This window comes from Ischnura elegans, chromosome 2, assembly GCF_921293095.1.
Source record: "Ischnura elegans chromosome 2, ioIscEleg1.1, whole genome shotgun sequence".
Classification (NCBI taxonomy): domain Eukaryota; kingdom Metazoa; phylum Arthropoda; class Insecta; order Odonata; family Coenagrionidae; genus Ischnura; species Ischnura elegans.
In genome coordinates, this window is record NC_060247.1 from 89,457,063 (window position 1) to 89,677,893 (window position 220,831).

The 220,831-nt window shown below is 38.8% G+C and overlaps 4 protein-coding genes and 1 non-coding gene across 8 annotated transcripts; 2 read left to right on the plus strand and 3 right to left on the minus strand.

Annotated features, from left to right (window-relative positions):
• Positions 1-20,403: 20,403 nt before the first annotated feature.
• LOC124154142 lies at positions 20,404-98,815 on the minus strand. 2 transcript variants are annotated; one of them, XM_046527676.1, is made up of 10 exons: positions 98,291-98,815; positions 68,305-68,593; positions 61,264-61,374; positions 47,122-47,273; positions 44,904-45,152; positions 40,654-40,986; positions 39,082-39,383; positions 33,948-34,143; positions 25,876-26,238; positions 20,404-22,966 (listed from the first exon to the last, which is right to left on the minus strand). In XM_046527676.1, the coding sequence occupies exons 1-10, from the start codon at positions 98,513-98,515 to the stop codon at positions 22,772-22,774; spliced, it is 2,415 nt and encodes an 804-aa protein (XP_046383632.1). In that variant the 5' UTR covers positions 98,516-98,815; the 3' UTR covers positions 20,404-22,771. The 2 variants fall into 2 exon arrangements, with proteins under 2 accessions (XP_046383632.1, XP_046383631.1); XM_046527675.1 differs by having other exon boundaries at positions 68,305-68,596.
• On the plus strand, positions 74,887-74,968 carry Trnas-uga. Its single transcript has one exon. It is a non-coding gene; the product is annotated as a tRNA-Ser (tRNA).
• A 9,305-nt stretch (positions 98,816-108,120) lies between the features above and the next one.
• Positions 108,121-158,959, minus strand: LOC124154143 (sodium-dependent multivitamin transporter). Its single transcript, XM_046527677.1, has 12 exons — positions 158,943-158,959; positions 158,321-158,582; positions 151,836-151,969; positions 150,790-150,978; positions 149,723-149,877; positions 148,790-148,930; positions 147,659-147,877; positions 145,630-145,748; positions 144,867-145,021; positions 119,655-119,899; positions 114,386-114,486; positions 108,121-108,447 (listed from the first exon to the last, which is right to left on the minus strand). Exons 2-12 carry the CDS (start codon positions 158,565-158,567, stop codon positions 108,236-108,238), a joined length of 1,917 nt encoding a protein of 638 aa, XP_046383633.1. The 5' UTR covers positions 158,568-158,582; positions 158,943-158,959; the 3' UTR covers positions 108,121-108,235.
• A 15,288-nt stretch (positions 158,960-174,247) lies between these two features.
• LOC124154145 (aspartate aminotransferase, cytoplasmic) lies at positions 174,248-185,074 on the minus strand. The gene is made up of 8 exons (XM_046527681.1): positions 184,891-185,074; positions 184,255-184,436; positions 184,054-184,162; positions 183,527-183,744; positions 179,024-179,174; positions 176,888-177,053; positions 175,407-175,549; positions 174,248-175,034 (listed from the first exon to the last, which is right to left on the minus strand). The coding sequence occupies exons 1-8, from the start codon at positions 185,000-185,002 to the stop codon at positions 174,892-174,894; spliced, it is 1,224 nt and encodes a 407-aa protein (XP_046383637.1). The 5' UTR covers positions 185,003-185,074; the 3' UTR covers positions 174,248-174,891.
• Positions 181,179-218,293, plus strand: LOC124154144. 3 transcript variants are annotated; one of them, XM_046527680.1, is made up of 16 exons: positions 181,179-181,277; positions 199,354-199,532; positions 200,832-200,904; positions 201,426-201,602; positions 201,785-201,974; positions 203,798-203,951; positions 206,280-206,430; positions 206,550-206,653; positions 206,845-206,927; positions 208,948-210,208; positions 211,089-211,240; positions 212,757-212,866; positions 212,973-213,154; positions 213,707-213,823; positions 215,273-215,398; positions 217,864-218,293. In XM_046527680.1, exons 2-16 carry the CDS (start codon positions 199,377-199,379, stop codon positions 218,104-218,106), a joined length of 3,279 nt encoding a protein of 1,092 aa, XP_046383636.1. In that variant the 5' UTR covers positions 181,179-181,277; positions 199,354-199,376; the 3' UTR covers positions 218,107-218,293. The 3 variants fall into 3 exon arrangements, with proteins under 3 accessions (XP_046383636.1, XP_046383635.1, XP_046383634.1); XM_046527679.1 differs by having other exon boundaries at positions 181,179-181,272; XM_046527678.1 differs by lacking the exon at positions 181,179-181,277 and adding an exon at positions 197,350-198,023.
• The last annotated feature ends 2,538 nt before the right edge of the window (positions 218,294-220,831 follow it).

The window sequence follows — 220,831 nt, forward strand, 5'->3', positions numbered from 1 at the left end:
CGGTTTTTTTTACAGAAATCAGTGCAGTATACTGCTGATAGTACAGAAAAATAGATATAATGTTTTTCAAAGGTAATTATTTCAAAGGAATCAGCTTTTAACATTACTGTAAAATTAATGGAATGTTTACAGCTCAAATATTTCTATCTAAACTCAATAAAAAAATCATATGATTCTTCTTTAGAAAATTTTACTTCGAGGGGTTATGGTGGCTGGGTAAGATAGATAGTTTTCGCTTCGACTGACTTTCTTGAGCAAATTCCTAAAGGCTGTGGGGTAGCGGCAGATCGTAGCTTCAAACAAACTGCTCACTCATTTAGTGGTAAAATTTGAGAGTTAATTAGACCATCAAGTGTTTCCAAAAATGAAAAGATCTCTAAAGATGAATTAAGCTAACTAAGCAAATAGAATGCTTTAGGATACATGTTGAGAGAGTAATAAGAAAGGTCAGAGAATATTGTGAGAATAGCTTGGCCTTCATTCCTGCATTAATAACCATTTGGTGCAAAAACAGGATTACAGGATAGCTTTAAAAGACAAAAAATTCTACCGTAACGATATTCGGGTTCTGCCACAATGATGGGGAAAATTTGAAGGTAGCGTCGGAAAATACTTTGAATGATTCATTTAAAACCATTTTTTCAAAATAAAGTTGTATTTTTCATTTAAAAAACAGCGAAATTACCTTAAATCTGTGCACATAAAGCATTTGATAACATTCAGAATCAAAAAGCTGATATACTGAAAGCAAAAATCATAACTCATATCATATCAACTGCATTAGCAGTAACTAGATGCAGCAATATTTCATGCAGAAATTTTGAATAGAGGCCAAGTAGTTACTTCTGCATTCGTAAAAGCTGGCCCATTAATGATTAAAAAAAAACTAGAAAAACATACCGCGAAGCCTTCACTTCTCTAAATTATGCCACCAAAAAGTCCTGGTTACTTTTAAAATATATTATGGAATCCTGCTTTGGGATATTATCGCAACAGCTTACACGAAACCGTCTTCCATTTCGCAAATATTCGATATATTCCTTTTCTACAAATATAGAAAATGGATGAAAATTATTTTACGTGACTAAATAACATCATAACATGTCTCAGAGAAAACACGAATTAAAAAAATACCGACATATTCACTTACTCAACGAGTGCTTCATTGTAGCTTCTGCGGCAGTGCATGCGAACGATAACGACGTAGGGAGAAATGACGTCACCAACAATCAGAGCTAACTTCGCGTTTGCAGACGGATTTCGCTGTTTTAAATGCATTTTAATGATAAAATCAATGGTTTAAAAGAAGTTTGATTGGTGAAAATGGATTCCTGGTGAAAATTGCTATAAGAATCATGTATTATTTCGATGAAAAAATTTTCATGCAACTTCCCCATTATATTTGCGTAATTTAAGATTAGGTGCACTGGCAAAAATAACCACATTAAACTTGTTCTATGGTTCATGTTTCCGATCCTCTTCGCAAGGTTTGTATTCCGTTGGAGAATGACGAGCTTCACAGTTGTCGGGACGAGGGCTAAATTGTGGTAGGCACTTTAAATGAATGAAACATCAAAACCGAATATGTGACGTTCGTTGGTGGTCATGCCCCTTTCCTCAAAGCACAAATGATTCACTGTAGGCGAGTTGTAAACTCAGTATATTAAAAAAGCTTTTTTTAGTTTCTGCGCATGCGATAAAATTTAAGTAGCAAATCCCATGTTGCGCGATCTCCATTGGCTGATCCCAAAGAGAGCGTTTGTTCACATGTGGTTCGTTGCGTTTGAAAATTTTATCAGCACTAAATTCTATATTCGTAAAGATGGAGCAATATCGTTTATAGATATAATTTAATATATAATTAATTATGATCTAAATATAGTTCTACATTCGGTAAAATTTTCTACCTTCCATTACAATATTAAAATTATGGACTTTGACGTTGGCTTCTGGTTGTGATTATAGTGCATGGTCATTGAGCACTTTTGTTTATATTTACCGTGGCCGAAATAGGATCATATTCGAATTCACAGTAATGAGAGGTGAGATCATTCGGTGATGATTGGGAATCAATAGGCACTGATCTGTTTCAACCTCACTCCGATCTGGTAAACAAATGAATATGAGTAATCATCAATTTCGGCGGAATCGTTCGCTGGATACGCTTGCGAAGGTGGCTGCGACTTCATTAAGACAGCAACATAATTGTTCCTTTCCGCCTATGCGCGTCGAAGCCGAATGCACACGTATTACCGTAATCCTTCTCAGCGTTACAAAACGGACTTGGTACAGACTCACTTTCGCTTGACTACTTTTTTCGTGGCGTATTAATTGTTTAAAACTTATGCTAATAGTTTAAAAATTTTCAGGGTAAGTAGAGTGGACCTTTGTTAAACTTTGTCATTATCTTTAATTTTTAAATTTTTCCTCGTGATTTAATCGGATGTAAAAATTTTATTACTTTCAGCGTTCGGCGCTTTTGACCAAGATCTACTCCATAGCGTTTAGTTTTCTCGGGATTTCCACCGGTTTGATTCTTTGTACATCACCAACGTTTAAATGGACGACTCGTTCGTCAATATTCGGGTGAAATAATAATTTAATTCGATTCTTAGTGTGTAAAACTATCAATGGAAAGGATACCATTGTAAAAAAATTACAACCCCTCCTTTGTATCCGAATTTATAGATATTTCCGGCCAATCAGGAGTCAGCTGATCGTTGTAATTGTTTATAGTTACTTCTCAACATTTTTCGTTCAGTTAAAGTTAGTCTTTAGCCCAGATGACGGGTGATATGCCTACAACGAATAAAACTGGTAGAAATCGCGAGTAGACTTAACACATTTAATTCTCCGGGAAAGAATTGCTTCGTATTTTTTATCTACTCCATATATTATTAATATTGAAAGGTAGTAGCTTAAATTTAGAGCAAGTCATACCTTGCGTAAGATACCTTAACGACCGGTTGAGAGGGAGTGATACGTCTTCTTAAACAATCTGTCTTTGAAATAAATTCATGGAAAAATCCTACGGAATGTTTGAAATTGCCATGTTAAACATGCCCTAATAAATAACAAACATAACCGCCATTACAATACGGTTAAATTTTGATCACCTTGTTGACATTTGTTTGAAATAAGGGTTTTTGAAATATATTTTGGCATTCTGGTTCACATTTTCCGTAATTATCGAATCAATCTTTTCGGAGACAGCTGAAAGCGAGCCACTGTGCGAGTAAATATCAACAATGCGTTTATGTCTATCTGATTGAATGAGGCGACACTAATATTTCTGCGTCCTCCGTGGTTTCTCGGTTGAGTTGAAGCCCTGGCCGTGACGGACAAAATTAACTTGTTTGTCCGGTTATAATGGAGTTCCTAATGTTGGGTCATTTTTTGCTCCGGCCAGGCTCTTAAAAAAATCCAAGGTGTTCACGCCTCTAAGGACTCGGAATGAATGGCGACACCTTCCCTCTCGGCTAACAACTTTCGCCGAATACCCTCGGCTGGCTTTACGCTGTACAGTTGTGTCGTGGTGGTAGTCACATGTATTTTTAGTTACCATTATCCTTGTTCCTGCCATCAGTGTTTGAATTAATGACTGCGTTCATGCGAGATTTTGGTTTATCTAAGGTATAGGTGTTCGACGTCCCGTCTTAGCAATGCTGGTAAACATGGCTGTAAGCCTATTTATGTTAGTGTGAGACGTTGCTTCGAATTTAATGGGGTAGTCAATCCTAATCTCAAAGAGTTACGAACTTTTTGAAAGCCAACATTTCAGCTATCCAGCGATCTTACCATCACTTCTTATTTATTACCCTTGCTAAATTTGTTTGTGAAAGTGAGATTTGCCGAACGGTATAACGATCTTGTGGCAAGTCACCAGGGACTATTTAGCCTCCAGAAATGTTGTACCCCGCTATTTTCATAGTCAAACCATTAAATGCTAGTTGTAACTAGAACTTACACATGCTTAATTAAAAATTTCCATCAACACTGTAAATTAAACTTACCACTCTGTCAACACTGCAATGCCTTTGAACACCTAATTCGCTTATGGGCACTAAGGAATTAATGTGTATGTGCAAATAAATCATAGTCATGCTTAAAATATCGACCGAAACAGAAGGTACTTCAAAAGAACAGAATTTCATAAAGGTTGAATTATTGATATTGCCAATGTGACCAGGCATAAAAAGTGTCTATAAAAATATAATTCATAATTAAGTACTAAACTTCGGGTTAAGCCGCTTGAAGTTCTGAAAAAGGACCTAGGCCAGTGAGTGAGAAAATGAAAAATGCTATTACCTTGGGAATTCTGGGTGGGTAATAAGTCCGGGCATAGTAATGTAGTAGTGACAGCGTGATAAGTTACGAATGAGAGCCTGGGAAGGAAGAAGTTTTGTCATGCTTTGTCCGTATGTCAGCGGTTGTAGCTCGTTAATTGCTCATTACGAAATCTAGGGATCAAGGGTATCCATCTCAATGCCAAGAAGACAATTTTTTTTACAGTCGTTTGAATATGATTTTTCTTCCGCTTGGAATACGGAAAAGGTTGGGCAAATTGTATGGCTCAGTGCAACACGCATGTCTTGCCCAGTTACTTCAATCAAGCGTGAGTTCGGAAAATGAAAAGATTAAGACATTTTACCGTCCATGTATTTTTATTGATGTTTGTTCGAAATTTTTAATTCCTCTATGTTATGCCTAAAGCTGAGTTCACTCGCATAAGTCCACTGCATGTCAGAATACAAGCTCAAAAACGATATATCGCTTCAATTATCAGCTTAGGAGTGTCCCTACTGTGCCAAACTCTTCGCGATGGCAGTAGTGGAAAAAAACAAAGAAATGCGGTTGGCGAAAGAAATGTTTTCGCCTCCTCAGCTTTGTGAGAAGAATTACTGAAATTTTGGCTTTTAGGTTCTCCATCATAAGATATATTTTTGAAAAGGTATGCTATAGTATGCGATGTATTCATCATAATTCCTACTGCATTCAAAGATAAACTGTTTCAGTTTCACTATTAGATTAAGTAAAGATCGACTATATCCTCAAAATATTCATTCTATCTTCGCAGCGATTTCAGTCCCTATCCAATCCCAGCATTAGAGTCGTGGAATGCTATGACTGTCAACTTCGTCGTTTAAACGCAGCTTATATTCAACAACTTCCACAAGTTGAAGTCGGAGACATTGTGTTACGTTCTTTTGTAGTCTTCGGCAAAATCTTCGTCGTTTGTAAATTGAACTCAGCTTAATCATTGTTTTTTCTGTTAAGTAAATGTATTCTTATGTACTCTTCTACCTAACAATTTAGTGCTTTCATTAAGTGCAAGTAGTAAATTAGCTGTATGACTTACGGACTTCATTTTAGTTCCCTCTTCACCCACTATTAATACAGATGTCACCACTTTAGTTCCAGTAATCGATTTAATTGTTACAACATAATCCAGTCCCTCATCGCTGATTGGATTTCCCGATCGGAATTTGTTATTTCTCACAGTTATTTGATACATGATTCATCTATTCTTTCTGTCCCTTGTGGCCACAAGGTCTTGGATTACAGTGAATTTCGTTCATCAAATTTTCAATACTGCGTACTCAGCCCCCTCGCTTTCTTTTTTGCCTGCTTATACTTCCCTATCTCACATTTTTTTATTTAACATAATTTCCATGAATATTCTTACTTTCCTTTCACAACCCCTTTTTGAAAAAACCTATTAAATGTCTCGTCAATAATATTAGTTGCCTCAATATCTTTCCTCGGTCAATTCTAATTAAATTTCTGTTTAAAAAATTCCCTCTTTCCATTTTTTTTAATGATTTATTTTTTCACCTCCCATTCCGCTCATATATTCTACCAGACTATTGCTGACTTCCATTTTTAAATCCATATTTTTCATTTATTTACGTCCTTGAACGGAAGTTATTGTTTCAGCGCAAGGTTTTTATTTGATGACCACTGTTGTTGGCCTTGCATCCTTCATATATCCAGCATGTCACCCACCGTGGTGGACCTAGTTCCCTTCTTGGCGGTTTTCATTCTTTCATTTCCGTAGTTATACAACCAAGTGTAAGAAGGCTTCTGCGAGAAACGAAGTAAATATCATTTTTGTTTTCGAATTTTTCTAAGTACTATGCTCAATTAATGATACTCTATGGACTGACAATAATATTACTGGGCTTCCCTCGCTGTATTTTTTGGTAAATTTCTGAGGAAAACGGATTTTTTGGTTGGTGACTCAGGCGATGCTTGTGTGTGCATGTGAAAAGGTAGATTTAAACTGTAAATTAATATTTATTCGCCAAGGAGCCGAACTAAGTTTCGTCAACGGTAATGAATAATCTCTTGCGATTTGATCGTTGGATTATTCTTCATCATAGAATAATCCTCTAAAATCGCTATCACAGCAATGGTTTTTCCTGGTTTCGCTAGTGGTAGGACCCGCCCGCCATTGTGACTCATTCCTTGCTTCCCTATCCCGTCACAGGAGGCGTAGTCGGGCTCCTATCGCGGCGGCGCGCCTCCTTCCTTTTTCCTACCTATCCTCCCCCTTCTGCGGTGCAGAGGCGATAAGCTAACTCTTCAGACCTCGGCCCAGGAGTGTAGCCAGCGAGCCCGCCCTAGGGTTTCGTATCCACTGTAAATAATAGTGAAATAATAAAACGTAGATTTCTAAACATATTACTTCGATATTTAATTCTTTAACACCCCGTTTACATTACGTCCATACCAAGTAAATACCAAGTCTCAATCAGCGTCGCGTTCCTACGTTCAGAGTTACTGTGCTGCCCTCAGAGTGGGATATAGTCAGGTACCAAGAGAGAGGTGCTATGCTTAATTATTGTTAATAGTTTTATTGATATATTTAAAAGCTATTTAATAAGTTTTCGGGAGAATTTTCAGCAAGCAAACTGCATCGGAATTTTATTTATCTTTAACTTTAACTTTCTATTTTTATTTTAACTTTATATTTGTCATGGAAATTTGTTATTCGCACTGATTACTGCCAAGTCATCAGTGCGAATACACTGCAGCATGTATTTTAAAAAGTTATTACAGAAAGCTTCAAAGTAAGCCCCCTTAGCCCGGTGGGGGCTACAACGCCATTATTTTGAGGTATTATTGTGTCACGGGTTGCATACATGAAGGCGTTTTCTTAGTTCCCTCCATTGATAATATTTCGAAAACAAAGGCCAATTGGACGCTTGAGGAAAAACCTATCTCATTTAAAATTCCACGTTCTATCACAATGCTTAGTTTGAACGCGATATACCGATTACACTTGGATAACTTCCTTTGTGAGCTTTTAACTTTCTACCCTTGACAGAATGTTAACACAACGGAATTTCAATAATGTCCTTATCATAAAAATATATTAAGACTTTCCCATATCTAGTTGTTTTTGAAGAATAATTCATCAAAGTTAAAATTGGTGGATATTAAGTTCATGGCCCATTGCAACCAATCAATGGTAATGAAGAAATTCATTGCGGTGAAGATACACGGCTAACGGGCTTATTAATTTATCCATCGTCGACACTTGCTAGTATCTCTCACGTTAAAGTTTTTATCATGTTTTGTCGAACTCGTTTTTAAAAAAATAATTAACTCAGAAGATGTTTGCCTTGGTATACTCTCTGGATCCTTTAACTTTCAAGGTAATGTCGTAAGTTTTAGACGAGCAATGTTCCACAAAGAAAGTACGTCCGAACGATAGTGACTGATGCGTCTTTTTAACGCAAACATACCCGGACTGTTTAACTATCTATAACGTCTAAGGTAATCTTTTTGACTACCTCCATATTTAGCCATAAATTATTATAGTTTCCCCTTTCTTCCTTTTTGTTTTTTTTCTGAAACCGCTATACCTTTCATTCGTGTTTTGAGACTGACTTAAGCATTGAATCGGGCAGTTTTGTTTAAAATTTCCAGTTTTATTACGTTACATCAGTGATATTGTACTTGCTTTCGTACTTTCCTGGCGGTAATAATGACTTTTAGCAAATACCAATGCTACCGACAATGAACACCGAACAAATATATTTACTAGAAGGTGTGAATGTGCAACTTATTTGTTATATACTACTGAAAGAACCTAGAGTAATTTTGAGCCGTTAAACTTTAAAAAGAGAACCTTACGTGTGTTACGCAATGGGATTATTACTAACGCGTTGCTTCCGAGGTAATCATAAAGATTATCTTGAAGTAGATTTTTTTAAATTAGTTAAGACTTTTTATTTTTTACTTCACAAGTACAAACCAGTAGTATTGGTAATAGAATTATGTAACTAATCTGAGCTTTTCGTTATTTTAAGTACCCAAAAAATATAATAAGTAACGAGAATATCCTATTCATAACAGAAAATTTTAGGCGTGAGAGAAAAAGCAAGATCATAATTAGTCAAAAAGGCTACCTTGGGCAATCTACTATCTTTATCCTGGTAGTTTTTTCGACTGTCTCCTCCCCCGGTCACTTCGCATTCTCTCCCGTCGCCATTTCTCTCCCAATCTGGCGTCCCATGATATCCTTTCACTTTTCCTCTTTGTCCTCCAAATTAGCCCTCCCATCCCCTTCCCCCTCTCCCACACTCGCCCTGTGCCCCACCTACCGGTTCCTCTTCCGCCTTCCTGCCCTTACCTCAGCCAATCTGCCTTCTCCGTCCGAAGATATCCCTCGCCAGCCTTGTCTCCAGCCTCAGTCAACAATTCATCGCTTGTATTTCTTTCAAACGTGTTCCACCCTTCTCTTCATCTTCATTCCAAATAACCACAAGCGCATTCCACGCACATAGAGAGCTCATGCATCTTTTTCAATGTCCCCGGAGCCATTTTGGAGCATTTGTAATAAGAGCGAAGCGTTGCCTGATTGGGGGAATTATAATCTCCATTTCAATAAATCATCTTAATTAATTGGTCCGGGATGACCGATTACACGTTGTTATATTACCATAATAATAGTAGAATGACCACGGTCTTTCCCGGTGGATTGTATTGTTGAAGGTTATTCGGGATTTCCACGGGGTCAAGTTCTCCATCACGGCCGACGTTTCGACGAACGTGTCGTCCAATGTCATCGACATGCCCTGGAAAACCTTACCTGCTGGAATACCAAGCAACCTTCCGCGATAATTATAGTTTTCTGAGATTTGTGTACTGCATCTCTCCATTTCTGCATTTCCCTTGTTAGTTCCTTCAGCTCCTAGAGATTCTTCTGTCGTGTGTCCTTCATTATTTAGACGTAGTACGTGTATTTACAACTTTCATATGAAACTCTCTCTTCATTTCTTATTCATTTAGAATTGGTTCTAATTCGCTAATTCCTCCAAAAGAAATTAATGACAACCTTTAATTTAACTGTCAAGATTATTTTTATAGTAAAACGAACTCTATGGTGGTATTTTGTCTAAACGTTGTTAAAGAGTAAACCCTTTTAAACTATTTTAAATGCACGTATCTTGAGCATGAAAATTTTGCCTAAGTGATTTATCGAAGGTAAAAGTTTTTTATTTAAGATACTTGGGAATGGTTTTACAAACCCTGAAATTTTAAAGATAATGGCGAGTAAGTTTTTAACGATTAAAGCCTCGTTCACAACAAATTATCCTGATTTAAATTGGCGTAATTATGGAGTCTGTTGCTTCACAACAACTTAAAATGGGGCACGGGATAGTCGTCAGTTGAGATAAGGCCAAATTTTTCTTGCAATTATCCAAATAGGATGATAGTTGTGTCCTCTTAAATTAATGCCATGATGAGGCCACGGTTTGTTTTAATCGAAGGAATACGTCCGTCATTGCTCTGGATCATCACAAGCCAAGTTTCGCCAATTTAATGTTGTTATCAAGAGTTAAATCGTGACAAAATAACATATTTCAAACGGCAGCGATGCGTGGACTCTTAAATGAATTTTTACCAGGTTATGTGAAAACGGAGGTAGGCGGGTGGGGATCCTCGGGCCATGCGGGGCTCCGGACGGCCTCGGTGAGCTCTGGGCTCTTTCAGCACCTCTCGTTTTCCTTTGACCCTGCAAGTATGTGATCCACGGCTCTTTCCCATTTATACTATCGAACTTCCTAACCGGACGCACTCAGCGAGTTGTTCTTGACGGAGCGTCTTCTTCAAGCATCCCCATCCTTTCAGGCGTCCCCCAAGGCAGCGTTCTCGGACCTCTTCTCTTTTCCCTCTTCATGGACGATATTACGAGCTGTGCATTTTCCAACGCAAGTGGAATTCTCCTCTTTGTAGACGACTGCAAAATATTCAAAAGAGTTGAGAATGCTTCTGACTCGCAGTCTTTGCAGTCTTCCCTTTAGTCCCTTGAGGCCTGGTGCCTTCAGTGGCAACTCAATATTAATACAAGCAAATCGGAATACATAGCTTTTTCTCAAAATTGCACCGTCACTCCTTATAAATACTCTATTTTTAATGAACTTGTTCCGATAGATTCCGCCATCAATGACCTGGGTGTTACTTTCGACCCTTAACTAACTTTTCTTCCGCACCTCAACAAAATGAAATCCAAGGCCATGTAAGTCGTGGGAGCTCTTCATCGACTCACCACTGTTACCGAACCTATTGCCATGAGAGCTATTTCCACTGGTTGCGTTCACACCATCCTGTAGTAATGCTCCGTAATCTACTCCACTACCTGTTCCTCCAACCTTAAAAGTTCTTGACCGCCCTGTTAATTTCTTTATTTCAGTAGTCTTCAGTAGTCAAGACTTTTTACGGTAGATAATGATAAAACTGTTGACATTTATGCTGAGACGGTAGGTACTCAAGAACTGAAAAAAAACTCTTGCTTGTAAATGAATAGTACATTGAACTGTAAGACTTTTTACGGTAGATAATTATAAAATTATTGACGTTTGCTCAGACGATAGGTGACTCTAGAACTGAAAAAAACTGTCCTTTGATTGTAAATGAAATGTGAATTGAACTGTAAGACTTTTTACAGTAAATAATCATAAAATTATTGACATGATGCTTTTAGGATGAGTGATGGAGAACTGAAAAAAATGATAGTTGGTTGTAAATGGGTTGTAAATGGAATTGTTTTGTTTGGTTGTAACAAAAAACTTCATGTAACTTAATTTGAGGGGGGTATTTTGCAGCTGCAGGGGACCTAAGACCACGTTGCCATCGGTGCCCTTGAGTAAACAGTCCGCCCGTGGTTTAAACAATGCAACGGCATGGAATTAACAGAAATGAGGTATTCGCGTTTAATAAAAGCATCTCCAGCGGTGCTTTGTTACCGGTTATTCGGGAAGCGAAAGCCCACGAATATTACAAAGGAGGACCCTCATGCCGCCCTCTAAATGTGCCATCAACCACTCGGCTTCCCGGTCCATCCCTTTTGTTTTCATCATGACTCTTTGGAGGCTAGGACGGGTGGGTTCTGTCGCCGCAAGAGCGGGGGCCTCGCTGCCCCAGTGACAGATCGAGGTGAGGTGGAGGGGACCACAGCCCTCTCCCCCAATCTTTTGATTTCCAATTTCCGCGACCGTGGGAGCTTCGTCGATGGTGAATCGATGGTCCCATTCGCCATATTGGTCGGAGCGAACAGGAAGCCCTCCCTGCATCCTCGCGACCTTCGCCCCTCCTCCCCCCACCTCCTCCTGCCTCCTTCGTCGTAATTGTTTCCACCCCCTCCCCTTGCCCGGTCAGCTTGCGAAAGTGTCGGCCGCTCTCTTTGCCAGATGAGGGGGCGGAGCGGTCAGTCAGCGGCGCCCGGGGCGTCAAGTCATTGGCGGCGATGGCAGTGCGCTCTCCCCCTCATTAATCCGCAGAAAAAATATTCGACCCTTCCGTGCAACGTGAAGACCTATACGGGATAATGCATATGTGCATTCATGAACAGATCCCCGCGTGAAGGGTTTCAGTTGATGCATTTCACCTTATCATCACATGGCCTTGATGATATTCAAGTTCAATATAACGCTGATATTCAGTGTTATTGTCATTGTGAATGTGACTTAAAAAAAAACATTTGTTGTGTGGAGGACATTTCAAGCACAACACTCTGTCCGTCGGATGGGACGTTAAGCCGTGGTCCCCTAGGTGCCTTTCGTTAAGAGCAGGCTAATACCGACGCCAGGTTTCTCTCCACCCTATCCTTACCTACCCATCCCTCATGGCGCAAATGACCTTAGCTGTCGGTCGGCTCCTCCTAATACCATTCCAAAAAACATTTTTCAGAGTAAAACTGGTCATTTTGGCCATATTTATTCTCTTTAGGAGAATCCTTTCTTCAAACACATGACAGAATAATTATTTCTTTATATTGCCGTAAATGGATTAGAATAAATAATTAATGTATATTAAATTTTGGCTCTCTTCCTCATTAATCTGAAGAAAAAAATTCGACCCTTCCGTGCAATGAGAAGACCTGCATACGTGCATTCATGAACGCATCCGAGTGAGGAGCTTCAGTCGATGCATTTTACCTTAGCATTAAAATAACATCGATCATAATGAAGTTCAATAAAACGCTGGTTTCCATTGTTATTTTCTTTGTGAGTGTAACTTTTTAAAAACATTGGTCTGGGTAAAACTGCTCAATCCGACCATATTTTTCTAATTGAGGAGAATCCTTCCTTCAAGCGCATGACAGCATGAATATTTCTCTGCAGACCTAAATGGATTGGAATTAATAAGTATTATAGATGAAATTGGGGCTTGCATGCACGTGCTCCCTCTCCCTCGTAAATCCATAGAAAAAATACTCGACCCTTTCACCGTTAATACCTCCAAATGTGCATTTGTCGATACAGCCACATCACGGGCTTCAGCTGATGCATTTCTAGATAAATATCTCAATACCAATGCTATTCAAGTTTTTTACTATTGAGGCATTTTTTTTTAATTTTTGCCCTTTAATGGACAGTCGACCTGCATATGTGAAAGAATAAATATATCGGAATCGAGTAGAAGAAAATTTTTGAACAGTCCACTTTTCAATTCATTTTTTTAATTGACCGTCTAAATCCGTCTAAATGCTTTGTGAATAGAAAAAGTTTTCAATTAAAAAGCAGGCAGTGTAAAAGTTCTATTTAATTCCAACAATCTCGCTGTCCCACCATATCTCATACAATAATTTTAAACTGACCGATTAAAGGGCCTCGGCTGATGCGATATTATTCAAGTTAACGGGACGCTGGATTAGGTGGATTTAGGGGGTGGGGCACGGGGGCACGTGCCCCCCCAGACGCTTAAAAAATAGACAAGATATTAATGCGGTTATCATAACGTTCGTTATATTTTATGCATTGCGAAGTCTCAATCATTTAATTTAATATTAATACCTTTAATATCAAAATAAAGAGAATATTGTCTACAGTAATCGTTGTCTTTTGTTTTTAATCTCAAATATGAGAAGACCTGTCAGACCCATGTGCCGCCCTCAGAATAATATCCTGGATCCGCCCTAGGTGGTCACTACAATTCCTGGGTGGTTGAATCTATAGTGTTAAACGGAACATGTCCGCCATAATAGCTAGTGAAATTATACTTATTTAGATGGCGTTTGGGATAAGCAATAGGGTTGGCTTTCAGAATTAAAGTAAGGACTCGCTGATTAAATATTGCTTGAGCTTCTTATCTACCATTCCCCACGCCCGAAATATCGGAAGTCTACGAGTTACAGTTCGATGGAAGCCGTTCCCAGCATTGAAAAAAATAATGAAGAAAACTCACTCTTCGATAGTTTATGAGAAAGGGCGTCCAGACGTCGGAGTGCAGTTGGGCAACCTTTAATACGGCTCAATTTGCCGTTTATCTTTAATTTATGAAAATAGTAATTCCATGAGAAAAATACAATTAAAAGTGATAATTTCACGGATGTCTATTAAATTTGATAATATATTACGGTTCTATTATCTATTCACGGCAGTGGCGTAACTAGGAATATGCCTAGGGGGGAATGGGAGGACATGGGGTGGTAACCCCTCCCCAGGAAAAATTTGATACACTTTTGAAAAAATGACATTCCAAAAAATGCATTTCACAACATTTTGGCACTGAAAATTGAACTTTAAGCAGGTGTAGTTATTATATGTATGTCAAAAATAGTTAATAGTTTCAAATATTTTTTTTATTTCTCTGATGCATTGGGGTGAGGGGGATATATTCCCTCGCCCCTCATTTACGAGCAACTGCATTTTTTCCTTGAAACTGCACTGAAATCTTAAAAAAATGAAATAACTGTTTTGAATTACCTTTTCAAAAAACATCAGGTTCTCTTTTATCTCGTGACACCTTTATTTTATTTGTTTTTTATATAAACCTTTGCACCTAGCAGCGAGCATGCTATATTAAAGCAACTAATTGAGTACTGACAATTTTATAACCACAAAAAACTTTGGTTCATGTATCTGAGTCTTTTTTTATTACACATTCCATACGCTTTACGATAGACGCATGAGTTTCGGGGGCCCTCAGCCATTGTCGACCTGGCCGAATCATCCCTGGTTCCATGAGCGGTTGTAAGTTCTGAGAAGCTGAACTATTCATAGGGCTGGGCAATATACAGATCGAGGAGCATTTGAAATAGCAAAATTCAAAATACCGCTCCAAGTGTAACTAAATTAATTAATTAAAAATTGAGCAATACCTTAGAAATATTAATATTTGAAAACGAACTGCAAAATGGTATTTTAAATACCTTCTTAAATACAAAATACATTTGTTTGGAAACTAAGAGGTATTAAATAAATATGACCTGCCTTGGTACGTTAAGGATAGTTGCAAACATGAAGAAAACGATTTTAACGAAAACGAAGTAATCTTTGAAGCGTGATGTTACAGAAGTGTTATCAGAGCTACTTCAAAAGTATTTCAAAAATGTATTTTTTATTTTGGAACGGCAAAACACCAAAAATCTGTATTTTGAATACAAAATATATGATGCATTAAGGTCGTTTTTTTATCAACTACAAACTACTAATGTATCTCAAATACGTATTTTAAATACTTGTATTTAAAATACTGCCCTGCTAATTCACTTCCGCAAAAATGACCAGCTGAGCAGTAAGTGGGGTACACCCGAAAACACAAATTAGAGCCGTGATGTCCAGCGAGAACTTTCACTTAGAAAAAATATTCTTGGCTATCGGGATAACAAGGCAAAAAATAGGTAAAAAATGTTAGAACCGAGATCGCATCATCGATACCACGATCAACGGATATTGACACTTAATCAGTAAATCCGCTTAGAGGAACAATTAAGGATAACTTCCTTAAAATATATGAAGAACTGAGCGACCGATTGTACCTACTTTAAAATCGTTACGGGCTTAAACGCATCAGTCATGATGTCGAATAATATTTTGCGATAAACACTGTTTTTAAATTTCATTTTGAAAATATACTTGTCTACCATGACTTTTCATTAATATTTTAATGGGAAAAAGGAAACAAAAAAAAAGGTCGTCAGTGGGTCTCGATCCGGTGACCTCCGTATTAACAAAGTCTTTACTTGTTTTCAATAATATGAAATGAAAATGAAATAAGAAATGAAAAGGGGGAGGGCGACGTGGTTCCACAAGTTGTGAATTCCTTGGAGCACGTCCCCGTGGGGGCCGGAAGACTTCAGGGAACTCCCACCTGCCTGAAATCCTCCGATATCCACTGGGCCGAAGAACCAAGACCACGCCGCCCTCAAACAATAAATGCGAAAAATTAGGTATTTAAGCACCGATCCTACCGGTAACCATGGTAATCCTTCTCGAGTAAAATGCCCAGTCGCGATGCTGGCCTTTTCGCGCAAAATATACTTCACGAATCTATAATGTGGACGAGACTGTCCCGAAAGAGATTAACAAATTAAGATAATATAATTTCGATATTTACGTCACAAATTTGGCGTGTATATCACGTTAGTATAAAATTTCAAATCGCCGGAGAAAATCAATATATAGCTGGCTCCATAGTGATGGACTATTGTTGCCCACTTGAGGTCCAGTAATTGGAGTAATTTCAATGTAGTGCTTCAGTTCTAAAATACGCTGTGGTTACTTCTGGATACTGAAATTTAATGCAAAAAAAACACGGAAATACTAGGACATACGTAAGCAAATCGCACCGACTGCCGATTCCTTTCCTTTTATCGTGACGTATTTCTCGTTGAAAACTGCCGTCATCTTTGTGTTCACCTATCACATTTTTCAGCTTTTTGCTTCTGCCTCGAATTTAAAAATACGTATTAGAAAAAGCCAATAAATAATTTCAAATTTGTGATACAGGAAAATGTTGACGAGGGTAAAATTTATACAACAGGAAAATTTTAAGATTATAGCAGATATTTAAAACAAGTGGTAAGCCAGAAAATGACACGGTCCGAGTGATGCATCCTCGCATATATATTTGCATATACATCGGTGGAATATTGTGTATTATGGAGCCTCAATCATTTTATGTTATATTAATAACTTTCATATTAAAATAAACAGAACATTTTTAAAAGTAATTATTGTTTGTTATTTTTAATCTCATTAATGAGAAGACTTTTTGCCTGTCAGACCCTTTTGCCCCCTCCCCCCCCCCCACTAGAAAAAAATCCTGGATCCGCCCCTGGACGCTGGTAATCAATTTAATTGTCAATTGGACGTGACTCTTTAAAATGTTGTTCAAGATAAAATTAATTATTTAGAACAAATGTTTCCTCTTTATGAGGATTCTGAATTTAATCTCTAGACGAATCTTAACGAAATCCGTGCAAAAAGTCTTGGCTGGATATTGACTTGAGCTCTTTCTCTCGCTTACATAATACAAATTAATAAAAAAATTGCCTTTTCGTGCAAATTTAAGACATGTGTGAAGAATATTCATCGACAGATTAACATCCACGGCACCTGGTGATACATTTTCCTATACCATTTCTTAGAATTGGCGTTATTCAAGTTCAGTAATACTTATTGTGTTCTGAAGTACGCATGCATTCGTCTTTCCCGTCAACTGGTTATGAAATTTAAACAAATGATCTTACTGAATGAAATTGTTTTCGGCAATTTGTGAGTAACAGTGTCGACTTTTGATATTTGCATTTCGGTAAAATCGTTGAATTATTAGTGTTATATAACATTTAATGTCAATTGATAATTTGCGAGGAAAAATGGATGCATAACTTTACATATTGATTTCTTGATTTTAAATTTATCGGAATCATTCAAATATTTTTAAATATATTAAATTCCCTTTCGCTGTTTCCGTGTGCGTAGAGGTACCCTTGCATCAAGTTGGTCGCACATATTTATTTTTTGTACGTGTGCCATAAGTGAATTCTTTTTTTCTAACTAGAACGTGACACTTAATGAGACACTGGTCAGCTACATTGGTGAATGTCATTCTCAATTACGAACGAGTGGAGCAAGTTATTAATCCGTACTTCCCTCTCAAAGTCTGCAAAATTGCAAGTGCTCATTCGTAATATTTAAAATTGTGGTATCATGTTTAAGTGAGGAGTACGATTTTTCTTTTAGTTACTATTAAAAGTGTAATGCCTGTTTGCTTTGATTGGCTGCTCTTTTAATTAATAAATATATTATAGTTAATTAATAAGTACTCGTTATTGAATAGGTAATGTTTTTAAATTTCCACAGCTTTTTTTGGACCCGCGCCACACGTTTTACCATGCTGTGGCATGATTATAACAAATAATGTATATGCAAAAAAATGGGAAGAAAATGGTTCTGTGGGTGTATAACTTAACTTAAACGTTTTATAATTATTGTTTTTTCAAGATTGTAAAGTGTGGTGGAACGCAATGAGTGAGTCTGAAATTAATCTGTGGAAATTGCAAAGTTCGCTTATTCAAAAATGAATATCGAATATTTCCATAACGTTCAACCTGAAGCAATCAATTTTAATTAATAAGTCATTTAATTCTTGAAGGACAGTTGCGAAAAATACGGCAGTGTACGCATTAATAAAATCGATTATAAATGTTATATAACAATGAGTGTGCTAGAAAAAATGCGATACGTGTGAGGGTAAGTGGCACTGACGGCAAAAGAAACCGGCGCAACCGAGGTCAAGTGGAACAGCGGCAGTGAGTGCTAGACTTGAAATTGAACGATTTATCCTATGGCAAAGTTACACCTTGAACAGAGATGAAGCCTTCAACCCATCTGCATTAATGTCCGTCAAACTGGCTCCACGGAGTCCAAGTACCTTGTTGCAGTAGACAGTAGGCTGTAAGTACGTCGATGCCAGCTTCGGACCTTCAATAAACGGTAGCAGCGTGTAGCCCATGAGGGGATGGGTTGTGTGATGTGAACTATAAATGTGGAATTGATTTTTTCTTGGAGGGTTGGCGAAGTTATTTTTTAGTAATCATTTTTCTTTGAAATATTAAGTTTCGCTTTGTATTTGGGGTAACCATAAGTGCTTTTTAAATTTGGTGTATTTACCGAAATCCGAAGCATAGTGCAATTTTGATTGATATTGACAACAATTATTCTTCACTTTTACTTCAACATTACGTAACTAAATGTCTCTGCTTCCAAATTAATTTTTAAGAGAAATTTTTACCACAATTATAAAAACCTGATATTGCCTGGAATGAAATGCAAAGGCTAATTACTGGCTTTAAGTACAAATTATTCATTAAAAAAATTTGTCAGTCCTTCACGAAATAAAAGCAGTCGCATATCATAAGGTCAACATGAGAAAAATGTGTAAACCTTTAGACTTCGTATTTTTTGTGTCTGATGACCTGATTTATTTTCTGCTTCTTTTGCGAGCAGGTACAGGTTTTTAACGAAGATTTTATCTCAGAAATTGTATTGCTTTCATTCTGATGGTAGGTACATTAATTAGCGTTACTGCCATGATAAATATCTCAAATTCAAATACGTTAGTAGAATAAAAGCTCAACAACGAAGTGAATAATACCTCATTAATGAGACAATTTCTCAGCCAACTGAAAAAAGTTCCCCAGTATTAGAATGTTTGTATTCACATAAGTAGCGTAAGCAAGGGGCGTTCAAATTTTGCAGCTTAAGCCAAATCCATCATATGGTGCTCACTCCAAGTCTCATAGACGCTCGATCGAGAAAATATTTGAGATTCACATAAAAATCAAATGGAAATGATTTAGTAAATTTGTGTCTATCTAATATTTTTTCAAATATATTAGTTTTGTAAAAGAGCTTCATTTGGAGGCCAATTGCGGCAGCCACATGGCTGAATAAACCGGTGTCTTCAAGATTCCATTGTCAGCCTGACTATGAGGGATAAAAGTTTTCTTTTTCATCCCCTTTTCAGGTCTTCATTGAAAATGAAGCCTCGAACTCCGACATTTGTGTACGAATTTTGAAAATATGTGACACATACGTCAGGTGTGTACCAATATTAAGAATAAGACAAAGATAAGACGGAAGAATTCCTGTACTTAACTTAAAATCTTACAGGTATTGCACAAATTAAGGACTATTGGTTTTTGCATGAACATTTTTCGATAATTACACTTGCAACAATCACTTGCATTGACCGGGATTTGAATTCGGAGGAGTTTGTATCCCGTCAACGGCAAATGATTTTTATTAGCTTTGGTACACTTGCGGTTGACTGCGGATAGGCACGCCATTGGCTGGCTATCTTGCGGTATTAGTTCTTAAATAATAATAAAAAAATTCCTTATCAATGCAGTCTTTACTTCTTTTCCATACTGAATGACCTGTCTACTTTGCATTAAGGCCTATTCCCTTTCATTCTATGCATGAAACTTGTCCTCTTCCTCCCTATTCAACCCTTACTTGGCATCCTTCCCTATAATATGGTATTAAGCATCCGCTTAGAATTCGCACCAACTTTGATTCGGAGAGATATAAAAAAGTGCGTCGCAGCTCATTATAATTTCATTCCTGGCCGTAGTATTTATGCAGGATAAAGGAACCTGCCTTTTTTCTTACCATCCATCGAGACCGTCAATGTTTTTCTTGTCTGATGACTTGATTTATTTTCTTCTTCTTTTGCGAGTAGGTATAGGTTTTTGAGGAGTATTTTACCTCATATAATTTATTGCATCGGCTCCGATGGTGCAATAATTCATTAGCTTTACTGTGATGGTGAATATCTAATCTATCAACTGGCAGTTTGGAAGTGTTACTTTGCTTGTCGAAGCTACTCGGCTTATTGATATAGATAACTATAAGCATTATCCAATACGGTGTTCCATTCTGATGTTTGGAAGGAACCCTTGCTGTGATATTTAAATAATCTATTGCATTGGCAATGTTATTCGAGGATTATGAGCTGGGAAGAAGAGCTTAGTTCGGAGGAAGTACGTAGAAATTTTCAGCCGAGTAGAGGATGAATTCACTGAAAGATGTGTAATCTAGGAGCTAGGCATCGGGTAATATTGTATGTAGAAGAATGTTAACAAACATAATAGAACAAGAGTCTCTTTGTAACTTTTTTATTTTACTGGAAATAATTTAAAATACATGCTTTTTATTTAAAAAATTCTTGATCATTAATGGCCATACATTAAAGGATTGGTAAGATCAGTTTTTTTAATGAGAGAATTTTTATATCTTATCAACATATGAATAAACTCCAGGATTGTTATCATTGTTTAACTGGCAAAATTTTTAAAACGCATCCAACTTTTTAAAACACATTTTCCCTAATTTTTCAGTCGCAGGTAATTTTATGTACACTATTTTTTCTAATATGGCTTTTAGACATTGTTTATGTTCAAATCATAAAGTACACCGTGAGAAACTTTAGGTGAAATACTCATGTGTAAGGTTAAAATGAAGCATTTGATGCGCACGAAATGTCCATTGAGTTCGTTGGCATGGTAACACAAACAAGTCATTCCCTCCACGTTGCCAATCAACATCACTCGAAATAATTCACTGTTTCCGTTGTGAGACGATATAATTGCGATGGTCCAGAAGAAGGAGAAGTTTGAGGCGTGAAAATGTAAGATTTAGACTTGGAACAACAAAATTTTTTTACCGCCGAATACCCATAAATCACTACGGTTATGACGCAACGCTTAATTTTTTTTACGTTTGGACGATGTATTGTCGAAATTATAGCCTCTTTTGCGTCTCAACTTGGCGTGCATTGGGAGTTGAAAACTTGAGTGGCCGATTCAAGACTTGGATTAGACAGCTATTGATTGAGTGAAGACTAAGTTTCTCGTAATTGACAGATATCAATGCTTGTAGATTTCCCTTAAGCTTCAAGATTGATGACCGATTTGTGGAACTTCTCTTATTGCTAGAGTATCTTTTATCGAGCAGTGTCTTAATTAACCAAGTATTTCTGAATCAGGCACAAGCTGGTCTTCATTGGGAAATTGCGTCTTCTTTCATTCGAGCGAGTGACGTTCAATAACTTCTCTCAACCTCCTCGATCGCGACATGAATGTTCATCAAAAAAACCTTGATATTTTTCAATGCATGTACGATGAATCATGGTAACTGTTTCTAGTGTGGGACATCGATGGCAGCTTTACGCTATGAACTCGACCGGGGGCTCTCGCCCCGGCCGCGACTCTTCTGTTAAAACTCCGGCACATGGTATCTTTTCTGCGCATTCACTCCGAAAGCAATCGGGTCACTTTAGATCTATTCCTGTTTCCCATGAAATAAGTTGAGGGATAGCGGAGGAGGAAGTGGAAGTAGTCTTTATGTTTTTAATAGGGTGGAGGCCGCTTGTTCGCGAATTGGACGTCACTGTCTTGATGGCGTGACGGATGCCGCCACCGCCTAATAACTCCGTTTCCAAAATACTTGATCCAGCACAATATCAAAGTTGTACGTTAGGCTTCTGGTACATCTTGTGACTTAGAACCATGCCAGCTAGCTGGCATGATGGCAATGATACCAGCTTGCTGGGCCAATTGTTATCGTTATTAGTGCAGCAGTATTTTTCTGCTGGCTCCCAGTGGGACGTGGAACAGTTGCACTGTGATATTTAGTGCCCTTTTCCTCCTATAGTTCCTACGGAGAAAGATACGAATGATCCTGCCACATACTTGCAAACACGGATTCCATGGTTGTATCTATCACGCCCTCTTGCGTTATGGATTACGTCCTCAATACAAATCACAAGATAGAATTCTGGTTCTAGTTCTGGATCAAGCATAGTATGCAATCGGCATAGGAACAGAGTGCTAGATTCAGCTGCGGCTTAGCTGAGGATATTTCCTAATCCACGTGCCTTCGGCAAAATGCCGCTATAATTACGAAAACGGGGAAAAATTTGCCAAATGAGTTGCTTAAACAAAGGTTTAAATCATAACCTGATACTTTTTCTCAAAATTTATGTGTTAAATTAAGATGATAGATCCTCTCGAAATATACCAACTCTTAGCTGTGATTTGAACAATGTTAACAATGAAATCACCCGATTCGCAGTCTTTCACGTCAATGATAGGTGAATGGGACACTCTTTCACCTTCTCAGTGATTCAACCCTACAGTTAACTGGATAGACTAGAATAGATCTCACTCCAGTCCGAGCAACAGTTGTGTGCTTTTCAGAGTCCGTGGAACACCCTTATCGCGATTTTTTCCCTTGCTGGGTGAGGAGAGAGAAATTTTCTGTAGGGGGGACTGTCCAAAGGCTTCACGTGGTTTCGAATTTTAAACTTGGCCGCATTTGCAGAAGTCAGATATCAGTCTATTCCATACTTGGTCTGAGGATGGCCATCCTAGGGAGCAGTGAGTTCCTCCTGACTGACCCCCACTTCCACTTCATGCTACCCCTCCATCTCTTTTTGCTCGCTCTTTCTCCTTCCCAATGAATTCCCCCTAGCTCTGGATGGACTCCACCGATCCTCCGGAGCCCCTCCTCTGTGGCCGCCGACCAGTGCCCCCGCCACGCCCCCTGGACCGGCCGCCTCCGTTGCCGTCCGAGCGCACGCGGAAGCTCGCGTACACGGCGTAGATGAAGCAGGCGAAGACGAGCAGGATGGCGATGCCCGCCGCAGTCAGGATGCCGATCACCTGCGAAGTTCAAAATTGAACGCGTTATTTTTCATTCATCTATATTTTAGGTCGACATATCTGTGTATAAGGAAGAGTAGGTATTTTTAGGAGGCCACATCTATGAGGTACGGTGTAAGCTACCAGAGGCGCAGCGAGGGGGGGGTTTTGGGGGTTAACCCCCCCCCCCAGAGCTCAGAGAAATTTTTAAATTTAATCCATTTTACTTAATGGATTAGTATTACTTATATTAAAGTCTTAGGATTTATCAAATGTCCCTCATAAAACCGTAAAACTCGCCATTAATCTTAAAAAATTTCTGGAGGAGGGCCCCCGCAACTCCCACTTACCCTGGAGGGTATGCAATACCCCAACACTCCAAAGTATTAGTTGCGCCTTAAACCCCCCTAGCCTTAATTTTTGGCTGCGCCCATGTAAGCTACAACCAGGAGGTGTGGCCAGTGGCAGATAGGACAAGGGGGGGGACTAAGTGAGGTTAAAAATTTCAGCAGTAGTGGAGGGGGTCGAAAAAAAATTACCATTCTATCTAGTGTAAATTGGATACCCAAAGGTGGGGGGGGTGGCTATACCCCCCTAAGCCGCCACTGAGTGTGGCACAAGGTGATTTCACACCAGCGCGCAGCATTCATCCTAGTCTTAATCAGACACGCGCTCGCTTGCCGGACACAGACCAAGCACACAGGTCAACGAGATGCGGTCAGACCGGAAAATAGGAGACAGCTAAGGACACGAACGTGTTACGATGCAAATAAAACTATTTTTTAGTAATAGAAAACGAAAATTCAGCTTAGTGAGTGAATCATGCATGAGTTTTAACATGACAAGAAATGCATTCAGATAGCTTGTAGTAATAACTATAGTAAGTTTTTAACTATAAAATCAACTGATTTGGGCGTTACTTGGTGGAACGGTGAGATACTCATGGTGAAACAAAAACCAAGCACTGTTCCACAAACTTTTATTCGCTTTCGACTAGTATCAACGGCTATAGCTAAATTGTCAAGAAAAAATCTGTTTGTCTTAATAATGACGCTCTAGCCGTTGAAACTAGTCGAGAGCAAATAAAAATTTGTGGAACAGTGCTTGGTTTTTAAATATATATACAGAGTTTAGTTTACCTAGTCCGAATCAAGCTATCTTTGAGTCAAACTATCGCAGGTATTATGGTCCCTTATTGTACGCGCAAAAAAAAGACATCTTAAATGATTCGGTTCTGCACCGACTACAGATAGGTTAAGTCATGACTCGGTCGTTTCTGTCTCAATTTTGTGGAATATCGTCATGCCACTGGGAGTAATAAAGACAAAGTAATTTTCCACACAACTTTCCTTTTAGGTCAACCGGTTTTACTGTTTTACTCTCAAGGAGAAAAGTCCAAACTGCTTGAGATGCACCCTTGAGAATGATACAGAAGAAACCGGTTGGGTTAAACGAACGTTTGGAAAATTATGAAGACGTTATTACTCCCACGGACAGGTAATTTCATTCCCACCATTGATAAGGATGGGAGATAATGTGTGGAGAGAAACCCTTCGGCTTCGAAAGTAGCCTGCTCCCAATGAAAGAAGTCTGGGGGAGCACGGCTTAACATCCCGTCCGACGGGCAGAGCGCTGAATAATAAGTGCACTTCGCAGATCACGCTAGCAGGGGTCGAGGGATCTGAAAAATCTCCGCAACCACCTGTATTCTTACCCGGGCCAATGATTTGGGAAGTCAACATTTTAGCCCCGTCAACGCGATCCACTATTAAATTTCAAAATGTGATAATCGTGTTGCATTTTCAAAACTAATCAGTGTTAAGTTAACCATTGAAAATAGTGATATTGGGTATTTTTTACATTCGATTGGGACTGGGAAATTTTCGCGCGTATTTCGTGATTACATGTTTATTGATTATTTGACCTTTATGTTCTATAATTTTGAGGCGGCGAATTCTTGTCCTATGCATGAACTCAACCACAAAAATCATAAGATACAGCTGCATACAGCGTTACTTGATAACTACTCGATGTACGGGATTTCACAATGGGCGAAACGTTGGAGTGTGGAAATATAGAAGACTGAAACAGGCTAATTAGTATCGTCAAATTTACTTTTAATAAAAAAATATTTTATTAGTTTTTCTTTTCAATGTAATTTTTAATTAATAAATTTTGTAATCATTCGTAAGAACTCGAATTTTGTCTTTGAATATGGCGGTTTTTGCTTGTAATGTTCATAGCTGTTGTAAAACGTGAGAAAAATTCGCTTAGGTGTACTTAACATCTAAACGTACAGTAGCTTTGGGTGTTGCGATAATATTTATCATTATTTAATTTATTTATGATTTTTTTTCATTTGCTGTTAATATTTTTTAGAACAATCTGAATGTTGGTTTGAGCTGTTGCTGAGTTGAGTGAGCTGATAAGACTGATTCGCAGGATAGTGAAATTAAAAAATTCTGGATATAAGTGCATTTTATTTTCCCTAGGCCAACTCGATCCGCATTTGAATCCGATTTTCATTTGAATTCCTAACGCACATTTACAGCTATAATACAACCCTCGCTCTCCTCGTGATTGTTTATGTTAAATTGTGTCATGAGCTGAAAAGTTTCTCATTCTGATGATCGCTGTGAAGTGTTTCATTCTATCCCGATGAATTGCGTTGATGAAGGTCTGTCGGGTAACTTTCAGGTCAGTTAATCCATGTCCTGGAGGAATAAAGAGCTTTAAGAAAATTCTAAGAAAAGGGCGGATCTATGTAGCCATAAGGACATATTGTTTATATTGGCGCTGATTGTTAGGATCAGTTGATAGTTACCGAGATCGTTCCTTTATCTTCCTGCTTTGAGGAGGAGAGAATGGATTAACTGAACCGGGAAGTTACCAACAGGCCTTGGTCAGCTGATAAGCGTTTCCATAGTTACCTCCCACATGTTGTCACCGTTGAGGGCTTCGAGCAGGTCGAACGTGAACCCGTATCCCTCTTCCTCCTCCTCTTCTCCGCTATCGTCGTCTGCAGCAGCTCCGCCGCCTCCCTTGGGGACGGCTGGGGGCGTCGGGGGCCGCGGCTTGGGCGGCGCCGTGTGCACCACCCCTCCGTTCTCATTGTCGTCATCGTCGTCGATGTCTCCCGCTTCATCGGCCGCTTCGTCGGCGGCGGCTGCGTCCGTCGGGGGCAGTGTCTCGGGGGCGGCTGCCGCGCACTTGACCCCTTCCGCGTTGTGCGAGACGGGGAAGTGGAAGGCCACGGCCAGGTTCAACTCGCCGCCGCCGGTCATGTTGCCCACCTGCCACGGGAAATGAGAGGAGCAGGGAGGTTAAGGATAAAGATGGAAAAATAGATTTCGACTATAATCGAATTTTAAAGGCAATAGATCGAGGAAATCGAGATCGAGCCTCGATCTTCGAGTTTCGATCCAAACTCGATTTTTCAACTTCGATCTTGACCATTTTGTTTGATGCAGCAATATCAGCAACGTCACTACCGGCCTGTGATAACGTCCTCCGTCCCGACTGCAGACTTTTACCTGAGACCCGTAAAATTGGAGAGGCACGCCCTAGATCTTCAAGAAAGCATCTCAATCGGTTGATCTTTCTTAAAAATCTTATTGAAATCGAGTGGTTCCAAGTGGTGATCCTAAAACGCTAATGTGCTTGGGTTTGTAAATTTTTACTACTAATAATTCACTCATGCATTCTAAGTAGATTTTTTGGGATTTTTTGTGTTAGGGTGTTTTCGAATTTATAATTAACATTTTTTGCAGGAAATTTATTTATTTTAAAAGAACGGTCGATTTTTTTCCATCAATCGATCTTTCGGTCCAAATTTCGATTTTTTTAAATTCGTGTTTTTTTTCATTTTGATTAAAAATTGATTTTGACCGACATTTATCCATCACTAGTCAGGCACCAACGTCCTCAGAGTTAGGATAAGGGAATTTGATAATAGGTTCTTTAAGAGGTCTCATCATTGCCGCTCAACCTGTTGTAGTTTACCTTTTTCCGTAATGTTTTACTTCCTTTATATTAAATCGTAAACTCGCTTTGCTGTGTTAAACGAAGCAATTCGGTTCTTTTTTCACATTGTTGATTGATAACGTTGTTACTTTTGTTACGTTGTTGCTGGTCATTGGATAGCGGCAAATAATCTCTGTGGAGTGAAAAACACAAATTATGTGTTTCTACATTACACACTGTATGTTTATATGATTTTGTAGCATTGCTTAGTACTTTCATACAAAGATATAGAACCATTCATGGGTATTATGCTTTGAGTGATGTGCTTGTTGGCGTAGTAATCTGTACTCCTAAGAAAACTCTTCTCATGCCGTTTCTAGCTGCTGTGTCCATTTTATAGCTATCGTCTTTTGGAAATACAGAAATTCCTAACCTTTTACAAGTTAGGCTTAAAATTTGTGACGTCACTTCCCGGTCCGTCCAATGTCCTTCTACGGTAAGCAGCATTTCTCCACTCTATTTTCAGAGAAGTTTCAAAACACTCCATTACCCTTGGAATGTACGCCAGTTTAGACAAGTTTTTCTTTTTAATTTATGAGGAGTTGTTGATGTAGAGTCGTTTTCTTTTCGTCTTTATTCTGTTTTTCTTACTAATTTAATTTAATATTTCCCTCATAATACAAAAACTAACTTAATTAACTTGTTACACTTTCAATTTCCATAAAAAGATTGATGTATATCCGAAGTCACGTTGTTTCAACTCCCGTCTCAACTTTCGATTACTGCGCAACCAATTATTCCCGTAACTCACTCTCGTCTATATTTCTCGTTGGACACGAGAGACCGAAACAAAGCACTTGCTACTGGTGACTTCAACGCTCGTTTTTTTTGTTGCTGGAGGCTTTCGAAGAGTTTTCTTCAACCTATCTAACTTTCCTCAGATTTCCAGAAGTCTTCAGTTATCTACCACTTCATTGAGTCTTCGTGATGTTTACAATATTTCGGGTGTATTTTGGCGGCCGCTAATATTTTTCTTGGGGAGTGATACAGCAATGACATCCAAAACGTCATGGGTGCAATTGAAAATGGTGAGGGCGAATCACAGAAAGTTGTAGGCCAGATTTGGATGCAATGTTGTCGTCTAATTCATACCCATGGTTCCACACAAAGTACCCCTATAAAGTATTGAGGTTGAAGACTGGAACAACATTTTGTGGCAAATATACTGAGTTTTTTACTTACGAAATTACGTTTTGAAATGATCTTAATAGGAGTAAGATGGAGAGCAAAAGGAACGTCGATGGATATACTTAAGATTCAGGCTTAAATTTTATTAAGATCAAATACCAATAGGTTAAGCTGGTACTAATATGTTATTCTGAGCCCCTGCTTGGCTTTCTAATCCAACATCAATATCCAATATGAAACAATATTTTTTAACGTTATTTATGCAATGGTCTCCTCTCCTTTATTTGTTTAGTTACACACCCTTGGGCCACCCTTTGAGCGGACTTTTGGTTTGAAGTTGAAATTAGCTGATAATATGGGACAGGAGTCCGCATCCTCTTCGACAGTGACCTCCGTACAACTTAAACGCCGAAAATGACAATGCGCTAAATCTAGAGGAACCAATGTGATTCATCCAGTGTGAAATATGCTAGAAAGACCATAGGTTTCGTACAAAGTTATGTCTTTTTTTTAATTCTTTATTAATTTTTAAAATTCGATTTCAAATTTGAAATATAGATATTTTTACACTTATTGAGTAAAATAAATTTATAAATATGTTTTTATAATGCGCATTTACTGAATAGTTTTCATATTGTGCTTGGCATATTGTGTCAGTGCCAAGTTTGATGCTTCGTCCTCGAGCTAGAGATTTTGCTGTTGATATTGTATCAGCACTAGGAACTTATGATACCTCGATAACAGGTAGATATGGGACCCTTTCTTGGACCTATTCACACTTTCCGTATATTGCCAGGGGTCCAGTGCATTGAGCATACGCAGTTTTACAATACACGAGCGGCTTTGAAAGTGATAACGCACGCATATACATAATCTGTGTGAAAAATTCTATCGAAAGCCTAAAAAATTACTGCATTTTACGATTTAAAATCCATTCTCTCACATTGTACTATTAATTATTGTTATAAGAGCTAGTTTGATTCCCTTTTCTTGCTTTTTTGATCGAGTACTTCCGGTTATCCATACGAAAATATATCCATTCATGCTATTACATCAGAGAGTTCGCTCTCAATGCGGCCGTCTGCGCTATTGGAATGGATAAAAAGCCATTAATCATAATTTTCCGTATTATAAAACAACTCAACCGTGAACAAATCCCTCATAAATTCAGTACGTACTACATGCACAGAAAGCTTCCCAGTCTTTGTTCTGACATGTATTTAAATTACTTCCCTATATGCAATGTTGGTTCATACGCATAAGCTTTACGTTTTTTCTTTCAAAAAGTTGAGCGGATGGTCTGATATTTATGATTCAGTTGCGCCCACTGGCTATGAATTATGGTTGCACTCTCACTTAAGATTTGATAGGATGAAAAAAGCTTGCACTGCTTGAGATGCCTGTAAGTTCAATTCTCTTTAATGTGAATTTCTTTAACGTTGAAGCGTCGTGAAATGCTCTGCAATGGTTTCATCATGCCGCAGAGCCATGAGAGAAGCTAAGACAAGGTAGTAATGCCTCCTGGATTGCATCTGTTTTTTATATTTATCGCTATATAGAAGCCAATGCTTCTTGCACCTGCCGCAGGGTGATTCTCTGCCGCAATTTTTAAAAATGTTTTTTTTCCATAAGATTCCTTTGATTTTAAAAATTGACTTGCATATCGTAGGAAAACAAAGCGGAGCTACATGAAATTTAAGACAAGTCCATTTCGAGATTAAAACTGTGTAAAACTATAGTGAGTGTAATGATCATCTAGAGAAAAATCTCAATTATTCTTCCTCATAGAATAATCAAACATTTGTCAAGGTATGGCAAATTCGGTTCCGCTGGTGGTAGCTCACATCCATCACCTACCCTTTTATCTCTATCCTTATCCTGCAGTCGTCTACGGGCTCTCATGGCGTGGGCGCCTTCTTTCCCTTTTTCCTTGTATCTATCCTCCGTACTCATGAGAAGCAAGGTCGTGTAAGTCTCGGACTTCTTTCCCTGGCTCTTAGTAGTGCATTCTCGCGGGCTCACCGTGAGTACCTCGATCCAAATGAGTTTAATTATGGCTTTAATCCTCAACTTTTGAGTAAAGTTCAGGATCTTCCCTCGTAATTCAGAGTATATTTTTGGGTCTTCATTGCTGTGACAAAAAGCAACGCTTCTTTCATCTGAGACAGTATGGAAAAGCAATTGAAATCATCACTATTACCTATTTGATATATTGGAGGTAAATTATGTCGTACAAACCAAAGCTCCTTAGAAAAAGCATCTTGTTTTAACTACCGGAATTGGGAGCGAAGCCGATTTTAATTTCCCGGTGACAGCTGACGCCATCTATAGTTGCATATCCGTACTTGGCTAACCAGCCCACGGAAATACTTAACAGTGGATAATCCATGGTGTGGTTTCCTGATGCAATAAAAAGCGTCTTTTCTGGATATCTTTCGAGTTCCAAAATTTACTCGCATACCTCCTCGATCCCTGGATCCGCTTTTTTTCGTGGCCTTCATCACCTGATATGGCTGTGGAACTGGTCTTTTTGGTGGCTAAAGGAAGACGTTAGATGTCCATAGGGTGTAACGCGTTTACCTCCGATATAGGTAGCATCTTACGTCGTATTTTGACAGAATGCCAGTTCAAGGTTTTCTTGTTATCGCGGACCTTTCCCAATGAGTTCTCGAAGCGCTCAAAGGCATCCCGCAACAAAAAAATCCTGCGACAAGGGCGTGCGGTGGCGATGCGCTCCACCGAGGAACTTATCGGGAGAGGAGAAGGCGGACTAGGGACGAGAATTCACGATCGAGCCCCCCACTCCAACCTCCTCCATTTCCCGGCCTGCCCCGAGCTCTTTTTTCTTTTATTCTTCCCGGAAGTAGCGACAGTGAGTCCTTCCTCAAGGGCGGAAGTGCCGACTCTGCCCCCGGGCCATCGCCTGCGCGCGTGATTGAAGCAGTCACGAGGACCAGCCAAGGAGTTTTGAATAACAGGAGTCGCTAACGAGGGTTTCCTTCAATGGTCTACTCGGAATTAGCTTCATGAACAATAATATAAGAATTAAAAACCGTTGGTGAGTTTCGCCGTTGCATGAATGTGCATACGAAATATTATTGTTGGTACACGAAATATTATTATGACCGTGGGGTGTGCTTGCTTTTGGAGATCATCTTGCATATTGATGGTTGGTTATCCCTTGCCAAGAACTCTAGAGATGGCTCGCACGGTATTATTTAGATGTACAGTCATTTTCAAAAGCTTAGGACACAATTTGTGGGGAAAGGGTATTTAAATCAATTACAGTGAATTTTACGGCGAGAAGAAAACTAAATAAAAAACGATAGAGTGAGCTGAAAAAAAAACAGAATGAAGTATCCTGCGATTGAGACGCGATCCCTCTCTCTGAACGTAAATTACAAACAAAGAGTGTAAACTGGGATAAGTACGCAGTAATTTCACGCACGTATATTCATACATAGTCTTTTATTCCGTGCGTAGATCTATATGAATCACTAGTTTTAAAACGATGAATACATGCAGAACTTCTCTAGTTGCAGTGCAAAACTCCAATTTATTTATAGCAGTAAGGGATGTTCTTGTGTTAGCGACTTACTTAACAAATCTTGAATCACGGCAATGAAGTCAATTAATGGGCCCCGTTCTGTTGATCATATAATTTAGCGACTCGCGATTTTTTTCGTGTGTAGAGGTGTCCAACCTTCCCTTTCACCGTTTGTGTCTAATGCACAAGAACCGTACCACTGCCTCCAGCATATTTGCGACCACTTTGGGTCGTCGTCCTCAAGACCTGTATAGTGCCGTGGAACTGAAAAAAAATACCTTATACCAGCGGCAGGCCCGAGATGGACCCTGTTCTAACTCCATCGGGTCCAACTCCAATTCTTAAATTCGAGGCATACAGTGATACCGGGCTCCGGAGTTGAGTCACTCTGGAAATTCAACTTTCAATTCCCTTTTAAATTGCTCCAAGCAAATGAATGGAGCCGGATTCGTATGGACTTGATTTTTTTATGTTTTTATCCCGTAGATATCACGTAATTTCGTGCATTTTCTTGCCCCTGAGCTAAAATGTGAGCATGTTGTGACATTAAAGTGGGCCTGTAGATATGTTTTACACGTTTTTTTCTGAACTCGCTTCGTATCTTTCTATTTCATCGATGGAATCGTGCAGTTGATTTTTAACCCACTTCCTATTGTCTGATCTGCTTGAAATTTTGCACATTTGCTCTTTCTGATGAAATTCCATTATTCAGCCATCATAAAGGTCATCATCGTTAGTCAACAATCCTAAGATTGGTTTGACGCAGCTCTCCATTTCTCTCTCCTATCCGCTAATCTCTTCACAGCTACATATTTATTCTCTTTTACATCCTTTATAACCTGTCCTATATACTCATTCGGGGCCCTCCCTTGCCCTTTTTCCCTTCCACTTGTCCTTCAACGATTGTCTTCATCAGACCATCGTGCCTCAAAATGTGGCCAACTAAGTTGTCCCTTCTTCTGCTTAATGTTTTTAGGAGGCTTCTCTTTTCTCCTACTCTCCTTAGCACTTCCTGGTTACGCACACGGTCAATCCATTTTATCTTCATCATTCTTCGGTAGCACCACATTTTGAATGCTTCCACTCTTGACTTCTCTGCTGCTGTCAACGTATCTATTTTTATTTCATTTTTATTTTCCAATATTCTGTCCATTTATAGGTAGATTTGGTCTGGCTTCTCCGCTCATTATAGGTTTTAGCCCTTACCATATTCTTTCTACGGTCATCCAAGTTCCTAGACGTGATACCACTTGTGATATATATACAAACAATGGAGAACGGGACGAGACCATAATAAACCATAAACAGGAAATGAAAATAAATGTTGAATACTAAATGTAAGGATCCGAAATTGATTATCATTAGCAGGAGCGGAAATATTTCTGCTGTAAGATCGGTATTACTAGTAAATTTAAATGGAGCATTGAGTTAAGTGAAATAAAAGATTATCTGCTAGACGATTTTATCCTATTTCATCGTAACATAAATACTTTATTCTTCTTGCCGATATCTGCTTCGGCGTTAGTACAACGTTGCCGGTAATGGAGCAACGTGTTTTATTATTCAAAGATATTTCCTCCATTTTTTGCGAATTAAACGCAATTAATATAATAAGCAGTCTAATACCTGTAACATGGAGGGACTCAGTAGTTAAAAAAAGCTCCCGCGGGCACCTTTTTTTTGTAAACGGCTGGCGTATTAACACCTTCCGCTGCACGCATATTTAGGCGGCTTGTGGGGCAGTTATTAGATGGCCCTAACGACGACTGTTATTTTTCATGAAGGCAAATGCGGTTCTTGGCGTAATAAGAGAACTCTGCTTACTATATTTTCCAATTCATTAATTTGAAGAGGTATTGAGAAAGTAGAATTTGACCACAAGCTCAGAGACGTACAAAGCATTATTACCCACTCATATGGCTACGTTTATTCCTAAACTTAGGGGAATAGCTTAAGTAGTGTAACGTACACTAAGTTTGTTGATAATCCGAATAAGATGAACTTGCCATGCGAGAACGATTTCTGTTAGACTTAAAATTTTGACGGACACTTCGCCGAAGTTTCTCAATATTTTGGATATGCCTACTTGTCAAAGCAGACGATAAATGTTGACTTTTCTTTTCGAATTTGATGGGCATCATCCGTGAAGCAATAATCTTTCTTTGACAAAATGCATGAAAATTGTTTTGAGTCGTTCATTCCTGATGGAACTTCCTTGATCAAGTTATGAAATGGCCATGGTTTCCACAAAAATTAAGAAAGAAGCATTGAGTAAATGGCGCCAGAGCGTGGGATTGACGTTACCTTCCGCAGTCTCACGCCGGGCGCTGTGCCGACGAGGAACGCGGGACTGGAGTCGGATGGCGTCTTCGAGTAGATCTGCGCCGAGGACTGTCGCCGCATCTGGAAGTGTACCTTGCGCCCCTTGTCGCCCCCGACAGCGGCCGTCGCCAGCAGGGCCCGCCACTCATCCGCAGACATGGACACCAGCTCCGGACACCTGCGCACAGAAAAATGACTTGTTCTATGATGTGTTTCCGGCGTTTAAAGAGATTATTCGGGTTTCCCACCGGGTCAATGTTGACATTTCGGCAACCCGAGTACGCCTTCGAGAGAGAAAATGAGAACTCTTTGGAAAACTGCTGTCTACAAAAATAGTATTCCACTTCTATAAAGATGAGTTCCATATTCAAGTAACTGAACAAAATGGGTTAAGAAAGCAGTGGAAATCGATTAGATTGATCGTTGCGGATATATATCAGTTAATTGTGTTTTATTTTAAACATATCTAAGTTTCATAAAGTATAATCTCTCTATAAATTACATTTGCTGAAGCTGACTTGACGTCTTCAAATGCTTTGCCGTTAATCTACGATAAGACCAAAATGGCGGAAGTCTTTTTTTTTTATGAATCCTTAATTATCCGTATTATCTCTCAATTAAGGCGCGAGTAGAAATATTTTTTACTATTTTTTAAAAATTGAACCTGATATTGGTAAAAATTTATGTCGCAGGATGCTCTACTGTCAAAATTCCTGGAAAATAAGTAAATAAATATAATATAAATTTTCATTTTATCGCATTGTCTTCGTGGTATGCAGTCGTAAGCGGTGTTACTGAAACGTAAGTAGTAGTCTTTTTGGCGCAATGCTAATCAGCACGCAAAAAGACCTTCAGCGATCGGCCGTGAGGAACTCCGGTAATTCCAGTGATTTCTTCCACCTCAATAAAACCCCTGTGGGCGGTTATATTTAATAATTTCCTGTTTATGGCTGAACCTAGAATTTGATCTTCAGCGGTCGTCATTCTAGAATGATCTTTTTTAGAGTGAAACGTATGCGGACGTGTCGAAATGCTTGAATGAATCATTTATCTTGAAATTATATATAGATTGCAATTTCCTGACGAATAGCCTGGACTCAATTTAATTGCTTCCTTAGAATGACCTTTTGGAAAATATTGTATGATTAAGGAATCTGAAATCAAGAATTGTAGTCAGCCCCAAAAGCTAAAGTTATTTTGCAATCTGTTTATTCCCTTTTTGGAACAAAGTTTCATTCAGCGCAGCAGTGCTCATCCTTAGTATGAACACTTCAAAGGTGTTGATAGCTTCCTGATTAAATACCTAAACATTTTAGGCTGCAATTTAAACATTTTATCGATGAATCAGATATGAATGAAATTGAGGATGAGAGTTAGGGGATCAAAATATTAAAAACACATTTCTTATTTTTAAATAAAAAATTATTCCGGTATGGGTGGCACCTGCCTTGGAGGGATACGCCATTTCAAACACGCATAAAGTATGCCATGTACTATAAACAGGATATACCGGTATCATTTTTACTTTTATCAGCTCAGATAATCGATCACCGACGCAGGAAAGAAATAATTCTTCCAAATAATTAGTTTTCGAAACTGGGTCACGCAGTTATTCACGGTTCCTCGACATTTATCATTTCTTACTTCTCTCTTAATTATAAATCTGCCGCTATGCATCCCATTTGAACCGTATTGAACCCCAAAAGATATTCATTTTAATAAACTTAATCGCATTTCACCTGCGTTACGTTCGGCTTTCTTTTCGGTTACTTCAAAAGAAATCTCCCTTGGGCGAGTTTATGATGTGTGAAAATGAAAAAATCTCCCTCAGGGAAGTTAAAGGAGAATACAAATTATGTGTATTTCAATTTCACCACGCATTTATTATTTCATGGGTTCTCTTGGAGCGAAGGTCTCATGTTAAGCATTCTTTTTGTTCGATCGGTGTACCCTCAACATTCTTGGCCTTTACTGAGGCCATTCCGCGTTTCCCAAGAATAATTCCGTTAATATTCGCTTGCACAGCCCATTAAAGGCATTAGTAGGTTTCCAAGAGCACGGTATATGTCCCACCCCCTAAGCACGCTACGAACCACTTAAGCGGAGTTCGCCGCCCAGGTGATCAGACCTAGTTTGCACAAGCCTTTCCTCAAGCATGTAATAATGGGCGAAATAATATAGAAAAAGCTCACGTTGGGGCTTAGACGTAAATCTTATCGTCCATCGCGTAAAACAGTCTGATAGCTTATGTGGGTGGTATTAAAAATTTATGTTTATGCGCATGAATAGGCGCTCAAATAATTTTTTGCGGTGTTTTGGTGCCGGTATCCTTGGTAGCGGTTGCATCACGACGACGCAACGTACCAATAAGCGCGTTCAAGCGCACAACTATGCCCTCCTCAATGGTCCATCTCAGTTACGCTTTATGCTTCACTAGTCCTTGGAAAACACTCGGTGAGGGGCGGAAGGCAATTCCAGAGTGGAAATATACAAGTACAGTTCAGTCCACTTTACTGTGAGTTGCAGAATCGAAGAATTTCATCATTTAGTAACAGAGTTAGAAAAATTAGGGAATGAAACTTGTGGCCCTTGCACTTCGCTCCTCAGTAAAAACTTTTAGCGGATATTTATCCATATCCTAGTACCGATATTTTAAAAGCCAATTAGTGGCTTTTCTGACCTATTTTGTGTTCCAAATCGACGGATGTCACCTATGAAAGAAAAATTATTCAATTGCAGATGATAAAGCTCTTGTTTTACATTTTTCTTTGCACAAAGTGCAGTTTCGTTCTCCTCTATCTTCACACATTTCAGGACACATGGTAGTATTGTAAAGTAGTAGTAAAGCAAAATTAGTGATGTAAGTATTTACAAAAGCTGTTTTCGGCTTCTGATTTAAATGGTAGAATTCCAAGTCACGTGATCTAATTTCTGCGATAGCGTTTTTTTTCCATGATGTTAACTTCGATTTGAACTTTTATTTATAAAAAAAATTCTTATTAACCTTCTATTAAATTAGCATTTCTATTACATTTTGCACTCGCTGAGACGGAAATGTTAGGATTTTAATGAAGTGTAATGGTAAGTATTTGATTTGTATACTTTTTCTATTTCCTTAACTGTATTTAAATGGGAGGTTTACAGCTTTCCAGTTTTTGGTTAGTTTATTAGGCATCACAAGCGCTCTAATTTATTCTGAGGCTTGTCTAGTTTCATTGCGGAGGCTGCCAAGGAGGGGTAGGAGGACGCATAGATTGATAGGAATGGAATGGAGTAGGGGAAAAAACGACAGCGCCGTCGCGCCTTAACCGTGCGCGGCTGATTTGAACCGAATTTGATGTATCCGAACCGAATACGATTTGTCCGAATCGAACCGAATTCGATGCATCAGGAGAAGTGCAGACCCTAACGCCGTATTCCAGAACCTGACTCAATCACGAGTGCTCACAACCTGGTTGGTTCAGATTTCATGCTCCAGTTGTGTTTTGAGTTAGAGTCCGTATGTTAAAAATATGAACTTCAATTCAACTCGAGCTAGACTGACTATGGTCAAATTTACAACATAATTAAAGTACCCAAACTATTTTCACTCGTGGTCTCCTGTTGATAGAAAACTAGAACTATTGTAGTTCAATGTCACAAGAAGTTTTACGCGAGATATTGCGTTTTAAAAAAACATGAGGTGATAGCGGTGGACATCTTCGAACTTGGCGACTAAATTTGGGTTGGGACTTGGGTGAGATCTCGTAATACCAATGTTAGCAACTGAGTCGAGGAGCCAAGTCAAGATCAAGAATTGAGTAGCATTCTGGAATAGGGCCCTCAGAGAGTAAATGTAAATTTCACAATGGGTTCGTATGTTAGAAACTAACTTCAACTTAATAACAATAATAATAATTTTGTCTTTGTTTTTCAAGCGAATTTAGGACAGCATTGTCCTCTCTTACAATTAACTTGATTGATAATCACAAACATTCATGCCCTGGATGGTGATCCACCAAGGCGGGATTCGAATCCGCGACCTCTAGGTTAACAGTCGGGGACTTTAACCCGGCGCCACCGAGGCCGGCTTACTTACTCACTTGAGCTAGACTGATTATGGTAAAATTTACAATATAATCCATAAAACCAAACTATTTTCATTCTGGGCCTTCTGCTCATAAAAAAATTAAAACTGCTGTAGAACAATATCGCACGTGGAAGTATTTTTACGCGATATATGTCATTTTAAAAACGCGAGTAATGGCGGCGGACGCGAGTTAAGGCTACCATAGTTGTTTTGTAATTAGCCAAAGTAAAATTGACCATCAATGACAGTAATTCAATTTTTACTGTAATTATTACTATCATTGATGATCAAAAAAATTATATTGCTGTCTCAGGAGGGCTAGTGATGATAACAATGAGAGTGATTCAGATTAAGACCTTCGTCCTTAGACAATCAAGACCTAATCTTGGAACCTGACCATGGGCGCACCCGGCGAGGGGCAGGAGGCCCCCCCCCCTCCCTAGAAGCAAAAATTGCAAATTTCTTTAAGGAAAATAATATTTTTTCAAATAAATAATTTTAAAAACTTATAAAGAGCTGTAACAGTTTCCTTAATATGTTGGTTTCATTCACCTTTTCCAAGCTTAAATCTTACCTATAACTTGAACAACCATGGCTTGCCCCCCTTCCCCCCTAGTTTTGATCCTGGGTGCGCCCTTGAACCTGGCGACTCAGTTTGTGTCGGGACTTGAGTAAGATCTCGTAATACCAACGCAACTCCCTTGTCAAGTATGTGTCAGGATCAAGACTTGAGAAGCGTTCTGGTATACGGCCCGTAAGGCCTGTTTACACGATACATTACCACGTACGACTTAATGTCTGTGTTGCATGAATGATTTTTGCGGACCGGAACGGAACATGTGCGAATTCATGAACCAAATTAGAACAGGTTCTATTTTCTGTGCATGCATTCGCACAAATTGGGTGGTTACACGGTGCATTTTGGCGTTTATTCTCGCGTTAATACATGTAGAAATTAACCCGTACGTGTTAATGTACCGTGTAAACAGGCCTTTAGAGAATAGGAGCGTGTATGTCACAATGCGTCTGCTTCCCATCGTCTCTCACCTGCCGGGCTTGGCGCCGCACTTGGCGGAGTGCGCGACGGCGAGGGCGCTGGAGAAGAGGCGCACGGCGTCCATGATGGGCACCACGGAGGGGTCCTGCACCAGGTAGAACTCCTCGACGTTGGAGCGCGCCACGGCCTCCACGCAGGAGGAGACGACGGAGGCGGCGGGACCGTCGCCCGAGCCCCCGCACCCCCGCGTCGCCAGCAAATAGGGCGGCCACAGCGTCGAGTTGGCCACCGTGTTCGCTAGGCGGTGGATGCTGGGACGAGCCTGCCCGCCGTTCCTTATGTTGTTGTCCATCTGTGCTCGGCCCCACGGAGGCCAAGCACGGAAGAAAGGAAACAGACGAGTGTTTAGAGCCGCATCCAAAAATTATGCGATCGATTGTATCGTTACATTGCACAGAAATGAGATGTGGAACCAAAAAAAATCATCCAAACCAATTAGTATAAAATATATTATTAATTTACATTTTTCAAAAATATAACTGGTGATTTCAGGCTAAACTGCGTAAAACCTTTCCATACATTTTTCTTGTATATATTTTAGAATCTCATACAAGCTCACGTTAAATTAGTTTTTTTTTCAATTAAATAATGCATATCGGAGATTTTTTTCCATAAAAGGATTTTTTAAATCAACATCGATTTAGAATAAGATACCTACCACCGAATTCATCATTATACTGTCTTCTTTGAAATTGCAGTGATCCGCTATATCCAACGCAATTAATTAATGAAATTGGCAGTTTCAGGCCTTAAAATACACTCTGGTTGATACATTGGCTGGTCTTTTGGCACCGGCTTACCTAAGGAAAATTAAAGTTACAGCTGCCACACGAATGCCGTCATCCCGTTGGCATGGCCGTGTTCAGGCCGGTTAGTAGAAAAAGGAAACAATACATTTTTTACACTTAGCGAATAGTAACAGTAGCCATACTTTGCCAGCTGGAGAAGAGGCGCACCTCGAACTAATAAATTGCAATAGAAAAAGTTATCGTCGTAACTACCAAATCAACGGGAAAATTAGAGTGAAACTTTGGAACGTGGAGTGTTTGAGTTATTATTTTTCCATGCGCTTTTCATCCGTATTTTGTTAGCTCTAACCGTGAGATCCGGAAGAGACTTCGATTAGGCTAAGGAAAAACTCAACTCAATTTCAATATAACTTAAAAATGAAACATTGCAATAGTTCCACAGGATGTATTCGAACACTACGCGTTTCGTTGTTAAAACAACATTATCAAGTGCATTTTACAAGGTCATTGTAGTTACAACAAAACGCGTCGTGTTGGAATAAATCCTGTGGAGAAATTGCTTCTTCTGAAAACTTCCACCGAATCGTGTCGCATCTCATACAATTAATTTGTATACCTTGTGTGCGCCGGTTTCCGTGGTTGTGTATAAGTTTGATAGATTCCATGCGGGGCAAGCGTTCATTTCTTTTGTCTTGACGCCCCTAAGCTGTGAAGCAATTTTTTCCTCTATGCTCTACTATCTCCAAAAATTTCTATAGTGCCCCCCCCCCAAAAAAATTACCAAATAAGAATTATCGAATATCGCCCACTAACCTCGTCATCGTCGTCATCCCCGTTGTGGACGACCGTTGTCTCCTGGATGACGAGCACGCTCGTCGCGGGGCCCAGCTGAAGCGCCGCCAGCTCAGGTAGAAGGCCCGCCGACGACACGCTGACCACGAAGGCAGCCTCGTCGGGGCCCGGCGTGGGACCCCCGAGGGCCGCCGCCGCACTCGAAGGCGTGGCGGGGGCGCTGCGGCTCAGGCCCCACACCTCCACGTAGCGCAGGAAATCGGCGATGGGCCCCGGCAGCGAACCGATGATCACCACACCCGGAGGACCGCGGCCCGCGGCAGCGGCTGCAGCGGCGGCCGCCGCAAACGCAGCCTTCGGGAAGGAGAGAGATTTTAGCGACCGTTTCACATAATGCATTGGAAAGTGTTGTGCTTCAATACATTAATGCCCGTTTTTTAATGTTGCAGCCACGTGACTGTCCGACAGAGGTGAAAACTTCATTAATCAAAGCTGGTCATTGTTTGTATTGGTTAAGTAATTAATTAATGTTCATTTAAGAAATACTCTAAAATATTCCAGCAAAAATTTACATAGTGTGGTTTTTTAGGCAAATGAAATGTGCCGTGCACAATTTTATTTCCTTTAAAACACATTAAAACAAATATTTCATTATTCCTACAATGCAAGGAATTGTCTTTGCTAAAAAAAAGAAAAACATGATGAATTGTAGTGTTTTTTCTGAGAAACGGATCGCAAACATTGTCAGCTTTAAAAAAATTTTAATGTACCCAAAAAAATAAGTTTTTAATCTTGTGTATGGAATGGAAATAATTTAAAATAGCATTTTTGGAAACATTTTCCCCATGGTCAATGATTACCTTACTGCCTAAGTTAATAATAAAGGGAGTAAAAATAGCCCCATTTAATTTTCATCGCCAAAATCATTTCTTATGGCGTCTGTAATTTAGAATACGTATGCATTTTCAAACTTGTATCGTTCAATCACCAGTCGTTTAGATCGTGCGTTGATGAATCATTGGCACAAGGTTATGGTTTTTGCTGGGTTTCTGAATCTCCCTCACTCAAAACGTTCCTTATCTTCACAGAACTGGGTTCAAAAGATAATGAACAGTATCGAAAATGAAGTTACGCTGTAAAATTAGTATTTTGTTTTCCTATTTTGCTTTAAATACAATGAGATAAAATTCCCTTGCCGGTTATAGTGGCTACATTTTTTCCTTCCATATTTCCATCGCTACTTTCCTTTCACTTTTCTTTCCCTCTTGATTACTTAGGTAAAATATAACATCCTTAAGAATGAAGGGTCTGTAATAAATTTCATTGGAAAGTTTGAAGCCTTGGCTCTTTTCTCCTTTGTCTAGACTTAGTGCTCGATAATTATACAAAAAATCTCTCTTCAACCGTTACATTATAGTCGTGTTTCTTATAACTCATATTCTTTTATTTCGAGCATAAATACAAGGAAATATTGGAAAAATGGAAAGCGGAGAATAGTTTTTTTTCACTTTTGTAGGTTTTGATCACTTAGTCCGCCATAGTCTGCTTCAGAGCATTGAGATCACTTTTATTTTCGTGTCATAATTTCACTTTCCCTCACTTCTTCCCAAGATTACTCAATGACATAACTTGAGTCAAGTTTGTAATTAATAAGCAATACATATTTTTTTTTAAATTTGCGTCTAATCTCATCATTATTATTTTTGATACGTTTAATCAATAAACGCATGTAGCCTTTCTTATCATTACTATAGGAAAAAGTTCTCCTTTAACTGGCGACATACTCAAAAAGCTAAAACTTTTATTTTATTTGTGATTTGCGTTGCTGTGTGTTTTCAATTATTTGAACTTTCATGATTCTGATTTATCGGTTGATCTAAAGCATAGTATATTGAAGGTGATAATATTTAACAGCCACCAATTCAAATCGATTGCCATTCTGCTTTGTCACAAGGTTCCATTCTTTCCTGCACTCAGTAAACCGTTATTTAAAAATTGAAAAATAACTTATTTTTCAATGGAGGATTGAGAGCACACGTTTAAATTAATGATGTAGATGTTTTACTTTTTATCGGAAATTTCTTATCTGATTCGGTATCATTCTCTACAATAATCTAGAGCTGATCACGCGGTTTAGCGATGACTTTGATTGATAGTTATGTAAAAAACATTTCTTCCCCGAATGAAACGCCGTAGCACCAGTAAAGACTCTGGTCTACATTTTCTGTCCTTCTATCGGTTTTCTGTGGCTATATCCATCGCAGTTATGTTGGCACGTCAGAAATCCTTGAGAATTAATATTATCTCTTTTGTCTTCATTTTTTCAATTTGAAAAGTAACCCAAATAATAATTATAATTGGCTTTGTCGGTCACCACTCCTTCGTTTTTTTCCTATTCCCTATAAAAACTCATTTTTTGGATTTCGTCTTCGAGATAATGCTGGTGGTGATTTTAAATTGCCACTTTTTCTCTTGTGCGAAAAATCCACAGAGAAAAAATCATTCGCCTTGACCGGGATTTATCGCACAATTTGTGCATTGCGGTTGACTCCCGTAAAGATATCGCCGTGGCTAGTCCCGGTATATTTTTTTTCTTTTATTTTTTTTCCCTGTTCGTCGGTATTGTTGCTGTATTAAATATTTCTTTTCCGTTTTGTTTGCACCTCTCAGATTTCCTGTAGGGAGAGTTCAGAGTGTTAGGTAAGGGATTTAGCATCCAAGCATCTAAGTACTCTTGGGATGGCTAGTGATAAGAGTACAATAGAGATCATACCTCTGACCTTCATCCCTTCCCTACTTAGCATATTGCGCACAATTGAGGTCTTTACTATCTCACGAAACCCCATGCTGTCCTTATTGCTCTTTCTCTCATTCCTCAGAAGGTCACTTACTCACCAAGAAGGGATCGGGAGAAGTAAAATTTTATAATTCGCTGTGTGAAATTATTTCATTTAATAAGTACCTCAAGTGAAACCTCAAGCTAAATAATTAATCAGAGAAATAGGCAGCTATTTTGCTCCAGATAAATTTAATACAATTTGGTTTGGCTGGACTACGTCATCCTCTGGTCTTTCATCTTGTTACTGCAGTGCTTCGTAACTATGCCGCAATAAATTGAACTACTTTGAATAGTTTAACTTTAGGTCTCATAATGCTGAATTTCCACCATTTTCATGTTGAGTATTTTTTCACGCTTGATAACTCTCTTTTTTTCTGAAACTGAACAAATGTATCTATATCCAAGGTAGAAATGGCTTTTGATGTAATTTATTAATTACCTGATATGAGTTTCTAACGGCTTGTACTCGGATTTTGAATGAAAATTAGAGTCGATAATACTAGAGCATTACACATTTAGCCGAGTATATTTTAGCCCTTATGTATTGCAGGTGTTGAAGTCTCTCGATGGAGCGTCAGTGTAATCTAAGATTGTCGACCCATCATGTTTCAGGGATAAATGTGTTAGTTGAGGAAAGATTCTGCAAACAATGAATCGCCTTTAGGAACTTCGAGCTTGAGTATTGGCTTGGGCCGAATCATGAACGTCACAAGTATCCTCGAAGTTACAAGAGGATTTTTATGTGTGGTAATAAAAAAATTTAGGCCATGGTGGTACAGAAAAGGAATTGGAGTGATTATCGATTCTCGAATGCTCCATGAAAACCTACTCTAATTCAGCGTGGAGGTTTTCGGGGCTACTATCGCGTAGATTCATCTCTGCAGACGACAGGAACCAACAACTGCGCGTCTCGGCCATAGCTGAGCACACATAGAGTGGGCCGAATCACAATCCCGACTATGACAATGCAAAAGTCATTGCCAATGAAAAGAATACTTCCCACGGATCATTAGGGAAGCTATAGAGATAATGAAGACACCGAGCCACCTCAATAGGGAGGACGGATACCAGCTCCCTAACACATGGAGAAGAGTCCTCAAGAGTAATCCCGGACAGACAGGACAGAGCCAGGAGGTGCGGGCCAATGAGAAGCCACCCGGGCCTCCTGAACCAGCCAATGAGAAGACACCGGCCTCCGGCGGGGTGTATAAGAGACAGGCGATACCATGGATCTCCACTTCATTGACCTGAAGAAGCCTGCTGCAATGCCGGCGAAACTGTCGTCTGCAGAGAAGAATCTACGCGGTAGTAACCCCGAAAACCTCCACGCTGAATCCTCACCACACCGCGAAAGCCTACGCTAGGAAACCTACCCTAACCATGAGAATACTTTAATTATAATTGCCTGCATCCATTGATTTGACTCTCTCACCTGTTTTCCCTTGAGGTCCACGTTGACCCCTCCCTTCTTTTTGGCGGCGGCGAGCTCGCTGGCTATCTCCTCGTACTGCTCGGCGTCGTAGGCGTTGGGCAGGTGCTGCACGGAGAGCACGCACATGGGTTCGGACGAGTAAGTGGCTTCGGAGACGAGGATGCGCGCCACGTCGGAGGAGACGGCGTCGCCCGAGTGCAGCACGGAGAACGACGTCCAATCGAGGCGCCGGAGCAGCGTCAGGATCATCTGCGGCCCTCGGGGAGGACCATATGGGGGACGGGTGGAAATGATAAGAGAGAGAGAGAGGGTGAGAAATGGCACGCATATCCAAAATCGGGAAACACATAAATTCGTACCAAAGCCAGGGAAATTTTATTTTTGGTTAGAAATAAAACATTCACGCTCCAGCTAGCATGTTTGATTTGGAATGTGGCTCGTTTCATGTAGATTTTGACCCAACCGCTGATAAATTAAAGCGCATTTAGAAATAAAACTATGTACGCTCTTCGCAGCTTGTCGGTTTTGCTATGTGACTGTTTTCATGCAGATTTTGACTTTGCCGTTTCGCAGCCTCAGCGGAGGCCGGAAACGTACTCGGCTGCAGCCTAGAGTTCACGGGTTCGAAGCCCGCCCGGGTGACTTTACACCACTCAGGGGATGGATATGTGTGAAGCGTCCAACTTGTTAAATATAAGAAAGGACTGCATAGTCTTAATTTCGCAAGTTAAATAAAGACGAAATTAAATATCAATACAACCATTGAAAAATTGAAGTCTATTCGATCATGAAATCGTTGCGAATACAACTGAACGCGTAAAATATAGCGACTTATGGATCATGGCGAGAAATATAATTCCGTCAGAGAATACCTCATTCTATTGAAGAATTCATGGAAGAAAATATCCGATGGCGAATCTACACTCTGTAATGTCGGTAACCAGTCTTCCGGGGGCAAGGTTTTATCCACTGAAAACTTTGTTTGAAAAGTTCATATACATTTTAGATTTTCTCATTTATGAAGGTGGAAAATAAAAACTATTTAATGTCATACGCCGCTCTCGTATTTGGCACTAGAGTGAAAATTGAATTGTATTATATTATTGTTGGTCTATTAATATTCTTTGTCAAACAACCTGAACCAAACGCACATCCATTTGGTAATGGTAGATGAGAGGTACAGCGTATCAAACTTGCAGTAATTTTTGTATAATTTAAATAGCTAGTTCATTCCGCTTAATAGTTATTAATTCCGCCCTATAAATCTTTATAGAGGTTATATATTTTGAACTAGGATTTTGTCAGAAAGGTTTTAACTGAAATGAAACCGCCTATTGTTATTACTGGGGGATGACGTAGGAAGTAGTACGTCTCCCCCATTAACGGTTCCTTAAGTGTAAGTCATCGACCTGTTTTAGTGGAGTACCAAAGGATGTAGTGCTGATATCGAGATGAGAGGGTTATCTTTTATATAAGTAATGAACTGGAATAGAATTATTTGTAATTTCACTGGCAAATTTATCCAAGCTTACGCGTGGGTTTACGGCCCAAAATGCCTACATGTTGATTAGTTTTCTGCTGCAATTTTAAATCATATTCACCACAAAAAGTCAAGGTGGCCGTTGCTTGTGTCACGAGAATGAAAAGGAGTCAAAACACGGGAGTTGGAGCTTAAGGGAATGAGAGACTCCTCAGTTTCCATACTACTGGTAAAATACGGTGAGGCACGAATAATTGGGTAAGAGACATGGGCTATTCCTTCTCAATCCAATAAACCTTCATCGTTTATATTCTCAAATTTTGATGATAACCTGTGTATGGATGCACAATCTTCTAAAGCGAAACACCCAGAGATATTGTGACGGAATAAAAATTTGATTGACTCTTTATATTTTTATCAATTATCCAACAAAAACGCCTTCCATAATTTTATTTCTCATGTATCCGTTGGTGGTTGTTGTGTAGCAATACCATTGTTTCCGATGAAGTTGAAAAGATACAGGTTTGTGTGTGGCTGGTTTTCTGTCTCGAAGAAAGATCTGATGCTTTTCCGGCGTATTAACAGAATAAAATGCTCTTGGGTGATAGGTAGAGTTGCTTATGTCCAAATATCTGTAATGGCATTAATGAAATTTCTCACCCAGTGGGAAACCCCTTGGCTATTTAGCCGGTTTTCCATGTTACTTCCCACCTTTCTCCCACGCCTCTTTTCACTCACCTTCACTTTCTCCTTTGGGTCTACGGCGACCACGTGCAAGGGGTTATGTACGCGCCCCCGCAGCGAGAACGGCGTCACGTGGCTCAGCTTGAACACACCCGTCACCTTCTGCACGGCGTCCAACGTCACAGCCTCGTCCGGCCCCAGAAAACCTGAGCAAGGAATTTGATCATTGTGTTATTATTATAGTATTCTACCGATTAAGGTAGGTTTCCATAAAGTAATAAAGAAGTGATCTGGGAGCCTCCCTTTCCTTTCAGCAGTGCCTTCTTCAATTCACTATCAGGCCTACTCCCTATCTAAAAATCCTATTCTTTTCCTTCCCTTCCCTCGTTTCCCTAGCATTCTACCCTCCAACACCAATTTTAACATCCCCTCCCCGCTAAGTACTCCCCCTATCCATACCTCCTGTCTCTCCGTATCTCATCTAAAAGCTGCCTCTCCTCGCCAACCATATCCAGCACTTCGCCGTTCCTTTTCCTCTCCGTCCATTTCACCCACACCATTCTTCTCCATACCCACATCTCGAATGCCTCCAATCTTCTCTCGTCTTCTTTCCTCAGTGTCCACGTTTCCGTGTCTTAGAGAGCTGCACTAGAGATCGAACTCTTCACTAACCTTTTCTTTAAACTCTTATATAACGATCCTCTCAGAAGCTCCTTCCTGTTCATGAACGCCTCCTTTGCTAGTGCAGTTCGCTTCCTGATGTCCTTGCTACTGTGTCCGTTTTCCTATTAAGTGCTGCCCAAATAGTTAAATTGCTCTACCTGCTCAAGTTTATCCCCACCTATATTTATCTTGTGTCTCTCATTCCTCGCTCGCGATACTTTACAAAACCGCATTACGTTAGTCTTCTTGTGATTAATCCTCATCCCATACTCCTCGCACCACTCATCTAACGCATACACTACAGCCTGCAGTCCCCTCGCTGACTGGCTAATGAGCTGCGCCAAAACAGGTGGCCTATCAAACATTATTTTAAAAAATAAGAATTTTCTCTTCATAATTATAATTCAATTATTCGTCATTAGTATACATATGCGTTGCCGTAAACGCTTTGAATAATGAGACGTTCTTGAAAAATTGCGTCCAAAGTTGAGCAAACAATTTTCCGAGTGTCAAAAAACGTACCTTTTTCAGACAAAACCGAGTAAACCATTAGAAAAGTAAATACTACGATGAGCAGCTAAAGATATTGAGAAAATGTGCAAATGAAATTTGCCTTCGTTTGAATTTTTTATTTCGTTACGACGAACGGATTTGCAAAACTTCAAGCTAGAGTATTTCGACTTTTTGCTTGGACAGCCCTTTCTCGTCCGCAATATAACCTCAGTTTTCTCCTCGGCATTGTAACCAAAGATGGGTTTCCTTGATATTCTTAGATTGCTTTGCAAAAAGCAAAAATAAATTCGACGAGGTCACTAAGTCATGACACGATCATCAAGTCAATAGATAGCGAGCCCAAACTTCCGCAGACAAGGGGGCATTTATCTTGCAATCACTACGCAGCTCCATGGAATCAAGCGGAGTCATTTGAGAAGCATTTTTTCAAGTGCCACTCTTACGGTGACATCAGAAGAAATATGCTAAGATGCTTGCAGCCGTGGTTCCGTCTCTCTCCGCGACGTCGACAGTGTGGTTGTCGAAGACTTAACATGCGGAGTTAGTGCGGCCCTATAATAGTCTACATTCCCTGAATGTCCAAGAATGTATTTTTAGGATTGCAAGGAAATTGCTAGGCGAGGAAAATATTCCCATCACCCGCCATAAGGAAGAAACAAAAGGAACTAGTTAGAATCAGATCTCGTGTACTCCTTATTGTTATTACGTCAACTGATAAGCTTCGTGATTTTCAAGATTACCCTGCGTATTTTAAGTAGAAAATGATTAAAAATCAAAGGCAGACTAATAGTACTATGTTTCATATTTTAAGTATAATTTTCGAGCCATGTACGAGAAAATTTACTGGCAATGGGTGGGAATATCGCTGGGAAATCAATGATAACTAATTATGATGCCGCCTGAGATGGCTAAGAAATCTAAAATTTTAACTTCTCGCACGTTGCCTTACCACTGAAAAAATATAGGATTTAAACATTATGAAGTTCAGACTTTCTCGAGACAATTCGTGCTAGGTGTGTGGGTATAAACTTTCCAATCATGTCATCCGACTCTCAGTTTAAAAATTCAGTTTTTATCTTCTATTACGATTCTCATTTATTTATAGTTTTCAACTGCGAAAATATTACTTTCAATATTTTTGAAACTTGCTTGCCGTGCTTACTTATGTATATGTGTGAATCAAATGCCTAATCCCGCATAATTTAAAATTTATATTTGTAATTCATCATTCATCATTCCTCTTTTTATTCCACTTGACGCAGTACATATTTTCTTTATTTTTTTACTAGATCTTTTCTTCGAAATTGCTATATTTTTTTTACACAGAATCATTCACTTGAGTCATGTAGATAAGCTAAGCGGTTCAAGGACGGAACGGTATTTTGTCTGCACTAGGTCTTCTTCTCGGAATTCTTCCGTTCCGCCGAAAACTTCTTTTGCATAAAAATGTATGGAAATAGGATTGAGAGAAGCCCTTTATTCACCAGTGCGCTCCGTCTTTGCAGAGTAGGAGAAGGAATATGAGAGTTGGTGTTATTTGGTTCGATTGGCAAAGAGAAAATTTTGGGACGATAGAGTTTTAAGTAATTCGCTTCGAAGGTCATGAAATCGGAGTATTACAACGCAGTAATTGATATAATACTTAAAAGAATTTATTCTATCTGAAGGAGTGTGTACCATTCGGTATTTTATGTATGCATTCCTCCTCTTCAGTTTTAGAAAGTTTACAAAAGTAGAAGGGCATGACGAATATAAAGTATGAATATTAAAAGTAAAGACTATGAATGGCTATTTTGAAGAAAATTGTTCCGACGTTTTAAGAACATCGAAGGATCATCATGAGAAAAGTTGTGATGATCTCATGACTTTTCTCATGATGAGACATGAGATGAGTCATGAGAAAAGCTAGATAAAAAAAGAATACTTCAGCAAGAGTTAACTTTATCCGTTGGAGTGAGGTCATCATGCAAAGCGGCAGTTGCAACTTGAAACATTTAATTAAATAAAATGTAAGCAAGAATGGTTATTAGATACTAACGCATTTACAAAAGAATTTTGGTTCCTGAGTACAGGGTAGCCTTCTCACTTGACTATTCATTATTGTAATGTAATGAAGGCTATATTTTACTCTTCTGGGTTTGCAGATCCTTTCTCAAGCTTAATCTATAAATGAAGAATATGTTCACTTATGATTGTCATTCCACTATTCCCGTTATCAGTCGTCGCGACGGCCCAGTCTCGTGATTTCTATTATAGGATTTCTTCTTTTTAAGTACGTAATAACGTCATTGTTATGACCTGATGTATCTCAAATAGATTTTTCTCAAAAATCTTCAAAACATGTTTCAATGTTTCATTTTGTATAACGATACATCTCTTATGACGATATGATACGCCAGCCATGTACAGTCACTTTCAAAAGTTTTAGGACAAAGTTTGTGGCGCCACTTCTGCTTCTCAAGAAAATTTAGTTTCCCTTACTCCATTTGTTTTCCTTGCTCACGCACTGCAAATATTTCGCTTCCATGTGAAGATATATGAACAAAGAGGGAGAAGTTACTTGCGAAAAATTATCGTTTTGTTTCGATCTTTGATGGATTTAATGATTAATTTCGTGTGCACACTCTGTGTCCTTGCTCCGGTTTTCACTGCTGGTATGATATTATGTATTACAAAAACTCAACGCCAGAAGCCGTGGTGGCGTAGTGGAGTTAGTGCGACGTCGTCATAGTAAAGGTTGTTGGATCGATTCCCCTGCTCGGAATTAATATCTCAACATTTTTTTTCCTTGTAACTCCTTTTGAATTTAATAATGGGTTTCAAATACTTTAAATTCGCTGTAACCGTTATATACTTTTTTTAATGGTAAATGGTGATATACAAGTTAAGAATTGGGCAAGGGTTCACGTATCATTTTTATGGGTTGCTAGTACACATTTTGAACGTTAGGGATTTGCAAAAGGGGTAACCGTAACCCGAAGGTAAGGGGCGCATTAAAACCCAGCGTTGGTATTAACTTAGTGGTTTTAGATTGGCGATGAAGGGTCATACATAGCAGTTGATTATTGCATTAATTGGTTTAGAAAGCTGTTGATTATCATGATTTTCTGCAATGAGCACCATGCTTTATCACACGTCTCTTGAGACGGGTGATAAAGCACAGTGTTCACCACCACAAACCTCAGTCTAGGGATTCAAAATAGAGCTTCGAAATTAAACTTTTAAACGCACTATTTATAAAAATTCCCTGGGCAAGACCCCCAGTTTTTATGAGTCGGCACCCCTGCATATATATCATTATTAAAGATGGCGGAAATAAGGAATTCGCCAATATTTGAATCCTCTTTCAAGTACTCTGTTAAGGCGAACGACAAATAACTTCAATTGCGCGTTCAGAGCACGTTAAAAAAGATAGGGAGTAGAGAAAGCTGGCATCGGCTTTCTCTTGTTCTTAACGAAAGGCGCCAAGGGTCTGAACGTCACATGCGACGGACAGATATTTTGTACTTGCAGTGTTACCCACACACCACACAGGATGGGAACGACATTCAACAGAAAAATGTCCACCACCACCAGATTTTTGAAAAAAGCCCTCGGAGAGAATTACCTATGCACTGTCAAAACGAAAATCTGTCTCCGTGAAACCCCACTCATGCTATACACTTACCGTAGCAGGCACATAGCGCTAGAGCGTAGTAGAGCTCAATAACCCACTACAACTCTTAAATAATTTCAAGTTTTTTCCAACTTAACTGAGAATCGTTAAACAGATAAACCTTTAAATATTGAAAAATGAAAACTAAAGAAATGAAGTAAATTCTATTACCATGACAAATTATAAAATGAATCCCAGGTAAGTTAAATTTGTGGATATCAATCATCTCTCCCCGAATAATCAAATAAAAATGACTTAAAGTGAAGATAATAATTGAATAAATAATCAAAAATAATTACTTGCGAACCCAAAACTTATGGAAAACTTTAAAATTGATAATTTTATTGCCGTGTTTTTTTTTATCAGAACATACGCATAAAAAATAATTGTAAATTTTCGTAACATCTTTTATCGACCAATAAAAGTAAAATAATCAAAACATGATACAAAAATGGCAAAGCTTGCAAAATTATTCTTCGGAAGGCGTAAGCGTTGGTTTTATCTAATTAATAGCGAGTAATACCGCCATTATTTTCTATGACCGCCTCCAATTTGGAGCTCATAGAACGAACTAAATTCTCGCACACCTGAGGACGGCGTCCAACCGATTGCCATATTTGGCGCACATGGCCAATTTCTTTCTGTGAATTTTCTAATTTTTATGTTTTAACTTATCAAAATTTAGACATTGTGGTTTTATAAAGCAGTTAATAAAGTCCAAATTGTGATGAGCCATTTATAACTCGGTTTGGTAAAAGTGCACTCCGTAAACGTGCCCCGTATCTAAACGAACCTGAGTGTACACTACACATTTGGGTTTATTCTGCACTAGCACCTTCTGATATACAACAGTTTTTGCTTTGTTATTAGACGCACGAACAAATGAAGCGGATAGTTTACCAACACTGAACATGACACATATAATTGTTCATGAGAAAAACATGGATTTCCTAAATTCAGACAACAAACACTCAACGGTTGACATAGTAATTAGCTAATCATCATCACGAATGAAACACGAAGCCGAAATTTGAATTTATTTGAACCCTAAGGGCATATAAGATGGGATCATGGGAATACTTGGAATGTGAATATCCTCATCTTTTGGATTGCTGATGTCTTCTGTGGAGTTTAGGGGGGGGGGAGGTTGAAGGGGTAGGTGGAGGTGAGGGGGAAATGGGGAGGGATTGGCTGGTGGCTAGCAATTAGCGACGTTCAGCCCTGGCGGTTTGAACGCTGTTTCCACCCAGGTGTGCTGGGTGAATTTTCTGGTAGTATTTCGATTTAGGAAAGGGAAAAGCACTGCTCGAAAGAACTATTTTGTGTTGGAGTACTGGTTCAACGAATGGGGGGGACTTGGTGGAGAGGCGATGGTTGTTCATTCGAATGGATACTGCCGTGGTGCATTCTCCAATGTAGTGGGCAGGGCAGAAATTGTAGGATAGTCGGTAGATGGAATTAAATGAAGAGTTTAAAGGAAAAAGGAGAAGAGGAAGATTTGTTGATGACTGGTGGGGAGGTGGAGCGAAACAAGAAGCAGCACTTGCATCTTGGGCGGTTGCATGTTGAGGAGGAAGAAGATAGGGGGGCAGTGTGGGGGAGGGAGGGGCGGGTGGATCGGAATATTTGCGCACGTTGGGTGCCTTTCTGTAGGTGATAGAAGGGCGGCAAGGGAGAAGATTGAAGTACTTTGGTTTGCGCTGATGATGGCGTAGAGGTCTCTTAAGATATTTTTTATTTCTTAGGGCTGTTTAGGCCTTCTTCTAATTCATTGGATAAAATTCTAGATTGTGCATTCGCAATAGGGTATAACATCAACAGGTTTCCATTACCAGCTCGCCGATTACTTGGATGAATCCGTTCTGACAAATTAGTTGGATCTTTGCATTGATTGAAAAATAGAAAACACATTCAACGCAAAACCCAAATGAAGTAATATGTGATGATTATAGAGGCTATTTGCTGTATGTAAGTCAAGTTGGACGTCATAATAATGACGCACATATCACCCGTCTCAAGGGACGGGTGAAAAAGTATGGAGCTCATTGCAGAAAATCATGATAATCAACAGCTTTCTAAACTAATTAATGCAATAATCAACTGCTATGTATGACCATTCATCGCCAATCTAAAACCACTAAGTTAATACCAACGCTGGGTTTTAATGCGCCCCTTACCGTCGGGTTACGGTTACCCCTTTTGCAAATCCCTAACGTTCAAAATGTGTACTAGCAACCCATAAAAATGATACGTGAACCCTTGCCCAATTCTTAACTTGTATATCACCATTTACCATTAAAAAAAGTATATAACGGTTACAGCGAATTTAAAGTATTTGAAACCCATTATTAAATTCAAAAGGAGTTACAAGGAAAAAAAATGTTGAGATATTAATTCCGAGCAGGGGAATCGATCCAACAACCTTTACTATGACGACGTCGCACTAACTCCACTACGCCACCACGGCTTCTGGCGTTGAGTTTTTGTAATACATAATATCATACCAGCAGTGAAAACCGGAGCAAGGACACAGAGTGTGCACACGAAATTAATCATTAAATCCATCAAAGATCGAAACAAAACGATAAATTTCGCAAGTAACTTCTCCCTCTTTGTTCATATATCTTCACATGGAAGCGAAATATTTGCAGTGCGTGAGCAAGGAAAACAAATGGAGTAAGGGAAACTAAATTTTCTTGAGAAGCAGAAGTGGTGCCACAAACTTTGTCCTAAAACTTTTGAAAGTGACTGTACCTCTCGGCTGAATGAGTGGTGCACCTTCATTTTCACAGTGATGGAAATTGTTTCATTTCGCATGAACAACGGATGCCTCATTGAAAGAGTGGCAATTAATGTATTCGTCTGTCTCTTGGTTAGAAGTAACTATCATTTTTCTTTTTTAAATCCAGTCAATGTTAATTTTCATAATGTAGAATGGCTGCAGAGTGGACGCAAAAATCATCTATATTCTATGATCTGGGGTATTGAAACCAATTATACCGTCACATCTTCCATCTCTTGAAAAAAACTAGATGGTCCAACTTTCATTTTCATATACCTTTCAAATACTAGGATTTCCACTCGTTTGCAGCAAGTGACTTGCGCATTGGTGCAATGGCGTCGAAATATTTTCCAAGGATTTCATCATTGAAGCAAAGTTAGAAAGCGCTATGTGCTCAATTTTTGAGTGTCTCTTAATTCCTTTTTGCTCAACAATTGAGTGAAAACGGGGTTAAATCGATAAAATTGTTGCATCATTATTTTAGACCTTTTTGTCATAGCAACTGGTAAATGAGTTTTAAAACATGTATTTTTTTAGAGCTATCTGAGCAATAATAAGTGTTTTTATGACCATCACCATGTCAAGTGACGTAATATGTTCACAGTTTTGACAAAATTCTTTGTGATTCGTGTATCTCAAAGCCCAGTCCAATATCATCAGAGTTCATCTTGTTCTAAAAACAGAAAAAAAAACTGAAGAAAACCCATTCATACATCAGATTTTTTTCATGGCACAGCACTACCAAAACAACTTTCTTGTTGTTGAGCCTGTGTTGTTGAGTGAAAGGTCTCCTTAGTTATTTTTCACTTGTGAATTTGCACTTGGTGCGGATCTACGTAGCAGATTTCGAAATCTAAAATTGCCGAAGGTGTACTTTTTGACTAAATACCAATAGGAGAAGAAGGCACTTTCTAATTCCAATGCAGGGTAAAGAAAATATCTTCAAGGGATTATAAGCATTGATTATGTCTTAACACTGTGACAAAAACCTATTTGTTAAATGTAACGCTCACCATTCGTTTTGAGCTGAGTGGGGAAATAACTGCGCAAATATATTTTAAATAGCGTGGCCATTATTTTTGTTGAAAAAAGTTGACGCGAGTCTTTAAAATAATTTGGATGCATTTTATTCTTTTTAATTTCGAAAGTAGATGTTCCCCAAATTAATATCATTAAATTTCTAAGCTGAATTTTTTTTATATATTGGGGTAATATGGCTGTTCACTGTTAAGTTGATACTTTATCTTTGCTCTTTATCTGCTCAACTTTCCAGATAAACAACTAAGCATATGAAGACTGACACTTCGTCAGCAGGCTTTCCCTACGTTCTGGTAGATAGTGGTGCCTATGTCCTCTGTCAAAGGAAATTATCGTTATCATCAGCTCTGAGGATGCTGAGAAAGTCTCTCAATGAAAAGTTGATATCCATCATGCAAACCCCAATCCGGTGGAAAACCCGAGAAGAATTCACTAAAATCATTCGCTGGAAAAGCCTTAGATCCTTCATTATAGCTTATCTAATTCTCCTTTTATCTGCGGTCGATCTCTAAACATCTCCCAAATTAAACGTTCTTTCTCAGCTATATTGGGCAAGCAGTTAGATTGTCGAATGTGATTCTTGTATGGGTGTGCGAAGTGAAAGAGGTGGGATAGGAGCGGCATTCACTCATAGCCTTTGCTTCGGCGTTGGCGGATTTTATTGGATCATAGCCAGGACATCCATCCCTCTTACGCTTCCCACAACCGTATTCAAATTGCCTACTTTTCTTTGCCTTGATTAAAAACTAGGACAATGCGAGGATTTAGATATTAACGAGTGAGTTTTTTTTTCAAGCTAAGGAATGAGATGAAGCGTTTATGATAAGACATGATTAATTATTACCATTTTGAGCATGACTCGGGATTGGTTATAATCATACTGCGTGAGGCGGAAAAATGACGAACTGATGAACTTGGGGTTACAATTTTAAAAGAATTATAAGGTAAATGGAGGAACTTGATTCTGTATCGAGCTATCATTACCTTTGCACGATAACATTGAAGATGGTCAAAATCCCTCACCTGTTTGCTCCGTGAAGATCTGGGAAACCCGTAACTATATTCATATTCTGTAATATATGCCTGGCTATATGAACTATGTGCTTTCTTAAACGTTTGGTTAGAAGACGGAAAATTATCTGAAACTTAACTAGCGAGTTCCCATAAGAAGAGAATGGAACTTTGGCGACGCCATCGGATAGTGGGATATATATTATTGGAAAACGTATGGTTCTTTTTGTTGTAATGTGAAAATTAATATTTGTAGGGTTTTGCATTTTTACGTTCAAGGTGATGATGAATGTTTGTTTTGTTATTTATTTACGTTGCCAATATAAAAAGTGATTGTTGTTACGGCCTTGGGATATAGAAGACGAATAAAATAGTTATTTGTAACGAAGACGTAAAGAAGATTTTTTCTTTCGTTTTTGACAGATTATGAGACTTAAACACTAAGTGTTGATGCGAAGCGAAGTTTTTCTTTTGATGGTGTGAACGGCGAATACGTTTGAGGTTAGAAGAAGTGAATCCCATAATTGTTCTTTGTAAGTTCGGAATCATCAAAAAATGGCGGAAGAAAAGAAGACGTGTATCCCAATACTCGACAGCGATAATTACGATGTATGGGCTGTAAGAATTGAAGCTTTTTTAATGAAGAAAGATTGTTGGGAAGCGGTAAAAGGTTTCCATCCATACATAGCATTCGGCAGTGATGGAAACGAGATAGAAATGGAAGACGAAAGCCAACTCCCACCACAAGAGGTTAGGCGCCGTCAGCGACAAAATCAACAGGCCAGAGCCATTATCATACAATACGTAGATGATTCATTTTTGGATGATATCGTGGGACTGGACCTAGCGAAGGATATGTGGGAGGCATTAAGAGACATGTGCACCACTTACGACGTGTTCCAGGAGATAATGTTCCTAAAGGAAATGGTAAATACCGAAAAAACGGAAGACCTTTCCATGATGGAGTACATGAGCAAGATCCAGAATTACAACCGTAAAATTACTAAGTGTGGCATTAATCTCCCGGATAAGGCACTGGCTGCGTTCTACCTCATGGGTCTGCCTCGAGAAAAAAATGCTGGGTTTATACGAAGTATTTACAGAACAAATGAAGGAGACATAACATCCAAATATGTTAAGTCCCAACTCCTGCTAGAAGAGAAGAGAATGAAAAATGAGGATTACGCGAAGACAGAAGAACACAAGGCTCTCAAGGTAAAGAAGAAGCCAAACATGCCTAAAGTAAGCAGTGAAAATAAATCACAAAATGCTCTAAAGAAACCTATTGGGAGGAGATACATTTGTTTCACATGTGGAAAGGAGGGGCATACTGCAAGATTTTGTCCTGCCATACAGAAGCAAGATGAAGAAGAGAAGAAGTCATCAGCATCAGTAGTATCAAGAGGCTATAAAGTACTCTGCATGCAAAGAAATCCAAACCATGCAAACAACGGCATATGGATACTGGATTCAGCAGCATCGGATCACATGAGCCCCAGGAAAGATTTGTTTGTTGATTTCAAACCCCTCTCTGGAGAAGTAACTGTGGGTGATGCTACATCACTAAAAATAGAAGGTCAAGGATCAGTGACCATCCAGATGTCGAATGAATGTGGTGGATGGAAAATAAAGTTAACTAATGTGTTATATATTCCTTGCCTCCAAGACAATTTGATTTCGGAAGGGAAATTAGAAGAGAAGGGCTTGACCATTGTGAGGAGAGACGGAAAGACTACTGTTAGCGACGAAGAAGCTACTCTGTTCCAGGGGTATCGCGTTGGTTTCCTGTATTACCTCACTACTGAAGGGAGTGCTTCTATTTCACAAATAAGAAAAAAAGCTGAAGAACATGAAGGTATGAAAGCATGTAAAATTGCAGCAACAACATGGCACAACCGTTTGGGACACCTGCACCATGAAGGGGAAAGAATCGTAGTCGAGCAGAAGAAGGCTTCCAGAGTTTCTTTTGCAAAGAGGCACACACACCTTGAACCAATGGACCGGGAGAAGAGGTTGGCTGAAGTAGAAAAGCTGGAGGCATCGCTTCAGGAGGCAGAGAAAGAGGCCAGCGATTGGAAAAGGAAAGCAGAAGTTAGTAAGGCAATATCAGCGGCTGACCAGGCAGAAATGGATGCCTTCAAAAGTCGTTTGTCCACAGTAATGGCCAAGGAAGAGCATGGTGACCAGCTAATACTATTCCTAAATGAGTGTTTGAAGAGCAAAGATAGTACTATTAAGGAGAAAGAATTAGAAATGAAGGCAATGGCAGAAGAACATAGGAAAGAAAAGAAAAATTTAACGATGCAGCTGATGAAAGAACAGGCAAAAGTCAATAATTTGGAAGATACACTGGAGAAGAAAAATATAATGGTAGAAAAGTTACAAGAAGCCCTCCATAGCATGAATGTTTCTCAAGGCTCAAATGATAACTCACTGGCAATTGCCGCAATGAGATCCGGAAATTTCAAGTCCTCGGAGTATGCTTTAAGATGCAGGCTGCTGAGGCTGAAAAGCTCAGATTAATGGAATTGATGGCTGTATTGAATAAACGCCTGAAGGAAGAGCAATCACAGAAAGACTACGCCTTGAAACAACTGGAGATGGAAAAACGAAAGCAGGAGAAGACGATGACTTGGGAGGAGCTCGAGGCGAGAGGTGGAGAGCCAGAGGAGGTGACACCCATCCAGGGGCCAGGGGAGGTAATCATCGCCTGTGAAAATGAGCCTGCCTATGAAGGAGTAGCGGAAGGTGGTCTACCACATAGGTCTCAGAGACAGAGGAATCCCAAGACCTGTCCCTGCTGCAGAAGGTCCAGATAGCAACATTCCGGAGGATGCAGAGGAGGCACTGAGTGGACCAGATGCGGAGAAGTGTCATTATATCATATATCAAGAAGTATTATTAAATATGATTATATATCATACATCAAGAAGTATCATTGTATCAGGGAGATGGTAAAAACAGGGGAGGTTTCATTCCAGTTAGTCAGATCAAAAGATAATGTCGCTGACATGTTGACAAAGCCACTGTCAGGAACTAAGACAAAAGAATTTTGTAAGATGTTAAATCTTAAGGAGTGCTTAGAGATTTATATTTCAAATTATTATTTTGTCAATCCCGAGGGGAGGTGTTAGAATACGTTATTAACAAAATAAGCAGCGCCTGGGTGGAATTCGAATAGGCGTTGCCAACGTATTGTTTATGCATGATGTTTTTTGTGTTCCTTTCCATCATCCTCGAACGAGGGGAGGTGTTGTAATGTGAAAATTAATATTTGTAGGGTTTTGCATTTTTACGTTCAAGGTGATGATGAATGTTTGTTTTGTTATTTATTTACGTTGCCAATATAAAAAGTGATTGTTGTTACGGCCTTGGGATATAGAAGACGAATAAAATTGTTATTTGTAACGAAGACGTAAAGAAGATTTTTTCTTTCGTTTTTGACACTTTTCTGAAAATTCTTCCTTCATGATGATAGGGAGTCTTAGAGAAGTTTTGGGTGCATTATTATGGTCGAGTGTTTTTCACATAAGCGCTCATCTTTTGCACGGTGAAATCGAAATACGACTGCCTTGAATCTCCTCTATCTATACTCAATTCCAATGGATTGGCTCCTAAGAAGCTTGCTGATAAGAATCTGAATTAAATATGAAATTTGCATTCGAGTAATTTTTATGATAAAATTGCTCAAATTATAATTTTCATATTTATGTAAGAAATACTTTCTCGCAAACCAGCGATACCATATTGTTTTACATGGCATGCGTACTGACCCAAAAAATTTAGAGATTCATCTTTTATAAGATAGGCATAATATTATGCATAATAAATGTCAAGTTTGATGTTTTCGATGTAAAATTTACCTGAATAAAACTTCCTGTTGACTTTCTCCTAAATATTTTTAGTACAGTGCAACATGAAAATTGATATGATAATAAGAATAGATATGTCAACAATTTCCAATTTCCGGAAGGAGAAATAAATGTTGTTATGAGTTCTGATTTTTTTATGAAAAAACGGCTCAGTGCGAGTACGGTATCGCCGCCAAGGTGATAGGGTGCCAAATGCCATCGTTCCGCGAGTTGAAAGGGATGGCTGGTAACCAAGGCTACTTTAAATTATGGCACATCAAGTGGGAAGTCCAGATGCCTCTGTTTATAATATTTCTTGTCCTTGATGCTGACATTTAGAAATGTACGGAACACGAGAGAAATTTCTTGCTGTGGTGATTTCTTATTTTTTGCTTCGATGAAAAATTATCGATGCGTGAATATATGGGAACAATAAATTTATTTTCTAGCGATATATTTTTTTATAACACTATTAATTATAGTCGCGCTGGCATTGTGGGAAACCACACATTCATTAGTGACTTTCGTAGATCTAAACCTGTGGCCTTACGCTTGAAAAACCGCCACATGTGACCGTGGAGTTGATACCGTGACATTGTTGAATTGTGACATAGAAATTCCATCGTCTCAGTAGAAAATATGTATGTAGTAGCATCCTGGATATGCGAATGGTAGGTACTCACCGAGGAATAGTGGCGGAGGAAGGTGCGAGGCTTGCACCGAGCTGACCAGCGACCGCAGCGCCATTTTGACGGCATCTTCCGATTCCGAGCAAGTGTCCAATACTTGCAGACCTGCAAGAACATAAGAGGGACTCTGCAGAATATTTCAGGATGGATACATTTTTAAAACATTTCTTATGTTCGTGACCTCTTGTTTACATTTACGTATGAACTCTTGAGGTTTGAATCATTTATAAAAAAATATTTACCGACGGCGATGTTAAAGAAATTATTTTCCTTTTTCAATGTTTTTATGTTGTTGAATAGTTAATTATTTTTATATTAAAGTATTCTACCGATTTCGGTGGGTTTGCATGGAATATTTTAGAAGCATTCTGGCAGTCTCCCCTCCCTTCATGGACTTCCCTCTTCAACTCATAATAGGGCCTATTCCCTTTCATTCCTTCTAAAAATCCTATTCTCTTCCTTCCTCTTCCTCGTTTACCTGACATTTTACCATTCTTCAAATACCGTATTCAATATCCTCTTCCCGCTCATTTCTCGCTCCATCCATACCGCATTCTCCTCCACATCTCACCGGAAAGCTGCCTCTCCTCACCCACCATGTCCAGCACTTCGTCGTTCCTCCTCCTCTCCGTCGAGTTCATCTTCTCTATTCTTCTCCTCTCCCTCATCTTGAACGCTTCCAGTCTTCTCTCGTCCTCCTTCCGAAATGTCCGTACTGTAAAGTGCTATTCTCCAGATCAGACTCTTAACTAGGCTTTTCTTAAACTCCTACATAACAACCCTCTAATTGTAATAATTTTTTACGATCATCGTTATTTACTGATTCTGATTTTGATACATTTTTTAAACTAAATAACTACATAAAGGCCAAGAAAATGTTAAGTAAATTTCCGAAACGTTGAGAAATGTTTTTTTTTATAAATGACTAATGCGTCTAGAGTTCATTTTTTGATGCCTTTATATTGTTTTGAACAAAATTTGGGCCTAACTTAGAATTTAATTATTTTAATTTTTTCATTGCTAATATTTTCTAAAACCTCACCTTTAATTTGAAACAATTAGCGTAAGACCAATTGAAATGTTCCCTTAATCTTCCACTTCGTCTCCTTGTGGTATTCAATGTTTTTCTGTAGGGGTTTCAGTCACAATGGAGAAGCAGCTACGCATACTTTATTACAAAGCTGAATCACACGATCATTTTATCCGTCGTTTCCGAGTGATCACTACAGCGATCACCAGAGTGAACACTCGCAAATGATCGTCGCCGGCAATTGTTTTTCGCGATCACTCCAATGATGAGGATCCCCACCACGTTTTTCATCACTCGTCCGGTCGCTTTTTCCGTCGCTGAAACAGTCACTGAAACCCCATATCAGCCAATCAGAACGCATGACCGCATGGAGCGATTACAGCGCAACGTTTGACAATCGTGGGAACGACATAGATAAACAAACAAGCTATATATTTTCGTGATGCTGGTCCTATGACAACGAGCTGTGATATCGGAAGTGATGCGAAAGGCGACCGTGGGAGGGACCATGTGATTCAGAAAAATGATCACTTGAGCGATCACTTTTCGCGACGATAGAAAATGATCGTGTGATTCAGGCTTAATATTAGAAACGGGCAGTTTTTTTACTTAATCCCGGAAGGAAGAAACGGAGGTTAAACTAATGTAAAACAAAATACATAGGTGGTAAATGTTTGGTATCTTTTCTTGCTGCTCCTGAAGTTTTTACTCGCCACCTTTTCTTCTGCGCTTTTTGCTCTCGGTCTCATTCCTTCTGGCTTCCTTTCTTCTCGTAATGCATGCCCTTTATCTCTTTCTTTTAATCTTTATTTATCCTGTTGTTTGGACCTTTGCCGAATTTTCCCAGTTTTTTGCCAGTTTTTAATGTAGTATAACTTACTTTATCACACAATTAGTAAAATTCTCGAATTTCATACTGTACGAATAAAAAGATAACGCCCACCGCGTCAACTTAAGAGATAACGAATCCCCAATTGCTGTATAGATCGTAGCCGTCGCATTACCATGTCTCCCCCAGGATCGGCGCGAATCGATGTTCTCCATAATATTTTTTTTCTTGTAGAAGGTTTCTTTCACGATGAAAAATAATATTTTAACATCCATTTAACGCCTCATTTTCATTAAATCACCTAAATGCTTTTGTACATATCCTTAGGATATGCGATTTCCGATATATCTACTTCCTTCCTAATATGTAACAATTATGTTGTAACTAGATCGTCCGCAGACTTTTTTTGTTCATCTGCTCGTACAGATCATTACGATGCAGTATGATCATGAAAGATTACTTCTCTTCTCAGGATAAAAAGTGCGACTGTTGTATATTTTGATTAATTTTTTTAGGTGACCTATTTCTGGTTGAAATTCCCTTTCGTTTTTAAGGTGATTCTTTTTTTTAGAGCTCACTGCCTACGTCGCGTCATATTTTATGAAAAACATGTCTTCTCATCTCGTCCGGAAACAGAATTATATATCCTTTATTTCCTTTTGTTTCTATGATTCAATGCCCAATGAATCACTTCCTTGGTTGCATGATCTTCCGCTGTTTCGGACCATTTACCATTGGGGTTGACGGTTGCTTCAGAAAAATAAGACAAGGCGTGAAGAGATCCATTTCACTGCCTTCCGCTCGCCGCTTTTCTGACCTTCATCTGTTGATATCGTTCTTGTCATTCTCAAGGTCTCTCTGACTAAAGAAGTCTGTTCCCACGATTATATGGCAGAGATCCTCGTTGTCCTCCGCAAGTGATTGTTGATACGTTTTATGCAAAGAGTAAACTGTGTTCCTCAACCTCGAGGAGGCTATGAATTTATAATGACCAAAGAATCCTTTCTATGAACTACTTAACACGATCGGCCGTCTATATTGAGTTGGACATAAATATAAAACGTCAGATGCTCATTTGTCAGTGTTCTTATTCCCCGTCGCCATCTCTACGTTGCGGTTTTCCCGAGAGACGTTCCCTATTTAAATTTAATCGTGTCTCATTACTTTGTTAATGGTACGCTTGCGTTTCAATCGAAGTATTTATGAATGCCTTATATTTTACCTCAACTCATACCATAGCATTTTCTTCATTCACAAGGCATAAATAGTAATTCTGAGTGACCTATCTCCTAAAGAAATGCACTTTTTTTGTAAAATAGATTCTCGCTATCCTTTTAGCTGCGGATTGCCATTCATCTCTTTACAGTGGTTTTAATTTTTCATCGCATAGATTTGGCACAGTTCAGGAAAAATCTTACAGCAGTATGCAAGGGTGGATTCAGTATTTTTTTTCTGGGGGGGCACAATGGGTCTGAAAGGCAAACAGTCTTCTCATACTTGAGATTCAAAACAAGATACAGCAGTTACTGTTCGAAATATTCTCTTTACTTTAATGCGAAAGTTATGAATATAAAATTAAATGATTGAAGTTCCGTAATACACAAAAAAAAGAATTTAGTGATAACCGTACAAAAAATTGTCTATTTTTGAGCGTCTGGGGAGGGGGGGGGACACGTGCCGCCGTCCTCCATTCCCCTTAATCACCCTATGACAGTGTGCAGTTGACAATTTTGGGACTGGAATTATCTTTTTTTTAATCCGGTACGAGCAACGGCGAGATATTGTTTACGACTTTCGTTGCCAAGTAATAAATAAGCACGTGTTGTGATTTCAATGAATGATGCTTACGAAACTGAATGAACTGACTGGTCGGCTGCAAGTTCCAAGACGAGTCGAATTGTCCAATACGGCATGGAATCCCATGTATACGTTGAGACGATATGTTGATGATTCCGTCTGTCGTGCATTTACTTTCCACTCTATTCCTTTCCTTTACCCATCCCACACTAATCACCTCCTCCATTCTGCGTGCTTAGAGAGCGTAATCTTTCCCGAGGACCGTCCTGTTCAATTTACCTCCATGTAAGTTCCTCATTTTTCTATCTCTTCCCTCTTTCAGCTAACTCATGTTTTTCTCCATTACATTGAAATTTAATTTATTTGTGTGGTACTTTAGTAGTGCTAAGTGATAGTAGGTATATATTGATAGAGTAACATAGGTATTTTCATGTGATAACATATTTTTTAAACACCAAATGAGAATATTGGTAGCAGTTCTCTCCATGGTGTTCGGGTTAGCTTCATCGAAGTTGTTCTCAAGATGACGTTTCGCGGCCTAAGCTGGCCACATCTTCATATCAGGTCTGAGTGACTCGGATTCAGACCTGATCTGAAATTGTGGCCAGCATAGGCCGCGAAACGTTATCTTGAGAACAACTTAAACGTAGCTAACCAGAAAACGATGGAGAGAACTGCAATCCAGCGTTGCATAAGCCTCGAGCAATCGGTGGAAAGTGGAAATCGAAAAATCAAGCAAGTGATTCGGCTGAAATCTTGATATGCCAACCTTTTCGTTCAGAATAGTATTTCCCATTAAATTCACTGTTAAACACTTTCCTCTTGTTCGGTTTTTGTCCTTTATCATCAGTCACTTCAACGCGTATGTTATTCATGTATGATAATGATCTTCTACTATGTATACAATTTGTTCTCGAGGCCGAGCTGGTGGCGATCTCTTCGCTCGCATGTTTACGTCGCCGGCCTCCCCTAGCGATATCCTTTCTCAACTCACGCACTCCAGGGAGGACGAGAATAGGATTTATGGACAAAATAAAATGGAGGAGGCTTTAAGGTGCGTTTGCACTGCGTAACATGTTATATAAACAAGGTACATATAACATGTTTTACGAAAAAGTTACAAATCCGTATAACAAGTGACATGTAACATTGTGTTACAAAACAAAAATTCGTGTTCCATAACAAGTTTTTGGTTTCCCGCACGAAGTGGGAAAATGTGTAACATGTTGCAGAAAAGAGGTGAGTGGGAATAGCCAGTTGACGGGTGGGCTGCGACTGAATCTGTAACATGTTATTTGTGAATTTTTGGCTCCGCTGGACTCTTGTTATAAAACAGATGTTATATAAAACAAATTTTACCAATAACTTTTTACTCATAACATGTTTATATAACATGTTACACAGTGTAAACGCACCTTTACTATGAATTGAAGATAGAAGTCTATCATTGGGAGAGGACTGCCTTAATGATTCGTAAATACTCCATGCATACCTACCATAATCAGAACAAATACTTTAATAATAAAATTACTGAAAGTTTAATTTTATTCCTTAGCACTCAAATTGTAGTTTACACTTCTCTATGGGAACAGGATAGCAGCACAGAGTGTATAATATAGAAGATTATCGAGCTATAAAAGAAGGGAGGGAAGTGCACGGCTCTATACGCGAAAGAAGAAACTGGTGGATAGGCCGTACTATTATGCACTCTGAAAACATGAGAAATGTAATGGAGGAAAAAATTGAAGCAAAATACTCCCAAGGAAAGTCAGTAGATAAGTGCGAATGGTGAATAATCATATAAAGAACGTTACATGGGAGATAAAATCAGGATGCTGAAGGTATTGATTCACGAAAGCGAGAAATAGAGGGTTGCTGTGTGCCAATCTTAGGATTGCAGCACTCTGGAAGAATGGATAGGCATTCAAGAGTTGATTTTTATACCGTGCCGGAAAAAGGCTGAATGTGCTAATGTCATCGAGCTATTTCATGTTTGGGTGATTTTGATAAGGAAAACTGGTTGAAACCCAGGGGTGAAGAAAACATATTGTAGTGAAATAATTTTTCCACCGTGGAAAAATTTCGCGCGATGAACTCTCGAGCCGTGAGATGGCTGATGGACTGTGATCTTCGGTTCTTCTGTCATGCTCCCCATACTGGCTACAATTTATATTTAATTAACACATATCTTTATCCTATATCTTTATTAATTTAGCCTTTATCTTTCCATTCTGTCAGTCTGCCATAATCATTTGATAGAATCGTTCGCAACCGCGCACTTGTTCTGGCACTTCGCCAATCGCTTGGACTATTCATTCATTTATTCTTCCCATACTTCATTCCAGTCTTGTCCATTGGGCTTTTCTCTTTTGCTCTTTTTCCTCCTCATACCTTATTTTCTACTTCCTGAAAATTCACTTATTTATGTGATGAAAATTTACATAGACATTTGCATACAACTCTCTAACACTGAGCAGTGTGCATTCCGGTAAAACGGGACAAATCCGGACTGGTACACTTTACCAAAATTTGGACATTATGTTTCTGTATATTACGAACCAGTTTTTCGCCGTCTAAAGTTATTTTATAGCAACATTTATTAGTGTCTGGCATGTTCCGTAAAGTAAATTCTCGTCTTCTTAATTCCCAGACTTGTCGGAAACTTTCTAAGAGGGCACGACCGTAGGCGTAGATATCGTTGGTGCTTTGGGGGTCCGACGGACCCGGTCCGTACAACTCCAGATACCTATTGCATTTTTCAAATGGAAATCTTATTTCTGTTGCATGAAACACTCACTGACAAGGAGAAATGTCATATTTTAATTATTTCTTTGTATAAATAAATATTTCATTTGCTTACCTTTCCATTTGTCGTTTTAGAACAGAATTTTTAGTTTTGAAATTTGGCCTCAACTTTTGGATATTTTGAAGACATTTAGAAAAGCTTTCGTCTATATTTTCTCTTGGGTATTACATGGAAGTAAATTATTTAGCTTTGGAGCTAGCTAATCGAAATACTGGTTCAATAGCTCTTCTTTATCTAATAGCGTTCAATTCTTCATCCGAAGGCTTCTATTTTGGCTTTGACGTCCGGTTTTGAAACATTCTAGCCACTTCTAAAATGTTTCTCTCTAAAGTTTTCCTCCAATCTTTGATAAATGTATTAAGTAATAAGTAAATGAGAAATGGCTCCCGTATTTTACAAGTTATGGCCACGTTTATGGGTAAACCTTGGCTTTGGAAACTCACCCCTTGACACATTTTTTGGTCAGGATGTTGTTGCCAATACCCATTGTTAATATCGTGGTATTAATCTTTCAGTTAATGTGAACGAGAGTGCATTCAATCCGCGACTTCTCTTATCTATTCGCTTGCTCACCTATGGAGAGTCCGTCCTTGGCTTCGGCGTGCAGCTCGTTGACTCTTCTGACGGCGAGGCCGAGCGCGGCCGCTTGCTGCAGGCCCCGCAGTTCGACGCGCGAGCAGTTGGGGCCTCGGTGCAGGGCCAGCAGGGCCGCCACCGTCGCCTCGCCCACGATGCCCTCGTGCGGCAGCGGGCAGATGCCCACCACCGAGGAGCAGAAGAGCAGCGCCAGAAGGAGGAGGGCCGTGGGCAAGTGACGACCACCACGCCTCCACCTCACGTGGGCCCCCATCCTACTACTCCTCTGCTGTGAGTAAAAAGAGAACTCATTAATAAGATGGTCCAAAGGGGGTGTGGAGCACATTTCTGTATGAAATAATTTCAAAATTAACGATGTTTTAAGCATTTTGATGGGAACTTGTTTCCTCTAAAGGGTCATTGAGGCACTAAATTTACCGCCAATTCGGCTTCCAAAAGGCAAAATGTGAAGTGATGCCGATGGGTTGCATATACTCGAAATTGTTGATCATTCTCACCAATCGTAAAACCCTTAAATTTTTTAGGTAAATTTGAAACTTCCTCAGAATAATTTTCAATGTTATATTTATCATTGGTTGCTGGTAAACCGAGATCAGTAGTGAATAAAGATCTGAGGTTTTCCCGGCGTATGATGATATTGAATCTGTTTCGGCTTTCCCACCGGGTGAGGTTCTCCATCTTTGCCGACGTTTTGATCCGGTCGTGTCGTCCATCGTCATCAGGGCTGATGACGATGGACGACACGGCCATCGAAACGTCGGCAGAGATGGAAAACCTTACCCGGTGGGAAATCCGAAACAACTTAAACGAGATCAGTAGTGGTGATTTATTCTCCATAGAACTTTTGTTTTGAATTGTTGTTTGTCTTAAATTCAACCACAATATTCGTAAAATGTTAAACTTTAGGGCTCGGGAGGTAGTGGTTAAGAATACCCGATTTTGAAATTTTTGATTTTGAGGCGGAGGACATTTGGTCAGAGATACAGAGTGAGTGGAGATCCGGTCGTTGAGAGGAAAGAGAAGGGTATTGCAAAGCGAATTTATAAGGCTGGATGCGAGAAAATAGCCTTAGGCTTCACTCAATGTTCCACTGCTTGATTTTTAAATATAATTTTTTTACGAAGTCTTGGAAACCCACTAGAATTGTATGATCTTAATGCGAATCTTTCGTGTCATCATCACATAAAAAATATACCGGTTGATGCGTAAGATAGCGGTATTTTTGTATTGAAAAGATCCCTTGACGTCGTTTTCATCTTTTGCAAATCCCACCATCGTAAAAAGGCTGATAAGGCTATAAAATTTCCTCACTACTTTTGAAGACCTTCATTTTCGATATTATTTAAATATTAAGTGACCTCTGACAGACTGGATGGTTGGCAAATAGTTTTCAATTCCCCGGGAATGTAGTTGGACCTATGCTGTCATAGCGCGTCGTGTTGATGACTGCTAACTGATTTTTCAGTCTGATATCTTCTTCATGGTTGACTATTTTTTTCCTTTGTATCAATGAAAGCATGGAGGTGAATGTGTCGAATGGGTTGGCCGCCCTTGAACTCTTCGTAAAAAATAATACATCATAATCATAAGTCAACAATCTGAGGATTGGTTTGACGTAGCTCTCTACTCCGTTTTACAGCTAGACTTTTCATGTTAACGTATTACTTCTCTTTAAACCCTTAATAATCTGTCCTATGATACTCATTCTCGACTTTCCTTTGCCTTTCTTCCCATCATTCACTCACTCGACGATAGTCTTCATCATGCCTCGTGGCATCGTGAAATGTGAATGTGTTAAGTAGGCAATGAAAAATTATGTCATCTTGAAATTAAAACTCTCTTTTAATTTTCCGCATCATTTGTAATAATTGACTGGTTTTTATCTTTTCTTATATTTTCATCGGGTAATACTTGCCTGAATGTTCTCTGAAAATTGTTGTCTGATGATGATGATGTGGAAGAACGCCAAAACCGGTTATTCTTAGTAAACGTCGGTAAACCTATGTATTTGTAAAAATAAATGATATATTTTAACCCTTAAAGTGCCAGGAGCGCTATCGCGCTCTTCATGCAATGTCACTCTTAGATGCTGATAATTAACTAACCATACAATTGCCAATATTAATTTTATTTTAACATTAACGTTTTTCTTCAAATTATAAAAATTAACTCATCTTACCCAAAATTCGTCGAATAATATAATAAAAAGGTGAAACAACATATACTAAAGATTTCCTAAAGTTTTTGAACATATACCTTTACTTGTTTTTGAGACCTAATTTTTTCCCTAACCTACTGAAAATCAGCAAAAATACCTCGGCACTTTTGGCATAGTACCTCGAAAATCGGTTGGCATTGAAAGGGTTAATTTCATGTCTCTGACAATGTTTGAGAAAATAGCTGTGTACGTGAGAAAGTTTCATATTTCAATGTGTTTCAGAAAAACGGATTAATAATAAAAATACATAAATGCGATATTCATTGCATCCTGTACATAAATTTGCCTCAAGAGAGGATTCCCGTTGTCGATGACGCATTCCCTCTAGGTAATAATATTCGACAGTCATGCAACAGAGTTGCAGCTAGCGGCATTGTTCAGTTTCACTGCACGCCTTGATGGCCCTCTTATGCACAAAGCGCGAGTCATTTCCGGCAGACGGGTAAGTGATATCAGCGATGAACAAATACGGAACCTCGACGGCGAGTTTACGATTTGCGAACCTCGCTTTCCCTTTTAACTCCTTATTTCTTTTGTTTGGCTGATTTCTGAGAATGAGGCAGATAGAGAGCCTTGGTAACTCTAATGCGCGCTAACTCGAAGCGGACATGCCTTTCATTTTCGATGCCTCAATATTTTGGCATTGAGTTGGCGGCTGACACTTTAAATTTATAAATAGCTTTTGGCGTTCAATACGATTTTGGATCATTTTCTCCTGAAGAACATTAAGAAATGAAAATCTATTAACGTTGGGAAATAGTGCATATTAGGAATCAGCTAAATTTGCACCCGATTTCTTACTTGCTATTGGGAAAATACCCCTGTACGGGGAATGGAACCACGGATCATACACTTGCAAAATGCTTTTATAGATAAAAAATTGTGCATCGTATTGGTCCTTACCGCGGCCCGCAAGGCCCTAGGTTCGTGTTTCAATTCCCGGACTAGGGGAATTTTGTTAGATTCTTTAACGCGGAGTTGTATAAGACACTGGCTTGGGGTAAGTGAAAAATGTAACTTCAACTCAAGACACTTCATTTTGAAACAGATACAAGATTTGTCGCAAGATTAGGCACATTAACAACAGCAATAAAAATAGTATTTCTGAAGATGTTCATTTACCTAATCTTGCGACTAATCTTATACCTGTTTCAAAATCTTGAGTGTTTTGAGTTGAAGTTACATTTTTCACTTACACCAAACCAGTGTCTTCTACAACTCCGCGTTAAATAAACTAACAAATGTAATGCTAATCTCATGCAAAGTTTTGTCTAGTATATTGGATCATTATCTTGTATATGTAATTTCTTGAGGGTTGGAGATTATTTTTTTCTGAAAGTATCTATTTATAGATCTCAAATATTTTAAATATTACCCCTAAATTGATCTTTCATGGACATCTTTCTGCCCATAAAAAACGGAGCATGGATTGAGGTCAATTGTCTCAGTTTTCATGGTGTACTATTTCCAAATTTCAACGGCTGCTGACGATCGCGGTCGCGGCTTTCATCAGGTAATCATCTGGGATTCCTCGCGGGCATTAAGCCCGAGGTGGCCATAGCCCTAAAGCCTTTCATGATTAGACAGTTAAATTATGTGGTCGTTACGGAAATGAGTCTGTTAACCTTTTTGTTAGCGTCACGGAGACCGGAATGATAAGTCATTATCCTTTTCGTGGCCTCATTCATGCGTTCGAGATGCAATTAGAGAAAACTTTCCCTCGTAACGGCAAAATCGAAACTGACGGCGCACAATGGAACACCTTCTGCAGGAGCGACGACTGAGAAGCTGATTTTTTTCTTTTAAGAATTAGGAAAAATTCGAATACTCGGCGAGTCCTTCACCCGTTTCCGTTGGGTGCTCAAGTTAATGTCCCCTTCGATGGGATTAACCAGCTCTCGCCGTGCTACTGCGGCTTTCTAGTCTTTTGTTCGGAGGCGTGATATCCATCCATTCCGCTGCGCCATTGTTTTCGCCTCGGTCCTTCGTCCTCTCTCAGACTCTCCTTCCTTCCCTAAACAAACTGCGCACTCGGTGAATGACTCGTATCTGGCTCTAACGTGACAGGGCGATGTACCAGGCGGTAACGCCACTGACCTGCTTATGTCTGCGATCTCTTAGAAGAATTATGCATTTTCCAAGGTTTATTTTGGCTCGTTCGATGAATGTAGGCACGATTCACAATAGACAAATTACCTATCTATAGCTTTACTTTTTCGGAGATTAAGTACCGGTATAGTCGTTAGATTTTCTGCTTTCTGAGTTATTAAGCTGTCCTTGTAGTCAATTCTAATTATTGTAATTACGTTAATAATTAGTATTGCCATTAGTTCTAATTATTCAACTCCAATCATTGTTTTCAATGTGTATTGTGAATGAGCATGGTTTCAAGTACTATTGGTGCACTGCAGATAATATTTTAAGTTCTCATTTATCGTTGCTACAGATATTGTAAGGAAACAGAGATACTGCGAATACAAGTTTTAAAATTCGAAGTTATCACTGCCACGCATTTTGGAACAATAGAGGGCAATTGTAAGTATCAGGTTTTAGAAAATATTGTGACAGCAGCGTTTTGATGCATTGAATCATTCTCAAAACTTCACTTTGCTTCCATAGTTTTAATTTTTCGATTTAAATACAGTCAAAGCTTGGGGGGTTGGTCAGGTCAGGGCTGGGAGGGACCCCGTTGGAGGTCGAGACCTCTGGTACGGATATCCGAGGAGTTGAAGGAGGCTTTGTTGTAGCGCATAGTTGGAAATATGAGGGGATGGAGGAGTCAAAGTTTCTAAGACAAATTTTCGAATTTTAATCATTAAGCTTAACGAAGTGTGTTCGTATTTTACACGACATGGCCGATCATATTAAGTATCTAATATGTCTCTGTGGTTATTGTGTTGACCGCTGAAATCCGTCAAACGTGTAAAGCGTTGAGACGAAAAAGCCCTAAAAGTAGTCGTTTTTGGGGAAAACTCCTAAATAAAATACTGTTTTCATTTCATTGGTATCATTTATTAATTCTCACACGGCATATTTCCTCCTATTTGAGTATTCAGACGGTAAATATGTTCCGTTTTCGTTTTGTTAATAACGATGGTAAACTATTTTTAAATTCCAGCTACTTCTCATCAAAGATATCGATGTGATTCTTGCCGATATCGAATCGATGTCCGATATCGAATCGATTTCGGTTTAGAGAAATGTATCGCCTTGGCGTGAGCGTAAAACACGTGTATGTTGGCGTGAGCGTGTATGTTCCCTTTCTCATGATATAATTTACTGATCAATGCGACATACATTAGGACAATCTCAAGGTGTCTTTTAATGTGTAACTTATATCTCAATGATTGAATGCGAAGAAATAAAATCAATCAATTCTGAATTCAAAGCCTCGATTTTCTTTCTTCCCGAATCATATCGAGCGATCCCTCATTTGTCTTTCTTTCTAACCATCATCTCCATACCAAACATTGCGTTTGCTCAAGCGAGAATAATGGGTACAGTCGTCCCTTGGACAAAACTATGCGATTTTCCCTCGAACACCGTCATTCCCATCCCTGGCGGGGTGGATGGGGGAAGAAGAATGGGGTGTAGAGTAAAATATGAACACTTATTTAAAATCAGATTTTCAGCCCAGCAGATTTTTTTCCCATTCTGTTCATTTTTTTCGCGATGACCGTTTTTCGTTCTAACTCAAAATAAGAGTGGTGGTGACGGGGATAAGACTTAATTTTAATAGCCATTTGCGCACATTTTAAAGAGAAATAAGCCATAATTAGAGCTACTAACCGAAATTTATAATCATGACAATGTCATCTACAAATTTCATAACTTCTGTATGCTACTCCTTTCCATTGAAACTACTGTATAGTAAATATTGAGAATAAAAGGATCGTCATGCACTCTTCGCCACGCGTCGGCATTTTTGAAAAGCTATTTAAATGCGCTCTATTCGGCTCCAGAAATTAAGCTCCTAAGGAACGGACTCGGACTGCAACCTCCTCTCCAGCGTACGATATGTAGTCCCCTTCTGACGGCGCATGAGGCCACCACGGTTCATGTGTGCTGACAACAATTTTTCCTAAGTTGCTCCTATTCTTCAGGTTTTCTATACGTCATGGCATTTGTAGAAGCTGTGGTTTTCGAGTGGTGAAGGATCTGGCAACAGAGATCAAGCTCCTACGAGACGTACTCGAACTCATTTACAGTGACGCGATATGTAATTGGTCCCCGTCATCCTGCACATGAGGCCATCATCCTTCATGTGTTCTCACAAGAATTTTTCGCAAGTTGCGTATATTCTTCAGTGTGTCTATGGTTTCTCCTCATCGATAGCAGGAGCTGTGGTGTCCGAGTGGTTAAGGAGTTGGACTTGAAATCCAATGGGTTCTACCCGCGCAGGTTCGAATCCTGTCCGCAGCGAAAATTTTGTTAGCTCTTTTTTTAGTCATAAATTACTGTTGAGAAGTTCCTTTTCGTGTACCTTAAGACGATTAGTTTTATTATTTCATGAATTAATTCTTTATATGCATGATTTAATACATTGATGTTTTTATTTTATGGCGTGCAACCTGTCGTATGTATGTACAGTCCCGTACAGACATATCTGACTACCCGAGAGTCGAAATTTTCCAAGTCCAAAATCGATGCCGAATGGGCAATGCCACTGAGCCACGACCTGGCTGCAAAGAACGTAAAACACTCCGAGTGCTGAACGATGGCCTTCCTCACCGCCGCGCCGGTCAGAAAGAGTTTTGATACCCCGGAGGAGAACTAAGAGAATTGGAATAACCCTTATGAATCAGTTTTTTTATTGTATAGGACGCGATACTACTAATAAATACGCAACAACGGCTTTCGTATTTCTACATATTCCGCCTAGGGATACGCACAAAAATGTTTTTGCAGGTGAAAGGACAGCTTCAGAAAATAGCTCCACTATTAAACTCACAGGAGAATTCTTTTTCGCGCGGAAGGTGAGGGTTTTTGACCGTACTCCGTTATAATAAATCAAAATCCTTCGTTGGCTTCAAAACTCTTTTCGACCGGCGGTAAAGAAGACAACCGCTCGACGCTCGGAATGTTCGTTTGTTTCTGCAGCGGGGGCGTGGCGGGGTTCAGCGGCATCGCCAAATCGGCGTCAATTTGGATCTTAAAAATTTTCGCCTCCCGATTGGTAAGATTTATCTGTCTGGAACTGTACATAGGATATTCATTCATAATATCTGGGGCTTCCAGCTGAACGTACACAGAGGTCATTAATCTTCTAGCATTAACGTATTGGTAGGCATGTGAACAGTAGGCAATTAGAAGTGATTGAGTAGCGAGAATGTATGCCAATATTATTCCCGCGTAGATCGGAAGTTTCAAGATTCATTGGTTGATGGAATTTTTTATCTTCCAGTTATTGAAAAACTCATTAAATCATTCACTAACTCATGATTAACTTTATGGTATTCCATTATAAGTTTTCTTGGATATTACACAATTACTTATACCACTTCTTTTTTACAGAGCGCGACCTGGGTTTCGATGAATTATCATCATCTTAATTTGCGCCTGGAGATGATGATTATTCGTCAAAATCCGGGTCGCGCTCTGTAAAAAAGAAGTGGTGTAAGTAATTGTGTAATATCCAAGAAAACTCATCATTACCTCATAAAGTGGGATTAAATCATCGTTATCGCTGGTCAGCAATCGATTGATTGGGCGCAGTTCTCAGCCCATCTCTGTTATCAGCTGATCTTTTCGCACTTCTACCATACATTTTATCTCAGGCCATCTTTCGTTCCCATTACCAACCTTTTATTCCTCGAAAACTGTCTTCACAACTTATTAAATAGGCAAATAATTACTGAGCCAGCCAATATGAATGTAGACAACACTTAGATGCAGTTATGATAGACTTAGCGAGCTTGAGTTGCTGGAACCTGAGATTCATAGTAAGGAAAAAATATAGTGTTTTTTTTTGTCTCACCGATTTCAAGGATACGTTTTTTTTATGTCACCTCAAGGATTGCGGCTAACTGACTTGGCCCTAATCTTTTTAATTCGTAGTGTTATCGGTTTGGGGAGGATCCTCATATTTTGTCTGTCAGGTCTCTTCAGAGTTCCCCTTCTGCGCCTTCCAAATGGAGTATCGATTCATTTGAAGTAACGGAGGAAAGGCCATAGTTTTCTACATTTCTGGAATTTCCAAAGTCGCAATTCGGGAGGATGCCCTTTTCTGGGACAAATATTCTGTGTCAGCAACTGTAATCGTGTGAAAGATTAGAAAGGTTAGAAAGCTCTTTAACACCTATTTATGGACAGCGAAATTTCGAAATTTGTAGTAATGTAATGCAGGAAGTCGTTTCCTTAACTATCAAGTCAGTTGCTTTAATTCATTCGGCTATTGCGTTATGAAATTTAAAGATGTAGGAAATCGTCTGCTTTTAGGGATACCCATATGTTGATGTTAAAATATTGCCAATATTTATTCCCCTTTGGCCTGTTTTAGCGTCATGACGCGAGTTACCCCGAAAAAAGGTTAGAAAGCTCTATTACACCTATTTATGGACAGCGAAATTTCGAAATTTGTAGTAATGTAATGCAGGAAGTCGTTTCCGGCGTAATTTTGTGGAATGTTGCAAATATGCAAATGTGGTACATGCTGACATATTTCGCGCTTATTTTAGGAAAAAACCGATCCGGATTTCGGCGGCTCATTGTTATTTTATAGGTCCTAGAAGATATCACTTTCAGATTTTGACATTCTTCGTAAGACTGCCGTGAATATACTGTATTTTTGTGATGTGTATTGCACGAGCGATTCACCTTGATTCACGTGGCTTCCAATTAGGTAGAGTGCCGTGGCTGCTTTTTTTGTGTTCGTATCAAAATCGTGCGCCTTCTATTGTCTGCGTAATTACTGACGAATCTTCTTGCATTATGTCCTTCATTTGGGTTATTTAGCAGAGGTAGTATGATGAGAGTATCAACTTGCTCTTAGTAAATTGACCATGGCTTGATTCGTTTTCATTAGTAGTCGATAGAATTAATATCGTGCGTTCCTTGACTGTGACGAATATCGACTGAAAAATGTTTATGGGATGATTGATTTGCTTACCCATCCCCATCTCCGTTTAAAATTCCCCTTCCACTTTTATGGGTTTCGTACCAAAGCAAGGTTGTTTCAACATCTTTTCCATTTGCTACTGAGTCTTATCCTATAGTCTGATCTCAAAATTTCCATCCCTTCCCATTTTTTCTTTGTCTTTCAGGCCTGTTGTCACAAATATGAGTGTTCTGCGTACAGGGAGCTTGTTTTTTAAAATAATGGCGAATATTCAGGGGACTACCGCTTCATCATCAGCGTGGATTATATATTTTTTTGAGTTTTTATTTTTAGATATGTGTATCACGTTATTCCACCAAGCGGTGCGTCGGTCCAACCTGTCTTCAGTTTCATTTTCCAGTATTAAGCCTTTTTTGGAGTTTCATGTCGATTTCTTAATTCGGTAGATCTTCAATGTTGAATTGGAATGGCCTTCTTCAGACTATATTCCGTAGTTGCTGTTCCTTCTCGATGCTTAATGGGAGCTAGTTGATGGAATGTTGTCATTAATTCTGTTTTCTGTTTCGAGGGAGGCAGGCACATTGGTTCTAACGTTTGCTTGTGTGTCATCAAGATGTGTGCCGAGATGAAATCCTGCGGGAGGACCTTGAAATGCTTATTTCCTTACGTAAAGGTTGGTTATCGTAAAAAAATAAATTCATCGATCTTTTGTGTGCTACCGTCGCTACTATGGGTTCCCTGCCTCTCAGTGCTATCCGACAGACTATTTGACCCCCTCCTCTGTCACGGTTGTAGAAATGGCTATTTTACTGTTGAATGATAGTCACTGTTTCTTTTGAGCCGCAATGCGCCGACACATTCGATAATTTGAAATGTCTTTTTGGAGAGTCTTATCAGTGATTTTTCCCCATGTTTCTACACAACCCTGTTTATAAATGGACCTTATGTAGTTGATTAAAATAATCTGGCAATTCACTAATTTCTATAGTGAACAGATTTTAGTGAATGGGTATCAAAATTTTTGAATTTGCTTGAAAAACCAATAACAATGCAAGAAGTCATTTCATGGATGTCAGATGTGATAGAAATTTTTAAGATGCTCGACTAGGACTACTCCACTTAAAAATTGCGAGATGAAATTGATTTTTCATTTGAATATTGGTTGGTGTGTCTGTGTTTTACATGTGCCCATTCAGTAGCTTCTTCTTCGACTTCTCGTTCTGTTCCCCTGGCGATAGCTTTTGCATCGACTCCTGATTTCATTTGTACTGTTATCTCTTCATTGAAAACAATGCTTCTAAAAGTATAATTTATCTGTTACAACACGTATATATAATAATCAATCGGTTCATCTCTCAGATCCATCCCATTACCTTCCGTTGCTATTATACTGGTGCACAAATGGGTGACGTAAGACTAAGTCACCCTAAAGTGGGACTTAAAGAATTTTTCAAATACTTTCTGGGAACTTTTGTTGTACTCATTGTTCACATTAATAAAAAATCTTATTTATAAAAAATTAAGTCGAAAATTAATAATTCCATGGACTTTTAATTTTTTTTATGCTTTTACTTTTATTCTAATTGTATTGGATCCTTAGTTCCTTCAGTGTATTTGATGCTCAAGAGTAAGATACTGACACGACATGTGGTTAAAAGTATGTTACGAAGGCTATATCCATTTTTGAGAGTTCACTGACTCCATCTGTTATTGATTAAACAACAGAAGCGGCCTTCTCATCGATTTCTGATCGAACGGCTCACTTAGATGGGCTCGGTGAGATCATTTCAGGAAACATCTCGCTGAAATTCGTCTACATACATTGCAATAATACTTATAAAGCCTCCGAGGTTCCAGATAAAGCATTTGGAGCTCAATTAAGTGAGTAGCAGCTCTTACTCTCGGATGATAGCGTTAGTGAGAACAAAAATAAATCGATGATACATACGTTGATACTTGAGGCTTGGAATAATATTTAACGAATGAAGATGAAAAGAAAATTTAATTGGCGGTACAAACTCGATTACGCTTGTGGTGGTACCTTGTTATAAATTTTCCATCCGTAGAATAAAAAGCTTATTGCTTTTGGAGTTTTGGGGGAAATTAAGTTTTAAAAATCGTTGTCAGCTGTAATTTACACTTCTTTATATCTATCCAAAGTAAGTTCTTATTCAATCACCTCAGCAACATTTTATACGGCCATAAGAGTCCCTATTTTTATTTAAATTTGTTATAAATTACAGGCCGTCATACCGTCGTTTGAATGGCATAATGTTGTTTAAAACAAATTTTAATCCTTAAAGACTCCATTTATCTCTACTCTGAATAATTAAATTAGATTCCTTTCATGAGTTTTAATCACTGGGAAAATATAAAAGATAGTATTATTAGTTTTAAAATAAAATATCGATTTAGCAATTATTAGCATTGACGCTTAACTCAAGAATATATCGGCATTAAAGGACCCCACAGGCATGCATTGTCACTCAACTTAAGGGGAGTTCGGGTGCCTCCCCCCTCATAAAAGTCTTAGACTTGGAACAGTGTGTTATATTAAGCAGACCAGTGGCGAAGCAAGGGGGGAGGTTCGGGGGGTCCGAACCTCCCCCCCCACCCCCGAAATATAAAAAGTAAATTATTTTCCTTCATAAAAGAAAATGAAATATAGAAAAATCATAAATAAAAATAATATTTCTTAAACAAATGAAGTTTTTTCGATTATTAAAAGTGTTAAAATTAGTTTAAAACCACTAATTTGTTCCCTGTTTTTTATTTCCCCCATGGTTTTGTACCCCACCGAACGAAATTCCTGGTTAAGCCACTGGCAGGCATGTTCTGTTTAACACTAAGGATTCAGCTACCCAGGAATTGTAATGAGCATTGTCCACTCACGATCGGTTTACGAGGCCCGTCGGATTGTACATGCCTCGGTATTTTCGGTGAGGTCCATATGAGCAAGAAAGAATATTTTCGCTTAATTTAGTCAACAAAGACTATTAAAATTTTTACATAGGATGAATGTACCGATGCCTAACACAGCAGATGAGTTTTGATGATGTTTTCTGAGCTTGATGAGACTTTGAAGACAAAAATGAGCTCACATACATATAGAAATTCCAAATTTCCACTTGCCTGTAAGTACGTTTTTGAATAAATCCCCGAACATCTTTTTCAAAATAGTTATTTTAATTTATATTAATAATGTTAGCTGAAAAATTTCTTAGCATTCCTTTCCTAACTAAAATAAATTAAAGCTTATATTATCAAATGCCACTGTTTAAATTCCAATCGATACGACATATCCATTATGTATTCAGAAAATCGTATGTGGCAGTGCAGCGTACACAAAACAACAGAATATTTATCGATATCAGGTGTACAATATTTTACATCTCCTAAGTTATTCATACCCGACGCTCTTGCTCCGCAGATTTAGAACCCCATGATTCAGCTGACCTTCAGTGTGTTGCAAACTAAAAACTATAGTTTTTCTTAATTTCGAAATGACTATACTTTCCTGTAGGATAATAAATAATATGGGTTTTAAGATTAAGAACACATTAGGAAAATAAGGTAAGCAATATAAGCATTACTTCTCCGTTGATCATTGTCAGTAGTAAACAGAACTTGATCGTGTAAATTCCTGAGTTGAAATCATTAAGGCCATCCACCTGCATTTCAATATGATGCCTTTCTGATTTTGTAACTTCTTTTGTCTCTTTTTTTCACCTAAAGGGGATGGGATGACAAAATCGTGTCGACGTCGGCCGTGGATTTTCCCAGATAGTGTCACCTAAAATTGTAGAGCCAATATGTGAGAAGTGCCTCCGATGCAAGTTAAATTCTTTATCAAAAGTTTAGAGATAAATGTAATTAACCAAGAGAAAGTGGAAACTTCAGTCGCTACCTGTAGCGCCGTTAATCAAACTAAAAGGTACAAGGGAACTCATGACTAGGAATTTGTCTGAAGCATACACTTGTTGCCACATTTGCTTATATTGAGAGTGGCCCGAACTTCCATCAAAACCGTACTTAAAGATTAATGTGTAGTTCACCACACATTTTAATTCTTGAGAGGTGGAAGTGGTGGCTAAGCAGGCTATTGTTCCTGATATGGTGTGGTTCAGTGGTGCTTGAAGGTTTACCTCGCACATGGTCTCGGTTATTTTAATTCCTTCGTTATAAGCTGCCTTTTTTTGATAGCGCTATTCTATCATAGCTGGGATACAATTCGTGTCCATGGCTCAGAGCTGTCTTACGGAAAGACCGATATTGACTCTTGGTCAAATCAGAGGCAATCATCAATGACAGTGCCTCTTCCACTGTCATCTCAGGGTGGACCTTTTCACTCGTCCTCCACTTTGAAAGAACTCTCTTAGCCCGAGTAGGGGCCGTAGTTGTTATTTCTGCAATTAGGTGAGCTGCTGCAGTGTCTCCCCTCTCTCTCAAACTCACAGATACCGCGAGAGCAAGCTCAGCAGTAGGTTTTTAAAGTTTGAATTTTCTTCTGCGTGATCTAACACATGAGGTGCGTCATTTTTTTGGCCGCCCGTAAATGCATGGCAAATATAATATGAATTTTGTAACATGAAGCTACAGGGGGAATTTTATTTAATCAATCAATTTGAGAGGAATAGATTTTTACAAAAATACAATACCAACCGGCTGTCATTGAAGTATCGGGAAAGTGATGCATAAAAAATTCTGGAAATGTTATGGATTCAGCGAACCAATTTTTTTTTCGACACAAAATTCGTTCATTGTTTCGAGAACTCCATGCCCACTTCCTAAGGTATGGCCATGAGATGCGTTTTGTCAGGAAGTCATTGAGAAATTTCAGAGCATCAGGGTCTTGACTTAAATTCAGCCTCCGCGATAAATAATGCAGCAAATATTTTTTTTCCGAGTGAATGATTTTTTTACCAATTCCAATATGATTTTATAGATATCGAGTCGTGTAATAATGTGATGTGGCATTTTCTATTGAATGGCGGATGGAGCCAATGTAAAAATTAGAAATAATAAATTTGTCGAACCTATGGTTATCCGATGTCCTAATGAGTACACGGGGAAGAACGTATGATATATGTATAAAGGACATGGTAATCTATAATTCAAAGTAGAACTGAGGGTATGATACACATTTTAAAAAAGCTAGAAGTTCCCGTGGAAATACCCCCGTTAAGACGGTCAAAGGCTCCACTCCGCGGTGTCATAAAACGACCGTTTTCGAAGTATATTCCTGAGGGTCAGGGATCGGAGAGTGAAGAAGGTATAAGGGTCTCAGCTGGTATCTTTCTGGTAGGTCTTTTTGTATGAGTCCCAGGAAAACAGCTCACTTTTTCGAGGTTTGAACGCTTTTAATAGAAGTATGGTCTTCGATCGTACCCAAAGATAACGAAATGAACTTCGATGAAACGTGCACTTACATCGCATAAAAAACCTCCACTGTCTTAACCGTAGACCATTTGAGAATCGGTGTCTTGAAGAAAAACATAAAAACGGTGAATGCTGATCGTTAAAACCCATACAGCTTCAATAACCTTACCGCGTCGCGGCCAATCCAACTCCCGACGCGTGGAGACGAACCCTGCCGCGCGATCGAAAAATCAATGTAATTTCCGGCGACGCAAACTTATTTCAAAGAAAACTGCATAAACACCTCAAAAAATCTTCAAAAAATGCTCTCATATAAGTAACTCTGCGCGACCTTGCCGAAAACCTATTTGAAACTCTACCTAAACGTAAAACTTTGTCGAAAAACAGTATCCGCCATTTTGTTACAGCACGGTAAGAATTTATGGACGGTATTCTTTAAGATTACGGAAAAATAAAGAAAAAACACCATGCCAACAGATTATGTGGTTTTTATTCCGCAAGAATCCACCCATAACTTCACCATCCACTTACTTTGGAAGATTTTCAGAGAAAATTAGAGACGGGCGTTTTTATGGAAATTTGTTCACATTTGAGCCTCTGTATCTCAGTAACGGGTAGTATCTATGTCAAATGAAGTACATATTCATAAATTGCAATTATTTTTTTGTATACCTGCGAAGTTTCAAGTTTATAACTCAAAAACAGCCATTTTGTAATTTTGTCCGGCTTTTTCCGATTTCCGCCCACTGTGCGTCGGTCCGATTTGCTTACGTATATCCTAGTTTTTCCAAGTTTATTTTTGCATTACATTTCAATATCCAGAAATAACCACAGCGTATTTTAGAACTGAAGCACTACATTGAAATTTCTCCAATTACTGGACCTCAAGTGGGCAACAATAGTCCATCACTATGGAGCCAGCCATATATTGATTTTCTCCGGCGATATCAAATTTTATACTAACATGATATACCTGCCAAATGTGTGACATAGATATCGAAATTATATTATCTTAATTTGTTAATCTCTTTCGGGACAGTCTCGTCCACATTATAGATTGGTGAAGTAAATTTTGCGCGAAAAGGCCAGCATCGCGACTGGGCCTTTTACTCGAGAAGGATTACCATGGTTACCGGTAGGATCGGTGTTTAAATACCTAATTTTTCGCATTTATTGTTTGAGGGCGGCGTGGTCTTGGTTCTTCGGCCCAGTGGATATCGGAGGATTTCAGGCAGGTGGGAGTTCCCTGAAGTCTTCCGGCCCCCACGGGGACGTGCTCCAAGGAATTCACAACTTGTGGAACCACGTCGCCCTCCCCCTTTTCATTTCTTATTTCATTTTCATTTCTTATTATTGAAAACAAGTAAAGACTTTGTTAATACGGAGGTCACCGGATCGAGACCCACTGACGACTTTTTTTTTGTTTCCTTTTTCCCATTAAAATATTAATGAAAAGTCATGGTAGACAAGTATATTTTCAAAATGAAACTTAAAAACAATGTTTATCGCAAAATATTATTCGACATCATGACTGATGCGTTTAAGCCAGTAACGATTTTAAAGTACAATCGGTAGCTCAGTTCTTCATATATTTTAAGGAAGTTATCCTTAATTGTTTCTCTAAGCGAATTTAGTGATTTAGTGTCAATATCCGTTGATCGTGGTATCGATGATATGATCTCGGTTCTATTATTTTATACCCATTTTTTGCCTTGCTATCCCGATAGCCAAGAATATTAATTCCTAGTGAAAGCTCTCGCTGATCATCACGGCTCTAATTTGAGTTTTCGGGTGTACCCCTCTAACTGCTCAGCTGGTCATTTTTGCGGAAGTGAATTAGCAGGGCAGTATTTAAAATACAATCATTTTAAAATACGTGTTTGAGATACATTTGTAGATAGTAATTGATAAAATAAAACTACCTTAATGCATCTTATATTTTGGATTTCAAAACATATTTTTGGTATTTTTCCGTTCTAAAATAAAAAATACATTTTTGAGATACTTTTGAATTATTGCTGATAACACTTATGTAAAATCATGCTTCGGAGATTACTTCGTTTTCCTTAGAATCGTTTTCTTCATGTTTGCAACAATCCTTAACTTGCCAAGGATGAATATATTTTTTTAAGATCTCTTAGTTTCCATACATATATATTTTGTTTTTGAAAAGGTATTTAAAATACTCAAAGGCTAGCTAGCGCATTACTTCAATCTGTTCTTCTGAAATGTATTCATTGTAATCGTCGCCACGTAGTAAATTAAACTCCTGTTAATATATTTCTGGAAGACAAAATAATAATACATCAGAGGATCATGGTTGTCATGAGGCGGATGTTTTGATCGAACTCTATCAAATACATCGATTTCAGATTATTGAGGATGTCATCAGGCTTATTCTGACGAAAGTCTTACATGTTATGAAATGTTGAGAAAAAATTTCTGCGAAAAATTTAAATGATGCATTTGCTTTCTATACATTTCGTATAATCGTCAGGTGTGATGACCTGGCTATGATACGAAATGTATAATGATGTCCGGTCGTATTATAATACTTATTTGTGACAAATTTCCACACATTTTCATTAATATTAGACCCTTGCTCTAAATGTGTCGTATTGCGCGAAAAAAAATGAACTCAGTTGACTTTACCGTGTAACAACTTGTTGGATGTTGGACTTTCAAATTCAATATGGTTCTTTCGCATTCACTCCGTTACCTCGAGCAAGAATGCGTGAATGGAATCGAAATTTAGTACTTTTCGTGCTCAAAATCGGTACTCGAACATTAAAGCGTATTATTGTGCTGAGAAGTGCCCACCTCCAAGAGTTTTCAAGGCGCTGAGCGAGGAATGCGAGACGACAGGTGCTCGGCCTCACTACTAGGCTGTAGTTTGTACGGCTTTCCTTGATTTTGAACCTTTCCCTCCTTAAAGCCATAGCATTCCAGATGAGAACGTATTGAGCATGGTCATGTTGCAATTTTCCAGGCCGTTTTCATCATGCCTGTTAGACGAAGGACTGCTTCACAATTCGCCAATGACCACTCTTGGAAATGAAGTTTTATTGATTTAAGTTCTATTTGGAAAATTTTCTGCTATCTTTGGGGCCGTTCCTATTTTGACCGTTGAAAAGTTGACGCCTACAAAAAAATCTGATACGGTGAAAATTTTGCGAAGAATTTGCCACTAATTCCCTGATAGTTACCAGTTTTTTCTTAAGTTTTTACTCGACTTTATTTTAATAAAACAATGGGCTTTTCTAAGCTTATTCAATGTCAAGTAATGAAATTTTTAGTTTTTTCGAGCACTTTTTCACTCCTCAACTTCAAAGTTACGCCAAATTTCGTTCAGTTAAGTTGTTGTGAACTAGGCTTAATATGGTAATGTACTAAAACCACGGTTCAATATATCAGATCCCAAGAAATGCCATTTATAAATGACCAAAAAGTGGTTATGTCATCATTGATGCCCCATTTTTTGCTTATGGTCTCACCTACAGATTGCAAGTTTTAACCAAACTGTTGCTCAAAATTTCCTATCTTGGTCGCAAATCGATAGTTAGGTGTTATCTGTATAGACTCCTCTTTTAGACAATTGCTCTGGACCAGTAAAATTATGAAAGATATGTTGGATTCGAATAGTTTTTCGAAATTTTTACTTCAGGATGGAAGACATGGAACTCCCCATGTGATGTCTTTGGCTGAAGATGGATATAATTTTACTTACCACCAGGCTTTTTCTTCCTCACGTTGGTAAAAATTTTACGCGTAGGGACTTTTTAATTTTGTGCCTATATGTATCAAAGTTTTGCGGAAAAAAATAAAATAGCTAACATCAAAAGTTAGTGAAAATAGAATCTTTTTGGGAGAAATTAAAAAAGTTATTTCATGGGTCTCATTCCATTTCGCTGTAATAGACCTGTAAAAAGAATCATAGAGGAGGAGACTGATAAAGAAAAGAGTAGAGGAGAGCCTTGCCAAAAAAAATAGGCATTTGAAAAGCATAAATAATACTCCAAGTCTATGAGGTAAACATAAAATCATGAAGTAGGGATTCTCTTTGTGTCCTAAAAGCGTCAGTAATGGAATTTGTCGCTCAAAAAGCTTAAATAATACTCCAAGTCCATGGGGTACACAGAACAGCATGACGTACGAATGCTCTCTGTGTCCTAAAAGCGTTAGTAATGGAATTTATCGCTCAAAAAACTTCATAGGAGGAAGTAATTACACGATTTCTATAGGAAATATTCGATTGAAACCTTTCGCAATCGGGCGCAAATCGGTGTTCATCGACCATAGGATTGGATTCTCTCTTCTCTAAGCTGCTTTCCCTATAAAGAAATAATATAACAATCCAACCGTACGTATTGTGCAGATGATTGGTAAATCAGTCAGTTGATTCGTTCACTGATCTCCGCGTGAGTATTGAAGATGCATCCTCGTCCCGTTCCCATGGCGCACGTCCTTGCAGCGACTTTAGCTAGGTTTACACGCTCTTGGAAATGTTAAGCTGGAGATTGGAGCGCCTCCACCCCCAGACTCCCCTCACCCCTTCTGTTTTGTCTTTTCTCTCACTCTCTCATTGCTTTGTTTGGCTGCGCAGGGAAGCTCTACGGAGAATTCTGGGTCAGGGACGGAAGCAAAAGCCAGTAGTTGGCCACCCACGCAGTCCATAGTTAGGTTTGCCTACCCTCTCGTATTTTTCGGTAGCTCCCTTAATTGAAAATTTATTTTCTTTGCGTTTCTCTTGCGATTATGAGCATCTTTTATGCTCTCGTTTCAAATTCTGTTTGGTACTTTTATTACCTTTTTGTATTGAAGTAGTCACAGAATGAGTTTGCTTCTAATCAAAACTCTGAAAAGGTATTGTTTTCCAGTGAAATTTTGTCGAGTAACCGATCAATCCTATTCCTCTCAAAAAAAAATTCGCAAACCTATCTGTAGTTATCACCTCAAATTGTCCGACTTTTAAATTTTCCGGCTAGATTTGTCCCATAATAAGTAAGAATAAGACCCATCAAAGCCCATACTCTCTTGCGTTGTAATCCTTCGATCATCCACCGTAAGGGCCTAACATTTGGTGCGATGAACCTCGGTAAATTGTGTCAGGAGGTAAAGAATCTGAATGGTCTAGTGGTGTAATCAAAGGTCCGTTATTCGATTTCTTAACAAGATAAATTTTTCCCCATTAACAGCTAACACCAGAAAATTACATTATAATATTCGATTTTTTCACGGTTTTCGTCTTGTTTTATTAAATAAAGGAATCACCAGGTCTATTTTTGAAATGCATTCTTAAGTACTCAAAAGGGTTTATTTTAAATTATCTGTATGTTGTTCAAAAATCCATTGGAATTATTTAGGTCAGGAAAGGATGTAAATTGAAAAGATGCTTACAAAAGCTGAAATCAAGTGGACGGCAGGGAAGATTATGCTCGATCTAAAAATCATTTCCCTTAATTACTCCATCATAAAAACAAAATAAAATTTCCGAAAATCATTGCTCACTCGAAAATTTTACCTCGTTATTTGATTATGTGTCAGTAATTTCTAAGAGAAAGATTCTTTGAAGTAGCCAATCGTTCATGAGATTATAATTTAGATCCTTCTTTCGTAAGCAGCGATTTTGTCAAGGATGCTGATTTTTTTTTTGCTCGTAGAAATGTAGCAAGGCCAACTTTTACGCAGATACTTTAACGTGCTTCACTGACGTAGGAAACCATGCGGTAGTTTTTACTAATGTCAATGCGAGAAGTTGACCTTCCTCTATTGGCATCTTATCCACCGGAGATAAGGCTGTTCGCGGGAAACAATAGAAGAGCGAAACCTAAGTAGCGCCCTTTGTTATTGCGCAAAGGGTCGGCGATTACGAGAGCACGTGACGCGTACATTTGAGGCCTCGCTCCCTAAATTGAACCATCCAAAGCTCGCTGCCGATAACTTGGAAAATCAGGAGACAGTTGAAATATTACGAGTGAAATCTCTGAAAATACCTAATTGATCGAGCCTAAAAATCTCTCCGAGGTAAATTAATCATTCTAGTATATCGCTAAAATCTTTTAAAATTGTTCGTCTGAATTACAACTTTAAAATGCGGTAGCAGATGGTTTGAATTTATTTTCAAATTTTATTTCACTTATTTAATTCACAGTAGCAATTCGCTTCTGAATTGCGTTTCTTGCCTTTTTCAGCGAGATCCTTCCGTTAATCAATACTTTTCGTTTGGATGTATCTTATACTCCCCCTGGAGAGACGAACCGCCTCTTAATTTAATCAGTCCGCAGAATAACTTGATTAACTTGAATATTTTAATTTGGTAGAAACTAATTAAACTCTGAAATAGAGTCAGTTCAGTTAATTATTTTTAGTAAAATCCTAGTGGTATCATTTCCCTCAGTGAGAACCATTAAAGGGTATAAATATATGGGTGTATTGGGTACAATCGGTTCGCTCACACATTTTTTTCACTGTCGACTGCGAAAGAGTTTTAAAAATTAAAGAGATACGTATTTCTCCGTTTTTCCATCCATGGCCTACTTCACGAGCAATTCGCGAGGAAAAATTGACAGTCTTAACCCTTTCGCAGATAATTTCATCAACATCTACTACCCCGCAAGCCGCCTAAAAAGGTGTGTGACAGCTGGAGGTGTTGGGGCACCAGCTGTCTACATATAAATAGCAAATGCTCGACCAAGATTACGACTATCATTTATTTAAGTCCTTTATGGTTCGGGGGAAAAACGAATTCCCATATCTATCCTTTCGTCGAAATATCTCTCTTAATTTATCGCTTCTGTCGGACCTGGAAATGTTGTGGGGCTCTAATATGATGTTCTCCGTGTCGCTCCAAAATACATCAACTCTCAATTGTTCAAGCATTCTAAGTCTTGCGCGCAGCCTCCGAGTCTCTAGCGGCTCCCAGCCTAATTCGCTTACAGGTGGGTAACGATGTGTGTACGCCCGCAGAAGTTTTTGACGTACCGCACAGCTTTTCTTTGTATTTTGTTCAGTTCACGGATTAAGTTCTTCTGCACCGGATCCCATATTCTCGCTTCATATTCAAGGTGTGGTCGGACAAAAACCAAGTTAACGACATCATGGCTCGTGCCGAGAGGGACACCGCTTCTATGCTTCTTCTCGGACTTAGGCAGCATTCTCGCGTGGTTCGTTGATATTATCACACATGTGAGCAATGCCTTCCCTCGATGAAAAGTATGAAAATGCCTTCCCTCAAGAAATGATTCCAATACGCGTAAATTAACCAGAACTCAAATGACGTCGCCAAATCTCGTTAAGTTTTAAATTTACTCAAGTAATCTCGCATCATTTTATTTTAAACTTTCGAGAGGATGACTAAATGAGGAAGATATTTATCTTCGTAATTTATCTTTCCCTTTCCGGAATAATGTTAGTGTTCGGATCTGAGTAGAGAATATTGTGTTTAATGACAAAGGGAGATGACAACTTTTCACAAATTTATTGATTACTGTACGAAGCGTTTCGACCGTTGAGTCATTTTCAAGTTAAATGTGAAATTTTTTTGGAAGTTGTTCAGTTGTTGATCAGAAGCTGTATTTTTACGGTTCGGATTAGTGGGATAACCTTGATATTTTGTCCGTCGTGCCTTTGCGGTATGGCATATGAGAATTTTTTTTCAGCTCGTTATCCTATTATCATCTAGTAAAGTTGGAAGTGGTAGAAATTGCATTTCGATCCCTTCTAATTTTTCTTTCCTCATATTCAGTATGCTATTGAGGATTTTTAACAGCCTATCTTGTTTAACAACGCGTTTTGCTAGTCTCTCAGTCTAACGACATGTTTCGACCGTTAGATCATTTTCAAGTACAATGTGAAATTGTTGAAACCAGAAGCTGTATTTGTAGAGTTCGGATAAGAAGGGGTGGGAAATGGAAGGACAAGGATGAAGAAAGGGAGGGAGATGAGTCATTGGCTATGGCTTTTGGGGAATGGGATGGCAAGGAGTGGGAAGTGAGCCATAAATGTCTGTTCATTCCATCCCATTCCCCAAGTGCACTAGCCAATGACACATCTACACCCCCTTTCCGCGTCCTTCCCCTTCCACTTTACACCCCCGTTCATCCGAAGTACAGGTCCTGATTTCAACAATTTCATATTGTACTCGAAAATTACCTGACGGTCGAAATGCTTCGTATATTAATCGATAAATTTGTGAAAAAAGTGCCATATTTCTTTTTCATCCAATCAGGATGCTATTCCATTACATCTCCTCTGCCTCAGTTACTTATAGATGAGTGCGTTATAAAAATTTTACGGAAAATGTCATTTTCTTCGTTTATGGGATCTATCTCCTTGATATTGACACGTTTCACTGGTAGTGATGTACACATGGGGAATCCTGAGGTATGCCCAGCGATGGGGTAATTCATTGTTCTAATTAGGACTTGATCACACAGTGGTGATTGGTAATCTCCTAACACTGAATTGGTTTGCTCCTTGGTTTTATAGATCATTTCTGACGAGGGTCAGAAGAAATTAGCACTAGAGAGACTGGAAAAAATCCTCAAAAGTGTACTGAATATGAAGAACAAATAATTCGACGCGATCGCGCGAAAATTATTACCGTTATTATTTTCCAAGTGATATTTAGTCTATACCTATCATATCTATTGAAATAGTCAGCTACTTCAATTTCAATAGCCTCCCGGATGATGCGAGGGAAGTAATTCTTTTCTTTGGTTGGGACTTTTGCTTCATCAATAAAAATCTGATGCAAGAGATCAGGGAACGCATTTTCTGCCGCTGCTGATTGTTCACAATGCTGATTATTGAGAACTCTACGGTGTTCGTTTAGCCCGACGGATGTATCTCTCTTGATTTGCCCGACGTATTTCTGGTCGCAGTTGCAGGGAACCTCGTACTCTCCTTCATATCCAGGGAATCTCGCACTCTCCCTGATTTGCAATGTTTATCAAGGCTATTACTCAGTTATGACATAAATACAATATTCAATTAGAAAAAAATGATGGGCTCATTGAGGAATGTCAAATACCTTAATGAAATTGAGATAGGAGTATACCGGATGTAATGCAAGGAATGCGAGAAAGTCGGCGTTCGAGGAACAGGGAGAAAAATCATAATCAGGCTCAAACAATGCAACGCTGCCATCCGACTTAAATTTGCAGAAAAAGTGGCCGTAGCCGACAAAGGTGCCAAGGATACGACCTAGAAATTGAGAGCCCCCCTATCCTCGTAAAGGATAAATATTGTTGAATAACTATTTTCAGAGAAGCTCTGGAGATGAGAGCCACAAAAGCAATTTTAATGGAGAAAATATGTAGAAGTAATGCGTAGTCTCTACTCCTTTTTCGAAGAATATACATTATCCGGAACATATTAAATCCCCCTTCCACAATTTGATACTCATTGACGAGCAGCATAGGCTAAACTATTAGCCCCGAAGAAGTCTCCGTTAGAGGGAAAGAAACGTTCCCCATATTTATTTTTGACGTGAGGAAACCAAAAAATAACTTTTTCGTAAACAAGATTATGTTTAAAGGTCTAAGTATTGTCCAGATTCAGTGGTTGAATATCAAAAAACGTGGATGGACGAGAAAACCATCAAGAGACATGCTGCCTGGATGAACGTAATATGATCATGACCAAGATCTCTTCGGTGGAGGAATGTCATGAAAGGCATCGATGGAATTGCGGTAGTATGAAGTATGTACAGCCGTGGCGCAGCCACAGGGGGTGTTCTGAGTTACAGCTCCCCCCTTGAGCCTTTAAAAGAGGCGCCGAAAACGAGCAAATAGCCTCAATAAAAAAACTTAATTAATACCCGTACAAAATTATTGTTTTGAGTCCTAAAAGACACGTTTTCAGCATTAAAAAATCCCAAACTTTTTCGGGGGAGAACCCCTGCGGTGTTTTCCTATCCATATACCCAAGAAGGGACCCGAAATCTCCGGTAAATCCCCTCCTATTTCAAGATCCTGGCTACGCCACTGATGTACAAGTTATCATAAAATAATGGTGTGATTTTGATGGTTTTAATGAAAATAGAATTACTTACAGTTTAGGTTTTTTTTAATTTTTTGAATTCGTAGTTTCAAACAATTTTTTTACGAAATTTATAAATGGCCATATGTTCACCTTGACAAGAGAGAACCACGGCGTCGACATTAGCTTACTAGGTGCTGAGGGAAATGGTGCTTAACATTCCATCTTACGGACGGAGCCGTGTACTTCGAGTGCCCTCCTCAAGGCACTCAAGCAGGGATCGGGCAGCCTCTGAAAAATCTCTGCCCCCCTATTTCTGCTATCTCCCTATGAATTTCTGAAACCATATCATTATTTTAGGATAGCCCTGTATTTTCCCGGCCCTCCAGCAGGCAAAACTACCGCGTGGTAAATATGCACGCGGATGTAACCTCACTTATTCCTGCCATGACCTATGACGAGTCTGATGTATAATACAGAATTCTGCATTTATGAATTTTTACACGTAATAAATATTCTCAGCCGTTTCCTTTTCTAAAAATAAACGATAGTTGCGAATGATCATCGAGTTCAAATAAAACAAATGAATGTACGAGGAAAATTTTGATCCACATTTTCATGTCCTCAAATTTAAAATGAAAACAGCGCGCCACTATTTTTATGATAATCACTGCTTTTAATAGCGAGCATTGACGGTCTGAAGTACAGCGACAAAGTTACCTTTCATCGTACTTCGTTGATCAAGTTCATTAAGCATAAGCCAAGAGCCAAGGATGCCTCCACCAGACGCAGCGTTGAAGCACAACCGGTAGAAACACGTGCGGTGAGAACATGCGAAATCGATTCTTTGCATCCAACGTTGCCGATTCCTTTCAACTTTCTAATTTCCTAATTTTTCCATTGTTATTGAGCTAATATAGAAGCTCCATGATGCCTTTTCGGTGGAATTTGAAACTTAATGTTTTACATGTGTCGACTTTGTGACAATAATTGCGAATGTAAAATCCTTTTCCCCTTTCATAAACATTCGATGCAATAATTGTGATATATAACTGAAAATATTAAACATATATCTACAGACTACTCAGCAAGCAACCTAAAAAGGTGTGTAAGGATTCTAGGTCTGTTATGTTTAGGTAGGTGGGTCTAACTGTTTATATCCAGGAGAGAAGAAAGTGTACTTATGTTACGTTTAGATTTTGGCGCGATTTTATCCAAGTCCTTAATTGTTCGCGAGAAAAGAATAATTCCATTCTTCTCGCGAAATTTTTTTCTTTATGGTATCTATCCGCTTGAAATCTAAAAATTTTGTATCTATCCTTTCGGCAAATAAATCGTTTCTGTCGGACCTGTAGGGTTCTATATTTATTTGTATTTCTGAAAGATATTTCTACATATTTTGTAGTTCCAGAAATCTAAACCTGGTACGTAGCCTCGAGTCTGAATCGCCTCCCTATCTATTCTACGTAAAAACTTTTTAATGCTCCGTGTTCGCATGTAGCATTTTTTTACAGAACGCTTCCCTTTGCATGGTATTTCATTTGGTTCGCGCTATCAGGATATCTGCACAGAGTCTCATAAGCTTTTCGCGTATTCAAGGGCTCCTTGACAGGTGCGAAGTCACACCTCTCTTCCACTTCTTCATCTGGGCTCTACCACAAATATTTCTAAATGTTCTTCCCATGCATTTGTTTGAAGTTATCTCAATTTCCAAATATTTGACTCTCTCTGACACCCTTATGTTAACTCCATGAGCAGTTTGGATGGTCATGGATATATTTAGATATCCCACGCAATAAATGTACTGCCGTCCATTTTCTGGGATTTAGCTATAGCCGTAATGCTCCATGCTATAGCCGTAATGGCTCCATGCATGAACGTTGCTTAGGTATCAATAACATTTCAAAATCGGAATCTTCACCTATTTCGCGCAGTAGATAAGAAGTTTCGTTATTAAATCAACGAATTTCTCTACAAATTTGAGGGCTGACGTCGTATACAGTTAATGGAAGGAAAGAGATCGTACCAATCTTAAATTGTTACAGTTCATGGCGGTATCGTTTGCAAATCGTGGAATTTTATTGCTAATGTGAGGACTAATGTCATTACTACGTAAATAATGAGCAATAAGTAGCGTGAAGATATCCTAATTTCTGGACCACATAGGACTTGTTTTTCGGCATTAAATCCTTTTATATTAAAATCTGATTCCTAAAAGGAACTTCCTGAAGTATTGTGTCTATTTTAAAGTATAGAACAGTAAATCGGTGAGGACGTTTAATATCTAAGAACTAATGATAAAAATGACTTGTGTGCACTTAATTAACTTTCTTAAGTTTGTATTCTCTTAGGAATGCAGTGCTGATTTACTCTATGGTATGATTTGTCTCTTATATCTTCAAGTGATATTATAATCTTTGCCTCTGTTGATTATTTCGTCCAGAAAAGTACTTGGCGCAAATTTTTACAATATTAAATGCAATCAATTTATGACAAATTCCTGTGTACTGGAAGAGAAGTTTTTAAAGAATTAACTATCGTATTACAATTAGGCGTAGCCGAGAACATAAATGCCTACTCTCTTGAAACAACGCTTACTCCAGTACTACTTGATGTAATTGTCTGAACATATTCTATAGTTGGTGACTGACGACCTTCTTCATCGTTTTACATTTTACTTAGGAGTTTTCCTATGCATTCCGATGGAACCGTGTTACAATTATCGGAAAATTATCATCGCTAAACTTCTTGTCCGGGTGAAATCCCCTACTTATCCAATTAAATATCGTGTTTCTCCACGAAATTGCACTTCAACTTCATTCCCAATGGTAACCCTATAGTAAAGTATATCTGTAGTTACTTTCACAGAGGCATTTGACGAAAAAATATTCTCATCCTATATTGCTCCTTCTCTGTGTTATTTTTCCATTCTTCTATGTTTGCAAGGCTCTTCATCATCTGGTCCATTCCTCTCTCTGTCTTTCTGTGGTCAATCAACGATATATATTGGATGTCATATCCGCACTAACAATAAATGAGTACCTATCTCACTCCATTTATCGTAATCTATTACAGTTTCATTTGTATCACCGACCACCGTCTTAGAGCATAGTTTATATCCACCACTTGTGTCACTTCATTACGAATTAAAGAAATAAATCACAATCATACTATTCGGGGGAGATAATATAGAGTACTTTGAAGGAGAACATAAGGGAACTATAGCAACTGGCTGGTAAAAGGGAGAATTGGAGGGCTGAAGTTTACCAATTTTGGGATATAAGTGCTATTAAATAATGAAATGATGTTGTAAGGATCAAGTTTACCGACCCCTACCTCATACCCTGCAAACCGCTCTGTGCAAACGATGCATGCATAGTTCGCAAAATTCAACTCTCCGAGATCTGCGTGGGAATAATAAATTGATCAAACACGGTGTTATTGTGTGCCATTCGTTTACTCGGGTAATTTTGAGTTTGATGGTGATTTTTTATAAGAATATTTTGCTCACCATTTCCAATGAATAAAATTTCCTCTCCTGACCTTCCTTATTATTACAACAATGTAGTGTTTATGATCTTGGAGTATAGGTCATGATAAATAAAATACACATTTGGCCAACGTTTCGGAGATTTATTCTCCTTCCTCAGGGCTCTTAATTATAATGAATGTTTACAAAGAAAATAAAGAAAATAAATTAATTAAGTGGTTACAAAAATTTTGAATGCAATTGTGCAGTACAAATTCATTGGTAAATTCATTTCCGTGGACTAGTGACAACGTTAAACTAACTATTCATCAGCCTGTTTTGCTCATTTATTACTGCAGAATAAGTAGGTACCCTCGATGTCAAAGAACGGGTAAGTTCAGTAAGTCTTTCTATCAGTCAATAAGCTACAGGACCATCAGATGAAATTAAAAAATATCAGTTCAAAATCCAATATCCTCTGAGTTACTTGCACGCTGTAACCATCACAAGACTGGACTAACTTATTGATCATCTTTCTTGTTGAGCGCAAGATCATCAAGTCGGACAATAGTTCTTCAATCCCAATAATTACATTTGTTCATTGGTGAAATGAAGGGTGACTAAGAAAACTACCGACGTATGTGAATAGCGGATATTGGAAATCTCAGACTCATGTAAGGACATCTTAAACCGGTTTATTATATTGTTATTGCTCTCCAATCAGTCTGCTAACAATGAAATAAGTTGGTGTTCGCTCAATATTACGCACTATCGTGTCCGAAATCCTATCTTACTTTGCTTACAAGGTTGCGGTCAGTCAATTGTTCCAAAATGGCGAGTGTTTAAGTTCCTTAATTGAGCAGGATTTTTTATCACAATTCTTTTCCAATTTATTATGCGCTGGGAGGGGGGCAGTGTATTTTAGGGAGTGGGTGCCTAGCGGTAAAGCTTGGAACAGTACACCATAGATCATTCCTCCTTAGTATTGATTGACTCTGCAAAAGGCACATGTCTATCGGCTCAAATATTCTGAGTTTATCCACAAAGTTAGTCCATAAGAGAGCCGGTCAATGTTTTGTCAGAAAGTGTGTTGATTTTCTGGGATAAATTATCCAAGCTACATGCCAGATTCTCCTTTCTTCCTTGGTTCGATCGCAGGCTTAAAATAGGCATGAGGGTAATTGTGACTGTTGAATTGGACTTCTACTACTTCCGATTGGTATGGAGTAAAAACAAATTCTTCCAATATGGCGCATTTTAAGATGCTGGGGATCAGAATTTATGCTAGTTAAAATCAATATCAAGCATGTTAGTGGCTGCTGTAAGAAGGTCCTAATATTTGTGTTTGGCTACCATATCGGGATAGGGCAATTGTCGTGGAACCGTAGATCAATAGACTATCGCTTCCATCACGCAACAGATAAATTGGCCTGCCTCTTTAGTAAGTGGCAAAGATTTGTGAATATAATTATGGTGCACTTCGAAGCTATTTTCTAAAGTTTTACTCAAAAATATTACCTCATTGTGATATCACCATGACTTGACTCATAAAAAGAGGGAGACTATAGCCCCCATCCTTCCCTTAATATCACCACAAGGCTGCAGTCAGAAAAAAATTCTGAATGGACCTTTGAAGAGGATGTAGGTATATTACGGAAAAGTAAGAGGAGTTAATTTAGCGAGGAGTAGCAATTTGGAAGTGTTCTTTTATGTGGAAAGAGTACACAGGCTGATTCTCCAAAAGAATTCAGGGGGTGGGGGTTTGGACCCCTTGAACTCACCCCACCTCTACCTTCTGCCACTGTCGGACGACGACGCATGTTTCAGTTGTCATTAGATGGCCGTGCGTGGTGCTTACCGGTTGGCCAGGAGTGGTCCAGTAAAGTTGAGTGTTGGTGCGTATTGGAGCTTCGCAGCAATCAGGATCGCTGGATGTCAGGGGGGGCAGGCGCTGCTCTTCCGTGTCGCGGGCGTCCCTTGGTCGTCGTCCCGGAAGTTGTTCGAGGACTACTGACTCCTCTCCGAGATACTCCTGCGCCGATGATCCGCCCCCTCGCCTCCTTGCCGGAGGATGCCGGTCCATCCCCCGCCGCCCTCCCCCAACACTCCCGACTCGCTCCACCTTCTCTCCCCAACGATACAACACCCCTTTCTCAGCAGGTGCCGGCACTCGTCCCGACAATATGCGCCTTTGGCGTATGAAGTGAGAGAGAAAGAATGAATGTCTAGAAATGAGAGTGAGATGGAGAGAGAGAGAGAGAGGTCTTCGCGGCGCCGGTGCACACGAGCGAAAGCGACCGTCGCCCCAGGCGCCTCCGCGCGTTCCCGGGAATCGAACCGAGGACCGTGTATTGGTGGGGAGACCCCTCTCCTGTTCACCACACCCCCGCCCAACCCTTATGGGAATGTGTGCCGCCGCTGTATGGAGAAGGTGGTCAGCCAGCGAGGGGGTGTGCCACTTCTAAGGATTCTCTCTATCCCCACCCCCTTCCTCTCTGGCGCCCCCCGTGGCAGTGGGACGAACCACCCAGCCTGTCGTGTGTGTGTGGATGGGAACGTGAAAGGAAGAGGGCGGGGTAATCAGATTGGAATTCCACACTTGGGGGTCTATAGTTGTCACTCTCGACGCAAAATGTTGCGTACTTCTAGATTGGGGTGAATCGCTCGGATATAACGTGGATGGCCCATGAATTGCAAAGGCAATCGTGGCCTTCGAACCACAATTTGTCGCTCTTGTTTGGAAAGGGAGCTCGCTTCATTGGATTGCCGAGAATTCACGCTATGATTCCGTGATTTAATATCGCTTTGTTTTTTCAACCTGTTCCTTTCTTTCTTCTTTCCTTTATTTCTCTCGCCATAAACACTGCTCGTGATAAGCCACGGTATAGGAATTCCATGGCCTAGGATATACATAGAAGATATTTTCCGGTTTAAGGAAAAAATTCTCTATATTCAGCTTGTCACCTGTCATTAAAATCAAAATTTGCGTCTTCGGCACCCCTTTTGGAAATCCGTGGTTTAGTTGGAGATGTGGAGAGAGAAAGGCAATTTCGGTAAAGAGGCGAGAAATCCAAGAAACGTGATCATGGAATATTCCTTAAACGTAAACCTTAGACATGGACTTCCATGGCTATGTGACGGGAGCAGCACTGGCAATTCACGATTTTTATGATAGACGTTTTAAACATTTTTTCGGTGTTGATTTAGTTTTGAGAGTTAAAAAAGTAATAGTCATGTTAATAAGTTGGAGTTGACCGTATATAGTGTACCTGTGAAGGCTGATGATTCTATGTAAAACCTTTTGGTGAACTAAATCAGTGGCGTAGCCAGGGGGATGGTGTCGGGGTTACAACCCCCTCCTTGCAGGGATGGCAATATAATCTAAAGGAAAGTCAAAACCAATAAAATTTCAATAGTTTCGTTCCCTGGAGCGAAATGTAGAAAAGAAACGAAATGGATTAAAACCCGGGTAGCTAAATTCAGGGTCGAAATGAAATCGGAGTCAAAACTGCTTCGGGTCGAAACTAAACTAAAACTCTGGGACGAAAGGAAAAGTAGATACTGTTTTGCTCCGGCGCGCAAAGTGATTGGTTTATGCCCATTAATTTCTTGGATTAGGTGCAATGTTCTGTTAGGGTTAACAAGAGTAAATTTCGCCTTATTAAAATGTCTATAAGTGATTATTTTCTGTAAATTGTAACATTTAAGTTATTTAGTATTGCAAAGTGATTGGTTTATGCCCATTAATTTCTTGGACTAGGTGCAATTTCCAAGTAGGGTTAAAAAGAGTAAATTTCACCGTCTTTAAGTGATAATTTTCTGTAAATTGTAAAATTTAAGTTATTTCAATGTAGTAAAGTGATTAGTTTATGTCCATTTATGTCTTGGATCAGGGGCAATGCTCTCATAATACAAAAAATATTCTCCAAGTATTTAGCCTAATTTTCAAATGTATTTAATACGACATTAAATCTACGCCGTGGTAGTATTATTTTCCTGCTATTTCCATCGTAAATTTTAAAATTAAAATTTGACTTTCAAAAAGAAGATACTAGAGTAATTTTAAAGTCACAGGCCATTTAGAAACTGCACCACTAAGTTAAACCTGGTAACAACCTATCATCAAAAATAATGGGGCTAATACCCATTGCCGTTATCTTTTATTCAAGGACGCAGAAAAATTTAAGCTATCGCAAAGTAAATGTGATAAAATATTTGAAAGCTTAAACATTAATTCGCACGGAGGGATAATAATTTCACCTAATAGTTAATTTTCAGGCAAAATAGTGAAAACCGGGGAATTTCCAACCCCCCCTATTTTCGCCTCAGGTCACGAGAAAATTATTTAAATCATTTAATAAGGTAAAGTTATCGATATTGAAGACATATGAAAGAAATTAGGCGCTTATTCGTGCAATATAAGCGCCCCACGGACTTTTGTCCAGTCAGGCCGGCCTTTCCGACCACTGTGAGGCGGGACCAAGTGCTTCACCTTCGAACACTTTAGTTTCAACCCGCACACCGAGTGCGAAGTATGGTTGTATGAAGTAGAGGTTCGGCCTAGCGCCATTAGATGCTTGGGACACTCATAATTTTACCACTAACAGGAGAACGGTAAACACAAACTGGCCATACGATTTTTAAGCTCAACGTTTAACACGAATATCAAACGTAATGTGTCGAAACTATTCCCTCTTCTCCCCCTTGACTCAACTTCTCGGATCGAAACTTAACTATGAGCAGCGGAGTTTCGATTAACTTAGTTTCGTTCCTGGGGGTAAAGTTTCGTCCCGGGACGAAACTAAACTTCTTGGTGATTTTAATTTCGAGAGGGAACGAAACTAAACCTATTCCATGTATTATCGTTTCCCTCCATGTCGAAACGAAACATTTTCGTTCCGTTTCACTTGCCATCCCTGCCTCCTTGAGTCTTTAAAAGAGGCGACGAAAACGAGTAAGACGGCCTCAATAAATGAATAAATAAATACTCGTGCAAAATTATTGTCTTTGAGTCCCAGAAAATCACGTTTTCAACAATAAAAATTCCAAAATTTTCCAGGGGAGGGCCCCTGCCATTTTCCTTAGGGTGTTTCCCATACACTCCGGGAGGACCACGAAATCTCCGGTAAATCCTCCCATTTCAAAATCCTGCCTATGCCACTGTACTACTTTGGTATACTTAGTATACTCAGTGTCATGAAATAAGGTGGGGGGAAATGGAAACTTATCGCTTCGATTCGGTGGGTAATAGGGAAGTGCACTAATTTTTTTTTATTGCTGAATTTGAAAGTTTAGCCTAAAAAAGAAACATTAGTATAGTCACTTTTATTTTCTGCATCTGGGGTATGCACTTTAAAACGTTTTGAAAGTCGGAAAATTTCATGTTGCGCTGAAACACAGTGCCTCCATCTTGATTGAGATGTGACGTCACAAGGCAGTAGTCACCAGTGAAGTATCGCTGAATTCCGTCGCCTTCTTCAGCGCGGCGAGAGTTTCCGGGAATCGGTGGAGTTTGCTTCCTAAAAATGTCGTCTTGTACCGAAAACATGAATTCAAAATAGAATTATAAATGACTTTTTGTTCCAAATTTCATCTCGACGTCGAAACAAAAGCCTGGAGAAGATATTCATTTCCGTGCCTTAAGCACAAGCTATACGGAATAAATGGTTCAAGGCTGCTCCTGACTTTTACCTATCGATGATATTCTGTTTTGAAGATCATTTGAAGGTATTGTAAGATCAAATTGATATTTATATTATAATAATTTACTTAATGGGTACCTCAGTCACATCAGAAAGTGTGTTGAGTCAAAATATAGCATCTTCCGCGTAGACCTACGTAATTTATAAACTGAAAGTAGTTTGGTTAAAGAATTATGGCGCGACTGTTTTTTTACACGACCGGGCAAAATGCGTACTTTGCCCATGATATGTGCATATATGATAACAAACGATTTTTGTTAAAGTACTTTTATCTTTCAAAAAAGGCTATTCGGGCTTCCAGCCGGGTGGTCTCCCTCCATTCTGCCGACGTTTCGGAACACGAGTCACGAGTTTTTTTTTGAACATATTCGCCGGGAAAGCATCAGATTTTACTTTTATCTTTATTTGTTGAAATTAGTACATTTATAGGTGATACAGATATAAAGGTACACGGCAGGTCGCGCGGCGTAATTTGTACTCCACTGGTGACGGGTTCATCTTGCTGATCCAAAAAATTAGCTACAAAACCTCGAACTTTGAAAACTCGCAATATAGGCAGTCAAAGTACATTGTAAGAATACACGAGACCATTATAGCCCAGAATGTACGTACAATGTCGAAATCCTTGGTTTTCAAAGATTGACGTATTTTATACGCCAGCGCGCCCGGTCCAGGGTTATCAACTTTTATTTCATCCTATTTGTTAGTTGAAATTATATTTCAGAATGGTTCTTTTAGCACTGCTACTGAGGTAAACTGGTAGGTACTGAGTACAAGGTACTGAGGTATATACTGAGTAAGGAAACTCCCTTTGGAGTAATGTGAATTACAAGTGTTCGAGATATATGGCATTTTATATTCGCTTTGTGTTCTTATTAATTATGCCTGTACGCATATTGTTGCTTGCCGCGAGCCTTTAATGGTATGTGCTCTTGCAAGAGTGGTTTTCATATTTAATGTGGAAGTTGGTCAGTATAAGCAAAGAAAAAATTAACATTTTAGCGCACACCAACCCTTGTAGTCATCGTATCTCTGCGTTTGTAGTGACACTGCTAAAATACCTAAACGCCATAATGATGATAAAAAAATTGTCTCATGTCAATGATTGCTGCAATTATAATTAATGATAAACTTGATGCCGTATAATCACAATGAAGACAACAAAAAATAATGCCGTGACGCAGTCTTGAACCACGGTCCTTCGGGTGAGATCTATTCATACAAACGAGCACGATACCACTACCCCAACCGACCCATTGAAAAATATTGGACATTTTAAATTTATATATATAATTTGTAAAAAGTAACGCATGAAAATTAATTAATTACAGCCTAACTAACGCCCTAATTGAAAAAGATGCAGCAAGGTACGCGGTCTCCCCTTGTTAGCCTTAACGTCTCGCATTTCTATAGAGCGTTGAACCTGTCCTCCTTATTCAAAAATTCAGTAACCATAAATACATCAAAGTTTGGTATACCATTTATAAATCGTTGGAATTTTCCTTCTCCCAACCAAGATTATCTTTTCTTGAACCCATCCTGGACAGCGAACCATTGCAACAACCAGCCAGCTTGGAAATAAGGCTAACATCCCATGGTTCTAGTTGCGAAGGGCGAACGTTCCGGCCGGCGTGAATACATACGCAACGAATAAGTCTTGCAGCAAACGTCTGAAATAGGTTTATTAGTTTGACTCGGTTCTTACAAAAAACGTTTTGGCATGATAAACGGCATTGTGTCAAAATATACCCAGCGAAAAATAAATGCCATCATGCATTTATTAAAGATTCAATGTGCTATTCGTACTACTCTTTCCAAACTTGAAGTTGACACGTAAATGAATATTAATATATTACGCAATGATGAAGTCGTTTACTCAAAAGAGAAGCAGCCACATATATATTCTGAAGATATTTTATGACAGCAAAAAACGGATACCCTCAAATTCTGTAATTTTTCTATGCAATAGACAATGCAATGTGGTAGAACTAAACGGTGTAGAAGCTGCCTTCTGCTACTGCCTTGTGACGTCACGGCCAATATTCAACATGGACACCCGTTTTCGCGGCCTTTGAATTTTTCCATATTTCAGACGGTCATCTCGAATAAAGTATTCACTATTAGGATTTAAACTGTGGTTTTACGACATTATGTTATTCTGAACTCCAATTTAAAGAATGTGTTTGGTGCATTTGAAACACTAGTGCACTTCCCTATTGATACTATATTTTTTACCTGAAATTCTGGGGAGAAAATTTTTTCCGCGCGTAGTGCACCTGTTTGTCCAAAAATTTCGCAATCTTTCCTACCCTTTCTGTTTGTTGGACAGATGCAATAAATAAAAAGATGTATTAAATGCGCACTATCTCGTTTAAAATTTCGGTGGGAGCATTCGTTGGCTAAAGGCTCGCAGGTGCGTTAGATGTGCTCGTTATATGTAATTTTTTAAGTATTGCTTTTCGCGTTTCGTTCCACTTTTAAAAAACATATCTAAATGTTTTTGTTCTACTTACGGGACACTAAAAAAGCTACATTATTTTTTGTGAATTTTGCGTATACTTTCCTTTTTAAAACTAGTTACCGCGATGACTAGTAAAGACATAATTGAGACTGGTAGTCAACTGAGAAGCATCCAGACTTTCCATCATAACTTTATAATAGGAAAAAATTGCATCAGATTATATTATCATTCAGGTATCCATACAGCAATTTCACAGAATCTTAATTGAGAGGCTTATTCGAGTGAACTATGGTTGAATTAAATCGAAATCTTGATATTTGCCCTGTCTCATAGACTTGAATGAAATGGAAAATAATCGTATAGTTAGCATGTTGTTTATTTTAATTTAATCGAGTTTTGTCCAAATTTCCTTGGAATGCTCCACCTAATTCGGGGAGGACCTAGATTGAGTTTCACCGTTGCGAGAGCTTGTAGAACTTATTAGTGGGATGAAGTGTCGAGGGCAGAGCGATCAATCGATCGATCGCGGAAATCGAATGTTGTTTTTGTGTGTGAGTGCAATTTTGCTGAATGAGTGTTTTTGTGGGTGCGAGCGGGCCGCGTTATTCTTCTCTCGACACAAATAGCCATACTAGCCACGTCCAGGGATAGAGAGTCCTCACCCTTGCTCTCAGCCTCTTTTGTACGATTTCCCTGCAGTCCGTCTGCGCAATCTCCTAGGAGTCGTGGGAGACCTGCTCACTCGCGCTCAACGATCAGATTTTCACGAGTCCACTCCTCAAATCCCTCGGTAACAGAAAGTCTAGCGAGAGAGAGAGACTTGGTAAAAAAGAGATAGAGATAAAGATGCCGGTAGAAGACCTTGCGACCTGACTACGCGCATGGGTGAAGTTTAGAGTTTTATGGTAAAGTAGTTCTCGGAGTATAGGTCAATATATGTGGTGCAAAAAAGTTTTAGCCAACGTTTCAGTTTATTTTAAACTATCATCAGGGCTATGAAAGAAAACATGAGAACAATATAAAATGCAATGATATACAATGATTTTACACAAATAAAGGTTATGATAGAGTTTTTTTACAATAATATAATTTAAAAAATATACAATTATATATATATCCTCAGAGTTAGGTAGGAGACTCTTGGTGTCTCCTACCTAACTCTGAGGAAGGTGGTAATACGCCACCGAAAATTTAGTACTTACTGTGAGTGTTTCTTAACTTTTTTTGCGTACTGTGATTCTGCCCAACCGGGGTTTTTTAATGATACATAAAAAATGAATACACAAAAAATTTGACATACCTTAGCTTTGCACATATTTATTGATATTACGTTACTAAGCTATTACGAAACCTAGTTACCATTAATTTTGATTAATTAAATAAAAAGATTTGATTTTGATTTTAGATAAGAAGAAAAAAATAATAGTTTAGAGTTTTATGTCAGGGGACGAGCAATCCTGCCGGAGGTTTAGTGGCTGTAAAACACCCCCTCCCCCACCCCAGTGAAACGGGGGGTATTCCATAGCGCCTGGAAAATTTGTTTAAATTAGCCCCTGAAAACAAGATTTTAAGTACTATCCATGATTTAAATTTATTTAAACTTTTGATTTTTTTGTTTTCATTTCAGTTGAATTTACAGGTTTCGTACTTTTTTCGGACAAATTACCGTTAAATTTGGGGGGTCAGGCGCCCCCTATCCCCATAAAACTCCGCCCAGGCTTTTTTTTAGGACAATTGGGAGAATCGTGGCACGCAATCACAAATAAATAGCTTCACACTATCAAGTCCAAAATGTCGGCATGGATCTCGTCAGCTAGAACAAATGAGGACCCCAGAAGGAAAGGGGCACAAGTTTATTTTTTTCTAATTTTGGAGATAAGTGCAGATAATGTTTGGTAGGTTAGACAATAATTATTTATTAAATATTACTACTAGTAGGATATTGCCTGGTGGCAGCATGAGGCTTGAATAAATGAATGAAAAGTCTATCTAAAAGCAAAGTAAAGAGACAGAATATACACTGCAAAGAGACACAAGCTGATGGTGAGACAAACGAAGTAGGCAGACCGTCGTGCGGGGTAAATATCTCGAGGTAACTCGGTGACCCTTTATTTATAATCATACGCTCTAAATTTCAACGAAAAACGGGGTTCGACATTTTTTATCGCATTGGTCACAAATACAGCAACTATTTCTTGAAATTTGATGTTAATTAACAGTAATTTACGTTTAATGACGTTGTGAACTCTTGGTTTCATTACATTACGAGAAAAGGTGTATCATTAGTTTAATATGCTGAATTTCGAAAAAAAGTCTGTATAAGTTTAAAAAAAATGTATGACTATCCATAAATAAAATCTTTGTCAAATTGTAAACAATATGAATGGAGGTTTTTGGCGAAATTTGTTCAAATTTGACTCTACGTTGTAAACGTGCAAGCATAGAAAATATTAAATACACAATAGCACGTGCATATCGTTTGAAAACTTTATGTTAAATTTTAACTTCATGTCTGAAAAAAAAACAAATTTTCAGGTTTACGCGTTTTTTTTTTTACTTTAGCCCACTCTGCCTCTGTTGGAATCAGGGCTTGGAGATCTTTTGTTGCCTTCGGGCAAAAGCCTTCTTCACTCGGCCACGAGCAAGCGAAACCATAGAATCTACCTTTCGTGAGCATAATTTAAAACCATATTTTCCTCATTCTTTTTCGTCAAATTGACTTGGGAATTTTTCATATGCTCGTAAAAGAAGAAATGGATGACACGCAATATTTCTTCCATAGGGTTTATCAACTATTTTTGGCTAAAAAGGGGTAATTTACTAGAATTTCAGATATGCAATTTTACGCCTTAAATTATTTTTCGAAGCAATTACGCATATCTCGTGGCAACAATGCTTTTACTATGGATTTGCGATGTTTTTTTTTATTTTTTCCATGTATTATATAAATTCTATTTCGTGTAGCTTATGTTAATTATCCTTTTGTAGTCACTTATTTCGCATGAGGCAAAAAATTATCGTTCTTATGGCATTCATTTATATGGTCATTATATGTAAAGCATTTCTCAGTATTCTACTTGCATCAAGCATGAAGATGACGGTGTAGAAATGAAAAAATGAGCTTGAAAATTTCTACATCGATGGTCATATTACTTATACTTTGTATATATGGTTATATTCCTCAACTATGTGGAGCTTGTTTACCATTCACTGTCAGATTTTACTTTAATTTAAAAAGTCATGTTACTCTCATCGTCATCAGCGTCGCTGTTAGATCAATCGTCGCTATTAATCAAAATTAAATTTTTCATTTAAAATCATTTTTACTTTGACCAGTTTCTTTACGATATCACCAACCAGTGTCCGTTTGATCTGATGATCCCGCTATGCGAGGAAACCTCGTCGACTCTATAACATGAAGCTAAATTGCTAACTATATTTTTTGTAAGGCATAATGTATTAAGCGAAGTTAATTCTCGACGCTTTTAGTTTGGGGTCTGAATTGTTTCAATCAGTCGAGAGGTATAATTTTTGGAAACTTTTATTGTATTTCGCATTAAATTACAACGTGTTAGAGGGGTCCAAGAGGGTGCGGGGTCTGAAGTTGTTGTAGATATTTGGCTGGATTTTTCGCCCGTCGTCAGTGGTCCACTTCCAGGCCTCCATTGACGTAGCCCATCTCCTTCGTCTCCTTGATTTCCGCGTCATTCTTACGCGATGGGGGCGTAGACTTCATTTCCAGAGTGGACCCGGGGGGCGCGTATACCCTCGGCCGCCCAGGCAGCCACCGCGTCAGCTTCACTACGGCCGGGTGCACCATCCTCTCTTCGAAAGAATCTTCCTCTGTGGAGCCTGCGTAAGAGGAAATGAAAAGATGCGTAGCATGGACCGCACCAAAATATGCTTCCGTACTTCACATTTGGCATTTAAAAATAGTAGGCAAAATATCTCTGGAAGCGGTTATTCGATTTCATTAGGCTAGGGGTCGGCAGCGTTTTGATACAGAAGAGCCAAAAGTCATAATTTACAATATTTCTCAGTTTTCTAAGATCCACTAAAATTTTTGTTACAATAATATGGTATTTGATTAGGATTAGGTACATAAATTTGATTTTTGACTTTAAATAAATAGCTTATTAATCGTCGTCTTCTTGAAACCAAGAGAAATTTTTGTTATTCGCAAGCAAATAAATTAAAATTCACGTATCCGCGCTCCAAGGAGGAATGACATCATGAATGTAGGAAGGTTAGAGGATGACCGGCCATTGCGCATTTATTTGGTGCAAGAACAACGTGGTGTTGTTCTCGCACCAAATGCTCTAATGCTTCATTTTGACCGTGCTTTAATTTGATTACCGGCAATATATTTATTACTGGGACACTTTATCCTCTCTCCTTCCTACAACCATGGTCTTTATCCTGTTTGCATTATTTTTTGAGTTTTGAAAATAAAATAAAATAATAATTATTTTTTTCGCATGGAACTGAAACGAACATCTGAAGAGCCGTCCCATGTATTAGACACTCGTCGTATTGGTTTTCTAACTTATTTAAAACGCACTCTATTGCCTTTAAAATTTCATGTTACATAGAAGAGCCTCTTTTCAGAGGCGTGGAATGATTATATCTTTGAAAGTGGCCAAGATAAATATAAGATTAAGTTAGATAGTATTGATTAAATGGCATAGCCTGGTTGAAATTTCGCGGAACATCCATTTATTATTTTGGGTATATTTTACTAGATAAGAGTTGAGAAAAAAGTTTAAGCATACCGAGTCATGGATAATAAAATTAATTTCTAGCCCTATACATTTCCAGCTATAAGATTTAAAAAAAACACCTCTGAACTAATATTTATTTCTTCTCTTGAAATAGTGACTGTTGATAGAATTAATATTGTGGTGATTGAATGCAGTTTTTCATTTTGTTTGTTCAATGTACAAATGTCATGCATTCCTCCTAGGCGTATCCTGTTTTTATTTCCTCTTCTAACTCTCGTTTCGTTGAAAGGAATGGCATACCCCTCAGGCGCTCGGAAAAATAATCATGTTCAGTGTTCACACATTGTTCAGCTCCTAAAAACCGTTGTCATAATTCGGGATGTGCGAGTAGTACTTTTTTATCCTGAGTCGATTATCGAGTCGAGTTGAAAACTACTCGCGAGAGTCGAGTTGAGTATGGAAATTCCGAAACTAGGCAATACAGCAATGCATGCTCCTACATATTCTCAATTTTCCAATCCCCTTGTGAATTTTCTCTTCTGAATGCCTAGCTTGATCTAAAAAGGAAAAATATAATGAGGAACGTTGATGGTAATTGTGTCACAATTAGGAGATGAATGAAAATTAATGTGTCTTAAACAGTGTCATAAGCACAATTGAAATGAAATAATCTCTTATAGTAATATGTCGTCAATTTTCTCCAAAAGGTTAAAATCCATACAATTTTTACGCATTCTCTCGGCGTGTGAGGAAAGAAAGTACGGTGGGGTATAAAAGTATCGCATAAGAAAGTATGCCCAATGCAGGCCGGAAGACGATCGGCTGCCAGGTCGGGAGACGATCGGCCGCCGCGGTTGACGAAAAGGTATTCGGCGCCCACGTCGACAATTGTAGTGGTGGACTACGATATACAAAAGCTGAAACTCCTGGGATAAGGCATTAGAACGACTTATCTACTTTTAAAAAACGATATTATTTCATGAGTTTCATGATAGCGCCTTCTGTCGGCATATTTCTGAACTCATTGGCCTCGACAGAACTGTAACCGAAACTACTCGACTCGGCTCGACATTCATAATAGGTACTACTCGAAGCACTCTAGTCAAATACCAATTACTCGAATCGAATTTTCGAATACTCACACATCGCTAGTCATAATTTATATTCATTAGTATTTTCGACGTAATTTAAAAATTTTATCACAATACAGTAAATGCTGGTAATGTAGAAAAAATATTGCTAATTAAATTACCAGCATGGAGAATATAAGGTAATTTTAATATTCCTGATATCCTCTGACCCTCTACTCGTAATATTCACCACTCTGAAATCATATTGCCCATGTCCACATAATAGTTTACTGTTGTTCTGTAAATGACATAATAACATTTTCCATGAAAATTTTTTTATTCTTGTACTCTCATTGATGATTAAGAATTTTCCTTTTCAGCGAACTCTTGTGGTAGTAATCTAAATACCATTATCATTATTTTATTTAGGATTATTTTAAATGTGCATGTGAATGATATAAGCGATAGAGTTCGCTACCGAAATCATTTGCCCCTAAATATTGATTTTAGAAACTATCTAATAAAACAGGTGAACGGCAAAAGAAATGCCTCACTATGAAATGACTAGCATGTAAGAGATTGGAATGGAGAGCTTCGTCAACTAGTCTTCGGATTGCTGGATCTGATGCTGATTTTTTTAACTCCATATATTATTCAAGGGTGCATACTAACATTAAAGATCCTATAAAGGATAAACTACAGGTTCAGTAAACTACGATACAACAAAATGGACAATATAATAATAATGACAATATCGAGAGAAAATTCCCCCGAAGAAGGCCAATAGACAAGTACTGAATGTATAAAGAAGGAATAAAGAAAGAATAGCATCCAGCTACTTAAGGAACTGATTTGGTCATTTCCCGCACAAAATTATCAAGATTTTTAGGTCGGGCAATTAATATCAGGGGTGTAAAGTCACCAATCATTGATAATGGCCCTAGGCAGTGGCGAATATACGGGGGGGCCTTAGATGGCTGTAGCCCCATGGGTATATTTTGTGTGGAAACATTGGCTTTGATTTCGACATGAATTTGACAAATTTCCCCAAATATAAGTCTAATTCTCTAGATACTTGTGGGTAGAGCACTTGGCTGGTGATCGAAGGGCCACGGGTTCGAATGCCGGGTGAAGCCTTGGGACACCCTCAAAATAAATTCCTCTGGCCCAGGGAAACGATCTGCCCCTCACCCTGAATATATAAGTACAAAACGTGTGAGGCTTAGTCTAGGGTGAACTTTACCCTCACCTATCCAAATTAACCTTCGGGTTGAATCTCAGAGAGAGTGAGGGTAATTTATGCATAAAGACCATGTTACTCGGGTCACTGAATTGTGCAGGTTAGAACTGAATTAATTTCTCATTAAGGTGTACAATTGCGCGAACACGCGAACGAAATTAGAACAGGGGCCATTTTGTCATCTCTAGTCTCATGGGTCACAATTTTATGTGCGGAAATGGATTTTGAGGCTATCCAGGCTCTTAAATACCAGATAATAGTTAATTAAAAAAATAGCAATTTCGGAGGAAAAAATACGGTAAGAATTGAATTTTTCACATCTTATAGAACTTAAAAATTTATTATGATTCTATTACCTACATAGTGAATTTGTGCCTTGAAACTGCACAAAAATATAAAAAATCTCTAAAATAACCTTTTCTAATAAATAGCCTTTTCAAAAAAGCGTCAGGTTCTCCTTTAAGTTCCTACAAACTTATTTTATTTACTTTTATATTATTATTTAAGATTGTGTATGTTGTAAATAAAGCAAAAAAAACGTAGAATTTAAAAACTGCAATAAAACTTTGGTTCATGCAATATGCGTTGTGAAATAAGTTCGGAGATCTCGGCGATTGCCGACCAACCGACCTGGCCAGACCGCCCCTGCCCGTATTAAATATCCTTGACGGAACTGGCTTAAGAAAGTGAGAAAATAAGGACTGGAGTTCACTTATATTTTGATTGAAGTGATATGAATGAATGAACAAATTACGTATTGTAGTCATTGAGGCAAATGAAACGATGGCAGTAGCGGCGCATTGATTGTGAATGCGGGTGGGAATAGGGACAACCGGAAAGGGTGGCAGATGGGTGAATATGGTGAGGCGGTGGAGGTGATGTGGGAATCGGCGAGGAGTGAAGATTTACAGGTTTCCCCGCGAGGCTCCTTCCGCATGAGAGGTCGCTTGCGTTTTGTCGCCTTGGCATTCTTTGGCATTGGCCTTGTCGACGCTCGGCCACGCTAATGCAGATTTGACGAATGCGCGCGCGCGGAAAACCCCGAGATCCGCTTCCCAGGGTATGCTCTATCTCTCCCGACGATGTCCCTATTCACCGTATCTTCCATAACTGGCATTTGGAACATTATAGATTTCTTATGCGTAAGCAAGAACTTAATTTATCACCCTCACTCCGTGATTCAACCCGAAGGTTGGTTTAGATAGGTTAGGCTAGAGCTCACCCCAGAGTAAGCCAGAGACTTGTGAATTTTTTTTTAATACAGCGTAGTATCCACTTATTTTCCCTTGTCCACCCTGGGGATATCTTTTCACGGGTATCAATTTTTCTCAAGAATTATTGAATTCTCAATGTCCTTAACTTGTATCATTCTTCCGCCGTAGAATGCAAAGAAAAGTGCTCTTGAGTTGTGACTCAAGGGACTAGAGCCAAGATTCCTCAAATTGATCGCTTCCCTAAGAAAAGAGGGCCTAATTTAAATTGCGTTTCGTATTCCTCTCTTCCTAGAGCTTGCTGAGTTAAGAATGACTTTCAGGATTTATTTATAAGTGTCAATCTTGGCTTTTGCCAAGTCTAATGCCCAGCTTATGAAATAATAACATTGGGCCCACGTAATCGTATTAAAATCCATCTTTATTTTTCACGTCCTTGTTTCCCAAGATGTTGTTTTGGAATATGCATGAGCCAATATTTGGGCATGCCTAACCCATCTATAAACCTTTTCAACTATCTAAGGGGCTGGGAGGCTGGTGTTAATTTATCGGAAAAGATGTATAAAAAATAGTTGTTAAAAAAATATGGAAAGGATTGTCGATCGGTCCGTGACATCCTTGAAGACAACAAGAATGCAATTGGCGTGGCTGGCTGTGAACTGGTCCGGATTTATGATGAATGGTACCCTACTCACACATACATTAGGTTCCAATTAGAATGAAATGGATCGCAGAATTTTGCATTAAGATTACGGATAAAGTATCTAAGCTTTGGAAGCAGGTTGGGTAAATACTCCTGTTATTAGGAATGAGTTAACTTTAGCTAGCCTTAAGAATTAATTTATTTTTATTTTATTTATTTATTTATCACATCCCCCGTAAACAGCACACAACGGCCTTTTACAACGAGGGTTTCCAATATTAACAAAGTACAACACAAACATCCATGCCCTGGATAGGGATCACCTACCCAGGCGGGATTCGAACCCACGACCTACGGTTTGGCAGGCGAAGACTTTGTGCTACAATGGGAGCGAGAGGCGTTAATTCTTAGTTAATTTGAGTTAGTTAATTTAAGTTTAGTTAATGACTACAATAGTACAGTGGCAGATTAAGGGGGAAGACCTTCTCCCCCACCCCTTCCCGTAATTTATGAAAATATGGGAATTTTAAGGTGTCTCTAATGTAAATTTCTCACCAGCTAAACAAAAAATGTTGAATGTGATGAATATCTAATAGCCTCATGTCTACTCATATAAGATCTCACGTCAGACGTATAATCGCTGAGAGGGTAATGCATACCACCAAGGCGCTACGGAAATTCATGAACAAAATTCCCCAAAACAATGACCTTTATCCGCCCCAATATTAACCAAAATGAACGCTCTGGCTCCATATAAAATCCAAATTTAATCGTGATACTCTTCGAAGATGAAAAATGAAGTTTTTTTCGTCTTTATGAGAATATAGCCGACTCTTTTCACATTTGTCTCGATGCAGAGAGAGAAAGAATGGCCACAAAATCCTTGGCATTGTTGGGCTTCTCACCTGTGAGGAGGCTTACAGCCAGTCCGACCACCATCGTGACGGCGCATCCGAACAGAGTGTAGTACATGAAGGACATCGCATAGAGATACGTCAGGATGCTCCTGGAAAAAACATTGGAAACAACATTAAGAGTTTTGCCCATTGAGTTTTTGAATATGCGGCACAAAAAATTTTACCAAATTATATCGGAATCCAATATTTCTAAAAACGAACAGCTTCTAAGATAGGTGTATCAATATAAAAATATACAGTTGTAACGGTATCTTTTACTATACCGAGTCTATTCTCATTTTTAGTATTTGTTGTCTAATTTTACTAATTTCCATCTTTCACGTAGTTTTCAAAATATTGGAAAGTGTGTTTATATCAGACGTGTTTACCATTCATACTACTTTAATAGCCACGATATGTATAAGGGCAAGATTTCCTTAAGAGCATTAATAATGACAATAAAAAGAGTTCCACATGCTTAATAAGTACAATATAACGGGAAAAAATAGGGAAAGCCTACTTTTCATTTTCCTTTTCTTGTGGGATTTTGGATAATTCCTCTCTCCAATTTCCCCTTTCCCTAACGTAATTACGGAACATGCAAATTTTTAAATTGAGCATTGCAATATATCGGATATAGTTGTCTAGGAAATAGCACCAAAGATATCGTTAAAACGTCTAAAATTAATACACCAGCATTATGATGTGTACCGCACATCCTTAATCCTGACCACATCTTCATCATTGCCTAATTAACTTTGCCACATGTGAGTTGGGTCATCAATTTAATACGCATCATTAGTTTCTTTCCCGATTAAATGCTAACTGTAGTCAATATAACGCAGTATATCGTGTAATTGAAGTATTCTGAAGTAAAGCGCCGCCAAATTCCGTCATTGTTTGTGTTTTATCGTGGTGAAATTTTGAGAAAAAACGTAGCAATGTTGACTCATGTTTGCCAAGGCAGCGGAGGGTTAAGAAATGGCCTACGGTTTTCAACTTACCAACATATTTCGGAAATGGAGTGGTAATTGTACCCCTCATAATGGACTTTCTCCCTAATGGACCCTTTTCACGTGGTGTTGTTAGTTCTAAATCCTCTTCTTTTCCTCGGAGAACCTTTCATGAGTGCGACCTTGATAAGCCCCCACGATATTTAAGACGTCTTACTTAATTTTCCAGTTACTTTGCTTATTGCATGGGAAATTTACGAATTTCTTATAAGAAAAACCTGTTTAAACGCCAATAATACAATGTATTTGTTTTACCTACGTCAAAATCTATGTTGAGTACTATGTTGATTTAATACAGTCGTGATTTTGACTCATTTTCATTGGAATGCAAGGCCTAAATTAGTTCACCACCCCTCACCCATCTTCTCCAGTTTGAGAAAATTGCAATCACATGGTGCAATTTTTGAGGACTAAAACAGGAAATACTGTAAATGTTAACGTTTTGAGCGTAGGATAGAATTCAGTTGTGCACCGATATCGTGAATTACTCGAGGTTTTACTCGTGAACGGATGATACCAAAGCCTTTCTCAAGGTTGGTGGTCGTTTTTTTCATGCCATTGCAGTCAGAAGCCTTTCAGAAGTGGTGAGAAAGGGCTAATGGTAATTGCGCGTGAATCCGGGGCAGTCAGATGGTCAGTCATTCGCGTACCAATATTTCTCTCGCAAGCCGTCAGCCAATCAGAGGCGAAAGGATTTGAAGGGGGATCGTAGGGTTGGGAAGGATGGGAAAGTAGGGTGGATCCCTATTACCTCGATCTTGAAACAGTAAGACTGTTTTTCGGGGAAAAAAATGGTGCCGTACCCACCAACTTTACTTTGGCCCGAACTAGAAACATAAAAAATCTTACAATTACCTTCAAGAATGAGATTGCACGTTAATATTGGAATTTTTCATGAAATAATAAATCAGGAAGATGGCGAGGTATGGTGAGACTCTCTCGCCAACCCTTCAAGACCAAAAATTGTAGTTTTAGCATAAAGTATTTTGAACCTCTCACCACTTTTAACTAAAGACATTATTATTTAAAATTCTCAACTTATGTATTTAAATACTTCAGCCCTTTAAACAGTTGAGGGTTTCTAATTTGCCTGAAGTTTTTCTAAAAAAATATTCTTTCATTAAGTTTTTCAATCCTCAAAATATATGGCCAAAGTTCAAAGTTTTCCCGTGGTCCAAAACATGCCGAAAATTTTCCCTTTTAACTAAAATATTATACGATACTGTAATTGTCTTGTAGATTTCAGTGATCGGAACTATTGAAAAGCAGTCACAAGCGGGGAAGTTAAGTTAAATTTTAACGAAATTGAGTCAAAGGAAACCGTATTCACGTAATACATTCTAAACAAAGTAACATGATGGATGGGAGTAATTATGTGTGCAGATATTGCAGCACAATTAGCAGTTGTAGGTTCAAAATTGTAGGTAGAAGACGAAGTAGTGAAAGACCAACTTTGAAATTCACCTGGAATCACTGAATGGTGGATGAGTTTAATAAGAAAATTTCAGTAAATGTTTTAACTATAAAACTAAGGTTCGAGTATATTTCGAGAAAGTGAAATAAAATACGTCCTACTGCATTCCCACAGGATGTAAATCTTTGAAAATATGAGATCTTGGTTGTTAGACGATTTGGGCTACCTTGATAATCTACGGATTGTTTAGCGGTGCTGGACCATGCTCTTTTTAATGAAGATATTTTTTTGACATCATTGATGATTAATGTGTGTAATTAATTACTCAGAATTGATTTAATATGGTGAGATTTCACCGATCCTCTTTGTGATCCGACGACAGGTATCCAAATTTATAATTCAATTTATTGCCACTCCCATCGCCTATGGAGGAGAATGAAATTGATTTTCAACCCAAGGCTTTACAAGTTGCGCTAATGAATATTGAAATATTTTGAATTTCTTATTAATGAATTTCTTTTCCTCTTTTGCTGGGTCATGAATTATTTTGTCACCTTTCGAGCGTTGAAAATTAATATCTAGAGGCGTGGTCCCTGAGAGTTATGGAGTGGAAAATTTCAATGCGTATTTTTAATCACTCTGGAATAGCAATTATTATTCATTCGTTTTGAGCCTTAAGCTCCCGTCGGTTAATTAATTATACCTTTAGTTTCCAAATATTGGAGTAGGAATTCTACTGACAAGAGAACTTGTGAGACTCATTTTGTTTTAATGCATTCAATAAATATTGAAATTTCCCATACTAAGAGGCACAACAAGTTTCCGGATATATCCAACAATTTCTTAAAAATCAATTTTACAAAGCACGGTAACGGTCCTCCAGTACAAAAGTTTGCCAACTGCTGTTACTGTATCTGTCACCGATATCATCCTAGTTCTTCATAATTCTATGTAACTGGAATAATTTATGACTTTTAACGTTGCCTAAAGGAATCATTCTCTCGGATGCTTATTCAGGTTAGTTCAAAATGCGCTAAAATCGAAGAAAAAGTTGTCCAAAACCTCCAAAACTGTTTTTTGCTGCCAGGAGGTTGAAACTGCTATAAGCATTTTCAGGTAACTTTGCGTGAAATTTATTACTCATTTATTTTTCCATATTTGCATATCTATTATCAACATGCTCGTGAGCTAATTTTAAAAAAATCGGCAAAACGGCCATCATCGATTTACCCGTTAAATCATCAAAAGTAAACCCCTGTTTTAACTGGTGGGATGACTAATATATGGCTTGTCTAAAGCAATGAAATCGCTACCACCAAAAATTATCTAACCACTTACTTTACAGTTATTTATATTTCAATTTGTTTTTTGTCAAATATTTCATTTCATTGCGAGCCTGAAATTAATTTTTATACAAGATGTAGAATTTTAAGGGAATATTTACGTAAATATGAAAAGTTCAGCTGTTATGGGTGCAGAATACAGAACTGAGTCAAACCAATCCACGTACTTTTTTCTAATGATGATGATGTAGAATTTCATATAATTCATTGAAAAAATCAGTCAGTTTTTCACCTAACAATTTTTAGGAAAGTAGTTGCCATTGCCGCTTATTTATTCCTGATAAAGCATTCCAGATTAACCTACAAATATTCCTTATTACGAATGCGTGTCGGGCGCGAACTAGAATGCTTCTTCAAAGTTTGCTTTGCGGTACAAAACTTGGACGCTGAAGAAAGAGTATGGATTAAAAAATGGAGGTGTTCGAGATATGAATGTGGAGGAAAATAGAGGTTAAATTGACTGCGAGGAAAAAGAACGAGGTAGTGATGAACGAGGAGTGGAAGAACTAGACATGGTGGGCGAGGAAATAGAACTTTAAAGGAGACAAGGAGACAGAGGGTATGGGCGCAGCGAGTATTAAGCGGGCATTTGATAATGAAAACCGTGTTTGAAGGGAGCATGTGAAGCATGCGGGGAAGTGGGAGGAAGGGAATAGGATTCATACGGGTAAACTTTTATCGAGATTTCAACCGGGTTGAAAACTCCATTTTTGACGACGTTACAAGCTCCGATTTGGGGTTCATCCTCAGGGCTGCTGAATTTCATTCTATTTGTCGTTTAATAATACGACATTCAACAGCGCTTAGGATGAGCCCCGAGTTGGAGCTAGAAGAGTCTGTAAGAATGGAGTTTTTAAGCCGATAAGAACCCGAGATAGCCCGAGATAAGAACCCGAGATCTGTTTACCCACCTAATTCGCTGGGAAAGTATGAATCTTATTTCATCAATAGGATTCGTAGTTACCACCATCACCACCCTCTCAATTTTTGCCCCAGATCAGTGGCAGATCCAGAATAGGGACAAGGGGGGGGGGGTCTAAGTGGGGGTTAACCTAACAGCTGTAGTGGGGTTCGAAAAAACTACAATTCTATCTAATGTATATTGGATACCCAAGGGGGGTTATAGCCCCCTTAACCCTTCCCCCCCATAGATTCGCCCCTGCCCCATATTATATACCCGAGCGGAGGACCAGCTGCCAGTGAATATGTAGACAACTTCTTCAGCGGTGATGATTGTGCGTTTAATCGTACAAATGGGAAAATGGCACAACAAGTGTGAGGGACCAGTGTAACCTTTCCTGTATAAGTAATAGGATTCATAGTTACAGTGAAAGAGAATTGATCTTGATGTGATTTGATGTTGGAAGTTCAGTTTGAGAGGAGGAGTAAAATAAATAAATAAAACTAATGCGCAAACTTGTTTTTCGTGAGCTTTTTTTTCGATCTCAGCCCTTTCAACAGCGTTTTCCCGCTTGTGCGATGCCTTCGCTGTTGGCGGCGTTACTTACGCGCCCTCGCTTCCCGCCGTCGGCAGTGGCTCCACCCCGGGGCTGCCGAGAGGGAAGTCGCGTGGCGAGGTGAAAGCGGAGGATATGGGTGTAGGGTCGACGAATGCCGAGGAAGCGTTGCACCCCGCTATGGACGTGGGCAGAATGTCGGAGGGCGTCTTCACGGCGCTAGTGTCCGTCGCCAGGGCGCCGGCCGCCACCCAGAAGGTCAGCACTTGGCCCACCAGCATCCCCAGGATGGCCCCCTGAGGAAAGAATCAAGCCATGTCCTTAAATTCACATCGGGGTTCCAACACACGAATTTTTTAACTGGCCAAAGTTGGCAAAATTCGAAGTTCTAGAGTGCTAATGACGTAATATTAAGTTTTTATGAAACCTTGTAGATCTGCGAGCAATGTAATATTACTTATGTCTGTTTGAATTTGATTATCTTTATATTACCACTGAAATATTACTATCTGATATCTACCTAGAATTGTTCTTTAATACGAGTCATTGCGTAGAAAATACACCAGATGGTAGAGTCCTAAATGTGCCCTTTTTAATTTCAACTTTCTGTGTACTGTAGTAGAATTGCTAATAATTCCTAAAACTTCTCAAAAATGCCCAGCACTGGTGACAGGAAGAGGATATAAAGGGCTAGCTGTGTTAACTTAGTTAGAGCGGTTTATCACTTTGAATGGATTTTCATACTAATTGTCTCATTTTAAAGAAAAATATCTTACGAACGATGTAAAAATTTATACCCTTTAATCCTGAGTATTCGAGATATCTGTCTAGTAATACAGGTAATGGCATACATAGGAATAAATTGTTCAATGATAGGGTGTGTTAATATACTTGAGCGTGGTTTGGTGGATAATATTTGAAATGTAGATACCTATTAAAAGTCACTAGATTCGAGGCTAACTCTACGAGGATAATGAATAATTTTTCTGAGTAGCTTTGGCTAGAAATCCATTTTCATTTGTAAATGTTGATATAGTAGCAATGATTATTATTGATTGAGGACTTTTTAGGATGCTGTGTCTATCATGACGTTTCTTGGTGCGCGTGTTTGCTTCTCTGGTATCAGCAACCGAAAATTTAATTGCCAGGAAAAAAACTGAATAATCTTACAGACTCTGAGGAGTGATAAGCATTTCTGTGGTGCATCTCATCCGTTGGTAAGAGATTAGTTATAATATGGATTCTTTGCATATCGCCGAGTACTCTTCGACGGAAAATATAATTTCTAAACTATTTCACGGTAGGAGTCTTTTAAATGTGGTATATTTACTGCCCACCCCGTGCATTGACAGCCTTAGTGAGAAGTTCTCGCGGGACCGGGAGTCGAAACACGGGCCTAAATCTTTCGGAGCCACCGCGCTGGCCGCAACGTTATCTAGGCGCCTTAATTATTTATTAATTTTATACACTGTTAGCCCTGATGCCCTTCTCGAAGCCTCTATATCCCACTCTAAACATTGGGAATTTCTTTTCCCTTGCTTGTTGGAACAAATAAATGTGAATCATTCTTGTGCAATCATATCAAAATCTATCTAGTCAAATTAATGCTTTAGATAATTCAGGCAGAATCGTCGAAAGTTTTGTGGCACTCATTCTCCAGTGCAGTCGACAATCTCAGGTCTGGTACATATAAATTGTCAATTACTGGATATTCTAATCTACATCTACATAATACCCTGCGAGCCACCTCTAGGGTGTTTGGCAGGGGGTGATCAATCACCAGCATGCAGCATGCAATTGGACATGCAATTGGACTAATGGTGATTATGATAAAATATTGTCCTTTCTTATTATTTATTTATTGACAAATTTTTATTTAAAGGTCAATTCTCAGCAAGAGACGAAACAGGAAAGCTCATTAAATAATTTAGGACAGAGAAAGAGAGGACGGAACGGGTTCTCCAGTCGCTAATTCTTAGGAACCAAAAAGTGAATAATCCGGCCAAATTATACCAATTGCAAGCTCAGTCATGAGATCTTACCGCTAGGCAGTTCTAATAAAATGAATGGCTCCTGCTACCGGTAGTATTAATAATAATCTCGAATTTATCAATATGTTGTGTATTTGGTTTGGACGTGGGAATATGAATTTGATGAGAGTAATCCATAATTATTCGTGCGATAATAAATGATAATGTTTCTGGGTAAGTAATCCTAGTCATTCAATTAGTATTTTTTTACAACAAACAAGAAAGTAGGAAATACAAAGGCTGCTCGAAAAGTAACCTCCGTTTTTTTCTTATAAATAAAACGATAAAGTAAATATACAAAATTTATTGTATGCATCTTAAAACTACAACTTTCATTAACTTTTCATCATGATTTCCATGAACATTTAGACACTTATCGTACCTTTAAACTAACTTTGAAATTCCTTCTGCAAAAAAATCTCCGCTAATGCCTAGAGCCATCCCGTGACCGCATCTTTGAGTTCTTCATCATCCTCTAATCGCTGGGAGCCAAGCCATTTCTTCATATGCATAAACCCATTCTAGAACAACTCCTTCACACATAATCTTTGGGCCATAGACAGCACAAATTTCCCCATGTATTGCTGCTGCTGAACATGGTTCTAGTGATGGGTCGATCATGAACGATTCGATCAAAAAGATTGAATCACTAGGTGAATCAAATGACTCATGATTCATTTCGTTAAACAAGTCGATCATCAATCATCAATCAATCCGACTTCCGGTTTCAAATCAATCATCTCGGTTTCCGGTTTGTTTCAAAATTTGGAACGATCGATGCTTGATCTCTTTTCATCAGGGCAGAAATAGTTGTGAGAAAATTAAATACTATGTTATGAAGAACTGAATACTTGTGTAATCTTTTTCTTAAACGTTTTTCAGCAGTTATCAGTATTAATAACACCAATACACGTAAAAGGAAAATATTAAGATGACTCCTGTAGGAGAACGTTAAGAAGTAGAAGTTAAAGCTGGTTACATTTTATTGTTCCGTTCATAAAATTATTCTGCAGATCAGATTCATGCATAGTGTGTGGTGAATTTTGTGTTATATTTTGATCAACTATAGTTAGAAATTATTTTATTAGTGTTAAGAAACTGTGGCAGTTTTGCCTTCCCAAATACTTTCATGACACTACTTCCTTCATTTTTGCAATCTAATTTACTCATCTAGGAATTCACAATCAAAATAGTATATGAAATGATAATATGGATAGCAATCAGCGTTACCAATGCTCTTCGCAGATGAGGCAGTATTTATTCGATTATTCAAAGTGATTTATTACATCCATTGATTGAGTCTTTTCGATCTTGATTCCTTTTGAGTCTTTTCGATCATGATTCCTTTTGAGTCTTTTCAATCATGATTCCTTTGAGTCTTTTCGATCTTGATTCCTTTGAGTCTTTTCGATCTTGATTCATTTGAGTCTTTTCGATCATAGTGATTGAATCAATTGATTGAATCACTTATGTGACTCGAGTCAAAATGATTGAATCACTAAAATGATCGACTTTGCCCATCACTACATGGTTCAGCTGTGAACAATCGAATGACAGCAAGCACTTCACACTTGGCGGGATTTTCTATAGCAACTCACATTTAAACAAGCCACCAAAAACCAACGAGCACTCAAACGACCTTCACTCTGCCACGACTGAACGCCGCGTGCCGGCACAACAATTGCGTCACTCTTCACGTAGCGAGTAAACACAGATTACTTTCCGAACAGCCCTCGTAGAAAGCTTTAAATAACAAGGTAATCAATTAAATAAAAATATGAGGGTAGGCTACGATCGATCTTGCACGGTTATGCTTGCCCGGAAGCTACAATGAATACATTAGGCTTTGATATATCAACGATTGGACGGCTACTACTTCGTTCTCCTCAGTTCTGTAGTCAGCCTTGTAAATTTTGGGGTCCCCATTTTGAATCGGTTGACAGCCTAATGTTGGAAATGAATTATGTGACGCATGAAAAGTCCACGGACTAGTATTGATCGTGAGCTGGAGTGAGAGTCGTGTCAAATACATAATATACTGATGCCTTCGAGGTTATCACGCTCAAAACTTCCGGTAGCAGCAGCGATTCATTTTATTATAACTGCCGAGCGGTAAGATCACACGGTTAAGTTTGTAAAGGTCTAAGACCATAAAATGCTAAAATAATGGAGGCCCTCACTTTTCCGCTGCGCTGAAAGGGATAATTGTGGCCGTGGTGCCACAGTGCGGTTTCGATCCCTGTGTCTCGTGGTCTTCCGGTTTACACGGTAAGCCTCAACCGCAAATTCATTGCTCTTGGCCGAGGAAAAATAAATATAAGTCAAGACCCTCGCTTGTCCCTGACGAGATCTCCACAAATGGGAGCGGGGGGAGTGAAGTGGTCGCCTTTTCTCACTGGAGGACGACCGCCACCGAAAATTGAGAATTTACAAATGCCAAGGGTTAACTAAGAAAACAGGGCTAAACAGATCAATTCAGCTGCGCCTCTATGGGGCACGCGCTTTGACCATGCTCTGTGGTAAAATTCCAAGGAGGTTGTAAATATACTGGAGGGGGCACCACTGGTTCCGAGCGTTGAGCGCTGTGTGGAAGGAATGGGTGCGCTTGGGTGTGATAGATAGATACTTTGAACAAAACAATGATAATCCCATAAGAGTCAATGCTAACTATTTGCTGAAATATTCGGTCGTGATCGTTGTTACGTTAAAAAAACTATCGCAAACGAACACAGTAAACCTTTTTCCTTTCATTATGGGAAGGCTTCGTGAAAATATGCGTCGAATATCTTTTCCCAAGGGAAAATTATTGTCAATCACCACGGTTCAGCTGCGCAACTACCTTAGCCGAAAATAACATTTTACAAGTGTAAAATATCCATTCCCCTGCACTTCTACTGGTAATTAATAATATTATAGCCAATAGAAATCTTACGATAGCGGACCGGACGCAATAATAGTACGATAGTATGTTCACGACGATATATTGTCACCACGATTTGACTATAAGCACAGTTTAATATACACAGTAGTATGACAAACGATCGGAAAACTGCGACGACAATCGAGAAGTAATTGTTGCATTTTCATTTTATAAATCAGAGGCGATATAAGGAATAGAATGCTTGAAGGAATTCTTCTCGGGTTTTCCACCGGTTGAGGCTTTCCATAGCCGACGTTTCGAGGCTCGACTCGAGCATCGTCATCAGGGCGATGACGATGACGATGATGACGATGCTCGAGTCGAGCCTCGAAACGTCGGTCATGGAAAGCCTCAACCGGTGGAAAACCCGAGAAGAATTCCTTCAACTTGTTCGCCGGGAAAAACTTCGATCCAATAGAATGCTTGTTGCATTTTCATTTCATTTTATAAATCAGAGGAATATAAGGAATGGAATACTTGATTATGGACATACGCACACGTTTGAGACTAATTGTAAGTCCGAAAATTGTCAAACCAAGATGGCGGAATTCTGACCACGCTTATAACTCGAATACAGCGCCTCCAGATAAATACAACATCCTTGTAAAATACACGTGTCAATTAGATATCCGTCAAATAGGAGATAGTGACTCTTCTTCATGATGACCATTTGTGTTATTGATCGGATTTTGTAAACTATCTCTCGGATCGTAATAGTTACGCGGAGAGAGATCAAAGCTGTGAAGCAAGTGGAAAGATTTAAGTCAAGTATCTCAAGTTAGGGATGCTAACGAAGAGTCAGGATGGACAAGTATTGGCCGAGGTGTGAGGCAGGGTTTGTCCGGTATCGTCTATACTGTTTAATACGGAAGAAATAGTGCGAGAGGCGTGAGATTAGTTTGAGGCAATACTTGAAATCGAGGGATAGTGTAAAAATTATAGAGAATCTGGCATGGAAGAATCAGTCGGTGAAGGGTTTACTAGCGCTGGTTGACACGTTAGGTAATAATCGGTGCGAGGAATATTGCATGAATATCAATCACAAATTAGTCCAAAATTGTGAGGTTTTGCAAAGCATCGCGAGCTCGTAATATAAGGCTCTAGATAAGCCTCTGCAAAATACAATTTTTTTAAATGTTTTCCTACCTATAGAACCCTATCATCTGTGTTGTCATCTTGCTGTTCCTCATTGATCTATGCCCTCGCAGTCTTAAGATTCTATGTTTATCACACTAGATTTACCTCACTCAGTAATCAAGCCCGAAAGGTTTGTTTATATTGGTGAGAGTAGAGCGTAATTCGACCTTGGCCACTATAATGTGTATTACATTCATTCAAGGTGAGTGCGGTAATTCCTTTCTCTGCACTACCCATATCTCTGTACATTCTTGGAAAAATTGAGAAGTATCCATCACTTTCTTTTTTCCCCGAACTCTTTATCTTTGATAACCTTGACTAGGTCGCATATTAATGAAGACTTCAGTTCTTCTAATGGTCCCTTCATTGCTTATTGTTAATGAAAAACCTTTGGTTTAATTCAGGGATCTTCCTGTGCTTCCTTACCCATTTCTGATAACCTGCCGTTCCATCTCTCAATATAGCTCTGTATTTAAAAATAGACCTTATGACTCGATTTAAATGTAATGCTCTAGAATCTAAAATTCCATAGCACATCTCGGATAAATTCTGTCATGAACATTCTATACGCTCTCTATCGCGATATTTTGCTGTTTGAGTCCACGGAAATGGCTGTAAAAATGTATTCAATCCGGTTATTTGAAAGCCTTACTCAAGATTTTGTATGCCTGTGAAATTCAGTCGCCCTAAAAGGAGAGCAATCGCGCGGAGAATTTATGCTTATAAGGGAAATATTTTCAGTGGCGTGCCGACTTTTATGAAGGCCTTCTTGAGAATTGGTTTCTGATCTTTTTTTTATTTGCATCAATTCTGGGAAGTTACTCAGGGAGAAATGCAGAGATTGGAAACCGAGAAGGAAGGCGTTCGAAATTGTACAGTCCCCGGGAAAGTTTACAGCAGTGCAAAGTAGTTGATATTGGAACCGGAAGAGTCTATTTTCTAAAAGGCGATTGTCCCAGGTGGAAGGTTAACGCCGGCGCGCCGCGGCGGGATTATGCTGGTGATTTTTGTTTCCAGCTTTGGAATATTTCATTTACTTTCAATGAATTTGAATGCCTCCAGCTAGTGGCCAGCCTTATTGGATTATGTGGTGGGCCTTGTCTCTTCTTTGACTGAGTTGGCGGGGAAGCATAATGATCGATGCTCCTCTACGATTCCGATTTGCTGTCCACTGCTGGAAGGCATGAGATGAGTCAGAGGCTGGAGTCGAAATCAAGAGATAATGTAAAAATCATTGAGGTTCGCTGACGACTAGGCATTTAATAATCAGTCGGCGAAAGTATTACAGGCACTGGTTGATGCAAGCAAATCTTGAGACATAATGGTCTGATGAAGACAATCGTCGGAGAAAAGTAGATGGCAAGAACGGAAAAGGAAGGCCTCGAATGAAACAGGTAAGGAAGGATGTGAAGGAGAAGAAATACGTAGATGTGGATTGCTGACTAATTATAATGATAATGATGGCTCGAATCACCATTTCTAAAATGAGACGCTATGCTGAAAATTCTGCCTGCCATGTGCTCGCTTTCATCTGCGTTCCCCTCCTTAATACCTTCCAATCACTTATTATCTCTATTCTGCGCATTTCAAGTCGTATGCTCCAGCGAGGACTGTATCAGAGTATTGGTAGTAGATAGAATAGAAAATGAAATAACGATGTTCCACACCGAAAAAACCTCCGAGGAAGTATTGAACAGGAGATTGGAATTTAGTGGGCACATGCAAAGAATGGAGAACCGACGGAAGCCTATAAACGTGATTAACTGACAAACATCTGGAAAGAGAAAAAAAATGGAAGATAGGATGAAAGAAGTATCCGAGGTATTGTGGTGATAAAAAGGCTGGTAAATGGGAACTGAAAAGATGTGAGCCTGAGCTTCTGTATTCGCGAAAACTAACTGTCAAATATGCAGAACAGGTGGGATTAAATGTGCAGGCTGGGTGAATCCACCCCGCAACCCTAGCCAATCTGCGGGTTGAGGCAATGAGTAAGTGAGAGAGTATTCAGTGGAGTAGGTACTCAAACACTCAGTGGCGCAGCGAGGGGGGGGTTTTGGGGAATAAACCCCCAGAGATTAGAGAAATTTTTAAGTTTAAATCATTTTACTTCATTGGATTCATATTACTAATAGACTAGCGCAATGATTAATAAAATATGCCTTAGAAAGCCGTAAAACTCACCATTTTGAACCATTTATCTTAAAATTCCGCAAATTGCTAATCTCGCACCTACAGCTTATCCCGGTGGGTATACCATACCCCCACACACCCCGGCACCGAAACCTCCCCCAGCCTTTATTCCTGGCTGCGCCCCTGCAATCACTTGATTATCTAAGATATCATTAGGGTACTCGAGTGACAATGGGTGATTGCTTTCGGCTTACATTTATACTGCACGACAGTGTACATTTGTCGCGAAGCTTACGCCTTCACTCGCGCAAAACAGAGGGGACGTAAATGTTTTGAAGAGTTAAGTTAAAGGAACGGAGTGTATAGTATGTGTACAGGTATATTTATCTACTTTGACGTATTTTATAATCTTTAGATGACATTTTGCATCGTGTAAAAGTTGAAGTTGACATTTATGGCCACTACTTTAATCGACCTTTTCGCTAAGCTACTTATCTTCGCGATAAGTTAAAACCATTCCCAGTCCATGTTACGGCTTCATCATTTAACGGTTAACACTAATCATAGGTACAGTCACTTTCAAACATTTAAGGGCAAAGTTTGTTGTGCTACTTCGGCTTTTCGAGAAATTTTCGTTTTCCTTGCTCTTTTTGTTTTCCTTGGTTACTCATCGAAAATATTTCGTTTGCGGGTGAAGATATATTCACTCGGGGGGGAGGGGGGGATGTTACGTGCTAATCATTCTGTTTCGATTTATGTCAGATTTAAGTATTGAGATTTAACTATTTAAGATTTGAGTATTTCGTGTGCATTTACTACATACTTGATCGTTGGTACGGGTTTTGACTGTTGGTTTCTATTGTATGTATTTTAAAACAACCCATGAACGCAATTTTGGTGACCTAGTGGAGTAACCGTGCGGTTTTGATGCTGGAGATTGTGAGATCGAATCCTCGGCGTTGGAAACATTATACTCATATTTTTTTCAGATCATTCACTCGTTTCGTATTTCTTTATATATTTCCAATCATTGTAAATTCACAGCAACAGCTTTATAATTTCTTTAACGATAATGAGTCATTTAACGTTAGGAATTGGGAAAGATTAGACGTATAATTTCTATGAATGGCTAGTACATTTTTAAGGCTATGTATATGAAAAAGAGGGTAACCGTAACCCGGTAAAGCTTGGATAATAACCTGGCCTCGGCTAATGTACAATCCTCATACATGCAGCTAATGTACTCGTGTAAGACCGGCAGGAAAGAGCCACTCTTTTCCTTTCATTATTAATGACACTATGGTCTAGGTGATTTAAAAATAAAAATAAAGCTTTCACTATTTTTGATCGCCTTATAAATGAAGTTCAACGAGTAATAATTTAACAAAAAATATAATAACCTAATTTGTGAATCTAAAATATAAAATATTGTTTAATTTCCCAATGCATTCGTTCACCGGCTGTCATTCACACTTGATACATCCAATGCGCTCTCATACACTTATGAATCAACGTGTATTGTTATTGAAAAAAGAATGCAGACAATTCTTTGCAATTTACTACTCGAAAGAATTTGTTTCATACCATGTATTCGTCATCCTCCGCAATTCTATTCTTCCTTATTATATGCTGCGTAAATTATGACGTTCCAAATAGCCCATTCGCTAAGTAAAATTTTCCCGCCTCAAATGTTTTTGCTGGTCTGTTTGGAATGGCTTGAGGGTATGTTTGAGAAGTTGAATACTAAGCTCCATCACCCGTCTTCTAAGCAGGGATGGCAGTCGAAACTAAACGAAAGTCAAAACTAGTAAAATTTCAATAGTTTCATTCCCGGGAGCGAAATTTAGAAACGAAGCGAAAAATAATAAAAGCCCGTGGAGCTAAAATGAGGGTGGAAACGAAATCGGAGTCAAAACTACTTCGGGTAGAAACTAAACCAAACCTCTGACGCGGAAACGTTGATTACGTTTCGCACCGGAGGGACCACATTCTCAACTTCGAACACTATAGTTGGGAAAGATTAGACGTATAATTTCTATGAATGGCTAGTACATGTTTAAGGCTGTGTATATGAAAAAGAGGGTAACCGTAACCCGGACCCACCCGCACCTAGCACGAAGAATGGTTGAATGGAGTAGAGGTTCGCCCAACCGCCTCTAAATTCATGGGGCACTTTTCCACTCATAATGCGCAACGCAGTATTCAGTCGAATATGAAATGGGTCGAAACTATTCCCTCTTTTCCCCTTCCACTCAACTTCTGGGATCGAAACTTAGTGATCAGCAGCGGGGTTTCGATTTATTTAGTTTCGTTTCTGGGATTAAAGTTTCGTCCCGGGTCGAAACTAAACTCCTTGGTGATTTTAATTTCGTGCGGGAACGAAAATAAACCTAGGCCTCGTATTTTCGTTTCCCTCCGGGTCGAAACGAAACCGCTTTCAAATTGCACCCCTCTGGATAAAGCATCTACTGGCAAAAATTATTATCCTCGATCAAATGGCGAATCATGCTCTCCTCGAAATCGTGGGTGGCTCGAGGTATGCCGCTCCTTCGCCTGTCTATCAGCGACGCGTCGTCTTCCTTGAAACACCTTACCCGGTAATAAATAGTATTCCGGGACAAAGTCAGCAGCCCAGATATTTAGTCAACGGTTTTGCCTTCCTCCACCATATCTATTATTATCTGTCCACGTAAGGCTGGATTCAACCGCCTGCTCCTTTGCTCTTCCATAGCTCAGAAGCTCAAGATTGGTTCTGAATTATCGATGAAGTTGTTTGTGAATCACATTTTTTCCTTTAGTTCGCGTTTCCATTGTTCATGGTTCCCAGGTCCTTTTCCAATGATTACCAATTCAAAACTATGGCAATCTTCAATTGTCACATACTAGTAATATTGCTGTGATGAAGTCTCAGGTTTTTCCTAATTTATTTTTGCTCATGAAAACCTATGACTTCTATGTATTGATTGTCATAATTATTATTCAGTACTTACGCATAGTTTATAAAGAGTTTTAATGTCTTTTTATACCAACATATGAATAATATAGACTCCTACAGGATTGAAATACTTAAAAATGCGCTCGACCTAACGCAATGATTATAGAAAGGTGTGTCACTACAATAAGTAGTGAGATCTGTAGGCCCTTTAGGTTTTGCATTCACAATAGGGTATAAAAGCGGCAAGTTTCTTTTTCAGCCCACCGATTAATTGGACAAATCCGTTCTGAGAGATTAGTTGAATCGTTGCATTAATTGGGTACCAGAGAACGCATTCAATGCGAAACCCTAGTGAAGTACCTAGTATGTGATGATTATGAATGCAATTTACGGCTTATTGAGAATGATCATTATGAAGGCTATGTTATATAACTAAACTTAGACATCATGTAATGACGCACAAAAATGTAAGCTTACGAATATCGATGATCACAAAATGCTCACACTCCTTAAAGGAGCGAAAAAGTTTTCAAATCTGATAGCACAACCAAGAAAACCAAGGAGAGTGCGAGGTAAATGTATTTAAGCAAATAATTAAGATCGATATTAATCCAAAAATAATGGTAAGTTTCTCGTAATAACACGAAAAGCTCCTCGAATAACTCCTTGCACCAGTGTTTTAACGGTTCAAAACGCTAACGCCGGTTTTTATCCGCGCTTAACCAATGGCTGCCCCTTTTTTTCGAAACCCTTGCCTATTAAATGTAGCCATTCTTAAAAAGGTTAAGGCCATACTTACCCTATTTTTAACTTCTATGTGACTCATTGCAACTAAAAATAGTATATGATAGTGTTGCTGCGAATTTAAAATAGTTTGAAACCTATAAAGAAATACAAAAGAAGTAAACGAGTTTTAAAAAATTGTGAGACAAATTTCCGCGTTGGATAGTCGAACTTCTAACGATCGCCTTCACAGTCACTTCATAGTCGTTCACTCCCACTAGACCACCACGTCTGCCTCCAGATAAAGTATTGTAATACGTAAAATATAAACAAACAAGGAAAATCGCTGAAAGTGCGGAATAAATTCACACGAAATAATCATCAAATCCGGCATGAATCGAAACAGAATGATCAATTTGCAAGTAAAATATCCCCCGAGTGAATATATCTTCACCCGCAAACGAAATATTTTCTGTGAGTAACCAAGGAAAACAAAAAGAGTAAGGGAAAATAAAATTCCCCGGGAAGCAGAAGTGGCGCCACAAACTGGCGTCGTAAATCTTTTGAAAGTGACTGTACATCATAAAACCGCCCCTTAGCGTCTTTTGAGGACCCGAGAGATAGTCTACAAAGTCCGGTCAATTCACAAATGGTCATCTCCAGGAAGAATCATTGTTTCCCATTTGACACATGTCTAATAGGCACGTGTATTTTACCACAAAATACTGCCCAAACGTGTGCCGCATAGAGGCGCAGCTGAACTGACCTTTTTAGCCCTACTTTCTTATTGAACCCTTGGCATTTGTAAATTCTCAATTTTCGGTGGCGGTCGTCCTCCAGTGAGAAAAGGCGACCACTTCACTCCCCCCACTCCTATTTGTGGAGATCTCGTCAGGGACAAGCGAGGGTCTTGACTTATATTTATTTTTCCTTCCCCAAGAGCAATGAATTTGCGGTTGAGGCAACCGGAATATTTGGAGCCGGAGGGATTGGAACCACACTGCGACCCCATGACCACAAATATCCCATTCAGCGAGCGGAAAATTGAGGAACTCCATTATCTTAGTATTTTACAGTCTTAAAAGAATTAAAACAATTAGATTTATTTCATCTACATTTTGATAAGTGCCCGCTCGAAGAGATAAACTCACGCCTTACCAAACACCCTAGAGACGTCTCGAAAGGAAACATGTAGACGCTGCTGCCGTCGGTGCTGCTCCACGGCGTATCACCCGATCCTGTTGAATGTACTCGTGATCCAAAATTTTCATAAATGTTATCATAAAAAGGTATGGTCCGCGTTATTCAGTCCACGGAAGGAGGATGTGGGAGTCAATAAGAAGTAAATTTACCGGACCAATGACTCGCGTGTCGAGGCAGACCAAATATGCTATGGGGAATGATGGGGCGCTGCTAGCGGCACGATAGTGGATGGACAGCGGCTATGGGGGGAAAAAAGAACAGCCTAAAAACATTGAAAGAAAGGAAAATTTGGATTAAAGTCAACTCCTAATGGCCAAATGCTCAGCACAAGACGAAACAGGAAAGCTCAGTGAATAATTGGGACAGAGAAAGGCAGGGCGGAACGAGTTCTCAAGTCGATGATATTTGGGATCCAGAAGATCAATAATACAACCAAATGTTACCCTTTACAAGCTTATGCGTGTGATCTTACCGCTTGGCAGTTCTAATAGAATAGAATGAGTGCACCTGCTACTGGAAGTTTTGAGCATGATAACCTCTAACATATCAATATGTCATGTATTCAATGAGGACATTGGAATGTGGATATGATGAGAGAAATCCGTAATGCTTCGCGCGATAAAACATGAAAATATTTCCGGATTAGTTTTGCTAGCCATTAAATAAGTACCTTTTTACAATAAACGGGGTTAAATATGCTTTAAATGAACAATGCAACATTTGAAATATAAATATGATGGCCGGCAACAATCGATCGAGTTCTTGCGCGGTTATCCTTGACCGACAACTACGCTGAATCGGTCAGGCTTGGATATATCAACGTTTCGGACGACTACTACTTCGTCCTTTATAGTTCAGCAGTCATCCTAATAAATATTTGAGTCTCTAAGTAGACCTGGTGACAGCCTAATTTTGTAAATGAGTTATAAAGCGCATGAAAATTCCATGGATTAGTGTTGATCGTTTTCCGGAGAGTGGGCCTTGTCGAATACATAACTTATCTTCGAGGTTATCACAGTCAAAACTTCCGATAGTAGGAGCGAATCATTTCATTGGAACCGCGAAGCGGTATGATCACATGGCTAAGGTTGAAAAAGGTAGCATTTGTCCAGAACATCAATCCTCTGGTTCCTAAATATCAGTGACATGAGAACCCGTTTCGTCTTGCCTTTCTCTGTCGTAAATTATTGACTGAACTTTCCTGTTTCGTCTTGTGTTGAGCATTAGGGCTCAAGGTGTTAAATTTTATCAAAAAAATTCTTTTTTTATATTTTTAGATTGTTCCGTTATCCACCCACCGCTGTCCGACCACCCTCGCGTCGCACGCAGCACTCCATCATTACATATGGCATGTTTCGTCAGCCTCAACGGGCGAGCCATTGGATCAGTAAATGCACTTATTTCCGAATCTCACATGCTCATTACCTGGACTAGATATCACGGGTCATACCTATTTTTGATCAAATTATTGAAATTTTAGTATCTATAGTTCTTTCGTTTGGATTTGATGAGACGAAGCGTAGCGTTGACAGCAGCACATGCCCGGACAATGTAGCGGGGCAAAGTAGGCACGTGCTCCGGGCGGCAAATTTCAAGGGGCGGCAAAATATGGTAAGTTTATTAAAAATGTTATTTCGTTTTTCTAATTAAATTATTGAACTGTAATTATCCATTTATAAATTATTAAACAATTATATTAATAAAGCTTCTTAATTGCAAACGTACGGTGTGTAATTTCAATTACCGGATCTCAAAAAAATAGCTTAAGGATGTATTATATTTTAGAGGAGGGGGTGGGAGGGAGCGAGGGGGGATCAGGAGAGGGGGGCAGCAATCTGATATTTGCCTCTTGACAAAACTCCCAGTTCCGGCCCTACAGCATCGATATTTATATGATTGCTTACTAGCCGACGCTAGGGTGTTTGGTAAGTGGTCAGTAAATTTCCTCCAATATGCACTAATATACCTGTGTATGAACCTGCAATTTGAAATTGAACGCATAATATATGTGGTAGGGATTAACTGTCACCGAGCGTGGACTATTAATTCCGCTACCATAGTATTTAGTTTTCATCTCAGTATTCCATTTGATTTCGTAGAAAAAAACCTAAACTCTACATCACTATTGAGAACGTAGGCCTACTTTTAGTGAGTGTCAGGTCTGGCTCAGGTGAAAAGTACGAAATCTTTTTCCTATATCTAAGATGTTCTGGTACATAAATAAATCACAGGCACCAGTTGTGGAGTGGAATTTGATGAGTAGAGTTATGTTCCGCTTTTCAAATCAAATGTCTAAAACTCGCTAGGAACGAAGTAGAATTTTCATGTGAAATTGAGTGGAATTGTAGAAAAAAACTCGAGAAAAAAGGTTTATTTCGCGACTAAATTACAGGATGTAGCGTGTATCTTCAAGTCCAATCGCTTCAACTAGTTTTATGTCGAGACCATCCCAATCTCCCTGTGGTCTCGAAGCGTTTAAGTTCTAAGTTTCTGCCACCGTCCCTCCGTCGTCTGCGTAGATTTTACTATTTTAAAGACATAGTAATCCATAACGACACCTACCATACGCCTATTAGAGCATCTTTCGGATTAGTATAAAATGGACGCCCGGTAAATGCGCATTAATCTATTTGTACTTGTTGCTAGCACTAAATTGTTCGATGAAACATTTCAAAAATCCATTCAATTAAAAAAACTGGCTTCCTCGTGATAGTATTTTGTTTCCATGATATAAGTAATAAAGAATTGGAGTTTATGAAACGTATAAGCGTTAATCTGTCCGTGGGCAACATGCATTGCGATAAAACCTACACTTAAATTTCAGTAAATGCAATTCCATTTCGATTTCTCTTAAAAAAATCCACTATTACTTTTCAATATTCATTTATTCCGAACCTCTTCAACGTGTTTCGGCTGTGAAGGATTTAGGCGTCATAACTGACACTAAACTTAACTTCTCGGAACACATTCATTTAATCAAGAGCAAAGCTATGTCACTTTAGGTCTCCTCCACCGCTACACAGTAATAACCGATCCCACATCTCTAAAATCGTACTTCTCAGCATTTATCCTTCCAGTCACCGGATATTGCTTTCCCATATGGATCATCGCAGCTCCCTCTAACCTCACCTCTCTTGACAGCATAACCAGCTTCTTCGCCAGAATCGTAAGACACAGAGTTCTCCACTTAAGTGTCATGTCCTCCAGCTCACTCCTATCTTCTCTATCAATCACTGATCTCTACCAACAAAGGATTAAAACATATTTAAAACTTAATTACAATATTCTAAATTTACACATTGATTGTCCTGATTTTCTTTCATCCATCAATTTCAGAGTGCCTTGCCGATCCACTCGTACACATTCCTTACTCCATACGCCTATCCCTAGACTATCCCTCGGTAAGCGCTCACTCCAACACCGCCTTTGCTCCCTACTCAATTCATTACCATACAATATTGATCCGTTTTTTCTGCCCTTGAACTCATTTGTCAAACTCGCCATGTCCCATTCCTCGGCTAATAAATATACCTCCCATTTTTCCTCCTAAATTTCCTCGTGCCATCTATTTTGTTCTTTACTATCTAATTCCTGTACTCTTTGTTGAGATTTTTTATGTTAAAATTTAATGTTGTTACTGCGTCACAGTAAATTGGCAGAAATTCTGTATGTGAGCAACTCCTTAAATAAATAAAATAAAATAAATAAAAACTATCATTCTAAACTTATCGCTTCAACATTGTTTTTATAATAATTAAATCGCAGGAATGTGTTTATCGTTTAAGTAGTGGGTGTTATAAAGCAGCCTCGAAAATGCTACCGTGAGCAATAGCTGTTAGATGCGAATGCTGATTCTGTCGCGCCCCTGCATTCTACTTCGTAGTAGCCTCGTCGTCCTCGTAGCGAGCGACAGAGAGAGTTCTCCTGGTAGGAGTCTGTGATTTGGTGACGGCAAGCATCATGACCCGAGTGCCTACTGTTTTCGTTGAGGGAACCCAAACTCTAAGCCACCTGAGACGCATATGCTTGTCTATTACCTTCAGACATCCCAGTCAGCCATCTCTGCCAATTCACCAATGCGGAAGAAAATTTCGCGGAGAGGAGTGATTTCGGGAGACACAAAACTCGATTATTTTGACCCTTCCGGATTTTTGATTGTAGTCAGGGCGGTGGTGGGTGTATGAGCGATCCAGGACCTCGATCTGCAGACCAGATTGCCTTCTCCAACCTGTTCTGATTCGTCGAAAAACTCTGTCTCTCGTTTGCCCCTTCACCGCAGGGTGTACACGTGGATAGCCGGCCAGCAGACGGGAGGCGGCAGGGGATGGACGTCACGTTATCACGCCCAAAGTGGAGTTCCTCTTAAGAAAAATATGTATCTCTTATGCATAATTTTTAAAAAGAAAAATATTCCCCTGTGCCGGGAATCGAATCTCAGATCTTTGATAAAGTATGTAGAGACTTTCCCGGCGTATGAGAACACTGAATGTTTCTCGGGCCTTCGTTCGCGTTATAAAATCCATCTTCACCAACGTTTGGAAGGGCGCGTAGCTCATCGTCTTCATGCCATTTTGATGCAGGAATGGAACAACCGCGCCGAGATACGATTCCCCAGGGGTCATGCCGGATGTGATTGGTGAATGCGCCTAATAATTGAGTTCCATGATTGGCTGAGGTGGTATCCATTGGTAAAACTTTTTTTCTTTTGGTCAGCCGGATCTCGATTGCTTCTTTAACCACCCTGTCCTGGAAGCCTCGGGCGTGGCAGAGCAGTTTCGTGTCTTTCCACTTGATGACATGGTCATCGTTAATGGCATCCTCTGCGAACGCCGACTTATGATGTTGTACCAGGCTGAGGTGTCGTTGATGATCCTTCATCCTGGTCTCTATGGTCTCGCACGTAGATCTTAGGCTTACCCGGTTAATGCGCAGACAAAATCGTTATGCAGGTTCCTTGAATGTAATGGTAATTTACCGAGGATCATGATGCTAGATGTTAGGAGCATGGAAGCCAATGATCCGTGTTTGGATTCCCGGTCCAGGGCATTTTGTCCATATTAATTTTACCGCCGTTCACGTGGCATGATTGAAACATAACTCAATATTCGCCACAATTTATTTCATAAATAGGGCAGCGTGGTACTCAAGCAAGGAGAGAACTTGGTTTATGACCTAACGGTCCTGGCTTCGATCCCAAGAGAAGCGGTATAAAGAAACTGCTCCCTCTCCTATACTCAGAATGTGTTTTATTCACACGTCCGTGACTTTGGTTTGGAGTAAACTCCACCTTCACATATCCAAAACATCCTTCGGATTCAAAAGCTGATAGAGTGATTTAAAGCATACCGAGGAAAATTTTAAGATTGGTGTTTAATAGCTTATTGGCCATAAGAGATCCTATGAAATAGTTAAATTATTGACTTTAAAAAATATAAATTCACCTTCTTAAGGAAAACTCCTCATCGTCCGTGTCATCGCTCCATGAATCATTGTAAAAGAGTGTATTTATGGTCAATGCATGTAAATCCTTAAAAAAAGGTGAACCAGAGTGTACAACGTGGCTTCACAGTAACCGAAGGCTAAGGCTAATATTGAGACCCCTAAATTCAATGTTACAATGGTAAATGGACAAAATTTGCTATTAAAACGCTAGTAAATAGACGTTATACAAATCCCACTGCTTCTCTATCCTCGTGACTTTTAAATATAATCGATATAAACAGCATAATATTAGGCGCTATCATCGTTGGAATCAGCCAATCGAATTATCAGGGATCATATGATCTTGGATTTCGCATTTCAATCTTGGCCGCTAGCGCAGAGGCCGAAATATTGCTCTTGTTAGTATTTACTTTTTAAATTTTACTCCCCCTTTTAATCCACCATATGTGTAAAGCATCTGTATTAAATAGTATAATATATTTTCTTTTCTCTCTGAGGAAGTTGGTGATCCGACGAAGAAAGGTTGAAGGTTAATTTACCGGTAGAGTAGGTACGCAGGAATGTCAAATCTGATCAAGGGATTCTATGCTTAGTAATTATCTAGTAAGTTGATAATCGTAGTAATAATTGTATGCCAGCTTTCGGTATGAGTCTTTGCTGCTGCAGTTGAGACATGGATTAAGGTTTTTTGGATGAGGAAGAAGGTCTCTTCGTTAATTAATCTTGTTGCATAGATTTAAGACTAGGTCATCGTGCGGCGAATGGCTCGAGATCACGTCAGTCTTTTGATGGGTTATTTATAAGATGAAAAAATACCTTACATAAATTACTTTCTCCTTATATGCTTAAGTTTGAAGAATCAAATCATACCTGCGCAGATGAACGCGTTATCTTTAGTGGGATTCTTTATCTTGTGATTAATTCAAGTGAAAAAAACAGTCAGCTATTTTCGCGGGATGAATTGAGACTTTCGGGCTAAAAGGTAGGTTCCTTCTCTGACGCACGTATCTTATACAGATAGAAGGCAAGACATTTGGGATAGCTCACAGATCATTATCATGCGTTTGCTTTGTTTGCTTTTCTTTTGTTTTCCTTGAGGTAAAAGTACCAAGCCATACCTGCATATACGCGTGCGCTATATTTGTAGGGATTATTTACAAGTTGAATACTTTAGGAAGACATCTATGGAACATGATTCAAAGAAAGGCTAAAAGTTTCTCAGCGTAAAAGAGGTTCCTTTTTTAGTAAACCTTTGTTGCATAATTATATGGCAAGAACTTGGGGATGCGAAAACCTTCGATTCACGTCGATCTTGTGATAGGCCATTAAGGAGACGAAATCACGCGTTTTCCTTCTTTGTTCTTCTTCTGTTTTTCCTGGTGGCGGAAGTTCCCACTCAACTCTAACTGAATGCTCGCCTTATCGATGTGGGGATAGTTCACGCTGTTGATTCTCCTGTGGAGGCCTTACATTCCTTCCCTCCATTCTAGATGACATGATGACAGCGCACCCTCTTGTCCTTGGATGTGCTTAGTTTATTGCTGTTTCAACCCAGAACGCAAGAAAACAACCAATACAAGCCAGAATAAAACGAGAGACAATCGAGCTGATTAAATTTGTGCCGTTTTGGAAGATGATAAAATTTAGCACACCTGAGGGCTTGGAGTTCAGGAAATACAGTCTTCGCGAAATATTACGCCTTCAAATGCGAAAAACAGGGGAGGAGAAATGTGTAGTAGGTGTTATGAGACCAAAAAGGAGAGAGATTGATTATTATCATGGTGACCACATGGCGTATGATCACAAGTTCATGCGGCTAACCGTGGGCGTACCCACCGGAGGGCAGGAGGGGGCAGCTACCCTCCCCCTAGAAGCAAAAGTAAATTTAGTTAAAAACGATATTCTTGAACATATTTTCCTTAAATCCAAGAAAATTGATATAAGTATAAAACATGTAATTAAAATAAAAATATTTTTCCTGGGCAAATATATTAAAAACTAATAAAACGCCGTTATAATTTACTTGAAATTTTGGTTTCATAACCTTTTCTGGTTACACTTTTCTGCACACGATTTTTGCCCCCCTCTAGTTTTTATCCTGAGTACGCCCTTGTGGCTAACTTTTCTAACAGGGATGTCAGAATTCGTCATCGAAGCGTCACGGCGTTGCAGTTATTGCTGCAAGCCCGCGGGAAAAAACGGGGTCCGCCTTTTTGTATCGTAACGGCCACAAATACCACAACTAATTGTAAGTCGTGAAATTCGATGAGCATTAACAACAACAAACCGTTAAATGATATTATAGATAATATTATTATATCGTATATGTAACGAGTTGGATTAATACAAATGGTGTGCCATTAGTTGTAAACAGAATTTCGAAAAAAATGCAATGCGGGCAATTTCGGCGAAATTTGTTCTACTTTGAAGCCATGTATTTTGTTTTAAAATTAACTTATGAATGTCATTTTACATCAAAACACGCATTTATATATTGAAAAAAACTCTGCAAAGTTTCAACTTCCATACTCAAAAATGCTATTTTTAAGAGAGGGCTTTAGCGAATCGCTGAAGGCATTCAAATTTATCGAAATAATATATGTTAGGGTACTCAGGTCGATGCGGTAGAACTGTTCTAACATCTACTGGAGAATGGAATAAAATTTTCCTTTTTATTAAAATTAACGGTTTCTATATACTTAAGTGTTAAAAAAAATAATCGGATTTTATCCACACGCACCACATTTATGCAAAAAAATGACATTTTGTACACCAGTAGACGTGGTAAGTGTATTAAAATTTTCAAAGCTGGCGATATAAATCGTGTGCAATAGTCCACCCGCGAGAATAGGTTATTTTTTGGAGAATAGGTTATTTTTACTCTTCCAGTCCTTTAATCATTTACTTTGCAGCTTTTTAAGCTTTCATTTGGACTGTATGAGTATGCGATATCGAGAATCCTTATGAGGAGCTCAATTGGTCTGGTAGGATTTCTAGATAGGAATGAAATAATATGGTAGTGGCATGGCCGATGAAAGTTTTACAGGGTGTTAGTTGTCTAAGGGCGAGAGAGAGAGAGGGCTCTGCGGATAGTAATAAATGCTATTGTCTTTTTTTACTTCTATAGCTAAAACAACGCAGCTTTGTTAAATTAAGAAACTGGAGGGGAAATCTATAACTATCAACCGGCTTCTAGTTTTCTGACAGGAGCCGTCACCCATTTTAGACACACCCAACTAAGTAGTTTAGTGGTGGGTGTACTACACCTAAATTTGTTATTAGGGCGGGTCTGACTAAGAATGTGTTTGTATTGGAGACGCAGCTCCTCACAGAAAACTACCATCCCGTGACATCTGTCAATTTGCCCTCCTAATATCTTCCTTGCGAATGGTAAATTGCTTACAGTATTTGGAGTGATTAACCTTATTACGACTTTGTGAGATTTTTAAAATGATTGTAAGTTTTCTGTAGTTGAGAGTTTGAGAGTTACATCAAAACCGCATTCGTCATCTGAAGATTTTTACTAATGCAGTCCACGATGCGATGTTAAGAGCCATTTCAGTGAACTAATATTTATCTGCTGCTTTCACATATATTTAAGTTGGGAAATTGAATTGCGGGGGGGGGGGGGGGGGAGAGTAATTAAATTCTCTTCTGGGATTAGGGAAGGAAATTAAAAGACATAATTTAACCAGTTTCCATTGCGTATAACGGACATAAAATAAAGTGTGATAAGATGAAAGATAATAGTCACCACAAAACCTATTTTAGAAAGAGTCAGGGTCATATTGGTAAACATTATTTCAAACTCAAGGCGAATGAAGGAAGAAGATACCTACCGTTTGGTGTTTTTAAATTGTTTAGAAACGAAAAAATAAAGAAGAAAAACGGAGAAAACATGAAGGAAACTGTAAGAAAGGCGAATAAAAAAGTAGAGTTTTACAACCAGGAGATGTGGTAAGAAGGGCAATGGCGTTTGGAAGGTGAGAAGTGGTAACAAGTTTCAGAGATTCGCAATGTTAAAAAGTCGGATGTTATACCGAGTAAATGATGGATGAGAATTTGTTCTGAATAATTTAATTGCAGTAGCTTTGGTTCGTTTGGGGAAAGGGACCGGATTCTTATGAATAGTGTGTATTTCCCAGTCATTGTGTGATTGGAAACCGTTTTCTGGCGGCTAAAAACCTCGGTGTCGAAGATTTCGGAAGTTGATCAGGTGGCGAGTTGACAGTCGTGGCTAATTTCAACGAGCGCGACCAAAACATACCGCTATCTTGAGGACGGCGAGTTCAGTTTTTTGTTAAGTGAGTGGCGGTGTGAAGGCTGAGGACTACTTGTTAGTGGGAGTGGGCTTCTGGGTCTCCCGATGGAGGACGCTTTAACAGCGCGATTGGCGCCCAGGGGGAGCCAGAATGCATGCAGTTTGGAAGGAAGGTGCAAGAGAGTTCGCCTCTTAACCCTTTATAACCCAATGGTGCTTCTAAGCAACATCAAAAATGTTTAAACTTTCAGCTCTATTTAGGAGATATCTAAACTAATTATTATTTAGTAGAGTAAATTTTAATGACGAAATATTTAGCTGCCAGGATGATTATCATTAAGTGTAAAATTTTCAAGTATTCAAAATGAAAAATCTTGAAATTTGATTTCTCCCAGAAACAGCTCTGGGTTTGAAAGGGTTGACACGGGCTGGTTGACACGGAATGCGAATTTTTGCCGCATGAAGCTATATCTTTTTCACAATCGGGCCTCTGGTCATTTATGAATAGACTCGTTTACCAAATTCTTATATTGCCGATTTTGGTAAGAGTTTGAATAATTAAAAAGTTAATAGTATTTTTCCGTCTTTCGATCTGTTGCTTACATTTAGAGATGTCCGCGGGGAAATATCGACGTTAAAAATCCTTTTACAGGTAAGCTGATGATCAAACAAGCTCATGTCGAGCGAGACACCGCTTCCCAGCCATTCGTCTTCACATCCCGTTTTTCATTCGGGTTTCGTCGTTGTATACACGCGGGTGAGCTGTTATATCCTTAATTAAAGGTCCTCAGTGGACGAGTAAGTGGACTAGAACTCTAATGACGTCACCAGCTCATGACAGGTGGACGACAACTTTCACGTTTTCTTTATTCAAACTTAAGAGAGACTAACTGAATAGGTAATATGTTTTCCGCCGTACATTATTTTTCCCTTTCGTCTACCGAATTCTTTCTATAAATCCAATTTCTGGGCTTAGTGAACGACTCCACTCCACTCCAGGGGCTATTTTTCCATCTTGCATTCGTGCATTTGCGCAATTTACGGCTTTAAACCATGTGTTTTCAAATGGACGTTCACACGTGCTTCAAGTTGTGCAATTACGTGCCTATTTTTAATCTGGTTTTAGATCAGGTTTTCGGAAGGGTAGAAGTTTATCTTGAAAAGAAGCGGGAACGAAGGAGAGGTGCATTATAAAAAGAAAGGAACTCTTTCGGCGAAAATATATTAGCAACTATGTCGTTTCTAATCTGAAATGGTCATTTATTTTCAACCACAATGAGTGACATGAGAGTAACAGTGACAGAAGTAAGCAGGGGTGGATCCAGGATTTTTTTCTGGGAGGGGCACAAGCAAGGCCGTATCCAGGATTTTGTTCTGGGTGGGGCACAAGGATACCTCGTAATACAAAACGAATGCAATGATAATGGGAGCGTATTAAAAATCTTGCATATTTTTTAGGGTCTGGGGGGGGGCACGTGCCCCCGTGCCCCCCCCCCCCCCCCTGGATCCGCCTATGGAAGTAAGAGTGACATGATGTGTGAGAGAGAGAGAGTAATTACCATGCAAGCATCGCCATAAAAAATGCATGAAATATTTTATATTTTTATGCGAAATCCCAGAACGTTAGCCTGAAAAGCCTAATTTTTTAAAGCTCAGTTGGTAGATGACAGCACGCTGCAGCGGTATCCAAGTTTTTCAGCCTTTTCTGACTTAACTTTAGAGGCTGGGCCTACAAGTCGTGTGCTTTTCACGCTGCATCCTAAAAGGGCTGGATTTTTTTGTTAAGATTAAGGAAATGGGAGTGTCTCCTTGATAAGCATGACATATTCCGCGAGTTTGCATAATTGTCGAAGATTCTAGAAGAGAGAATCACGCGCCGTAATGGAGACACCGCGAGCTTCCATTAGCGAAAATTGGATGTAGCTCTTTCATGAGTAATGGATCATATTACCCGTAAAGAAGAAAATCAGCATTGACTTTTTCTCTCGACCGGTGGAGGTCATTGAGAAGAACATATTTTTTAATTCATAAACGTCATCCTATTTTCATTCACATCCGTCATTCGTTTTTCATTCAAAAACGTCATTCACTTCATTCTACGTTGAATTTTAAGCTTGAGAATAAATAGGTTGAAGGATAAATAGATTGGAGTGGGAGCAGGGGAAATTAGTACTCAGGGTGGGCACGCGGGGTTAGATTCCTGAGGTCCTGGTCTGCAAGTACGAGACATTTCACTCGCCCACCCCGGGAGGGGAAGGACAGGGGAAGGAAAAAGGATAGGAAGCGCCGCCGCCGCGATGAGATCCCGACGACGCCTCAAGGGAAAGGACATGGAAACCCCAACGGTCGGGCGGCGTGGACCACTACTAGCGAAACCATAATTTAATGTTTCTGCAGGTAGGAAAGATTTTTCTCTGGAGAAGAAAAACCCTGCGATTTTCCGTTGATTGGAGTGGGAGAAATGTGTTTCGTCGCATCTTACCTTTGCGTTGACGACAGGGAAGAGGATGGCCATGAGGAAGACTCCAAGAAGAGCACCGCCAGTGGCTGTGTTGGTGATCATGGACGTCTCCACGATTCCGGGCAGGAGGGAGGCCGCGAACGTCAGGCCCATGATAACCAGTGCCAAGGCGATTGCTGCGAGCAGAATTTAAGAAAGGCTTACTCCTATAAATTCACATTGGAGGATGAAATATGGACGCATATGTAATTGCGCACCGAAGTAGCGAAAACTTAGGAGTACTCGAAAATGAAAAGGAGACTTCGTTGATTTCCACAAATTTATTTTGTCCGTACGACATGTATCGAACCATAGAGGTCATTATCAAGTACTTGATCAGGTACTTGATAGTGACCTCTATGGTTCGAAACCAGGCAGTTGATAATGACCTCTATGGTTCGAAACATGTCGTACGGACAAAATAAATTAGTGGAAATCAACGAAGTCTCCTTTTCATTTTCGAGTATTAACTTCCACATAGTTGAGCCTAATACAATTGAACGACTTAGGAGTACTTGTCACACAAGTTGCCTCTTGATGCATTAGCACATGTAAACACCTTGCGTTACCCCATCAAGGGGTTTTTTCTGCTTTAGATTGGCTTCACGACGAAGTCTTTTTTATTCTATTTATGAAGTCCCTGTTTACACTGTGATGTTATTAGACTCCTTCCCGTAGATGACCAATTGGGACTGAAAATCAGCCTCACATAAATGGTATGCAAGTTTCAATTTTCATAGCTTACCTATGCTTCGAATGAATATCAGTTGATGTTTCTCCTTCACCCTCTTAAAAAGCACTATATGGCTTATGAAATCTTCCCAGACAACAGTTCCAACGGCGTTAAGGTTGGAAACAGTAATACTGTAACGAAAAACCAAGTTAATTAATTTTCTTCTTAGTCGTTGGTGGTATGTTACATTATTGACTGTATGTACATAGGTATATCTTTATTGGTATAAACAATCGTACCCTTTCTCAATTTACGCTTGGTGCGTTTTTTAAGCAAAAGGAGTGGCATCGATGTCATCGATTTTTTTTACAATGCTGTTGAGCAAGCGCTTTGACTCCTAATAAATTAACTTTTCTCCCGAAACATTACTTTAAGACTTGAACTAAAATTACAATAATTGAATTTCTATGAAGTGCATTTTTAAGCCATAATTTACTGTAAGGAAATGTAATTCGCTTGGTAAACTTGTTAAGTTCTCTTTTTAATGCATCCTTGCATGCCAAGTAAGTTAGTCACATCGAAGAAATTCACTGAACGTCGATTGATACAGGTTCTCACACATCGCTTAAGTTACTGCATAAGATTCCATCCGCACGGGTTAAGAACTTTTCTCTTCCTTTACCTCAATGAGTAAAGGCACTAGTTTTGGGGTTTACAAGTTGATTCTGGTTCTTATGCAATATGGAAGAACAGATGCGTACTTCGTTTTTTAAAATTTTGGCGGAAGACAGATATAAATGGTCCATTTTCTAAAATGTATTGGATTGTGTTTGTCAAACGTATTGGAACTCAGTATTGGGATCCATAACCCTTACGATGGCAGTCATAATGTCACTTTTAAAGTGGAAGAGAGTTTGGTGTTACCATTGGCGTACCCAGCGAGGGAGAGGTGGGGGCAGCTGCCCCCCCCCCCCCTGGAAGCAAAAATCGCAAAAGTCTAAGCAAAATCAGTACTGAATTGAAACGAAAGTATTCAACAAAGTTTCTTATAACCTACGAAAAATGATATGTATTAGTATAAGATATGCAAATGAAATAAAACTATTTTTTCAAGGAAATAATCCCATAAATCCCATGGCTTGCCCCTCCCCTAGATCATGGCTTGGCCCCCCTCGACCATGGCTTACCCCTCTCCCCCCAATTATGATCCTGGGTACGCCCTTGGGTGTCACCTAGAGACTGGGTTGAGTTTGAGACATGGCGCTATATCTCAAATTTGTTCCATGTGATTTGATTTTCAATTCAGCGTCATTTTCGGTTTTTATCCCTTTGATTTGAAGCCTGTAATTTTACGAAAGTTATCTTTGAGCCCAAAATCGGAAATACAATGCATGAGGGCTCAGGGGAGCTCTTCGAGGATACAACAAACCGGGGCCGGGAACCAAGCCCGTGGCTTATACGCCCGGTCACCCGGGGAGGGGCTGGAGAGGAAGGAAATAAGCTCTTATAAAAAAAATTTTTTTAAAAACCAGCCTTTATATTTAGATTACAGGGGATGAGCAACGTTTATATATGACACAAAGCAAAAAAACTCAGTGACCCCGAAAAACCAAAAGTGACTATAGTGACTAAAAGTTTTGGGGGGCTATAGGTTGACTGGGGGGTGGTTAAAGGGGGGTTGGAGAGAAAAAGTTATATTTTCATGTATTGTCATCGGAAATGAAGAAGTGTGCAAAATTTCAGCGTTTTTGCTTCACAGGAAGTGAGTCAAATTTGAGTTACAAGATTTGTACCAGACAAACAAACAGACAAACAGACAGGTTGGTGAGTTGATATAAAGGCTGGAAAAAGGATAGAGGCGCCGCCGCGATGGGAGCCCGCCGACGCCTCTGGGAGGGGATAGGAGCGGAAGGGAGGGGACGGGGAAAAACACCTCAACGCTATAGAAGCGAAAAGGGCCCACTAAATAGCGAAACCAAGCATACGCAATTAATTTTCTACCAATCCTAGTGGATTTTCCTATGAGGAAGAAAAATCCATCGATCGAATCGGTAGATAATCGGAAATACAATATAACCACCTGTGTTCTAGGAATGCTCACTTCAGGGCGCTGTTCATGATGATGGCGAGGAAAAAGCCAACGAATCCTTGGTAGGCTCTGAAGTACTTGCCCACGAAGTAAGGGACGATGTCGTCGACACGAGACGTCTTCCCGGACTTCAAAGGGTCACAGTCGGCGAGAGCGGCGAATATGCCGATGCCCGCCAGCCACGGCAGCGAGAATATCACCAGTACCAGGGGTATGTCTCCCAGGAGGGCTCTGGAAGAAAACGGGGTGTTTTGGCAACATATGCTCAATATATATTTGTAATAAAAGTAAGAAATACCCTTGAAATATTGAACAAATTTTCGATAGGCTAACCTTGACCTCTTTGGGCTAAAGGATTTTTTTCGTCGTAATTTATCTTTCTCTGCCGCATTTACCGAATTCATAAATAGGGTAGTTTCCTTCATCAAAGAAAACGGAATGCATTGATTGTTATTCGTTACCCACCATTAGGGTTTTCATAATATACAAATGATTTGGTTTTAGAAATCCCGGTTTAAACGAATGGCAATGGTTAATTTTAACCTCATTTGAAAAGGGCCAGATTGGCGCCCATGCGATTCCACTCCGCGTGACGTCTGAGGGACCTAGTTTCTACACGAAAGGATAGGAGATTTACATCGTCTGAGATTACCAATTCATGCATGAGTCACAGAGCTCAGGGAAACATCTATGAATGATCACTTACTAAAATTGTCTAAGGTCGGAAAGACTCCTTCGTTTGATAAGGTAGTAATAATCCATATTTAAGCCAAGCGCTACCTGCTAGCAGCGTGCGTCTTATCAGAGCTCAAGCCTCGCCTCAAGGTCACCTCACAGGGCGGCAGCGGGAACCAGAAATACGTCACACGGACTTTTCCCATCATTCCTACTTAGCCGTTGCGTTTTCGCGCGCTTGAAATTTTTCACTTTTCATTTAATCGCGAAAAATAGATATCGTCATTTAATAATCTAAAAGCGTGAAATGCGAACTCCAGGAGTAATAATCTTTCGATTTAGGCAATAAAAAAATAATAGGAAACCACTCTATTGGAATTTCGGATCTGAGTGAAAGTCTTCATGAAAACTTCCTGCGAAATTAATCGTTTTCATTGAGGATTAGTTGAGCATCTTGCAAATACTTACACTATCACCGACTTCTTGCTTGGCATGCTGCAAAATCTCTGCACTTGATTCTGTTGGCATCCCAGAACGACGAGGTGCGATCCTAGCGTGCCAAAGACTGCCGACATGGTGGAGATGCGGAGCGTCGGGTCCAGCGACGGGCTGCGCCACGGAGGGAGGCAAAATAGGACAATACGTGTGAGAGAGGTGGTCATCTGTTTAGTCTCGTCGCATCAGACGATAGTTCTAGCTTATTTATAGGCAATTGAAGGCTTCCTAGGAAAGCCAAATACCTACTCTTGAGAATTTAGCGGAGACAAAAATTCAATTGAAAATAACTGTTCAAATTAAACTAACGAAATCGAATCGTTAGGTTTTTCGCATATCGCGTTTAAATTTTTAAACTTTTTCTAAATTTTTGAAGATAATTATACTATTTCATTTAACACTTTCCTTCATCAATATTGAATTAAAATGATCTTTTTGAGAACTTTAGTCATTATAGATTTTAAGATTTAGACAAAAAAATAAAGTAGTAATTTCTAAGGTTAAAACTAGTAATTCTTGTTGTTTAAAACGTTTACGTGTATCGTGAGTAATAAAAAACAGTATAAGTAAAAGCTATACTTAATTTGGGAATGGGCGGGTAAAATTATTCATTTTCCGTACCTTTACGCTAAATTAGGGTTTTAAAATTCATGATTTTTTTCTTCTATACACCGATTATACCATTTTCTGTTAGTTTTAATAACATAAATACTACCTTATAATTTTTCCATTTACAGCGTACCCTTGTAATATTTTCAATTTTCTTCTCTCAACTGTCCGTTTATGGCATAAGTTCTTTGAATTGACATTTCCTTATCATGCCTCTCAGTCGACATTTGATGAGGAGACGGAGGCAAGAAGGATAAGGGAACTATTGAAGAAGTAAACATTGCATAACGGCCTTACTTAAAGAAATCCAGTCGTCCCCTCTCTCTGGTGATGCTGAAGGCTTCGGAGATGCCGCCGGCGTGGTAACAGCCCACGGCCGTGATGACGATGGACACAGAGCACAGCAGGATGCCTTGGATGGCGTCCACGATCACCACTCCACGGAGTCCGCCCTGCAACACCAGAACATTAGTCCCGAGGAACTAACTGAAGTCATGACAAATTGGAGACTTCAGTTTGACACCACGCGTTTCTCATGAGAGTAGAGGACCGTCGAAATTCAAGCCGGAGTAAATGGTGGTGTCAAGCGAGCCCTCCATAAAGCCAATAAGGCAATGTCACTGTTACTTTTAGAGGTAAATATGGCACATGTAATCAGACATACAATGTTACAAGGTAATTTAAACAGTGCAAGTTCCAAGCCAAAGCCGATATTAGAATACGATTTTGATTATTATTAAGAGTAGGAAAAAGTGCAGAAAAACCTTTACTTAGTCACACACAAGCAGTGGCGGATCTATGGGGGGTAAGGGGGGTATAGCCCCCCCCCCTTGGTATCCAATTGACATTAGATAGAATGGTAATTTTTTTCCGACCCCACTACTGCTGGAATTTTTAACCCTCCCTTGTCCCTATCCTGGATCCGCCATTGCCCATAAGTGCTCACTATGTGGAAAAAAACTCTTGCTTTCGCCTGGGTCCGAACCGGGATCTTCGGTCCCAAACTTCGTTCCGAGTTCTCGAAAACTCACGTTAGATGTTTTCCGTCAATACATATTGCATTTCCTGTTGATTGGAGGTTACTTAAACAACAACCGTTGATTTAATACAATTGAAATACGATTGTACAAAACTTGCATCTTTTATAATTCGTAAAATGAAAGTTCTAAAGAAAAAATGATTGGTCCCTTTTTGTAGCAAATTTCATCTAGTTTGATTTTGTATCCTATTATTTTTTCGCTAAATGTCACTGATTTGGAGTGATAAAAAAGTGACTCTTGACTCCCGTTCACCTCCAATACACGATGGCTTTCCACCTTTTTACGCTCGTTGACAATAGTACAGGACTCTTACAGTTGTCTTACCGTGAGTGAGCCTAGGATGGTGAGCCCGGCGATGATGAGGATGCAAGCGTAGAGCGGCACGCCCACGAGTCCGCTGAGGGCGATGCTAGGCGTGAGCATGGTCACGCTCAATCCGATGATGCATCGAATCACGTACGTGAATGACGCCAAGCAGCGCGCCGACTTGGAGCGGAACCGAAGCTCCAGGTACTGCAGACAGAAAAATTTCGATGTATAGATAGTGTGGCCAACCAATATATTCTGCGACCTAGTGATTAATTATGAATGTTCGTGGGAAAATAGATAATGTATAGAATGAAGTGTTTTTGGAAACAAAGCCAAATAAATATTCGGAGAATAAAAACCTTTGATTCCATGTTTCACAACTGTAAATGGCCTATTTTCTTATGAATATCCGGTTAAACTTTTATATTTATAATAATAATAATGGTAGGGAGCTTGATAGCGTGGTTGATAGAGCGCTTGGAGGGGTCCTGGGTTCAAATCCCGGGTGAAGCCTCGAACTCCCTGAAATAAAATCATCGAGGTGCGAGGAAAGAAACTGCCCCCTCCCCCTCTACCCTGAATGTGTGATATTCACACGCCTGTGACCAAGACTGGGGTGAACTCTACTCTTACCTCTTCAAACCGACCCTAGGGTTGAATCGCGGAGTGAGTGAGGGAATATGATGGTATAGTCAAGATCTGAGTGGGAATGGATGCTGATTTTTCCTCCGCTTTTGCTGTATTTCTTTTGCGAAAGCTTACATTGAACTCCCAATTTCATGATTTTCAATCAGAACAATTTTTTATGGGTGGACAATCTTCCATATATGCTCACGCTACGTCGGGTTTATTATCCGTTTGATTTTAGTGGTTTTTATCGAACTGTTGCGGCCAATTTGATAGCATTTATCAAACAAGTTTGGTAAATGCTACCGAAATATTTAGTTTTCAATATGAACAAAAAAGTTCGATGAATTTCATCAGAAAGTGGTAATTTTAACTAAATTTTTTTCAGTGTAATCATCTCACTTGCAAGCAAATGACGTAATAATGGTGCTTACCTGATACACTGATGTGACGCCGAGATCGTAGTAAATCGGAAGGAAGACGAAGGCGATGATTGGCAGCGACAAGATGATTCCGTAAACGGTTTCCCACATGCCGGCGCCCCAGTAGTACAGCTCCGATGGAAAGCCTAATGGCAGGCGAGATAATTTTTTTAATTTCTCATTGTCGAGATTCCCTGCTATTGTTTGTATATTTGTGACAAACTGCATTGAATTATCATTTGAGTGGATTTATCATGCATAAAGATCGATGTCGATCGAGCCCGCTTTGTTTTCGCTATATTAGTAATCGTGTGAGTAGTATCAGTCTACGATCATAAACACAAACTATTAAAAGAGGTGGTCATAAAAGAACAGAAGCCTTCGAGATCTGGTTCTGAATGTGGGTGGTGAAGGTCAAATGGACGGATTGGATGTGAAACGAGATGTTCCAGAAAATAGGACTAGAAAAGGAACTGCGGAGTACCACATGCCAGAGATGGACTAGGTGGACAGGCCATATCATTATAGGGATTTCGTGATAAATATATCGGGGAAATAGATTGATGATCCCACCAAGGATGGCCAAGAAATAAGTGTAAGAGGCAAATTAAGGATACAAGAAAGAAAAATATCAGAAGTACAAAGAAACTAGTTTGGTAAAGGTAGAACTTAATACCAATAGTATACCAATCTCAGGATTGAAAAACTAGTTAAGAGTTAATAATTATTATTAATATTAACCTCATAAATCATAATTTATTAACAAAAACATCATCAAGGGGACATAGCTGAACGCCAATGACGATCCACAGCGATGGTCGTTTTCGTAAATTATGAACGCATAACCAGTATCGAGTAGTCTCCCTCACCATGATGATTAATGCTTTCTACGACTTCTTCGAGAACCGTTTTGCTCACCACTCGCATAGTTTGACTGTAAGAATTAACCCGGACCCCTCAACGCAACTGGGGCCGCCAAGCAAGGGCGGATTCAGGAAGAGGCGTGGGTTCACCCTGTCTCCGCCCGCTCCCTATACGAAAGCCTTGGGAAGTCTTCAAAAACATGAGGGAGGCTATTTTATTCTACCTACATTCCCTACCTTCTTCCCCCAGAAACACAGCATGATAGGAGACATTCTTCATTCCTCTCTCCCGCCCATGAGAACGGATCCTGCATCCGCCTCTGACATCAAGAGTTATAGATTTTACAATAGTTAATTACAAAAATTTCGAGAAGTATTGTTAACGAAGTCTTGAGCGTTAGGAAGTAGCGATGTAATCGAGCGATATCAATCGATTCGGCTTTAACTTTGTGAAAGTCCATGTTGAAATGAAAAATACACAACCTAGGTAACTTTTCACTGGAAAATTATTTATTGGTACGACGCGTTTCGACGCTGAGACGTACTTGAGAATGACGCTTCATCGTCGAAACGCGTCGTTCCAATAAATGATTTCCAGTGAAAAGTTACCAAAGTTGTGTATTTTTCATTCCAACATGTAAAAGGGCATTTTAGTAAGTACTAATGTCTTACTCAGGTGGGCGATTATGAGAGAGCACCAGTCTGAATATCCCAGTTGTTCGTCCTTTTCGAGGTCCGGGCTCAGTCTAACCCTTACAGCATATATTATAAGAGCGATTAAAGTCTTTTGCGAATGCGACCTAGATTGGAATGGAGAAAAATATATCATTTATTTGAATCCTGTAACCTCTCCTACTCCGTGAGTATTAAATTCATTGTGAATTAAAATTCCTATCGGAATAAACAACATGAAAACAAACGCTATCGTCGTAGTCAGCCAGTCAGACCCATAAGATCCACCATGTGACGTCGGTTATTCTCATTTCAATCTTGATTCCACGTGCAGATGCAGACTCGCGCTTTTAATTGTGTTTCTTCTCAGTTCAAACGAGATAATAAAAGTTATTCCCTGTTTAAACGCTGTTTCCAGAAATCTTTATTGGTCTACGGCTATTGTATCCAAGTGGGAGCAAAAATCACAAACTGGGACCGTACCAAAGATAAGAACTAGCACACCACCTAGGATGGTATTCAGGATGCAGGATTTCTTTTATGCTGCCTTCGCATCCGGCGATAGGGAAAACTTGTTCTTATTAGGATTTATTCTTCTCGGGTATTTATCCGGGTCGGACGGTCCATGCTTGCCGACGTTTTGCTAGAGTTCTCTTTGTGCATCCTCAGGGATGAAGTAATGATGAAAGACTGGTATCCCTTGTACTTATTAGCTTGATTGATAGTGTACTCGGACTTCATCAAGGTCGATCGTGTGAGTCAGGCATTGAACGCAAATTTCAGAGGATTCAGGCTTCGGGTTCCGATTCTCGGAGAGGTATGAGAAGGGAGGGTCCTCGGAAATCAGGAGAAGAACGTCGACATTCGAGGTCTCCAGACCTTGGAGTTGCATGCCTGCCTCAACGGTCACCACCTAATCCTTGGGTATGAACCAGATTAATCCGGAGTGTCACGCGCCAACCAGAGCCCACCAGGTATTCGTCCATCTCAAAGGGCATTTTTAGGTATTTTCACCTGGTGACACCGGCAATGTGGTCGAATTCCAATATACTATGCCAACATAAAGTCTCCCAGTGACCGGCAGTGCTGTCAATTTTTCGACGTCGGGTGAACTTCGCGACCAAACAAGACTATAGCGGCTATTAGACAGGGGCGGTCTGGAGTGATTGGGAGTCCTCGGCTGGGGCCTTATTCGGAGATTCTCCCACAGAAATTTTTAGGAAATCGCATCCCAGGAAATGGATTTTGACGCAATTCTGACTCTTAAAAAAAAACAGATAAAAGTTAGTAAAAAAACAATTTCGTAAGAAAAAATACTAGGAAAAGTGAAAGTTTACAGCTTATAAAATTCAATAATGTATTTTTGTTCTATTATCTATTATTTAGTGAATTTGTCCCTTGAAACTGCGTAGAAGTCTAATAAACCTCTGAAATAACATTTAAAAAAGGATTAGGTTCTCTTTTATGTTCTGAAAAATATTTTTTTTTATATAATCTTTTTACACTGAGTATGCATACAGTGTAGCAACTACTAAAAATGTAGAAATTAAATATTGCCAAAAAAACTTTAGTTCAATTAATCCGAGTCTTTTTTATTACACCTTTCCTATACGCTTCACGATAGACACGAGTATTGACTAAGCTCGGACCCTCGGCGATTGCTGAACAGCCGGCCTGGCCAGACCGCACCTGCTAATACAGCTGAAGACCTACTGTGAAGCTACGCCAGCCTTATTAAAGAAAATGTATCACAGTTTCAGGCTTTACTTTGTGGAATCACATCATGATCTATCGAATAAAACCACTTTTTTATGTTTTCACCGTCATGTCTTTATTACCGATCTATGTTACAACTGCAAGGGTCACATAAAGGTGGCATTATTATATACCCAATGACCCTTTTTATCGAAACCTAAGTCCGTACTAAATAAATAACTGTTGAACGTAGCAAAGTGGTTTTAATCCTTTTATATTACTAAAGAAACATGGCGAATACGGGCAAAACGTATGACCAATTTCTTTTACCTAAAAATAATATTACATCAACCGAAGCTACCTTTTCGGTAAAAAAATATTTTTTCGATATAATGAACCCATTTTTATTGGCCTCGAGTTGGAAACTTATTTCCTAATTTATGACTCATATTTTTACCTGGTGAGAGCATGAAATATCAAATTTTCTGAATAGAGATGTGATATTTTGGTTGAATTACATTAATTTCTTCATTTTATTGCACAGCTGATCACTTAACATATTGTCTCAATTAAAATGGGAACAGCCCTTTCAATATTTCCTTTTTTAATTTAATAATGCATTCATTTGAAACGCGCTACATCGAAAGTGAAGCTCGTCGTCGACATATTTCATCCTCTATTTCTCTTCCGAATCAATTCCTCTAACCATCTCAGAGACGCAATGGTTCTTTAAGCAACCCTTTTCATGAAATTGGGTGCTCACGAAGAAGGATAAATATCAGATGTTAAAGAAAATAGATTTCTAAGAATAAAATGTATTTCTAAGTATTTATTTTGCCTACTGTTTCCATTTACTATAATAATACGGAATTTTGGGCTTCAATGTTGGTCTCGGAGCTTGGTTATAACTCATTCATCATCTGCGGTCTTGTTTATATTTTCTCTGAGGTTATTACCGCGAAGCATTCAAACTTGAGTGAAACATAGAAATAAGAATTTAATAAGGCCCTTAAAAATGATTGCTTCCTCAGCTTTGGTGGGAATAATTAGTATTGAGGTTTCTAGGCTATCTCTAAATATATCTTTGGCAAAATACAACTAGGCGAAATATTGTAAGGCAGCTGCAGAAAAGATCCCACGTAGAAGTAAGTAATGAGTCCAAGAATGTGGCCCTTACACTAATTCGTAATGGAAAACAAATTGTAGTTCAGGTGCTTTTCATTGTCTCTTTTCTCCCCAAATTATTTCATCTTCCGTAAAGCAACCATCATTACAGATAATGAGACCTGGAACGCCATAGATGTAGCTTTCTTCATCTTTTCACGCTCTTTTGATCCTTGATCTTTTTTTTTAATTTGGAGCAATTACACTGATTTGGCAGTTTGGTATTTCTCCGCTCAAAGGCTTCCTGATTTTTAATTAGCTCAGCGAATATCTCGTCTCTATCTTGCTCGTTAAAAGACCTATTAGTCCTACCTTTTGACCTGCAGAGAGAATTTATTTATTTGCTCGTTCCATATCTTCAATCGATTCGATATCATCGGTGCTCCAATTTTTACCATCTTAAATTTGCTTGCACACTCTTTCTCTTCATTTCTTTTTCCTCGTTTCCATTTATTTTATAACTGAATTACAGCAAACTTTTGAGAGTTTACAAACTCATTGCATGCATTTTTACTGGGTTTCTAGGCTACATTTTAGCTATATGCGTTTCTATTTTATAAACTAGGTTAAAAACTTATCTTGCGCAAAATAATTCCTTACTGTGGATTTGATTTCCTTTTTATCATGAAAAGTTTCTTGGCATGAAATTTTTCTTTCTATTCTATCCCACCATTTGCCGCTGGTGGGTAAATTCCATCATATCATGCACGTTGGGTACCCCGCTTGCTTAGCGGGATTTATTTATTTCCGGCGTAGTAAATCTATTTTACCTTTTTTCACTGAATAAATATCCCGTTTCCTTAAATTATGTTTGACTTTGAGCTACAAAGTAAACGGAAAACACACATTTAGATGTCAATCTTTGGAATTTTTTATGGAAAACAGATTAATTGAGGTTATATAATTAGATAAATAAAGGGGAATTGAATACTTAAACTCCTGTCCTGACCGTAATGGAGTACTTTGTCCTCGCGTGGCCGAGTTGAATAGCGGGTTGCCGGAGAAAGTGACGTGTGCAACCTTGGTGATTTCTTGGAAGGGCGTTAGCTACACCTCCTATCATTGGCAGTGTATTAAATCGGGTTAAGCAGTAATACTGAGATTTTTAAGATAGATATGGCTACAATAACGTAATATTTTCTCCAATGACAGTACGAAAATCCCTTTTCCACACACACACGCGAGGTAAGTTAGTTGGATACATAACCTAATTTTGAATTGCTTTTCAATGGTGCCCATTGTGTTAATAAAATGCGTAACTATACCTCCTTAATGCTGCGGTAGCATCGAAATTTAGCAAAATTGACGATTTATTTAGCACTCGTGCTTATGGGAAACGCTACAAAAACGGCAGATCACTTTGGCAGCCTTAGTGGTAAACTGGCTTTATCTAGCTTCACTTCTATGCACTTACGCTATCTAGAATTTTTTGTGACGCGAAGAATGTAATGGAATAAGTGAGTGATAAAGAGACGACAAAGTTTTAAAATTGAACATATTCGTCATAGATAGTTGATTCTTCTATTTTCTTCTTGAAAATTTGAATGAGTGATGCATGTAATTATTTCCGTTTCCAATTTGAATGTGATTTACTTGAATTTAACCTCTCGTTGGATATAGTAATTGAGAGAAAATGGTATAAATTAAATGGAAATGGCAGCGCTTTCATAGTAGCTGCAAAGTGCATCCAACAAAATACTTGCGCTGCCGTAGCTCGGTAACTATGAAGTTGTGACACCATATTTATAGGACAAAAAATTGTCTCCCCTACCCGGTGGAGTGAAGATTAAGGTGAAGGGTACGGATCCCCCCCCCCGGTAAATATAAAAACGCAATTAATTTTCTTCATCATGAAAGAAAACAAAGTATAGAAAAATCATAAATTTACAAATGATTTCCTTGAAAAAAGAAGATTTCTTTATAATGGAAAGTGATAAAATTAGTTTTAAATCCTTTACTTGGTACCCTGTTTTTCAAAAATTTTCCCCTAATTTTGGACTCCCCCCCCCCTTCCGACGACTACGCCACTGCCCTTACCACCTCCTTAACTATTGCGGATTCCTCCTGAAACCCCCTGTACACCTAGTGGATGTTGGTACTCACCGACGAAAGCGCGGACGCCCGTGGAACTCCTGGCGATGGAGAGCATCATGGTGGGCGTAGCGGAGGCGACTGCGGCCGCCAGCCCCCCCTTGCCGCCCCTGCCGAACACATACTCCGACTTAGCCTCTTGGCCCCCCTTGGTGGTCTTGCGGCCCGCATACGAGCCCACTGCCTCGATGCCCGCCAGCGTCGCCCCCAACAGCACCCAGTCCACCACGCCGAGACCCCATTCCTCCCCGTCCGCCATCCTCCTCCCGTCTCTCTGCGAAATACAAGTCAAACGCCCACGCTGAACATCGCTCTGAGCTCCGAATGTGGCCGGAATCAGCAGAGCACCCGCCTTGCCCTCACGCTAAAAACAAACAAGAATGTTAGACTAGGCATCGTAGCAACCGAAAGGTGAGGCTTGGTCTGCACCCACGTGACTTCGGTATAGCCCTGAAAAAATAAATAAATCTGCCAAAAAGTTAGAACATTCATGCCTTAAATACAGTTTAAAATCATAGAACGTTGCATCTTTTCTAATCCAGACAAAAATTAAATGTAAACGGCATTGGTAAACATTCTCAACGCCATAATTCAAACAATGCTATCGAAATATTGGGCCTATCAGCGGTATCACCTGTTATGGGTGGAGGTGTGTCACGTGAGTTCGGGGATTTTCAATCGTGGCTGCTTGCGCGGAAGCTGAAGTTTGCTCTTACCTATCCTTACTGCGAGGTGTATGCTGGAACGATTGGTAGCGCCACCCCCATCAGCGAAGATTTACGACCCCGTGCACGCCGAGTCACCGCAGATAACCCTCTCTCTTCTCTCTTTCTCTCAAGAGAAATATATTCGCGAGGAAAAAACGGCATTCGATCTTTCAAGCAATCAAATACAACATTAGATAAAATAAAAATTCGTACAAACGCACCCCTTGCCTGACTGGACAATAAACCGAACATCAAATCGACGTGAGGTGCTCAATTTTCGTCCAGAGTTCTAGGGGTCTGTTCCCGCTCTGTAGCTTGCGTTATATCCAAGATTTGGCGGCAACTTTTGTTGACGCATATTTACGTTTTATAGAATAACAGCGTTGTTGTTAACGGGGAGTAACTTTGATCCTGATGCAGTGGAGATGACCATGTTGCGTAACGAACGAGATTGGCCCCCTGTTTACACGGCAGGATTTATTTCATTTTCGGCTTCCAACACAGCACAGAACGCTGTCAATTAATATTTTCATCATATTTTAATTCAGTTGATACGATAAAATGCTTCTTCATGAATGACGCTGATTCCATAGCCTATTCTCATAATGCCTGTTTAATATTTCATGTATACTTATATTATGGCAGTATTGTGGGATGTGTGACGTCCAAGGAACGGGATGAAACATCTTCCGGCGAAGCTCCTGATGATGTGGTGTGGTTGATGTCGATATTTTATATGAGCATTACTTAAAGCCTTGACCGATCGAAGTTTAGAGCAACAAGCGGCTCTTCTGACGCATTGCTGTTAATGAGGGCTCTGCCTCGGTGAACCTTCAATTAATGGCAGTGACGCTCAATCGCGTGTCATTTTTATGCAAAATGTCCACCCCTGCTGAATTTTATTTCTTTCTTAATTTTACCTCCAGATTTTTTTGCACTTATATAAAAATATTGTCTACTTATAATGTACAGATAAATGAGAAACATCTATGAGAGACATATGCATGCGCGAAAAACCGAATATAAAATCTAAGAGATAAACCTTATTAAATTCATCAACTTTAAAAGGTAGTTCACAATTTTTATTTTCCAGCATTTAGTCAGTAAAAAAAGCTATTTTGCGTATTGTGAGTGTAATTTGAGTCTTTTAATGCGTTGTCAATGTATAAAATTCTGTGTTCGCTACTTGGAAACGGTTGCAAGTGATGCATTATGACTTTTTGGAGATTTAATCCATTTTGCTATGAAACAATGACGATTTTGTAAATCTGATAGAAATATTTTGCCTTAAAGGCATTCACCTTGTCCAATTTTCATTTAATGACGAACCTGTATAGATATTTGTAACTAACTCTAACCCGATTTGTGGATCCTATGGATCGAACGGCTGTATCTTTTACCGCGATTGATGCATGCACTGTTCAATGCTTGGGTACCATGCAGCCCTTCTTATTGTGAGAGCTCATGCCCTTCTGAATGAGAGAGAGAGAGCTAGAGAATCTTTACGTCACACGATACACAATGCTCGCATCCCTTCGGCGTACACATTAGATAAGAAGTAACACCTTGGAGACTAATGGCAGTCTACCGTGTTTACTCGATAAACATTCGGCAGCGATTTCGGATAAGGAGGATGATGAAAGGGTATCGTGATGGGAGAATTTCCTTTTCTCCCCTCTGGAAGTCTCTGAAGTAAGGTTTGGTGGTCCATGGGAAAATAAAAATCCTTCATCTCTGGAGAATATGCTTCTCATTCTCCGGTCTTGAATATCGCACTGTCGAAAATGACGCCAATTTTTATCCACATATACTGTCTAAAATTTTGAAAGACTGTAAATAAAATAAAAATCAAGTCTTCTCAAATTAGGCGTATAAGTCTACTGATGTGTCGAGATTAGTTTTCAGTTCTTTCGTTTTATTTCTCATTTTGCAATATAATGTAATTACTCGACACTCTATCTATCAAGGTATGAAGCAGTCGAAATTGAATCATGTTCATGAACGTGGTGTTTTATTCACGTATGCGTTCCGTTTTTATTTATTTTTAGTCTTCATAACCATTAAAAATGATTCGGTCATCATTTTTCGTGGGGTTCAAGTAAAAACCGTTTGGTTTTTAGGTATTGAAAAGTATACATCCCAGTTACTTCAGTTTCTTAATTGACTCTTTGAACTTGCTTTGATAAGACTCACAACTTATCATCAGGAAAAAAATCCTTTTAATCGATTAAGTAACTGTTTGCTATTCATTTTTGTTCTTGAAGGGACCGGTTCTCACAGTATTCTAGATTCTAGAATAGTCTCTATATTCTCCTACGGTCAGCGAGCTTTTCGCGCCTGCGGGCCGCATGATTAACATAGCAGGCTGCGTGGTTGCGTGGTCATAAATACATGCCTTTCCTTGAGATATTTTATAAATAATTTATTCAGTCATTATATTCGAGAAGTAGCTAACATCATGTCACTTATCACTCTCATTTTCAATATAAATACAGTAATTAGCTTCTTTTTTCCCTCCTTGTAGGATGATGTCTCGCAATTTTTAATGATGATTTTTGAGTGGTCCATCCGTGACAGACATTTTTGATCGTCTGTTCCAAGCCAGTTATTAAGAACTTTCATTCACGTTTAGCAATGAGAAACCCACTTCCGTTCCACCCAACTTTCGTCGACCATTGTACTCCCGGAATTTTTTTCGTTATGTTCACACTTGAAAGTGCTCGTACTCTGCGAACTCAAAAAACTCAACAGCGAGATTTACAGGCTCTAAACAAGTGAAATTTTTACCCAAAAGGCTTTGCTGCTACTGCCGACAGGTGAAGTGTGCCAAAGACAGAAGGCTAGATTCCTCGGGAAAAGATGAACGATTTTAGCTAATAGCAGTGAGGAGCGTTGTGTACGCATTCATCCTGAAAATAATAATGACGATTGAATAAAAAATGCATGTGACTTAAGTGCCTGCATAAACTCCTGCCAAGCCCGGTAATGGAAAAAGAACTGGGCCTACAGTACAGCCTCTTCCTAAAAATTAGATTGCTGAATGAGAGAGCAAATAAAAAAAGTTTATTTGGGCTTGATAATTTCTTTTCCCTGGTGTTCAATATCTTTAGTAGCAACATCAGAGAAAGTGAGGGTAGTCATTATGATTTCATAAGGTGAAAGTATAATTTTTTAGATTTCGATTATTAATTTTATCACATGATGAGTCTGACTGGGCCCTTATCTGTCTTTCTTTAACTTTATTTTTTCCGACATTTCCACGATAAATAGATCCCAGTTATGAATATAGTAAGTCATTACCATTATCGTCCACTGGCGGATACATATGGGGGGCGCTGGAGGCGCGCGCTCCCCCCTTACGGGGCCGCCCGCATTGCCGAACATTGCAGAACCACAATTGTAACTTTTTCATATCATAAGATGGCATTATCTTGTATATAACATCGGTTTAAATAAAACTTTCCTAAAATTTGCATGTGACTTTATTATTTTTTTATAATAATAAAAGTAATGGTGGCTCAAGACAGGGGCGCGGCTAAGAATTTAGGAAATGGGGAGTTTTAGGCGCAACTAATACTGGGGGGTCTGGGAGTCTGGAATACCCACTAGGGTACCTAAGTGGGAGGTGCGAGGGCCGTCCCCCAAAATTTTTCAGGATAAACAGTTCTAAATAGTGAGTTTTACGGCTTTCTGAGGGATATTTTATTAATACTTACGCTATTCTATAAGTAATATTAATCCAATCAAGTAAAATGGATTAAACTTAAAAATTCTCTGAGCTCTGGGGGGTTTTATCCCCCAAAACCTCCCTTCGCTGCGCCTCTGGCTCAACATATCTTTTGCGCTCCCCCTTAAGTTTTTATCTGTATCCGCTGCTGATATCGTCTCTATGAACTCCGCACTTTTTTACTCCATGCCTAAACACTAAAAAAGATTATCCATGTCAGTTAATCTTCATCGCAACCTCCCTTTCATAAAACGTAATTTGTGCGAGCAGTTAAACACAACATCAGTTAGCGAACTATTATTTGCGTAAAAACTTACTAATATTGTTTTAAAATAAATACACCCACTATTTTTCGTAAATCTTTGAATGAAGTGGTCTAAGCCCAAATGGAATGTGTTCCCTGCCGTCATTTAACGTAAGGAATTGCGTTAGAATTTGGTCTCCACTCCACAACGAAATAAATTTCTGGTTTAATACCTGCCGAGCATCGTGATATTGACACTGGAATACTTGTTTGGGGATTTTGGATCACTTGAATTCTCGAATACTCGATTATATATTGCTCACTCTTAAGGTGCGTAATCGAAGGAACAGGCAAATGTGCTTACCTAAGGTGGTTGCACACTTCAGCATTGAGACAGTTGGCCTTAGCATAAACCAGACAAATACTGAAGTCAAATTATACATTTCACCTGGTCTTTTAGAGACATTATCTCTTTTGTTTATTGCAAAATTTTATTTTTTCATATTTAAAAGTCATATTTAATAAAAAAGTAATAATATCGGAGGTACTCAAAAATAAATTTCCTTCGATGTAAATACTGCATATCAAGCTTATCTTGTTCTTAAGGCACTTTAAAAGACCTTAAAAAAATGACAAAGTTTTGTGACATTGAAACAATTTCGAAATTTATTTTGTGCTCCCCATTCAACTTAAAGCATTTCTCATACTAATTATTGAAAAAAATGAAAATCCAATCTAATATAAAGAAATTTTCCACACTCTAATCTCATTATTATACAAGTCCATTATTATACATTTGAAAATATACCGTTTTCTTCAAGTTCACCGGAATGGCCATTTTTGGTGTTATTTATTTAATGGCTGAAAGTTTATGAATAATTAATTTTGAAATCTAAAAGTAGTCAATTCGTAAATCATTCAAATAGATCTACAGCAAAGATTTTTTAAACATATGAACGATGATGACCCTGCTGGAATTTAAATGGAATGACCAAGTTTCTTTGTTGTCTTTGATTTTAGTTACTGCGCAGCCACCTTGAGCCTTCTTATTTATATTTCTTCTGAGGATGGGACCAATAGTTTGCCCTAGGTGCGTATCTAATGAAATTGATATTCAACATTTCCACTACGTGTTAACGCGAGCACGGAGTGCCGAGCACATGAATATCAATGGCGGATTTAGTGGGAGGGAGTCACAGTGGTCATTACCCCCTCCCTCTCAAATTTTATCAAACTTTTTTTAATATTTATCAGTTTAATAGTTTTTGTACCTTTGAACAGGAGTAAGGGGAGAGTATATTATACGCTAATGCATGGCTACAAGTTCTATGCGTGATAGAAGTTGTAGCCATGCATTGCAATTGCGTGAATTGAGTTGTACTTAGAGCGTAGCTCTTTAAAATTTTACACCGGAGAGCGCCCCTCTCTCCCGGGAGATATTCCATACTCCCCGTACTCAGATCATGACCCTTCCCTACCCAAATTATAAGCTGGATTCGCCCCTGATGAATATGTCTTAGTGTGGTTACGAGTGCGAGGTTCAAATAAACTTGCAGTGAAATTTACAAGTATAAATTATTCCACCATGGATAGGTTGACCAGATGCCAAGTGGTGTTAAAAAAGGCAGCACCGTATGGAAAAGGAGGATGATGGAGAAAAAGTATAAAACTTGAAAAATAACGACAATTTCATGATTAAGAACAATAAAAATTTATTAACACTATGATTTTGTATATTTTTTCTATGGATCTAATTTTTTCAAGCTATTTTGCATTTTGAACAGAACTCTTTTTATAACTTTTACAGAGGCAATGTTTTATTATTTTACCTTAGCAGTCAACTAAGATGAAAGAGGCAGGGATGGCAAGTAAAACTAAACGAAAGTCAAAACCAGTTAAATTTCATTAGTTTCGTTCCCGGGAGCGAAATGTAGAAACGAAATGGATTTAAACCCAGGGAGCTAAATTCAGGGTCGAAACGAAATCGGAGTCAAAACTACTTCGGGTCAAAACTAAACTAAAAATCTGGAACGAAACGAAACGCAGATGATGTTTCGCACCGGAGGGACCGCGCGCTTCATCTTCAAACAGTTTAATTTCGACTCACACACCGAGTACGATGTGATGTTTAATGAAGTAGAGGTTCGGATTACACCATTATATGCATGGGGCTCTCACTCATATTTTGGCCACAAACAGGAGAACGATAAACGCAAAGTGACCATTCGATTATTAAGATCAATGATTCAACCTCCCTGATCGCATGTCAAACGTAATGGGTGGAAAGTATTGCCTCTTATCCCCCTCCACTCAACTTCTGGGATCGAAACTTAACTACGAGCAGCAGAGTTTGAATAAATTTAGTTTCGTTTCTGGGATTAAAGTTTCGCCCCGAGACGAAACTAAATTCCTTGGTGATTTTAATTTCGTGCGGGAACGACACTAAACTCAGGCCTCGTATTTTCGTATCGCTCCGGGTCGAAACGAAACATTTTCGTTTCCTTTCACTTGCCATCCCTGGAAATAAGAGAAAATACCCTTTCTGCATTTGTATTGTGCCGTGGTATGCCGAAGAAATATTCAGAAATTTTGAGAAGTTCTGAGTGGCTATTAACAGATTTACTACACATAATCACGATTTGAAAAAATGAAGACATTTTCCTCTTTAAATTCTTAAAAAATCTGCCTGGACACCGAACGAATATCTGAAAAGGAGGACGTGTCCAGACTAATCCGGACGTCTGATCACCCTAAACATGAACGAATCTAATGATTAGACAATAGCGAAGGTACGGATGAGTGCGCTTACCTGAGGCGGGAGAGGGCAGTGCGGAGACGCGGATGGGTCCTTGCTCGCGACGACGGATGTCTCTCGGTAGCGTCGATGAGGCGTTCGTCTGGGAAGAGTGCTTGGCTCACGGCGCCAGGGGGACGAGTGGCGAGCGGAGAAAGCGATTTGGTGAGTGAGCTGATTCTCCTTTCATTCTCTTTCTCCCAATCTGCTCACTTTCTCGTTCCAAATGATCGCATCTCGCCCAGGGCGAAAAGTCCACAAGGATGAGAGGGGGAAGAAAGTCACAGTTGACGGCGGGGTCCTCTGAGGACTTACAGGTAGAGGAGAGATGCTTGAACCCAGGGACGGTCTGGGGTGATAGGGGCCCTCGGCTGGGGCTCATGATGCCCCAGCCGAGGCCCCCCCCTTGCCGGAGGATTCGGGGGTCCTACCCAGGAAATTTTTAGGAGATTGCATGCCCGGAAGAAAATGTTGACGTTATTCTGGCTCTTAAAAAAAACATAAAATTTAATAAAATTCATCAATTTCGTAAGAAAAAATACAAGGAAAATTGAGAATCACAGCTTATAAAATTGAATTATGTATTATAGTTCTCTTATCTATGATTTTGTGGATTTGTTCCTTAAAATTGCACTGAAATCTAATAAACCTCTAGGATAACCTTTTCAAATAACGCTTTCACAAAAGCACTAGGCTCTCTTTTATCTTCTGACACTTTCGTTTCCTTTAATTTTTTACAAAATCGTTTTTCACTAAGAATGCATACGGTGCAAAGCAGCAAATGAAAATGTTGCATTTTATAATTGCAAAATAGACTTTGATTCAAGTAATCTTGGTCTTTTTTAATTACACCTTTATGTACGCTTCACTATATACACGAGGGTTGTTGGGGCCCCATAACCTCGGGGCCCTCGGCGATTGCCATCCAGCAGACCGGGCCAGACCGCCCCTGCTAGAACCCCCGCCAGAGGAGTTGCCGCATTGATTGGACTAGGCTACAACTGACAATGAATCTCAGTTTTTCCCGGTAAATGACTTGAATGAATTCTTCTTAGGTTTCCAACCGGGTTAGGGCGTGCATGTTGTAGGCCGACGCGACGATTCGTTGGGAGACTATCCAAACATCTTCACGGCTGATGATGCCCATGTTCAGTAGTAATCCGGTAATTATACCCATCTCGTCCATTATATATTCCGGATCACTACTGACATCAGCATCATCAGCATTGAAGGTGTTGGGAAAGTCTCTCAACGAAGCGCCGGCCTACAATATGCAGACCCTAAACCGGTTGGAAGCCCGAGGAGAAGTTATAACTTACATTTTATCTGAGATGACATTAGGTTTTAAAGTGCTGTTACAAATCATCTAAATAATAAACTGACTTTTGCTGAATGTTGTCGGACAAAAAAGGGTCTGGTAGTATTATTAATACAAATTTGACCCAATTTAGTCAAGAATAAAATAATCAAGAGGTCACACTCATTTTCTCGGACGTAACGTGGTTGCCGTTAAAACCTTGTCAAACCAATGTATGGAGCTACTGAGATTAATAGCTGGCCCCAGGGCCAAGGTACATCGCTCAAGTGTACTCGCCATTACACATTACATAAATAAATGTATTGATGACTTTGTCTATTCCACAATTTTTATTAGGAACGCCCTCGACCGGTTTCAACACTCCCGTGCCATTTTCAAGAGGAAATGCATTCAGTTCTGGGCATTTCAAGCTGGGACTACTTATCTATTCGCTTGTGTTGTTATTCATTTGATGTGGGAATTAAATATCCAGACGCTCATGGAAGCACCTGTCTAGGTAAGTACTCGAATACCCACATTCGAGTACATTTGGAAAAATCCTACCCGGCGCCACTATACACTTGAGGTACCACTCATTCCCTTTTTTGGAACGATTTCGTGCGACCTGTATTTTATCAGTTAATAATTTCGATCGAAAGGGATGTGTAGTACGAATTGCGCCGTAGAAAAAATAATTTTGGGAAATGAAAAATGTGGAGGTGATACTCATACTATATAACGGCGGGGATAATTGCATGCAGGGGTTATTGGCACCTCTGATTTCAGCCCTTAAGATTTATAGTGTCAAGGCCATAGCAAGCTGGGTGAGGGTCATGGTGTTCAACCCCTCCGAAATGTTAGTGGGATACGGCCTAAGATTTCCCCGTTTAAAATGAACCCTGAATTGCTACCACCTCCAAAGGAACCCAGCACAGCATTTTTCTCTGCCTACGGCAGTGGCGTAGCCGGGTCCGGGGGAGGGTCCGGACCCCTCCCCCGAAATATAAAAACAACATTAATTTCCTTCATAAAAGAAAACAAAATATTTAAAAAACATGAATTTACAAAATATTTTTTGACAAATGAAGTTTTTTCGATTATGAAAAGTGTAAACATTAGTTTAAAATCCTCTACTTAGTACCCTGTTTTTCAAAAATTTTCCCCCTGGTGTTCGCCCCCCCCCCCCCCCACCCCCCCGAACGAAATTCCTGGCTACGCCGCAGGCCTACGGCCAAGGCCCTCATATACGCCCATGGCCCATGGCCCTTATATATAAATGTATATAAGGGCCATGCCTACGGCCTTGGTGAGAGCGCTTATGGAGTGAATTTATTGCATAAACTTAATACATCAATTGTTATTGTTAACATTACCCCGTTAGATTGAGGTATTTGAGTCCAACGCCGCCATTTTGCAGTAATACGATCCTAGGCAAATTCGCTAAGCGAGGGAGTGGCCTTGGACATGTGTATGTGTTCTTTTGCTTTCTAGTACAATGGTTTGTATTTCATTTAATTCTGCTGTATTTTTTCCTCTGACTTACTTCTTGGCCTCACTTCCAGTCAGTCCCTGTCGTTTCCCTATCAAGAGTATCCGCGGCCTACAGGAATTTATTTCTTACAAATAGTGCTCGACCATATAATGCTCATTTATTGATAAATAAAGGTGGCCTATCCCGTTTCTTTCTTGTTGGTTCTTGGGAAAATTTCGCTAGCTTAATGGTGTTCAATCCTAAATAGCCACCTGATAATCGAACAAAATTTTTCTATATCCAACTAACTTTTGCTAATGTATGTGCATGGTCTAAAATATGAGCATTTATACACTTTCGTGCCTCGGACCTGATCCTGCAATACCTTTTTTTCGACCTAGGCCTTCGCTTTGGAGGCCGACCCAGTACCTGGTCACACCGGTATGCCGGTATCACTTTCACGTTTACTGAACTTTTCGTCTACTGGATTGGTTGGATTTCTCGCGCAGATTTCGCCCTCTTCCGCGAACCTACGGCACGTTCGTACATCATTCCAAACCACGTAGCCCAGCTGATTTTTCACTTTTGAATTTCGACGGTTTTGTGTAAACGCCATCATTTGGCAAAGGTCAAGGGTACTCTGGGGGACTTAGAACACCCTAAAAGATTTCAACAAAACATTTTTAATGAATGCAATCTTAACTATGCAATTTTATGTTTCAAGGAAGCTGGACAAAACGGCAGTGAACTTATATTACTCTTGAGCGAGTTGCGTTGAAGTGTTAGGAGATTTGGAAGTCTAGCTGTCTGTAGACTCCAAAATGACTGAATAACAAATACCGCCGCGCCCTCACATCCAATTCAATGTGTTCATTGCAAAGGTACCGGCAAGTGATTTACTCTCTGCAGAATTTTCGCATTTAACTTTGCACTTGCGGGTGACTCTGTGAAGGTTCAGCGCTGGTTAGTCCGCGGTTATTTACTTGAATAATGCAGTGTTTTAACTGAGTAATGTTTATCCTTAAAATAGATCTCGTCTTCTTGTCTAGCCCCACATTTCATTGAGGCATGTATCCATTTTTTAAAGCAACTGTGGAAAAAAGTCATTTTTATTATTACGCTCTTATGAGAGATATATCTGTTCGAGATTTTGTGATCAACAAGAAAATTATGAATAAATATTAAGAAATGAACATATATGAAAAATTATGAGAAGTATGGAAAATTATGAGCTAATATTATTTGTGCACATTACAGCACATTCATTATATTTCTTGGTGAAAATGTTGAGAATTTTTGAACTTTTAGAGTTAAGTGTACCCTAAAAAAATATTTCCTATCAAAATCAGGGAAATACGTATAAAAAATTTCAATAGGGTAGTTTCCTTCATCAAAGAAAACGAAAGGCATTGATTGCGATTCGTTACCCACCATTAGTGTATTCATAATACACAAATTATTTGGTTTTTGAAATACCGGTTTAGACGAATGGCAAGGGTCAAATTTTATCCTCATTTGAAAAAGGCCAGATTGGCGCCCATGCGATTCCACTCCGCATGACGTCACAGGGACCTAGTTTCTACACGAGAGGATAGGAGTTATGCATCGTCTGAGGTTACCAATGCAAGCATGAGGCACAGAGCTCAGGGAAACATGTCTTAATAATCACCTATTAAAACTGGCTAATGTCGGAAAGTTTTCTTCGTTTGATAAGGTATTAATAAACCTTTTTTAAGCCAAGCGCTACCGTTCAGCAAGGTACTCAGCTATCCGCTAGCATCCTGCGACGTATCAGAGCTAAGCCTCGCCTCAAGGTCATCTCACCGGGCGGGAGGGGGAACCAGAAATACGACGTACGGAGATATTTCCCGACATTCATACTTAAGCGTCGCGTTTTCGCGCGCTTGAAAATTTTCACTTTTCATTTAATCGCGAAAAATAGATGTTGTCATTTAAAAATCTAAAAGCGCGAAATACGTACTCCAGGAGTAATAATCTTTCGATTAAGGCAATAAAAAAATAATAGGAAACCACCCTATTGTTGTTGGTTGCAATAATATTTTTTTTACAATTTTTGACCTTGGCCAAGGTTTAAGAAAGTAATCCTTAGCACTTCTGTGTGCTATGCAGAAAAATCTCAGAGTATAGAGACTAGCATTTAACTGTTGTTTATATCACTATACTGCGTTACATCGGGAGAATCTTGTAAATAAATTTTTGCTAATATTGTTTAGTAATTTAGATTACCGCATTGAAGGCTCAACTATAAATGTACCTAAGTCAATTAATTACAATGGGTACATATTTCCGACTTAAAATTGGTTGTCCGTGTAAAAAGCTTCATTATGCGTGACATTATTGTATCTAGATACATTCTTACGCACTTCAACTCCTTTAGTTAAATATAGTCCTAATTAATTATGGTTCCAGCATGTAGTTTGGCTGCTTCATAGCAATAGCAAAAAATTTTGTAAATAATACGATGCATATTTCTATCCCAGAACTGCTTCTTGGATAAGTTAAATTTCAAGACTTCTCTTTCTAAAAATGTGAAGATTTTGTACTCGATCATAATTATTGTGGCAGTTACATATTTCACAATTAAACTTTACAGCAAAAAAGAACACAGAGTTTAAATCTTTCCTGAATAGAGCTGAAAATTTATACATTTTCGATTTCACTTAAAAGCAACAGTGGGTTTTAATGGGTTAATGGATCCTGTTTTATATATCTACCAAGTATATTTATTTTAATTGCTCATGCTCTTTAGTCAGTTCTAAAATACTTCGTAAAAATATTGGGGCCTAAAAAGACCCCAGGTACTTAGGGTTGGGTAGTGTGTAGTTCTTTAAGTAATATGTAGAGTCTCTATGCTTTTAGACACTCTTTGAACATTTCCATTTTTTCTTTGGATAAAGCGTGTGATTCTCGTGAAACTTGCTACTCTTTCCTAAGCAGCAAGATTTAGCCTGCAACGTAATTATTTTATCACTCAGTAGTCACATCAATACCAATGTCATTTTCCCATTAGGTAAGGAACCAGAGTTTTAATGAAGTGATAGAAGTACACCACTTAAAGAAAAGACAAAACAAAAAGATCATATAGATCACATTTTTTTGGACAGCGCGCGGTCACATTTGGACTATGGCGCGGTGGAGGAAACAGATTCGGAAGGAATGAATCATAGTATGAAGGTCTGGAATGGAAAAAAATACTACAGGAAATACCTGCGACATTTCGAGTACTTAATTTTACGTTTGGGGTGACGACAAGCAATATCTAAGCGTTTTTAAATTATATATAATTATATATATATAGGTATAACTATATAGTTGAGGTATAACTATATAGTTATACCTCAGCGTAAGATGGAGCTATGATGCATGTTTCTAGGAAATATCTAATTATTGCAATTTGGATTGTCATTGTCATTATTCACTGTCATTAGAGGAAAATATTTCGTTCTAAAATTTAGCTGCTCTATTTTAGAACCCTTTTTAATACATTCCATCTGCTTTTCAATATGAGCTTCCTTTCTTTATATTGCTTAAAAATATGTTTTCATTCTTAAAAATATTAAATAACAACATATGATTCATTTGTATGCATATCAGTGACTAACATCGCACATTCTTTTAAGGAGGGCAGATATGAAAAAAGTTATCATCTTCCACTAAACGCCAATATGATGATGAAAACCTCAATATAAAATATAAATTTTGTAATATCCCTGAATTTATCAGTGTAATTGAATGTGAGATTTGATCAAAACTCTTATAGGAAATAATCTGATGTGGAGAAATAAAAATCTTTCTCATCGGGAGAATTGTTTTCAATTAATAGAGAAACACTATATTTGTCCAAACACTTTCATGATCACCACCTTAATAAATTAGAGCAGGTTGCTAATTATTTTTTCATACCTATGGACCATATTTTCAAAATGGCAAGGCTGTATCTCAAACCATATGCGGATATTGGGGGGGCACGTGCCCCACCCCCCCAGACCCTTAAAAAATAGGAAAGATTTTTAATACGGTCCCACTATAATTGCGTTAGTTTTGTATTATGAGGCATCCTTGTGCCATGCTTGTGCGCCCCCCCCCCCCCAAAAATCCTGGATATTACGTTGCTTGTGGCCCACCAGAAAGAAATCCTGGATCCGCCACTTATATTTTTCTGGGTATCTCAAATAATTTACACACATGGTACTTAAGGATTCAGTACTACACTTTATCAACACTTAATCTCATTATTTTAAACTGCAAAATTATCGATAACTAGTGGGTGCAAAATAACTGAAGTCGTTGAACCCACTACCAAATTACCAGCGACTATAAGTAGATGTGCTAGCCTAGTAAGTAGCATGGGCGCCGCAGGTTGCCCACCCCTAGGTAACAGTATTAATAGTTTGAGGAGAAGTTTACGATATATTTTCTATAAAATGTGAAAAAAGTTATTGAAAAATTGTTAACACGGTCAGTGTCAAAATTAGCTTACCGTTTCCAATTATATATTTCCAATTATAATGATAACAGAATACATTTATTCTAGTAAAGAAATTCGCACAGCTTTGTAATACTAATTGGAACATAATATATCTTTTCAACGTTGCTGTATCATCATCAAGCAGATCATATTTGTCATTGAGGCTTTAAGGAGAGATTATTTTGTGCGTTAAATAACTGTTTTATTTCTGATCCCAACGCTTTGATGTTGCTCTAATTTTCACGATGTCAAGCATATTTATTTCCTACTCCCTATTAGTATAGCCCTAGATAAAATTGAGTGGGGATCATAGTTAAATCGGCTCAAGGACATGCATTTTCGTCTTCCGTTTAATGTTTCAACCAATTTCAAAGATTCAAATCGTAGCGCGTACCCTTGAAAATAGAAAAATCAACATCGGTCAAATTTTCGTAATTCAACTGTCAACTTTCCGGACTTTTCGTGATTTGAGGACGGCTGTTTGCGATCACGGTGTTTGGCTGGACAGCACCGTTTCATTAATTGTTGCTCGTTTATAAAATGTCTCAAACTCAAAAGCAGCCTACTCAACAAACTTCAAGTCAGCATGCTACCAATATTAATCCAGAACCAGGCGAAGGACTCCGTTCGGTCCAGACGACTGGTGTTTTCCGTGCAGTGAATTTTGAGTTATATGTTAAACAGGCAAGTAAAATGCCGTTCGAGGGTATCTTTTATAAAACTTGTATATTGCCAAAAGGAGTTATAATGACTTAAATTATGGGATATTACCTTATTATTTAACATTTATTAAGTTTTCATCGTTTTTAAGGCCTTCATTGCAGTCCGACCTTATCCCATTATTTAGGAATTCGTCTTTATACATGTAATTTTGTGGTTAGATTATGACTTGATTTTTGTGGATAAATTTCTTTCGCTCCTTAATAATTTTTAAAAATTTGGTCAATTTTCAGAACAAAGGAATCATGGCCCTAGGTCTCGTGGCATTCGGTATTTCCGTTGGATATATATTCTACATGCGATCCAAACATGAAAACTTAGCTTACGTCACCGTCACTGATTCAGAGGGAAATAGAGTAACCAGACCTAAGGAATCAAGATGGGAGGTGTAGTTTCAATTCAACCTAGGCTATTTCTTCAACCTGTTTTCAGTTTTAGTGAACTTCATAATTTTCGAGACGATATCGAAATCATGTAATTAAATAAACCATTTATGATATTCCCATACTTTATTTTATCTATTATTCTCGGCGTAAGTGCATCACAGATTCTGCACCAAGTATACCATTTCAATAGTAGTACATATAATATTTATAATATCTACAAACCCATGCAGAATGTGGGCATTAAGTCATGCTCTTAATTTACTTCATGATCAAGTTGAATTTCAATGACAGGCTTTAGCGTAAGAGCGAAGTAAAGTATAAACTGTAATACATCTTGATCATATTGTATTGTTAGGTACAAGGTTTGGATAAAACTGTACAAAATATAATGCAATTTTGGATTGTGGGTAATCTTCTAATTATAGTTTATGATAATATATTGACTGCAAAATGATCCCAGATGAAAGCACACTTTGTGATAAATGAAGTTTGCATTCTTGTGTGAGCTGTCTTTAGTTTATAAAAATTGTCTCAAAAGATGTCCAGTAGAAAATACCAGTGCAAAGCTCATCACTCAACGGTACGTAGGGGAGCATATGTAACTGGAAGATATTGAAAGCATTGTGAATATATCCCAGTTATGAGGCAGTGCGAACTTTCATGAGCTACCATTGTAGGCAAAAAATACTGTTTATTGTTGAAGCGTGACCCACTTTAAACAATTTACTACATTCCCGATTGGAGCAATTTATTCGGGCACTGAGGTGATAGAATCATGAATAGCATTTGCAACGTAATCAATATTTTTTGAAGTGAGTCCACACATATTGATACGTCCACTCTTGAGAAGGTAGACATGATGCTGCTTTACCATGTGTTCCACTTGTCTTGCTGTAAATGAAAAATATTTTATTGTAAGATGATTCATATTTCTGAATGTAAGCACATGACTTAATGTTATAAAAATTTTAAAGATTGATCTATATAATTAACCATAAACCATGGGCACAATTATGCTCCTCCTTTGTATACATATATGATATTTTTGCATTTTATGCATCAGGAGGGGCTGTAGAGTAAAAGTTATTTTAAAAGATATACAATTTATCTCCCCTTTAAATGACACTTCTAGATTCACATACACAATAAGATATTTCCATCAGCATAGGAAATGAAAGTTTACCCATCCAACACACAACCTTCCATTGCTACTTTAAATTAATTTTAACACACAAACTCAAAGATTTAAAAGACAATACGTACGTGTAAGGCCTGTGAAAGAAAACATCCCTATTTGCTTAGTAATATGCTCCCATGTTCCAGGAGTCTTCTTTGCCTCCAACCTTTCTCTCAATCCTTTCCTCATGCTCATAATTCGGTCAGCCATAGATTTAATGCAGCCTTTCCTAGAAAGATAGTAATAATATTTGTTATGTCAGCACATCAATTCTCATCATATATAAATTAGTGCAAACACCTAAAATTAACTAATAAATATGTGGTTTGAAATTGACAAATGTAAGATTGAATGTTGTTGATCTGCTGTGCATGTATGAAATCAATTTAAGAATTACGGTATCCCTCCGAATATAGTCCCCCCCCCTAATTTTGAGGCTTGAGTTTCGGAAAAAAAAATTTTAAAAAAGGGTTTGAATATAGTCCCCCCCCCTTAACTTTTATCACGGGCATTTTTGGAAAAAAAGGGGGGACTATATTCAGACATATACGGTGTGTACTTCTTGTGTGGCAGGATATTCTCTGCAGTTGTACCTATAATCAATGAATGTTCCCGTTAACATTCAAGAATATGTGGTTTTCCCAAAGAATGAAGAAACCATATAGTAGATTCACTCTTCCTTAAAATGTTAAGTAGCTGTACAAGGACGTTTTGGCATAACATAGGTTAACACTTTTTATCTCAAGATAAGAGGTATACACTGAGTATAATTTTTGTTTTCATATTAAATTGCATGCATATGAGGGTACAACCTTTAACCAACAAGTAGAACCTTGCTAATGAATGAGATACATACAAAGGTGAGTTTTCTACTTTCCAAAATTACTCCCTGGACTGAATGTGGACCCACGATCTCCATTTCTAATTGTAAGCCTAACACATAATCCACTTGGTCGCATCAATGTAGGCAAGATGTAGGAGTTATCCTACCAGAATGATATTTATTAAGTTCAGAATTCAAGTAAAAGTTGGTGGATTAATATATTCCAAAGCCTTTCTAGTAATTAGTACAAAGTGTGATAGACCTCTAGTGTGACATTAAGGAACCATTAACAGAGTGGAGAGAGACAACCACCACATTCCCCATTTATGCCCAATTTGCCCCAACTTTGCCCAATTAACATTTTATGTAGTGGTGATTTAAATAACTATCACTGCTACAAACCCTTCACCCAAATGTAAGTCATTGTACTACCTTAGTTAGAACATAAAGATGGGTCTTACTGAAAACATTAAATTTTACTATAATAAAATGGTTAATGAAGTCACCTTACAAAATAGTTATAAACATAGCAAAACAAAGTTTCAGATTCATTTTGTAAAGCAAGCCATCTAAAGCCTGGCATTTGGTTTTTAATTCCTGCATTCAGACCATAAGCAGTGGTCTTCAATGAATTTTTTTAAACGCTTTAACAATTTGATGGGTTTCAATGTATAATTGATTATATTCCATAATTTTTAATAAAAATTTCAGTAACAAACTATCCATAGAACTAAATAAGCCTACCATTCTTCATACAGTTGTGGATCATTCAGAATTGTAGAAACAACCCTTCCACCATGATTAGGTGGGTTAGAATACATTCCTCGAATCACCAAAGTCACTTGACTCTTTACTTTGGCAATCACTTCTTGACTGTTGAACACCATTGTCAAGTTCCCAACACGTTCATCTGGAAAGTTGATTTAGCCATGTTAGTCATTAATGCTGGACCCTCAATCAATAGTCACAAGCTTCTAAATAGAAAAATATTAATTACTATTGAATAAGTGAATGAATTATGTAAATTTTGATATAGCTATGGCAATTCTGCATAAATCAGGAATAAAATTTTGCTGGCCAATATAATACAGCAACAAAATTAGATGGTTTAAAACATATGCCGGTATATCAGCTGGATTGGTTAAGGCTTCCTGAGGGAGTTTGCAAACTGAGCATATTTGCTGTGGCTTGGGCAAAGTTTATTATTTCATGACCAAATGTATGTGCCTCATACTCTATCTCGAGATTGGTGGATTACGCTACAAGTTTACGTAAAGTATTTATACTTATGTAAAATCCCCTTAAAAATTCTGGACTGGCTTAGCCCATAGCTAATTTTTTTCATCCATGGCTATCAATCTCAAATGCAATCAAACCATTTTGTTAGAGTATATTATCATACCATGAACTGCTGAAATGATATATGTACATGTCGTGATTGAAATACCATGCAAAAATGATACTTCTTAACATAGGCAAGGAGAATAAGACAAAGGAAGCATAATCATAACTGTAAGTATTATAATTGAGGTGCACTTAAAAATTTCCCTGCATGATGCATATCTATCATGGAAATTCAATAGATTATATGAAATTAATTCTATTCAAACTCATTTCTTCAGAATACAATGATTGATGCCACAATACATACATACATTTCCTTTAAATGCAACTACAGAAAGAAGTAATTATTCAAATCCACTTCCATACAATTGCCTAGTTGAAGGTGGTTTGTAATAAAGGAATGTTATCAGACATTTTTTTCTTCAAACTATTTCACAAGAGTAAACATCATCGTGCTTTTCATTCTCGTTAACCAAACTCCTAAATATTGACTTCATCATAGCCTTTAATTATCCCTGTATTATTGTTTGAATAATCTCTTCAATAGTTATGCATAATTAATTTTATGTGGATTAGGTACCTAAATAAGGGTTGTACCTGAATATTTAAAATCATGATCATGAGTTATAGTGATAAAAGTGCAAACCATTTCTGCTGACATTATATCTTAAGCTCAATTTAACTTCTTATAATTCTTCATTTAAACTTTCCTGAACTACAAACAGTCGACGATAAAGAGTTCAATCTTATGAGATCCATTATGCTAGATCAGCTGTAAATGAAATAATATGTGCCCAATATGATACCAAGTATTACTTAGTGAAGAATGCTCTCAATAAAAGTAAAAACAAGCGCACATCACATCATCTTGTCATCCTTGAGCGAGGTCAGTTTTCATTTACATAAGTAACTCATGATGAAATTTTACCCACATCAACCTTTAAACTGAGTACCTACACTACTAATACTACTTTAATTGTGCAAAAATGTCAAGAAACATTTCAATGGTATTGCTATCTCTTCAACTCATGCGCATGAACTGATTACACTTCCCATGAGAGTTAAGTATGTAGTTCAAAGTACAGGCCGCAGCAGTTTCTGGGTTCTTTGAATCTAATACATACCCTTAAATGGGAGTTCAATGGAAAATGTCTTACCCTTGAAGTCCATCTAAAATGGCAACAAAGAGAGCATTTAAAAAATATAAAGTCTAGGAAATTGCAAGGTTAGACAAGCCTTAGTGCAAGATATAATTCCTTGCATTCTCAAACTTGGTGACAAAAATCAAGGAACTTTGGCAAAATATGGTGGTCTATCCAATTACTCAGAAAACAGGCTGATCAATTATTTAAGATGACATTTTACATGAAGCTAAAACACTGAAATTTGTATGCATGATGAATGACATGGACCTTATCAAGGATCAAAGGAAATATTCAATCCAGACCTTAGAACATTTTCCAAATTAACTTTCATTAACGTAGGAATGTTACAAGCCTTACAAGCACATAAAGCATTTAGATTATCTTTACTCACTATATAGTCCAAAGTTTTTAGCAAATGACTGAGCACAGAAGAACTCGAAACCTCTCTTGGCAAAATACCTGACTGCAAATGCATCTTTCTCAACATCACCCGAAGCAAAGCCCTGATATGCTGAGTCAAAGAATGGGAATAACTTCCGTTCCTTTAAGCAAAAAGAAAACATAACAGAAATCAAATTAAGCCGTAGTCCAACAAAAAATATACCCATGACTTAAGTAAAAATGCATACAACTATACACAAAGGAAGATACTATATGAAAAACTCCATTCAATAGTCAGTAACTGATACAGTCAACTAAAAATAAATCTTAAATCAATACCAAGCCCTTGAAGAAACTAATTAATAGGTGGGCAAAATTTGAAGGAGTCCAGGGCTTTCATGGAGCAGAAATCAGTCATAAACTCATGACATTTTTTAAAAATTTCATGCCTTATCCTCTCAATAAATCAGGTAATTCTGGGAACAGGTAATTTTTCTGCATATAATCAGTCAAACAAATACTTAAATGGATAGCAACAACAAGATGTAATATTAATCTTGAGCAAACTTGAAAGGTATGAGCTTAAACCCATAATGATTCATAAATGTAATTAATTATTCCATACATACTGAAGTAAATCAAAGAAAGTTTATGGGTTTTATGGCAAACTCATGATTCAGATATTTTATTTAGCATATTTATTGATACATATTTTATGAAATCATGTGGTTAGTAGTTGGGTTACAACAAATATTTATAATTTTCATACAGTGCTGAACATAAGATGACCTCATCCATTCTACCGTGTCTTCAATTGTCTAAATGACAGATGGGTCAGTGTCATTGTACATCCAATCCATTACAGATAGCTTGAGTGGAAATAGTTAAGGACGCAAGAACTGGCAGAGATATGCAGTACCCACAAAATTTTTTCGCATGAAAAAGTCTATCATGATGCTTATCAACTTCTAGAGGTTCTTTAGTTTAAAATAGGGAAAAGAAGTCTGGAATATCATTTCATGTTGATGGAAGGGTACAAGACCTGATGTTAGTGAGGGTATCAATAGATAAGAGAAACAAAGAGTGAAATTTGCTTATTGGCGAAGAATCTAAGCCTTTCAAAGTGAAGAACTTGAATGAACTGCTCTTGAGTTTCATCATCAGTCCTGAGGATGTTGGGAAAGTCTCCCAACGAAACGTCGGCCAACATCATGCAGACGGTGATCCTGTTTAAAATCCGAGAGCAGTTCATTCCCACTTATTGGTACTTCCAGAAGAATATTAATTTGTATTTACAATTAAGGGAACCAAAAAAGGGATCATTGCACAATCATGAAAAACTGACTACATGATACCAATCTGAAAATGAAGAATACTGGTCCAGGAAACAGGAAAAGAAATTTACATTATCGTTATTTTTCAACCTGCAAATGAAAATAACATAATTTAAAGAGAATTTAAGAGGCAGATGAAATTTTGAGGACAAACAGTCTGATACCACCTTCAAACTTGACAGTTACGGAAAGTGTCCCCAATGAATGCACTGTAAACAGGCGTTAGAATAAAAAGCAGCTAGCCAATGGTAACATAATGCAACACTTATAGATAGGCATGTATTCAAAGTAAGCAGTCGGCATCGTCGGTTATTTGTTCCATGAGTTAGGGTAGGGAAGGAAGGGTGGAGAGAAACCTGGCTTCGCCATTAGCATTCTATCAATAAGGATGTGTACTGAGTATGTCGAGCAGTGAAGGAAAAGTAGAGAAGACAACTTTCAACAATGCAACTGAAGGAAGGTAACAATTAGTTTGAGAACTTTTTCACAGTGAAGCATTGGATCTAATTCAAACAGCATTACAGTTTCATGAGAGACACTTTCTGACTTAAAGCAGATTGTCTTTACTTGCCGAAGTTCGTCATTAACAGACTAAAGAGGAAGCTTGGAAAAAGTTTGATGCCACGCAAAATAAAGTGGACATAATAAAAGCTATTGGTATTAGGAGTAAAAATGTAGAAAATTACATCTTTTGCCTTATAAATTAAGTATCCTTAGGTCTAATATTTTGCAGTTTATGGCATTACTTCTTCACCTAAACCAATTAATGTTATTAATGAAAGGGTAAATGCAGTATGTACTTATTAACATATTTTTCCTATGCTTGCAGAAATGAGTCTTCCAGATGACTGCAGAGGAGAAATTACATGATTTGCTGCCTATCTATAAAGGAGCAGGCCGACATCAACTGCCGATGAAGTTCCTGGTGAGGTACACTTTTGAATAGCTTATATGTCTAAACCGCAATAATTTGATTGAAGGAGATTGGCCTTTTAAATAACCCAAATTCAGTGAAAAGTCATTTTGACGGCTTCTTAGAGAGCCATTAGTTATGTGAGGCATTGTGGCCATTTTTCAACCCCATCTTCCTTCATCTCACATGAGATTTTTCAACATTAATATGTCATGTGTGGTTGCATTTATCTGTGCTTGATTGCTTTACAGTTATTAAAAAAACATAATGTGTAAATAGGGTAGTTTCCTTCATCAAAGAAAACGAAAGGCATTGATTGCGATTCGTTACCCACCATTAGTGCATTCATAATATACAAATTATTTGGTTTTAGAAATACCGGTTTAGACGAATGGCAAGGGTCAATTTTATCCTCATTTGAAAAAGGCCAGATTGGCGCCCATGCGATGCCACTCCACGTGACGTCACAGGGACCTAGTTTCTACAGGAGAGGATAGGAGTTTTACATCGTCTGAGGTTACCAATGCATGCATGAGGCACAGAGCTCAGGGAAATATGTCTTAATAATCACCTATTAAAACTGGCTAAGGTCGGAAAGTTTTCTTCATTTGATAAGGTATTAATAATCCTTATTTTAGCCAAGTGCTACCAGCTAGCATGGTACTCAGCTACCTGCTAGCATCCTGCATCGTATCAGTGCTCAGAGCCTCGCCCCAAGGTCACCTCATTTGCGGCAGCGGGAAGCAGAACGACGTCACACGAGTTTTTCCCGGCATTCATACTTACCCATCACGTTTTCGCATGCTTGGAAATTGTCACTTTTCATTTAATTGCGAAAAATAGATATCGTCATGTAAAAATCTAAAAGCGTGAAATACGTACTTCAGGAGTAATAATCTTTCGATTTAGGCAATAAAAAAATAAAAGGAAACCGCCCTATTATTATTATTTAAGACTTCTAAGAACATAGTCCAGAATCATAGTGAGATGGAACAATAAAATACTAAAATTGGTAAAAGAATACCCTTTCTGATTCAGTCCAGAGGTGCTCATCATGTCTAAGTGACTGCCTGAACCAAAACGTCCCAAGAGATTTTCAATCAAATCATCTCATCCTCCCACATCCCTCTCATTTGGCCTCTCAAAACTGATGCCGCTTACACATAGAGACATTGTCAAGTAAGGTGACTGCTAAACAATCGAGGGCTACTGTGCTCTTTGATACGTGCATAAGGGTGATTAATATTTTAATGTTAAAGTCAGCCATACAGAAAAATGTTTTACTTCATTTAACCCAGTTTTCTTGCAATTTTACTGTTTCTAGCTAAAAATATTTTTTTGGTATTTGCACTGACTCCCTCCAAAGTGAGATTCAGCTCAACCCCATTCTCAAATGCCTCGCATAACTAACTACCCTGATTTCCCTCAAGAGAGATTCTCTATCGGAGTGCCATCTGCTAATATTTCTCCTTAAGATGGGAAAGAGAGCTGAAATATTAAAATAAAGACAAATATGCCACCTAACGTAGTGGAGATTGCCCGGATGTTTCGTTACCAACTGCTGATCACTTCTTCAAGGGAATGATGCTGGGATTTGGTTTTTGCTGCCTTTTTTATTTCAGGTGGGAGGGGTGGGTGGAATCGCCCATCCCTCCCACCTAAAAATAAAAAAGGCAGCAAAAATCCAAATCCCAGCATCATTCCCTTGAAGAAGTGACCACCAATCAGTAACAAAATGTCGGGGCAATCTCCGCTACGTCACCCTGCATACACCCGTAGGTCTCTTTATTTTAATCACCATGAGCCACGAAAGTTTCAATCAAGAAAGACTTGAAATAGACCATGAAATCATGTTTACTGGCTTTTACATTGCTAGATAAGCATATCCTGATCATTCAAGGATCGAGGACTTAGTCTGTGAGTGTAGGTTGAAATTATTTTTAACCAGACGATCAGATGGAAAAAATATCTTCATGATATCATTCAGAAATGGTTATTTCTTTTCCTTTTGAACTCATTTTCCTAATATACACTTGTAGACTTCTCTGGCAGAAATTTGCTCACTTCTATAAATTGGTATTACACAGTAGCAATTCAATTGAAATAAATCGCATCTGAATCTTTCTTCCTTTTTAATTTAAGCTAGCAGCATTGGGTGGAAGTTTTTTTTTCCTTTTAAGGGAAATACATCAAGTGCAATAAAAACGAGTGGAAAATATTATGTGCCTGTAAATCAATACTATTTGATGAAGCATTTCCAACTTACCTCCATTACATCAGCAATTTTTTCCCACTGCTCAGGAGTAGGATCACTTCCTGTGGGATTGTGTGCACATGCTTGCAGTATGATTACTGAATTCTCGGGAGCACTTTTAAGATCAGCCATGTATGATTCAAAATCCAATTTCCGTTCAGAAGCATTCCAGTACCTGTATTCCCTGGGATCGGTGAACCCAGAGTTCAAAAACAGCAATCTGTGGTTTTCTGCAAAAGATGTGTTCCAATCACTATAAAATATTTATTATATACCCAGGGATTCTTCTTGAGGGAGGCTATATCAGTTAAATTAAGATGGGCACTGAAACTGTGCTCTGGGAAAATGAATTCAAGCTTTTGATTCTTTCAAATGTCAAGCACATTTTTCAGAGTAAGACATTCTATCAGGCTCCTAATTTATGATAGGATTTTTCTTTCAATATAGTTTACCTGATATAGTTCAAGGACAGTAATTTTAGGCTCAACTGAATATTTACGCAAACAGCAAAAAAGGATAAGAATCTTAACAGAACATACCCCATGTAGGTGTAGAATAATAGAAGGTTTTGTACTTGAGTATTCGAGCGAGGAACTCAGCTCCTACCCGCAGGGCTCCAGTTCCACTCAGTGACTGCACACCAACTGCCTGTGAAAATGGACACGAACGCCACATTAAATAATCACAACCCCCTCTTGATCACTTGATTCCTCAAGATGTCACGCCTTCATCTCCCCTACCTTTCCCTGAGCAATGACTTCCGAGTCATTTCCAAGCAGAAGCCGTGTGGCTGCCGATGAAAATGAATCCAAGCCGAGCACTGGTAAATATTCATGGTTCAAAGTTTCATCGTTTGCAATTTTCTGCTCTGTTTTCCGAACGACGGGCAAAACCCATGGTGCCCCTTCGTCGGTCCTGTAAGCTGTTTTTTTCCCCGATAAGAGAAGATTAATCAGTAAAAATTGTTTTCACTCATTGCAAGATGACTTTTTTAAAAATTATTTTTTACAAGTTGGCTGAAATTAACAGCGGGCATCAAAAATCTGATACGATATTTCAATAAGGGAAGTAGAAATTTTTCATACATAAGCCACATGCTCAAAAGAAATCAATTGTCGCAAATTCGTTCGCAACTTCAAATTTAAATTATCTCCATTCAGCCAGACGTCTCTACGTCAGACAAAAAAATAACTCAAACTTCAAGTGTCTCATCCAAAATTTAACACGTAGGACAGGAGAGGCAAGCACGCATTGTAAGTAGTATTAAAGGTAATTAGTCACGAAATAATTCGCCCAAGAATTAAACGGAAGTCAATGCGAGGTTCTTTCACTTTGAATATCGTACGTGTCACTCTTTGAAATAAATACGGACTTACCTCCCACACCGAGGTTAACTTTGTCGGGAAAAGGGTCGTCGACGTATGATTTTGTTAAAGCAAAAACTTCAATAGGAGGACCGGGTTCCACGGAATTAAATTTTGATTCCATCTTCAAAGTCACTTCAAGGTCTCGCAGCTGCTGTGACAACCCCACCACTTTTCCTTTCGGAAATCGAAAACGAGACAGTTGACTATCGCGCTGCGAAGTCCCCCTCATTCATAAACCCCCCACCCTATTTCTTCCCCTCTTGGGAGCTTTCGCCGTCCCGTCGTTCTCCCACGTTCCTCTCTATTCAGTGTGTAAAAAACTTGTGCGATGACATTAATGAGTATAATCTTAACGAATAAACTTAGTAAACCTTTATAAAAAGGAAATTACAATGCATGTACAGGTTTCACGTTAATGTTTGCTCTATGATTATTTTTTAAATGTTTTATATTTTTTAATGTAGAAAGCTTATTTTCGTTACTCTGCGGTTCAGATAATTTATTATGGTTAGAAAAATACATTATCATGGAATATTGGTGAAAATCTTGTCGGAATTGATATTTAATTCGTTTATGCATATTTATGTAGGTGACATGAAAATCCGCTGGCGCTTAACGGTTTCCCAAATTAGAATAACGGTATGGGGAGGAAAATTTTTTTTCTTTGGAAGAGAAGCCGAAGCACTAGAACTTTTAAGCGTTATTAATAAACTTGTCATTCGCTCGCTCGTACTTCTAATTTTAGTTCACAGTCGGTGATATTGCCAATCATATGATTATTATCGTTGCCGCTCAGCACACGTATTCCTCGTAGCATATATGGACCCTCCGTTACATGTCATTCGGCCCTAGTTCCTCGGAGCTTTGGAATTAGACCAACGTTATATTTATATCATTCTTGACCATGAACTTGCCCTCTGGCTAGCATTGTTAGGTCTACATGTTTTATGCGCATTTCATAGCGGCCGTTTGCCCCTGCCGTGGCCATAACGAAATGAATGCTTGTTAGGCACCCATAATCTTCTGACCTGACACGAAAGTACAGGAAATGATAGAGATACGGTCTTAAGTGTCCCCCACCAAATAACTCCCCCTCCCCCGCGATCATACCCTTTTCCTTAAGTCCCCTCCCCCAATTTTTTTTTCCTGGATGCGGCCTTGCCTCAGCATTACCTTGCAATTCAACAGATAATTTTCTCCGACAATGCGTGAAGCAAGTGTGCGTAGCAATAATTAGCTACTCTATACCTAGGGCTTCTGTGCCCCCAACTTTCTAAACTGCGACCTCTGAGGTCAGATATTAAGCGAAATCTAGCATTTTATCAGGCTTGGGTGTGATTAATAGTTTTGATCTAATATCAAAAAAAGAGTGGTTGCTGTTTTTTTGACGGGGTTATGTTGTTTTTTAGCTTGTTTTCTTGTCATTGAATATGGTTTGTTCTCTCTTCCTTAGCTTAGGCTTTATTTCTGTTCTTCTTGGATTAATTTCCTAATAATGTTACATACATGGCATTTGTGGAATCTAGCGTTATTCATGTCTTCTCGATAGAAAAACATTGATTTCTGTTGAAAGATTGTAAACACTTTCTCATCGGGTTGCCAGCGAAATACTGCGTTGGGGGCCCAAAGAATCGTCAAGTCTTCGAGAAATCAAAGTTAGCGGCACTGCCCCAGGTCAAGTACTGGATTTAAGAGGGCGGGCGGGAGGACAACGACAGCACTGCTCCTGCAATCCCCGATAAATATAAAAAGGAGATCGTCCATTTAGACCCGAAAGCGCAACACAATGAATGGATTCGGAAAAGGTTGGGGAACGAAAAAAAAACTTCCTCTTTCGGCCACTATCTCATAGTTTAAAATAAAAACAGCAGAAGTCTTCTCCTTATTTTCATGAGTTGGTGACGTACTTTTTGGTGCATTTACTCTTTATGGGAGAATTTTCTCTGGAGGATGGAATCTGTGGAGAGCAAACAACAATGAGCCTCGATAGATCGATGCTCAGAAGTAACTAAGACGCGATGACCCACTCGTCAGGATTCAGTGACGTCATCAACTTGTCTGCGAAAGGAATAAGTCACCAATTTTTCGTCGCAAATGGTTCTAAATGCAGGCAATGCGACCGATGGACAAACTCAAAAATACGGGTCTCTTTATTGTTAAAAACTCTTATCACAATCTACAATATAACAATAAACATTGTTTAACGAGCCTATTTATAATATTTTGTGGTTTTCCGACACTATTTATTGACAATTTATATGCTATTCGTGTCCTTTTTTATCAATTTTCATTCCTGCCCAGAGTGTGAATCTTTTCTCGCTGTGTAATGATGCATCATTTAAGTGGAAGGAAATGGAATAACGTGAGGAGAAAGAAAGACTGAAAAGAAGAATTCCGATGTCTTTAATTTCCTTGGGAGAAAATCGCGCAATCCCCATTTTGTTGAAAGGCTTTTCATACCCCGCAGTCACTCAAAGAACTAGTTAGCCTAACGAATTAGAACCACCGTTGGACCGTGTTACGACATCAGGGGACCGAGAGAAATATTGTTGCTCGGGTTCTTAGGCCTTCCGAAACCCTTGCCTTGGAGGATAAGAAATTTAGTTTCTTGGGGATCACTCCAGGGTAGGGGCCTCGTCATCAAGTGCCCCCTCCCCTGCCTGACCCTGATGATTACTATAAATGTCTCCGAAAGTTTCCTGCATTACGTATCCTCTCATCGGTACTATTATGAGCGAACGCAATTATTTCGATTTGAGTAGCATAATATGCGCATTAACGACTGAAAGCTTAGTTAGTCTTATCTCTGGAAGTCCCATCAAGGGGAAATTTATTGTTGCGGCGTATTTGTAGTTTTTTTTATTTTTTCCGGCCAATAAGTTAATAATTTCACTCGTATTTAGCTTCAGAATACATGTCAACACATCTGGTAGCAATTTTTATTCCAGTCCTGATTGTGAATTTTTTTTCGGCGCGCAGATCTTTAAACTGGAAAGAAATTGAAAATCGATAGAAAAAAAGATTGAAAAAAAGAATTTCAACGGCCTTCTGTAAAAAATGAGTTATTTATGCAATTATTGGTATTTTTTTGTGTTTACGGTTCTTCGACATTTTATTTTCCATTATTTCATAGCTTTTTATGTCTCCTGTCACCCTCTTTGAAATCGCTCGCAACGAATGGTACCGAAATTTATCTTACCCGTAGTGTACATTTAGCATTTTTTCGGGTCTGCAAGGTTGTAAAATCCAGCTTGTCGGTCGTAGCAGATGTGTCTATATATCTCCCGATGTACGTGCTTAGGCATGTTTGTGCATAACATATGCACGCGAGAAAAAAAGTCGAGCAATCCGTTCAATTGATGATGGGAAAGGCACTTGCGACTATTTCTCTCAAGGGAATGTGGCGTTAGGGGTCAAAGACGGGTCATATCCAAGGCCGGATTGAGATTAGAAGAGGCCCTAGGCTATTTCACGCATGAGGCTACTCCCTCTCTTATCACCCATTCTTAAGTTTATTTTGTTCATAACCAATTCATTTTTATGTTTGTTCACTATTCATATTTGCAGAATTTCTCCTTGTTTTCGGTTCAGTATTTTAGTGTTCACCGTTTTTAGAATAGTGTAATTTTGATTTAAAGTGCGAAAAATTTGGATTCAGCCCCCTCTTGATTTTGAGGCCCTAGGCTGAAGCTCAGATAGCCTATAGGGAAATCTAGCCCTGGTCATGTCGTATAGAAATCGAAGTACACGGCCGTGTCCAAGGCTGACTTCCAGTGTTGTCACACAGTATGTGTACACTGTACATTGCGTGAAACATTCCTCTTTATACCTTTTTAATATCCGTACATTTGAAATTGTGCAGTTACAGAAGTGGAGGATTAAGGGGTGGACCAGGGGGCCGCCCCTTCCTCCCGCAATGTTTGGAAAAATTGAAAAGGTATCTTTTCAAATTGTCATCATTGAAGGTGTCTACATTTCATCAGCTTATAGAGCAATGTTTAAAAGTTATTAATGAATATTTAAAAGCCATTACTATATATATATATATATATATATATATATATATAAATATGTGGCCGATCGAGGCGAACGAACAAAAATTGTACTACTAAAACATAGACACACGTAAAAAAAGGGACACTCACAAATAAACGTTCAGACGTTTCAGCGGATTGATCCGCTATCCTCAATGCTGAAGGTGAACTGCTGCAGGCAGGGTAAGTTCCTCCAGTCGCCCTCCTTGGTGAGGTAGTGGGGGTGGAAGAAGGGGAAGGGGAGAGGGGGGGAAAAGGGAGGGTAGGGTTTGTTTTGGCTTTTTAGTGGGCGATGTTTAGCCCGGGCGTTTCAAACGCCTTTTCAACCCAGATGTGGGCCATCTCCCTCGTCCTCACCTCGATGATAGTTGCCCTCTCTGGCAAAACTTCAATGAAGGTTAGGGAAAAACATTGGTCGAAGGTACTGTTGTGTGAGGAAGTGTGAATGGGGATGGGTTCATGAAAGGGGGGAGTTTTGCAGGAGTGCCTGTGGTTATTCATACGGATGATCCATCCGTATGAATAACCACAGGCACTCCTGCAAAACTCCCCCCTTTCATGAACCCATCCCCATTCACACTTCCTCACACAACAGTACCTTCGACCAATGTTTTTCCCTAACCTTCATTGAAGTTTTGCCAGAGAGGGCAACTATCATCGAGGTGAGGACGAGGGAGATGGCCCACATCTGGGTTGAAAAGGCGTTTGAAACGCCCGGGCTAAACATCGCCCACTAAAAAGCCAAAACAAACCCTACCCTCCCTTTTCCCCCCCTCTCCCCTTCCCCTTCTTCCACCCCCACTACCTCACCAAGGAGGGCGACTGGAGGAACTTACCCTGCCTGCAGCAGTTCACCTTCAGCATTGAGGATAGCGGATCAATCCGCTGAAACGTCTGAACGTTTATTTGTGAGTGTCCCTTTTTTTACGTGTGTCTATGTTTTAGTAGTACAATTTTTGTTCGTTCGCCTCGATCGGCCACATATTTATATTATCGCTTAGTGCGCTTTCATCAAGATTTTATATATATATATATATATATATATATATAGTTTGTAGTACTGACATAGTTCAGATATATTATCGCTGAGAGATATTGCACACCAACTAGGCGCTGAGGAAAGTAATGGACTCCCAATCCCCCAAAAACAACGACGACGTCCCCTGAGTTATAGAGAAACTTCAGCGTTTAGGCTTTCGAAGGGACCAGTTGCGGATGGGGGCGCGCATCCCCCCCCCCCCCTACCTACGGGGCTGCCCGCATTGCCTAACATTTCAGAACCACAATTGTAACTTTTTTATATCATAAGATGGCATTGTCTTGTATGTGCGTATTATCAGTTTAAATAAACATTTCTTAAACTTTTCAGGTGATTTAATTATTTGTCATTACTACAAAAGTAAAGAGTTTTTTCTGTATCTGCTAACGGAAAGAACCACCTAAAAATGAAACATCGGCAAGAAATTAAAATGAAGGAATATTTTAGATACGAAGCAGTAGCCGGGTCTTGATGAAATAGTGTAACATCGGTGAAAAAATAAAATAGAGGGCTACAAAACATAGGTTTTATTAGATTAAGTTACTTTCTGTGGGGATGGATTTCAAAGTTCTGTTTTAATTATTCTGTGTTCCGGTGGTGAAAAACACTTGCCCAGGAATAAAAAATACTGCAAATGTTTTTGCAACACAAAGGAATTAAAGGGACAGGGTCTTAAAATGTTGATTTTTTTGTAGGCAACCGCTCCACTATCCCTTTCACCGGGAAAAGTTGGCCATCTAGATTTCCCAGCTTTTTACGGCCAACCTCATTTTTAATCGGAGCTTGACTATAACTTTCGAATTTTGTCTTTGAAGGAATCTTTATTTCTAGCTAAGGATACTTACATTTCCCAATGATCTTGGAAGTACCGACTCTTGATACTTACGTTACCGCTGTAATCTTTATGTGGCGGTGGATTTTATCCATTGACGTGTTGATGTCGCAAATCCGGTGATGTTTTGTGATCTCTTTATGGTCCATTAAAGCGATTCTAGCGTCTTGCCCAGTGGATGCGTCAGAGCGCGGATCCAGTGGCTACAGTTATCAAGAATTCTCATTGATTGATTTTATTTGAAGGGATGGGTATCTATTATACAAAATATACAAAGCTTACACGACTAGATAAATAAGGGGAATATTAGTGTGTCTAAATGAATTGAACAATATAGAGACATAAAAATACTGCTAATATAATGATATCAAACTTAGTAGCGGATACAAAGAAAACCCAAGGGGGGGGGCGCAATAGATATCTTGAGTTACCTTTACTTTTACCGTTATAGAAAATTATCAAGTCACATGCAGAGCTTCAGAAATTTTCATTTAAAGTGATTATACACTTTAACTAGACAATGCCATCTTATTAAATAAAAAAGTTACAATTGTGGTTCTGCAATGTTTGGCAATATGAGTGGCCCCGCAAGGGGGGTCGCGCGCCAGTGGCGCAGCGAGGGGGGAGGGTTTGGGGGATAAAACCTTCCCCAGAGCTCATAGAATTTTTTACGTTTAATCCATTTTACTTAATTTGATTGATATTACGAATAGAATAGTGTAATTATTAATAAAATATCCCTCAGAAAGCCTTAAAACTCACAATTTTGAACCAATTATCTTAAAATTCCGCAATTTATTAATCTCACACCTGCCGCTTATCCTGATGGGTATTCCATACCCTCACACACCCCGGTATTAGCTGCGCCTAAACCCCCCCAACCTTAATTTCTAGCTGCGCCCCTGGCGCGTGCCCCCTGCGCCCCTCATTTGTATCCGCCACTGATCAAACTTTCAATTTGGTATTTTAATATTTATAGTACAATTAGCATTTCATTTTAGGGGACAAAGATGTGTGCTTAAAATGTCTATTTTATATGTAAGGTTATTAAAATCCTTCCTTCTGTCATTGGGTGAGAAGTAACTTTAACTATACTCCCGGTTTGTTGGTCTACTGTTCCTCTCTGTATATTTCAGAATTCTTTACTTATCATTGCCGAGAAACTGTCTTTCATCGAACTTCTTATACAAATCATGCCATGCCTATTTAATGCTTCCGTCTTCGAACGGCTTCGCTTTATTTTTGTGCGTGCACCATAAATATTCAATTGCTTCAGGGAAAATTCCGCAATTTATTAATCTCACACCTGCCGCTTATTCTGGTGGATATTCCACACCGGGGTGTGGAATATCCACTAGATAGGGTGATATATCCATAGATAAGGTGATAGATATTATTACCACGCTGTATTTTTTTGCATGCACCATGAATAATCAATTCTTTCAGGGATAGACAGTGCGATAGCTACTGTTGACGGTGTTTCCTGCATTCGTAGGGTCAAGCATAGTAATCAGTCAGGTCCAAGATATCACCACTTACGATAACCCCGAAACATACGTCATAGCTCATAGTTGAAAAATACTTCTATCTACTATTAACTATATGCTACTTGTATATACAATCTGTCATGTTGCCCGGGCATCAGAAGAGGACTTGCGGTTTTCCTCGACTCCGCCTTTGAAGGGTCCCGCACGAAATCCCAACAACAGTCACAGCGTTGTTAAATGAAGGAGAGAGGCGATTTACCACTTATTGCTGTTGAAGCTTTGCTTTCTCAACGCGGGTTTTTTTTTATAAAATACGGAAAAAACGAGTTCAACCAAAATAATTATGCGAATTATCGCATGGCGCGCCTTCTCGTTCATTCTATTATTATTTTCCTTGTTTATATCAGTGCTCATTTCCATATCGGTGATGGGCTGCATATTGCGGAGCTAATTTAATTTCTTTCTTTTATCTACTGAATGAAAAAAATTGCACTTTGGATGTGAACGAACTTTTATAAGTGCAATAGTTATTAGAAACAGTAGACCCTCGACTTTGGCCGCGTATAAGTGTGGATATGTGTGGTTTTGTATTTTGTCTATGACTTATTTTATCATCTGTTAGCGTGAACAGAATGCATACCAGTAATTATTACAATGAGCACAGTTTTGACAATGGAGCGCCTTTTTAAATCTCCACATTTCCGGTTCGGAACCTATGCCTTTCTTTGCCGATGTATTTCATATTTATAATGTCGTTTTCAATAATTCGTGGACACCCACCTGCCCTGTTTTATTTATGAGGCAAGGATGGTGAAAACTTGGAAGGTTGGCAAATGAGGCAACACGTCTCTCTTGCCTTCTCGACACCAAGAACAGGGTTATTACTATTTTGCCCTATCCGAAAAACCCACATGGGTTTTTTTAAACCCACCTAAAAAACAATAAAACCCCCTAATCACAATTTATTATATAAATGATACAAGGAATCAATTAAAATGGAGGAGTGAATGAAACTGGGTTATGTAAAAATTATTTGGATTTAATGAAGCTTCAACAATCTCTTTAAAATACGCAGTTAATACAAAATGTCCTTGCTCACGACGTGTGCCAACAAGGCATCGCCTTTAAGGATCACTCCTTCGCTTTTTAACCGTAATGTCTTGCTATCCATACATTGGTTCGCAAAGTATATCGGTGTGTATGTATATACATCGCTATTCAAGATTGCTATCAACGAGCGAGTTTCCTGTTGGAAGCACTGGCGCTAACTCCTTTCAGTTCAAAATCCATCTTTCTCCACTGTCCTGGACAGGGGCGCAGCTAGGAATTATGGCTAGGGGGGGTTTAGGCGCACCAAACACTGGGGGGTCTGAGGGTGTGGAATACCCGTCAGGGTAAGCAGGAGGTGTGGGGGCCCTCGCCTAGAAAATTTTTCAAATAAATGGCTCAAAACGGTGAGTTTTACGGCTTTCTGAGGGATATTTTATCGATCCTTACACTATTCTATAAGCAGTATTAATCCAATTAAGTGAAGTGGATTAAACTTAAACATTTCTCTGAGCTCTGGGGGGGTTTTATCCCCCAAAGCCCCCATTCCCCCATTGCTGCGCCATTGGTCCTGGAAGTATACAACTTCACCAGCGTATTTTGAATATTTTCACTGCAATTTTAGAATATAAATTAGTTTTGTCGGTAATGCAGCCTTTTGATCAAATTTGCGTTTACAAACACGCAGTGCAACTAATTTTTAGTATTTAGTTTTTTTATTTGTAGGAATACGTATTTGGTAAGTATACTTGCACCTCTTCATTTTAAAACGCTGGCATAAGTTTTTCTACTACAAAACAAAAAATATTATTGAAAAACCAGTGGTTAGGGTTTTTTTTAAACAGCCCTGACCAAGAACCGATGAGGACTGACGCGAATGCAACCGGGCTAGCAAAACAGGAGTTGAATTTCAGGGGCGAAAGCCCAATCGGATGGAATGCACTGAGGAAGTCCACGCTCATGTTTGATCTTCGAAGTGTTTTCTTTCGGGCACTGCGGCGAGGTTTTCCGAGGGTGGACCCAAAAATAACCGGACGGAAATCGCTTGGCGCGTCAATCTTATAGTTATGGATTCTCCCGCTAGAGGGTTTTAATGGTTTTAATTCACCATTTCTGAGTCAGTATGCGAAAAGGCGTCGATGAAAGAGGTTGTAGCTAGTGACACTTGTGACAGTGTTCGTTCGATAAGTTTTTTTGAAATCTTCGTTTTTGGAAATGGTCGATGTTCGAGAGCAGCGTGCAGCGTTAAAATTTTGTTTTCTACTCGGTAAAAGTGCGTCGGAAGCGGTTGATATGTTGTCTACAGCTTACAAAGAACACGCCTTGAAAAGAACTCAGGTGTACGAGTGGTATTCCCGATTCAAACGCGGCAACATGTCGATCGAAGACTTTCAACGCCCGGGCCGGCCTTCGACGTCCAGAACTGTTGAAAACATTGAAAAAATTCGTGCCCTTGTGCATGAGGATAGGAGTCGCACTATTGATGACCTCGCTGAACTATCTGGTCTTTCGTGGAGTTCTGTGCAGCGCATTTTAACTGTAGAAGTGCGAATGTGACGAATCGCGGCGGAATTCATCCCCCGCTTGTTGACTCCTGATCAAACCACTTTAGGCAAAAAACTGTATGGCACCCCTTCCTCGAACACCCTACTCACCAGATCGCACCTTTATTTCATTTCGTTCTCCCGAATGGAAGGGGTGATGAAAGGGAAACGTTTTGATGGCATTCTGGGGGTGAAAATATAAGGCGCCGCTGCAAGGCAACTGAAAGGACGAGTGCCAAAGGTGTTTCTCACTGTGGAAAAACTTTTGAACCAATGTTTCAGTGTTAATGTTACTTCGAAGTTGATTAACGTTTGTGACACGCAAAAATAAATTCTGGATTTTTTTTTTTAATTCGTCTGGTTACTTTTGGGTCCCCCTCGTGTAAGCCAGGGTGTATATCACTGTGATAATGTATTTTATTATCTCTCATGTAATTTACAAACTTCAAAATGGTAGGTGAAAGGGTCTCATAAGCAGGCCCGTGCTGGGCCGCCGGAACACCATCGCGGCAGTGGCGGATACAGATGCATGCCCCCCCTCTTGCTTGGCCCCCCGAATTGCCAAACATAGCAGAACCACAATTATAACTTTTTTATAGTATAAGATGGCTTGTCTTGTAATAAATTTAACTAAAATCTTCTTAAACTCTGCATGTGACTTGATTATTTTTTACCTTTTACGCCATCCCCTCGAGTTTTTTTCTGTATCCGCTACTGTATCCCGGTGCGCCCTCCAGCCTGGAAATCTTTGGCGCCCCCCGGTAGTCCTCCCCCTGCATAGTGCTTGCGCCCTCTGGCCATGGCCGTCCACCGCCCTAAGAAGGGATCCGGCTCGGGCCTGCTCATAAGTGGAATAGCCTAGGGCCTCTTTTCATCTAAATCGGGCCCTGATGTTGAGGCGCGCATTCCGTGCTCGCGATGCTTTCCAAAACCGAATGATTTTATTTCTTTTTGTCATCAATCTTTGTGCCGTGGTACTCACACGGTTTGCGTGACGTAATTATATGGTTTTGTGACGTGGGTAACTTTTCAATATTTATTGAGTTTCTAAAATGAAATAACCATTTCGCTACTAACGGCGAAAATATGCGGCAGGACGTTTCTTGACCCGGGAGACGAAAGCCGCAAATTTTCGTCTGAGATTTTCCTACGCAGGCGATCCGAATGCCGAAAATTTACGTTTCTTTGCTCTCCCCCTTTTGCGATAGTCGCGGGTTCGCGAAGTCTTAGCTTCGGGACGCAACAAAGCGGGAATAGGTACCCGGACCCTTCGTCTTATATTACCCGTCTTTGTGGTAAGGGACCGCGGTCATTCTTGAGCAGCGTTTGCAATTTTTGAACGAAATTCTACGATAAATATTAACTTATATCTCGATCTCAGTATAAACATCAACATGGAAATTGTTGCTACATTAAATGCGTCAATATTGAAGGTAGAGCTTCGTTCAAGATTTGACAATTCCCGTAATAAATCGAGGAATTCAATTCGAAGTTTGCAATTTACGAGCAAGCAACAATTGTCCATATGTAATTCATATGAACAATGCATGACTGACCGCGAACCAATGCCGCTGGTGGGGTTATAAACCCCGAAAGGATGGAGCCCAACTACCCTCGGAGTCCCAGATAATGCGGAGTCCCGCTTGGAAGGGTCGAAAAAGGTTGGTGCTGAGCGTGCTGAGAGTGTGTGATTATCCACGACACCCTTCTTAACGAATGTCCTGCAAAAATGCTCCGCGCTGAGGAGACGGAAGAGTCTCTTGGGGCTCATTCCAGCAGTGATGCTAAGGCGAGAACTCCACAGTGCCGAAAGGGATAATTGATCAATTATTTTTTTGAGCATTGAACTGGACATCGAAATACCCGCAGGCGGCTCGCGAGTCATAGGTTGCCGACCCCGGCCCGAAAGCATCGTAAATTACTGTAAACGGGAAAAATATTTAGGATGCATTTAAATATTTTCGCATATTTAATGTGACGTATTTTTAAAATCCCCCCAAAATATTTCATTCCTCCCACTAGCGGTGGATTCAGGGGGTAACCTTCCAGCAATAGTGGGGTCCGATCGAAATTACAAATCTACCCACTAGTGAAAATTGGATACCCGACGGGAGGCCATATGGATCTATCTCTGTTCTGTGGATTATGTGGATCCGCCTCTGGATAATAACATACTAAAAGCGTGTAAAATAGGCCTTCAGTTTAGAGGTCATTTGTATTTCAATTCGTAAAATATAACTAAATACTTTTGTACGAAGTGGCAACCTCCAAAAAATTTTGTTCTTTCTAGTGTGTTTTTCGAAACAATGGGGGAGGCCAAGGGCGGATTCAAGATTGTTTATGAGAGGGGCACCGGGGTCTGACCGTCTAATCTCATATTTGAGATTAAAAACAACATACAATAATTACTGTACGAAATATTGTCTTTGTTTTAATGTAAAAGATATTTATATGAAATTAAATGAGTGAGGTTCCGAAATACAAAAAAAATGAACTTAATTATAGTCGTATTAAAAATCATGTCTATTTTTTAAGCGTCTAGGTGGGGGAGGGAGCACGTGCATCCGAGCCTCCCCCCTAAATCCGCCTAAGGGGGAGGCTATACCCCCCCATAGATCAGCTACTGCCTCCAACGCAATTTACCATTAAATCGACTTTTCTTAGGCAGCTCTGTTTGCGTTGTTCTACATTTGCGATCTTGTACACGATCAAAGTGAATTTGATAAAAAAATATGAGGTCAGCGTTGCGCATCCGTGCTCACGGGGGCATTCGATGTTCCTGCCGCGGTGACACCTCGTGCCAGGCGGAGGGCTTGCGGATCGATTTAGAATGCGTAAAGACAGTGAGAGTCCATCGAATGTTCACTCTAGCGTATCGCCGCGAGTAAAAAACAATATTTTGCTTCTCATTGTTCGGAGGTCGTAATATATTTTATCGGAAACCACTACTGATTGAAGTTTTTTATCCAATGGCGGGGACTTGCTTTTCGGAAAGGCATCGTAAGCTCTTAGGGAATTATTTTTCAAAATGTTGTTCGCATCATACATGCCGTCAGTTGTAAGCTGCCATGGGAAATACAGAGAGCAATGTTACGAGTGGGGTGAAGAAGCAGGCTGGAGCGTCAACCCAAGCCATTTACAAATTGGTGGATCTTAAAGGTTGTATCATGCTGTGATTATTATTATTATTATTATGAATATCCAGCGATATTCCTAATTAAAATCACAGTTTCAATTTAATGTTTAATCAATAACAGTTCATTGCTTTTTATGGATATTGTCATTAAAATTTAAAATACAAAATGGCAAAAATTTTGTCCAATCTCCGTGATAAAACGGGCAATATATACATATCGTAAAATGAGAGTGGAAATAAACCCTTGTGTGCTCTTATACTTGAAAGTTACTCGGGTCAAGTTATTACCCCTAGATGTAGACAACACTCTTTGCTAAATCCACTTTTTCAATGCGTGGTGGCGCCTACTCCATGGGGCCTGAGGGGGCCCGAGCCCCCTCAAAAATTCGTTATGGGGGGAGAAAAAGATGTGTCAGGCTTGCTGATTTTCCCCAAAATGTCGAGTTATCAAGAGTCGAGTTTTCAGGGTTCTAATGTTGATCTTATGACTCTTCTAAAATGCTAAAAAAAAAACTTTAAAACTCACTATTTATAAAATTTCCCGGGGCAAGACCCCCATAAGCCCCCCCTAATTTTTTTTTAAATCGGCAGCCCTGGGTGTGCTCGTTCATGATTCAACTTGAGGGATTATTTGGATAAATGGGTATAGAGCTCGCCCAAGACCAAGCCAGGTGTTGTGAATATTACACATTCAGGGTCAGAAGGCCAGTTCCTATCACTGAACCACCTTGCACTGTCAGAATATTTTGCTTGAGGATGCGCAAAGGCTACATCCAGATTTGATCTTGGACACTTTAATCAGTACCTAGTTCAGATTTCGACCCACTGAGGCACTATGCTTCCTATTAGAAGGATATGAAGCAGTACTGCAGTGGCGGACCCAGGATAGGGACAAGGAAGGGGCTAAGTGAGGGTTAAAATTCCAGTAGTTGTGGGGGTAAAAAAAAAATAACCACTCCATCTAGTGTAAATTGGATACCCAAGGGGGGAGGGCTATAGACCCCTATGCCCCCCATAGATCTGCCACTGCAGTACGGTACAGTTTTACGGGTAAGGTGGATAATTTTCATCAGCAATTTTTAAAATTAATGTTAATATACATGTTGAGTTAAAATAATAAAAACTCCAATTGTGTTATCAATGTATTTATCTATTTTTTATGGTGGTGCTGTTAACTTTTATTTCACTTCTGGCCATTGAGTGACCCCATTTTTTTTCGTGTAATTCAGTTTTTAAGAACTAAATTTCTGCACACGAGAAATCTCTTTTTATCAAAATCAGTTTTAATGTAAGTGTGAATAAAAAAAATAAATCAGATATTTGAATACATACTGATAAAATTTCTGTTTCCAGGTGGAGGTCTTTTGGTGGAGCTGATGAAGAGAGCAACTAAGACTAAGCAGTATGCAGAATTGGATCATGCTATTAAGACGAAGGTGGAGCCATTCCTCTATAACAAAGGGAAAGGCCGTCTTATCCCTATAAGCCAGCTAGTACTGCTGCGTAACAAAGAACGTCCAAGGCACAAATTGGTAATATGTTTATGCCTCTCCTCATTACTACTTATTTTTACATAATTTGTTTTGAAGGACTTATGCTTGTTTAGCATTTAAAATATCTTACCTTACACTCACTTTAAGACTCCAAATTTACCTTTTCAAACCAAAGAATCAAATGTAAGCAGTCACTGTAAGAGTGGGAAATTTACCATCACTGTAGCATTTGGGACTAATTATCAACCTTCCAAGTCTAGAGAGCAAGGCTAGATCCTTTTGAGGCCATCTATGGTTGATCCTTGAACCTTCGATCCCTCCTCTGCAGTGGTGTGTACAGAAAAAACTCAAGAAGGGAGCGCAAGAGATGTCTTGAGCTACCTTTACTGTTATCGTAAGAAACAAATAATCAAGTCCCATGTAAAGTTTAAGATAGTTTTATTTAAACTGGCTATAAACATCTACATGCAAGACGATGCCATCTTATGATTTAAAAAAGTTACAATTGTGGTTCTGCAATGTTTGGTAATGTGGGCGGCCTCGCATGTGGTGGGGAGGTCGTGCACTCGACGTATGTATCCGCCACTGCTCCTCGGCACATGATCCCCACTGTGGTGGGACTGTAAGGGGTGGACACAACTATAAAGAGAGTTTACCTCTTAGAAGATCATTTTACAAAGCTTAATTGTAGCTCTTGTGAAGTTTTGTATGCTGTTGAAGATATGACTGTAAAAATTTCGCTAGCCCTGAAGGATTAATTTCCACCTCTCAAACCAATGATCCTGTATCTTTAGAAGTATTTCATTGACGATTTTCCTGTGTCAAGTGAAATTTTGGAAATGAAGGGTTTTTCGTTGGGTTGTTCATGACTAATTTCCTTCACATATCCACTGACAAAAATATTGGTAAACAACATCTACAAGTTGAGATGATGCATCATCTTATTTTTTACGTCTTTGTAATTTAGTAACTTTATTATGCTTTTGATGGTAAAAACATTATTTTTGCTGCCTATTCATTGAACTTTATTGCCCCTAACCTTGCATTCTGTGAATCTAAAATTTCATTCATTAATATAGAGCATAGCTTTAAAAGCACAATAATTTTCATAAGTGTCGCAATATAACTCATGGATTAGAACAAAGATGTTTGTGGATCTGATTCCTATACTTTGCAAATGAAATTTACGCAGGGTAAATTATTGCCAAATGATCTAGAAGAAAAAATTTCCTTATTTGAGAGTAACATTGAAAAATTGTTAATTACGGGATTGAGATAATAGTAGTAAAATTTTCCTTTTATACTTATAGGTTAATTATTCACTTATATTCCATCTAGCTACCTCCTCTGCGAGCCATGGAGGATCCAAATGATTTTGACATCAATAAAATTCCAGTGGAAAAGGATATAGGTATGTGATTTTTGTTCATAACTGCTTGATGTATTCGCTATTATATTTGGTATATAACTCCACAGGCAGAATTTTACTAAAGCGCAGATTATCAGTAGCTTTTGAAGGGAAGCCCAATGCATAATCAAAAGAGGTAGACAATGCATTGAAATCATACAAAGAAGTTATAAGTAATCTTTCCATAGAGGATGATTGACGGATTCTCAGAAGGAAGGTAAGAGGTGCTGCAAACTGGGAAAAACTATTTGGTGGACTTGTACTGTTGCTGATGATAGGTCACTATTTTCTCATTGTTTCCCCTCTAGTAGAAGTCAGTAAAAGCATAATAATAGTTCAGCTGAAGGCATGGAATGGCTCTTTGGTGATTTGATATTCTAACTAATTATATAAGTAGTGTTTACTGTGGTTAGGTCTCCCAATGTAAAAAAACATAGACAGCAGCAGGGGTCTATATGGCTTACAAAATAGTCTGTGGTTCTATTTAAAATGTTAATTTTCAATTCTGATTTTACCTATTTCAGATCCAAGTAAAAGCAGGGACGTCTGTTGGGATTTGAATGAGAGAGGTGCTGTCGGAGAAACAATCCTCCATCTTTGTCTTCTCAATGCAACGGCTCTCCATGCTGATCTTGCTAAAAGGCTGTTACGTTTCTATCCAAAGTTAATCAATGACATTTACATGTGTGATGAATATTATGGTAAGATATTTTAAATTAATTTGAATCTACTGTTCATTTGAATCAATTGATAATTATCTTATGTTGATGTAATTAATGACATTTTTTCACTCAGAGATTATTAACAATTAATCATATTTTACCGGGAAAATTGGCATGGTCTTTAATACTTATTCCCTCTATTGAAATTATTAATTTTTTAGGGGAGAATGTTCTGCATCTTGCTATTGTCAATGAAGATCCTGCAATGGTGAAGTATCTGCTAAATTGTGGAGCCAATTTCCAGGAACGGTGTTGTGGAACATTTATGACTCCTGAGGATCAAAAGGCTTCCAGAACTGACTCATTGGAACATGAATGGGTGTGTTTGTGCCCAGACACCAATTATGATGGGTAAGTAATTCTTCTCACATTCACCTACTACATCCCACATTTTGAGATGTATTGGGTGAAATAAATTAAGTATGTATGTATGTAGTTGTCCCTATGTTTAAATCTGATGTAGATATGTTTGATGGCATGCTTGTTAGACCCTTGTTTGATGAGAGAAGCTTGTGAGAAGAGAGAAGAATGAGACAAGATAACTGCAGGGTCAGTAAACATGTAGCCATAATGTTCTTTGCATGGAATATTTGTTAATCATAAATTTCTGCATAGGTGCTTGGGTCTCTGGGAATCCTAGCTTTCGTCGCTGACAATAAATATTGAAGTGAAAGTTGATCCTCATACAAATACCTCTGGCGTCATAGTCTTTGAGATATAATTCTCCCGCAAGTCAGCACCCAAGGCATACCTGATCATATAACTTTAAATTTGATAGAGAATTAACCAATTTTGGATATCATTAGAATAGTATTGAAGTATTTGTAAACCGTAAAGCTTAGGTTCTGGGAATACATGGAAAGGAAACAAATGGGGTTTGGAGTGTGCCTGATAGCAGTTAATTCACCTTGAAAAAATGAGGATAACCTAACTCTGCATCCTCTATTATACCACATGAGTCTCCTCCATCCATCGGTAACACTCATTTCCCATCGTGACTCTCAGATTCAATTAATTGGAGGACAACTGCTGCTTTTCATTCCTCACCCTTCCAGTTTTCCTCAGAGTGAGCAAGGAGCTAAATATTGACATGATTCCTCATCCTGTGAATACAGGATTATTTGCCAAGTAAAGAATACTTGGAGCGAATAATGGATGCTTTCCTTGAGTGCACACTCACACATCTCTGTTTACACAAGTCATTGAAGATAGGCTCACAATTATGAAATTAATGAGACTAATTAATAAGAGTAATAATAATAATAATTTTATTCACCTTGAGAAATGGTGGAAACCATATTAGATGTCATCCAATACAAATTACAAACATATAAAAATACATTCTGTGTACAAACACATTTCAAAATCTAATATCGTTAAAATTACATTCAAAGACTCATCTATAGAGTGAAGGGGATATCGCACAAGCCAAACCCTTAATCTCCTTTTAAAGATCGCAACATTTTCAGCTCTAATAAGGGTTGGTAACCTGTTGAATAACCTGATACTGACTTTATGGAAGGAGTAATAATTTAAAGACAACCTGCAATATTCAATGTTCAAATTGTTTCTGTTCCTCGTACTATAGTTGTGAACATTAGATGTGTGCATGTAACTGTCTAGATTGTCTTTGACAAAGCAGAGTGCTCTGAAAACATACAAGCTGTAAACAGACATGATACCCAGCTGTGAAAAAAGTGGCTTACAATGATCACGTGGGTTAGCATTACCAATAATCCTTATTGCTCTTTTTGGGAGCAGTAAAACTTGTTTGACAGAAGAAGCATGCCCCCAAATTTCAATGCCATAGTTTATATGACTCTGAAAGAATGAGAAGTACAGAGACCTTAGATACTCAACAGGAATCAGGGATTTCAGTTTTCTTAATATGTAAACTCACCCTGAGAAATGGTGGAAACCATATTAGATGTTGTCCAATACAAATTACAAACATATAAAACTTAACTTACCTTACTTAACTTTTTACAAATACAATTAATATGGATATCCCATTTTAGCTGTGAGTCATTCTCGAGCCCCAGTAAATGTACTCCATTGGTATTTTTTACATTGAGACTGCACATCAGTTTAAGAGTAAGGCCATTGTTAATAATTGTTGCATAGAAAGTATGTTAGAGTTTGTTATTGACGAAATTTTTGTTTCATTTACTTAGGTACGTGTATTGGGGTGAATATCCTCTGAGTTTTGCCGCTTGCCTTGGCCAGGAGGAGTGCTATCGTCTCATGCTCGCTAGAGGGGCTGACCCAGATGCACAGGACACAAATGGAAATACTGCATTGCACATGCTGGTCATCTATGAAAAAGTGGTATGCAAAAACACATACATAGGTTGTGTTTTAATATCCTTTCAGTGCCTGGACTAATATCGGGGGTGCAACCGGAAATATCATTTGGGGGCCTCTTTTTGCCCTTTTTTTCTTGGAGCGAATTTTAATTCCTGGAAAACTTTCCTGCTCAGTTTCATATTTTTCAGTAATAGTTTTGCGTCATATTTTCAAAATTTCATCATTTTAAACAAAGTTGCCTATTAGTTTTTTCAGTCATTGTGATCATATTTTTATTTAAAAAGATATCAGTTATGATAATAGCTGTTATGAAAACCTCAATATGCAAATTATATGCCTATTTTTCATTGATCTGACATTTTAATATTGTTGCTCCACAAACTCACCATTGTAGGTTTTAGGCGACCCTCAACATGTATGTATTCACCTTTTTCTCTATTTCTGACACAATGGACCCAATGAAGGCATATTTTCTCCTTGATATCATAGATGCTAATGCAATGAAATGCTGATATTAGTAATTAGTCTATAAATCAAGGAAGTCACTTGATTACACTCTTGGCATTTGCTGGAGGTGACCAACACCAGGTTATTTGCATAATTGTGAAGTAAGGACGCGTGGAGATAAACCATGACATCTCTCCCTAGAAAGTTGACTTTATTCCTTAACATACAATGCGACAGATGGAGTGCTTTACTTAAAGTAGTCTTCATACAGCACTCAAGTGGGGACCAGGCAACCTCTGAAAATCTCAGCCACCTCTGAATTTGAACCTGGTTTCGCTGAATATAAAGCCAACACTTGAGCCATCTCTGTGAACCATAGGTGGTGCTGATGTCTAAAGAAACATGAGTATCTGAGAAAATTGTCTTGCCAGTCTCGGTAAATCTAGTTTCTTCCTCTGCTTTTCAACTTATCTGGTATGGTATGTATGGAATCTACTGAAAAACTTATCCTCATTGGGTAATTTGTTGCATATACACAGAAAGAGGAGATAAGGTGTTGCAGGTTGCGTGTGTTCTTCTATGATTATGTCATGGCATACCTTATCAGTCATCTAACAGATAAAAAATTGACATGTATTTGAAAATTTGAAGTTTTAATGCAAGTATTCATCATATCCCTTATCTCCCTACTTAAAAATATGGTCTCAATGACAATTTTTTTGTTATTTGATGCTCAGTATTTGATATTCAGTAATTTGAAGTGACATTTATGTGGGTGATATTAATATACGAGAATAATTATACATATGTAAAATATCAACATGAAGGCAAGTTTTGACTAATATTACAATTTTCTCCTGGAAAAAAGTGGCAAAAGAAGGTGCTCTTGGGTTCACCTGGACTGGTTGGTTGACAAAATGAGAGTCTACTTAGGGATAATAATTTTACGTATACAGCAGACTCCGGATTATCTGGCTGCGATTTATCTGTGTTTCGGATTATCCTTGCATGATTTTCACTCTTGTTCAATATTTTCCGTAATCTTTACAAAAAAATAAAATCGGACGCAAAATCACCAGAATTACTGCGTTAATGCTATGATACATCAGGCTTATTATTTCTGTCAGAATCCCCTTTGTAAAATGGAAGCAATCACGTGCTAGCTGCATTCATGGGACCACCGTGTTCCTGCTTTCCAAGCCTCGCAGTGCACGACCGCACTCCGTGATCACGTATATATGTCCCACAGCAGTTGCAACCCAGGCAACTTTTCCGAGACGGGACTACGTGGTGTGGTGCCTGACAGTGTAGTTTCAGAGGTCGAGCAGTGGTTTTGAAGCATTAGTGCAAACCACCTTTTTGTATCGGTGATCACACAGCCTCATATGAGTGGTTTTCGAAACCAGGCCTAACATGGAGCATTCATAACATGAGTACAACCAATGTTATTGCCACTAAAAAGATTGCAAACTGCCAAAGAAATCTCTCAATGAATCCGGAAAACACTCTAAATAACAGATAAATAATAATATATCGTTTTTTTTACGTAAATTATGAACATTACAAGACATTAAAGCAAAAGTTTGGGTTATCTGTGTTTTCCGATTATTTGTGCTGTCTCTCTCCATCATTAGCCCGGGTAATCGGGAGTATGCTTTATATATTGTGCATGGAGGATGTGTTATCACATCATTATTGTTAATCATCTTATGTGTTAGATTATTTATCTGTATATTTTTTCATCGTATAGTGGAGCCTGTGATTTAATTTTTGTTTATTGTAAATTCTTTTATGATGATATAAGTACATGTTAATTGTTTAACTTATGAGTTATGTATATTTTGCACAGAAATCATTTTTCTGTGAAGTTCCCTTGCAAAGGTTCTTAATTTTTTTCAATAGAATACATTTGATATGGCATATGAAATTGGAGCCTCCCTTGGAATTCGGAATGTTCTTGGCTTAACACCTCTTACCTTGGCAGCAAAATTGGCAAGAATTGAAATATTTTTCCACATTCTAAACATTGAGAGAGAAATATATTGGCAAATTGGTGAGTAAAGATGCAAATTAAGAAAATAATGCAACTGCTATGTAGCATGCTCATTAAGTTTTGAGCTGTTGTCAATATTGAATATTTCTTTTGATAAATTTACCATTCTTTCTTTTAAGGAAGTATAACATGTGCAGCATATCCACTTTCACAAATTGATACTATTGACATAGAAACAGGAAGAATCAACAAGAACTCTGCCCTGAATTTAGTTGTTTTTGGGGTAAGCATTATCTAGTTGTTTATTTTCCTCATATGTACTGTTGAAATATTCTCTACATTCCTCTGTGTGTATTAGTTAATCGAATGCATGCATCTTTGCAGATTATCATAAATTTTCTCAAATATTTTTATCAATTTTACTGGAATCACTTTATTTTTTCCTTGCCAAACTGAATAGTGATTTTATTTTAGGACAAAGATGAACATCTGGAGTTAATGGATGGTGTCTTGGTTGATTTGCTGAATGCCAAGTGGAATGCTTTTGTTAAATCAAGGTAAACTCCTCTATAAGTTGATGAATTATTAGCATCCTCATATAATTCAATCATTTTACTTATGAAGAGAAATTTGGCCTCAGCCTAATAGCCTAATCTTTATATAAATTATTTCATTCATCATGTCCGAGGAAAATCATGATTACAATGCTGGAATTGTTGGAACAATTCAGGGCCAATTAAAGTTGATTCATAACTAATGAATTAAAATGATTTATAGTTAATTTAAGTGTAATTTTTATTCATAAATCACAAATGCAAAAGCATGATGGTTCATAAAATTTCAGCCTTAATGAAGGTGTTGAATTCATGGGTTGGAAACGTGTCTTCGTGTAAAAAATGGTCTAAAATATTGCTGAATTTTGATTAATGATGAGTGGGTTTTATCATGCAGTAGAACTATTCAGTACAGCAGACTCCGGATTATCCGGCTGCGGTTTATCCGGGTTTCGGATTATCCGTGCATGATTTTCGCTCTCGCTCAATATTTTCCGCCATCTTTACAAAAAAATAAAATCGGACGCTAAATCATCGGAATTACTGCATTAATGCTAGGATACACCGGGCTTATTATTTCTGTTAGAATCCCCTTCGTAAAACGGAAGCGATCGCATGATAGCTGTATTCACGGAAGCACCGTGTCCCTGTTTTCCAAGCCTCGCAGCGCGCAACCGCATGCCTGCAAACCAGTTTGAAGGGAAAAGAGATTCAAATCACCTTCATCAATTTCCTGTTTGCTATGAAACAGTGGTAATCAGTAGCATATCAGAGCCAAATGAAATTTCAAGGGTTCAGACCAGATTCAAATTAGACTAAAAATTGTTGGAAATCAGTTTTTCTTTCCTAGGCATTTGGAAGGATTGTCAAAGAGTATTATAATACCGTATTTACTTGTGTAAGCTACACCCTCGTGTATCCCACGCACCCATGGGCGTACCCAGCGAGGGGCAGGAGGGGGAAGCTGCCCCCCCTAGAAGCAAAAATTGCAAATGTCTTTAAGGACAATAATATTTTTTCAAGCAAATAATTTTAAAAACTAATAAAGAGCTGTTACGGTTTCCTTAAAATTTTGACTTCATTCACCGTTTCCATGCTTAAATCTTGCGCACAACTTGAACAACCATTGCTTGCCCCCCCCCCCCCCCCCAGTTTTGATCCTTGGTAATCATCGAAATATTATTACTTCCTGGAGTACATATTTCACGCTTTTAGATTTTTAAATAACGATATCCATTTTTCACGATTAAATGAAAAATGAAAATTTTCAAGCGAAAACGCGATGACTAAGTAGGTATTGATGCTGGGAAAAGCCCGTGTGAAGTCTGGCTGCTGCTGTGTGAGGCTACCTGGGTGCGAGGCTATGAACGCCACTACAATGCAGGCTGCTTGCTGCCGAGAATGGCAGTAGCGTAGAGTACCCTGCTAGCAGCTAGCGCTTGGCTCAAATAAGGATCATTAATACCCTATCAAACGAAGGAAACTTTCTGACCATAGGCAGTTTTAATAGGTGATTATTAAGAGATGTCTCCCTGAAGTCTGTGCCTCATGCATGCATTGGTAATCTCAGGCGATGTAAAACTCCTATCTACTCGTATAGAATCTAGGTCCCTGTGACTACACGTGGAGTGGCATCGCATGGGTGCCAATCTGGCCTTTTTCAAATATGGTTAAAATTGACCATTAACATTCGTCTAAACTGGGATTACTAAAACCAAATAATTTGTATATTATGAATACACTAATGGTGGGTAACGAATCGCAATCAATGCTTTTCGTTTTCTTCGATGAAGGAAACTACCCTACTATGAGGATTCGTGTAAATTGAGCACCCCACTTTTTTCACCGGCATTGCTGGAAAACTGGTGCGAGGCTTCTACGAGTAAATACGGTATATATGGTGATGCTGATAGTTTTCTTGGGTGTTTTTGATGAATGATGTGAAACTAGGAATGGAAATTAATGTAGAATTTTGTAGGTCATAAATTTACCCTTCTTTGATAGTGTCATTTTTTTATTTCAGATTCTACCAGAAATTCTTTCTTTTCCTGCTATACTTCCTTGTGTCCTTGGTGTGCTTCACAAATCGCCCTGGACCAGCGATTATTGATGCCCAAAAGGCAACTCCATCATCCAAAGCTGATGTTTCCATCACTGCTATGCCCACAGATGTGTTTGTGGCATCATCTCCATCTGCATCCGACAGTCTCGATAATTCTACTGAGTCAGATGTGCTCTTAATCTTGCCAATGGCCTCAGAAAAACATTCAGAAGCTATGGGCACAAGTGGCAGTGAAGTCCTACAGCATCTGAGTGCACCATCACCAGCTGCTGATGATGGCAATGTAGAAGATAATGCAAAATTAGCATACAAGCAGTTTGACATCAAAGATGTTGAAGAAATACGAGGAATTGCCGTGGGGAATGTCAAGAATGTGGATGTGATGAGGAAGAGGAGAAATGCCATCATCAGCATTGAAAGGTTGAAGAGTGATAGTTATCCCCTGTTAAGGTCCTCTAAGCTTGTCAATACCTTAGTAGGTCATGGAAGAGAAAATTATACTGTTGGAGATGTTAATGCTGTTTTGAAATCACTTTTCTTGCTTGTTAATTCTTCAAAAACTCAAAATACTCAGATGCTGAGGAGGGGAATTGTTGAAGAAAACGATAGTGACACTATTGTTTCTCCTTTAAAAGCTCACCCAGAAACTAAAACTTCTACAGAAACAAATATGATAGGAAGTGGGGAAAATACGGATACTTTTCATAGAAGAACTGTGGAATCATCACCATCAAACATTCATGTGGAAAGTGAAGGGGGGTATAATTTTACAAATGATTTTGAAATATTTGTTCCTTTGGAAATCTCATCTAAGATAGACAATTTTTCTATTGAAGAATTATTTCATTATGCTATTGATGCTTTGAAAAGAGAAAATCAGGCTGAGAAGCTGGTGAATGAAATCAATGAAGTGGCATCTATTTTAAGCGAGTCAAGTTCTTCAACTACAATTGCACCAGAAGAATCAACTAAAGTTACATTAGCAAGTGAAAATTCGGATTCGTCTGAGCTTAATACAACTTCTAAAGAAAGAAAAACTCCTGATGATGATTGGTGGGGAGCTGATGAAGTTGGTGAATGTCGTCTGTTAAAGGTCAACTCCCTGAAGTCACAAACACGCCTAGTCGCCGAAGCTGTGATGGAACTTGGAGCTGTGTTCTACATACTTGAAGCATTGAGAGAAGCTCACTTTCTGGGATTGAGTATGTTCATTGAAAACTTGGTATGTATGGCCAGTCAATAGCCTTGTTTTATTTAAAACTAATCTTCATTGATTTATATTTTGCTAGTGATTGTTTCTATTGAGAGACTTGATAAATGTGATAATCTTTGCTATAGGTGGTTGATAGTAACTCTGTTGTCAAACTCTTGAGCCCACTTTGAAAGCAAAGGGCCCAGAGTGAAAGGAAAGAGGGGTAGCTTCTATTGTGATGGTAGACATCCATTCAGTTGAATTAGGAAAGGGAAAGTGTACTAATATGGCTTGCTGTTGAAAGAAAGTTGAATTAAATTTTGTGTGTAAGGGCTTAGAATATAATTCATTGGATGTGAATATAAAGCAAACCAGAGAGATCTGGTAGGTATAAAATTACCCCAGTTAGGCAGTGGCCGATTAAGGATGTGGGTGGTCTGTGGGGATTTTTTTTTGTGGTCGGAAGGTGCCTTTGGTTGCGTTCAGAGCTACATTAACAACGCCAATGGATAAAGTGTTGTTTTATCAGCAGTGTCAACCATTTATTAATGTTAATGTTGGCGACCACAATTTAGCCAAAAAAAAAGGCTTTCTGAGGGATATTTGATAAATCCTAACTCTATTCTATAAGTAATACTGATCCAAATAAGTAAAATGGATTAAACTTAAAAATTTCTGTGAGCTCTGGGGGGGATTTTAATCCCCCAAACCCCCCCCTTGCTGCGCCACTGCCACTGTATGTATCCCTCACAACTAAGTGGCTCATAGCATTCAATAGTTCTTGCAGGAGTAGTTTTGGTTTTGCAAATCTTCTCTTTGTGGTAATCATAATTTCAGCTGACCCTATCTCCAAAATTTTCGTTGTTGGCTTGATTCCACTCCTTACCCATCCCTCCTAATTAATTTGCAGATGACAGCACCATCACGGGTAATGTTCCTCTTCTCTTGCCTCATGATGCTGATTATGCCATCCTTGAGATTCTTCTGTCTCGATGAGGCTGAGGACATTATGAGTGTGATCATTATGTTGACAACTGCACCATATTTCCTTTTCTTTTGCAGGTAATAATGATTCTTTTACATTTATGTGCTTGATAATTGAGATGTTTGTGAAGAAGATTCTGCTAATGATAGAGTAGTTGCACCACGGATAAATTATGTGGGATGAATGCATCATCTAAATATACAACTAGTGTCTTCACCATTTTAGTGCCAGCCTCTTTTACCTGGTACATCACCAAGAGTGCCTAGGCTTTTTTGACTACGATTTTACTCAGAATTTTTACAAAAATTCCACTGTAGATGTTTGAAGATACTTTTTTTAATGTACTCTTCACTTAGTGTTACTTCAATGAGTAACAGGGAATTTTTTCTTTGTTTCTTTTTATCATATCTCCTTTACATCTGTTGCGCATGTGCGAAAGTTTGGGATGTTTAAAAAATAAGTTAAATCCTTCTCGGACTTAAATTTTTGTCAGACTTAACCTCTCTCTGATTCTATCACAATTCAGATGTATCAATAGCTTCTAGGTTCCTCATTCAAGGCTTCAAAGTGTACAGGATGCTAATTCATCACGTCTAGTGAAGTTGCTCTCAATTTAACTAATTTCATTGGTGGTAGTCCCTTCATGGTTCCTTACGACACTTATTTTTTGGCACTTCCACTTTCTGACTAGGTTGCTACCAGCCCTGACTTCTCCTCTCCCCTTCCTCTTGCTGGATTTCTCCTCTGCAAAACCCTGCTGGCTTTTCCTCTTTCCCTACAACCGATGACCCTGCACACTTCTCCTAGCTCTGCCTCTCTCACTTTGCTCTGACTGAAGAACATGCCATGACAGGAATATTGGTACATAGTCTGAGAGCATCATCAGTGCATTTTTTTCTATTCTTCTAACAATAATTATCTAGTTAGCAATTTAATTTTTAGTTGGGGATTGTGGTAACTTAGTGGGTTGAGTGCTTGGCAGCCAATCGAGGGGTCCCAGGTTCAAATGCCAGGTGAAGCCTTCAGACATCCCTATTCAAAAATCCTTGAAGTGAGAGGTGACCTAGGGAAAGGAATTGACCCCCCTACCCTGAATGTGTGATCTTCACATGTCCGTGGCCTTGTCTGGTGTGAGCTCTACCCTCACCTATCCTAGCTAAACTTTGGATTACATCACTGAGGGAAAAAATAAATGTATTTGCTGTTCTAGAAATTAACCCTAGTAGTATTTTGTTTTTTGACTCATTACAGCTTTCTGTCAATTTTATTCATGACAGTGTGCATTGCTTGCCTATCCCATTGGAAAGGTGGATACTTTGAGGTAGGGAAGGGAGAAAAGTAAGAAAGGTATGTCTAGGTTGAGAGGCTGGGGAAGTGATAGGTTGACAAACCAATGAACTGTTAATTGGATGACAGATAATCAAAGCTCCACTGTATATAAATATTAACATTAATATAGTTGGTGGGAAAAATTTCCCCTCGTCATTGTTGAAGAGCTCTTGTTCAGCACTTGAAGGAAATGTATGTAATCTATCAAAACATAGCATATTACATATTATTCATATAACTAAATCCTATGTCTTTCCATTTTAGGGGATTTAAAACTGTCGGACCATTTGTTGTCATGATCTACAGAATGGTGATGGGAGATCTGCTGCGATTTGTGTCAATTTATCTCATGTTCGTTATGGGCTTTTCACAAGGTGGGCTTGATATTAGAAATTTAATGTTCCCATTGTTAGATTCCATATCTGCTACATTTATCTCTTGTTTGAGCTCATAAATTGACAATGCATTTATCACTTTCAGCATACTATATTATTTTCCTGTCATATGATAATCCAAACACTCCTGAGGGAATTGATGACTCTAGTTCCAATCCGATGCCTAGTCCCATGGAATCTGTAATGGCCATGTTTCTGATGTCTTTGACTAACTTTGGAGATTACTATGGTGCATTTGAAAAGACTGATCATCCATTTGAAGCCAAGGTAGGTGTATTTAACCATCATAAATATGGGAGGCAATGTGCAGAAAATGGTTCGGTGGCCAAACAAGGATAAAACTGTATGAGTAGACTAAGTCACATGTCATGAAAATTCAAAAAATTCTAACCAGCAGATTTTACTATACATAATAAGTTTGAAAAAAGTTCTTTGAAAGTGTTCATGTTGACCTCTGCTGCACTTGTGGTGTTATAATGTATATGTTACATGCTTGCTGTTCACTTTTTCATATCTTGGTTTGATCTAAAAGTTAGTTTGGGTAGCTGAAGATAGAGCTCACCCTAGATGAAGTCCTTTGCTTATTACTCCCTCACATTCAGGATTGAGGGGCTTAGTTCCTTTCCCTTTGCCATTTCCTTCTTTGATGATTTGTTTTTGGTAGTATTCTAAAGCTCCACCTAGGTTTTGATCTGTGCTTCTTTTAGATCAGCAGTCCAGCATTTACTCACCCATGTTTGTTGTTATTTATCTGGATAGTATTAAAGATAATACTAAGTTTTATTCATTTTATTTCAATCATGTATGCTTTCATTGCAGCTGTTGTTTGTGGTCTATATGGCAATCGTTGCCATTTTGTTGGTCAACATGTTAATTGCTATGATGGGCAATACTTATCAAAAGATTGCAGAAACTCGAAACGAGTGGCAAAGACAGGTAAGGAAAATATTTCAATAATTAATCGAAGAGCATCTATAATGATGTTATGTTATGACTTAATATGTAGTAGGTAATGGAGGTCAGGGTAACAACTGAGTACATGCAGCAGATATAGTGCAACAGCATAATTTCTCCTCATAAAAAGGAAACAGCTGAAATTTAGGACATATGTAATAGAAAAATGTTGGCCACTTAATTTATAGAGAAAATTTTTATCCCTCACCAGTATGCATCATGAATTTCCGCTGTAACAACCTTCTCTATTCATCGCCACTCATAATGTATGAATGTTCTCCAAGAAAGACACATATGCATAGTAATATATGATACACATTTGATTTTAGTTGTTTCAACGTTCATCATTTTTTATTCACATAACATCGTTCATCATTTTATTAGAATTTTCAGATTAAACCCTGCCAAGATCTTGTATTTTTCCTTGTGTCTTGGAGGTAGAGGCTGTAAGTAAATGTCATGTTGTACTACGAATAGGGGGATGTTCAAGTATATATTAAGTAAGCACTCCTTTGGGAGGGGTTGTGAAAAGTTTGCTTACTTATGGGGTTTGACAGATTCTTACTTTTGCTCATATGGGGGAGGAAGGGGGAGGGAAGGGTCAAAAATGAGCTTATGTAATACTTGAATGCTTGCAGAACTTGAACTTACTTTATCTAAATGTCATAGCAATAAATAGCATATAGTTGCCTGTGTGCGACTCAAATACATTCACTTGACTTGGATTAGGGTTACTTAAAAAACACCCACACCTATATAGGTAAGTGAGATATTCCACCAATCATAGCTCAGATTGTGTATAAACTGTGAGATCCATTTAAGAGTACATGTTCGCCATTGTGTATGTGTCTGTTGATAGACACTACCTACCTTATCCCTTGCTAGTGGCTACTTAATAGAAAAAAATTTGAATTTCTCAGCTAATAACTATGCTAAGTCAACTTAGGCCACTTTGAGTTGTTGAGAACAATTGTAGCTCTTCTCAAGTTTTCAACTCAATAGTTACACCTAGTTAAATGAAGGTAAGTTATTGCAAACGAGATGTAAAGCCCCATTCACAATAACTCAACCTGACATAGTTAGGCTTTTATAAACCAGACCAGTTAATGGCAAAATCCTTCAGTCACTCTAAAAATTGGTAGTTGATATTGAAATCAAATTTAGAGGACTAATGATAGTTTTTGGCTCTAGAAAGGGAAAACTGTCTTCCTTGCTTGTGTTATATTTCAGTAGAAATTTGAGCATTTTTCATGCAATGATTATCATAAGTCGTATAATTTCTTATGAACTTGTTGTGATCCAGTTGCCACTCTTATCAAGTTTAACTCCTTAGTGACATCAAGTTAAATGAAGTACTTGTGAACTAGGCCTTATACTGTCAAGTGCTCCCCATTGATCTTGGTTCTTAACTAATGAATTATCTAATTACAGTGGGCACGCATTGTATTGGTGGTGGAGCGTGGTGTCAGTCCAACAGAGAGATTGAGGAAGTTACTTGCATATTCTCAGCCAATGGCTGATGGAAGGAGAGCTCTTGTTTTGCGTCTGAATCAGACTGTAAGTAGAGTTTCTTGTTATTGTTAATATGGGGATGTAATATCATTATTGTGAGTACATGCTCTTGTCTTATTCCTCCGACAAAAAAAAATTATAACTTGAAAATAGCCTTGAATTAACATCTATTGAAGGCTGATAGATATTTTTGTTCTCTAGTCTTCAAATCAAACTCGTCTTTATGTAATTGTTAAGTTTTTGAAAATCACACACAAATTGTAAAATATTTCCATGTAAAAAAGGCTTTAATGGTAAGGCTTCTCGGCTACTCCTAGGCCTTGCACAATGTCCTTGGGTGGTTTGTTATTATTTACACCCTTTTGAGTGAATCCTTCTCCAAGTAAAAAGATCTCTCTAAATGAGTAAATGTACCAGAACACAGTCAAGGTGGCTAGAGTTGTCCCTTGACAAAAGAAATGGAGAAAGAACCCTAGTGACTGCACGTCATTTGGCCAATCCCTGTCTCCCATTTAATACCTACTACAATTGTATGGCCGTGCCATTATGTAAATGGCCTGCAGAATTTACTGCTCCTGTGACATTATCGTCATAATTTATGAATGGCTGCAGTTGGGACTTATTTTTCAATTCTCAATTTAATTGCACTTTAGTGATAGGGATGTCTACAGTGGGTGCTGTGGCAATCTCCAAGGGGTGCAAAACTTGCTGTGAAAACAGGAACAAGTATAAAATGTAAACTTTTGTCCAAAATACCCTACATTAGAAATTGGCAAAAGTTTTACCTTCTAAATTTTATATGTTAGTTTTTATTATATACATATGCATTTATTAGTACTCTAGCTTCATAATTATTCGTACAAGAGAATAAATGATTGGGGAGAGGGTGCTCATAATCAATCTTGGAATGTGTGAGCAAATCTTAAATATGCCTATGGTCTTATTATAAAATTCAGTGCATTATTGGTGGTAGAATGCCAGTTTTTGTCCAAAAATCTTACTTGCATAATTAATTTTGTTTTGTATTTATGCTTCACAATGCTTGGTAACTGTCATTCTGTGATTACGTAACCCACATAACTCCATTATAACATGTGCATATTTCAGTCCGTGGGGCTGTGCTTCAGGGAGTTTTCTCTCAAAATTTGCATTAATGGTGTTTCAGAGTAATGTTAGCAATGGCCAAATTTAAGAAGTTCTTTAAGGCAGGAAATTCACTCTTGTGACTGATAATGCATCTTTGAAAACTTTGTTTTCACCAGATAGGATAATTTCAAAAGTGACTGTGCTATAATTGATGAGGTGGGCAGTCACGTTGAGTAATTATAACTACACCATAGAGCAATGCACCCCAGACAAAATGGGTCCAGCTGATTCCTTGTCATGTTTACGACTGCAAAAATTTGCCAAAGATGTCTATTGTTTTATGGATGAATTGGCTATATTATCCTGTAGCAGCGAAATAATAATTGAAGAAATTGACGTGGACCCAGTGCTAAGCAAAACAAGTCCCTAGTCAACAAAGGTTGGCCAAAGACTTACCCTGCTATTATTCCCAAGCCTTATTTTGATATTAGATTTGCCATTATTGTAGAACATGAGTGTGTCATGTTTGCTTCTGCAGTCATAGTTCCTCCTGAGCTAAGACCTAGGATGCTTGCATCATTACATGAGGGTGATCCATGCACAGAGTGGGCAAAACTCAAGGCTGGGGATGTAGTATTTTAGCCAGACATCAATTTTAGGACATGAGCAATTTGCCAAATCTTGTGTATATTGGCAATGCACTATATTCGGTTAGTAGAATAAACGATGGAGAACCTAAAAGAACATGCCCATGATCCTGGAAAATTACTTTGTGAACAAGAGCGGAGACACAGTAATGTCATATTGAGTGAATTCAATTTTAATTATACAAATGAACCATCTTATACCGCAAGACTATGACTATGATATATGTATTATGATCAGGGGTGCCGACTTACAAAAAATTTTGGGGGGGCCCAAACCGGGGACCTAGTGCCCCGGTAAATTTTATAAGTAGGGAATTTTAAGTTTTTAAGCATTTTAGAAGAGTCAAATGATCAACATTAGAACCCTGATTACTCGAATCTCAATATCTGGACACTCTGGGGAAAATCAACAAGCCATACACATTTTTTCCTCACATCTGTAACGAATTTTTGGGGGGGCTCGGGCCCCCTCAGGCCCCATGGAGTCGGCGCTACTGATTACGATCATGATCGAATGTTGGATAACTACAGATATCTCTAATTTTATAAATCTTTATTGCTAAATTTTGTTCCTCAATTCCTCCTCCATCCCCTTTATTTCATGGCCCTTTATTTCCTATGCATAGTATATTTTCAATGCTTGAAAAAGTGATCAGTGCTGCTTAAAAGTTATTTTAGTGCATCTTTATATTTCTGTTTAATGTGCACATATCTTTTTGATGTTGTCTGTAGTTTTTCCTAAGTGGTCACTTATGAAATGGAAAATTGTGATTACAGGAAGCTGACAAGGAAGAGATGAAAGAGATTTTAGAAATGAAAAGAGTGCATGACCGTATAGTCAAACGAAGGAAGAGAGGGGCAAAACTTTTGGCTTCTCCATCCGGGACAGCTTCTGGGTCAGCGCTTCCTAGCCCATGCCCGAAAAAACGTTTGCAAGGAGATAGCATCCTTCAACCAAACTCCATGAACAATCAAGCTGCTTCACACATTAATAATCAGAATTCAGTTCAGCGATTTTGAGTTGCATGCACATATGAAAAGAGTGCAGCCAAATAAATGGTGGAATTATTTGAAGGAATTGTGTACAAGTGAAATGTGTCATTAATGTCAAATTTTCTTCTGCTTTTTAAATTCGATTGCATTGTTATTTTTGGCAGGAAGCAAATGTGCATAAATTCAATTAAATTAGCTGGACTCCATGACTTGATATTCTAATTTGTTTTATTTTTCAACCTCATACATACCAATATACCTTGGTCTGTCAAGGAAGCTGATATAACTTCAAAACCCACTCTATTCATCACTCACCTTAACTTACTTCCCTTTCTTTGACATTTTTCTACCTGTTTCACTATAGATTCTTGTGAAATCAATAAGATCAATGAGCAGATGAAACTAACATTTTATTGGAATTTTACTCTGTCTGGAGTTTACAGACTGTGAAGCCTAGTCAAAGGAATTTGGCGAATGGCATCAAGCTAAAGACCCTTAGGTGAGTGATGTAATGTGGGTCTGCAATTCCAAAAGCCAGAAAATACAAGCTCCCTGAACTACTCCTGACAGAACGCACATTGCAAAACTATAGTCTACGTATTTTCTTTCAGTCCCCACTCCACCCTCACCACTGTAAGAAGAACCGTCGAGAAATCACCTGATGCATAAGATAGATCCAATGGCCCAGAGTTGCTACACCCTTCAACCTCATCCTAATGCCTTGACACCTCAAGGAAGCCACTACATCTTCAAAACACACCACTTGTAACTCTTCAAAACCTGATTTCACACTCCTCAATCAAAAAGGCTAATGTGGGGATAAAACCCTCCTCTGGTTAATAAGTTCTCTTTTAAAATTTGTTTGATAATAGTAGGTTATTAATGTTGGGTGCAAAATGTGGACAGCAGTTCTGCAAAAAACCAGCTGCAAAGTTGTAGGGCAAGGATTTAGTAGACAAATTGTGTTCATAGGCTCAGGATCAGCCTAATGGAACACTATACTTTCCACTACAAATCACCTAGTCAGGAAGTTTGGGTGAAGTTGGGCAGTAGGGGATACAGAAAAAACTCAAGGGGGAGAGATGCAAAAGATATCTTCGAGCCACCTTTACTTTTGTAGTAATGACAAATAATTTAGTCACATGCAAAGCTTAAGAAAGTTTAATTTAAACTGATTATACACATTTACCAAACAATGACACTATATGGCATTTAAAAAAGTTAAAATTGTGGTTCTGCAATGTCAGGCAATGATCAGGGCTGTCCTGCAAGGGAGGCATGCAACATGCACCCCCCATATGTATCTGCCACTGAAGTTGGGGCAAGCATGCAGGGGATGACTTATATTAATGGTGTAATGACCAGCCTGGGAGGAATATCCTTGCTGTTACACATTCACCAAAATATTTGACAGTCTGGGGTTGGGGAGAGTTATTAAGGGCAGAAACTCAACGGACAACTCATGTGTTAGTAAGTTTATGACTGGCTCAAAAGCATTGCTTGCTACTAGTTGCCTGAAGATTTATGGAGAGATTAGGGGAAGGATTGGGTGCAGGATTTGCATGGTCGCTGGTGCATGACCACCTCCAAGATGCAGGGGCGCAGCTAGGAATTAAGGCTGGGGGGGTTTAGGCACAACTAACACTGGGGTGTGTGGTGGTATATTATACTCACCAGCCCACATAGCAACGAACCTCTCAGAGACGTCTCACTATGGTCTCGAATGACTCGAATATCACGTATGTCTCACAGATGTCTCGGAGATGTAATCGTGAGACGTTCAGGAATTTAAAAAAAACGTATTTAAACGCCATCAATGCCTTCCATATATATTTTTCGGTGCAAATCTACAGTTTGGATTATTAAAATCACGACATTTAATATGGATTTCTTATTTTCAAAAGGTTATCCATCACAAAATTTGTCGCTAAAAATGATCGAGAAAAGTAGGCCATAACTGTATAATTTAAATTTAATTATTTTTTTGCCTAAATTTAAAGCATACCATAGTACAAAGTCTAATGAGACATCTCAGAGACTTATATGTGAGACGTCTCAAGAGATGTCACATAGACCATTTTTTTGGACATAGTGACATCTCAGAGAAGTCTCATAGATGCCTCTGAAGCTCTCAGAATGTCTCTGAGACGTAACATGTGATATTCGAAATGTCTCAGAGAGGTATCCGAGACGTATTTCTGCTATGTGGGAGGATAAGTGGTAGGAGCGAGATTATTAAATTGCGGAATTTTAAAGATAAATGGTCCAAAATGGTGAGTTTAACGGCTTTCTGAGGGATATTTTATTAATACTTACACTATTCTATTAGTAAAATTAATCAAATTAAGTAAAATGGGTTAAACTTGAAAATTTCTCTAGGGGGGGGGTTTTATCCCCCAAACCCCCCCCCTCGCTGCGCCACTGCCAAGATGTAAGCTTGCTGCTGGTCACCTTATCATGACCAGCTGGAGAGTTGAAGAGATGAGATATTTTGAGATAATATTGCAGATGATTCGCATGATAATGAGCTCAAAAATGGCAGGAAGGCACTTATAAATTCGCCCCAAGTACAATCATAAAATGACGTCACTTTATGATGGCCCAGCCAGGTAGCTTACTAAGTGTGGCGGACGACATGATGAGAAAACCTATTATATCACATTTAGATATGCTAAGGGCTACTTTGGAGGGGGAAACCTTTCCCTATTCTTTCATACAGTCTCAAAATTGAAATGTGATGAAGGTGCTAATT

Excerpts from the sequence above, each read along its gene's own strand:
- LOC124154143 (XM_046527677.1), bottom strand. The coding sequence starts at position 158,567 with ATGGCGGACGGGGAGGAATGGGGTCTCGGCGTGGTGGACTGGGTGCTG. Across the intron at positions 150,979-151,835 it reads GCGTCACATCAGTGTATCAG|TACCTGGAGCTTCGGTTCCG; the intron begins GTAAGCACCATT and ends TTCTGTCTGCAG. Across the intron at positions 149,878-150,789 it reads CCATCCTAGGCTCACTCACG|GGCGGACTCCGTGGAGTGGT; the intron begins GTAAGACAACTG and ends CTGGTGTTGCAG.
- LOC124154145 (XM_046527681.1), bottom strand. The coding sequence starts at position 185,002 with ATGGAATCAAAATTTAATTCCGTGGAACCCGGTCCTCCTATTGAAGTT. Across the intron at positions 183,745-184,053 it reads TTATTCTACACCTACATGGG|AAAACCACAGATTGCTGTTT; the intron begins GTATGTTCTGTT and ends CATCTTTTGCAG. Across the intron at positions 177,054-179,023 it reads TAAAAACTTTGGACTATATA|ATGAACGTGTTGGGAACTTG; the intron begins GTGAGTAAAGAT and ends TCAACTTTCCAG.
- LOC124154142 (XM_046527675.1), bottom strand. The coding sequence starts at position 98,515 with ATGGACCGGCATCCTCCGGCAAGGAGGCGAGGGGGCGGATCATCGGCG. Across the intron at positions 61,375-68,304 it reads CAAGGACGGACTCTCCATAG|GTCTGCAAGTATTGGACACT; the intron begins GTGAGCAAGCGA and ends ATGTTCTTGCAG. Across the intron at positions 40,987-44,903 it reads TGGACCTCAAGGGAAAACAG|GCTGCGTTTGCGGCGGCCGC; the intron begins GTGAGAGAGTCA and ends TCCTTCCCGAAG.
- LOC124154144 (XM_046527678.1), top strand. The coding sequence starts at position 197,933 with ATGGGAAATACAGAGAGCAATGTTACGAGTGGGGTGAAGAAGCAGGCT. Across the intron at positions 206,431-206,549 it reads AGAAATATATTGGCAAATTG|GAAGTATAACATGTGCAGCA; the intron begins GTGAGTAAAGAT and ends CTTTCTTTTAAG. Across the intron at positions 215,399-217,863 it reads TTTTGCGTCTGAATCAGACT|GAAGCTGACAAGGAAGAGAT; the intron begins GTAAGTAGAGTT and ends TTGTGATTACAG.